Source organism: Gopherus flavomarginatus, chromosome 7 (genome assembly GCF_025201925.1).
Source record: "Gopherus flavomarginatus isolate rGopFla2 chromosome 7, rGopFla2.mat.asm, whole genome shotgun sequence".
NCBI classification, from domain to species: Eukaryota; Metazoa; Chordata; order Testudines; family Testudinidae; genus Gopherus; species Gopherus flavomarginatus.
This window is the reverse complement of record NC_066623.1, coordinates 110,931,543-111,219,900: the sequence shown is the minus strand read 5'-3', so window position 1 is coordinate 111,219,900 and position 288,358 is coordinate 110,931,543. Positions and strand designations below refer to the sequence as shown.

At 45.3% G+C, this 288,358-nt stretch overlaps 6 protein-coding genes across 17 annotated transcripts; 2 read left to right on the top strand and 4 right to left on the bottom strand.

The window, feature by feature from the left end:
- Positions 1–35,779: 35,779 nt before the first annotated feature.
- Positions 35,780–70,568, bottom strand: MKNK1 (MAPK interacting serine/threonine kinase 1). 3 transcript variants are annotated; one of them, XM_050961722.1, is made up of 14 exons: positions 70,469–70,568; positions 67,207–67,269; positions 60,767–60,872; positions 55,896–55,997; positions 54,896–54,993; positions 52,875–52,954; positions 51,570–51,643; positions 47,871–47,975; positions 43,577–43,632; positions 43,335–43,430; positions 40,855–41,049; positions 40,209–40,373; positions 39,426–39,469; positions 35,780–38,084 (listed from the first exon to the last, which is right to left on the bottom strand). In XM_050961722.1, exons 1-14 carry the CDS (start codon positions 70,472–70,474, stop codon positions 37,853–37,855), a joined length of 1,422 nt encoding a protein of 473 aa, XP_050817679.1. In that variant the 5' UTR covers positions 70,475–70,568; the 3' UTR covers positions 35,780–37,852. The 3 variants fall into 3 exon arrangements, with proteins under 3 accessions (XP_050817679.1, XP_050817680.1, XP_050817681.1); XM_050961724.1 differs by lacking the exon at positions 39,426–39,469 and having other exon boundaries at positions 37,928–38,084; XM_050961723.1 differs by lacking the exons at positions 67,207–67,269; positions 70,469–70,568 and having other exon boundaries at positions 55,896–56,035; positions 60,767–60,861.
- A 32,169-nt stretch (positions 70,569–102,737) lies between these two features.
- On the bottom strand, positions 102,738–176,001 carry MOB3C (MOB kinase activator 3C). 8 transcript variants are annotated; one of them, XM_050961749.1, is made up of 5 exons: positions 175,886–176,001; positions 138,407–138,916; positions 118,622–118,824; positions 107,284–107,473; positions 102,738–105,974 (listed from the first exon to the last, which is right to left on the bottom strand). In XM_050961749.1, the coding sequence occupies exons 2-5, from the start codon at positions 138,822–138,824 to the stop codon at positions 105,862–105,864; spliced, it is 924 nt and encodes a 307-aa protein (XP_050817706.1). In that variant the 5' UTR covers positions 138,825–138,916; positions 175,886–176,001; the 3' UTR covers positions 102,738–105,861. The 8 variants fall into 8 exon arrangements, 7 of the variants coding, with proteins under 7 accessions (XP_050817706.1, XP_050817702.1, XP_050817707.1 ...); XM_050961745.1 differs by lacking the exon at positions 175,886–176,001 and adding an exon at positions 152,454–152,642; XM_050961750.1 differs by lacking the exon at positions 175,886–176,001 and adding an exon at positions 146,276–146,480.
- Positions 176,002–177,622: 1,621 nt separating this feature from the next.
- On the bottom strand, positions 177,623–202,980 carry ATPAF1 (ATP synthase mitochondrial F1 complex assembly factor 1). 2 transcript variants are annotated; one of them, XM_050961740.1, is made up of 9 exons: positions 202,736–202,980; positions 200,752–200,860; positions 198,782–198,832; positions 198,021–198,083; positions 196,616–196,666; positions 193,753–193,800; positions 189,806–189,901; positions 182,384–182,491; positions 177,623–178,876 (listed from the first exon to the last, which is right to left on the bottom strand). In XM_050961740.1, the coding sequence occupies exons 1-9, from the start codon at positions 202,963–202,965 to the stop codon at positions 178,682–178,684; spliced, it is 951 nt and encodes a 316-aa protein (XP_050817697.1). In that variant the 5' UTR covers positions 202,966–202,980; the 3' UTR covers positions 177,623–178,681. The 2 variants fall into 2 exon arrangements, with proteins under 2 accessions (XP_050817697.1, XP_050817698.1); XM_050961741.1 differs by lacking the exon at positions 193,753–193,800 and having other exon boundaries at positions 202,736–202,956.
- Positions 202,981–207,394: 4,414 nt separating this feature from the next.
- TEX38 (testis expressed 38) lies at positions 207,395–208,473 on the top strand. Its single transcript, XM_050961756.1, has one exon. The coding sequence runs from the start codon at positions 207,655–207,657 to the stop codon at positions 208,234–208,236; it is 582 nt and encodes a 193-aa protein (XP_050817713.1). The 5' UTR covers positions 207,395–207,654; the 3' UTR covers positions 208,237–208,473.
- Positions 208,474–209,618: 1,145 nt separating this feature from the next.
- EFCAB14 (EF-hand calcium binding domain 14) lies at positions 209,619–233,738 on the bottom strand. Its single transcript, XM_050961714.1, has 11 exons — positions 233,446–233,738; positions 231,060–231,208; positions 227,518–227,663; positions 224,165–224,263; positions 221,099–221,209; positions 219,965–220,066; positions 218,836–219,027; positions 217,667–217,753; positions 215,719–215,830; positions 214,438–214,569; positions 209,619–213,582 (listed from the first exon to the last, which is right to left on the bottom strand). The coding sequence occupies exons 1-11, from the start codon at positions 233,631–233,633 to the stop codon at positions 213,407–213,409; spliced, it is 1,494 nt and encodes a 497-aa protein (XP_050817671.1). The 5' UTR covers positions 233,634–233,738; the 3' UTR covers positions 209,619–213,406.
- A 10,704-nt stretch (positions 233,739–244,442) lies between these two features.
- LOC127055102 (cytochrome P450 4B1-like) lies at positions 244,443–279,851 on the top strand. 2 transcript variants are annotated; one of them, XM_050961710.1, is made up of 12 exons: positions 244,443–244,700; positions 250,412–250,556; positions 251,811–251,855; positions 259,194–259,321; positions 262,755–262,879; positions 263,869–264,020; positions 264,802–264,908; positions 269,152–269,342; positions 270,224–270,357; positions 274,610–274,674; positions 277,451–277,533; positions 279,146–279,851. In XM_050961710.1, exons 1-12 carry the CDS (start codon positions 244,491–244,493, stop codon positions 279,312–279,314), a joined length of 1,554 nt encoding a protein of 517 aa, XP_050817667.1. In that variant the 5' UTR covers positions 244,443–244,490; the 3' UTR covers positions 279,315–279,851. The 2 variants fall into 2 exon arrangements, with proteins under 2 accessions (XP_050817667.1, XP_050817668.1); XM_050961711.1 differs by lacking the exon at positions 279,146–279,851 and adding an exon at positions 277,885–277,962.
- The last annotated feature ends 8,507 nt before the right edge of the window (positions 279,852–288,358 follow it).

Below are 288,358 nucleotides of genomic sequence, written 5' to 3'. Positions count from 1 at the left end.
GCCTGTCCCCACTCCACTCCAGGCCCACCTCTTCCCACCTCCACTTCACCTCCTCTCTGGAGCATGCCATGTCCCTGCTCTTGCCCCCTTCCTCTCCCCTCCCGAAAGTCCTAAGTGCTGCCAAACAGCTGTTTGGCAGCTGGAGAAGTGCTGGGAGGGAGGGGGAGGAGGTGGAAAAGAGGAACTTGTGCAATGCTCCCTTGTAAAGTCACTGCTCTTCCACAGAATCTTACAAGCAGTGGACAGAGCAGGCAGCCAAACAACGTTATAAGGGAGCATTGCACAACTTTAAACGAGCCTGTTCCCTAATGGAGCAGTGACGTAACATCGAAACAATGTTAAGTGAGCAGACGTTAAGTGAGGAGTTTCTTATTTGGGGTAATTTATGCCTTTTAAGGTTAAAATATATTGCCCAGACCTAAGACCCAGAAATCATGATGCATGCTGCACCAGTGCCTGCATTTATACGGTCACGTCACCTATAGCTGCTATATTCCCTGCTGCACGAAGCTTTCAGAGTTGGCGTTACCCAGGGCCCCCTCAACAGGGCAACAGAACATTTGATTTGTTATCCCAAGGAAACACAGCTGACTTCCTAGCACAGAGGGAGTGTCATTCAGTGACTTCCCAGTTCCCAATGGATGAGTTAGATCTGCACTGGGATCAGCATACACCTGAAATCGAAAGTCCTAGCTTGGTGCCTTTCAATGGACCCATTCCACAGATCACAAACGCAGCATCTGCACGCACAAGTCATTTCTCATCGGTGCCCCCACCGACCAGGTGTCACAGCTTCTATACAGCTGCCTCAGAGACATAATGCAAGAGGCTATAATCCTGAGGCAGGTCTGTACTTCCAGACAGTTCCACATGAAACTTTGGCACCCAGCCCCCTTCCTACTCAGAGGGACATAGGAATGTAATCGTCCCTCGCTCTCACACTCAGAGGGATGCCACTCAGGCTGGCCCTGTCTAGCCAGGACCAGAGTCTGCAGGATAGCCACGAGCCCACAATAGGACTGGGCAATCTATAGTCTCAGCCAGGCTTTTGCCTGGTTTTGGGTGGCTGAAGTTGTCAGCCCTTAAACAGAGTCAATCAGGGCTGGCTTTGGCCTGTGCAGAGCTCAGGCAGTCAGCAAGCAGACAGTCTATACGAGGGCTGGTCAGAGAGGCTCCTCTTCAGGGCTAGAACAGTGTAATGAGTCAGCCACTGTGACCCAGCCCAGGGCCCTGGCAGGGGCCGGATTGGCTGCCCCTGGATCGGCGGGGATGCAGCCACAACACGTCGACTGACCCACACCTGTCTCTGCAGCTAGCTGCTCCATGGCTGCCACATGGCCACTTCCTGCCTCCCCGGGGTTTGGTACCTGTGACCTGCAGACCTCATCCAACCCCTTGGGGTACACAGCAGCAGGTACTCTTGGCCAGGCTAGCTCAGACTCACCCTTAATGGCACAGGGGATACATGTCCCAAGAAGTTAACCCTCTGCTCTCCAGGGGCAGTGTAGCCCTTGATCTACTGAAATCTGCACGACTGCTTAACAGGTGTGTTCTGCTTTACATGTCAGGTCAAAGGTGAAAAGAGTCAGCAAGGTCAGCCCCACACAGCTCCTTCATAAAGGGTCCTGCAGGCACATACGTGGGAAAGCTGTGAGGTCGCTCAGCGTCTTGCAGAACTGGATCCTCCCTGCATTTACAGCACAGCACCCAAAATCTCAGACAGGTTTGTCTCCCTGAAAGTGTTTCAAAGCCAAATCGTTGGAGAGAACAACATTCAAATATGGAGCTAGAGGCTGCCAATGTGATATGAGTAAAACCCCACTCAAGCGATTAGGTCCCAATTCCCCTGCACTCCGCCACCTGGAGCAAGTGATAATCCCTCCAGGCTTCCGTTCACTATCCTTTGTCTGTCCTGTACTACTGTACTTTGAATAATGTGTGGTGTGTATAGAGACTGATAGGTTGGATGAGTGGGTGGGGTTAATTGGGTGGATAAGACAGACCCTCGCATTAAGTATGAGATGAACTTGAGAGGTCCCCATCACTTACAAGTGGCAAAGATAATCAAGGGGGAGGGGCGGTGGAAAACAGCAGATGCTGACTAAGAAAGAAGAAAAAATACAATAAAATGTCCCTGGATGGTGCTTGACGTTTTGCAGTGTCTGTTTAGCTCCAGTTGTTAGATGGTGCTAATAAAACCCAGCATACCAGCCAGGAGAACACACTGGAAACATTATGCAGGAATTTATGAGTTTATGGCATTCTGTTTTAACTTTTAACGCTCTGTTCCGAAATGCAGCTGAATTTTTGATGCACTGGGAACCATGCAGAGTGTGGACCTGGGAGAAAAACTAGATATATGAGCATGGAGCCTCCTTAGGTGGAGTACATCTGTGGGCTTTACTGTTTACAAGACCAGAAGCTGGATAAACGCTTCATGTAAGCTCCATTGCCTCCGTTTAGAACAAAGGGAAGCAATATTGGTTAAGCACAGGGCTTAATTTGCAGTGAAAGAGGCTCAAGCAATTGCAGCAAGCCCAGAGGTGCTGGGGTTAGGAACTGCCAAGCCCAGAGGTGCTGGGGTTAGGAACTGCCAAGCCCAGAGGTGCTGGGGTTAGGAACTGCCAAGCCCAGAGGTGCCGGGGTTAAGAACTGCCAAGCCCAGATGTGCTGGAGTTAGGAACTGCCAAGCCCAGAGGTCCCAGGGTTAAGAACTGCCAAGCCCAGAGGTGCTGGGGTTAGGAACTGCCAAGCCCAGATGTGCTGGGGTTAGGAACTGCCAAGCCCAGAGGTGCTGGGGTTAAGAACTGCCAAGCCCAGAGGTCCCGGGGTTAAGAACTGCCAAGTCCAGAGGTGCTGGGGTTAAGAACTGCCAAGCCCAGAGGTGCTGGGGTTAGGAACTGCCAAGCCCAGAGGTGCCCGGGTTAAGAACTGCCAAGCCCAGAGGTGCTGGGGTTAGGAACTGCCAAGCCCAGAGGTGCCCGGGTTAGGAACTGCGAAGCCCAGAGGTGCTGGGGTTAAGAACTGCCAAGCCCAGAGGTGCTGGGGTTAGGAACTGCCAAGCCCAGAGGTGCTGGGGTTAAGAACTGCCAAGCCCAGATGTGCTGGGGTTAGGAATTGCCAAGCCCAGAGGTGCCCGGGTTAGGAACTGCCAAGCCCAGAGGTGCCGGGGTTAAGAACTGCCAAGCCCAGATGTGCTGGGGTTAAGAACTGCCAAGCCCAGAGGTGCTGGGGTTAAGAACTGCCAAGCCCAGAGGTGCTGGGGTTAGGAACTGCCAAGCCCCAGAGGTGCCGGGGCTCAGCCCTGGACCAAATGAAGCACTGGTTAAGCAACAGTCATTAGTGTATTCTTGGGATGGTTAGAAGGGACACAAACGTGTCGACAACCAGCGAAAGGCCCATGGCCTCACTAAAGTCCCACGCAACTTGCCCCTGTGTGTTAGATTAATTCAGTTGCGATGGGATTTAATTGGTACCCTGGCCTCATAACGGGCCTCTTCACAGGGCTGACTTTCACCCTAAAAGTGCAGTTCAGCTTATATGAAGATAACTCATGAAGTTTGAGGTCAGAAGAGACTGTCATGAGCATCACTCGACGGGATGTTTAGGATCTATAATGTGTTTGATCTGCAGCTGGCGTAAATCGAAGTGAACGGCACTACGCTGGTTTGCATCAGCTGTGGATCTGAGCCACAGTGTCTCTAGCTTATACAGGGTCCAAAGAGCTCATACTGTCTACAGCAGGGTGCATGCTATCTGGAGAGGCTCACAACCGTGAGTGCTGACCTCAGTGCAGACTTTCAGAAAACAGGGCAGACATCTCAAACTGGTGATGTGTTCTAGAATTAGATTTCAGCAGGATAGTGACAAATGCGGATGCCTGGATCACCACGTCAGTCTCACCATGGAGTCACAGACAGTCCCCTTAGACTCTCCAGTCTATCCTGCCACCCAAACTGGACATTGTGATAAAATGGTCACTTGCACCAAAAATCACATCACATTTAGGTGGCTTCCAGGCCAGAGAGACCAGTCACTTATCCCAGATCAATTGATAGTGTAGATCTTACACCAAAGACAAGGCTGGCAGCCAATTCTATAGTAAACTAACTACAGGTTTATTAGCTAAGAAAAAGGAAATGAGAGTTATTGAGAGGTGAATGCAGGTGAAATAGATGCACAGGTGAGTCACAGTTTGTAATCCAAATAGTGGCAGAAATGTAATAAACTGCCGGTTTCCCGAGTCTTTTCAGGGTATCCAGATTGGACTCTTACAGGGGTGTGAACCAGATACAAAGTGGAGATCCCCAGAGACAAACAGCCCAGAGATCCAGAATCTTTCCTAGAATCCACACTTATAGCTTCTTCTCACACTGAACAAGCTGACAGGGTCACTACCCACGTGGGCTTTTCCTTGGATGGCAGAGAGTGAGGAACGCATTGTGAGTCTTTGGCCTCCGATCATCACACTCAGTGACCACTCGCTTCGAAATTAGCACTTTTCTGTTAAAGTTCTTCATCTGCATTCCACAAGGCTTCTTTCTCCTTTGATGGGTTATTTAGTTGCATGGGTAACACAATGTAAATGTTTGCTACTCCATTATAACGGGATACAGATAAGTGAAAACAATGCAAGTAACACCCCACTAGTTTTCATGACGCTTAAACCCCGAATACACTCTTATGCATTTAACAATCACTTTGATCTATTCTAATATACAATTGCATTGGCCTGGGGCTCGGGCGTGAGCTGGCAACTGATCTGCCAGCATCATTTGTCTGACCTCCTGCACATTGCAGACCACAGAACTACACCCACCCACTCCTGTAATAGACCCTTAACCTCTGGATGAATTACTGAAGTCCTCAGATCATGATTTATAACAATGCAAAACAGTTGCTGTAATTGGGTGTTTGTTGTTTTGCACAGCTATTATAAAACACGTGTTTTTGTCTAGGACTGACAGAACAACAGTCCAACTACTAGGAGCCAGAAAGGAATGTGATCTTAATCTAATCTACCAAACTCGGAAAATGTAATAATGCTGAGCTCTTACGTAGCACTCTTCAGCAGGAAAGAGAAGTGCTATCATTGTCCCTTTAAAGAGAAGGAAACTGAGGCACAGAGCAGGTACATGGCACATAAATAGCAGATGGATGAGATGTACTAGCAAGTTGGGCTGGAGGCAAAGTTGAGAGAATAATTGATTTTTTTTTCAAGTTCAGGGGCTGAACTGAACAATCAAAACATTGGTTTGGTTCAACCCAAAATTGAATTTCTTTCTCTGAAATGAAAATAACTTCTGGTTGAACACAACATTTTGTTCTACCCACAATGAAATCTATTCAGGTTTTTCATTTTGCTGCAGGTCGTTCTCAGGTGTTTCCTCCTTTTCCTTGTATATAAAAGCAAAATTTCTACATGAAACGCCATTTCTAAATGAAGAGTTGAAACGGATCCTTCTGAAATGGCTGGAACAAACCATTCTGACTTTTTCAAAACAAGATTTTTTTAAAAAAAAATTCAGCCACAGCTGTTTACCCAATTCATGAATAATTCTGATGCCCTCCCCAAAACCCTACATTTTTAGACAAATTTACTATTCAGTCAAAAAATAGATTCGGTGAGCTCCAGCTGGAGGGAACAAAAATAAGAAGACATGCACAGTTCTTAGCCAGGCTGCTGCTTTCTCCAGGCAAGGTGCATCCTAAGCAGCAATTCAGGTGACAATTCAAGCCTTTATTTAAAGGAAACTATTTGCTGCATTCACCCAGCTCTGCTCTTTAGAAAAGCCAAATGGGAGAACGATGTTGTTTAGTTACAATATTTTTTTTTAATGTAACTATTGCTTTGGGTTTGCTGCTAGCATAACAGCATGAGACATCTGGGTTTAATATGAGATGTCTAGACAAACTCGCCCAACATGGAAAAGGTGACTGGAACGAAAGGTTGGCAAAACAAATAAATCAATCACAGTCTCTCCATAAGCAGAAAGGTGCTTATGTAATTGTCATCTGATCAGCTAATTTTGCCGTAAGGAAGTAGGAGGGGAACTCATTAAAAGGGAATCAGGGAAATACCTGATAGGTTCAGTTTGTTGGTATTCTAAATATAAAATCCAGGCTCTTCCAAAGCATCTTCATGAGACAGCAAAGCTATGTGACATTTTGGGCCCGATAGAGGTTCTGAGTAACCCCAGCTGCTGCAGACTCGATATGGATTGTGGACGCTCATGCAGGGCCCTGCGTGCCATTATGTGCAGCTGCAGCAAAGAATTTCAGGGGCAATAACAGCCCCATTATTATATTCAGCCCAGCCTGGTCACACAAACACTGATCTGATTAGACTCAGATATGGGGGCCAGAAGTGGGGAAGTGTGCAGTTTTCATACAGCAGGTGAGAACTGACTGGTGCCAATGGGCCCCATGATAAGGTCAGGGGGTCAAGGGAAGGGTAAAATTCAGGATAAAGGGGTGCTCTGTCCATAGGCACCAACTCCTCCAGCCCTGGAGCACCCACCAGCATCCATCCCCCTCCCCCGATCAGCTTCTCCCTCTCCCCCAGCAACCCCAGTACATCCCACCCACTGCAATCAGCTGTTCAACAGTGTGCAGGAGACGTGGGGGAGGGAGAGGGCAGAATGGGGCAGGAAAAGGCAGGGAAGGGGTGGGGGCTTGGGGGAATGGGTGGAGTGGGAGCGGGGCCTGGGGCAGAGAAGGGGTCGAGCAGCCGCTGGCAACTCAGAAAGACAGCATCTCTGACTCTCTCTCACACACACCCCCTAGAAAATGCTACCAGAGCCTTGAAGACAAAAGAAATTTCCAAAGCTCTCATTCCATTTCCTGCGACTAGCTACCCTCAACTGCCCTGGCAAAGTGATCCGCTAAGTGTGTGTCTTTCTTCCCTGAGAGGACACGTCTTTGTCCACGAGTGTCTGCAGAAAGCAGAGCCTGTGCCAGGAACTGCGTCCTCAGCTCGTTACTATGCTCTGCCCATTGCCTGGTTTAATTTGCCCAGACTGTAATCTATTAAGCAAGATGCCCTGAATGAATCAAGTCACAGCTGGGTATTTTGCAGGTGCTGCTCTTTGCGATGAGCAGAGATAAATCAATCAACGCCAAGGTTTGGGAGACCTCCAGAAGGTTCTGGGACTGAGCCACAGTAGCCGGTGAGAAAATAACAAATATAAATGGCACCTTTTATGAGCAGCTCTCTGCTGTAACATTCCAAGCACCTTGCAGACAGCAAAACCGCTGAACACACAATAAACAATTAAAGCCCATGTACCATTTGGGGGCCCCAATCCTGAAAACATCTTCCAGCAGGCATTCAGCACCTGGCAGCATCAGGCTTTCTTTCTGACAGCTTCACTTGTGGATGAAGAATCCAGATAAAAAGAACGATTCCTCTCCCTGCTGCCTGCCTCAGCACAGGCTACCTCGCTGGATTAGAGAGGTTACATGTCACACGTCTCTTGGTTTTGGAAAGGGAGAATAGGTGTTGGTGCTTTTATATGGAGCATATTATATTGCTGTGAGTTGGGCTAAAGCTTCTTATAGAGCAGGTGTGGCTCTTGACTTCCATTCAGAATAACTATAATGAAGCCATTGTAACCCAGGGGCTGAAACAACAGCAGTGGCACCCAAATTTGCAGACATGGAAAAGCTGAGTAGATGCTGAATCATGCAGATCCTGAGTTTCAAATTCAGGGGACAGGGCTTTGATTGGTGGAGCTACTGTGTGTACACACACATGCACGCATGCCAGAGAGAGGCAAGATAAAACAGAAGGATTTCGGGCTGGGAGAGACAGCGTGGACAAGGCCGGTGTAGGATCCTGGAAGAACCTAAAGGAGTGTCTTCTGGGGCTAGAGAGGTTTGGGGTTGCAACCAGAGAGACTATCCCCTGTTTTGGTTCCTCCTGCATTCGCAGAGGCAGGACTTTGTAAATGAACACGACGGGATCAAAGAAAAGATGAGATTCCATCATCAGTTTCTACTCTTGTCTGGAACATCCCACCAAGCCCCAAACTTTGTTTAGCTGCTTAGGTCAAAAGGGGTAACAACATGATGAGCTAGACTGAGGGTTCACAGATAGTGTATGGGGGGAGCAAACCACACTTACTAGATTGTAAGCTCTTTGGAGAAGGTACAACACCTTGTGCCAGGGGGTGCTGGGCCATGACTGGGACTCCTAGGTGCTACCTCTACACAAATACTAAATAATACTACTCCCAAGGAGTAAGAGTGGTGCTTCTTTATATATGTTCTGATGTGGGCCATGTACCCAACCAAACTTTGAGGGTTCTGATGAAATAGGACCCAGACCCCAACCTGCCCTGGCTTTGGTTTAAGTTCTGCAATGCAAAAACTCAGCCTATGAGGTCTGGCCAAATCCATGTTTGCCTAGAGAAGCCAGCATCATATTCCCTCTCCCTCCAACTCATACACATCCATGTCCTAATCAAACTTTGTGGGTTAGACAAATGGGACCTACCATGTGCATCGCTTTGTAAGGCCCACCCGAATGTTTACAAAACTGTTTCCAGCTCTGTGTTTTGCCAGTCTCTCTGATCTACACAGTTAGTAAAGTAAGCCCCAATAGGTTTTATTAGCCTCTGCCCCATGTCTTGCTGTTACATGTAGAATCCAGGCCATGGAGAGTGGTGATCGGAGGACTCCACGACCCCTCCTCCACATCACAGATCCGTGCCCTGTAATAACTATCTATGCAGGACCAGAGACAGACACTGAGTGGGCTGTCACTATGGCAGCAGGGTAGCCAATGGGTTAGCGCACAGCTCAAAGATAGTAGCATATAAAGATAGCAGAGAAGGGACACAGGAGAGGCTTGGCTTCCTTCTCCTTCCCAACCCAGCCTTCGCTTTTTGGGGCAGGGGAGGTTTCCACTTCCTTTACCCCGGCACCTAGTTCCCTTGTGCAAAGCTCTCGTTCAGGCTTTGCAGAGGATCCCAAGACACGGCCCAAAGAGTCCCTTTAAATCTGCCTCGCTGTGGGTGCTGGGCCTTGCGGCGTTAACAGGCCACACCAGGGCATGCATGATGGGATTGGCAGACAGGGCTTTATGCACAGTGATCATGCATGAAAGGAATGAGGGAGGATCTGGTTTTAGAAGGCAGCAAGGCAGGAATTAATCACTCACAGGGGCTGGCTATCTTGGCCCTGATTCCGAGGTGGGGAACTCTAGCAAGAATGCTGCTGTTGACACATCTCTCCCAAAATGCCTGGCTGGGTAGGTGATTGTTTAATGTTCCTCTTTAAGGTGGGCTGAGGCTTCTGTTTCTGTGTGTTGCTAGAATAACTTGATGGCTACTTACCTGGCCTTAATCAACTTTAATTTAAGTGCAGGCTTTTATTTGTCAAACATTGGTACCATAAAACATCAATTAAAACTTCGCTGCCCCTGCTCTGTGTAAAGGGATACAAATAATGCCCATGATTGCACCAATGAAGGGCTCAGGAAAAACCCTAGAGTTTGACTTTTGTTATACTTCAAAGGTACTTCTTAGAGGCCAAGCAAAGGAGATTGTTAAAGGCAAGAGGTTATGTCAGATGAGGATCCTTTTCAGGTTTAGGGATGGTGGAAATAATCTGCACCTGGGCAGGAATGGTTCATTACATTTTGGAAAAAGTCATTTGTCAGTGAACGTAATGCTCATGAAAAGTGACAGGAGGAAAGGCCTGAAGACTCAAGCTCCGCATCCACAGAGGGTTATCAGCTGGCCACAACAGGAGCGTAAGGATCACAGCCAGGGTCATACTGAACTGGAGGAATCAGGCAGGGAGGTCTAACACACAGCCTCAATAAGAGGGCTTAATACCACATATACCCGTAGGAATACAACACATGCAGAAGACACGATAGGGTATGGAGACATAACAGGTGTGACCGGCAGTCATCTGCAATGAGCTGTATAAATGCATTTGCGGTTCTACCACTTCTGAGAAATAGGAGAATGATTATTTACTTTACAGTAATTCCCTGAAATCCCATTGTGCTAGGTGCTGTACAGACTGGACCTGATCTAGCTCCAACTGAAGTCAATGGCATAACTCACATTGACTTCCGAGTAGCAGCACCAAGCCCAGACTTAGTCACTAAGCCCAGAACAGCTTACTTTGTAAAGGGACAAGGCAGAAAGGAGGTACAGCTATCCCCCTTTTACAGCTGGGAAACTGAGGCAGCAGGAGGTTAAATGATTAGCTCAAGACCACACATGGACTTTATGGCAGTCAGCAATTAGACCTAGATCTCCTGAAGTCCAGTTCAGTGCCGTAAGCACAAGACCTTTCTTCCTCTCTAATCATCCCAAACTCATACTGAAAAAAACTTTTGCCCCACGCTAAACGCACTTGTTCTCTCCTTGCTTTCCCTCCATATAAACTTACAAGTCTTGTGGGTGCCCATATACACGCACACACGGTGCAAGGAAACACCCACACACACACATACTTGGTACATGCACAGAGGTTTCCATTTCCACTGTCTTTCTTGAAGTCTTTTGCTGGAATCTAGTTGTGTCTTTTCTTTGTTTCAATAACAATCCAAGATGTACCAAGTTACTCACACTGGGGGAATCTAAGTAGGAGGCAGACAAATGGTATCACTGTCCCACAGGTAGCATGAGTGTTTTCTGTAAGTGCTAATTTACTGGCACAACATTTTATTAAAGAGCAGCTGAGCTCTCCCTGGAAATTCTGAAGAACTATTTTCTTCTTCTCTTGACCTTGCCTGTATTTCTCCTCCTGCTGCCTTTATTGCAGAGATTGCTTACAAGAAATTCTTTGCAGAACTCCTCCTTTGCTTGTTTCCCCACCTGCAATCTGTATTCTCAATCTGTGACACCACAATCATTTCCCCAGCAACCGCTTCGTGGAGTAGCTCTCTGACAGCCACATCCCGCTTTCTCTCCTCCACATTCTGATTTCCCTGATCTCACAGCAGCGTGGCACAAGGAAATGTGGTGGTGATGCCGCATCAAGAGAGAGCCATAATTCTGAACAAATGCCAGTTCATGGGCACGGCCTAATCCTCAACCCTGGAGTCTTGCTGCATCTCCTAACCATCTTCTTCCACACCGACTCCTGTGCACCTCTTTCCTTCACATCCCTCCTAAAAATAACCACTTGTTGCATCCTGTCTATGGGCCTGATTCTGACGACAAGGGAAGCTGAAAGGTGCTCAGCACCTTACAGTATCAAGTCCTGTGTGTAGGGCTTAAATTGTCAGAGTATTTCCCAGAGCCCCCATGGTCCCCCCCCAACATGCAATAAAAACTCCAGGGCCCACCAGGGAAGGGCTTCAGTCACTGGGCTGGCAGAGGGAGAGCTTGACTTTCTGCCCTGCAGCAGGGTGGTGGAGCTAGGGGCTTCTGCCCTGCTGGGCAGCAGGGCTCTGGACTTCAGCTAAGGGGAAGCGGGGTCTCAGGGCTTCAGCCCCTTGGGGTGGGGCCCGCTGAGGCTCGGGGCTTCAGCCCTGCGGGAGTAGGTTGCTGGAGCTGAGGGCTTCAGCTCCGTGGGTTTGAAAGTATTTACTGGAGCTCTGCTCCAGCCAGCTCCAGCTGAATTTAAGCCCTGCCTGTGAGAGCTAACAGAGAATCATATCCACCCACAACTCCTCTGGCTCCTATTTGGCAACTATTTGCATCACCTTGGACCAAGACTGTGTTAACTGTGCTACCTAAGTAGTAATTATTAGCATTACACTTAAAAACATTAGGGAGGCAGTGTGGTCTAGTAGATAAACACCGGATTGGGACTCGGGATACCTGGATTCTATTCATGGATTGGCCACTGGTCTGCTGGGTGACCTTGGGCAAGTCACTGTACCACCCGTGCCTCAGTTTCCCCATCTGTAAAATGGGGGTAGTGACCTTTGTAAAGGACTTTGAGATCTGCCAGTGAAAGGGCCAGACACCAGGTAGGGATTATATTACTATTAGTGATTGATAATTCAACCAACCATGTCACCTCCAACTCCTCGAACCCCTTCACAACTTTCTGTCTCCTTCCACATCATGCACAGTCTCTTTGTCTTCAAGGTCAGTGCTCCACACAGCAGACACGAAGAGGCTGAATTATTCCTTCACAGCAATTAAATTCTTTGACGACAATGGCAGAGAAAAGGAACGTGCATTAGCCATACCTAGACATTGTGGCGTCTGACTGACGGCCAGCCATGGCCCTGTAGCAGAGAGTAGAGAGCAGGTGAATTACGAAGGCCTTGTTTAACCATTAAGGTCACTATGCAGCTCCAGAAAGCTTCCTGCAGGATCTATACAGCTTCCTTGGACTGAGATCAAGGTTCAGTGAGCAAATTCCCTTTGAATCCAGTGTACTGTCCTGAACAGCCCACCAGACAGGGGGCACTCAGGGGTGGGGAAGGTATATTTTGTGTCATTTGCAAGACCATAAACTAGTGCATCGTCTTCATAAATACAGCATCAAGTCACATCCTTGGTAAGGATATAAATATACTATCATATCAGCCTGCCAGAGCTATTAATACACATCTGATATTTACACAGTGCCTGTCGCCCTCAAAAGTCCCGAAGCCCCTTTACATCTGCATACAAACACCACTCTGGCCAGGCTACCTCCAGCACCAGAAATTGGTAACCTCCATACTCCCTGTATTCCACTTCAGCTCAAGTAGAACGGGCCTGTGTTTTAGGAGCAGAAGGACCTCTGCTCTATCCAGGAAATTTTAAATGACCAGCCACAGCACAGTGACAGCCAAGACTCAGCTAGCCACAAATTTGCACAGCAGCTGTCCCGTGATTGCTCGTGCCCTACTGAATAGGGAGGGAAAACTCACAAGCGCTCATGGTCTGAAGCTGAAAAGCAAGGTTGAGGAGGGATGCTTTAGAGCCATGCTACTGGCAGTCCACTGCCGCTGGGAGCCACACAGACCTGTGCATTCTTTCTGCAAGTAAACAGAGCACTTGTCTTGCTAGCCTGTGCATTCCCTCCCTGGAGCAGCTGGTCCCTCGTAGCCACAGATAAGGGGAGAGCAGAATTACAGAACAAAGAACCTTGCCCCTGGGAGCTGATGTCTTAATTTAGTTCCATGCCGCAAGGACCTAACGCCTGGAACAAGGAGGCTAGCAGGAAATATCAGAGTGAATTCAGTGGTTATATCTTGCAGTTCTAGGATCAGGCAGCGATGCATTGACAATGCGTTGAAAGGAGATCCTGGCTGGCAGGCAGGAGCTGGGAAATCGGTAAGGCAGCATGGATAGCCCACAGGACCGGAGGGGAATGGGTTTGAGGTAATGCTTGGAGCCATGTTCAGTCCTCTGCATCCAAATATCCCCCCACCACCCTGTAAAATAGTTCGAGTTCAGTATTGACACAATGAACGCCAAAGAGGCATGGAAAGACAGGAGCTGCCGAGAGAGTGTTTCCTGGGGGTTCGAGGATGGGACTGACAGCCAGAACTCCAGGGAGCTATTCCTGGCTTCACACAGTTTGGCAAGTCACTTGCCCTCTGGTCCAGTACACTTCCTCGTAGCTAACACTAGTTGTAACAATTGTTCTTATGACTGTAATCTCTGGAGAGCCCAAATGAGATCATGTCCCAGTGTGCAAGCCTCCCTACAAATGCACACTCACACTCTCTGCCCTGAAGAGCTTACAACCTAACTAAAGTAGGCTGACAAAGGAAGCATTATCCTCCCACCTCAGGGTGTTTTTAACAAAAGAGAAACTAAGGCACAGGGAGATTTACACGTCTTGACCAACTTCACAACGGGGGAGTTTGCAGCAGAATGAAGAACTGAATCCAGGTCTGACCCCAGTCCAGTGTCTTACCCACAATGCCACTCTTCCTCTATGAATGAGCATTCTGAAGTTTATTTAGTGAATGTGCATGCAGTGCTTTGAGATCATTGGTGAATCACGCTAGAGAAGAGCAACGTCTTATTCTTTGGGTTACTATTTTTAAAAGATGATTATGGTAGATGCTTCCTTGCATTCAAATCTTTCCAGCAGTTGCATACGGCATGCCAACGATGCTTAGAATAGCAGCATTTGGCACGCGCAGCACAGCTGAATTAAACAGAACAGACATCCACATGGTTCTATTTCTTTACCAAAATAAAACAGCTCGAAAACCTGTGTTCTTTTTTTGTTATTGTGAGCGCAAATGTAATTAGTCTCATTAGCTCTAATAATATATCGCAGCTGTAACGACACACTGGGTTTGAATGAAAATGCTGTCTCAAAGGCAAGCTGGGACCTTCCTGCACGTTACGGCTCTTTTAGCTTGTACCAACTCTGATACAAACTGTCGTTCCTGCTTGATTTCTCATTTGAAGTACAGTGGGGTCCTCTCTCTTTCCTGGAAGACCTGGCCAGGACCTAATTAGTGATGTCATATAAGACAGCAATCTTCCCCCAAAGTAAGATGAGAGGATTTTGAATCTCTGAGGCTATGGACCTATTTACACCGGGGGGGGAAGGAGGGAGGTCTTGTTACTATACACTCTTCCCCTGGCTTAGCTAAAACGTGTTTCCACCTTGAGGAGCACATAGGATAAAGCAATGTAGCAGCAACGTCCCTGAATTATGTTACAGTCTTGAATAACTTGCAGGTCCAGAAGCAGCTGGTCCATTATCTAGAGCACTACAGTGGGACTTACAGGAACCGGGTTCTGTCACTGATCAGCAGCGTGACTTTAGGCTAGTCACTTCCCCTCTCACCCTTTGGCTGTCTCACAAGCTTTTTGAGGCAGGGACTCTCTTGCTGTGTGTTTGTACTGCACCTAGCACAACAGGGCCCTGATCGTGGCTGGGCCCTCCAGGCATTAGTATGATATGAATCACAAGAGCAACACAACAGCACAGTTAAAATTCTTTCTGCCCTGCGAGACAGATCTGTATATTAACACATCAGGACATAGCTGTGTTGTAAATGCATCCTACGACAGTTGCTTTTGAAGCATAAGTTCTGGTTCACGGAGCATTTTATCTCCTGGTGGATCTACAACTGAGGCAAGCTGCAAAGCTGCAAGCCCCATGGCACTGGTCCAAAGCACACTCCATCAGTCGCATCTACACTAGTGGCTAAAATCCCAGTGTAGACAGAGAATGAACTTCACCCTCCAACATCCTCAAACAAGCAGCGTATGATTTCTAGTGTGAAAACAAGTAGGGGAAAAAAACATTAAATAAAAACCTTTGAGAGAGTCTTTAGATAGCATCATAAAAGCAGTAAAAGAACATCTTTTGCTCTTCATGTTCTTTTAAGCTCTGAGGTTTCACCTTTAAGTTCTTTCATGGGCAATGAAAATATATCATAAAGCAAAGGAGGTACAAAAAACTACGGCAGAAAAGAGAGGGTTGGGGCTCATTCTTTCTTCATAGCAATAACGAAACATCAGCCTGTCCAGGGGTTCCTCCTGCCATCACCTCTATTTTCCACTCCCACCATCCAGCAGGCCCAAGGACAATTCCTCTCCAAAGGATGCAGAATCCCCGATAATTGCGCTTCCTGCCACAGTGTTGAGCACCAGCAGGCAACAAGGTGTGTGGCTAGATATTAGTCATCCAGATAAAGCTAATAGAAGCTTCAGGAGATGGACAAGGCACAAAAGAGGAAACAAACTACAGTAACAATGAGTAATAATCCAGCTAACGAGCTCCACAAGGGAGTCCTCATCTGGAAGAGAATCAGAGCATGGAGATACTTGAATGTCTAGGGACGAGGGGAAAGATTTTAACAGGAAGTCCCAGTTGGACATTTTAATTCAAAGTGGGTTAGTATTTTCCTGATGGAGCTAGTTATAGCTTGCAGCGAAAGCAACAGCTAGCATTGCTGAACAGCCAGTTTGACCAAGGCTGCACCATTTAACTCTTCGCTTTGGGCTCTCTCATCATCCTCAGAGCATAGTCTCAACGTTTAAAAACATATGTTGCGTTACCAAAAAGATAATAGCTTGAGCTTGTCCTGCAACAAAGGCAAGCACAAGATGAGATGATGAGCCTGTTTTAGGAGTAATACTGTAAACTTTCTGTCCTACTCAATCCAAAGAACTTTTCATCAACTTTTCGAAATGCTTTACAAAATTGGGCCAGATCAGCAGATATGTAAACTTGACTAGCGTTACTGAAGTAATTAATTTTACCTTATAACAATTCTGTTACATAGGACAGAATTAGAGCTGTACAAACAAACACACTGAGATTTTTACCTCATGGGAATATTTCAACTTTTCTTTTATCCTGAATTAGCATAAATGTTGTAGAACGAAAAATTTTGATTTTGAAATAGTGAAATGCTTAGCTATCCCCACAGATATCCGACTCCCATGAAGCATCACACAGCTCAGAGAGAGTGGAGACTGTTGCATCATGGGACTTGTAGTCCAGTCAGCAAGGAGCGAATAGGAGCATGAGACACCTGAAGTACAGCTCCCATGAGATAGTGCAGCACCATAGGGAAATGCAGTCTAATATTGGACTAAGTAAACCAAATTATTTAGATTTGGCTTGAATCAACCTAAAACAAGATATTTCTTTTTGGTTTCCCTGAAGGAAAATAGCATTCCAGCAAAATTGAAATCTTCCAGCTGAAAATTTTCAATTTTAATGGAAGCTGCATTGTCCATCAAAAAAATCACTTCAACAGTAACTTCCCAAACAGCTCTAGTCAGAGGAATTAATGTCACTTTTCCCATTTAAGATGATGAATAAATCCTTTGTGTAAAGTCACATAGTAAATCTGTGGCAGGGTTGGACACAGAATCCAGTTTTCCAGACTCCTGGGCTTATGTTTTAACATTAAAAACCATGTATCTTTTCAGTCTATGAGCCGCGAACCAGTGATCAATGATTGGCCAGGAATCCATTCCCAAAAGGTGTCAGGGATTTATACAGCAAATCAACAGTAATTTGTATCTGGCACCAGAATGAAAGGTGCATTATCCTCTGTTGTATCAAAGATCTCTAACCCTGTCTGCTGGAGCATCTCTTTGCTTATTCTCAATTCATTACTCTCCAAACCTGATAATTAAAACACAAAAACCTACCAGTCTCACCCCACACATCTCAGCAGAAGAGGTAGCAGCGGGCGATAGAGTGAGTAAGAGCTTCTGTTGCTAAGGCTTTGGTATTTTGACTAAGAATACCACAGGGCATTTACTCCTATAGTACACGAAGTATTAGCATAAATAATTGATGCCTGAAGCACAGTTGTCAGAACACATGAACCTGGATCATTTTGTGATACAGCTTTCTCGATAACTTAACTACATTTGTTTGCTTATTCACAAATGCTGATATTGTGGAGTGACTCTGGCACTCATTAATAGCTGCTTATTATTTCTATTACTGTAATGCTTAGAAATGCAGTTGTGTTGGGTACAGTACACACACAAACACACACACACACACACACAGATTCAAATGCCAGAAGGGACCATGACATCATCTAGCAATATGACCTCTTGTATAGCACAAGCTATTAAATTTTACCCATTTGCCCCTTTATTTAACCCAATAATTTGTGTTTGGCACAAGAATCTTTCCCAGAAAGGGATTCAGTCATGATTTGAAGACATCAAGAGATGGAGACACCACTTGGCTTGATAGTTTGCTGCAAAGGTTAATCACCCTCATGGTTAAACAATTAGTGCCCCATTTCTAATTTGAATTTGTCTGGCTTCAGCTATAAGCCATTGATTCTTGTTCTGCCCTTTACTGCTAGATTAAAGAGCCCTTTAGTACCTGGTATTTTCTCGCTGAGAAGGTACTTATTACACCATAATCAAGTCACCTCTCAATCTTCTTTATGGCAAGCTAAACAGATTGAGTTGAGTCTCTCACTGTAAGGCATTTTCTCCAGCCCTCAAATTGTTTTGGTGGCTCTTTTCTGCCTGCTCTCCAGTCATTCAACATCCTTTTTTTAATGTGCATGCCAGAACTTACATTGTATTCCAGTATTGGTCTCCCCAATGCCATATACCAATGTAGAATTGCCTCCCGATTGCCCGGTCCATACAGCCTAGGATCAGATTAGCCAGTTTTGCCACCGCATCGTGCTGGGCCCTCATGTTGAGTTGCTTGGCCACTGTGATCCCTAAATCCTTTTCAGAGTCACTGCTGTACAGAATATGGGCCCTCGTTCCGTAGGTATGGCCTGCATATCTTGTTCCTTGCCTTGCAGAGTAACAGAGACGCAGAACTGAAGAGTAGCTTGTCCCAGGACACACACTAGACAATGTCAGAGACAGGAATAGAACACAAAGGCCTCCTAACTCCCAATCCAGTGCCCTACCCATTAGATCACACTGCCTCTCTAAATTGGGGCCTGTAGTTTTATTTTCCCCTTCCAGGAAGGGAAGTGACAACACCATTACCCCCAGGAAGCATGAGCACCCTCCCCCCACAAATAACTAACTCCTTTCCACACCACACCGCTAAGCAACACTTAGCTCTTACACAGCAGTTTCCATCCTTAGATCTCAAAACCCTCAGGAAGGCAAGTATCATTAGCCCCATTTTACAGATGGACAAATTCCGTCTTGGAGAGGTGCCCCAAATCACACAGCAGGTTTAGTGACAGAGCTAGATTAGAACCCAAATCCCCTGGCTCCCCGTCCCATTCCCTATCTACTCTCACCAAGTACTCCATCTTCCCAAAAGGGAGGAGAGCCCGGTCTCCGTAGAGCTAAGCAAGAAGAGATGAGCAATCAGACCAGGGTCCCTGGAAGTGCCTCCCCCCTTAAGATACCACGGCAGCAGCATGCACTACTGCAGACTGAGGGTATGTCTACATCTACAATTTTGCAGCGCTGGTTGTTACAGCTGTATTAGTACAGCTGTATAGGGCCAGTGCTGCAGAGTGGCCACACTTACAGCAACCAGCGCTGCAAGTGGTGTTAGATGTGGCCACACTGCAGCACTGTTGGGCAGCTTCAAGGGGGGTTCGGGAAACGCGAGAGCAAACCGCAGGGAAGGAGACCTGCTTGCAAGGGGCTCGGGGAACGCGAGAGCAAACCGGGGAAGGAGACCTGCTTCCCGCGGTTTGCTCTCGCGTTCCCCGAACCCCCCTGCAAACCGCAGGGAAGGAGACCTGCTTGCACGGGGGTTCGGGGAACGCGAGAGCAAACCGGGAAAGGAGACCTGCTTGCACGGGGGTTCGGGGAACGCGAGAGCAAACCGGGGAAGGAGACCTGCTTGCACGGGGGTTCGGGGAACGTGAGAGCACACCGCAGGGAAGGAGACCTGCTTGCAGGGAGGGGGTTCGGGGAACGCGAGAGCAAACCGGGGAAGGAGACCTGCTTGCACGGGGATTCGGGGAACGCTAGAGCAAACCGGGGAAGGAGACCTGCTTCCCCGCGGTTTGCTCTCGCGTTCCCCGAACCCCCCTGCAAACCACAGGGAAGGAGACCTGCTTGCATGGGGGTTCGGGGAATGTGAGAGCAAACCGGGGAAGGAGACCTGCTTGATTACCAGAGAGGCTTCCTCAGGTATGCTGCGATACCTGCTTATTCCACGGAGGTCAAGAAAAGCGCTGGTAAGTGTCTACACTTGATTACCAGCGCTGGATCACCAGCGCTGGATCCTCTACACCCGAGACAAAACGGGAGTACGGCCAGCGCTGCAAACAGGGAGTTGCAGCGCTGGTGATGCCCTGCAGATGTGTACACCTCCTAAGTTGCAGCACTGTAACCCCCTCACCAGCGCTGCAACTTTGTGATGTAGACAAGCCCTAAAAGAGAAGCTAAACATACTCTAGGTGCATCGTGCCTATGCAGGTGATGGGAAGGTGTCATGGACTCACAGATCGTGCCCACTCTTGGCCCTGTGAGGTCCATGGGGGGTGCCCCTTTTAGTGACACAGCCCTTCTCAGGGGTCCACTCTCTCTCGGGTTCAGGCCCCTCCACCTCCTGGAGCCGCACCTCTCTGAGCCTTAGCACACCTGTCTCTGCCGTGGGCCCCCTCCGGGAGTCCACGCACTCTGGACCCCCTGGGCCTCTTCACCCCCGAAGGGGCTGATGCAACCCTGTTCTCTAGACCAGAGTGAGTCTCAGCCAGCATAAAACAGGAGGGTTTATTGAGAGTTGAACACAGCACAGGAAACTCTCAGGGCCTCAGGCCTGGCCTCTCACAATAACAGCACATCCCAGTCTCCCTGCATCCAGGTGGGCCCTGCCTGCTTCCCCTTGCCAGCCCCAAGCCCCCCTGCTTCCCAGCTGGGCCTCTGATATCCCCAGCCTCAAGCCCCGCCTCTGTCCATTGTCTTCTCTCCAGGTAAACAGGGCCTCTCCTCTGGCTGGAACCGGCTGGTCAGGTCACCGGGGTCCTCTCTCTGCAGCCCATTGTTCTCCCACTGGCCAGAACCGACTGTGTCTCCTGGGCTGGGGTCCCGAGTCCCTCTCCGGTCCTCTGTAACAACAAACTCCCTCTCCCCTCACCTCGTTAAACCAGTAACACCCAGGGATATTGAGTCCCACTCCCTGTGCATGCAAACCCTGGAAAAGACAGAAAAACCCAAGAAAAAACCCTCACTTTGTCACAGAAGGGGCATAGGTTTAAGGGTTATGGTTTTGAAAACTTTCTGCCTGCCTGGGCTGTTAGCATTGCATTCATCACCATGGTATTTCAATGCCTTATAATTTTTAAAGAACACACTGACTCTAAGAGTCTCCGTCTCCAAGGAAGAAAAAGGGCAGACTCGATCAGCCTTGTAACAATGTCATTGCCCCATAAACGATGCCTTTTTAATTCATCTCCCTGTATTTTTTAATTTAGAAAGAGGAAAAAAAGACATACTGTACTTAAGAGGAGGCGATTTCAACCAAACAGCTGTGGCCGCATCTCTGAAACCCCTGTAAATATTAGGAGCAAAGAGAATGCAGCGGCTCTTTGGAATAAAGGAACACGTCCATCACTTGAAGTCACCGGGTTCCTCCCCCCCAGCCTCTCCCAGGGGTGAATTGAACCCTCGGCATCCCTAGAATTAAGGCTATCAATTGAGATGTGCTCCTTTGCTTCCCAGAGTCAGTGTCTGATGTGAGGCAGGGGTAGTGGTCACCATGGTAACCAATCTAATCTAATTTTAATTTGTGCTGTAGAGTGGGATCCCATAGCCGTAGTCTGAATTAGAGCAGTCTCTCGCCCAAACCCGTTCCCTTTGGTTAAACACGCAGTAGTCTTTTTTTTATATATATCTTGGGAATATGTAGGTTTGGGTTGTTGTTTTTTTTTAATTTAATCTTAATGAGCCTGCAGAGTCTGGCAGGCAGAGGGAAGAGGTACGCACACACAGAGCGCATCATGCTGCTGAAATCTAACAGCTACGACAGGGGCTTAAAATGAATGAGGGTTGTGGGGAAGAAGGGGCGGGGGGGGATTAAAACATTCACACTGTGTTTGGAATGGAACTGTCACCCCGGGCATAACCACTTCCTCCCACCTCTAACATTTAGAACTTTCCAAGCAGAGCTGGGCAAATCACTGGTTTTTCGGTTTGCTGACATTTAAAAATAATCATCATCCTAATTTGGGGTTGCTCCAAAACCAAATTTTCCTTACATTTTGGCAAATAAAAAAGCCAAAAACAAAACTATTCATTTTGTGTCAAAAGAAACATTTCGCTTGACCCAACATGGAACCTTGAAGAGAGCTTCTTTGTTCAATAAGCTTTTAAAACAAAGTTGTTGAAAATTTCAAAATGAAAAGTCATTTTGAATATTAAAAAAAAAACAAAAAAAACTAACGATTTCATTTCAAAACCATCATAATGTAACTTTTCCACTCCGGGGGAATTTGTCTTTTTAGGGTTTTTTTCCCCAAACCCAAACAATACAGTGAATTTGATGCACATTTCACTAAACGTTTTGGTCGATCCGAATCCTCGAGTTTCACCAAAACAAGTTTCAGTAGAAAAATGTCACCCAGCTCTATTCCCCAAGTTCCACAGTCACACCTCCTTCTGTGGGCGAGATCCTTCTCATTCAGGGAAGGGCCTCGGAAAGTGAAGGAATTGTCCCAGCTGGAGAGGATTGACAGCTGGATATCAAGTGGATGCGGGTGGCATTACAGCCCAAAGGCTTCTCCTATGTTGAATTGAGGCAATGATCTACTCTACATGAAATATCTTTACTGGCTCTTCCCAGGGTTTATCTGGTCTATCCCCTTTCCCTCCCCACCAGGTGGGCAATGATCTTTATCCATCTAATTTTAATCATAAGATCCTTGAGGCAGGGTTGGTTTTTGTTGTTGTTTTTATTTACAGAAAGGCCGAAACTAGGGACATGAATCTGAACCTCATTGGTTTCAGAATGGCAGGGGGGGAGTTGTATTTGGAATCCTAAATCTGAACTGCCCTTGCCTCCACAGATTTTTTTGCTAGGGCTTATCTCACAATGAAGAGATTGTATAATTCATCTTACTCGTGAGACTGTCTGATCCTGCAAGAGTTCCTTAATGTAAGATGGCAGATCTGAACCACATTCAACCTTATTTGGGTGCCTGGACTGCTGGTGTTCTATACCAGCATGAAATTGATACCTGTCATCAAGGTCCTCCAGCAAAAAGGAGACAGTTAGGGCGCAAAATTTGAATATTTCTAATCTTTTTATGCGGCGTCTCTGTTACCGGATGTTTGCCAGCATGGTAGCTCATTCTGTACTATCCTCTGCTAATCTCTTGTGGATGACTAAGCCTTTTGAACCACCCAAGCTACCACATTGTCCAGCCCAGATCTTTTTCTGCCTTGCTCTATTCTGCCATCAACTTTCCCTTCCAGTGCCCATAATCATGTATCACCCATTGAACTTCTTAAAATGTGCCTTGCAAATTGAACCTTTCTGTCCAGTATATTAAATTAAATTCAGAATACGCATTTTAAAAAAAATCCTAATTAGGCCATCTTTGTGTAACATCACCTTTAGTCATCCCTGGCAACTGAGCCTTGGACCTCCAGGGCTAAAAACATCAGAGCCTCAATACCCTCGCTGGAGGCTACAGTAGACTCACATCCTCCGTGGATCAGACACAGGAAGGGATGCTGACAGCAGGCTGAACAATGAGTCACATGTAGACTTTGCAAAGGGGACAAACTATTATTTTCTTTTGATTTGCTGTTCACGAACACTTAAAAGCTACGAGCCAGGCGAGAGAGCTGCATGGCTAGCAAGGGAAGAAAAGAAACCGTCCTCGGCTCAAAGTTCGGAGACAGTAGGGTGATTACTCATCACATGATCGCCTTCCCCAGCTGCTACAAAAATGAGGCTCTTATGTCTAGCCCATGCACAGAGGAAAGGCCAGGCCAAATCGCAGAGGATAAGAACATTGCTCCTTCAAGGTGAAGCTCTGATTTGAAGCTGCTCCCTTAGTGTAGTTTGATGCTAGCAGAGACGAATGTTAGCACCTGGAGAAGCAGCATCTTGGTGGAGGAGATGCTTTTAGATGTTGCCGAGTCACGTTACCAAAAGCAAGAATGAAGAACAGGGGCTAGATCCTCAGCTGGTGTAAATCAGTGCAGCTCCATCAAAGGTTATGAATTATGCTGATTTACACCACCTGAGGATCTAGACCATAGTTTCTACTGGCTCATCTTCAGCAAGCTCAAGGAAATCCATTCATTCAGTTCTACCGTTCGCAGCAGGCCCATGTTCAGAAAGGTGCCGAGTGTCTGTAACTTCAGTCAAATGCCACAAACCCACATCCCTGTAGAAAACAGACAAGGCCAGAGAATACAAAACAAACGTTGCTGTCTGCTGTTACTCTGAGGGACACCACCATTGCTCTGACTGCAAGCAGGGCATTAAAGGTCTATGGCAGGAGCAATTAATAATACTTGGACTATCTAAATCCTCCTCCTTAACAGCCATGCAAATCCAATCTCATGCAAGCCAAAGGGGCATGTGTGTTGCTTCCTCTAATGGCTCAAAGATGAGTCAAGAAGGCAACGAGCGCCATAGGACTCTGCCAAGACGAAGCCCGCAGGCTGCTTATGAACAATAAGGTGGCAGTGCTGAGGCCAGGTGGCTGAAAGCCTCATGCAACAAGAAGCCAAGCTGCGTTTTAAAGCAACAGTTGCAAGCTACCGTTCCCCTAGGGATGAGCAAAGGGAAGGGCTTCATTGTGGGGAGCACCGAATGAGATTTTACAATTATTCGCTTTGCCAGGGTTGTTTTGTCCATGTCAAATTCACCTTTCTCAGTTTTGGATACATCAGATCTATCCAAAGAGCAACCTAGATCCTCAGCTGCTGTAAGCTGGGCCAGCTCCACTGAAGTCCAGTCTGCTCGGCCAATTTACACATCAGCTTTGTGTCTGTTAAGGGTACGTACGTTAATAGCAGCTATGTGAACAGGACTTTTCTTTCATTTGAAATTCACAAATGCTTCTCTCAAGCCAGGACTGCTACATCTTGTCCAGATCTGAAATTCAGCTCCGTTTTCTGCATCTCGATGAATTTGTTTCCATTAGCAAATCCAGGCCACACAAAACCAGGAAAGCAGAGTATAAGCTCTTTGTGGCAGGACCTGACTTTTTTATCTGTCTTTGTACAGTGCCTAGCACTAAGGGTCCTGGTCCATGACTGAGGCTCCTAGATGCTACTGAACTACCAATAACAACACATTTTTAAAAGCAAGATCTGAGGGAACAATTTGTAAATCAATATAAATAATTATCTTTAATGGGCTATTCTCAAGCCAAACTTCATGGGCTAGATTTTAAGCTGGCATAAAATCAGCATCATTTCATTGCCTTCAATGGAGCCCTGCTGATTTACAGGAGCCGAGGATGCATCCTCAATATTTTAACAGACAAATGCGTTTTGTTATATTGCAAGCCACACCTTACAGAGTGTTGCATCTTAAAGAAACTGTGAAAATTAAATTCATATTTTCACAGTTTGTTTCATTTTGTTTACGTTATTCTCACTGCCCTGTGCCTCAGTTTCCCCAGCTGTAAAATGGGGATAATGATGCTGAGCTCCTTTGTAACATGGTCTGAGATCTGCAGCTAAGTAACAGCTAGGTATTAATTTGGTTTATAGCCAGCTTCTAGAGGAATTCACTTTCAAATGCTCATGCCCTAGAAATCCTGTTAAATTTCACTGTACAGAAGTTTTAACAGGCCCTTGGGGAAGAAGGGGAGGGGGGTCTGTGCTTGGAAGCAAAAGGAAGGTGGGTTTGCTGCAAACCTCAATTTGTCTGTCTGTTCCTCCACCACACAAAGTGTTGTGGGTGTACAAAATGACAATACTAACAAATAAACACAACTCCTTGATTTAGTGGGGTTTGAGAGTATTCAGCATCTGGAAGACTCTGACCCTGAAACTCAGCGGCCCTGCTTCTCCATCATCTTGCTCCCAGTGTAGTCCAGCATGAAGTGAGTCTAACATAACCACTCCCATTCAGCTGGGGTTTTCCCCAACTACTTTGCACAGGTGTAAATAACTACACAACATGCAAGTCAATGAGGTATTCCTGTGGCTGACAGTAAGACAGGACTAGACTGTCCCTTGTCCCCAGATCTCATGGAAATCCATAATTATTGTACAGGTCTATGTAAAAGCATGGCTGCCGTAACATAGTCTCCAGAAATGGAGTGCATCTGGTTGCTTGCCAGCATTAAAATGAGGAGGTGAAATCTGGGCAACATGACCCTAGAGCAGTGGAGGTAAACAGACAGGTCAATCCAAGTGTGAAGCAATGCAGTATGGGATAATATTGGGAGGACTGCCAGAGGTGGAAAAGTTGATCCAAAATACAGATGCATTCACATGAACCTTTCTCTGGACTAACTCATCCTAAAATAGCCTTAATCCACTTAATCAAAGGAGATTATCCAATTTGCAAGAAGTAGTGAAATAATAACCAAAAATTGTCTTACAGGAGTGCATTCAATTCGAAGAAAACAAAAGTTAATACAAAAAAACTCTCCCTCTGGAGACAATCTCCTTTTTATACTCGCATAGCTAGAGAGAGCTGGAAATAGAAATATCCACTCTTATATTCCTGTGCTTTAAACTAGTGTGGTCATCGGTCTTTGGAGAGCCAGCGTTCTTCCTTTCAAACATTATGACGTTTGCGACAGAGAACGCTCTTGGGCAAAGTTGTCAAGATGCATCTGTTGCAAGCACCTCTTTTCACACACATTTCACTCCTGAACATTAGGTCAGGTTTTTCGCTCCATTTACTTTCTTCTTGCCCACTTAAATTAAGAAAACATTTTGTTTAGTACCTCCAGTGTTATTCCAGGCTGGTTTGCAATCAAAGGACTGGAAAGCTGAAAGTTGGCCAATAGCTTCCTTCATTAGAAAACACAGGTCTCAAGTATTTGAACTACAGTGGATAGAATCAATAATTCATTGGTAGGAAAAGTGAAAGAAAATAAAACCTCCCTGAAGTAGGTGGTGGTGGAGAGTCATTGACTTTGTTGCCACTAGAAAAGACTGGCATCATCCCTTGAAGATACACCATGGAGTTAAATTCACAAAACAAATACATACAAGGCTAAGTGGCTGTGTGTGAACAGACAGAGCCTGCTGTTAATAATTCAGCCCTGGTAGCACCGCAGTCTTTAGAGCCGACATTAATGGGGAGAAAACGCTGGGAGGCCAAATCATTCTTAATTCTTGCAACCAAGCTAAGGCTACAGTGAAGTTCTTTGTATTTTCATTGGTTTCAATGCATTAACCGGCAGATCCTTTGGGTAATTTAGAATAAGACTTAAAATGTAAGCAATGTTTAAAAGAGGATGCAAAAAACGTATGACTGAAGCACTATATTGACAGATTGCTGGGACTTTTATGCCAGGGAGTGGACCTTTAAGAGAAATGAAAATGAGGCTGCCCCCATGCTGGCTGCACTCAGTGAGAAGCAGGCCTGAGAGAGCTGCTCCCTGGCTGTGAGTGTCTCCTGTGTTGTGTACTCACATAGGTCCCAAGCTAGAAAAGCTCTGAACTTAAAAGATGCCCTAAGGACTTCACTAGATCAGGACCCTGTAGCTGTGCCAAGTGGCTGCAGGACACTACCAGAAAGAATGTGAATTCTGCATCAATGGGGACATTTAATGCCAGCTGTGCACAGAGGTATCCAATTACACAATGCTGAAGGCGGAGCCAATGCCCCTATCTCCAAGATGTGCTGATCTGGGCTCTGGTGATAGGCTCTGCTGCACAAGGCGAAATCTCTGAGCTTATAACACAGACTCGTGGGAGATGCAGAGGTGGATGCCTGTCATCAGAAAGCCAACATCCAGTATGCATGGATAACAGGTATTTGCATGGAAAGGCCCTATGCTTTCATACAACTCCCTGGTATCCGTTCTCCATTTGAGGTACTTATGTGGTCCCCATTCCTATCATCTCTGAGCACCTGACAATCTTTAATTCTCCCAACCCTCCTGTAAAGATGGGCAGCGCTGTTACCCTATTTCACAGATGGGCAGCTGAGGGACAGAGAGACTAAGTAAGTGACTTGCTGAAGGTCACAGAGGAAGGGTTTGGCAGAGCAGGGGATTGAACCCTGGTTTTCCAAGTCCCATGCTAACACCCTAACCACTGGACTCTCCTCCTCCTTTGTAGACAATATAGTCTGACAAAGATTAACTAACCAGGACATAATTGGGTGCTCCTGCTAAGAATTCCATGGGGTACAGATGGCGAGGAAAGTTTTGCCTTATTTATATGCAACGGAGGTTTCGTGCTATAAAGGTTATCAAGTGGATGGTACAGAGTGTGATGGAAACATGGGTAGCTTATAGTCATCTCATCCAATGGCCAGGAAATGTAAAAGCACAAATCATTGTGCAAATCATTCATCTAGAAGCAGAAATGAGCTTAAAAAATAATAATTAAATGAGAGAAAATATATAGAGAGATCCAAAAGGAAAAAAAAGTCATTAAGCTATAAACCAACTGCCAAAGAAACTGCAAGAGGAAAAATATGAACAGTTAACAACAGAGAGTGCCCTACCTTGATACTTGGTTGTATGGTGCCTTCAGATGACCCTGGAATCCTTCTTCCTTTCTCACATTCATGTCCTCTCCTTGGGAGTTGTTCCTTTGCTATGCTGCTTCTCTCTTCCCAAGTTGCATGCTGTCATTATGTGAATAATTAATTTGTTCACTGGCATAATAACCTGCCAGTCCTGAAATTCTGAGACACATAACCATGGGAATTTGCCTGAGTTTTCCCAACAAGGATTATAAACATAAACTACTCTTTCACTTTTCATTGCTTTTGGCAAGGATTTCCTCAGCCTCCAATTGTGGGGAGAATCAGAATCTTTGACAGAATGCAGCTTACTCTGTATTCTTGTCTGAACCATTAGTAGACTCTGAAGTAACTGTCCCACATTAGTAGGGGGAGATTGATTGAAATTTAAAAAAATCTTATTACAGATTTTCAAAAAACAAATGGGAAAATTTTGGCAGAAATTGTCCCCTTTGTTCAGACCATTTGTAGCTCTAGTTAAAATGTTTGGAGTTTCAAAATTTCAACAAAATTTTGAAATTTGGAAGGAGAAAGGAAAAAAATACAAATTTTCCTTCTATCTCAAAGATTCTATTTGCTAAATTGTGATTAGTATTTAACATGTATTGCTGTAGCAGCTGGGAACCTGAGTCATAGAGAGGGGATCCGTTGTGCTAAATGCTGGGCAAACACAGAACAAAAAGACAGTCTCTACCTCTCAAGAACTTAGGTCTGATTGATTGGATAATCAATTGGTGCATTATTTCTTTCTCTTCTTTAGCAAAGTCCAATTAGAAGTTTGTGTAGCTACTGCATGGTTCCTCCAATGCAGCATTGTCCTTTGAAAGTACGTGGGTGAAAGATCAGGTATTTTTAGACAGATTTGCATTAAATGGTGGCATTTTATTCTTGAAATTTTCCTTTGCTGTGATATCTACCAAAAAACGGACCCCTTTTTGGCTGCTATTGCTGCTCCGATATGACTGCCGATCACGCTGACCATTAGTGTCACACTGTTTCCTTGTATTTCCCCAACTGTCCGTCTGTATCCATCTGTGTGTTGACTTATATTGTAAGCTGGTTGGGGCATGCGCCATCTCTTTGTTCTGTGTTCACATAGCTCCTAGAGCAATAAAGTCCTGAGCCATGACTGGGACTATGGTAAGGGATGATGTCCCTAGCCTCTGTTTGTCAGAGGGTGGTGACGGATGGCAGGAGAGAGATCACTTGATCATTACCTGTTAGGTTCACTTGCCCTGGGGCACCTGGCATTGGCCACAGTTGATAGACAGATTGCTGGGCTAGCTGGACCTTTGGTTTGACCCAGTACAGTCTCTCTTATGTTCTAATAGAAATAAATAATGTTGCAAGATTCCTCGTGCTTTTTATCGATATGTTATTTCAGAGGAGAGATGGGCCTGAGAGGGGAACTTCAGCTCCAAACAACTGAATTTGGGGAGTCTTTGGACCCATGCCACATCTGTAGCCCTGGAAAACATCAGTTATCTGCTTCTGAGCTTCAGCAGTGGAAGATACATCACTCCCCCTGCCCTCCCCCTGCACCCTCACTCACCATTGGGCTCTTCTGGGATGGGGCGTCCATACGCCTTGACCCCCTCTGACTGTTCAGATGAATGCTGGCTACTCCCCTTCCGCTACTTCTGGGAGGGTGAGGGGCGGCTTTTCTGATCCAACTCTGGCCCTAATCCAGTGGAATTCTTCCACGGGATAGTAGATGATCTGATACACACAAAAGGCAGCAGTCCTTGGTACTTTCTGCTCCTGTTACCGCCCACTACAGCTACAAATCCCAAAATCCCTTGCATGTTTGGCTAGAAGTCTGAACCCTGAGACCTTGAGCATCACTGCTCAGTCTGCTTTTATTTTAAAAAAAGGGGAAATGAAAAGCCTTTTTGCTTACTAAGACGAGGCCAGGCACGTGTACCAGAGGGAACTCCTTGAGAGCCCTGAATCATAAAGGGAACGTTAATAATTATTCCATCTTACATTTATATAGCACTTTTCATTGCCAAGGGCTCCAGAGTGCACAGGAAGGAAAGTGCTTATTGAGTGAGCAGCTGTTTAAATTTCTTTTAATCTATTTGGTATTTCTTTTTGGCCTCATCATTCAATGTGCGGCTCCTGTATTAGCCACGACCCATTAGCCTGCATTCAATACAGAATTATTAATTTCCTTAGAAGTTTTTCGATGATGCTTTATTGTAGTCTCTCAGTACCTAAAAAACACTAATGAATTTATGTTCACAACATCCATGGGAGGCGAGGTGATATCTTTAGCCTCCTTTTGCAAATAGGGAACTGAGGCACAGAGATTAAAGCCCAAAGGGTCAAAAGTGTCCACTCATTTGAGGCATCTAGTTTGAGATACCTAAGCTTTATTTTTCAGAGTGCTTAGATTTTCTATGGTATTTTGTACGTTCAGAGCAGAACTCCCCTTCACCACAGTCGGTTGTGGGGAAAAAAGTCAACCTCTAGAACCATGCTTACCCTCCCCCCCGACATGGGTCATCAGCAAGGCTGAGATCTCTGGTGCCACACAGTCCTCAGCCAGTTGAGTTAGCTAGTTAACTGGTAGCAGTAGAAAGCTTTTATTTTATATGCGGCTCTACCACTAGAGGGGGATGGAGACACTTTACCAGTGGGTTTCACAGCTACCTGCTGACAATAATCTGAATGATGGGATGGATTGCACCCTCAGCAAATTCACAGATGACACTAAGTGGGGGGGGGGGGAGATGTAGATATGCTGGAGGGTAGGGATAGGGTCCAAAGTGACCTAGACAAATTGGAGGATTGGGCCAAAAGAAATCTGATGAGGTTCAACAAGGACAAGTGCAGAGTCCTGTACTTAGGATGGAAGAATCCCATGCACTGCTACAGGCTGGGGCCCAACTGGCTAAGCAGCAGTTCTGTAGAAAAGGACCTGGGGATTACAGTGGATGAGAAGCTGGATATGAGTCAGCAGTGTGCCCTTGTTGCCAAGAAGGCTAATGGCATATTGGGCTGCCTTAGTAGGACCATCGCCAGCAGATTAAGGGAAGTGATTATTCTCCTCTGTTCAGCATTGGTGAGGCCACATCTGGAGTATTGCATCCAGTTTTGGGTCCCGCACTACAGAAGGGATGTGGACAAATTGGAGAGTCCAACAGAGGGCAATGAAGATGAGCAGGGGGCTGGGGCACATGACTTACAAGGAGAGGCTGAGGGAACTGGGCTTGTTTAATCTGCAGAAGAGAATATAGTAGAGGACACCCCTGGCTTCAAGGGCAATACAAATAAATAATGGAGACATGAGTTGACAAAGGGGAACAGGAGACAAACATTTTCCCCAGCAAGCAGCCTGTAGCTGGGAGTCTGAGACCACCATGGACTTTGCTTTTGGTATTTGAACTGGTTGACAAATTTTTGATGAAAGACTTCTGTCAAAACATTTTGCCAGCTCAAAATTTTAGGTCAAAAATGAGAGGGACAGACAGCCACTCACCAGAACAGCCAAAAGCCTGGTGGTGAAGGCACTCAGCTGGGCCGTGGAAGACCCAAATCCAGATTCAGAGCAGAGTTGGACATTAGGTCTCCCACATCCCAATTGAGTACTCCAACCACCAGGTTATGCTCGGGTGTGTTTTCATGACAAATTTTCAAAGTCTTGTTTTCATTCCATATATATAATATATAAATATATGGAAATATACTTATCTCATAAAACTGGAAGGGACCCTGAAAGGTTATTAGAGTCCAGCCCCCTGCCTTCACTAACAGGACCAAGCAATGATTTTGCCCCAGATCCTTAAGTGGCCCCCTCAAGGACTGAACTCACAACTCTGGATTTAGCAGGCCAATGCTCAAACCACTGAGCTATCCCTCCCCCCAGAATTTAATTAAATGTTGTCTATGGGAATGCCTTGCTTATGACTAAATAGCAGAAGAGAGCAAAAATTTTGAAGACTTGAATGCATTTTTTTGCTAAAAAGAATTTGTTTTCCAGCCCAAACTGCTATTGATCTTATGTGGAAGTTGTTCAGGTATTACAAATATGGTCAGTAGTATGAAATTCAGATACATAAACCAGAAGGGACCAGTCATAGTGCTGATATTCTGTGCTTTTCTGCTGTGTCTACACTTACAAGTGGTGAGTGAAACACACAAACTGCACATATCTCCAGCATGGTATGAAGAGCACTGTAAAAGGTGAGGCACTTATTAGCTGAATAGAGTAAAAACATGCCAGAACCTTAGGGTACATACTCTATATATCCAAGCAGTGACTCCCCTGAGTACACTGCTATTCTTAGCAGGGGAGCGTTCCATTGCCAGAGCCTTTCACTGCCGCACGTAGCTATGCATTGCATTGTGGACGCAGTCTGCACCACCACCAGTGTACACAAGCCCTTAGATGACAAACCGGCTCTTACTCTCAGAGTTCATTACCACCAATTTACACAAAATCTGATTAATAAAGCAGTCCATTATTACTACTCCCATTAAGCTCACCGGCAAATTGTATAGATGAAGAGTTCACTTTATGAAGTAGTCTCCTCCTATTGTCAGAAGAGAGATGTGCTTACTGAGGACATCTCCCCTCTAAACTTGCAATAGTTTTTCACAAAACCAAAACAGAATACTGCTGCTTTCAAAACTGTTTCTTCCAAGGAAAGTGCACTTCTCTACTGCACCCATCACTGTAGTTTAAGCAAGTCAACAAACATGTTTTGTGGCGAATGAAATCAAGCAGCAAGGGAAACAGGAGCCATGAGTATGTCTTGGTACAATTATACATTTCCTCAGCATTGTCAGGTCTTTTGGTTGCCATGGCAGTGTGTTTCCATGGAAGTCAAACTTGAAGCCTGTTTCTGCCACTGGAACCGTCCAAAGAAAATTATCTGCCTTGGAAATTAACCAAGCTGCTCTTATGTTGAAAACCAGCCCTCCCACAGCTCCTGAAAAAATAAACATGTCTTTCCATTTCTGACATAGGAGTAAGAGGGAAAAACATACACCTAGGAACATTAGCACCCTTTTGTGCAAAGCACAATATGGAAAGTAAACCCTTCAAAAATGCTTTGCCAAGATTGAGCATGAATATTTGTATTAAGGTCACTTGAAGATATATCATGCGTACAGACTTGCAAAATGTTCTATTCTGCAAGACTTTAAAGAATGTAATTCGGTACTTTGAGATTAATGCAGGTTTACTGTTCTTTTAAGATCAATAAGGGGTTAATTAAATGCTATCAGGATGCCTTGCTTATGACTAAATACTAGTTTACTGAAGGAAACAGTAGGTTAGTGAGTGTCCGTAGCCTCTGTTTGCCTGAAACCAGGAGTGGATGATATCACTTGAGGATTGCCTGTTCTCTTCATTCCCTCTGAAGCACTTGGCTTTGGCCACTGTCAGAAGACAGGATCCTGGGATTGATGGACCATGAACCTGACCTGGTGTGGCTGATCTTAGGTTCTAGTTAAATCTTTGATGCTTGCCAACAGCCTCACTGCTTATCCTGACGGTTAGATTTCACCTGCCAAGGCCCACATGTGGGAAACAACATATAACAGAAACCCAAAATGAGGGACCAAGTTAATGCAGGAAAGTTTAAATGATATCCGATTCCTCCTTGTAGAGAAATGACTTTCTATAATCTCACCTTCATAATCATGTGAGGTGAAGGGACACAAAGATCTGTGCAGAATGTGCAACTAACGTAAGACATTCCTTGAAAGAAGGGACAACTGTGTTACAAGAAAAATGGTTATGCTGCTCATTGGCTCAGATAAAAGTCATGGGGATGATTCATCAGGTCCTGAAGATGAGTGGGACCTGTCACTCTTGCCAATCTGTAGAAACACAAATCCTCTTTAGATGGCACCTTGCTGTGTTGCAACAGGTCGAGGGAGTTCTCTCAATTGCTAACCTGAGTGATTCAGCGGTGATTCAGCCTCTTTTATATTGTCCCACTGGCTCTGATGTGATTCAGCAAAGAAATGGAGACACTTTCCAGTAGGCCACCTTAAAGGCACGGCTTGTGAAGACAAGGACAAAACCATTGATACTCCAAGGACGCAGCTCAGCCAGTACCTAATCTTGTGTTTCATTATCCATCTTCAGGAAGCAAGAAAACTGAAGAATTTAAGCTGCTGGCAAAGGGATGAATTTTCCACTTGTATAGAAAAAATGGCAAAGACATACCAAATATACCAAACTCCTTAGAAAACACTAGGACCTAACATATTTGAAATCATTAATTCTAATATGAAGACACAGGAGGTAAGAGGGGTAAAAGCATTTAGTGGTAACAGAGCTAAAAAGCACTATTACCCCCTTTATGGATATTGTAGTACTCGGACCATAACTCCTCTTATTTATGAAGACAAAAAAAGTGAATCTCCCTCTCCCTTTTGCTGTATTTCCTGCTGGATGCAAAAAACAGATGCATCTAACACACATTTTAATAAAGTATCTGGAACAGGATATGACCAGAGGGCTGACTTTAAAATGAAGTTGATCACCAAGGAGGGACTCAACAAGGTTGATGAATCAGAGATGCTCGCTGTCTGGCTTTGAATTCCGGCCATGTTCAGAGCTCCTTGAGAAGATTTACTGAACACTACAGTATCTTTCATCTGCTTCCTCCAATTTTTGTAAGATCAAACACTACAGCCCTCAGTGTTGCAAGCTGTACTCTGCCTAGTGAACTGCTATTCATTTAAAGACAAAATGGCAAATTTGTGATCATCTATCCCTGTAGGATCTGAACTAGGTTTGTTCATTTTTAAAACCACATTCAAGATGAAGATTTTGGAACAACATTCAAAACTTTAAAAGTTCTTCATGGAATAAAGAAGGTTCTTTAAAGGCTAGTCAAGTTCAGGAGGTTCACTTAGCTTCTAACTTTATACGGGGGGGGAATCTACAACCAGTTTCACAAGGTAATGTTTTTCCTGCTGAACACCTAAAAAAAAGGACCAGCTAAAGTTAGCTCAGATGGCTGCATCCCTCTTAAAATTAGTCGCCTCCAAATCTTAATATGTGCCAACTAGAACTTGAGACTACAGGACATCAGGTGATGTTCAGAATCTTTTCATAAGCTTTGATTTGACACCAAATATATATTGTTCACCTGCATTTAAGGGCATGGTCTCAAATTTAAAGGGATGGTTGAGAAATGTCTTCTGGATTCTATGTATCCGAAGGCTAAAATTCTCTTCTATATGCATAGTAGTCTTTACTTATTTATAGTGTACAAATAGCCATAATGGTCTGCATCAATTGTAAGGGTGCAAGCCTTTACATCAAACTATGTGACCACATTTTAAAATCAAAACAACAGTATGACCTACATTTACAAGAGCCGGATGCTACCGTAAGAGATACTGAAGCATCTCTCCTCCAGCCCTCCCAGCAGGACCTACAGGCAGCAGCAGCTCTGATTTTCAAACAGGCAATTCCTCATTGTATGTTTGTGTGTAAATATGTGCATGGTATGCTTCATTTCCTACTGTTCCCTACAGAATGAGCAGGGAGAATGGGCCAGTAAGCCAGCAGATCTTCCAAGATCCATGGAGATGCCATGACCACTGCTCAACTGGCCTTCCCTTACCCTGACAATGCGGCTCCTTCTACCTCCACTGGATAGTAGCATCTGCAGAGGTATGGGGCTTGACACAGGAGATCACTAGGTGAAATTTATTACCTGCATTATTCAGGAGGTCAGACTGGCCTTAAAAATCTAGAAATTAGTTTTACCATGAAAGAGATTATTACAACACCAGAGATGGATAAAGAAATAAGACAATATAGAAGGTAAATTAAGTTTAATTTTCAGTACACAAGTTAACAAGAGTGTCACAGAGAGGGGTAAGCAAATAGTTTCCTGAGTTTTCAGTCTCCAAAATCAGACCAGAAATACATAGTAAATGATGGAATGTATTAAATCTATAACTTAATATATTTTAAAAAACAAGGCTAAGCACAATTCACAATCTTTACCACTGACAATATATAAAATAGTTTAAATAAAATATAACATTTTCTTATTAGTCACCAATACAGCATGTTGTATAAAAATATTTATATATAAAAATACACACACACTCTTCTCAAAAGGCAAATGTGAAACTCTCTGACAGACTGGGTGATGAAATCTGCTATAGTTCAGATTTCTCCATTTCCACTGGTTTCCTGGATTGGTTTCCTGTGTTTATTCTCTAGCTGTTTGGGATGATTAATCCTGAAATTTGAAGGCATATTTTTCACCTGCCATGACACATTAGTGTAAATTTTCAAAAATGACTAGCACTTTTGGGTACCCAGCCTGAGACAACTTAAAGGGGCCAACTTTCGCAGTGTGGGTGCCGAGCGCTTTCTGAAAACTAAGTGTGGTTAAAGTACCTCAAGTTGAATACTTGAAATTGCTAGTGACTTTTGAAAATTTGGGCTAATGCACTTCCATGATAGCTCTTGAACTGCCTTGGCTCAGTCTGCATAATGTAACAATGCAGTAACAAAACCATTCTGATCTAAACCTCACCCAACTGCTTTGACTGCTGCAAGTGCCTGACCATGCCCCCTCCTCCCTCACACACACTGTATCTTCCCACTGGCTGGAAAAGCTCAAATTTCTCACCAAAATAATAATACTTGATTGGAACCTGTGCATTCACCCTGCTACATCAAGAAATACAGTCAGGATAACACAGGAAAAAGTAATTAGGGACATGCTCCTCATGAGGTAAAGATTCCCTACATCATTATCCTTAGTGTAACATACGTTTAAAGTTTCTCTGCAAAGACTACTGTATCAGATTCAGATTTAAGAATAGTATCAGAGGGGTAGCCGTGTTAGTCTGGATCTGTAAAAGCAGCAAAGAATCCTGTGGCACCTTATAGACTAACAGACGTTTTGGAGCATGAGCTATATGCAGCTGACGAAGTGGGTATTCACCCACGAAAGCTCATGCTCCAAAACATCTGTTAGTCTATAAGGTGCAACAGGATTCTTTGCTGCTTTTACAGATTTAAGAATGTCACTGGCAAGAAAAGGTGGAATTTAATGTATTAAAACAGAGGTAAGTCTGAGTACATTCTAATTATGAGAATATAAAGAGGTGTCTGGTATAGAAATAAAACAGTGTTCGGGGTCCACATGCTTGCCTAAACCTCCCCCTCAAAAGATGAAAATCTACTTCCAGGCATTTGGTTCATTTCCAAGGCCCTGAGCCAGTTACATGCTTGAGCATCCTCAGCATCTTGCAGGATGTGCTTAACTCCAACTGAAGCCAATGGGAGTGGAGAGTGCTCATCAAACTGCAGGGTCCAGCCTTAAGAATCCTCTGCACTTCCTGAGTCAGTAGGTGTGAAGGACAAGGGGCACTCATGGCCTTTTGGTGGGTTGAAAGAAGTATACAGAGTAGGGCATTGGCAACAGCTCCAGCTGATGAAAGCAGCAGCACCAAGAGACCCCAAAGGAGCAGCACCATGGTTTCCTACACAAAGGTGGTTGAGTTGGGGTTAGAAAGCCTTTGTGCTCTGACATGCAAAGCAAGAGAAGAACTTTTCCAAATGTCCTCAAGTCTACATTTTAAAGTGGGCTCTTTTAAGAGAAAACAAGGAAAGCTTAGTGGTTTATCATCTCTGGTAACAAAGCAGCAACCCTGCTTTCTTTAGTTTAAAAAGAATTTCGATTAAATTGTCCTAATCAACCAAATCCGTCAAGCAAAAACATTCCTACAAAATATATCCATTTAAAGGTATAAGTCCCTTTATAAATGAGCTTCCTACTAAGTCATTAAACCTTGATGTCTATTAGACTTTAAAATACATGAAGTAAAGCTGACCAATCCCATTAGAACCTACAGCAGGGTCAGCATGTCAAAGGGCTGCATGAGTGACTGGTTGGAAGTCACCATTTTTGGTGGCTTGGGTCATTGCTCTGCGTTTGGCTAAGCGGGATTTGGATGGGGGAGAAAGCTTCATGGAACACATGGCCTGAGCAATGTTCTCTTGCTCTTCATCCAGCTCATTCTCGTGCTGCGACAGCTGACGGTTAAGGGCAATGGCCTCTGCCGCAAAAAGTGTCAGGTCTTTCGTGCTCCTGTTCCTTCTGCAGGAAAAGGAAAATCAGGTTATACAACGTGTGCACAGAAACCACAGGACCCAACTATGCACCTGCCAAGTCTTCTTAAGGAAATATTTGCTTAGCAAGCAAGACACTTTCCGGTTTTGTTTTCATACTTGTACTTGTTAGTATGACTAGTGATTCACGTTATAATGTGGATCTGGTACCACGGTTTGGGCACAAGTCTGGGACTCCAGAAACCTGGGTTCAAGTCCCTTTTCCTCTCACTGACTTTGTGATACCTTGGGCGAGTCACAGTCTCTCTGTACCTTGTATCTCTTCTGTAAAATGTGGATAAGAGTTTCCCCTCTGACAGGGGTATTGTGCAGAGAAATACATTAGAAGATTGTGAAGCGTACTGATACTAAAATAATGGGGGCCACAGAAGACGGACAGACTTAGAAAGCACTTCAGAAATAAGTTAATCCTGCTGCTATTATGACCCCAGCCTCTCTATAACTAGACACTGTACATAAACCTCAGTGAGGTAAGTACAATGTTCTTGTTACAGAGGGGAATGAGCCCCAAGAAGTTAAGTGGCTCACCCAAAGAGACACAGTGATCCAGTGGCAGAGCTAGGAATAGGACTTGGTGTTCAGACTTGCAAAACCCTTCTGTCACAGGGCCCGTCGCTCAGCATTTTTCACCAAAACTCTGCCTCTGAGGCCTGATCTTACTCCCTCTTGAATTAATGGCACAATTCCCATTGACTTCAGTGGGAGAAGGATCAGACCGTGTGTGCAGCAATCATTCACCCATCACTGAAACACAGCTTCCTTAGACAAGGTGCGCCTACACATCTTTCCTCCTGTGCCCCACACCTACCATCTCGCCCTTCGAATCCCTCCAAGCATCTCAACACAGAGGAATGCCCTTTATTGCTCTCCCACAACTAATCAAGATTAGATTAAAAAAATCCCAAGCATTACCACAACAAAAAAATTATAGCAACCATATGTGCAAAATAAGTGTGCTTTCCCTAAAGCAGTGCTCCCAAGTTGTTACCCTAACGCTCTCCCCCATAACCCAAGTGGTGAGATGACTTTAGTCAGTAAGCGTCATCTCAACTAAATGTCTCTTGCTCTCATGCCTTTTTATTCTATGTGGAACACAGGGCCTTCACCACTGCCTTCTATCTTTGGTGGTCTCCTGCTGCACTCTGGGCTTCTTCCCATGGCGTTTGGACAGCTTTCAGTTCTTCTACTGTGCAGGTCCACGTTAGCTTTGTTCTACTTTGTTGCCTCTTGCCCTGAGAGTTCCAGTTCAATGCCTGTCTTGTTATGTTATTCTCAACTAAAGCAACAGATTCTTAACAAGGACGGTTACCTTTGAAGAACTTGTGGCGTGGGTAATCCCCTTTCAGGAGCCTGCTATAAAATTTTAATTACAAAGTTAGGTAAATTTCCTTACTGTACTTGCATTTGTGCTGCCCAAGATTTTCCAACTGAAATCTAGTCTCTGCCCACCCCTCATTGTTACAACCAAAACACTTCATATTTAATGACAGATTTTCTGTTTTCCAAAGACATTAATAGGACTCAACACATTTCTCAACTCCCCTGTCTTTAAAAGAGATCCCATAGGGAATTCAATAATTGCGCAACTTTAAGGCAGTTTAATAACTGAGAAGCTCTAAATATAGTATGACAACAAGAGCAGAACAAGCTATATTTGTATCTAGTATAAATATGATGTACATGCTCTCTGAACTGGAAACTAACATACAAGATCATGCAAAATATTAAGGGTCCTCAAAGCCCTCATCTAGAATTTACCAGGATTCTTAATCACTGTATTAGAGATCGTATGTCCCCAAATAATTTCTCCAGTCCAGTGCCTGGCAGCCACAGGGAAAGCTATTTAAATGCACAGGCCAGTAATGCTGGGGAGCAAAAAGAGTGCCTTACATTAGCAACTAGATAGATTCCTATTAATATCACATATCCATGGTGCATACAGCAGCTGGAGGAATAAAACCATTGGATTTTATTTACTTGATTAAACAAGGCACACACCAATACAGATATGGGCAGTGGCCATGCCTGAAGAAGATGGCTTGTTGTCTGACTCAGGAGAAGCCAATCTGCAATGCTTTAAAATGATACTTACCCCTTGCAGCCATACATGCTGAAGAACCTGAGCAGCACCAAGTCTTGCTTTGGCATCACGAACTAGCAACTTTGAGATGAGATCTTTGGCATCATTGGATATATGAGACCAGTCCTTGTCTGGAAACTCATACTTGCCTTCCTGGATACTCTCAAAGAGCTTATTCTGCCAAAATAATATTCATTTACACTAAATATTAACTACAAGTAAGAGAAAAGGTTTTGTTCCTGCCCTTTACAATGTTCCAAACCCAAAAAACACTATACCCTTCAGAACAGCAGGTCCCAACTTCTCACTCTTAGCTGGAGGGCTTTGGTAGTTTATGTTAAACCCAGCTAGTGACAACGTAACCAGAGGCCCAAACTCCAAGATACAAGTCTCCTAGCCCATGATAGGAAGAGGGGTTGCCAACTCTCAGACTGCAAATTTAAGAGAGGCACTCAGTATATTAGCATCCATAACTCACAATTCTACCTCACTCTCCCTACTTATGAATTAAAGTTTATTCTCTCAGAGGATTACTAGTTGGGTTATAGGAAAAACCCAGAGCGGCTTGCTTTGCAGCCCAATCTCATGTGCCAGCCAGCCCTGTAAAGTTCACATGGTTATACAAATCTCTCCCAAACCTCTCAGATTATGCAGTCACCTGACAGACTCTGCAGACTTCTCCCCTGTCCCAGCCACAGTCTGTGCCACAGTTCCCCACAAAAGGGGGATAGCCACTGAGCATGATATACAAAATCACACCCAGACTCCACAGATCACAGCGCTTGTCGTAGAACGTGGCCTCCTCTGTGAAGACTTCGATCACCTCTGGTGCCATGTATTCCGCAGAACCACACTAGCAAACAGAATTCAAATTCATTTTCAATGGGAGTGGTGATGAATGATCAATGCAACCAATACAACATGCAAAAAGGGGACCATGAAACTGGATAAGATTGTCATCTTTGATGAACTACTTAAGAGTAATGCCAGGTGATTGTAAGAAGTGGTCTAAAGATGGGACTGGGAGTCAAGGTGTACTGATTTTAATCATGGCTCCGACAGGGGCAACGCAGCTTTAAGTCAAGTCAGAACTATTTGGCTTTTGCATCCCTCAAGAATGAAATGGGGCTGCGGAGAGGCTTAATGTTTAGAAAGTTCTCTAACCATGCAAAATGCTACGCGAGATATCCAGCTCTAGCTTTCCTAGGTGTGCAGGGGTAAGAGGAGCACAGAGCACTTGAAAATTCTTGAAAAAAAGCTTGTTTAGTGTTTATGGTCTTTCAAAATTTAATGCATATCTAACTAATTGCCTTTGTGACAAAAAAAATCTAGCAATACAAGTGGACTGTGTTCTATAAAAAATTTAAAAAATTAACTCCTGCTCCACTGTTAGATTATCCTTTCATTGGACTGTCAAAAATAAATTGTCTGAGTTTATGTAGCAAATTGTGTTACAACCATACAGACAGCGGAAAAGCAGTAATGTAGCTTGAAATTCAGTCTTCTGCACATAATTTAATTGCTCAGTCCCCCGAGGCTCAACTACCCATTCCAAATATTGGGAAACATACTGAATAATATAGTATAAATACGTATTGAAAATGAGTTTTAAAGCCAATCTACAGTCAGAACTACCAGAGAAACAAATACACAAAATTTTAAAAGTTCTGAGATTGATCTCTGTCAAGCTAGAGTGTTTAATACACACAACAAATATTTTAGAATATACAATGCAAAAAAAGCTGGTTGGCTTAAGAGGATCACTAGCTTTTAGTCAGATGTTTTGGAGAATCCTCAAAATTATGATTCAAGTTGTCTTCCTGGCTGTGAATCACAAAGTCTCATAGACTGCACACAAGCACCAGCTAATGCACACAGTATGTTATGCTATCATTGGCTAACTACACCGCTGGCTTTTGGATGGCACAGCAAGATTCGTGATGGCATCTGAGAAGGATAAATCATGTGAAAAAGCTGCTTGCAGAAACATGTGCAATCAAACAGAATCAAAAGCTGAAACAATTCCTTCACAGTCAGTAGCAGATGGACCACCAGGGCACTTTTTCCATCCTTTTATTTTTATATTGCATCCCCTCAGGACTGAGGAAACAAACCTTTTATGGACCAAAAACCACCTAAGCTGTTTTTGCAGCTGCCCTAGAAATATCCTTTTCATATACTAACTGTATTTCATCTGTGAAACAATGAAAGACACAGAATGTTCATAGCAGGTTCATCCAGGCTGGGTAAGGAATGGTGTACCCAGCCTCTGTTTGTCAGAGGGTGGAGATGGATGGCAGGAGAGAGATCACTTGATCATTACCTGTTAGGTTCACTCCCTCTGGGGCACCTGGCATTGGCCACTGTCGGTAGACAAGCTCCTGGGCTGGACCGACCTTTGGTCTGACCCAGTATAGCCGTTCTTATGTAATGGGTGTTACTATTGTCCTTTCCCTCCTCAAATGGAAAATCCGAGGTAGTGTATAAGAGATGGATAGTCCTAGCTACTAGACCTGTGCTCAATGGGTGCATCTTCTACTATGATGTGTTTCTTTATTCCTTTCCTATTTACAGAAGGATTATTTTTAAAAGAGAAGTAACAGAGCTAAGTTATGGTGATTTGATTTCCTCCCCAAACAGAGCTTCTCTCCAGTTGGAAGTTCATTATAACTGGAATTGCAATGGGCACATTTTAGCGTTTTGAACACTGATTTTTGTTCTATTTACTATTTATTATTTGTATGGGGACAGTGCCCAGAGACTTCAGTCAAAATCAGGCATCCGTCATGCAAACTGCTGTACAAATACAAACATGGCTTCTCACCCCCCAAACGTTTACAATTTAATTTCAGACAAGAGACAACTTGCAAATATAACAAATATCTCGTTTGCAAGAGGCTAGTAGCTGTGCGCATAACTGGATGGTACTCAATCATTTACATGGAGTTCCCTCCCCTACCCCTTAAATAGAAAAAGCCTGCAATCCACAGTCTCTGCGTCCCTAGACAAGGAATTGGTTTAGTATGATCTCTCCATATTTAGAGTAGTTCCAGTAAGCCCCTTATAATCTTTCCTTTAGTGGTCTCAGTGGTTGCTTTACAGTATAAATAATGGAGCAGAAAATAGTGGTTTACATACTGGAGTAGTTAATTCAGGAGTAGTTATTGGAGTACATGCACTGTTGAGTTTCACTCCACTACCAAGGTCAAAGTCACATATTTTCACTGGTGACACCTGAAAATGGGAAGAAGGGGGAAGAAAAAAATAAAAAGTTAAGAGGTTATGGAACCCAGAAACTAACAAAATAATTACACAGGTGTCAGTCCCCATGGCATGAAAATTTTAACTTTAAAAAAGGTATTAAGAAAATAAAAGAGCACCTTTTCTGGAGATTCACACAATATGTTTTCAGGCTTCAGATCCCTATGTGCAATGCCTAAAACATATGAGAAGACACTGATAAAATGTGCGTTAGATTCCCTCAATTTTTTCATCTCATTCTACCTTTCTTCACTGCAAGGCAGCCTCATAGGGCTATTCTGAGTCTAGGTCTGATATAAAAAGGTTCCTAGCCTAAGGTTCTTTAATGATAATAAATAGATGATAAGCAGCGTATATTTGGATGGCACTGTACATGTCCCGCTGTGAAACACTTTGGAATTACTCTGTGCACACCAAAATAATGCACTAAGTGGCTTATTAAAACCAATGAGCTCTAAGAAATATTTAGACATATGTGCATGCATGATAGTTTAGCAGCCAATCAGAGCGGCTGATGGAATGACCAATTGGGGGGCAAGACAGGCCCTGCATAAGACTAGCAGCAGAGCAGAGAAGTTCAGTTGCTGAGTAGAACTGGAGAAGTGAAGACTGGGTGACTGGTTGGCTGAAAGGGCAGCAGCAGTACCGTGGACAGCTCACTGCAGACAGGACTGAAGCCAAGGGAAGGTTGCTGAAGCCCAGGGTACCTGGTTGGCATGATGAGCAGCAGGATCAGTGGAAGGTAAGTGAGGGTGGGCTGAAGCCCAAGGGGACTGAGCACAGAATCTGGCCAGGCCAACGAGGTACCCAGATGGGCCCCGCTGGTCTGGTTGAAGACTGAGCCCAGGGAGGCCTGCTGAAACACCACCAGCTGCGGATATCGACTGGGTGGCTGAAGAAGGCAGTGCCTCTGGGAAGGAGCCTAAGAGCTACGGCCCAATACCAGGGCCGAAATAAGAACTTGGGACTGTATATCCCGGAAGGGGGGGACAGCGTATGCAGCTCGGCCGGAGGCCTAAGTTACTGAAGACCTGCCAAGAGAAACATCAGCCGGGAGAGTGCTTGTGAGAAGCAGGCACTGCCCTGATGTAAGATCAAAAAAGAAAACCAGGCTCATACATAATTGAGAGAAAAGGGGCCATCCACGAGAGGTGGGTGCCTACCCCCTACCCCCGTGAAAAGAACTGTGTTTGCAGGCCAGAGAAAAGGGGGTGTCCACGACAGGTCGGTGCTGACCCCGTTATACCAAAACCCAGAGGATTGGAGACATCCAGAAACCCAGAAAAGGGAATAATTTGGAAGTTTGTTTATTTGATTGTTAACTGATTTCTTGAGGGTACCACAGAACAACTGAGTCTTAAGAAGGCGCCTGAAACACCCATCCATGCAAAAAACATATGAAGGTGGTTTTACAGCACTGAAGCATTTCTTCATGCACCTGATCAGCCAGTTACCAAAAATTAAATCCAACACTAAACTTAAGAAGGGTGGTTATAGCAAATGAACCGCCAGAAGTAAATCACTGAACTGCACAACTAACCTGTTTGCAGTTTAATGACCGTCTCAGCAACATAATTTTTCAAAAGTTGCTAAGCTTTGACACACATGCTATTTACTATTTTGGAGTATGAGAAAGTAAGGGTGCTTTATAAATAACCACGTAGGAGAAGAGTCAAAGCCTATTAGTTTAGGACATTAAGCCATTTCCTGCAGTTTACCAACAAAAATAGTTACATTTCTAACCAAAAGGATTCTTCAAAGTGTTAATACTGGTGCAACCCGCCTTTTTGTGTGGAACAGTGTTGTGATCAAGATTGTCTTAAGACAACATGTCTGAGATTTCTAGCTGGTCTCCCAATATTTGTCCCTCTATTTATCTCCAGCTCCTACAATGTATTTCCCTGCTGTGTGTTAAGGTTTTGCGGGTTGCAGATTCTCATTTGCATTTTTGGGTGTATTATGTAACAAATTCACTTTGTAATTACTCCACAGTGCCTTGGAAGGAAAGCAGCCGCCTTTTAAATATTTATATAATGGTTTGTTAGCTAGCCATGGGGTTTCTTCCCAAGTGTGCCATGTGAGTGTTCGGGGAAACTATCATTCCCTTAAGTTTTAGAATATCACTAACTGGAAGATTAGCTGTCTTGTTGATAAGGAACATTTGAGTTAAGAAGTCACTAGCAGCATTAGCACCATGACAAAATGATGTGTGATAACACTGCTTTAATTTCCTGTTTACTGTAATATTGTGTGAGCCACTTACTAATTATTTTAATGCCACACAGTAGAACCATAAAGTAAATGGGAAATCAAAGGAGATATTACTGCAGGTGATTCTGCAACAATGTTCATGCTGTACTGTTCTTCACCAAATGACAAAATCCAAACCAGAACAAAAAGTTGAGTCACTGTTTATGAAGCCATTTTGCAAAAGCTTCCCTCGTCTCCCCTTTCCAAAGGAAAGCTAACGATTGACAGTAATTACCAGAGCAAGAAATGAGCTGAGTGGGGAACTAAGCCATCCTGGATTTTACTAGTGACATTTCCCAACACTAAGTGCCTCAATATTAAATGCAAAACATTTTTTTTTAAATAAATTCATCTACTTTTGCTAGACACACTCACCTCTCCACGTCTGGGCAAATGTGAGGAAAGCTCAACATGCTGATATCTGTGGTATGTCTTGAACAGTCACTACCATGGACAAGACCATAACCCATATATAGGTTAATATATGCTTTTACTATAACCTTAACAATTTCTGTACTTTCCCTAGATACTCTGCCTGAACTTCCTGTGGCTCAATTTACCCATCACTCTAAGCCATAACTCTCAAACCACACGACACAAGGGGTAGATCCTCAGCTACTGTAAACTGCCATCACTCCATCAGAATCTCTCCCACAGCATTTACACTCGTAGATCGTTTCCTCACCTTAGTCATCATATAGCCAAGCTATTAAGATTAGCAAAACATCTTTCTCCATAAATCAGTTCCATCAGCTGATTAGCTAGCTTAAGATCTTCTCTGTATTCCACCCCCCAATTTGACTTCTGTATTAAAGTGCATAGAGCTATACAATATTCTATATACCTTAAGTCTGCCATTTTATTTGTTCCTCAATTGCTTAACATTACATTAGTAGCTGAAAGCCCATGCTGCTGTCCAGGTACAATTTCTAAAGTCACGTGTATAAACAGCTAAAAATGGCTAAGAACTTATTAACTGGACATCAGACCACAGATTCCACTGATGATTGAACATGATGAAATTCTGAACAAAAACTTGTAGCTTGTAGCTGCTTCAAACCCTTCACGCGGACTCATACATTTTAGGCTTCAGAGTAACAATCTTGGAATTTTATTATATAGATTCTTTACCTTTTATGGGCTTAATCCAGCAAGGTGCTGAGCACTATGGCCCCACTCCAACAAAAGACTTAAGCACATGAATACCTCTGGGACTTAAAGATAAGCACATGCTTAAGTGCTTTGCTGAACTGGGACCAGAGTGCTCAATATCTTGACGGACAGAATCCTAAACCTATAAAACATTTGCAATCCTGATTTGTTGGGTGGAACAAGGGCAAGAAGTAAATACCTTTATACTGTCCATTGCAGACAGAGATTTAATGTCTGGTTACATGCAATCTAATTCAGACACTCTGACAGTGCAGTGATGAGAGCAGGTGTCAATAAACAAAGTAACTTAATTCAGATAAGACCACCAAACAGCCAAATGGTAACTGTTTTAATTGTGCCCATGGAGTTCTGTGTCAATATATTAAAGCTGTGCAAAACACATACAACATATTTAGATTTAGAGCTTGAGAATCCACCCCAAATTGTAAAAAGGACAGGGAACAAATTCTGCAGTGAGATTATTTTCCACAAAAAGACGTGCACATATTTTTGCTCTTGCACAAAGTTCTATTGAAATCAGTTCATCTTCAGCCAGGAATGAGGATTCGCTTGCCTGCAGCTACTAGCATGGTTGCAGCCTTTAGGCTGGAGAAAAGATCTTAAAGTAAAAATAAGCTGCTGTAACTGAACAGAGCTATTCTCAATAAATATTGTGAAAAGAATCCAGGTAAGACTGAAAGGAGACTGTAAAAAGTAAAAATACTTCTGTTCCAATAGCCATCAACATGCTGGTTTAAGCACCAAACAAAAACAGACCTAACTTTCAATATTAACTCTCCCTGCCTGGTGATCTAAATCTTCCAACAGGAGATATCCACTTAAACACAACTCTTACTAGAAAATATTTGGGAAGATAAAAGGAAATTTGACATGACTGGAAGGTTAGCAAAGTTAATGCTTAGTTCTGAATATTTATGGATTAAACTTTGTAATTTGTCTGGCATGTAGAACCTCAATTAGGAGCACATAGAAGGGTTTTGGTTTTTTTACCTTTTGTATGCAGAAAATCCAGAGCAGATGCAATGTCTCTTACCACCCTGCTGGCTTCCCGTTCATTAAAGTGCTTTCGCTTTTGTATGTGGGCTAGGATCGAACCTGTGAAAGTGACAGACCAACAGAAGAAGAGAAGACTATTTGAAGCAGAGCTACTGAATGCAAATACTGCCACTATCAAACACCAAAGGCCCTGCATATATTGGGATTGGAGGTGTGTTAGCTTCAACCTCTTTGTAACTAGCACAGGTCTGATCCCAGTGTGAGCAATGCTAAATTTAGAAGACTATTCCATAATTAGAATAGGATTTCACGCTTGCTCAATTAACACGTTACATGGGTTTTGTTTCATTCGGTATTAGTTTATATTTTTATGGAAAACATGTCAATGTAACTAGGAATAGAAACTTTAGAATCCTTCATGTCTTTGATTATTCTTCGGATTAGCTTGCTGGTAACTTGCACATTTGGACAAAAGTACAGAATGACAGAAAAAGGATACAAGGTGGCATACCTGATACACAGTCAGGGCTGGCTCCAGTGTTTTTGCTGCTCCAAGCAGTGGGGGGGAAAAAAAAAAAAGAAAAGCTGCGATCAGCGGCAGCTCTACCACCGCCACTTCATTCTTTGGCAACAATTCAGCAACAGGTCGTCCCTCCGAGAGGGACTGAGGGACCTGCTGCCAAATTGCCACCAAAGAGTCAGACATGCAGCCCCTTTCCTTTGGCTGCCCCAAGCACCAGCTTGCTGCGCTGGTGCCTGGAGCCAGCCCTGTACACAGTCTTGCAAGAGTGAAAATCTAGCATGTTATAATGAACTGAAAGTGCACAAAAGACCCTGATTTGGTAGAAAGTGGGTATTACTGCAGATATGCAAATATTCTGTGTGTGTAAAATAGCACTGGCCTGGTAGGGAATTTCAAAAATGGAGCTAACCACGGCCTAGCACCTGGGTTGCTGCTGAATGTTTGCTACAGCACAGTGGGACTTTATCTGCTGTGGCACAGAAAGACCTGGATGTCATCTAATTTTGTGTAACCTTCGCTTGACTGACGAATAAATTGCTGTAGAATCTAAAGACACTTTTGTCCCTCAGTGCCAAAAACAAAACCCCAACCTCTTCTTTTAGATGTGCATTTAAAATTTCCACTAAAGTCAAGGTGAGATGCTGATATATTAGGGCAGAATGTCCTGCTCTGTGCTAGGTCTTGTTCAGGATTCCATTCAGACACAACACTAGTGAACTTTCAGACAATATTAGTGTCCCTTTAATACAGGATAAAGACTTTTCTGCAAATAGGTGCAGATTTTCCTCCAACATAAAATCTTTCAAGGCTCACAGTTAATGTTGCCCACTAGACTCCTACCACTCTAAATGGCCTTAAACTCCTTTTCTTTTTTCCCCCCACGCACTCAGCACGATTGTTGTATTTACCAGAAAGATCAGGTAGTGAGGATCAAGGACGAATTGCTGCCTGTTGATATGAAATCCTTGAGGCAGTGGATGTTTATATACTGAGCTACTTCAGTCCTATTATTTTAAATTGGTAGATGCCCAGGAAGGAAACCTCACATGCTGTACTATGTGGAGGGTGATGTTGCCCCATATTTATCCATTAGGCAGCTGTTGCCACTTTTGCATAGTATTAGTTTATACTAAAACCCATACTAGTGCCAAAAACAGACATAAAAATAACCTTTCTACTCCTTTGCGAGATTCCCATTTATTCTTCCCAGGACTGCATTAGCTGTTTTGGCCACTGCGTCACACTGGGAGTTCATGCGCAGCTGATTAGTGACCCTGAAAAAGATTTGGGGGCTGTGGTGGATAGAGTCCCCCATCCTGTAAGTATGGCCTCCATATTTTGTTCTTAGATGTATACATTTACTTTTAGACATACTAAAACGCACATCTGTTTGCTTGAGCGCAGTTTACCAAGAGATCTAGGTCATTCCATATCAGTGACCTGTCTTCTTCATTTTTACAATTTTCCCATTTTTGTGTCATCAGCATCATCACTGATAAAATTTGTTATGTATACTGTATCATTTGTTCAAAAGGGACTTTTGGGAATGGAGAGAGAAGACCTTTGGGATGCTCTGGAATGAACGAATGAATGATATGTGCTCTAAATTCAATCCTGTTCCACATTCAAGTGGGTTTATTATGTAAATTAAGCAAAAAAACACCTAGATTTAAACATAAGCAATTTAGACATTTTGTTTAAAAGCTCTCGGGCAAAGAGCTTAGTGATAGTTGAGGGTCTGTTTAACCAATTACCCGGTCATAGTAAGGCATGACTGCAATGGGAAAGTGCAAGTTATGCAACCCTCTAGCTAACTGCACAGACACATAGCTCAGGCAATGGAGTCCCAAACAAATATATTTGTGTCTATGTGTAAGTTTTATATCTGTGTATTGAAAAACCAAATTATAGTCAGAAGTGCCAGACATACTGCTGAGGACAAAACCAGTATCTGATGGAGTATATATAGTGTTGCATGTCAGGCATAAGAAATTAGATCTTCACCCCTAACTCATCCTATTTCAAGTGTGTTTCAATACACAGATATAAAACTTACACATAGACACAGAGTTCAGATCCCAACCTCAGCTGGGGAGGTGGGCTGAAGGAGAGAGCTCCTCTTATAACTTTTAAGTACACCCCCACAAACCCAACTGATACAGACCTATACACACAGCCCCTTTATTACACTCTGATAAAATGGGTTACAAGTTATTTGGGAAGAGCATGGAAGGAGGGAGGCAGACAGAAAGGGAACTCATACTTTCAAAGCATGAACTTAATGTAAGACTGTTCCCAGCTTCTCTTTGAGATAAGCCTTATTTAACTAAACTCGTATGGGAAGACTGCAATTCCTGCAAAAGACACAATTCAACATCAAAGAGTTTGGGGATGGTTAACAGCTAGCATTTTAAAAAGACGAGAAGCATGTTACTTTTTGAAATATGCCGTTACTATTGATGTTTCAAGAGAAAATTTGTATCTAGTGTTTTGCTAAAGAAAAACCATGGATGAACACCGATACTCCTAGCACTGTCTCCTGTCAAGCACCACTTTTGCCTGACTAGCAGTGGCAGAAAGCCCACTCCCTTGCGAGGTGGTTAAGACACCTTCCTTACTAACCCATCAGTTTCCATGTTGCTGAAAACCAGTGGCCAAGCATGCTTAATGGACGAGCCCTCAAAAGATTCATAAGCAAGCTGATACAACTAAGTGTCATAAGCCAGAAGCAAGGTATTATTTGCAACAGCTCCCCATAGCTTTCTAGAAATAATAAGTGATTGAATATCTACATCATATTATTAGGGGGTAAAATGCTGCCACAGAGAGTGCTGTGATAATGTGACAGCGTGACATCCGGAGGTGTCTGTATCTGCTAAGATCATGCAAAACATTTCTGAAATTTCATCCCATTTTCCCCCTCTCTATTGATACTATTTGACTTGATAATTATACTCCAAATCTTCCAGCGTAACAAAGTTGAACATTTCATTATTTAACTATAAAGCAGAAGATTTGTAAATGTATGATCAGCTACATCAATATGCACCTTATCATGCATTTAAAATAAATCCTTCATCCTGTTTTAAAAAGAGATCTTTTTAAAACACTGAAACAATGACAGATAAAGCTAACTCTTAATAAAAATTCACAAATATGATGTACAGTACCTCCTCGCAATTTCTCAAAGACAAGGTAATACCTTGTGTCATCTTCAAAAAATTCTATTAACTCCAAAATGTTCCTTAAATAGAAAATAAAACAAGCAAACAATTGAAAAAGTGTGTTAAATATTTCTTTATATGCTAAAAATATGAAATGCTAGAAGTAACCAAAAAATGACAATACTAATTGGGAAATCGGTTATTTTTGTAGTCTGTGGGATTTAAAAAAAAATTGTATGTTCACCTTACACGGGTCAGATTCCACTACTTAAATTTCACATAACTGAAAACTAAAGCAGTCTACTAGGCAGGGTTATAAAAAGAGAGCAGCTGAATGGTAAGAGAGAAAAATGAGCTGTTATAGTTTGCAGTTAACAATTTGGAACAGCATGTCTGTCCTGAAGGCAAGAACAAAAATAATTACTTGCCATTCTTCTTCCCTATAAGTCACAGAGTGGAATTTGACACTGTTTGAAGGAGACAGCAACATCTGTCTGGTAGACTTTGGGCTCAGTGTGATAAACAACAGGTCACAACTAAGCATTGCTTAGCTAGGCTGTGTTCATTGCGGCAGAAAGTATAAACATCCCTTGTTGCCTTAAGAATTACAACATACAAGGTCAGTCTGCATTTAAGTAAATATGAAATTCATACTTTGCACGTTGTCATTAAAGTTTCATTTTTTAATCACTTACGTATTGGATGCACATGAATTGTTAGGTGCGTACCAGAAATGGAGATACAATGATACATCCCTCAAAGAATTTAAGAAGTTCTACCAGTTGTTTTAGAAATGGCCTTACAAAAGCAGTTGTAACACCAGGCAGTATGAAAATGAAGCATAATGAGGTGGCCATTCTTTCAATTGCCTTTGATAACTCAACATTATCTTCATCCCTACAGTATTTCCATGGTTAAATGTGTCTGTACAAAGCCTGCCACAGTGGAGCTGTAATCCTGCTGCAGAACAAATAAATAATAAGGAACACTGCAAATACTGAGATAATGGTATCTAAGGTCTTTTCAGACAAATATGGGACTTTTTAAAAAAATTATTGGAATGAAATCCATTTAACATTCAAGCATATTACCTCCATGCTGATCTGGCTGCCAATAAGTTTTAAAATTTCATTTTTTTCCCCCACTATTTTCTTAAACTTTCACATAAAATATAGTAGGTATGTGAGTTACACACCCAAAACATTAAGACTAAATTAAAATTGATTTGAAGGAGAAAAATGCACTTCTGTCCCTTCCTGCACCACCAGTTCTGAGAGAGACCTTCTAAAGACGAAAATAAGCAATACTTACTTGTTACCCTGACATTGATACAATGTTTCTACTTCACGAAAAACACGACTTCGACTGTGTCCGGTGTTTTTCTCAATTATCTGTTAAAAGAATTGGAATCTATATTTAAAAATGGCTCTGTGGCCCACATGTACAGTTATGGCTTTGGGTTCAGAGGTCCTGGGTTCAAATCCCAGTCATGCCTTGTCCCAGGGAAACATCCACGGCTTGTCTAGTTTCACATGTGAAGGGCGTTAGTCACAGCACTGGAAGGCATGAAGATACTATAGAAATAATGGCAATCTAAGAACTGGAAAAGAGGAGAAAAAGGGACATTCAAAACCCAAATTACCACATTTTAAATTTACGTGGCCAGAAAAGGAAATCCTTTAGAGTTTTTACAAGAAAGAGTTTTATGGCATGACTCAAATCTAGCAATCAAAAAAGAAGAATTGGTTATTACAGGCATCTAATGACACAGTTTTGACTTCACTGCAAGATGAGAGTTGGTTAGTTAATTCAATAACTTCGCCAACTGTGATGCGTTCACGGGTTGAGCAAATCTTTGTCAACACCAGGAAGCTGCAATACAATTCTGCACTTCAGGCACTGCTCAGGGGAAAAAGCAAAAGGGTGAGGACTGGAAAAGCAAGAGTGTTACAAAAAAGTTGCAATTAAATGATAGATGTGTGGGCTGGAAGCTTGCGAAGCAACTACAGGTTCTATCACTGGCTCTATATCCAATATTATAGTTTCTCACTTTCACAAGCACAAAATTCACCCATAAAAAAGGAAAGCTCAGAAGCCAATATTACCGGTGAGGTATGTACCCTAATGTAGTTTATGCATAGAATTGTTAATGCTCTAGACTCAGTTTTTAACCTCAACAAATCAAATGATAAAGGCTTTCATTATCTATAGGGCCAGATTTTTAAAGAGGCTTCAAAACAGCTTCCATTTTTGTCTCTCCAGTATTTTGTCACAAGTGATATAGTGTTTAGACAATCAGGTAGTGAGACAGATGTCTAGATATTATCATTTACACTTGCAATTAATCGCTGCCTCAAAACTACAGGCACAAAATGTTTCTTTTTAAAAGCTGGTCACAAATACTCTATAATTCCAAAATTGGTGCCATTAAAGAGTTTGTTGCATCACTGTATTTACCTTTACCAAGGTATTTCCTACAGTTTGAATGGGAAACAGCAGTAAACGTAACTATAATGCAAGGATAGGCAACCTATGGCACGGGTGCCGAAGGCAGCACGCAAGCTGATTTTCAGTTGCGCTCACTGCCTGGGTCCTGGCCACCGGTCCGGGGGGCTCTGCATTTTAATTTAATTTTAAATGAAGCATTTTTAAAACCTTATTTACTTTACATACAACGATAGTTTAGTTCTATATTATACACTTATAGAAAGAGACCACCTAAAAATGTTAAAATGTATTACTGGCAAATGAAACCTTAAATTAGAATGAATAAATGAAGACTTGGCATACCACTTCTGAAAGGTTGCCGACCCCTGCTATTAGTGGTTAGTGGGTGCACTCTGTATACTGAGCTGCTCTGTCAAAAGCTCATAGCTATTTAATAGGCCACCTTGGACTACTTGCCAATCAGAAAGATAGGAGCAACGTGGCAGATGACAAGCTATTCAAACAAGTTGAAGAAAAATGCTTCCGATGGACTTTTTGCCTCCACTTTTATAAATTAACACACCAGCTGTTAGAATTCCATTCAAAATAGGATGGAAAGGAAAAGACAGGGAAGTCTAACCATTATATGGTATATTATTGTGTGTGAACTCTGTCCACTGCTAAAATACTTCAGTTCATTCCAGAGGGCATGGTACAGAATGTCTCTCAATGCTACTTATCACCAAAAAGGACCGTTTTGGGTTTTGTTTTGTTTTGTTTTTTTAAATAAGGAGCCCTTCATATTCCTTACTCAATTATTGCAGGTACTCTAACACTGAGTCAGTATGAGGAATAAGACATGCAGACACAAATGAAAACACTCCCTCCTTGGATCCTATACTTACTTTTACTGCATATTCTTGCCCATTTTGCAGACTAACAGCACCTTGAACCTTGGCATATGCTCCCTCACCAAGGAGCTCAGCAGTCAGCTTGTACAAGTCTGCCAGAAAAATCAGCACAAAGCAAACATTAGCAGAAGTATTTTGGTGAATTGTATTGTAAAGACAAGCTACTGTTTTGATGAACAGCCTTAATACGATGGCAACTATGAGAACTCCCTTGGTAATAAACTGGGGAAGTTGCATTTATGCAGTATTTTCACTGAGATGTATCAGCTTTACTTACAGTTCAATTTTTATCTGTTCTGATCGCCAAACAACACAGGAATGGATTTCCTTGTAGGAGTGAAACTGCAATCCTATTAATATTAGAAAGTGTTTCTAACTCAATGAATACTGGAATCTCAACTACTTTTCCTATGTTCTCAATATCTTACCTAATTAGGGATTCAAAGATTAGAAAATCATCCCTCAGTTTTCAAAGTGGAAAATGTTTCATCATTTCTTAATCAGAAAATGCTCTAAGTTTAGAAATCTATAGAATAAATACCTCCTGAAGTTTAAATATTAAAGCTAAAATGATATTTAGAGTAACTACCTCGAGTTTTTGGTTTTCACTCAGTGCTATTTTCTGCAGGAGTTTTTTTTTTTTTTTTAATTGATCAGTTCAGTTACATTGAGCTGTTCTAAAATGGTTTACATTTGCAGGTACATGTTACTTAACAGAAACAGTTTGTATGCAAATATTCTAAAAAACCAAACATTTGTTTAGATGTTCTGCACCTTGCCTATTCTAAAAACAAATTTCCAATGGAAATACAAAGGCAAAGAGCTCACTATAAGGAATAAAGGCACTGAAGAAAACAAGTGATGAAGAAATAAAAGATGAAGCAGTGTTAATTTTCACTGCACTGGCGAACAGCAATTATTTTGCTTCGAAAATTGAAAGGGGCCAAGAAAACATAGACATTATAGATCAGAGACACTGCAAATTGACACCAACCTTCAAACTTCCCTGGGAGATGGTCTGTGGCTCTGGTCCTCCTTTTTTTCTTTTTCTTTTTGCCATTATCCACTATGGTGAGAGGCTGACTGCTCACCATCTCTGTGTGGCAGAACAAAGGCAGCTTAAACAAACCTACCCTATGTTAGGAGGAAATCAACATGGATTACATGTGTGCTCTTAAACTATCCTAAATGTTCACTGCTTTTCTTCATCATTATAGGCAGACATCTCTCCACCAAAATCAGAAGAAAGCAAAAAAACTTGGATGCTAATTAAACACACACACAAAGTAGTGCTAGTTTGATAAGCAGGAGAGAAATACAAGGCAGAAATACAAGCAATTATCATGCATCTACTGTGAAAGTAGCTCCTATTCCTGCTACCATGGTGTATACAAAGTCAGCCCTCTGAGCAGCACTGCTCAGACTGCTGCAAAAGCCACCTGCATGCTACCATCACCTAACAAAGATCCTGGGGATTAGCAGGATTCAGTGCAAGTACACAGGTGTTCGCAGAGAGCTACATTTTTTATACTTTTTCCAAGTCCTTCTATTCAAAAATAAAAGGGGTTCCCATAGCAGCAATTGGGAGAGTCAAGGAACAGGAAGGCACAGATTCTCAGACTGTGGGGAAAATGGAGGAACGTAGACTAGACTTGTAAACAAGACAATTAGCATACCAAATCAGCCTACTGTTCCATTTCAGCTCATTCCCCAGCTCTGAGAGTGGACATGCTTCACAGAAATGGCAAGCCACAACAAGCCATTGTACAATAACCTGTCCATTGGGGATGTTTCTTTCTAAACACAGATCAATGGTTTGCTTATGCCCTGAAACACGTGTTCATACCCTTTATATATTTTGTTCTCATGTTATGTAACTGTGGATTTTATCCCTATCAGTGTCTCGTCCTCGTTACCTTCTTATTGTGCCCTTGTTTGGACTCAACCTCACCTCACTCTCTGCCATTAATTTGGATTGTGCACAAAAGAAAACATCATCTTGTTCTTGTACTATGAGAATGGGTAACTAGGAGCATCAGATTTCCCTTTTGTATCATGTCCCCTTTTATTAGTCTCCTCTCTAAACAGGCCTAATCTTTTCAATATCTCTGCATGTGTAAGCTTTTCCATGCCTCTAATGACGACTATCCATGCTGACAGATACCATGCTAGCTAAAATCAGGGTTCAAACGGTTAAGCACTGTTTTGCCATAAACTTGTCAACCATTTTCCAGAATTCTTGTAGGCAGGATTCCTAAAGAATGAAATGCAAATAATTCACTGTTTTCCTTTTTTTTTTTTTTTTTTTAAATAAACATAACATACTGCTGTGTTGTGCCACAGAAAACAGAAATCCCTGTAGAAGGTAACATTCTGAGCATACTGGCAAAATGAAGCAAACTAAATGTTAAGGGGATATTGTCAACTTAATTAAAAAAAAAAAAGACTCCGGTTTCTAATGAAGCACCCACTAAATAACACATCTTTTGAATTATTACTGATTTTTAAATAAGGGTTTTTCTGCTCTCCAGTGATGTTTGTAAAGGTCTTTTCAGAATAAGAAGCTATGTAAGTTAAGAGTAAGACAGACTACACAAAGTGTTGTCAAAGGCACAAAATAAGATGAACTACAGAGAAAAGCATTTTTCTTGCCAACACCTTTCAGTGATAGCAATTATGGGAGTCACTTATAACTGCCATATGTTGTGTACAAAATTTTCAGACTAGAGTGATTTGGAAATTGGTGAAAAATCTGTGGCCCTTTAATGCCACTCATTGAAATACCTAATGCATCACTCAAAACCACAATCATCTTTCAGTCTCTCACCTTCTGATCAATGTTACTTTAGAGACACCGCAATGCGACTAAAACGTAAGCTTCAAAGAGACGGTTCCTCACACCAGAAAGTAAACTAGTCATTTAAATGTAAGTTGAATTAGAAAGTTGACATTTCCAACTTGCGTTCTGTACTAAATTTGTGCACAAACAGGGACGCAAGATGTGTTAATTAGCTTTTTGTTCTGCCTGTGATCTGATAAGGATACCTCCGTATGACGACACCTAGTTTCCTTTTCTGTTGAAACATTAAGAAGGAGGAAGCTCAGTGCAGTTTTGTTCTCATTAGTCACTCTGTTTTGATAAACCACGTCTATGCTTAGGCCTCAGTAGCAACTTGAATGACATGAGAAAACTCCTTTATCCCAGCAACTTGTTTTGGGGCCTCACCTCCTTAATGGAGTGTTCTTTGGAGTAAGTGTTAACAAGAACAAGCCTTTACACTTGAAATCTGGATAGTTTAATGGGAACAGTCAACTCTGTCACCCAATTAATGGTAATTTTATATTACGGTTTCAGAGGTTTAACCTTCTCCCACAGACCTGACTCCCCCATCTTCCCAGCAGTTAATCCTGGGCCTGGTATTGGAGGGTCTAGAACAGGGGTTCTCAAACAGTGGGTTGCAATCCCATTTTAATGGGGTCACCAAGGCTGGTGTTGGCTCTGGGCCCTAGCAAGTCTGAAGCCCAAGCCCCACTGCCCAGGGCTAAGGTTACATGCCCCCTATCTAGTGCACAAGCCCTGGGACTTCAGCTTTGGCCCCTCCCCCACCCAGGGCAGTGGGGCTCAGTCTTTGGTCACCCCCTCTTGGGGGGGGAGGGGGTGTAGTGTTTTGTTGTCAGAAGGAGGTCATGGCGCAAGGAAGTTTGAGAACCGCTGGTGTAGAACACGAATGCTAAGTTAATACACTGAGTGTATTCATTCACTCGTTTTTTTAACTGTCATTTTTAGCAGAATATTTGACCTCTTGATAGAGTAATGGGTGAGTAAAAATAATCAGCCATTTTCCAGTCAGGTACATAAAGAATTGCCTATTGGGAATTTGAATGCGTTTCCCTAGATTGTTTATATACTGTTTAAGAAATGAAAAACAGAAGAAATTAGTTTTCATCGCAGCAAGAAGTTCACCTCAGGGTGCCAAAAAGAGGTTCTATACTAGGCCTGTTGTTTACTATATAACTTATTAATAATTTGGCAACTGTGAATTTTGTCACTTCAGTGCTTCACCACTAACAAAACCCGGACTAGTCAACATCAGATGAATGAGGAACTTCAGAGGGACCTAACCAAGCTAGATGAGAGGACAACATAATGGGAGAGGCAATTCACTGTTGATAAATGCAAAGTTATATGCCTTAGAGGGAATAATTTACACTGAGTTAGTAGTTAATAATTCCTGAGTTGTCAGTTAATTTAGAAAGAACTCTTGGAATCACTGCAGATAGCTCAATAAAGACCTCTGCTCAATGTGCAGCAGTAGTCAAAAAACAAATAAACCCAAAATGTTAGGAGGCAAATGGAATGGGATAGAAAATAATAGGTCGAAGGTATGCCCTCCTCCACATTACGGTGTTCTCTTCTTACAGACTCATCTCAAAAAGGATACAGCAGAACTAGAAAGGGTTCATAGATTGTTGACGAGAATGATAAGGAGCATGGAAAAATGTATACGAAGAGAGATTGAAAAGAGTGGGATTCTTTACCTGAGAAAGTAGACAAATTATAAATATACAAAAAATAGCAGAATAGATAGTGAATCCGGAACTTGTGTTCACCCTCTCTCATATAATATCAGGTGACTTTCAGACACATGCTTCAGAGCATATGTCAGCCTCTATCAAGGTTAAAAGGAAACTTCTGGGGGCAGGATATCCCACAGCTGCCTACTGGAGGGTTCCAATGAAGTAGCTGGTATTGGCCACAGTCAATGCCAGGATGTTGAAATAGCTGGACCACTGGTATGACATACTGGGCCACTCCTACATACAGGCTACACTTGAAACACCTACACAACACTTAGTCACAAAGGCTAGAAGTTATTTAGTTTCAGCAGAAGCTAACAACATTCAACCACAAAAATTTCTTACTCATCAGTAAGAGGACTTTTTAAAACCCCGTCTACAGTATAGACTAGCTCCTGCTTCCACTGAAATCAATGGGAATTCTTCCACTGACTTCAGCTGGAGCACTCTCAGGCCTTCTGTCAACAGTGAAAACAAAGACATACTATGCCCACTGACAAGGGATGAGAGAATATGAGAGAAGTTGTGGTTCAAATTCTCATTTTCCCTTCTGTTGGGTCTAAGCATTGCAGCTCTCAGTGGAGCCAAAGAGGTGAAGCTCTCCTCCTTGTATTACCAAGGGACAATGGAGCAAGCTAAGGGCAGAATACATTTTGTAGTAGCAATTCTGCCCGAGCCTCAAGTACTGTTGCTCTAGTAAGTGCTAGGGATGGCAGGCCGGCTGGTTGGCCCGGGTTAACGGTTAAGGTGTGTTAACTGATAAGACTGATGCTTACCAGTTAACCATTTACATCCCTAGTAAGTGCCTACACATAGGTAAACTTACTTAGTATTAGAGCCAATGTTAAATACATACAATATTTAAAGTCCTCCATGGGATAGGTCCTGGATACATGAGAAAAGCCTTCTCTTTCCACAACTATGGCCTCCTACAACACCTCCATTCCACTGGATCAATGAATCCATTGACAAGAAGAACGGCACTCATGGGTGCCAAAGGCAGAATTTCAGAGAGGCGGGAACAAGAACACACTACCAGAAAAGATTAAAATGACCATAGTTCTGCATTAAGTTCTGGATGCAGTGAAACCTAACTCTTGATATAGCTTCCCCACAAGTAAGTACTCCTCTCTCACACATGCAAAAAACCCAAACAAAAAAAGCCTTAATTCTAAATACCTGGGTTGGAAAGACAGGGATATATAATTATCTCTAACTCCTAAGGGGAAGTTGGGTACTACAGCGATGGACACCAGTATAAGAACTTGAGAGAAAAAAAATGGATACCTGGTCTGTGTTGGACTGACTTCACTGGAAGAAGGGAGTTTGGGTAGACAGGCTGATTACCATTTGCTTCAAAAACAGGACTTGCTGAAGTAGGATTATTTTGTAACTAAAAAGAAACAAAAGCATATTCAGAGTCACAAATCATTTACTTTTGTTATTTATATTACAATAGTGCCTAAAAGCTTCAGAGATCGGGGTCCTGTTGCTCTAGATTCTGTACAGACACACAGCAGGAGGAGACCTTGCAATCGAAAAATAAGCAAGGCAGAAAGAGGCTGTATTCTCAGTTTACAGATGGGGAGCTAATGCACAGCGAGCTTAAATGAATTGCACACAGATCTCCCAAGTCTTGGGCCAGTCCTCAAGCACAAAGCCAACTTCCCCCAAGGAAATATACTATCCTGTTTAGATTAGGAGTACAACTTGTCACTTTCCATAGACATGTACAAATTAGAAAGAGTCAGAAAGACAACCTTTGCATACTCTGGAGCAGAGCCTCAGCTGATACAAAACTGCCATAGCTCTATTATCTTCAATGGAGCTACAACAATTTACACCAGTTGAGGATCAGTCCTGCACTCTCAGCACATTCCTTACATTACTGATAAAACGATTAAGTGGAGTCCTAACGCTATATTCCAATTGCCACAGCATCAAGGGATATTTATTAAGGAGAATCACACACTCCACCTCCCATCTGAAAATGCCCCGGTGACAGGCACAAGAGCCTCCAAAATGACTATGTAAAGACATACCTTGCAACCAATCTTGAAGGCTCTGACAGACCATGACAGTGAGCGAGCAATTTCTACAGCTAGGGATCTTCTATTGAAAAGCAGGGCCACCAATGTGCAACAATTTATCCCTAGCAACCAACAGTAAAATAGCAGCAGATAACAACTGTCATGGCAAGGCATTGAAAGAAATAGAGGAATATGAATAGTAATCTGGAGCCAGACTCTTTGGAGTTTCATAGATTATAACCAACATTCTGAATTTCACCTGGAAATAAATCAAAAGCCAATGCAGAGAACAAATACCTGGCACAACACTCTCTCAGCCTACTGAGGTAAGTAGTTAAATAAGCAAAACAATACATTGGACAATAGAATTCCACTACAGTCACAAGTAACCGGTGGAAACAAGTGAGAAGACTCCCTCCCAGAACTGCAACTCACTAAGATCCTTCTTAAGACTTTTTCTAGCCAGGGCTTAAAAATTCATATCCTGTTTCTGCTGGCTAGTAAGCACCAAGCAGGTGGCCCTCTCTAGTAGAGTAGTCCAGACATTCTAAATACAATAAAAACTTTTCTTCCTGGGGTTTTGGTTTCTTTACAGAGGCCAAACATTTTCAAGCCAGTATGCATACAGCTAAACTAAAATCCAAAACTAGGCACCTGAAGAGAAGTGGCCTGATTTTCAACAAGATGCTGAACAACTTGCAACTCCTACAGAATTCCACCGCTGTTGTTTGGGCTCAGCACTTTTGTAAGTCAAGCCATATTTTGACACTGAGGAGCCTAACTTTGGGCATCCAGAATTAAATCTCTCAGAAATTTTCAGCCAAGACCCTCACTTCCCAGAAAGTTACCTACATAAGCCACAATTGCAAGTGTCAGCCAAATAGGACTCGCTTAGCAGGTGTTGATCTTGCTGGAACACACTAACTAGGTGAAGTCACAGAAGAACAATGCTACTTTATTACAAACACTTATGAAAACGCTTAAGCACAGTGCATTACAGGCTGCCAAATGTAGAGAGGTGAACTGGTTCAGAGTGAAAGAAACCTATTAGAAATCACATTATTCATTACAGCACCGTGTTAAATCATGTCTCTTGCTCCAATTCAAAGACACACAAAAGGTGGGAACATACATGTTTCGAATTCTGTCAAAGAAAAGGCATTTCTACTGTTCACTTATCTATATTAATAATTTGGTAAATCACTCTAGTAATTAAAATTGCCTGTGAGTGGTATAGGGAGTGCCTCCACTATCATAGTTAGTGTTGGACTTTGGTGATCTAAACAGCACGATGAAAAATGAGCCAGAAAAATATCCCATACTACATACATTCCTGACAAAATGTAAGACTAATATATTTTGGGATGAAATTCTGAAAATCTACATGAAGTCTAAGTAATCTGGCTCTGTGAAAAGTCTATCATGGCCAGCTGCAATCCAGCCCAGCCATAGCCATTAATGAAGTCTAGTGACCCTGGCTGCAGGGGCTTTTGAGCTACAGCAACTCCTCACTTAACATAGTCCTGGTTAACCTCCTTCCTTGTTATGTTGCTGATCAATTAGGGAACATGTTCATTTAAAGTTATGCAATGCTCCCTGATAACATTGTTTGGCAGCTGTCTGCTTTGTCCACTGCTTGAAGGAAGAGCAGCCCATTGCAGCTAGCTGGTGGGGGCTTGGAACCAGGGTGGACTGGCAGCTCCCCACCCCCATCAGCTCTCCGCTCCCCTAAGTTCCCTGTGCATCAGCTGCCCAGCAGGCGATCAATTGCTGGCAGTTCAGCTGTCCCTCCCCGCATTGCCGTGTGCTGCTCCTGCCTTGGAGCTGCTCGAGGGAGCCTCCTACTTGCTGTGCAGGGGAGGAGAAGAGACAAGGGCTAATGTCAGGGTGTCCCCTGCCCCGCCCCACACATTTATCCCTTCTCCATATAGAGCCAGGGGGAGACACAAGACGACAGAGAGAGCTGGACACAGCTGCTGTCTCAACTTCCTGATCTTTTTAAAGGCAATTTACTTAGAGTGTGGTGTCAGCATACTTAAAGGGACAATGCACATCTCTCTCTCCCCCCACACAAACAAGGTGCGTCTCTCTGTCTGCCATGGTGTCTCCCCTCCCTCCCTCCATTCCTGCTGCCTTGTAGAGTGTGAGGCTACATTAACAGTGTGTTAACCCTTGAGGGCTCAGCTGAGTGCTAGTTCATCATTTAGCAGTAAGGCATTCCCTGGGAAATATCCCACCCTCTTCCACCCTATGACTTCACCATCTCAACCAAGCTTCACAATCATCATTGCTGTGTATAGTATTTTTGTTTAAAACTTATATTGTGTATACATATATAATATAGTTTGTCTGGTGAAAAAAATTTCTATGGAACCTACCCCCCAACACCACCACCCCATTTACATTAATTCTTACAGGGAAACTGGATTCACTTAACATCGAATCTCTTAAAGTCGCATTTTTCAAGAACATAACTACAACATTAAGCGAGGAGTTACTGTACTTAATCAGCATAAGAATGAGTCCAGTGGCCTGCCTTCTGCACTTCCTCTGCAATAGCCTCCACACTGCCTTTGATCGCCCATCTTCCAAGTGTACACTGAATGGACAGGCCAGTCCTATCGCTGCTCAGCTACTCACCTCTCTTGCAAGGTAACAACGGGGTTTCCGTGGCATGGAGAGTCAAGTCCTCTCACAATGGGTCAATCTCACACTTTTCAGGCTAGCACAGATTGATTTTTAAAACGGATTTCTCCCATCTCAAATCTGTTATTACTTCTCCATGATAACTACTGGAATGCTGTTAGAGAACACAGTGGAATATAGGACAAAATATTTGTTGCTTTTAAAGTTTAAATTTCCTCTTCGGAGAAGGTCATATACTTTTACAACAAAATTTATTGCCACTGATTTTTCTGTAATGGAAATATATCTATATTGACATAGGCATTTATACAGCTTTTTAAAAGTGTTCTCAGAATATCAGCCAGGTAGGCAAGTGTAATTATTCCTATGGCCAGGTGAAGAGGCAAACAAAGTAAGGTTAAGTGACTTGCACAAAATAATACAATAAGTCAGTTAGCAAGGGCAAGAAGCAAGACTTGAGGCAACTTAAAAATAAGACTGAAAACTATTAAGTTTATTTTTTTGGGGGGGGAGGGGGAGGAGAATGGGAAAACCAGTGACCTGGCTGTACTCAACTGCAAATCAATATTAGGGATGAGAAGGCATAACAGCAACCAGGGTTTCATTCAGCAGAAAATGAATATGAGAAGGTCAGTCTTATGCAAGGGTTCCCTGGCATATCAATTGCTCAATGCATTGAGGATCATCTCCTTTCCAGTTTCCTTCAGAGAAGTAAATACATTGGACTAACAGGAAAGCCTACTTAATGCTATTGATCAAGGGAAATAAGCACCCTTCATCATGTTTCTGCACGAATTAAGTTTCAAAGTTATGTTGGAACTCGAGAGGAGTTATTTCAAAAAGACAAGGTAACGGTAATAGTACTTAATTTGACTTAAGCAAGTCAGTTTCTCTGATTCTCAAATCAGAAAGTTGTTGAACTGTTTTAAATTACAGAAAAAAATATACAGGATAAGTCAGTTTTGACAGCCACTTATGAAAGACTAGCATTATGCTTTTTTTCTCCATTTGATTGCTTAGGGAACGCTCTTCATGATCTCAGAATGAATCGTCAAACTCCTATTTGGTCAGCTAATTTCCTGTTACTCAAATATAACCAGAGATGGAAGCTTTCTAGGAAGTGGACTTTGGATTTTTGGTTGCTTTTTAAAATTTCATGCACCTATTAGTAGTTTATTTCCTGCTCTTAAGAGACTCCCTCAAATCAGATATGATATTTCTTACTGGAAGTTAAGCTATACAACATACTTCCTTCCTGAGGCCATGTCTATACTAGCGATCTTACAGCGGCACAGCTGTGAGATCGCACGTGTAGTTTAACTATGCTGACAGGAGAGAGCTCTCCCATTGACATAATAAGACCACCTCCATGAGCGGTGGTAGCTATGGGAGAAGCTCTCCTGCCTATATGGCATTGTCCACGCCAGCGGCGTTTGTCGGTGTAACTCGTGATGCACAGAGGGGTGTTTTTTTCACAACACAGAGTGACATAAATTACATCGACAAAAGTGGTAATGTAGGCAGCCCTACCTACAGTTAGTAATTTACAACCATAAATATTTTAAGTGCTAGAAAGTGATTTTTCCTCGTATTACCTTCCTGTACTTTTAATTCTGATTATTTGGAAAGAATGAACCATGTTAAACTCCATCTTGAATGCTTTAGGGTATGCTGTCTCGCTCAAGCAGCAATGATCTTTTCTATGGTGTAAAGGAATTCTCCCTTACCATAATTAGACCCCTCTTCTAAAAACAAATGCTATCACCTGTATATTCCATACTTTTACATTATGAAAGTTCAGTATTCTTTACAAAAACAAAGAGGTTTAGTTTAGCAGTTAGTAGTGACTAAAATATTCACTGATAGAGTTTAGACTTGCTGTAGATGGAACAATTTCAGTTTAGCATAGTGACAAGAAATTACACAGGTTCCTGAAAGTAACACATTAATAGAATTACCATTATTTTCAGCAGAGTAATTCTGAAACAATATGTAATGTCCCTCTCTGACAATTCTGGAATTTAAAATAGTGTAGTTTTCAAAATACAGTACTGGATATTTTAGGTAAAAGCCACTACTAACTTTGTTTTGCCTGTATATAATCTAGTAAAGATAGATAGTAATACTTGTATTGAAATGAAATACCAATACCAAATAGCTATTTACATTTGACAATTTGTAACCAAACTAACACCACTTTACCTTTGTCATAACTAATTTTCAGCTATGGAGTCATAATGACTAATCAATAATCAAGTTAATATTTAAAACTGAGTATTAATTTAGTATCTGAGCTGAAAATTTTCAGTTTAAGGCCAACCAGCAAGATTTCATAAATTTTGTTCCAATCATTTGCAGTTTAGTCACCAACATTTTTTTTAAAAGTCCCCAAGGGATCTGGAACTGGGAGAAACTCAAAATGGTACTGAAATGTATTTTTTAAAAATTAAGTCTAAATTTACTAGCGAGCCAACTCAAACTTTGCAATACTGATACTAATGATGCCTTTTCTGTAATTTGTATTTTTCAAAGTCTTTACTCAGTTAAAATTAGAATTAATTCGAGCTGTAGCCCACATCACGTGTACAAACACACTTGCTACCTTTGAGCCAGTTCTCATATTACAACAACTTGTTTTCATTTACAGAATTCTTTCCACAGACAATCAGAATTATAGCAATGCTCAAAATATTTTTCCAGTAAGGCACAGGCTCTGGCTAGGTCTACACTTAAACCATTACAGTGGCACTGTTGTAGCATTTCGGAATAGCCACTCACTACAGTGACAAAACGGGCTCACCGTAGTTAATCCATCTCCTCCAGAGGCGGTAACTAGGTTGACAGAAGAATTCTTAAGACTGCTTTTAAAGTTAGCTAAAATATTGCTTTTAAAATTAAGAGTTCTTAAACTGTCTGCATACTGGAACAAGTTTTTCCCCAAAACTGAGAATATACAACTTCAAAACGCGTGCAAGTGTGAAGGTGCATGGATCAAACATAATAGGAAACTTGTCAGCAGTAAGAGTGATGTTAATACTCTATACGCTTTACCTTAGAAGAACAGAGGAAGTTCTTCAGTTCCGCAATTTTATTTTGCCTCACAATATCCGGCATCTAGAAGGGATAAAGAAGAACTTATTTTCGAAGAATGTCAAAGTGCACTCCTTACTTCCTCAGTCATCAGAACATACACTGAAAAACTCAAATGAGCTTCTACATGTAGTTTCTTTATTTGAAAAAAGCTTTTAAGGCCATTTAATTGAGCAAAAATATAAAAATATTTTAATCACTATTGTTTTAAATTATATGTACAAGAGCTCCTAGCATCAGAGTGGATAGAGCTAAGTTTTGGCTACTGAACAGCCTTTTGAGATAGTAGCATACTTCCATGCAGGAGTTGTTAACAGTATACTGTTTCTGTCGTGCATTTGCTGTGAATCGTTTTATACTGCCTTAAAAGAACAAATTATCTGGTAAAAATTCTAAGAGATACCTGCATTGAAACTAAACAGCCTTTCAACATGTTTCAGAGGGTTTGCAATTCTTAATTTTAAGATAGAAGAAAAATATAGTAAATACTGAAGGATTAAAATTAGGGCTGTCGATTAATCGCAGTTAACTTGTACGATTAACTCAAAAAATGAATTGAAATTAATTGCAGTTTTAATCACACTGTTAAACAACAACAGAATACCAACTGAAATTTATTAGAAAAACATCCAAAATATTTATATGGTTTTCAAATATATTGATTTCAATTATAGCATACATATATATACACACACACATATATATACACACACACACACATATATATAATAAAACAATTATAATAGAATATAAAGCATACAGGGTTCACTTTATATTTTTTTATTACAAATATTTGCACTGTAAAAACAACAGAAGAAACAGTATTTTTCAGTTCACCTCATACAAGTACTGTAGTGCAATCTCTATTGTGAAAGTGCAATTTACAAATGTAATTTTTTTTTGTTACATAACTGCACTCAAAAACAAAATAATGTAAAACTTTAGCACCCGCAAGTCCACTCAGTCCTCCTCCTTGTTCAGCCAATCACTAAGACAAAATAGTTTGTTTGCATATATGGGAGACAATGATGCCCACTTCTTGTTTACAATATCATCTTAAAGTGAGAACAGGCATTCACATTTGTAACCAGCGTTGCAAGATATTTACGGGCCAGATGTCCTCTGGAATGGTGGCTGACGCATAAACGAACATATGAATCTTTAGAATATCTAGCACACAAATATCTTGCGCCACCAGCTATAACAATGCTATGTGAATGCCTGTTCTCACTTTCAGGTTACGTTCTAAACAAGAAAATGGGCAGCATTAGCTCCTACAAATGGAAATAAACTTGTTTGTCTGAGGGACTGGCTGAACAAGAAGTAGGACTGAGTGGACTTGTAGAATTATGTACAAAAAATAACTGCATTCAAAACAAAACAATGTAAAGCTTTAGAGTCTACATTTGTAAGCTCCACTTTCATGACAAACAGACTGCACTACAGTACTGTATTAGGTGAACTGAAAAAATACTGTTTCTTAGCGTGCAACTATTTGTAATAAAAATATAAAGTGAGCACTGTACTTTGTAATCTGTGTTGTAATTGAAATCAACATATCTGAAAATGTAGAAAACATCCAAAAATATTTAAATAAATGGTATTCTACTATTGTTTAATGGCACAATTAATCATGCAATTAATCATGATTAATATTTTTAATTGCTAGACAGCCCCAATTAAAATATCTAAAAACACACAGTAAATATTTATTTTAAGAGTGAAACATAGGGACCAGTATATTTCCCCATCTCCCCCAAATATATTCTTAGTAGGAAACATCAATTTGATCACAGCATGTCTCTCGCTATATAAAGTACAGAAATCCCTGAGTTTGATGCTCTTATGGAGTAATTATACACACTAAGCAATATGAGTCTTCCATGTTGTTTTATCTTGCAAAGGTGAGGCTCCAAGACTTGAAGCTCCTTCGCACAGTACTCAGCTCCCAAATGTTCAGCTATATTGCTCAACAGCATAACTACCGTTTTATGGTATTGCTTCTGAAGTGATAATACTGGGATGTAGGTTTATAGCAGTGGATGCAAAACACACCTTCAAAAGTTGCTATAGTTCTGAATACGCTTGGGAAAAAAAAGGCGGGGGGTGCGCGATGTACTTTAAGTGAAGCCCTGGATGTTTATCTTAGAACAAAAGCTGAAATTCTCCAAGATCAGAAAAAAACCCAAACCTTAACTTTGCTAATACAGCCCAATATTCCCAATAACAGTTGTTAGCTCTGTTCCTTACCCAGGACCCCACTGGCCAAGCCCTACAGCCAGCGGTCAGGCTGTTGTAACCTCTGCAGCAGCAGTGAAAGCCAAACCCACTCCCTCCTTACTCCCATTCCAGTTCCATGTATTGTCCCAGCCCCCAAACTGGGGTGCCCCGGTTTGGGGGGATAAAGAGGGCAGGGCACCCCAGGGGCTAAAGGGATAAGGGGTGGGGGAGAGGACCCCAGCTCCCACACTAGGGCACCCCAGTCTAGGGGGGATAAAGGATGGAGGAGGGGCCCATGGGGGACAAGGGGTGAGGGAGAGGACCCCAGCTCCCACACTAGGGCACCCCAGTCTAGGGGGGATAAAGGATGGAGGAGGGGCCCATGGGGGACAAGGAGTGAGGGAGGGGACCCCAGCCCCCACACTAGGGCACCCCAGTCTAGGAGGGATAAAGGATGGAGGAGGGGCCCATGGGGGACAAGGGGTGAGGGAGGGGACCCCAGCCCCCACACTAGAGCACCCCAGTCTAGGGGGGATAAAGGATGGAGGAGGGACCCATGGGGGACAAGGGGTGAGGGAGAGGACCCCAGCTCCCACACTAGGGCACCCCAGTCTAGGGAGGATAAAGGATGGAGGAGGGGCCCATGGGGGACAAGGGGTGAGGGAGGGGACCCTAGCCCCCACACTAGGGCACCCCAGTCTAGGAGGGATAAAGGATGGAGGAGGGGCCCATGGGGGACAAGGGGTGAGGGAGGGGACCCCAGCCCCCACACTAGGGCACCCCAGTCTAGGAGGGATAAAGGATGGAGGAGGGGCCCATGGGGGACAAGGGGTGAGGGAGGGGACCCCAGCCCCCACACTAGGGCACCCCAGGCTCCAACGGGGATAATGGGTGGGGGAGAGGACCCCGTCCCGAACACTCAGGTGCCCCAGTTTGGGGGGATAAAGGGTGGGGGAGGGGCCCATGGGGGACAAGGGGTGAGGGAGGGGTCCCCCCCCCTTACCTCCATCGCTGCCGGAGCACGTCCCTCTCAGTCACCTCACTGGGGGAGGGGCGCCGCTAGCGAGTTGCCCTGAGGCCAGGACACCGCCGCAGAGGAAGATGGGGGGGGAAAGGGGGGAAGGAGCGTAGCGCAGGCGCACTGCGGACCGGAGACCGCTGGCGGAAGTGGGGGAGGGAGTGGAAGTGTGCGCAAGCGCACCACGGACAGGCGGGGAAATCGTGCGCAGGCGCAATCGCTGGCGGCGGCGCGGAGGGGGGAGAATTGCTCAAGTCAAGGCGCTCTGAGGGCGAGGAGCGCGGAAGCTGCGCGCAAGCGCAGTGCTTCCGGGAGGGAAAAGAGGCGAGGGGAGGAGCCAATCGAAGCCACAGGCCACGCCCTCCCCCAGGCTGTGGGGTGAGAGGGCTCTGGGTGCTGCCCTGCCCTGGCTGGCCGATGGGGAACAGTGGGGGCCTGTCCCGGCACAGAGCCAGGGGGCCCCAAGGCTGCATGACGGCTCTGCCCTGTGTGGGGCGTGTCCCGTAACCCGTCACTGGGCAGCGTCGCAGGGGCTGTCCCCTCACCCGAAGGCACCGGGGAGCGCGCCCTGCCCTGCCCTGCCCTGCGTGGCCGTGGGCTCCGGCCGCGGTCGTGGCTGGAGGTGGGGGCTCAGGGGTAGCTGGGTGAGGCTGGGGATGGTTGCGGGGAGGCAGTTCTGCTAGCGAGTACGTAACAGCCACGCGGGGTCAGGCCAACAGCCCATCCAGCCCTGCATCCTGTCTGCCAACAGGGGCCAATGCCAAGTGCCCCACAGGGAATGAACAGAACTGGGCCATTATCGAGTGATCCATCCTCTGTCGTTCAGTCCCAGCTTCTGGCACTCAGAGGTTTAGAGACACAGCATGGACTTGCAGCCAGGGCCGTCCCTAGCTATTCTGGGGCCCTACGCAGTCCACCTAGGGGTGGGACATGCCTCCGTGGGGGAGGGTGTAGCCACAGGCCTCCGGGGGCGGAGGGACCACCCCCCTAGCACTCACTAGTAGTGCAGCTGCGGCCAGCTCCTGGAAGAGGTGGGGCTGGAGCAGGAAGAGGCGGAGCAGGGCAGGGGCTTTGGGGAAGGGGTGGAGTGGGGGAAGGGCTGGGGCAGGGAGCCTGGGGAAGAGGTGGGGCAGGGGCTGGAGCAGTACCGAGCTGCGGAGGGCACCAGGAAATTTGGTGCCTCAAGTTTCCTGGTGCCCTACATGGCTGTGTACTTTGTGTATGGGTAAGGACAGCCCTGCTTGCAGTTCTGACCATCTTGACTAATAGCCATTGAGGGACCTATTCCCCATGACCTCATCTAATTCTTTTTTGAACCCAATTAAACTTTTGGCCTTCACAGCATCCCCTAGCACCAATAGGTAGGAAGTGCTGAAGCTGTCTTTTGTGGGCAAGGAAGAATTTCTGGGGCATCTAGCAACAGGTAGCTCCTGGAGGAGTCTGTAGTGGATGCTGGGAGCAAGGGGCTCTTAGCCTATCATTTTGACTATGTCCCCACCCCTCTTTGCACCCCACCATTGGCTCCCTTTTCTGTATCACATCAAACATAAGCTACTTGTCTTCACTCCCAACCTTACGTATGCTTTCCTACTTAGTAACCAGAGGTCAGTTTGGCCAATGATGCAAGCCTCCATGGCCCACTTGTTACATTTTGAAAGAAGCACCTTTGTGCCTTCTCCCGTTCTGCCCTTCATGCTTGTCAAGAGTGCCCCATAAGCATCCACAAAACCAACTCATCATTCTCCTTCAAAACCCTACTTAAAACTCTTCTTTGTTGTGAACACTACAAAAAATGGTGAGGCTGCTGCCATGCAGAGACCCCTGCCTGTCATCTTGACCATATAGTTTCTTTGTATTCCCTTGTCAGTGTTTGTATCCACCCATTGTCTCTTGTCTTAGACTTAGATTGTAAACTCCTAAGGGCAGGAATTGTCTTTTGGTTCTATGTTTGTACAGAACCTAGCACAATGGGATGCTGGACTGTGACGGGGGCTTCCAGGTGCTAGGACAGTACAAATAAATAATGAGACAGCCTGTTGCAGGTCAGAAGTGGGGAAACCTGAGACCAGTATTGAACCTGATACCTTGACCCAGATCCTCAAAGGTATTTAGGCTCCTAAATTCCAGCACTGGTGCTACTATCCCCAGATCCTTCTCCAGCCACCATCACTGACTCTAGGGCTCTAGTTCCAGCTCTGGGGAGGGAGATGAGGGCTCTAGTTATTTGCATGGCAGGCACTAGTGTGGCTTCTAGTGGCCAAAAGGCTCATCTGCAGACAAATGCCTGCAACCTTCAAGAAACAAGAAAACAAAATTCAGGATATGCTGCCTAAAGTCTCAGAAAACGTCCAGTCAGGTTGTGAAAATGCAAGCGTCAATTTAACTTTTCATACTATAGTGAATGTTTATTCTGGTTGCACAATAGAGCATGGAAATCTCATGGAAATATTTTATTCAAGAACATCTATTTGGCTCAAGTACCTTCACAGAAAGTACTGTGTTATATTTATGCCTGTGGCATCCCATACACATCACACAGCTGATATTTTGAAACGTATCTCCTTTATCTGTTTTCTCTCATTTCACATACTCCCAGCTGGTGTGCTACATAAACCACAGTTTTTTTAGCAATTTCCATTTTAGCCTCAGGATTCAGGAAGGTGCTTGCATATGTCAGCAGTCTGTCCGATAACACAAAGCACAAGTCTTCCACATCTTTGCCTTCGCAGCTGTATGGCTAAAGTCAGTGGGAGTTGTGTTATGTCTCCAGAAATCATGTAGACCAAATATCCCTCCAAGTAAATCAGATTAAGAACAAGAAGAAAAATAAAGTAACATTAAAAATAAAATTAGCACAGTGTATCCTCATTTGCAAGCTACATCTGTCCTTGGGTTCAGTCTAAAACTGAGGCCAGATGCAATTGTGGCCAACTGACAAATCTTTTGTGTTTTGTCACAAACTCTCCATCTTTTGTGTTCTGCATCTAATCGCTACCATTGTTAAATCTCCATACGCTACATAGTGCATCTAAGTGTCTGAAGGCAGAGTAACTTCTCTGAAGAGAACAAGACCACTCTAGTCCCCCAGTTTCTTAGTGCAATGCCATCTCCACCAATGGTGATGAGAATGCTTTTGTTCTAGATTTACTGCTAGTGGACCAAATTCTACCCCTTCCGTTGGCTCCTGTCCCTTTCTATGGCATGTAGGACCTTGACTGCAGTACAACCAGATCAGCAACACTGCATGGGAATGGGGTCAGATGTCAACATCTGCACCCCTTGCATACCATAGAGGTGCACTTTTCTAGGCCTCTCGTCTCAGCATGAAGAGGGAGATTGAGCAGGGGTAGATCTAGGGGAACCGAGACACACAGTGATGAGTGAAATCTCATTCTGGGCCAGAATCTCAGAAGGACACCATGACATTTCAGTGCTGTAGGTTACAAATTGAAAACCTGCACCTTCAGCTGCCTCATGGGCAGGAATAGTGTCCCTGGCCTCTGTTTGCCAGAAGCTGGGAATGGGCAACAGGAGATGATTCCCTGTTGTGTTCGTTCCCTCTGGGGCACCTGGCACCTGGCCACTGTTGGAAGACAGGATACTGGGCTAGATGGACCCTTGGTCTGACCCAGTAGGGCCATTCTTATGTTCTCAACCCTGAACAGTAGCCAGTGACTAATCAGCGACCAAACCTCACCTTCTTAACCCGTTGCTAATATAATCAAAGACATTTTATTAGACAAAGTTTTCCTATTTTACACTCTTTGTCAAACTTCTTAATTTCCCGAAGATCCCTCCTCATCTCCCCAGAATGGCTTCGGTCCCCCCCTCCTGGGTTCCTTTTTGCCATTCACAGATCAAGATGAACTCTATGCTTGTGATCATTGCAGCCACAGGACATGAGAATCACAACGGCAGTGAGTCAAGGCAGAAGAAATTAAGCAAACTGCTTTTGAATTTATTGTATAAATACTGTGGGATAAGGACTTTGTTGTGATGATGTTACATTTTAAAATAATAAAACAAGGACCAAGGCCATATTGTGTTAGCTGATCTACAAATGAATATAGTTTACATTTCTCCATAGAAATTCTACCTGCCTGATGGGGATCTTCTGCATTACAGGGTGAAATTCCTGACAAATGAAAAAGATGTTCTTTTCCTGCAGAACAGATGGAATATGAAGGCTCCAGATCTGCACACAGGAGCATCATTAAATGATAAAAACCAGTATCAAATATCGGGGGGTAGCCGTGTCAGTCTGTATCCACAAAAACAACAAGGAGTCCGGTGGCACCTTAAAGACTAACAGATATAAGTATCAAATATATATCACAAGCATCAGAAGAGGACATACTGTGTTTATGCAGCCAGTAAGCAAGTCCTGTTTCAATGCAGTTGAGCTCTGCAGTGACCCAGTTCTAAATTAAGAAGCTCCAGTCTACCTCTCTGCAGTTAAAAAGGCCTGAGGGAAGACTGTTATCCATGGTGAGTAGTTCCCGATATAGGAATGATCAGGGGAGTTGGATGACTTGTAGACAAATAGCACTGGAGCTAAAGAGCTCTGCTACTGTTCACTCAGGTTGACATTTACAAAGGTCATCTGTTTCAGCGACATTACAAAATCTGCCGTTTGGAGGGGTAAAGCAACTAAACGCAAACTTTGTAGAGCTAACGTCCATATGAAATGAAAAGAAACATAAAAGTAGATTAAAGTAAGGAGCAACAAGAAGCAACTGCCAAGTAACACTACTTGGCTGCCTTAAAATACCCACCATCTAATGATCTCAGGAACATTAATACATTAAGCCTCTCAACACTCTTGTAAATAGGCGCTGACTTCCCCGCTTTCCCCTGGGTGCTCGACCCCCACTCTGCTCCTGGCCCCGCCCCCACTCCACCCCTTCCATGCTTCCCTGCCCCAAAGGTCCTGCTCCTATTCCAACTCCTTCCCGAAATCCCCACCCTGGCCCTGCCTCTTCCCCACATCCTCCCCTGAGCATGCCACATTCCTGCTCCTCCCCCCCGGAGTGTGCAAAGAGCTGTTTGGCGGTGGCCAGGGGAAGCGCTGGGAGGTAGGCGGAGGAGCGGGTATGTGGCGCACTCAGGGGTGGGGAGGAGGTGGGCTGGGGGGTGAGGGGAGCTTGGTTGCCAGTGGGTGCAAAGCACCCACTAATTTTTCCCCATGGGTGCTCCAGCCTATGCTCTTGTAAGGAGGAAAACATTCCCATTTAACAGAGGTTAAGTGACTTTCTCACAGTCACACAGGAAAACTGTGGTTAAGCATTCCACAGACATCATACAGGTTTCAGAGTGGTAGCCATGTTAGTCTGTATCAGCAAAAGGAACAAGGAGTACATGTGTCACCTTAGAGACTAACACATTTATTTGAGCATAAGCTTTCGTGGGCTAAAACCCACTTCATCGGATGCATGGAGTGGAAAATACAGTAGGAAGATATATATACACAGAGGACATGAAAAATGGGTGTTGCCATACTAACCATAGTGAGGGTAATCAGTTAAGGTGGGCTATTATCAGCAGGAGAAAAAAAACCTTTGTAGTGATAATCAGGATGGCCCATTTCCAACCATTGACAAGAAAGTGTGAGTAACGGTATGGGGGAATCAGAGTGAAATTCACCCCTGTGCTACAGGTTCAACAGTTGAAGCTTAAACAATGCATAGGGTTTGTGGTGCCCTTTGCACAGGAATCAGTTAGGACTTAAATGGCTCTTTAGGGGTGCATAGGGTTTGTGCTGGCCCCTCTTTTTGGGTGGATTGTGCCCCATTATTTTGAAGGATTAGCAGGAGACAATAGTACATTGCTTCCAGGTATATATAGTAAATTTCTTGCTTATTTACCCCGCTCCTTTAAATACTTTGTGCCAGGTTGTTACACAACTTAATGGGGCCATACAAGAGAGCAAGACCTCATGCCACTGTCCTGTGTGGCTACCCTGGCACTCGCCCCATTGCAGCTCAGACACAGAGGAGAGGGTGTGAGCAGGGGCTGCACACCAGTTATTCCTCTGGCTCCCCTAGGTATGTGGATGGAGGAGTGGGCGGAGACATTTAATCCCCCCCATGCCCAATGAGCATCATGGAGCTGGCACAAGGGGGAAGTAAGCTACACCCTGGTCATAGAGGTTAAGGCCAGAAGGGACCATTAGATCATCTAATCTGAGCTGCTGTGTAGATAGCCCAGGCCAGAGAATTTCAGCTGGTTACTATGGCATTGAGCCCCAAAATATGGCTCAGGCATACTGTTAAATAGCAGTGCCTTATTTCTCTTTGAATTTGTCTGGCTTTAACTCCCAGCCATGGGTTCTAGTTCTGCCTTTCTCCATGAGATTAAAGAGCCTGTTAGCGGCCAGTATTTTCTCCCTGTGAAGGTACTTATACACTGCAATCAATATAAAGGGACCCCAGTAAGTTACTTCAGCCCAGATCTTCAGTGGTAGTTCAGCTCCTAGCTTTGACTGCCAAGCATTATTGGCATTACTGAAACTTGGTGGGATAATACACACAACTGGAATGTTGGTGTGGATGGGTATAGTTTGCTCAGGAAGGATAGACAGGGGAAAAAGGGAGGAGGTGTTGCCTTATATATTAAAAATGTACACACTTGGACTGAGGTGGAGATGGACATAGGAGATGGAAGGGTGGAGAGTCTCTGGGTTAGGCTAAAAGGGGTAAAAAACACAGGTGATGTCATGCTGGGAGTCTACTACAGGCCACCTAATCAGGCGGAAGAGGTGGATGAGGCTTTTTTCAAACAACTAACAAAATCATCCAAAGCCCAAGATTTGGTGGTGATGGGGGACTTCAACTATCCAGATATATGTTGGGAAAATAACACCGCGGGGCACAGACTATCCAATAAGTTCCTGGACTGCATTGCAGACAACTTTTTATTTCAGAAAGTTGAAAAAGCTACTAGGGAGGAAGCTGTTCTAGACTTGATTTTAACAAATAGGGAGGAACTTGTTGAGAATTTGAAAGTAGAAGGAAGCTTGGGTGAAAGTGATCATGAAATCATAGAATTTGCAATTCTAAGGAAGGGTAGAAGGGAGTACAGCAGAATAGAGACAATGGATTTCAGGAAGGCGGATTTTAGTAAGCTCAGAGAGCTGATAGGCAAGGTCCCATGGGAATTAAGACTGAGCGGAAAAACAACTGAGGAAAGTTGGCAGTTTTTCAAAGGGACGCTATTAAGGGCCCAAAAGCAAGTTATTCCGATGGTTAGGAAAGATAGAAAATGTGGCAAAAGACCACCTTGGCTTACCCTTGAGAGCTTGCGTGACCTACAAAATAAAAAGGCGTCATATAAAAAATGAAAACTAGGTCAGATCACGAAGGATGAATATAGGCAAATAACACAGGAGTGCAGAGGCAAGATTAGAAAAGCAAAGGCACAAAATGAACTCAAACTAGCTATCGGAATAAAGGGAAACAAGAAGACTTTTTATCAATACATTAGAAGCAAGAGGAAGACTAAGGACAGGGTAGGCCCACTGCTCAATGAGGAGGGGGAAACAGTAACGGGAGACTTGGAAATGGCAGAGATGCTTAATGACTTCTTTGTTTCGGTCTTCACTGAGAAGTCTGAAGGAATGTCTAGTATAGTGAATGCTTACGGGAAGAAGGTAGGTTTAGAAGAGAAAATAAGGAAAGAGCAAGTAAAAAATCACTTAGAAAAGTTAGATGCCTGCAAGTCACCAGGGCCTGATGAAATGCATCCTAGAATACTCAAGGAGTTAATAGAAGAGGTATCTGAGCCTCTAGCTATTATCTTTGGGAAATCATGGGAGACGGAGGAGATTCCAGAAGACTGGAAGGGCGCAAATATAGTGCCCATCTAAAAAAAGGGAAATAAAAACAACCCAGGAAACTACAGACCAGTTAGTTTAACTTCTGTGCCAGGGAAGATAATGGAGCAGGTAATCAAAGAAATCATCTGCAAACACTTGAAAGGTGGTAAGGTGATAGGGAATAGCCAGCATAGATTTGTAAAGAACTAATCGTGTCAAACTAATCTGATAACGTTCTTTGATAGGATAACGAGCCTTGTGGAAAAGGGAGAAGCGGTGGATGTGATATACCTAGACTTTAGTAAGGCATTTGATACAGTCTCGCATGATATTCTTATAGATAAACTAGGAAAGTACAATTTAGATGGGGCTACTAGAAGGTGGGTGCATAACTGGCTGGATAACCGTACTCAGAGAGTAGTTGTTAATGGCTCCCAATCTTGCTGGAAAGGTATAACAAGTGGGCTTCCGCAGGGGTCTGTTTTGGGACCGGTTCTGTTCAATATCTTCATCAACGATTTAGATGTTGGCATAGAAAGTACGCTTATTAAGTTTGTGGATGATACCAAACTGGGAGGGATTGCAACTGCTTTGGAGGACAGGGTCAAAATTCAAAATGATCTGGACAAATTGGAGAAATGGTCTGAGGTAAACAGGATGAAGTTCAATAAAGATAAATGCAAAGTGCTCCACCTAGGAAGGAACAATCAGTTTCACACATACAGAATGGGAAGAGACTGTCTAGGAAGGAGTATGGCAGAAAGAGATCTAGGGGTCATAGCAGACCACAAGCTTAATATGAGTCAACAGTGTGATACTGTTGCAAAAAAAGCAAACGTGATTCTGAGATGCATTAACAGGTGTGTTGTAAACAAGACACGAGAAGTCATTCTTCCGCTTTACTCTGCGCTGGTTAGGCCTCAACTGGAGTATTGTGTCCAGTTCTGGGCACCACATTTCAAGAAAGATGTGGAGAAATTGGAGAGGGTCCAGAGAAGAGCAACAAGAATGATTAAAGGTCTTGAGAACATGACCTATGAAGGAAGGCTGAAGGAATTGGGTTTGTTTAGTTTGGAAAAGAGAAGACTGAGAGGGGACATGATAGCAGTTTTCAGGTATCTAAAAGGGTGTCATCAGGAGGAGGGAGAAAACTTGTTCACCTTAGCCTCCAATGATAGAACAAGAAGCAATGGGCTTAAACTGCAGCAAGGGAGATTTAGGTTGGACATTAGGAAAAAGTTCCTAACTGTCAGGGTAGTTAAACACTGGAATAGATTGCCTAGGGAAGTTGTGGAATCTCCATCTCTGGAGATATTTAAGAGTAGGTTAGATAAATGTCTATTAGGGATGGTCTAGACAGTATTTGGTCCTGCCATGAGGGCAGGGGACTGGACTCGATGACCTCTCGAGGTCCCTTCCAGTCCTAGAGTCTATGAGTCTATGAGTCTATAAGTCAGTAGGACTTAGGAACCAAAATCCATTTGAGGAGGTGAGCCTTCCTTTTCCAGAAGCAAGGAGGGAATTGTCACTCAGGCACAATTCCTTCCCAGAGCGCCTTCTGGCATGACCCAACTGCACATCCGCCCCTTACACAAGGCAAAACTAGTCTCAGTCTTGGTCTATGCTTAAAATTTAGATCGACCTAGCCATGTTGCTCAGGGGTGTAAGAAATTCAGTGTAGAAGCAGATAGGTCAATGGTGGAATTTGGACCTAGCTACCGCCATTCATGGAGGTGGATTACCTGCATCAAAAGGGAAAATCCCATCCATCACTGTAGGATGTGTCTACCCTCCGGTACTTCAGCGGCATAGCTACAACACTGCAGCACCTGTAGTGTAGACATGGCATCAGTCTAACCCAGCAGTTCTCAAACTGTGGGTCGGGACCCCAAGTGGGCTGGATCCTGTTTTAATGGGATCACCAGGGCTGGCTTAGACTTGCTGGGGCCCAGGGCCAAAGCCCAAGCCCAAGCCCGAGGGCTGCAGCCCTGGGCGTCAGGGCTCAGGTTACAGGGGAAGGTGGGGTGTTGGCTTTCGTCTCCCACACCCGGAATGGCGGGGCATGGGCAGGCTCAGACCCTCGTGGGGTCCTGTAGTAATTTTTGTTGTCAGAAGTTGGTCACGGTGCTATGAAGTTTGAGAACCCCTGGTCTAACCCTTTCTAACAACTAAAAGAAAGGAACTCTTCTTTGGTATCTTCTTTGGGCTTTATTTTTTGCTTTCAGTAGCTTTTCAAAGCATACTCCCTCCTAAAAAGGGGATTCTGCTTCCAGGAAATCACTGTGCTGATATTCCAGGAATTAATCTTATAAAATGGCCGCAGAACGAACAATTATGGTCATTTGCTAAGGTGCCATCTACCAAGCACACTAAAATAACTAATTTTTCACAGGGCCATTTCTTTTTATTTACTCTGTTAATAGCTTTGCAGGTAGCTGTTGGCTTTTAAACCATGCCGTGGACAGCAGCAAGAAGAAACAGACCCTCCATGTGAGGAACCATCGGCTTCTAAACAAAGAGGAGAACATTAGTAAAATTAGATTTGGATTTTACTAGCATTTCAGCAGTCTGACTGGATCACAGCACATTGGCCAATCTATTATGATTAGAATGAATACAAAAAAAATTGATGGCTAGAATTTTCAAACCTCTGATGCCTAAAACCAGGCACTTACATCCACAATAAGGCACCCAGACAGGTTTGGCCTGGTTTTCAAGAGCACTGACTCCATGGAGCTCAAAAAAATTAGGCCATTTGTTTAGGAGACTAAATATGGTTTTAAGTGTAAACAGTTTGAGCTCTTTAGTTCTGGAGGCAATGAGGACCATGCTCATTCTTCTCTCATGGGAGAGTTTCACCATCTAGATACGTCTGTGAAAGTTCGGTTTCCTGCTTTCTAAAGCCTTACGCTATGGGTCTACAGTTTCATTTTCCCAGTGGATTACAACTGGACCACAGGCTCTGTATGCACCCAGTTGTGAAGCTGGTATTGAAGCCTGCACAGTGGCATCCTTACTTATATTTTTAACAAGCTAGCTAGAGTACAGCTCTCACAGGTATGTCTATATGAGCTGCCATTCACAAACCCGGCTACAGTATAATCATCTCAACTAGTCAAAGCCCTCCATGGGGAGGGCCATCGGCACGGAGACCTTGAATTGGGCTTTATGTTCAATGGAGAGATGGTGCAGAGTGTGGTGGAGAACTGGGCAATGTACTCTCAGGGACCCGTGCTGTTATGGAGGTTACCACCATCAGGGCTGCTGTGAAAAGTTGAGTTTCTGTGGCCCATTCAGCCTTGGCCTTTCTGCTAAGACTCTCAAAAGAAGAATTAATTAGTGCTAACCATGCTGGTTACCATGATGGGAATTCCTATCTAGTACAGCCTGGACTGAGATCATGAACTCATTTCACATTGCCAGACTGTCCTATGGTGGCTTAAGAGCCTGAGTACCAACCTCAGGTCAGACTGTTAAGAAGCAGGGCACAAACCCCAAACTGGTTGTGCATTTCATTCTCAGAGTTCCCCCAACCGATCATCAGGTGTGAACTCCTCAAGTTCTGTAACAGACTTAACATGGAGTCCCAGGCAGCCCCCTTTGGTACTCCAGTCTACCTTGCCACCTAAATCACAACAATGTTCAGGTTGCTCCCAATCCCCAAAGACCAATCACTTACCCCAGGTCAATTGCACTTCAGATCTTACACCAAAAAAAAAAAAACCAACAAAAAAAACAACCACTTGTAGCCAATCCTAAATTAATAAACCTTTAGTTAATTTATTAAAGGAAAAGAAATAAGAGTTATTTACAAAGTTATAGCAAAAAAACCTACACAAACACATGAGTTACAGTCCTAAGTTTCAAAATGTAGCAGAGACTTCTATAATAAGCAAGCTCTATATGTCCCACGGGGTGAAGTCAGGCCAAGAATTGAAGATCTTTTACTTATGGTTAGTAATCTTTGCCCCTCAGGCCAGGTCTACACTACAGACCTATATCGGTATAACAATGTCATTCGGGGTGTGGACATAGGAGCATCTTCCCGTTAGCACTACAGGGCACAGCTGCGCTGATGCAGCATTTTAAGTGTAGATCTGCCCTCAGATTCCAAGCAGCATAAAAGATAGAGTTCCTTCTTGTCGAGGATTTTTATTCCCTTCCCCCAGTGTTCATGGGGTAAATCCATGTGAAAATCTCCTCTTCATGGGTCTTGAGGGGCAGCAATCAAAGTTTTTTGTCTTCTGATGTTCCACCATGGTTTGTCTGGTGCCTTCTTCTGTTAGCCAGGCGATAACACCTCCTGTGGCAAACTAATATTTTTCCCACTTGGTAATGCTTCTCTCCTGACTGGTAATGTATAGTATCAGAGGGGTAGCCGTGTTAGTCTGGATCTGTAAAAGCAGCAAAGAATCCCGTGGCACTTTATAGACTAACAGACGTTTTGGAGCATGAGCTTTCGTGGGTGAATACCACTTCGTCAGATGCATGTAGTGGAAATTTCCAGGGGCAGGTAATGTATAGTTACAGAGCAAACATTTCAATATTACCTTGTAACATGGGATACCGATATAACTGAGTGATGCATGGAGCAATCAACAAGCATTTCATAAAGTCTAAATACATTTTTATAAATCTAGTACCTGTTTTAGCATTATGAACACACTGAGCCAGACTGGTTTCCAGCTATGTGTTGGTCCGTGTTCAGTTAAGGCCTGAAAGCCTTGGCCTGAGCTGGCACCTGATCTGCCAGCATCAGACACATAAGCCAGCAAACAACTATTAGATGGTGGAAACTTGCAATGATCATTGACCTGAATTTGAACGGGCAAATTACAGACGAACAATTCATCCCAGCTTCTTGAGCCGTTCAGCCCTTCATTGCACCCACATTTTAACAATCCTTTAGCCGGAAGAAAGCCCCAATGTATTAAGACGACATGCAATATTCAGAGTGTAGGACATTCACCTTGTCTTTCTAAAGGGAATGACAAAAAATTCTTATCAATTCACCATCTCTCCTGCTTCATGGGGTAGGCAGCTTCTTCAGAGCTAAATTTATGATTGATTGCCTAGCATATGTCAGCTCCGTACTGCTAGACTTGACAGGAGCTTGTTCTGTGCCAATCATGTGTAATTTTTCTTTGCTTTCTCCCTATTTATGGAGCTTTATCTTATATTCCAAATACAACTCAAGTAAATACCATTATTATGCTCCACAGCAAAGTTTGATCTTAGATTTGCTGGGAAGCATTCAGCAACTTGAGACTCTGGCTGTGTAATGGGTTTCAATCCTTTTGGCCCTGAAATTTCTTTGCAGGCTTACTTCTCCGTACACATGCTCATGGTGAAATAAAAAAATCAAACATGTCTCCAGTGGTTTGTAACTATTTTTTTTTAAATATGGCTTGAATGTTGGAATTCACTATATTCTTAAGAGGAACCACGGTGGTTTTTCCAGAAACTCTTTGAAGGTGAAGTGAAGTTAACTGTTCAGCTGCAAAAAAGAAATCTCTCATTCAGCAATGGGGACAATCTCCCCAGAGTGCAATCCAGGTCTGTTGCTACAGGATGTTGTACTTTACATATTATACAGCTTCCAACCTTGTACTTGCCAGCTACCTGTTCTTATAGGCTTTCCTGTATTTCCACTGAACTAGCCTTCAGTCCCCATCACCATTCCACTCTATAAACCTTCTCTGCAGGTGCTAATAAAAGTTAACTCTTTGCATGCTGAGAAACAAGGAAGGCCTCTGGCTTTCATCACAACCCAGATGCAGTTCACGTCTAGTATACCCCAGTGCACACCTTTCCATCAAAGAAGAGTCTAGTGGTCACATAATGAGAGAAGTGTTCTTAATTTACAGCATTGTCAACTGAAGCAAAAATTCTGGAAAGGAAAAAGAAATCTCAAGGGGAAAAGCCCTCAGAAGGTGAGCTGTTTCCCTTAGAAGCAAGCTTCCTTATTGGTTATCAGTGAGCAACTTTGATCTGGCAGTCGAGTGACTCATTATCACCGATTAGAGCTGGGTGAATAGTACATTTGCCAAAAAATGCATATTCCAGGACACTGGAACTATTTGCAAATTTGGGTTGAATTCGGTGAATAGTTTCAGTAAAAGAAAACAACTGGAAATGTCAAAATGTTCCATTTTGTCAGTTCCAAAACAAAATGTTTGGGCATTTCATTTTGAAATGGTGTTTCATTTTGGAATTTAGCTAATTAAAAAACAACAACCAACACACACACACACACACCAAAAAAATCTGAAATTAAAAAAACAAAAATAAATTTTGGTTTTGGCAAGAAAAACTGGGGGGGGGGGGAAACAGTTTCTGTTCAAACTGAATCAAATACATTTTCATCTTTTTCAGTACATCCCTATCAGCTCTATCACTGCTCATGACTGAAAGATATAAGGACACCAAGAAGGGAGAACAATTGCATATGGTTATGGAACGTGGTGTAGTGAGGAGTAATGAGATGATATGGAATAACAGAAGTTTTAAGTTGAATCTCAAGAGAACCAAGTTTCCTGATGGTGAGTTTTATTAAGTTATGTAATAGTCTCCCCCATGGGAACTTGTGGAAGACCTTGTGCTTTGGATATTTAAAACTAGACTGGGCACTAGAAAAAATATTGCAGGCAGCAATCCTACAATAGCATTGAGATGGATTAGATGGTTCAAAAGGTCTTTAGAGAGACAAGGTGGATGAGGTGATATCATCTCACCCACCTGGTCTCTCGAATGTCCTGGGACTGACACAGCTATACCACCACTGCATACAAGAGGTCTTTATTAATCTAATCATTCCTATGATTTCTAAGACGGGGGAGAGTCAATTATCCATGGATAACAGAAGGAGCCGAGAGCTGAAACATACCGCTGATTACATTAAAAATAGCCTCAGAGAAATTCACACTCCCTCCCAGAGTAAGAGCTTCAACAGATGGAACAGGAGGGTACACAGCCAATCTGTAAGGAAATGATAAATGCACAATGACTTACTCCCCACTCCACAATGGCATTGCTAGGAGAAGCAAGACATGCAGAAAACAAATTGGTTTTCCTTGGTGGCTTCTCCAAGCTCAGCAGTGCTGCCTTGAATATCTTAATTCCAAGGGCCCAAGCTGGGCTCTGCTGAAGTCGATGAAAAAATCGACTGACTTCAGCAGGGCCAGGATTTCATTCCCACTGCATAACAGGACTGTGTCCCCGGGGGCTGCTGCAGCCCCCCAGCTCCACACATGTGCTGTCATGCCCAGCTTCAGTCAAGGAGGTTTATTCCTTTACAATGGTTAATGAACAGAACACAGTCTTAACTCAATACCGGGTCCCCAGGCTTCAGGGCCACCCAGCTCCTTACCTCTGCTCCCCTCCTGGAGCTGAAGCCAGGAGCTTGCTTCCTTGAGCCCCTGCCCCCGTTACCGACCACAGGAGTCAGCTCCACTGCATCGTGACTGTGCTCCCTAGGGCTCAGTTATCTCAGTCCTTCCTCTCAGTTACCTACGAGCAGCCCTTTATAGGCCCAAGTGTAGCACAGCCTTCTTTAATTAGCTGGATTCGGCTCACCTGCTCCAGGCCAGTCTCCACAGAGACCTGCTACCCTGGGTCAGACTGGCCATGCTTAGGGTCTAATCCTGCTAACCTCACTCCAATGACCAAACCTTCTTCATATGAATGCTGCCTTGGCTTGAATGGCATTACACCTCTACCCCGATATAACGCGACCCGATATAACATGAATTCAGATATAACACGGTAAAGCAGTGCTCTAGGGGGGCGGGGCTGGACACTCCGGCGGATCAAAGCAAGTTCGATATAGTGCGGTTTCATCTATAACACGGTAAGATTTTTTGGCTCCCGAAGACAGCGTTATATTGGGGTAGAGGTGTATTTGCAAAAATAGAGAGTACTCATATAGAACTATAGGATTAAACAATGGATTGGACATTGGTATGTCCAAGAATATAGGATTCATAAAGTCATCTCTACAGTTCAGGGCCAGGACAGACCATAAAATCTTCTAGTCTGATGTTCTGCACATCACAGGTCATCACATTTCACCCAGTTGCCCCTGTATGGAGCCTAGTAACTTATGTTTGGCCTAAAGCATCTCCTCCAGAAAGGTACCAGAAGACATCAAAAGACAGAGAGTCCACGACTTCCCTTGGCTCCGGTGGTCAGTCACCCTCACTGATAAGAGATAATATCAGGGGTTTTAATAGCATATATTTAACAAAATAAACAAGAGTTTTGGAAGGACTATTAACCCTTCTGCTCCAGGACATGAGTCGACCTCAAATGGGCATCAGGAGGAACCATCCTCACAGCTGTTTATCTCCTAACTGCCTACTACATGATTGTTGCATCTTTCTCTAAAGCAGCCTGTACTCGTCAGCTGGTGACATGATACTGGGCTAGAGGGACCACAGCAATTCCGGTGTTTGCAGTAAAGATCTCAGGTTTGGAACCCGAGACACTGAAGGCAGTTTCTGGGCTTGTCTGCATGTCATGTTACTATGTGGTACAGCAGGGTATGAATCTACAGTGCAGCAGGGCACAGTAATGTTCTGTTGGTCTCTGCTTCAGTGCAGTGAAAGTTATGGAGTTACCAGTGTAATAAACCAAGCTACACTCTGGGACTTTCAGTGTGTTCTAGCAGGGTCCACACAAGACCTTACTGCACAGCAAGCTGGCGTGCTGTAGATTCACACCCTGGCTTGCTGTGTGGTAACTTGCCGTGTAGACAAGAACCTAGAAACATACTAACTCACATGTCCCATTATTTTTTTCCTCCTTCCCATTCTTCTGCTAGTTCCTTAGACGTTCCCCCATGAGCTGATGCCCAGTTAACACATACCTCCATGATTCCCTTCACTCCCCACTGTCCATCTCCATGCACTGCATCCTAGGTATTCCACCTGAACAACTACAGTCCTGATCCTGACCCTACAATTCTGTATTCCCAGGAATAGTCCACGGCCACTGGCTTCAAAGGGTCTGCTCTACTCCAACGAGTCCAGGCTATACGAGCAAGGATATACTTATGGCTACTCATTGTCCCCCTGGTGGATCCTTTTAAATAGGTAATAGAAATATTTTGTTTTTCTTCACAGGAGGAGTCTCTAGGTCATCACCTTTTTGTTGCTTGTGTAGGCGAGACACGCCAGAGCTCGACCCTCCCGGATGAGGAGGGGAGCCACACCAGCCTCGACTTGTCCTCTGCGGGTCTCGGTTCTCAGGACTGTCGCCCACCGCGTGGTTAGTCGGTCCCTGTGGATAGGACCAGGCAGTGGCAAAGTCAAAGGGGCCCAGCCCTTGGTTCGGGCAGGGCACCAAACAGTTCTAACAGCTCTGGCCCTTTGGAGCAGGGCAGAGCAGTGGCAAAGTCAAAGGGGCCCAGCCCTTCGTTTGGGCGGGGCACCAAACACAGTTCTAACAGCTCTGGCCCTTTGGAGCAGGGCAGAGCAGTGGCAAAGTCAAAGGGGCCCAGCCCTTCGTTTGGGCGGGGCACCAAACACAGTTCTAACGGCTCTGGCCGTTTGGAGCAGGGCAGAGCAGTGGCAATGGGCGGGAAGAGGGGGAGTCTGCCATCCGATTACGGGTGGCAGGGGGAACGCAGGCCCACCCTCTCCTCTGCGTTCCAGCCCGGGGCTCTAATAGCGGCTGACGCCGCTAGTAGCGGTCAGTGGGGAAGGGAGTCCTGACCGAAACACACTGACATCGGCAAGGTTTGTTCTACAGCCTGACTGGCATCAGGCTTCCCAGGGCTACTTCCTGTATCCCCCTCCGAGCCTACCTGGCTTGTCGGATCACCTTCAGGGACGTCCCACCACATCGGCTCCTCACGGCCAGGGCTGGGCGGCAGGTCCGGCAGCTCTTCTGGGAAGTTCGGCCAGGCCTGTTGTGGGGGGTCCTCGGGGCCACAACAGGGGCGGGGCGGCTCCGGCCGCTCCTCGTCGCAGCGGGCGCGGGGCCGCTCCTCGTCGCAGCGGGCGCGGGGCCGCTCCTCGTCGCAGCGGGCGCGGGGCCGCTCCTCGTCGCAGCGGGCGCGGGGCGGCTCCTCGTCGCAGCGGGCGCGGGGCGGCTCCTCGTCGCAGCGGGCGCGGGGCCGCTCCTCGTCGCAGCGGGCGCGGGGCCGCTCCTCGTCGCAGCGGGCGCGGGGCCGCTCCTCGTCGCAGCGGGCGCGGGGCCGCTCCTCGTCGCAGCGGGCGCGGGGCCGCTCCTCGTCGCAGCGGGCGCGGGGCGGCTCCGGCCGCTCCTCGTCGTAGCGGGCGCGGGGCGGCTCCTCGTCGTAGCGGGCGCGGGGCGGCTCCTCGTTGTAGCGGGCGCGGGGCGGCTCCGGCCGCTCCTCGTCGTAGCGGGCGCGGGGCGGCTCCGGCCGCTCCTCGTCGTAGCGGGCGCGGGGCGGCTCCGGCCGCTCCTCGTCGTAGCGGGCGCGGGGCGGCTCCGGCCGCTCCTCGTCGTAGCGGGGAGGTTCTGGCCAGTCCGGACACCAGCCTGCGGCCTCAGCGGCTTCCCAGTCAGGAGCTCCCGCAGACAGGTCTGCTCCTGACGGTGGCTGGGCTCCAACTGAGGGCTGAGGGCCAGCTTTTATTCTTCCGGGTCGCCGCTTGACCCTCTGGGGGGCGGGACTTCTGCTTAGAGGCCCCGCCCCCTGGATGATTGACGGGGCTCGACCCTCCCGGATGAGATGGGGAGCCACACCGCCTCGTTACACTTGCTAAATATTGAGAGGAAGAGAATGAGACGTAAAATGCTGAGACCTTATCTCCTTGGCATGAATAGTAGAGCTGAGATTGTCAAAGCTGTGTAAGGGATTTGGCCATTCCATTCCCACTAAAATGAATTGGGAAGAGAGTGTCCAACTACCTTAGGTTCCCTGTGGCATTTTCCATAAGAGCAGCAGTTTGCCCTAGTATCCTTGGCCAACATTTTTCCACTCTCTCACTTTGTGCATTGTATGTTCCTCCCCAATGAGCTACCGCCTCCATCCCAGAGGTGGCTGCATTTCAGTGGTGCTGGATATATATATTAGTTTGAAATTTGGGCCCTCTTGACTTGGCAAAACCGTACTTCAGTTCAATAGAGTCTGAAATTCATTGATAGTTTGTGAAATGGATCCTTTGCCATGAGAGGTGCTATATACATGTAATATATCACTATTTCTGAGGATATGCAACAAGCATGCTTCATTGCATGGTTGGAGTGAAGTGGATTGCTTGTAATGCTCTACAGACTCCCTTTTAGGTGTTGGAAAGAGACAGCATTACGCTGAGGGTGATGGTTTTAATGAATTTGGGAGCTCAAGGGACAGGAGCCACGTCAAAGAAAGACATTTACAGTAATTGCTTAGAACAGAAGTGGGAGGCTAATTTTTAAGTGGTGACACCTTTGAATGCAGAGCCTGGTGACGCTAAGTTCCTTTTTTTATTTACTCTATTATTTGTTAAATCTAACACAGTTATAGTGCACATAAATTGAGGAGGTCAGGCAAGAGCTACCTGAGAGAGAAGCTGGAACAGCTGCTACTTCTACAGAACAGTGATCACCGCATGTCCCAGCAAGGGCATTTTACATTACTTACAGCTCACGGGAAGAATATTGTAAAAAGCAACAAAGTGTCCTGTGGCACCTTATAGACTAACAGACGTGTTGGAGCATGAGCTTTCCTGGGTAAATACCCACTTCATCAGATGCATGTGGTGGAAATTTCCAGAGGCACTTTGTCAGACGCATGTAGTAGAAATTTCCAGCCTCTGGAAATTTCCACCACAAGCATCGGATGAAGTGGGTATTCACCCACAAAAGCTTATGCTCCAATACATCTGTCAGTCTATAAGGTGCCACAGGACTCTCTGTTGCTTTTTACAGATCCAGACTAACACGGCTACCCCTCTGATACTTGAAAAAAATACTGAGACTGCACTGAAAGTGGCCTTTAAGAAATAAGGACACAACCATTAAGAGGTAAAATGAAAAGTCACAGCATCAGGAACTCAGAAACTTCTCCACAAAACCCTCTCCGTTCTTACCCAGCCATCCTGAATAAGCATACAACAGGGAAGGTGGTTCTGCACTAGGTCTGCCCAATAACCAAGAGAAAAGAAAGTAGGGAACCTATATGCCTGGCCACTAGATCGCTGGGACATAGTCCCAAACAGTGTATGTAGGGCTAAATTGGTCTGGTGGACAGAAATACTGGAGAAGATGGACCATGGATCTGATCCAGTATGGCAGTTTTATATCCTTATATAAGCCAGTAGAAGTTCATTAAAGTTAATGGCCCAACGTGAATTTGATCCATTGTGTATCATTGCAGCCCCCTCCTCTAATGAGGAGTAGGGAGCGGATACATGAAAAAAAACAAACTATTAGATCCATCCCTCTGCAAGGGTGGGTATATAGTCCCCTGAGAGAGAAAATATCAGGTAATTCAATTGATATAACAAATAGGCGTAGATGGGTATGTAGGAACTGCCATACTGGACCAGAGGAGTGGGCATCCAGTGACTAGAACCAAGTGCTTCAGAGGAAGGTGAAAGAACCCCCATAGTGGAAAATGATGGAAAAACCTTCCCATAGGGGAAAGTTCTTCCCAATCCCCATGCAGTGGAAACCCGAATTTCACATCCCTTCCCAACTGTTGAATTGTGTGGGTTGGGTACTTTTCCCCTTTCTCCTAAATCCCATCTTAAATAACCATACATGTTCCCATTGGCTTAACTCTGTGAGAAGCTAGGGCCTCACTGAAGGTAATGGGAATTAAGGTCTTTCACAGCTTCATAGACTGGAAGGCCACAAGGGACAATTGTGACCAGCTAGTCTGACCTCCTGTACAACACAGGCCCGAGAACTTCCTAGAGCAGATCTTTTAGAAAAACATCTGATCTTGATTGAAAAAAATGGTCAGGTGATGGCGAATCCACCATGACCCTTGGTAAATTGTTCCAATGGTTAATTACGCTCATGTTAAAAATGTACACACAATTTCCAGTCTGAATTTGTCTAGCTTCAACTTCCAGCCACTGGATCATGTTATATTTCTCTGCTAGAAGGAAGAGCCAGAAATGGACACGAGATTCCTGCAACAGTTGCACTCGTGCCAAATATAGAGGTAAAATAACCTCTCTGCTCCTACTCAAGACTCCTCTGTTTAGGCATCCCAGGATCTCATTAGCTTTTTTGGCCACAGTGTCATACTGGGAGCTTATGTTCAGCTGGAGCAGGGACTGTGTTTTTGTTCTGTGTTTGTACAGCACCTAACACAATGGGGTCGTGGTCTATGACGGGGGCTCCTAGGAGCTACAGCAATACAAATAATAAAATCATCATAAATAATAAGTATTCTGTGCTTTGCAGACTCAGGCTCAGAAAAGTCATCTATCAGCTTGAAACGGAGAGAATAATTAATGCACACTCTAATGTAGCCTTTAAATATAAACTTTGATAAGAGTTGGAGGAAGGAAACAAAGGAATAATAAAGATAGGGCCAAATTACTGTCATTTAAATAAAAAAAAAGATCTTTTTCTTCAGTGGTTATAAAAAACATCAGAACGTTTCACTTTCTCAAATAGAAGCTCATTTCTCACATTAACGTGTCACCTTCTTCAGTGAACATGCCTACCAAAAGAGCAGCATACGGAACCATTCTGTGATAGATGTCGCAGGTGGAAAATAAGCACAGATCTCTCCACCAGTGATATTAGCTTGTCAGCTGCAAAAGTTTCAGTTGAAGGGGAAAGTAGTTTTGGGATTGAAAATTAAAAGGTCAGCATTGAATAGATGATAATTTTTTTAGTAGTCCTTGTAATACAGGGATTTTTCTGCAAAAAGAGGGTGTATTTGCCCCCAAGGCTTTGTTTAGTAGGTTTTTTTTTTAACCTGTTCTTACACCAGTTAGATTTAGTTATATTTTTGGTTCTATTCTGTAGTGGAACATCACCAGGTCTGGTTCTCCTCTCATTCCCATGGATCAGAACTACCTCCATTGAAACCAGCCAGCGTCACTGTAATGCACACGTTCTCAACCTGGAGGCGGCAACTTCTTCTGCATATTTCTAAATGGGAGGAAAGTCCCAGAATGCAAGAGTTTGGGAAGCCCTACCTTAGTGCAACCATGTCTTATCTATTCGCTGTCAGGGAATTTTATATGACTGGGTAGTCTGGACAAGCAGTATCTGTCAAGTACACCACCAGTCAATGATAATCCAAGGAAAGCTCATTAATGCTAGAGTCCGGAGGCAGACACAGGTAGCTCTTGTGAGAATGGATGTTGGCTCACTCAGCCCACCATGCTTCAGCCTCCCCTTCTGTAACGTGTTGGAAATAGTTTTGTCTGTCTTCACTAGCAGTTAAATTGGTTTCCTTGCCAGATAAGGGGGAACCTTTGCTACCACCCAGCAGCAGCAACAGGCCACTTTGCTAGTATGGATGGACCCCAGATCTTTCTCTGCTGTCATAGAATCATAGAAGATTAGGGTTGGAAGAGACCTCAGGAGGTCATTTAACCCAACCCTCTGTTTGAGGCAGGACCAACCCCAACTAAATCATCCCAGCCAGGGCTCTGTCAAGCTGGGCCTTAAAAACGTCTAAAGATGGAGATTCCACACCCCCCCCCCCAGGTAACCCATTCCAGTGCTTCACCACCCTCCTAGTGAAATAGAGTTTCCTAATATCCAACCTAGACTTCCCCCACTGATCTCCCCAGGGGCGACAGCATTCAGAACCCTGGGCCCTTTTAAATTGCGGGCCCCAGGGCAGCTGTTCCCTTTCCGCGTTCCCCCACCCCAATCAGCAGGCGGAGGAGGCAAAAGGGGCAGGGACGTTAAAGCACTGCAGGGTCCTTTGCTGCAGCAGTGCTTTAACGTTGCTGCGCTCCCCCCGTCGGCGGCCCTGCCAGTGGGGGTAGCGCAGCAATGTTAAAGTGCTGCCATGGCAAAGGACCATCCTTAAAGCGCTGCCGCTACGCGTTAACGTCCCTGCCCCTTTTGCCTCCCCTGTCGACGGCTCTGCCAGCACGGACCCTACTGGCAGGGCCACCGACAGGGTGGGGCGGCAGCACTTTCAGGACCGTCCTTTACTGGCTCACTTTCACCCCTGGGCATGTGTCACTTGCTGGTTTAAACTAGTGTAAATGGTGAATTCTCCGTAACCTGAAGTCTTTAAACCATGATTGGAGGACTTCAGGACCTCAGCCAGAGGTTAGGGGTCTATTACAGGAATGGTGGGTAGGTTCTGTGGCCTGCGATGTGCAGAAGGTCAGACTAGATGATCATGATGGCCCCTTCTGGCCTGAAAGCCTAGGAGTCAGGTAGCTTAGATGGCTATGCTGGTTTTTGCGACAATGAGTTAGGCGCCTACCTTCCACCGCACAAAATGGTGGCAGAAGCAGGTGCCCATGTGTAGCTTTTAGCCCTATGGCTAGAGCACTCAGCTGGGCTATGGGAGACCAGATTTAATTCCCCATTGCCTGATGGGGAAAAAGGATTTGAACAGAGGTCTCCCACCACTCAGGTGCATTCTCTCATGACTGAGCTGTGGGATATTCTGATGGTGGGGGGCTCGGTCTCTCTGGTGGAAGCTGTCCCACTCTGGATAAATAATTATATATCCATGGAAGCAGCTGGATTCCCGCTTATAGCTGGGAGCTCTAACCACCAGGCTACAGCAACATTCTTGGTGTCTCTGTCTGGCCTAATGACTCATGAGTTACCCACAGCAGAACAAGAGAGGCACAGAGCCCCACACTTAGGCACCGAGTGCATTTAGGCACCTCCAGGGTTTGACAGGAGTTTTTTGGATCACAGTTTAGCCAAAACTGGGATAGAGGCACTTAAACTCCAGCCTTTGGTGCCTAAATCTGGGGTTCAGGTGCCTAAGTACTTTGGTGAATCCTGCTCTAAGTCACACGCCCGCGGTGACACAGGCAACCCGTGACAGAGCCATAACTCAAACCCAGGTCTCCTGAGTCTCCAGCGGCTGTTCAAGCCACTAGACCGTCCTTCCCCTCTCTTCACAGGGTCGCCATCTTGCATTAGCAGCTGGCCTTCTGCAAAGATCTGTACAGCCACGTACCTGCCGCCCCCCATGCATCTCCTCACATTAGGAAAGCCAGCTTCCTTTCCAGTTTGCTCTGACTACACAATGGAGTGCGCTTTGTGGTTGTGTCTATGGCCCTGCCTGACCCAAACATGTCCGTTCAGTCATGGTGACCTTCCTGGAACATGGTGACATTACTGATTAAGTCAATCCTAGCAGAGCTTCTGCAAACACACACTAATTAGGCATTTGACATCAGGCCAAATCCCCAGTTTGACATCGAGAACACCGATGAGTCGCCACATCACTGGATCAGCCCTTCCAAAAGCTTCTTTATTGTTCTTAGATTTGGACTGAGCATCAAATGATCTTATTCCCCTTATGCAAAATGACATGCACCCATCACGCCTGAATGTCCAGGGTGGAGGGGAGTAAACCATGTAACGGTTTTGAACCATCTTGGCAAGTGTTCTGCTTGCTGCGCTCTCTGTCTCAGTGCGCGAGCTGGAAAAGCATGAGCAACAGTTGGCCTAGGGGTTCAGATTTCACACTTTTCCTTCTCGCATGCAGCACTAAGAAGTTTGTTTGGAGACGCTGAGCAGTCTGTTTACAGGGGAGGAAATATTGTCTCGTAATCAGAGCAGAGGAACGAGGTGTCAGGGACAACTAGGTTTTTTTTATTCGCTGCTCTGCTACTGACTTGCTGTTGGAGCTAAGGAAGTCTTATAACCTCTCTGCAGCCCATCTGTAAAATGAGAGTAACAATATTCAGCTCCTTAGGACAGGGGTCCTCTTTTAGTATAATACGTGGGCTGCATCGGCAATGGAACGTCACGCTGCTTGGGCCTCTAGGGGCTATCACAAGAGAAGCAGGTCATTCAGCTCTAGTGGGTTTTGCAAAGCTTAATTCACTGAGGTTTGTAAAGCGCTTTGTGATCCTCTGGGGGAAGAGGCGTGAAAATGAAAAGCAGTTTTCTCAAGTCTTGCAAGAACAGTTCTTCACGTGTGGCTTTCAACAGCTAAATCTCCCACTCCTGGGAACACAGCCCCAGCTTCGGAAGACTGAAGAAAGCTCATTTTTAGTGCCCAAGCCCTCCAGAATGACTCTTAAATGGGAAACAGGCTGCAGCGAAGGCGTGGGCAGGCTCCATTCTTGCCATTTCACCTTCAGCAGCTGTCAGCTGCTTCCGTGCAGAGGGAATCAAAACCTGCCACTCAGTCTGAAACTCACTCAGCCTGAGCCTGAGCGAGCCAGGAATCTTCAAGATGCTCGAGTCAGTGGAAACATGCCAGTGCCATACAGAGGAACACTTTTCATCCAACCATTGCACAGCACTCTACCAAGGTGGGTAAACAGCATAATCGCTGTTTTACAGAGGGGAAAAATTGAGGCCCAGAGGTCACGTGATTTACATAGACCCTAGTCATACAGGGAGTCAGCATATGAGTTAGGAAGAGAACTCAGGTGTCCTGGTTCCAAGTGTTGTGCCCCGTTCATTGAATCGTGCTACCGCCTTTACTTGCATTTCTCCATGAGCACAGCACCCACCCACTCAAGTCTAGCCCCCTTTTCCCTAGCAACAGAGGATCTTTGCATGGGTGTGCCTGCTATCTGAGTATTATACCGGCAGCTGTCATCAATGTATCTCCTAGCTCAGAGGGAAACAAAAGGGGTCCTTTAGAACAGAATTGTGACCGGACACTGGGAGGGGAAATAGCCCCTGAGGCAGACAAGTCTCCTAGGTTGTTTCACTGGAGAAAGCAGTGCAAATAATTACAATTCTGAGTTTCGGAGAGTGCCTGCAATGTGCTAGATGGTGTACAAACAGAAAGTCAATCCGAGGTATTATATGCCCCCGCCCCTCATTCCCTCACATGGCTCTTATCTAAAGCTGTAGCAGACTCGTCAATCTGTAACTGAGCTAGCGGCCACTAGAGGGGGACAGAGCACCACACCAAGCAGGCAGGGCTTACATATACATGTAGTACTGTTTCAAATAGCACTAATTAAAGCACACTAGGGAACTTTTAGAGCACACCAGCAGGGTCTACCAATTCATGCGTAACACATTAGTGAATTTTAGAAAGCATACCCCTGTAAACTGCATTATTGCTCCATGTAAACAAGTGATACAAGCAAAGGAGCAGTGGTATCACTTATATAAACAATCTGCACTGCAAAAGGGGTGAAGTTAACATGAATTTAGTAACCGTTTCTACTGTGAGGTCCCTTCCAACCCTAAGAATCTATGATTCTATAGTTTGTCCAGTGTTTATTGCATAAACACTGATTATTTTTATTGGGGATATTTTATCTGGGTTTTTTGGTTAAAACTTAAAATCAGAAACCTTTTTCATCTACCATAGAAGCAAGAATTAAGCATAATTTCATATACTGCAATAAGAAAAATCCAAGACAACCATGCAAGTGAAATAACACACCAATAAAGAGCTTAAAAATTACAGGCAGGAATTTGCACCACACTACCCCCCAAGAACACACAGGCTCTTATCTTGTAACAGTTTCTCTCTTTCTTTATTGCTAATTTAATTAGCCCTTCATTTCCTCGGTAACCCTTTCTAAATTCCCACTGACTTCTGGTTTGCTCATCAGAAGAAGTAAAGGTAATCAAACACCAGAAATCCCTCCCCTCCCCCCACCCCCAGCTGCAGGGCTGAGCAGAAAGCCTGTAATGACTGCAGCAGATATTATGGCTTCATAAGCCTGGTTTTTTCCATTCTGCCCTGAAGGGAGTGAATGCCAGAAACTTTAGGGCTGGAATTTTAACTCTTGGTAACCACAGGTTAAACAAATAAATGGTCACCAAGACTATTTTAATAATGCACCTCTATAATTGTCTTAAATCCTGGTCCTAGCAGGGTAACTTGTAACCAGGCACTGGCCTTTTAAGGCCAGGGGAGGCAATCTGGGAGGCCAGTTGCCCTGTTCCAGGTGGCCCAGGGAAAGCAAATGAAGGCCAAAGGAATAACTGAACCAGACAATGAGTAAGAGGAAGATGGTCGCGGGGAGCATCTGAGAGGGGGAGGAACAGTAAAACCCAGATCATGGTGCTGTAAGGGCAGGCTCTTCTCACTCCCAGATAGGGTTTGGGGTAATTAGACTCATCTGGGGAGGGTAAAGGTGTGGTCAGGTGACTGGGAGGGTGAATCAAAGAGGAGGCTCCAAGCCCAATCAAGGAGAGTGAGAGGGAGGACTTAGCCAGATCAGTTCCCAGAAGGAGGCCTGTAAAAACTTTGAACTTAAGAGGAGAGAGTTTTGGGCTGGGGAGGCCAGGGACAGCCCAGAGAAGGACAACTGTGGAGCCCCCAGTGTAAGTGGGGGACAAAAGGGGGCTCTTTTGAGAGCTGGGGATACTTAATAAGCTAGCTCCCAGGAGAGAGGCAGTATTGTTCTAAAGTCTCTGGATGTGAGAGAAGTACTCCTGAAACTCAGATGGGAAACTGAGGCAGAGGACGGCAGTGGCATGCCAAGCCACATGGGGGGCATGCTCAAAGACTGCCTCTCTCCTAGAGTAACATATCGTGGTCTTTTTTAGGATAGTAGTTAGTGAACACAATGCAGCTGAATCCAGATAGCAGCCCAGCAGATGAATAAATGTCTGACCACTTGAACAACTGCTCTCCCAGTGTCAGTGGGGTGTGGGCAGCAATGCCTAGTGGTTGGAGTAGTCAGGAACTAGGCAGGTTGCCAAGGGTCAGAGCCAGCCTCAGGAGCAAGGCTGGGAGGCAAGGCAGGCCCAGGAGCAATCACAAGTGCGGCCATAAGCATGGAGCAGCTAGCTGCCTGCTGTGGACCTTACAAGCTGGCTGAAGGGAGCCAGCTGGCCAATCAGGCAGTCTGGGCAGTTCTGGTGTAGCTCAGCTGTGTTCATTAGTCTGCCTGGAGACCGAGCCAACTAGTCCCAGGCTCAGCTGCAGGCTCTCATTTCTGACCCGTGGGCCTAATGCTGACCACTGGGGTAACGTTCATGCCCCACCAAAACAAAACCCGAGTCAATGGGGTTGAAGGGTTGGGAGTTCTGCAGTGGTTGGGGGGGCGGGGAGGGTGGACTCCAGTCCCTAAGCTGCAGGCAGGGCACATGGTAACTTTCCAATCCCCCCGCAGCTGCTCCTGACTTCTGTGCACGCCCAACATGAGGGGCCAGCATAACTGAAGACCTAACGGCCACGTCCTCGCCCACTCTTAACAGCCCTTCCATGCTACGTGACTTCCTTGGACAGCACCCAGCTAATGAGGAGTCCCGCCTCACAGTCGCTCCACAGCGCACAACTGCTTTCACATTCCACTATCAACCCCCAGCCTTGGGAAAGGTTCAGAGAGAGGTTGGCCAAGATTCACGAACCCTTATGTCAAGCCTGGGCTGCATTCCAAGCTCACTGAGGCCAATTTTTAGCTTTGAGTGGAAGCCATGGAGAACTCAGCCTTTTCACTGGCTTTCCACTTGCGCTGCGTTTCGGGATTCCCAGCTCCATGTGAAGCTCAAGGAAGGGCTGCAAAGGTAGCAAACCCATAAGACCGGAACCAAACAGGTCACAAGCTTCACCCAACACCCTTCCACGGAATCTCACTTCCCCAGGAGCCAAAACCGAACCAGTTTTATACAAACCTGTTGTGAATTCATCCACCAGGAAAATGTCAGATTCCCACAGGAGTGGATGAGAGGCTGAACGCCATCATTGTGAGGAGCAGGAGGGTGCAAAAATAAGCAGAACTTGCCCCACACATCATGGTGGCTGCCGTTAGCACACCGGTATTCACCAAGCATTGCTGCATTCGGGTTTCTGAGATCTACTAGCCAAGCGGGGCAGTGTGGACCTGATGATAAGCCACAGACCTAAGAGGTAAGAGAGCTAAGTTCTAGTCATAACCAGTTGTGTGACCTTCTCTGCCTCCCTTCCCCCTTTCGGTAAGGTGGGGATATTTATTCTTTCTAAAGTTGCTTTATAAGGTAATTTGCACCTTTTTCCAGGCCTTCGGCGAACAAGTTAGGTCTATTCACCAATGTGTAACTCACCTCACTTCCATATCACCTGTGAATTTGCCCCAAACAGCCAACTGACGGGAGCAGCGGCTGAGGCCTTAGGATAATACTAAAGAATATAACAGTGGCACAAACCAAACGACACGGTTTCTCCTTTCCAGCAGGAGAACATGCTAAAGTCTTGACAGAAAGGTCTTCCTGTGGGCAGGCCCCAGATGTCGAATAACAAAGGAAACCAAACTGATGAATCATTCAGAGGGTCAAGACTCGCACTCGGAGACTAGAGGGTTGTGGGTCTCTTCAAACCACGTTGCAAGTGAAATTGTAGCGATGGGGATCTGCTCTGAGACTCTTACCACTATTGTGCTGGGATGGGGATATGCTCTTGGGGCGTATATGGCCTGTTTACTGTCTTGCAAAGGGTAAAAGAAGATACAAATATCATCCACACTTTCTGCTCCATAAACGACTCCTCTGTCAGAGGAAGTATTTTTATGACTAAATGCCTTAAAGATGGTGAGATGCTCAGATACTCTGGGAATGGGGGATATATAAGTACAGTGCCTCAGATAGAAGATATTTATATACAGCAGAGGTACTTCCAGGAAGCGTGGCTGCTTTGTCCCAGTGGCGCTAAAGAGCTGGACAATTCCGTGCTGCAGTCTGTGAATTCCACGCTGAAATCACACTCAAATCTGGGAGCCTCAGTGGCAAAATCGTAGGTGTCTAGCCTCAGGGCTAGAGAAAGCCACCATTAGCTATGTGACAGCAGTAGACTATGTATAGTCGCTGGGAGCTGCCACTGGAGCAAGACAATCACAAGCAATCACAGTATATTAAACAACACTCCTGGGAGCGAGTGTGAAGGGGGTCACTCACCATAGGTGGCACCCAGTGGTCAGGCAGAGCATAACAAGGCCTTTTCTTACCTAGCACCCCAGTTGACAGCCACTCTGTTCCTGCCATGGTCTTCCCCTTCCACGACTCAGCTCTCCAGCCAGGTCATGTGTTTTATGTCTGGCCCTTTCCAGGTACATAAAGAGTCCAGCAATGGGGTAACTCTGGGGTTAGGTGGGTATCTCCAGTCTCCCACTAGGTTGAGGTCTCATGGTCCTGCCTTTCAGTCCTCAGGGCCTTTTCTCCCCTAGACTCCCCATATTAAGTGTCTGTTCCTGCTTTCAGCACCCCCCAGGAGTTGGCAGGGGAACCCAAGCCCACCCTCTCCACTGGCTTCCAAACCAGGGCCCAGAGTAAGCAGCTAAGACCTGCCCCTCCAAAATGCCATACTCCTGCCTGCCTGGATTGCTTCCTACATCCCCCTCTCCCCACAGGTAAAGTAAAGCCCATACCTGGAAATACCTGGAAATCAAAGACAAAGTCTCAGACCTTCTGAGAATCCCAAGTCTCTTTCCTTTGGGTTTGGCCCTCGCTATAGCCAGGCAGGCAGGGGGAGTGCCTGAAATGCTCCTTACCAGGCACTCAGCACGCAAGACAGTTCATCTTTATTGTCTGCTGGCCTGTTCTCCTTTTGAATTCCTCCTCCAAGCCAGGCTTGCTTTGCAGGTGTGGGGCTGCCTGGGCCCACCTGGTTAACCCTCTCCTTACTGGTGCAGGGTTGGGTATACCCCATCACAGGGAGGAGGTACATCAAATCCCCGTTGGGGATGGGAAAAATAAAGAGAGGTTACGACTGGCCCAGTGCCTTTGTGGGAATCCAGGTGGTAGGAGGGATTAGAACTCCAGAATGACGGGTAGATAGCTATACGCCTAGAATACCAGCTCTCCCTCGCCTGTGTGTATTTACAGAGTACACAGCTCTTCACTGGGAGCCAACAATGCAGCTTCTCCTGTATTACTCCAGGGTAAACTGTGCTCTCTTGATGTCAGTGCCGATACTCCAGATTTACATCAGCGTCACTGAGAGGAGAATTTGTCTAACGGGTTTTGGTGGCTAAATAAAATAATAACGGAACTATTCTCCATACCTGGAAAAATTGTTCCCCAAGATTTGCGTAGGGCCCGATTTCCAGAAATTCTGAGCAGCTTCGAAATCCACTGAAGTCAAGAGGTGCTGCAGACACTCAGTACACCTTTGCAAGTCAGGCTAATGCAGCGTTTGCCCCCAATCCTGCAAAGCTTTACGCACTGGCTGAGTGTTACAAATGGGTGTTGTCTCACAGAACTCCATGGCACTATGCACAGGCAGCAAAGCTAAGCCCAATCAGGGCCTAAATTTTGTACATTAGAAAAAGTAGCACCAATTCTTCCCAGCTTTTTCTTGTAAAAGGACATTTTCCCCAGTGTTGTGATGCATGCGTGAGCTCACTGAGACAAGGGGTGCATCCATTGTAGGGCACCTAACACATTCTCCCGCCACGTAGAGCAATGATCAATAATACAGCTAACAAGTAATGTAAAAAAATTCACCACCAGGCATAATCCAAGAGCTAACTTCCGATGGCATGTTAGCTTGACGGACTCAATATCAAAATTTGCCTCTATGTCCAATTCATGTAAGAGAAGTCGAACACAGTAATCTTTAAGCCTTGGGTACACTATGTTGACTTTAGAAACAACACAGAGGGCTTCATCTTGGTCATGCGACCCAGTTACCACGCGGCTGTCTCCTAACCTCGTTCCAACACTGTTAACGTGCCGTCTGACTGGAACCTAGCCGTGCTGTAACCGGGTCATGCCAAGGGGCTAAGTTAGTGGAATTAAATGATACTTAGCTCCTTTATAGCCCTTTTCATCCACAGATCTCAAAGTACTTTACAAGAGATAGGTAAGTAAAAGCATGGATAATTCCAAGAGACGCAAAATAGGCTCGACTCTGGTCTGCTGCCCCTGTATAAATGCCATTGAGTTGCTCTGGATTTACACTAAGGTAACAGAAATCCAGATCCAGCCCTGTCTCTTACATTCATTTTAAATAATACACAGGGCCAGAAACGCTTACCCCATTAAACTCACATCAAGATCAAAACAGGTGAGGCTCTCAATCCACAATCCTGTAAAAGTTTATGTGAGTAACTAAGCACATGAGTAGTTTCACTGAGGATAACGGGATTACTCACATGCTTAAAGCTGAGCGTGTACCTAAGCATGTGCAGGACTGGAGCCTTAGTCTTCCCTTTCTCGGCCGATCCCTCCTGTGATTTGTTCACATCACGCACTAATTTTCCATCAGTGGAGGTAATACTCCAAGCTGATTATCAGCAGTTGTTTGGGAGTCTTTTTTACCATACAGCCTTTCTGACCTGGAGAGTTGCCAGGCTCACTGCAATCAGTGGGAATCAGGACCTCTGGATCAGGTCCAATGTTAGAATTATCCCAGTTTCTGATAACCCTACTACTACAAGTTAACCAGTGAAAATTGAAAAACACCAGTTTGTTCATGTTTCTTTAATCAGTAACAAAATGAAAACATTTGGAATTTTATCAGTTATTTGATGCATAAAATATTGGAGTGGCACTTTCCCTCCTTTTTGCTCCTTCTTTTTTTTCTCATTTCTCTGTAAAAAATTACACATCTGCTATACAAGATTTAAAAAATAAAATAAGTACTTTGAGCACACAAATCTGCCGGTGCATTTGAATACTGGCTTTAACATTTCTGTTTCATAAGCAAAAAAACAGTACAGCACATGATATAAATATTGATGCCACGTAACGTACAAAACCTCTACAGAGAAAGGCCAGAAGACACAAACTTAACTATACTGTGGCTCAGATCATTTGATATATAACAAACAAAAAACCCAAGAAATCGCTTCACCTCTTGCCCGAAGGCCAGTGTAACACACCACTAGTTAGTAGGTGTTACAAGCATGATATGGGGAATTTCTAACATGTGATCTTAACAGCCCATCAGAGTTTAAACGGTAAGATCCTCCAAGGTGCAAGATTTGATTCCAATAAGGAGACAACATCCAGTCGCAGTGTCTGAGGCTTTCAAAGCCGAGAGAGCTTGTCCGAAAATACTGATGGTTTCTCCCATTATGATTTCCTGCCTTTATATCGGGACATGCGGTGCTTGTCATGCAAAGTGCATCTCCAAAGCGAAGAACATCCCCCTGATGGAACATTCCCAGAGAGTTAGAAACAACACAGAACCCATATTTCTCTGGTGAAATATTCCCCCAGCCCTGTAACATGGGGAAGCCTATGTGCTGCTTGCTGTTGGTCTACCAGAAGCAGTAACAGGAAAATGAATCATTTGGTGCCACACCACTTGGTTCCTTTCTGTAAATCCTTTGTCCTTCATTTTTGCCCTAAGTCCTCCATAGAGCATTTCAAAGGAAGGAAGGAACCATGACAATACCTGCAAAAATGACACTGGCCTGATTGGAATGCATCTGTCACCAAGGCCACCTGTACCTGATGCTCCAAGACCCATGTAGAATAGCCCAGACTGATGAAGTTATCTTCACTGAGGGACACGAGGGGAAATATTGCTCCTTGAAAAAATGGTCCCTGTAGGGAGGCAGCAGCTGGTGGGGAAGAAGGGATATGCATGACTGTAATGACTATGTTTAAAAGTGCTGCATGGGGTTCTAGCCACAGGAAGTCCATGGGAATTGCATGGCACTGGAAATGTAGAGATGGGGATGGTGGTATAATATTTTATTGTAACAGTAACCACATTAACGATCCTTTACCCACACAGGGGCCACGTTCAGTGAGTTCAGTGGAGTTGCCCCTGCAGTGAATTTGGCCCTGAAACCAGAAGCTACTAGATTGTAAACTTCTAGATAAGAGTGCTGTGAAACTTCATGCACATCTGGCCATCACCTGCAGCTGCCTGGTTGTTTTGATAAAGACTTGGAGCCTGAACATGAGGTGGGTCAGCCCTCAGTGCTCACAGATGTCACAGATTGGCCTGGGGATGCTCATCTCATGGCATCAGGCCCTTGAAATGCCTTCCTTGAAAAGCTTTCCAGGGAAAGCAGGCCTGGTTTTGAGGGAGCTGGGGCTCACTTTAGGTGCTGTTACAGGAGGACTCGCAGCTTCACATGGTGTCAAAATCAGATGAAAAAATCTGCAGATTTGAGTGAGTTTTGATTTCAGTTTTGGGCTCTGCTCAACCCCCAGACTCTCTGATTCTGAACCCCCAACACAGAGCCAGAAGTAGTGGGGACAGTTTTTGTTCCCATGAAAAATCCTGTTTTCATCTCCATTTTCCTTTAAAAGTTTTTTTTTTTGGGGGGGAGGTGTAAAAAAACCCCCAACAAACAACCCCCCAAATAGAATGGCAGATTCCAAGGCCAGAAGGGACCACTGTCATCAGCTAGTCTGACCTCCTGTAGAACACAGGTCAGAGAACATCCCTGAAATAATTCCTGTTTGAACCAGGGCAGATCTTTTAGGAAGACATCCGATCTTGATTTAGAATTGCCAGTGATGTAGAACAAACCGCAACCCTTAGTAAGCCGGTCCAATGGCTAGTGACGCTCACCGTTAAACATATACGCTTTCTTTGCAGTCTGAACGTGTCCTGCATCAACTTCCAGCCGCTGGATCTTGTTACACCTCTGTTAGATTACAGAGCCAACAAACTGAAAAATCCTCAGTTGAAAACTGAAGATATGGGGGGATTTGGCCAAAGTGTTTCAGTTTTTGGATACTGGCGTGGGGAGGGGGGGGGAAATCATTCCCATGGAAATTTCCATTTTGAGGAAGAAGCCATTGTTCGGTGAAAAATTGTGTCAACTGTCAGTTTTGACCAGCTCCCGTCAGATTGACTCTGGTTCCCACAATCCCTCTCGTCTTCTCTACCGCAAACCACATCAGCTGAACTTCACCCAGCCCTGTTACATAGTTGTCTTTGTAGCCAACCTTCCGAGTTTGGAAAGAAGAGCTCTCAGTGACCCATCACTGGACATACCAGGATGTGCATGGGTGAAATTCATCCCTGGTGTAACACTACTGACTTCACTGGAATGTCAGACAGGGTCCCAGGAGTTTTAATTCAACACAAGATCCACAGCCGAACTAAAGGAATCCACAAGAACTGGGTTAGACCCCCGGCTCTGTATTCAGATAATGAGCACCTCCATTTGACCTTTGGAGATCACAGAGGAAATTAGTTCTCTTGGTGCTAGTCACTCTGCAGCTTCCCTTTGCGTGGCTGACACGGAGGGGGCCACAATCCAGTGAGGAGATGTGATCATTGGAGCATTTAGCTAGGGATTTCACCCTCCAGCCATCAGTGCCATAATTAAAGGAGAGCCAAACCAGGTGTGTAGGGGATGGGCTTGAGAGGGAATAAAGAAGCAGGTGATCAGGGCTCGAGGGGATGAGCATGAAATCTGCGGGTATGTATTTAACCCCACACACGCGCGCGCACATACACACACTTGTCCTATCCCAGTTCTGGCCAATGGTTTCTAAAAATAAAGTATCCATGTAACAAAGACTGGGATAATATAAACACTGTTCCCTGGCACAATAAGGCTCTTAAGCAGTACTCATATTTCCGTGCATTTCAAATCTCCACAGCAAGACCTCAGAGTCAGATTGTCCAGCGTTCCGCGTTTCCATCCCATTGCAAGTGGGCTCCGGGGCAGACAGACGGACTTCTCGGCAGAAATTGGCTCAGTGGCAAATTCTCTCTGTCATTTCTTTCTGTGTGGAAAAAAAAGAACAGACAAAACAATGTGTTTTATCAAGGTGGAATTTCAGCCAGCTTGGCAGTTCCGCAATGATGAAGAGCCATGGGGAAACTGACATCACTCTCCCAGGCTGCCTCACGGGTATTTTTCACCAGAGGCTCATACTGAACCGGGTCCCTCTGGCTTGCAGATAAGACTATGTTTCAAGGAGACAACAGCTAAAACACAGCTTGCAAAACAAACCCCACTCAGACAAGTTCATTCGGGCCTCTCCTGCTCCTATTTCTGATTTATTTATTCACCAAATCATCTTACTTGGTTTTGAGATAAAAGAGTTCGGAGGAGGAAAAAAATCTCAGTCTGCACAGTTCTGGTTGTTGTTTCTACATTCTCATACCCTTCCTCGCTTTAAATAACGCCTTTCGCCTCACCTTCATTGCCTGCGGAGTACAGCGCTTCTCGGCATGAGAAAGGCTGTCAGAAACTGGCCCTAAAACGAGAACAGTGACCTCTAATTTCTTGTACTCCCTTAGACTTGCACCCACGGCAGTGTACTAAGAATTTCTGATTACCACCTTAACATGGTTAGCAAAGCACTTACGTCCCCTAACTAAGCATGGGCTTAGCTAGGGGAAGCTTAATTGTGTCACTGAATCCCAGCTTTCATGTTTAGGATCTTTCTAGCTTTGCAGTTGTTCATGATGCGCAGAATATGCTGAACCAATAACCAAGCCCTTGCTCCAAATAGTGTAATCCCTGATCCAATGAGAGTCTTTTCATGAACGTTAATGGGCTTTGGATCAGGCCCTTCCAGCCCAGTTGTACCCAGTGTTGAGTCCCTCTTGAAAGAGGGCAGACACCTTCCAGACCAGCTGGAGTGGAAATGTTTAGACAGGAACATGCAGGTTATATTGAGAGTCTCTTGGATGGTACCTCAAACACTGTCTAGATCAGCGGGCACTGAAGATCCCATAACACTTTTCTATAAGAGAAGGGGTTTGCCCTGCTGTCCGTATCCAAAACTTTCCTTTCCCTCCACTTCGGAGTGGCTCATGAAAGATGTGATCCAACTCCAGCTGAAGTCAACAAGAGTGTTTCCATCAGAATTGTATGGGCCCTGTGCACTGATTGGCCACTGCACTCCACCTCAGAAGCAACTGGACAGCAGTGGTGTGGAGGTAGCTTTGGGATGGAAGGCACTGTTATAAATGCGCATTACTGTTAACCTGCATTGTTTTTGTCTAGATCCTACATGCACATTCATTTAATCTCAGTGATGGATTGGTGAACTTTTATAATCAACTGGGCATTGATCTTCTAACTCTTGGAGTGCTCCGTAGTTTCCACCAGGATGACACCTGTGAATGGAGGATTGAGGAGCAGATAGGACAGGGCTGCTTGTTCGGATTTGGTGGGAGAATTTCCTGTAGATGGGGGTAATTCTGGTCCCAGCTCCCTGGGAGGAGGAAAAGGGTTTGACAGCTGGGCACAGGACTGGACACAACTAGATACCTAGGGAGGGAATGAACAGCTTTGTCTCATGACCAAATCAAGTCGTTAAAATGATCACAAAACACATATTTATCGAGCTAATGATTTGCCTTCTTTAAGAAGAAGCCCAAGAGTGTACCACTGCTAAAACAAAACTCTTAGCTGGGCTGCTAATTAGCTCTGCAAAATAAATCACTTGGGGGGAAAAGAAAAATCAGCATGCAGAGATGCCTCTTAGGAAATAAATGCTGAGCATGGAGACCTAATTACTTGCTAGAGGTCTATTGTCATTAAAATAGGGTCATTACTAAGCTAGAAGAAGAAATGTTATTTATACGGTGGGCACACACAAAGACATTACATTATCATTTAAGAACGTTATTTAATAATCACAGCAGTGAACACCTTCTCAGATTTAAGGCTCTCAATTCATCCTTAAAGGGGCCGTGTCAACGTAAAAAAAAATCTGCTAAATTACAGAGAAAGCCTAAAATTAGTATAACTGAAAGATTAGAGAAAAAGATACTTTATTTCGTCCATTTTCCCAATAAATCAGTTTCAGTTTCCCCTGTACAGTAAGATAGCCAGTTTCTTTTGTTGTAGGCCTATTTTACAACAAGATGGGAGGGGAAATACGTTTAAAGGAAAAAGAAAAGAAAGCGTGATTGTAAAAATCACAAGGACTGAGAGCGGGACTGGGGGGCAGGTGTGGAACCTGAGACTACTTTTTGAAACTGACTCAATTATACAGGGACAGTGTCACTCCCTGCTGCTGCTAAATATTACAGCAGGAAGATCAGTGCATGATTTACATACCATGTGTGCTGCAGTGCCTCAGTGTGGCCAACCCCTGTGGTTCAAAAGTCATGAGCCAGCCTTCTCCACCCCCAAATGATGAGATTGTCTTACAAGTCATGAGATTTTTAAAAAGCAATCTTGGATTTTTTATTTGCCTTTTTTAGCCTTTAGGAGCCATGTTTTCAAGTTTTTCTTTACAACTGTGAAGGCTAGAAACCTACTTTAAAAAAAGAGGAGAGACTTTCACATAATCACATGATTCCAGGAGCTGGGGCTTTAAGAAAAAATACAAAGTACCGTGACTAGCTAATGCATGGTGGAGTGGGGAGGCAGCGGGCTAATCTAGATATTTATAATTAAATGGCTATTTCCATGGTAGGCTGAATAGGCATCCTGCGGAGATCTTGGAAACAACCCCCTACCCCTGGGAGTTGTTTAAAGAAATAAAAACTGTTTAAAAGATAACAACTGTGGAAGAAGGTGCCATCTCCTTGCAGAAAGGGAAGACACACCAGATGCTTACCAGCTGCAAGGCAAAGAGGCAGCCAGTTGCACAAGGGTTAGCATTAGGGTTTGTGCCAAATTTAAAGGGCCAGCTTCAGAAAAGCACAAGTGGGAACTTTTCCCTAAGAGGGCAAATGCTGCAGTGTTTGTAGGGACCACGAAGATGCTGCCTCTGTGTTGTGAATGCCCCCTTATATCACATCTCTAAATGCACACAACAGAAATTAAGGATTTTTTGCAGGGCCAACACAGAACCTCTCAAGCTAAACATAGGAGCCTTTACAGCTTAAGCTAAACAGCCAAGGCAATTAGCTCAGACGCCGTTACAAACTCAACCTCTTTACGTGGTCTAACCACTAGGTGGGGAGAAGAGAGCCACACATCCACACTCCTAGTGCCAGCTTAGTCCCCCAAACCAGTAGCTTGACTGCCCTATGTGCCAGCTTCTCTCACACAGCAAGCAGTGTATGCTTTGTTCATAGCCTTCGTATAGAAATACTGGCCCTTAGCCACAGCAGTTGTACCCGGGAAAAGACAAGACAGAGGCCCCTGTAGAAAGCCAGCTCTGTTCAGGCAAATGGAATGTTTTCCTTGCAATGCATCTGTCTTTCAACGTCAGCTATATTAGCTGGGCGAGATTCCCGGCTGGTGGAAATCAGCATCACCTTGTTGACTTCTCAGGAGCTAAGCCGATCGCAGATTTATACCAGCTGAGGATCTGGTCCAATAGTTCGGCTCAATCATTTTGCTGCAGGAAAGCAAGTTTCTGTTTTTTTCCCTGGTTCACAATCAGCTGGGCGTGATTTGAGAGGAATTTGTAGAACTGCCAGAGAAAGGTTAGTAGGAGTGTTTTATTTCATTTTTAAACTGGATCTAATTGAAGACACCTGAAATTTTCAGAATTGAAAGGAGGATACCGCTGAAGCAGGACATGGGCAGCAAAACAGGCAGCTTCTTAGTGCCCCTTTAAGAGTTGCCTTGGTGATATTGCCAAGGAGGTCACAAGACGCTAGAATCCATAAAGGCTTGTGCTGTAAAATCTAATTTCAGCCTCAAAGTGTTTTAAAAAAAAATGTAGCAGAAAAAGTATCAGCGAAGAGGACGGAGTTGATATGTAAAAACATATCAGAAATCATCTAGGTGATTAACGTTGTCAAAAGAAAGTTAAATGCAGCTGCTGCTGCTGCTGCTGCTAAATAGTTTTCCACACAAATGGTGCAGGAGGAGAGGGCGGGGGAAAAATCCCAACTTCCCATTTCAACAACAAAACGCAGTCCGCTCATAAATGCAGCCTTGGGTTTGATGCCTCATTATCGGTACAGAATCACAGTGCATTCTACTCATGCTTGTCCACAAGAGATACAGCCCCAAAGATCTCCCTTGGGAGACTGGAGACCCTGCATGCTCTGGGAAAGTTTGTCAGCTGGAGAACTGGGGCTCTGGAGGGAGAAAGGGCAACAGGGGAATTGCCGAACCTAGATTCTTGGAGTTAAAGTCAGTGGCTCCCTGCCTATGCTCCATGGACTATCAGAGATCGAAGGAGTACTCCACGGTTGTTTGCAGTGAGTTGGATGGGTATGGGTGGCAGGAAAGTGACACTACAGAAGTAGCTGGTACAGAGCGACTACGATGCTACGTGGCAGAAGTTGTGGTCATTGAGCCATGGCCATGCAGAATGTCCAGAAGGTCCATGTAGCCCTTCAGGGATGGGGACTTCCTCCCAAGGCTGGTAGGCCAGATGGAAATTACAGCTGCGGGCGGCTGCATGGGCAAAGTTAAGGCCTGGTGTAACCCAGTGCAACCCCAGTGAAGTCAGAAGTCTTGCTTACAGAAGGGATAGAGACAGTGAATGTGTCTTTTCACTTAGCTTTAAGAAGAAAGTATCTAGATACCGGGCCCCCTTTCTACTAGGACCCTCCCCCCAACTAAATAGCCCGCACCTCCTGAGCTCAAGTTACATGCATGCATCTCTGCATCAATCTGCTCTTCGAGGTTGCTTTGGGATGCAACAGGTTTGGCATTTCTTAGATGGTGACGAGACTTTCCAGAGGTCACCCAGCAACAGAGCCAGGAATGGACTCAGAGACCTAGACTCTCCATCCACTGCTCTGTCTATGAGTCCACGCTGCCAGTTACGTCTGTTGTCTCCAGTTTGCCCATGGGATCCACATCATGGGGGATGCTGGATATTCTCAGCCTTTAAAAACAAATCCAACTTTTTTATCATCCGCGAGGGCTTTGAGGTTTTCGACTTTTGTCTCCCGGATCTCTAAATTATTCTATCATTTCCCTCCCCCACCAACACACATCCACACACTTTTAAAGTTAAGAAACAAGCTTGAGAGAAGCCACTAATTTGTTACTTCTCAGCAATAAACACCCACTCCGTTTTCTTAGCAAGACTGAGAGGAAAATACTAAAGAACCACAACGGCAACAGACAGAAGCCAAGGAAACACCACAGGTGGGTGATGCTAGTGACCAGTTTGCACCGGGTTTGGTGCTAGTGATTTCACGGCATTTGCTGTAAACAGTAAGCCCAATGGTAAGCTCAGTGTCGTATCTTTGCTCTCGACACAAGAATAATGTGAGAAGAAAAGAGACAAGAGTGGGGTTCCAAAGAACTGGGTTACAAGGAGGGAACTCCCAAACCGTTTAAAGGGATACCCTCCAATTCCTATACACGACGCTCCGAAAGGAAGAAATGGCAAAGGATCATTCAGCATATTGCCAGAACTGACCTGCCCAAGTTTCAATCAATCTGACTTTTCTCATGTCATCTTGGGCTTTTTTAAAAAAGGAGATGTTACAGATATTTTTTTCAAAAAGTTTGCTTAAACATTGACTATTTGCAAAAAACAAAACCTACCTCCCCATAACAACAAAAGTTTTCACAAATTCTTCTGATCATACCCCTGACATACAAACCTTTCTTCCATTGGTCACCAGGATGAATCCAGCCCAGGTCAGCAGTAAGTTGAAGTCATTATCACTTACGAGGCTGTTTGTTGACTTACATGAAATTAGCCTTTAGACGCAGTCCAGTTCCCAAGTGCCCTCATTACCACAGTCATGATCTACTACCCTAGAAACTACACGATCCTTCCTACACAATGGTGGCATCTCCTCTGGTGGCATCCATGTCTCTGCTAGAAACCTGCAAGTGCAAATGACCGCTGACAACACAGAACCCATACTTCTCTGGTGAAATATTCCCCCACCTCCTCCCCCAAGGAACAGTGTAATGCATCTTGGTGTCAAAAGACACTCAGAATATCCCCACAGCAGTGCCTTGCTAAGTCATAACCCAGAGCTTGGCCAATGTCGTTTCCCATCCCCACGACCTGACTTCGCATGCCCCAGGAAAACCAACCTTTCTTAAGACCCATATTTCTTGAGTTGGTCTTGGGCCAAGAGATTTAGCCAATGAATATTGCTTAGCGCTGTGTACGTGTACAGGGATGAATTCTGCTCCCTATGAAAACCATAGACTTCCATGGGGCCAGATTTTGGTGACTATGCCCCAGGAGGTAGAGAAGTTATTAGACTCATTTTCCCCAAGGCCACTCGGTGAGTCAGGATTAGAAATCACAGGCTCCTTATTCTCCAATGCCGGTGATTGTTTTTCTAAAGCAGAGGTTCCTGACCTGTTGCCTGCAGGACATTTTGCTGGTGGCTCATCCCATGACGCGGGCTCCTCCCTCTCATCTCCAGCTGCTAACCCCCATAAGCAGGCAGCAAAACGGCACTCGGCACTTTCCAACTATCACTCAGCCATGGACTGTGGGTATCGAAGGCTGGGGGAGGCTAAGCCTCCCCTAACCCAGGTCATGGCCCTGCCCACACTCTGCCCTGAGGCCCCCCCTCCCTCCTCCTCTCCTCTGTATGATGAGATAACAGCACTTCCTCCTGCACAGCGGTGTGGTGCCAACAGGAACATTCAAGATTATGAAGCACTCAGACGCTGCAGTGATGGGGAGCAGACAAGTACCTTAGGCCTGGTCCACACTACGCTGTTAAACCGATTTTAACAGCGTTAAATCGATTTAACGCTGCACCCGTCCACACTACACTGCTCTTTATATTGATTTAAAGGGCTCTTTAAATAGATTTCTGTACTCCTACAAAACGAGAGTAACGCTAAAATCGATATTACTATATCGATTTAGGGTTAGTGTGGACGCAAATCAACGTTATTGGCCTCATTCTTTTACAGTAGCTACCCACAATGCACCGCTCCAGAAATCGACGCTAGCCTCGGACCGCGGACGCACACCATCGAATTAATGTGCCTAGTGTGGACGCACACAATCGACTTTATAATATCTGTTTTATAAAATCGGTTTTAGCTAATTCAAATTTATCCTGTCGTGTAGACGTACCCTTAGACTGACAGGTTTTATTTGCCTTACAATAGCATCTAGAGCTCCAGGCCCCTGTATAATACTAATGCCTAGATCTCATACAGTGCGTTTCATCAGTGGATCTCAAAGCAGGCCGCAGTCTGTGCCCCATTTACCCTCACGCCACCCCTGGGAGGCAGAGCAGTGCTATTATCCCCCCTGGACAGAGGCACAGAAAGGTTAGGCGACTTGCCAAAGGCCACACTGGGTGGTGGAAACCCAGGTTTCCCAAAACCTAAGCTTGTTCCCTAATCACTGGACCATCCTTTCTCTCCTGTTGTGCTAGGCACTATATAAACTAACACTGAGCAGCTAAATGTCCCTTCTGGCCTTGGGATCTGTGACTGTAACAGAGACGGGCCCTTGCCCAAGGACGTTACAGGATTGTGAGCAGGAGGGGAGGCAGAGCCCAGAGTGGGGAAGGAGGGACCCAGGAGACAGACTCTATGACAAGTTGGTTCACACTAGGGAAAAGTTGGAGAAGTCCTGTGCTAGGCCCCCCTGCCATTCAGAATTAGCCAAGTCCTCTCTCTGGTGCTACAGATCTACAGCATGTTCTACAGATCACTGCAGCAATGCTTAGCCAAGGGACCTGCTGGCCAGTAATAAGATAATACTCGCCACTTCTCTAGTAGGAGGGTATTTGAGGCTTTCAATGCATTCTATGGAGGTAAAGGAGCATTGAAACCAATCCCTGGTCATCTGTGAATGCCACCGTTTGTCATTATGGGGCATGCTGGGGCCATTCAAGACTTCAACAGCAGGAACAGAACTTGCACTCTCCCACTCCGCCAAAGTACAGGAGTGGTTCACCATATAGGGCCATTGACACACAGTTGAATCATTCCAATTTCATCCACTGGAGAGTATTGATGTGTGTTATATGCCAATTCACTACACTATTGCAGAGAAGGATGCTCTGGTGGTGAGGGTGCTCACCTGCAAGTTCAGAGCCCCAGGTTCAATTCCCTGCTCCTCCAGAGTGCCTGGGTGACCTTGGGCAACCCTGGGCCTCAGTTCCCCTTTTGTGCAATGGGGATAACACTGCCCTGACTCACAGGCATGTGGTGAGAACAAACACATATGGATTACCAGGCACTCAGATACTGTGACAAGTGTGTGTGTGGGAGGGGCTGAGATAAGCAACTAGATAGACCCTCCCCACTTCATAGCTACAGAAAGTGAACTCTGGGGTGGCGTGTGAGTCACACCAGCGAGTGAGCGGCAGAGCCCAGAATAAAGAGCCACGTCTCCTGATTCCCAGGCCCTGTTATAGCCACTTCACCACTGTGCTTCAACCCGGTAAGAGGAGCAAAAAAGGAGTTTGGCTGAGAGAGCAGGAGCAGGGCAAGAAGGGCTCTGAGGCAGCCACTCTCTGCAGATCCTACATCCCCCAGTTCGCCACTTGAAAGGACTGACTGAGTCTCTGACCCGAAACACAGTCAGCAGCTGTCAAGGCTGCACACAAATTGGCCATCTCAGCTGCTTCTCCATTGATTTTCAGTGTTTCATTCTGTGGCGGGTGAGAAAACGGTCATTAGTCTAACTGCCAACGGGCTCACACTGGCCTCGCACAAAAGGACGCTGGACTTGGGAAGCAGCAGCCAGCCTGGATTGGAGGAAGGTGTGATAGGTGTATATTCCAAATGAACAACAACAACAAATATCTAGATAGGAGCTTCATGAAAGGGTGCACGAAAGAAATCCCTCTCACCATGGCCAGGGGCAAGCATCTGCCCTGTGTTATACGGGTTAGACCAGACGACTAATGGTCTCCTGTGTGCAGCAGGGGCATTGTAGACTAGTGGTTAGAGTGGGACCCTGAAAGTTCTGTTCCAGGCCCTGCTACTGACTTGCAGTTTGACCTCAAGCAAGTCACTTAGTCTACCTCTGCCTCAGTTTCCCCCTTCTGAAAAGCAAGATAAGTTCATTCATCTTGCTAAAATGTATTGAGGTCCTTTGCTGAAAGGGGCGATTTAGGTACAAAATATTATTTTCTCATTCTTACAATTCACACCGGGACACGGCCAGCAAGCTCCCTCCCCCCCAAACAAATAAACAAAGACCCGAGACATATTGAAACGGTGCGAGGATGTTAGCACTGAAACTTCCACTTATTGTGTCTTAAAGGAAAGAGCATTAGGGAGGGGAAGTGGTTTATTATAGCAACAGTTTTTTTCCCTCTCATCCTCTTCAGCTTCCTGGTCTTTAATAGTGTTTGGAGCCAGAGGCAGAAAAGAGCAGCTCCCAGATGAGACAAGCTTAGCACGGCTCCCGCTGTCTCAGCCAGAGGGAGGCTGTTTGGGGGCGCACGGGGGCTCAGCTGCTACCTCCAGCCCATGGGATTCCGGTTGGAGTCTTGGCTGCACAAATAAGCCATATTTTTCACGTGTATAGCAGAGAAAAGCACTTTACAAAAATGACTAGCTAGATCTTACTGAGTGATTTGGTCTTCTACACACCACCCTGGCAAAATGCAGCCATCTCTGGGGCAGACTAGAGCAGCGGCCAGCCAGCACACGGTCCAGGGGAGGGCAGTTTTGGAGAAGGAAGCCAGGGCAGATCCCCCTGCTCACAGGAGAAGTGCCCTGAGCTATTTATGGATCACACAAAGCAGATGGGACCTTGATTTTCCGTCACTTCTGAAAGTGAGTGAATTGCACAGAGGTCCGGGGTGCCTTTGGCAGTCAGCGCCCTCTCACAGCTGTGAGTGATGCCACGGCAACTGCCTCAGTTTCTCTCCCCCCACCGTCAGTCATCGGACCTTGGGCAGGGTGGCTTCCTCTTAGGACTCCAGCTGAGTTGTCTATAACCTCTCCCCTTGAGGGCAGTAAAATGTCCAACAGACCAGGAGCCCAGTCACCCCAGCAAAGAGGCAATAATCCCAGCCCCCAAGGGACCCTGCATTAGGCAGCAGGGACTGGCTCCTCACAATCCTTTGCTGCTTCCCAGTCCAGCGCTCCTGTAACCCTCTTCCAGACTCACAGTTTCTGATTCTCTTTCTCTGGAAGTCCGACTTGCGGCTGCTCTTCTGCTGAAGGAGCCTCTCCTTAGCCAAGAGAGCTGGCCTACTCATTAACCTTTGTGTGGTCATGGCAGTCTGCGGTCTATGCACCCCACGACCCAGGACTCACTTTCTCTGACTCGAAGAAGAACTTACCTTGCTGGGGTTTGAATCACTGAGTCAGAGTATTTGACCTAAGACTTGGCCCCCAGGTGGTCACCCACAGAGCAAGCCCATCTGCTGAACACGTGAGCTATCAAGGATGGTTGGGTCTGTTGGATGCCAATTAAGAGATGCATCAAGAGCCAAGGAAGATGAAGTTACACCAAGGATGAATCCAGCCTGTTCCTCTTCAGATGAACACCAGCATCATCGTACCAAGCAGCTCAGTCCCTCGTGGCCTCTGTGGACCCCATCAGTCACTCCTTCTGGCAAATAAGCTATCTGCTTTGAAATCCTTTGAGCATCTTCAGGCCCCCATTCCAGCCATGTGACACTCCCCACTCCAGCAGGAACCACAATGGGATGGAATAATTATTGAGCTGCAGCTCATCAATACCAAACAAGCTCATTTTGATTAGTGCCATTAGGAAGAGGAGCTAATCAGCCTGAGGTGCTATTTGCCAGGGCTCCAGGCCATTAGATCAGAATTAGTTCATCTTAACCTACTGATAGGGACGTCACATGAACCTGAGTGCTCTTTGGCCAGCTGAGCTACCATACCCTGAGTTACAATCACATTGATGAGGCAGAATAGTTAATTAGGGACCTGGATAGGTTTCTTCCCCACCTACCTCTCCCCAAACTTCCACAGACCTAGATTTTCTGTAACTCCCTTGCATCAGCCATGTGGCACTACAAGGACACTGTGCAGTGCTCAGAGGCAGGCGGAAGCCTGATCGGGTCAGGAGATAAAGTCTCTCATAGCCAGGCAGTTGGGGAGGACAGTGGAGTTAAAGGCATGGATATAGCCTTTAACTCCACTGAGCCTGCAAACAGATCTGCCAAGGAGGAACTCTGTGCTCATGTGGAGCCCTCTCCATTCAAATGACCCTTCATGTCATCACAATTCTCCGCATCCGCAAAATCATAGACGTGTCGGGCTGGAAGGGACTCCAAGAGGTCAGAAAATCTAGTGCCCTGCACTGCGGCAGGACCAAATAAAACTAGACCATTCCTGACGAGTGTTTGTCCAACCTGTACTTAAAAATCTCCAGTGATGGGGATTCCACCACCTCCCTTGGAAACCTGTTCCAGAGTTTAACTCCCCTTAGAGTTAGCAAATTTTTCCTAATATCTAACCTAAATCTTTCTTGCTGCAGATTAGGCCCATTACTTCTTCTCCTACCTTTAGTGGACACAGAAAACAACTGTGCTCCTTATATTGGCCCTTAACATATTTGAAGACTTTCATTAGATCCCTCATCAGTCTTCTTTCCACAAGAAGCAACATGCCCAGATTTTTTTTTAACGTTTCCTCATAGAGCTCAGGTTTTCTAACACTTTGATCATTTTGGTTGCTCTCCTCTGGACTCTCTCCAATTTGTCCACATCTTTCCTAGAGTGTGGAATCCGGAATTGGACACAGTATTCCAGCCGAGGTCTCACCAGTGCTGAGTAGAGCAGGACAATTACCTCCAGGGTCATACATGAAACACGCCTGCTAATATACCCCAGAATGATACATATCAGCCATTTTTTGCAACTGCATCACACTGTTGATTCATATTCAACTTGTCATCCATTGTAACCCCCAGATCCTTTTTGACAGTACTACTACCTAACGAATTATTCCCCGGTTTGTAGCTGCGGATTGGATTTTTCCTTCATAAGCGCTTTGCACTCATCTTTCTGTCACCATGGCTGGCGTCCAACCAGGTGGGCTGACCTAAGTTATTGTTGTGATTGTGGTAGCATGCAAGGCCCCCAGCCAGGGGTCAGGGCCCTATTAAACGAGGCGTTGTACAATCAGAGACCCTGTCCCTGGAGAGCTCACAAGCTTGGATATAGACAACAGGTGAATAAACAGACATGCAAGCATGGGTGAGGACAAGGCAACAGTATGGAGAGGTGTGTTTGCACAGGTTAGGAGCCAGGGCAGTCTCAGTGGCCACATGGTCACCAACCCAACTGATACCAGGAGGTATTTTTTGGGTGCTCTGGAGGAGGCAGGGTTTAAGGAACGACTTAAAAAGAGGATCAGGTGGTGGTTTGGTGAGTTCTTCCTAAGCATAAGGGAGAAAGCATGGAGGTGCTCATGGAAAAAATGGAGAAGAGGGTGATCAAGGCAGGTACTGCTGGCAGTACGTCATTGTGAAAATAATACAATGGAAACGAACAGCAGAGTTCAATGGCGAAAGGCCATTAAGGTGAGGACAAGGACTTTGTTGGAGGAATAGGCCTCGTGCTCTCTCTGCAGCAAGGTGAATTTCACCCCCATATGAAGTAGGCAACTTCTTACCAAAGGCTCCAGCTCCCGGTGGTCAATGAGGCTGAACTCTTTGATGAAGTAGTAAAAGTGCTTGTAGCAGGTGTTGACATGGGCCTCGGCGCCCATGCTGATGATACTATCGAAGTGATGGATGTAGACGTGCACAAAGACTCGGAAGAGGCGGGTGAGGATCTTGGTGCACACCTGCTGGAAGTTCTTGGGGAAGGGGACCCCTGCAAGGCAGAAGCAAAAGCCATTTTCAGCGTTTAAGCATTTGACAGTTTCCAAACAAGCAACATTTAAAAGGCTTGATACATCATCATCACAGTAACAATATGGAGCAGTCCACCTCACTATTTATTACACTGACGCGCGTCATTTTACCACTTCCTGGCACTTCTCCCATCTGCTTGTAGTGTCCAACTGTTGTCTCTAATCAAACCCTTAAGCACATTTGAGAGTCTTTACAAGAACAGGGTCTAGTTTTATGCCCTGTGAGAAGCTCCACTGAGGACACTGGGAAGAACCACCGTGGGTTTTGGATCAGGACCACAGTTAAGAGCTGTTCAAGAAACAGAATATTTCTTTTGTGGGAAGTTTTGAAATGACTTTTCATTCTGAATCGGAATTAAATGTCAAAAGGAGCCAGAAATTTTGCTATGTGAAAAAAGACCAAAAGAGGGTTTTTAACTGGAAAGATCAACATGGCAAATTACCATATTTTAGATGCAAACAAAAATTTTACAAAACATCGATGCGAAATGTTTTGGCTTCGTTTTCAAGTGGCCATTCAAAATGCAGTGTTTTGTTTTGATTCTCCCAACTGGGAAATTTCATCCAATCAACATTTTTCCGGCAGAAAATTCCAATCCTGGCAAAGCCACGTTTTCCAATGGGAACATTTTTCAGTAAAAACAAAAATGCCGCCAGCTCCACCCACAAGGCATAAAGTTAAGCACATGCTTAAGTGCTTGCTGGCTCCTGGTCTTAGACTGTAATTTCTTTAGCCCAGTGGCTGTCTTTTCATGGAATGTGTGCACAATGCCTAGCACAATGGAGCCTTGACCCGATTGGACCCCCATAGGTGATACTGTAATACAAATAATTATCAGTAACAATAATAACCATCAAAGCTCTTAAAAGACATTAGCTAATGAATCCTCCCAAATTCCTGTGAGAGGCGCGCATTATTAAAGCTGGCTGCATGCTTTAAAATGACAACAGTTTGTTGTCCAGCCACCTTTTCATCCAAAATTGAAAACACGCCTGTCTTTTGACTATTGACATTATTAGCTCTTTAGGTCGGGGCTGTGCCTCAGCTGGAGTACGTCTCCACTGCAGCTGGGAGCATGTTTCGCAGTGCAGGTACACAGAAACACGCTAGCGCTGCTCAAGCTAGCACAATAAAATAGCAGTGTGGTCCGGGGGAGCACAGGCAGCGGTTCAGGCTAGCCACCTGAATACGCACGCAGAGGTTCCAGGCAGGTTTGTACTCAGGCGATTAGTCCAAGCCACCGCCCACGCTACCCTGGATACATGGCTCTTTTTAGCGTGCTAGCTGGAGCCGAGCGAGCGGATGTCTGTCTACCTGCGCTGAGCAGCACACTCCCAGCTGCAGTGTAGAAGTATGTGCAGCGCAATGGGGCCCTGATCTCAGTTGTGGCCTCTGGTGCTAGGGGAACACAAATAATAATTCCTCCAGGGGGCACACAGCCACAGTTCTCGTGTCTCCTTGATGGAGATTAATACCTGCTAACACCAGCAGGTGCCCTATCCAGCTATTCTGCCCAAATGCACCTTGGCCGAAAGGGGTGCTAACGCCAGGAGTCTGGCTGCCCATGCACAGCGAGCTGGGAGAAAGGATCCCACTGCCCGCACCATACAAGCCTGCAGAGACGCAGCTAGACTCAAGCTCAGAGAAGATTCAGCTAAACTTGTCCGAGGCAACCCAGCAAGACAGTGGCCGTTGTGGGTTTATGCCATAGAAGTTCCAGGATTCTAGTGCTACATTTAATCCGTCAGATTGTGCCAGACCTTTGCCCAGTGGTTTCAATGGAAGTTACCTAACATGGAGAAGCGGCTCTGGAGCAGCAGCCGCTTTGCAGAAGGGAAATCTCAGCGTGGCAGGTTTGCCGACGGGCAGTGCAAGTAAACCCAATCCAATTCCAGCCCCAGCCCCAGCCCCCTAGCCCTATTATGTATATTTAACCATGGCTGAAAACAAGCTCCACGCCATAGATTGGGCTGTAGAACCAAGCTTTATAAGATATAAACATAAGAGCTCCATTAACAGTGCTCTTTCACTTCTGCTCACTATTAGGCACCACTTTCAATGACTTGCTTTGGAAGTGCCAGCAGCCAGGCATTGGTTTTCTGCACCATGCTTTCAAGTGGGCTATGCTGGGTGTCTCGTTCCCCCTTCCCCAGCCCTTTGAAGTCATGCCTCCCTGGAAACGTAGCAAGAGGCTGTTGAATCAATAAAGCTGCCCAGCCTAATGAAGCACAGACTGGCATTTAAAGACATCTCAGCGGAGTTGCATCTGCACAACGCAGCTTCTTCTGATGAACCCCCGGTGCGTCACTGAAGATGAACGAGCACTTGTCAGTTACAGGCACGTTCACCACTGTCCAGCAGCTCTCTGTGTATTAGTGCATAAAGCACTACTATTTAACCATGGGAAAAGTGTCCTGGTTGGATCTCGGTGAGTCCAACTACCACAAAAGGCCCAAGTCATGAAGTTTGGACCTGGATGCAGAGTTTAAGGGGGTACGGTTTGGGTTTCGTTTTGGCTGGCTCTCGCAGCCAAAGAGTGCTAGATAGAGGAAATGGGACTAGGCGGCGTTAAATAGGGACCAGCTGAAAAATTTGGCTCCATCTGAAGATTAGAAGAGGTGTTTTAAAAATCCAGATCTACCCTTTCTTCCTGACCTGCAAGTCAACCTCCTCTCAGAGGCTCAGGGGATCTAGTGAATTTCACCTACAGGATTCCGGGTCAAATCCAGCCTAGTTTGGTAGTTACTAAATGTTTACCAGTCGGTGGCAAAACAGGTTGGCTGATCTCAGCCTTGTTCCCACCTGACAAGTGTCTGCCTCATTCAAAGATACCATGGCTAGTCTCGGAAGAGGAGGACATGGAAAGACGAAAATTTCCCACAACTGAAAATCTCTGTTTGGTGGGAAGTTTTGAAAATATTGGTTTGGAATGAAAACAAAATTTTGAAATGCCAAAATGTCCCATGAAATGGAAACCCTAAGTTTTGACCAGGGCTATTCACAATAACCTCTGCTTCACTGTAGCTACTACAGGCGCTGTGTTCTGTGACTGATACTTGTCCATCTCTTTCCACCCGAAAATCACTCTTCTTTTCTTTTAAAGCCATTTTCTAGCTAAGACTTGACCGAGAATTAGGCAACTTCTTCATAAAGGAATTCTTAAGCTCTGTTTTCAAGCAGCACTGACTGCTTGCTCTCCTCCCGGGCAACCGCTGGGTTCTTCAGCAAGAGAGAGTTTCAAGAGAAAAGATTTTTCCATAATCCTCCATTCACAAAAGTCAGCACTTCAAAAGGCCAAAACTCAGAGTGCAGCCAACACCACCGCTGGGCTAAATCTGAGATGTACTTAAGAGGAGAGAACCAGACTACAATCTGTTTCCAAAAACATAGTTATCCCTAAGCTCTGCAAACTATCGGAAACATAACGACGAAGCACAACACCACAGGGGGTCCCCTTCCCATACATTGATTAAAAAAAGCTGCACAGTATTCATGTCATTTATAGAGCCGACAGACCAGATTCTGATCTCACTTACGCTACTGTAGATCGGGAGAGGCTCTGCTGGGTTTAATGGAATTACACTTGATTTTCACAGGTCCTGGGCTAAATTCTGCTCTGTTTTCTTTAACTAAAACACACTCCGCCCTCTGGTTTGTTGTTTGTTTTTTACCCTTTTGCTAGAATATGAGACAAGATTTGCACGGCAGATTATCAATAAGAAAAGACGCAGTTAGGATTTTGCATCAAGTCTTTTATTGCTTTCATGGAAGCTGGGTGAACAGTGAATACCTAACCGAGAAAATTAAACTATCATGTGGACAGTTAAGGATTAAATTGATCGTAGAGGATTATAGGACTGGCCTGTGGTTAAGGTAATGAATGGAAACTCCAGAGCTTCGGGTTCTGTTCCTGGCTCTGTCGCAGACTATGTATAACCAGCAGCAAGTCCCTTCATCTTTCCACCCCCACAGCTGTAAAACAGAACTAAGACTCCTGCCTTACCGAGAGTGTAAGATCTTTGGGGCAGGGACTGTCCCCCTCACTATGTGTTTGTACAGTCCCTAGCACAGTGAGGCCTCGATTTTGCCTGGAGACTGAGGGCGCTAATAATGTAGCTGAGGACATATGAAATTCTGCCTCTAAGGAAACCAAACCACACGCCAAGGTCTATTTCACAGTAATACAAAAAAAACTCAGTGACGGTATCAGGATCCAGCCCATTATTCATTTGGTGGTTAAGGAGTCAGATCAAAGGCATTAGTTTTCATCTTTAGTGCTTTAAAGGGAAGATGTGGCTAGGGCCAGGGCCTGCCCCAGGCTAGCAATCTGTATGTCTTGCTAGGAATCTGTTCCCTTTGTCCTGCACCTTTAACTGTCAAGATAGGGCCCCCCCTGCCTGTCTGCTGGGGACAAGGCTGTGAGGTGATTTCATGAGGTGAGCAGTTTTGCCCTCTAGAATAGCAAAGCAAGCAAGCAGCTTGTTCGCTTTCCCCGCAGTCTGGAGGCTCTAGGTGAACTGGGGCTCTCTTTGGGTCTGATCCAAAGCCCACTGCAGGCTGTTGGAGTCTTCCCCTGACTTCAGCAGGCTCTGGATCACGCCCTTGATTTGATCAAGTAAAAGCCCTAAATATTTGAGATGAGCAGCTCACCTGGAGGCAGAGCTGCTGTTCCCGCGTACAAAGGGAAGGCAGAACATCACAGCCCCGGAGGACTAAGATGAGGCTGGAAAACAATGAAGCAGCAGCCAGCAACGCTCCCTTTAATAAAGAGGATCTATCACGGTTAGTGATGTTTAAGGAGTGTGTGTTTTCGGCATTACCACTGGGAAATACCCTCTGCTCTCCAGGGGGCCTTCAGAGATGAATGGTGTTCATAACACTACCAGGGACTCAGCAAGGGGCTGTTGTGAAGGAAGCAGTGAATGCTGCAGCTCTGTGTTTGTGACCTAGTGTTGGTTATGCATCCTGCTTCCCTGATCCCTTTTCCGACCAAAACAAGAAGCAAGGAAGAAACTTGATCCAACTAGCCAGTTTTAGTTTGTGCTAAAAACAATCAGTGAGGTGGTGCTTATAAAATCAGAGCACAAGGTAAAAGCAGGTCGGAGGGCTGAGGTGGGAAATAAACTCTGTTTCCCAGAGCTAGTATTGTCAGAGGACTAGAGTCTTTGCTCTGGCTGAGTTTACACTTGGGGCAGGACGAAAGGGAGCGGGAAAGGTAGCTTTACACCACTCTGGGTTCCAGGGCTGGCCAGAAACCAGTCCAGACATATGAGTGCCTTAGAGCAGCCTCGGGGCTGCTCTAACTTAGATCTGGTTGCCAACAGCTCTGAGGGGACATTCCAGTAGCTGGGAACCACTGGGGTATAAAGACACTCTGACCGCACCCCTTTCTTCATGAGAATACCCAATGCACCGGGGCAAGGGAGGTGCCACCAAGCTACATCACCGAAGAATTCTCTCTTGGCAAGGGGCAATTTAGAGAGGGCAAATTCTCAAGTGCTTTGAGACACCAAGCCAGTGATTGGTAAGGAATGGAAGTTCCCTGTTCAGACTAGGAGATGGAGGAGTCCACTACTGAGAACGCAGAGACACTGTCTTCCCAGCCAGAGTCACTTCCTGTGTGCTCACTCCCAAACTTCTCTTTAAAAGATCAACAATCACATGGCCAAGAATTTACATTGCTCTGCCATTGCTTTCTGCAAGACTGTTCTTCCACTGATCACTACACCTGTGCTAGTTCCGTGGAGCTCAATGCCCAGCCCTCTGGAGGGATGAACGCCCAACGAGACAAAAACGGGGGGGGGGGGAAATGTTTGCATGAACTCCCATGCGCCAAATTCATCAGCTCCAGTTATCATGGCCCAAGACTGATAGGCTATTCCACATTTCTGCCACATTGTGTCACAGTGCTATGATTCCCCGTGAACACACACACAAGCCCACACATGCCCACGTGGCACCGGAGTGGGTATTGCCTTTGATCTGGAGCGTGCGGGGGACGTTGACAGGCAGCTGGGGTGAATAAGGCAGACAGGTTTCCAAGTGATCAGACACAGTGACATCAGGCAGATCGGACAAACCAGATTTGGCAGAGACCCCTGAGCATGGGCTTAACGTTCAGCTAACTGAACGTGAATCTCCATGTCATGCTCTCCTCTGACATGTCAGTATGTTGTCCCTTCTCATCCACCGCTACATCCCATCACACGGCTGCATAAGCTGCCGCATCAGCCTTTATAAGATCTGAAGAACGGTACCCTGTCCTAGGGAGGGGGCTCACCATCATAATACAAAATTTGCTATCCCAGCCCATCGAGTTCAGATTCCTGCTACAACCCTACTTTGGATGAAAGGTAAAATAAGCACAACACACCTGTGACTGGGAGGTAGTAATTCCTTCCTGACCCCCAAGCTGGCCAGGAAATGACCTGAAGCATGGATATGTCATTCTAGAATCTTAGCTTCTCCTGGCAATTGCACCAGATACAGGTGAAAGTATTTCCCCATCATGCTCAGAAGCAAGGCTTAACACAGACCATGCCAAAGTATTTAAAAAGAAAGAGGCACTCTGTCTGTTTGTGGTACACAGGATCCACTCAGCACGGTGGCCTGCAAGATGATTAAAAAGCCTTCTTCTGGGCAGGAAGTGGGGTAGAAATCTGATAAGCTTCCACCCCCCTCTCTTTATGTGCTGCTGTGAATTTTCAAAGCCCTGAAGGCTTCTTACCACCCTGCTGCTCCTACCCGCATCTCAGCATCGGAAAGTGGCAAGTTCCAAAGCAACGGGGGCCAACCTCGCCTCTTTTCTCCCATCAGCAAGAAGCTGGGGAAACTGAACTTCCCCTTGCCCTGAATTTAAATTCGATGGATGTTCTTTTGGGTACCGAGCCACTGCCCCGGCAGCCACTGCACCCCGGCGAGGCCAAAACACCAACACCAGGCATGTTCCACGCTGAGCCACATCTCCTCTGACACTTATGGAGCTACATAAATAACTCGCCTGTCTGCTCCTCAAGCCGTCCCATCTCGGCTCTTAACCGAGCTGCTCCCTAGAATGATGGAGCGTCGTTTGCCACGGGGGCAGGGACATCTGGAGCTAAATGAGCCTCCCTCTCTCTCCATCCTCATTAGAAGAAAGAGGAGCCTTCCCAGTAGAAGACAAGGGGAAGATTTCTCGAGCCAGAGGCACACAGGGCCATTCAGCTATAACGAATCTGGTGTCAGATAGGCTTGCATGATGCTTAACAGGCTTTCCCTTCAGCTGATCTTCGCTGCACGGATAAAATTGCCTCTCTGACAGCTCATTAGCCATCACTGAGACATTAAACTCCTTCCCCAGCTCCAGTCAGACCCTTCTGAAAAAGAGCTAACCTGACTTCCAAAGATTCCCAGCAGCACCAACCCTGCACTTCCAGACACTCAGCTTTAAATCACGACTGAGGATACTGGAGGGGGGAAAATGAGGTTGGCTGTCAATGCGGAACGGGGTTGCTTATTGGAGAGGCATCATGTTATGGAGCAGAGCGATAATGGGCCCCCTCTTATCTAGCCCAGTGAGGCCCCGACCTTGGTTGTGACCTCTAGGTGCAAATGTAAATAACAATAATCCATTATTATAATTCCAGCCACAAAGACGGTGATTAATTCTAAAATCCAGGCCTGCTGCTTTTGTCACTGTATTAACCAGAGTCCCGATACAGAACAAAACCTTCTGAACGACTGCTCTATCACAGTTAAAATGACACAGGCTGGTGCTGCCATAATCCTATATTATAGGATTTCTTTTGACTAGAGTGAGCGACTCAGGGCTACTCTACTCAAGAAAATGAATCCAAATTAACTTTTAAAAGGGATTTGTTAAACCACAATAAATCCCTGTGTGGACACTGATACAGAATTAAGATGGCCTTAATTTAATTCGCTTTGGAGGACAAGCCCTCAGATATAGTGACTTTGATTCCAAAATACTTTCCAAACTTCACAACCTAACTGGACAATCTACACTAGAAGAATCACGTTCCCCTCTACAGAAATGCAGCCATATCTGAGGTGGAGCTTAGCAACGGCTTAGCAGCACTCAGGAACACTACAACAATAAGTGAGGCCACGGAATGAAGAGAACTGTATCCATCTGAAACCCTGGGAAGGATACGAGTACTCAGAATTTAATTACCTTAACTGATATTTGGCCAGGACCCTGGTGTTAGGAGCGACTTGCAGCCATACAATAGTTTAGCACCTTAATTTTAACTTTACTGGGACGTTTTACTTGAAACCTACCTAGGGTTGTGCTTTAAATGCTCAAGGAGAATGTTTTCCACACACTGCACTGATTGCTTCAAAACACGGAAACCATGTGGGACAATGTGGGGAAAGACATTAAAATGAGAGAAATCCAAAAGCATACACAATTATGGAAACAGAATTCTAAGCAGTCTTTGTATCTTCCCTGTCAGAAGTCTGCCTATGTACCACTAGTGCCAGCTAATTACATTCTTTCATTATTAATCAGTCCTTTGAAATTGTAGAAAGGAATAATTCAAGTCAACAGTATTAATACAATGATTATTAATTATTATTATTATTATTATTAAATCCCATTTTGGCAGCTTACTATTAACAGCATGGCCCCTTCCTCTTTAAGACTTTTTTTTTTTAAACATCACTTAAAATTAATGGCAGGACAGCAGCTGCAAACTATACATGGTGTTAATTTTGGAAGGAGATGGGAAAAGACAAAAAAAAACCTCCTTGTTTTCTCAGCTGGCTGGTTTTACAATTGCATCACGCTGCGTCCAAATGGTTTTTTTTCCCCTTTGTTATTGGGAAAGTATCCAATAGTTTTGTTTTGTTAATTGTGTTCTTTGGGAAAGGGCATGGAAGGCCCAGATCGTGTTTAGAAAGAAAGACCTTCACATAGATGCTTAACTATGAACAAAGCTTGTTAGTTTCACCGACAGAATTTAACAAGGTGCTCAGCGCTCTTTTACAAGCTTTAGGCCTGATCTATGCAGGTTTTGTACTGGCGTCACTATGTTGGTTAAGGGTCTGATTTTCTATGGATATAGTTGTATCAGTACAACCCCTAGTCTGGCTGCAGTTAGACCAATGTAAAGGTCCTTCTACCAGTATAGCTTATTCCTCTTTCCATAAAGGAACAAGTCATTCCAGCATGAGGATCTTTATACTGGTATAACCGCCTCCACATTAGGGTAGTTGTACAGCTTTAACGATATTGGCATAGTACATCAGTACAAGGTGTGTGTGTAGCCAAGTCTTTAGCATTTAAACTGATCACAGCACCACTGTCCTTAGTAATCCTATACCCATGCTTTTACACAACATAATTATGTGAGGCCTACAAACACCTCAACAAGGGTTAGGCAGCTGAGGGTGACCAGATGTCCCGATTTTATAGGGACAATCCCGATGTTTGGGTCTTTTTCTTTATAGGCTCCTATTACCCCCCACCCGTCCCGATTTTTCACATTTGCTGTCTGGTCACCCTAAGGCAGCTGGCATGCGGATACCCCGGCCCCTACTGTCTCATTGTTCCTGTCTGTCTGCAACCATCTGTTGCCTCTTGCCTTACTCTTGGATTATAAACTCTTTTTTTTTGGGGGGGGGGGTTGTCTTTTTGTTTAGTTTGTACAGGCCCTAGCACAATTGGATCCTGGTCCATGAACTGTGTTCATAGGTGCTACCACAATATAAATGATAATAATTCCTGTGTGAGAATGTCTCATAGCACTGTGTGACAGCAACCATCTCTGGGAAAGGAAGCGGGCACAGCAGATCAGCCAGGCCTCAGTCTAGCAATGCCCCAACTTTGCTCAGCATTCCCCTCAAGCCCACAGAAAAGCTCCTCTGCTGAGATAAGATATGAGCTGAGCAGTGGGCGGTAAAGTCCTTCCCGGCTACCAGATGCGCAAGGCCTCCTCGCTGAAGATAACAGAAGGGTCACATACACTGATCACCATCCCCAGCAGCCTCGCTTCTTTGACATTGCTGCTGAGGGGCAAACCCTGCCTGTGTTTTTGCAGCCCCTGAGGGCACCCCGGCAGCAGGAGGGGTGTGGGGCCCCTGCCTGAGTGGATCTGAGCTCTGGCAGGTGCTCTCCACCCACCAACAAGCAGGAGGCAAAACCAGGGGACCCACTGCTACGTGGATTTTCCTCTCTGCCCCTCAGCAAGCGGCCGGTGGAGGTAGTGTCTGTGCAGCTGCTCCCCTGACTTAGTGAGGGGAGGCTATTTCCCCGATTCCTTCTCTTTAAGTGGAAGTGCTGGCCCAAGGCACAGCTGCTGGTCAACCCACGGCGAGGCGTCCCCTTATCCCCCTCGTCAAGATCTTGCTCGTGGTTGGGAAGCTTGGCCCGACGGGAGCTGCCCCTTGGTGCTCAGAGGGCTGAGCTGTAACGGTACCATCCCGTCCCGAGCATGGCGCGGGGGGCAGGGGGGGCTGCAGAGCAGAGAAGGAGTTGGGAGCCCAAGTCACAATTCCTCACCTGCTCCTCCTTGCTCTGGAGAGGGAGTAAGTTACTTTCTCCCTTTTCATGGAGTAGTTCATCCCCCTGCCATGGACCCCGCCAGTTACATTGGTCAGGGACTAAGGACGAGTGGTGGAGCTCAGACCTTTCACAATCCGTGCCCCCCCACACCCACACCCAGCAGTCACTCACAGGGAGCCGTACCAGATACATAACTCCAGCTCTCCTCTCTCCAGGCTGGAGTCTCACTCTCAGCAGGGCCGAGGAAGGGGAAGAGACCTTAGTTCCCTACCTGGGCATGGCAGGGCTGTGACCGTCTAACTCAACGTAACTGCACCCGCAAATCCAGGGCCAGATTCGGCTACGCTCACTGACCCTGAACAGACCTTTTCCTCCATGGGAGCCAGTGGGATGGCTCAGAGAGCGAGGGCCTAAGGGCAGCAAAATCTGGCCCTTTGAAAGTCTGGGGCTGCCATACAGGCTCAGAGTCTGAGCTCCCCAGCGACCCGTCCTAGCTGCTACAGCGCTAACATGAACAACCAGATCCTGTGCTGGTGTAAATCCCTGCAGCTCCACTCAAGCCAAAGCAGCTCTGCAGATGGACATCAGCTGAGTACCCAGCCCTAAAAACCAAAGGAGTCAATGAAACCATGAGCCAGCCTTCCGGGCTAATTTCCATCCGATTTCCCCGAGCCAGCGGGAACGATTTTCCACCCCCAGCGGCACTGAGTGCATTGCTTTATGGAGCAGCTAATCTCTTTCCCTGCCTGTCAATACAGCTGCCTGACTAGCCTTGCTGAACTGCGCCCTGCCTCGGCGTTTGTGATTTTTGGATGACTCGGACAGCAGAGGAGAACCGCAAACAACATTTCTGAGAAAAGGTCGGTTTGTCAGCGGTCGGTCAGCCCTCGCCAGAGAGATTACACGCCCGTGGGGAGTTCTATTGCACATGGCAATATCGCGCGGGGAGGGGAAGCATGCGGGACCAACATGAGAGAGAATGAGACACCAGCACCCACCTCCTCTAGTCAGTATCAGCCTCAGGTCAGAGCGTTGCCTGAGTGAGCAGAATCCATAAGGATGGGGCCCCATGAAAATAACGCTGCCACGGGAATCATACGACCTCTGAAATGTTCATGGGACTCCACTGTTCAGCTGCCCAGGGGCTGAGTCCAAAGAGGAATTTCTGGAGCGGGGCTTAATTCTCTGTAGCCAGCGATTCACGGGATGAGTTTTGCCCTTCTGTCTACATGTGATTTACCCTCAAACAGAGGCGGCTCTACTCCTTCATTGTCCTGAATCGCAGGAACGTTTTACAGTCCAGGGGCCGTTTGCCAACTAGTCACTCTGTGTGTTAAGAAGCAAGAAGAAGAATTGGGGAGGGAGGGCAGGGGAAGGGCAGGGGGGAAGAGCACCCAGCTCTGGGAAGGTGAGTGGAGAATGGGGGACCCTGGTATTGGGGAATGGTGGGGAATCCCTGGTATGCAGAGAGGGAGGAAGGTAGGCCCACACAGCCCCTCTCAATGGAGGGAAGAGAGTAATAAGGGTTCACGCAGCACCCCTGCTGGGACAGGGAATGGAGAGCATGGGGCATACACACAGTTGCTGGTATTGGGGGTGGGGGAGAATGGGGGACCTTGGTATGCAAGGAGGGGGAACACAGAACCCCTGGCAGAGGGGAGATGGAGGGCATTGCAAGGAGAGGGGGTGGCCACAGGAGCTTATGGAGGGGGCAGAAACGGAGGGATGTAAAGAGCCGCTGGCTGTGCAACGAGCTCAACCTACAAAAACGACAAAGGATGCAACCTCTAGTTACTTTAACCAGGAGATGGCGAAGAGGTGACTTGATTACAGTCTACAGGTACCTCCCTAGGGAACAGGCCACCGATAATAGACAGCTCCTTAACGCAGCAGGGGAAAACCCTGTAACCAGACCCACTGGTGGAGAGCGGATGCCAGACGAATTCAGACTAGGAATCAGGTGCAAATATTTAAGCATGAGGGGAATTAACCATTGTAACAGCTCATGTCGGGCTGTGATGGCTTCTCCCTCACTTGAATTCTTTAAACCAAAACTGGATTTCTTTCTGGATGCTCTGCTATAGCTGCCAGGCCCCGGGGTCTCAACTCCCAATATGGACCTGGATTTCATCACACTCCAATACTCCACTGGCGGCTCAGTCAGCAGCTGGGAGAGGGCCCATGACACCCAACTAGGGCACAAGTCCCAGCCCTCTGCTCTGATTGGGCAAGCTCCTGATTGGGCTGCAGCCCCTATTTAAGCCAGAGGAGGAACGAGGTAGTTGTCTGTACAGTTCAGTCTGTCATGGACCACTGGTCTGGTCCTGCCTTCTGATCCTGACCTTCCGGTGTCTGGAGTCTTGGTAACTGACTTGTGATCCCTGCCCTCTGGTTTGTCCTTGGTTTTCCAAGCAGGCCTGATTTCTGGTAGTTGGCTCCTGGACCCTCGGCCCGCTCCTAATGCTAACCCTAAAGCCAATCCCCTGGCCCCAATATGCTCCAAAAGAAGTGATGGGCTGGAAGCAGGCGTTTTTGCAGATTTTATGGCCTGTGTGATAGAGGAGGTCAGGCTAGATGACCGTAATTGTCCCTCCTGGCTTTAACATCTCTGAATTCTGCAGATTCCCCCCCCGCCCCATTTTTTGACAAGCTGTAGTCTCAGCCTTCCCTCCCCACCCCCTTGATCCATTCCCAGGGTATACCTCAGCCCTACAAGGTCTGGCTCTTTGTAGAACACATCAAGCATCTTCTTTGGTTATGTGCTTTCATTCCCTCGACTGGCTCCCCGGCCTTGTCACTCTCACTCAAACCTGTTCTATTGTTGAGTTCATAAAAAGGAAGAGCCCTCATGAGAAACAAATAAATGTGGCATTTCCTTTTCACCCAGGCAGCTCCATCTTCTGAAATGCCAAAGGTACAAAGTGATTAACCTCAGCTTGTCAGAGTAATAAACTGGGGAAGTATTGACAATGGTGGGTGACTGTGAAAGGCTCCATCCTTTCAGCGTATGTCTCCTCTGCAATTAGACACCTGCAGCTGGCCCGTGCCAGCTGACTCAGGCTTGCAGGGCTTGAGCTAAGGGGTTGTTTAAGTGCAGTGTAGTCACACCTCGCAGGGCTCAATGGATACGGACCCATATTCTCTTACTCTCAGCCAGAAAGAACGTCCACAAACCACCACAGCCAGTTCCTCGTCTCTATATGTGAGGCTCCGGAGAGGGGTTCTGAACGTGAGAACATTCTGCCTGTTCCTGGAGGCCTGTCAATAACTCTCTCTGAACCCCAGTGGGTTTCTGCAGGACGGCACATGCTTCTGCGGCATTGGCTAGGACATGGTGGTGCAGGTGGAAAATAGCTGGCAACTGGACCACTGAAAAAACCCAGGAACGGCCCAGTACAGAGTGGTTCTGGGATGACTGTCACAGGAAAAGCTTTTGGGAAGCAAAAGAACAAGTGGTCATAGAAGCTGGTTGAGGAAACCCTAATGAAACATTGTATCATCGGAATTGGCCTATTCATGTAGATCGAACTGTTTTGCAGAGACAATTTGATGAAGCTGTGGTGGAACATAGACAGGGCTGCTACAGACCCCGGCTCCCAGCCAGGATTCGGTCGGATGACCCACTTGGCTCCTCGGTAGCCCGCCTGGCAGACTGACGGAGCTAAGACCACAGGAGCCTGGCTGCTCAGGTTCATTGTTCCCCCTGTGTTTCCAGTATCTGTGGCTGCCCCAGGGCTGGGGACCCCAAGGCTTTGCCTTTCCACTGAGAATTTTGACGTTTTTGACTTTCATTCTGAATCAGAACAAAACCGAATTTTTAAACTACCAAGATTGTCCCCAAAACTAAATGACCAGCTTTAACCTGCCTTGCAACAGACCCCCTATGGCCCAACGCCCTCCTGCACTCCCAAAATAAAAAACAAGAACCTGAAACAGTAAGTCACCCAGCAACCCTACCACCAAGCAGAGTTTTAGCCCCACAAAGAGAGATGGGCAAGAGACGCCCTGTAGTCCATTAGAGACTTCGCTGCTGCCACCGAGCTCACGTGGAAGGCACGCAGATGACAAACAAAAGCTAGCTAGATATTTTGTGCTAAAGGAAGAGCTGGAGAACCAAGCTGAAGGTTTGTGATAACGGGGGCCAAAAGTTAGGCTCCTAAATCCACATTTAGGCATCTAAATAAGTAGCCTGACTGTTTGAAGGGCCAAGCATCCAGGGTTGGAAGCAACTGCTGGCCAGGGCCGGCTCCAGGCCACAGCGCGTCAAGCGCGTGCTTGGGGCAGCATGCCGCAGGGAGCGCTCTGCTGGTTGCTGGGAGGGCGGCAGGCGGCTCTGGTGGAGCTGCCGCAGACGTGGTTGCGGACGGTCTGCTGGTCCCGCGGCTCCGGTGGACCTCCCACAGACACGCCTGCGGTAGCTCCACCGGAGCCGCGGGACCATCGGACCCTCCGCAGAAATGCCTGCAGGATGTCCATCGGAGCCGCTGGACCGGTGAGCAGCAGTGCGCCCCCCGCAGCGTGCCGCCGTGATTGGGTGGCGAAATTGCTAGAGCCGGCCCTGCTGCTGGCTGATCAGCACTTCTGAAAGTCAGGTTACCTATTGATGCCAAAGGCTGTGATGTTAGCAGTCAGGTCTAGCGGCTGGAGTAGAAGTCAGTAGCCAGCGTAAGGAGACCAGGCTCAGAGCTGGGTTAGCTGGAGTAAGGTAAGGCTGGATCCAGAGCGGGAGCAAAGCTGAGAACAAGAAGGCCCAGTACTAAAACCACAGTGGGTGAATGCTTAGAACAGCCATTAGCCTAACGCTGCTGCTTGGCTTAAGACGACGCCCGTTGGCAAGAGCGGCAGGTATTAAAGATTGAGGCAGATTAAGCCTCCTCTAACCCAGGCTGTGGCCCTACCCATACTCCGCCCTGAGGCCCTGCCCCGAGGACTCAGCTCTGGCCAGAGTCCTGGAGCTTGGCTGGAGGCCAGGGGTGGCTTGGGCTGGCCAGTGGCCCAGGGCTCAAGCAGTTGCTCCAGCCCGCCAGCAGCTTGGGGGCTGTGCTGCTGCTTGGGCCAGCTGATGGCCTCGCTGACAGTAGGGTTGCCAACCCTCCTGGTTTCTCCGGGAGTCTCCCAGAATTGCGCTCTATCTCCCAGAGGCTACTGATGCCAAACCAGGAGATTTTATGCTGCTAACAGTCTGGTGGTGCAGCTGGGCTAAGGAAGGCTCCCTGCCTGCCCTGGCCCTGCGCCACTCATGTGGCATCCCTGCAGCCTCTGCAGGGGAGGGCAGTGGTCTATGCATGCTGCTCACGTCCCGAGCACCAACGCCACAGTTCCCATTGGCCGGGAACTGTGGCCAATGGGAGCTGCGGGGGCAGCGTGCGGAGCCCTGTGGCCCCCCTCCCAAGGGCCTCAGGGACATGCTGGTTGCTTCTGGGAGCAGTGCGTGGAGCACCCTGGCCCCCTTACCTTGAGTAGCTCCTCGGTCAGTAGCACAGTGGGGCTAAGGCCAGCTCCGTCCCCTCAGCTCCCATTGGCCGCAGTTCCCGGCCAATGGAAGCTGCGGAGTCAGCATTTGGGGAGCACACAGGGCAGGGATGTGCCAGTCACTTCTGGGAGCAGTGCAGGGTCAGGGCAGGCAGGGAGCCTGCCTTAGCCCCACTGCGCTGCTAACCAGGAGCTGCCTGAGGTAAGCCTGCCTGGCTGGCCCCTGCACCCCTCACCTCCTCCTGCACCCCAACCCCCTCTCCCAGCCCTAAGCCCCCTCCAGCACCCAAACTCCCTCCCAGAGCTTGCACCCTGCACTCTCTGCTGCACCCTAGCACCCTGCCCCAGGCTCAGCCCAGAACCCCCTCCCACACTCCCAACCCGTTGGCCCCAGCCCAGTATTGGCTAATGGAGATTCTCCTTTCACTCAGGGGGCTGTGCTGGGTGAGCAGAAGACCCTCAGTTCTCTCTCTGCTACCCTCACTTTACCCCCTTGGCCACAGTGGCATTGTCCAAGAGACAGAGAGCTCAGCAATCCCAAACAGCAGTCGAGAGGTTCATGCTGCAAGGGCTTTCATCCCCTCATTCAGGGAAGCAGCCGGAGCAGCTGCCTCCAGAACATCCAAACAGCCAGGGGCAGCTAGACGAGCATTTTTAGCTCAAGGGGGAGATCAGCTGTTCCCTCTGACACAGAACTCTCTCTATTCAAAGTGTTGATCAACCTCAGGTTAGGCCGAATCACATGTCGCTCAGTTGTGTGTGAATATGAGGCGATGCTGTGATTCAACAATGAATGCAAGCTAGTCCTCCAGTGCTATCCCACAATCCTCCAAAGGCTACCTTTTGAGAAGATTAACTTCTCCTCTGCCTAGCCTCTTCAGCCAAACAGTGATCCTGGCTGGGAGCCACCTGCCAGTTAATATTGTCCTGCACCATCACTTCACAGAATATCAGGGTTGGAAGGGACCTCAGGAGGGCATCTAGTCCAACCCCCTGCTCAAAGCAGGACCAACCCCAACTAAATCATCTCAGCCAGGGCTTTGTCAAGCCGGGCCTTAAAAACCTCTAAGGAAGGCGATTCCACCATCTCCCCAGGGAACCCATTCCAGTGCTTCACCACCCTCCTAGTGAAATAGTGTTTCCTAATATCCAACCTAGACCTCCCGCACTGCAACTTGGGACCATTGCTCCTTGTTCTGTCATCTGCCACCACTGAGAACAGCCGAGCTCCATCTCTTTGGAACCCCCCTTCAGGTAGTTGAAAGCAGCTATCAAATCCCCCCTCACTCTTCTCTTCTGCAGACTAAACAATCCCAGTTCCCTCAGCCTCTCCTCATACGTCATGTGCTCCAGCCCCCTGATCATTTTTGTTGCCCTCCACTGGACCCTTTCCATTTTTTCCACATCCTTCTTGTAGTGTCAGTTTGGGCCTTTCCTTTCATAATCCTCCAGGTGGCAAACAAGTTCCCCCAGCATGCTCTGTGACACTGCACCCAACATGCCAGAGTTTGCAGCAGTGCTGGGACTCACTGGATGCATGCTCAGAAACCAAAGTGCTCAACACGTGGGAGTGCAAGGCCAGCTGAGAGGCACAGCCACTGTCCACGCATATGCATTGAGCCTGGATGCACTGCCTTGCATTAGCGTGCATTGCGTTAAGTTACCGAGACAGGCTCCATCAATTTAAGCATCTGCCAGTCATGCCCCTAAAGTGTGGGACAGTCTCCCAAATGAAGAAATGGAAGCCCCATCAGTTAAGTCATTGGGAACTGGACTGGAGAATGAGGATGTCACTGGAGCCGTGCCACTCGACACGAGCTGAGGATTTCGTTCAATAATCCCGCACTGGTCTTTTCCATCCCAGATTACTATGGCTTTCCCACCAAGGTAACTAAAATAGGAACCCTCAACTGCAGTGACTGGATTCAGATTCACAAGCCCATGACCCTCTGGAAAGCAGTAATGGCAAGGAAGACACGCCAAGGGCTGTGTTTCACTGGAAGGATGATCACTATGTCTCAAGATTCTTAAAGCTTCTCTTTGGAGGAGAAGGAAAAAAAAATTAAAAATAAAAATCAAACATTGCTCACTTTATCGGAAAAGGAACCGCTTCCAAGAGCGCCATGTGGGCTTGGCAGCTGGGTTCAATACAACTGAACCATGGAAAGGACCGACTGCTATCTAGGGGGAAGTTTATTTATGGAATCTGGGTGCTCCATGAAAACGCTGAAAAGAGCAAGAGCCATCTGTATGGAAACAGCATTGCTGGTATGTGTCCATCAGACCAAATAATGAATCGCTGATACCGATCAGAGAACCCAGTAAACTCCAATCCCCGATCTCCCCAAAGAAGGCAGATGAACCTAATTAGCATGTGTGATATTAACATCATAGTTACCCACAGGGGTAACGAGGATTAAATCTGCTGGATGGGCAATAAAGAGGGTTAGTTCACAAACTTTTCCCCTCTGGAAACTGGGTTAGGTTATAAGAACAACTGTTTGTGGTGGGCCACTTCCTAGTGGAGATTTGTCCTCATTGAAAAAGCCACATGTCCTTGTAGGCCACATGTAACCTAGGAGTGGAACAGCAGGGAATGTCAGAGGTTGGGGTGGAGTGCATCGTCACAGCTATGTACAGGAAGCTTGAATAGCACAACTCCCCACACCCTGCTTGGCTTTAACGAGAGCTAAGAGTCCCCTACATCCACAAAAGCACCAAATGTAGGGGGAAAGGATTCAACACAATGAGTGTCACTTCATTAAGCTGGTTGCAGGACAGAGCTGGCATATTTCCCTTTGCCTTTCCAATGAATGTTAAAAAGAAGATGCAAAACTTCTTTAACAGAGAAAGTAATTATCCATGGAAACATGTTACTGGTGATGTGCTAGATTCTCCATCCCTTGGAGTCTTTACATCATGACAGAGTGATTAGCTAAAAGATATGCTGTGTTTCAAGACTGAGCTTGATAAGTTTATGGAGGGGATGGTATGAGGAGGTTGCCTACAAGGGCATATAGTCGATCTGTGACTGCTAGCAGCCGATATCTCCAATGGCCGACGATGGGACACTAGAGGGGGAGAATTCTTTCCCAGGTATCTCACTAGTGAGTCTTGCCCACATACTCAGGGTCTAACTGATCGCCACATTTGGGACCAGGAAGGAATTTCCTCCCAGCTCTGATTGGCAGAGACTCTAGGGAGATTTCGCCTCTCTCTGCAGCACGGGGCATGGGTCACTTTCAGGTTTAAACTAGTGTAAATGGTGGATTCTCTGTAGCTTGCAGTCTTTAAATCATGATTTGAGGAGTTCAGTAACTTAACCACAGGCTAGGGGTCTATTACAGGAGTGGGTGGTTGAGGTTTTGTGGCCTGCGATCTGCAGGTCAGACTAGATGATCATGATGGTCCCTTCTGTCCTTAGAGTCTATGAGTAACCACAAGCCATTGGGGCTGGATGTGGGAATCCCTGGGTGAAGTTCTAGGGCCTCTGTTATGCAGGAGACCAGATGAGATGATCACAATAGTTGTTATCTGAATGTAAGAACTAGAGCCCACTTACCGATCCTGGTAGGAAAAATGTCTTCATTGTTAATGAGCATCTCAATCCATTCCATCAGCATACACATGTACTGGGGTGCCGATAGCTTGGTCGGCCTCTTGTATTTGTGATCATCCTGCCACCTGTATTCGTATTTGAGCCCACCGGACATGATGGGGCAGCTCTTCTCGGTGCAGAACTCCGACATCGTCCCATAGATAAGGTTTATCCTGTTGAAGAAGTCAACTACGTGCACCGCTATCCAGTCATTGATATTCTCCCCAGGTGGCAACTGGACCACAGTCTTCAAATCCAGCCCAGATTTGAGAGAGGCCTGGGCTTTCTTGTACAGCTCAAACCGCTGGGTGCCAGGCTCGAATTTCTTACGGGGGCGAAAGGTTTTGTCTTTGTTGAAAACTTGGCTGAGGCACAAAGCCATTCTGGGCTGGGGCAGCCAGGTTTAAAGGGGGCAGCGGCACGTCCCAAGGCAGATTCCTAGCCTGAGAGCTTCAGGGTGGACATCGTGGGTTTCTGAAAGGAAAAGAGAGAAATAGTGAACCCGTTATTTATGAAGCCAACTGTAACAGGCTCTCCCTTACTGAAGCTGCTCACGACGAATTGGTGGCACATTCAAGAGACTAGATGGTCTTGTAGCTAAGGTATTGGATGTCAACTGAGGGAATTTGGGTTTGATTCCTGGCTCTACCCAGACTCCTTGTGTGACCATGACCTCAGTTTCTCTATGTGCAAAACGGAGCTAAAGGAAGGATTATTGTCTTGTCTATTTGGATGGTGAGGTCTTGGAGGCAGGGATGTATTTATAGCACCTAGGGCAATGGGGGACCCTGAGGCATCTCAATGATGCCATAATGCAAATGGCAATAAATGTTTTGCTGGTGCTACCATGGCTGGCCTGGTGGGAAGCCTTGCCTGTGAAAGATGGTGGCACCTTATGTTGACAGCCTCTTCATAAATCAATATCCCTTGAGTAACAGCATGATCTTTGCAGGGAAAGGCTCTGCTCACACTGGTCTCTCAAGGGCGACAGCTCTAAAGCAAAATAAAAAGCAGTAGCAAAAGCGTTCAAGGCAGCTTTCCTCCCTCCCCCTCCAAGCATCGCTGGGATGGCTTAGTGTTGATTTCCTTTGTGGTTACATGGGAAGTCCCCCCACCCCACCACAAAGAGCTTCCCAGCTCATAAAAGTGCTCCCTGTGACCTGCTCCTGCGGCCAGCCTGGCAATTCCCCCAGGCTCTGAAGCGAGTACGGCTAGCTGGCCAGTCACGCCGCTCTATTACTTAGCAGAAAATGGAGTTTGTCTTCTGTTTCTTTAAAGCCCCTAAGGCACAAATCCCATGTACAATTGTGTCCTGAGGGAAATACCGTTGGAGTGTAACAATGTGATATAAAAGGAGAGACTCCCCTACCCATACAGCCGAAATACAATGCAAACTAGTCACACACAGTCTACCTCCTCCTGCCACGTTGCTGGATTGCATCAGCTGCCATCTGCATCTTGCTTTAAAATAACAAAGCCGTGTCAGGTCTGACACCAGCTTTGGCCGCTAGTTCTGCATCTTTGCATCAGTAGAAGCAGGGTGCTCCCGGATGGGATGGCCAGGGGTTTATCTGGAGGTCACCCTAAACACTACTGTGAATTGTGGGATTACGTGCCATTTAATAAACTGCTAATTATGCCCCTAGTTGCCTTCCTGAATTTACTACCATGGAAGCAGAGGGTCTGTGTTTCTCCTGGACTCAGACTATGAACTGAAATCCGTGTGTCACTTTCAAAGAGCCAAAGGGCTCGCCAAACATCACCGATCAGCTAAAATACATTATGCAACGTCCTGCAGTTCCCAGCATTAATACTATTAAGCACATGAGATCGGAGCTCCACTGTGCTAGGCGCTGCATGTCCATCAAGTGAGAGACAGTCCTTACCCTGAAAATCTACTTTGACAAGTCTGAGCAAGTGTGGGAGAGGAACAAAGGGCACAGAAAGCGGAAGTAACTTGCCCAAGGTCTCAAGCAGAAGAGACGAGCTCAGGCCACATGAGTTCCAACCCAGTACCTGGTTCACCTGTCAGTCACAGATACACACACAGGTCCTTCCATCCCAAAGGATCCTAGAAGGTGGTTTGCAGACTCAATTACAACATACACTGGAATCACTTCAGCCACTAGAGAAGAGCAAATGCCTCTTGGGTGGAACTCCGCAGGTACTTAGGAGCCCGCTGCAGCAATAGACAGACAGTATGGCTAGAAATCAGTGGATTTGCAGGGGGAGATTTCCCCTGAGGGCAAGTTATCCAGACATCGGAGTATTAAATGTTGTCTCCAGTTGTTCCTGAGGGACAATAGCTGGTTGTTGTTGATGCTCATCTCTTCATTTTGGGTGCCCTGTGCCTCCATCTGGACAGCTGCCTGCTGTTGCGTGAAAGCAAGGGTGAAATTCACCCCATGCAGAGGGCAGCACAGGACCCTCAGTCCCATTGGGGCACGGGGATTTTCTTGCCTCTGGCCAGGGGTAGCTGCTGCTCCACATGAGAGGCCAAACGCTGCTCTCAGCCTAGCAGGGTGTCCAGCCTGTGTGCTGGAACGAGGGGGACCAAGAGCCACGGCTCCATCACTCTTTACCAGCTGTAAAGGCAAGCAACAGGGGCAGGGGCAGAGATAAGTGCGCAGGGGGTGGCATCTTGGGGGAAGAGGCAGTGCGAGGGTGGGGCTTCATGAGGAAGGGGACATGAGGGTGGTGCCACGGTTTGGGTGCTGGTACGCCCCCCCCCTTTTAAGGCGCTTCGGTCACTCCTGCTGTGGACTAAAGAGCAGAAGTTGCCTCTTAGCATGGGAAACAGGGCTCAAGCCCTCCGAGACAGAATTCAGTGCCGCTCTATGGCAGTGCTTGGGGGGGAAGCGGGGGCATCTGGGCGTGGTAGCAGGCCCTCTTAAACACTCCAGCAGCGTCACGGCTTCCTGCCTAGCAGCACAGAACGGCCTGCGAGGGAGGCTGGTGGTTTGTAACCCAAAGCATCCACCCAGTTACTGAGCCTGGAACTAGTGCCGGATAAAGAATGAACATTATCTTGTACTTTCCTGCACGGCTGTCACATTTTCAAGGCGCACCCTGCTGATACCGATAAGTTTTCCATGACTGCAAGTTTTCTGGATATTTGGGTTACATCTACTTCTAAAACAGACTCCTGCCCCGCCCTCTCCCCATCCAGCAGAGTGCTGAAGCAAGCACTTAACTTGAAGCTTGCAACTTACTGGACTCCTATTGACTTCAACAGAGCTATTCACAGGTTTAAAGTTAAGTAGGTCCTTCAATAATTTCACTAGATCAGTGCCATAAATATAACTGATACACAGACACACATACAATACTATTGGGCATTAGTAGTGACTCCATAGTTAAGGTTGCATTGAGAGTTGCACTTAAAGTAGGATTCAAGGTCCCTCACGCTACATAACATGCACCCGTATCTGGAGCTCAGTCACCACTGCCTATCACCTTAGGCCAGAGCCCCAGCTTGGCTAAATTAGCATCTCTCCACTAAAGTCACATACTTAAGAGTTTAAGGCCAGACGGGATCATGAAGATCAGCTAGTCCAGCAGTTTTCAACCTTTTTTTCACCTGTGGACTCCTGAAAAATTTCAAGTGGAGGTGCAGACCCATTTGGCAAATAAAAAGTGAAAGGCTGTGATCCATAAGAACATAAGAACTGTCTGACCCAGTAGGGCCAATGGTCCATCTAGCCCAGTATCCTGTCTTCCGACAGTGGCCAATGCCAGGTGCCCCAGAGGGCATGAACTGAACAGAGAATAATCAAGTGATCCATCCCGTCGCCCATCCTGGCAATAGAATAGAGGCTTTTAAATCCCCGTTCCTCCAATCATTAAGGTGTTATTTGTACATCTATATTCTACGACTCTTTCCAACTCATTTATACTCAGTGGGAAATGAGTCTCTTCTCCAATAACCAGCTCCGAGGACATATTTCATCATACAAAGTTATTCCACTGTATCACTTTCTTGTTGTCATACAAACTGATTTCTTCAATCATTAGACAAATGGAGGTGAATTTCCTTTTTGGATATTTATTGTCTTACTAAAACCCAATTAAACCAATGACACTATTAAGCATATGGGATGTGTTTTCTTACAGCGTCTCTGTGAAAGATATACATGAACTGGTGCACCGGACCAAGCTGATTTCCTAGTGCACAAGTCCTTTAGTTAATCTGCTATGACGGCAGCGCTGTACGTGCCTGGTCATTACGTTCCAGTCTACCCCAAATGCAGTCAGCACCTACAGGAGCTGTTTGCCATGGTTTTGCTTAGCGAGCTGCTATCGGCACTGCTGCCAAGCTGCACTGGCCTTGTAAATCCTTACAGGAATTTGGAAGAAAACAGATCTTCAGAAAAAGTAGAAGCAGAACGTTCCCCTTCAAAGCAAAGTCAGTCTGTAGAGCCACAAACCTACAAAGAAGCCAGGTCACTTCTCGATCTCCCTCAAGAGGGGTCAGTTTAGTACCAGCACAAATCTTGGATGGGGAGGGTAAAGCAAAAGCTCAGAGCCCAGGGACCTGGGGGAGAAATCTTGGCCCCACTGAATTCAGGGGAGTTTTGCCCTCCCCAGCAACGAGACCAGGGATTGCAGCCTTGCAGTCTAATTGCCGCTCTGGTTCTTGTGGTTAAGGCACTGAAATGGGACTCTAATTCCTGGCTCTGACACAGACTCCTTGCATGACCTTGGGCAAGTCACTTTGCCCCTTTGTGCCTCAGTTTCCCCAATTGCAGAATGGAGATGATGATCCTTTTCTACTCACAGGGATGGTAGGAGTGCTTGCAGTGGAAGCTGCTATACAAGTACAAAGTATTATTATTCATAGCTCTCAGCTATGGTTTCACCCAAAGGCCTGGAAATCAATTGCACTGACTTCAACAGACTCTGAGGGGAGGAAACCTGCAGTTAAAAGTGTAGGACCAAATTCCCCCCTCTCCCATAGTAGCCTCTGATTGTGGGCACCAGACCTTATTTACAGAGAGCAAACACACACCCAGTGGGGCTGATGATGTTCCAGCCATGCCCATGTGCTCAGGACTGCTCCATATAAACAGTAGGAAGATGGCCAAGTCTCAGGCCATTCTAGGAGAGCTGAGGGAGGCTCAGTATATGCTGCAGCGGCTTCATCTCAGACAGCTGTCTCACACCATTAGACACCCTGCCCCGATCTCTCCCACCTCTTCACTGAATGCATCCTGGAGCAACACAGTGGCCTAGAGGTGCACATTTTTGCTTTTAATTTTCACATTACAAAACAAACTCCTTCCCAAAGCATCAAATCCGCAGGGGGAAGAACAAGCAGCAGCTGCAGTCTAGTCCATTACAGCAGGTGCCTACAAACCCTACCAAGGATACAGCTGAAATAAATCTAAGCCTCTGGACATCTAAACCCCAGGCTTACAGGAAAGGGGACTTGGGGTCAGTCTCTTGCTTTCTATTCCCGATTTGCTGCTGCATTTGGGGAAGTCACTCTGCCTGCCTTAGTTTAATTATTCTCTATCTTACCGGGGTGCTTTGTGAGGCACCACTGATCTGTGATCCCTGATAGGGGCACTCACCTCTTCAGCACCTCCAAGTGGCAGGGTGCAGTACTGCCTTCCTTTTCCCACCCCTGGTGCCACCTGCATGCTGCTGGCCGCCCTCGAGGCCTTCCACGGCTTGGCCCTCCAGCTGAATCACAAAGTCTGAATGACCTTCCAGGGTATTAAAGAGTCTAATAAATAAACAGTCTATCTGCCCTCACTGGGGTCTTCCGCTGCAGCTCTGGGCCCTTTAAATTAGGCTCTTTGTTCAGAGTCCCAAATAAGCCCTGTTCCCTTCATGGGGTTTATGCCAGTGGCTGGTGGCAGAACCTGGCTCGCTCTCTGCTCTAGGTTCCAGCCCAGGGACCCTATGCACAGTAGCCACACCCTTCCCTCTCCAATCCGTCACTGCTGCTTCCCGGGGCTTCTTCCAACCAGGCCCTTTATCTCCAGCCCTCGCTCAGGGCCAGCGTCCCCAGGTTACTCTCTCTGCAATCCCAGCTGTGCAGGTTCAGCCAGCCATGAACTCTGCGTATTGTCAGGCCCCTGTGCATGCGTGCGTGCGTGCGTGCGTGCGTGCATGCATAGATAGATAGATAGATAGATAGATAGATAGATAGATAGATAGATAGATAGATAGATAGATAGATAGATAGATTCCCTTCTTCTCTCCTCCAGTCCTAGTCAGGCACTGCTCCACTGACCACCAGGCAGCTCCTTTTATCTGAGTCAGCAGGGCCCTGATTGGCTGTTGCTAGCCCCTCTAGCCCTGGAAGGACCAAGTCTCTGTGGTTTTCCAAAGTGACTACTCCAGAGAGTCCTCTCTAGGCAAGCTTGGAGGACCCACCTTCGCTGCTCTTTTCTTCTCAGCTCGCGCCTTCTTAGGGAATCGTGTAGTAGGGCCCCAGCAGGGAACTGCAAAGGGCTAACACACTCCATCACAGATCTGTAGACCGGCAGGTGAAAAGCACTATACAAGTATTATTATTTTCTTTATAAGAATTTGCTTAGATATTTCTCTGGGAGGCCCAGAACTCATCTCTGCTGAGCAACATCAGCCCTGCCAATTGCACAGAGGATCGCTGTGATACCACCCAGGGGTTGAATCATGGAGCAAACGGGGAACTGATCGGAAACCCTAGCCTTTCGCTAATTTGTCCTAGTGACCAGGAGACCCATTGCAAAACAAAGTTGCTGAATCACGAATCAGTTCTTTCTCAGCTGTTGTTTAATCACTGGTGATATTTCCAGGCATGCCAGGACATGGGCTGGAGTAGATCAATAACTCTTCAACCTTTGGCCTAGTTACAGCCACTGGCAGCACAGAACCAATGCAACTGCTTGTGCAGATGGACAGAGCTGCTGTTTGTCCCAAATGAGCTTTCCCTTGCTTGAAATCGCAGCTGGTTCCTACCACTGCTAATTACAATGTAGTCAGTCCGCATAAGGATTTGCCCGATCTAAGGTACTTACGTGGCTCCTGTTACCATAGTATCAGAGCATCTCATGACCTGTAATGCATTTACTCTCGCCACACACCAGTGCAGTAAGGAAGTGCATTATCCCCATTTTATGGATGGAAAACTGAGGCACAGCATGTCTAGGTGAGTTGCCCAAGAAGTCTGTAGCCAGCCAGGAGACTGATCCCTGCACAGTCCTGCCCCTCCATACAGAAGTGTCATATTGCATCAGACCATGGTCCATCTAGCCCAGTAGCCTGTTGCTGACAGCGGCCTGTACCAGCGCTTCACAGGGAGTGTACATGTAAGCAGAGTCAGGATGAGCTCTACCCTGACATCTTGTTTCATTTCATGGAAATCAGTCCACTAGAGGCACCAAAAAGCCACAGAGCCTGTCAAATCAACCAGGAGGACCTAAACTTCAGGAGGGCATCATCCTCCCTCCTGCAGAGACTGGGGACACTCACACCCCCGGCTTTGGGCCCATTGCTAACTGGATTGCAGGGAATTTCATGAATTAGAACTAGCATTGCAATAGCATCTAGAGTCCCCACTTTACCAGGCACTCTATAAACATATAGTAAGAGAGAGTGTCCCTGCCCCTAGAGAGCTTACAATCTATATAGCCAACAGACAGGAGGGGAAACTGAGGCACAGGGCAGGGACATGACTTGCCTGAGGTCACTGAGCAAGCCCATGATAAAGCCAGGAATAGAACCCTGGTCTCCTGACTCCCAACCCAGTGCCTGAGCCAATCAGCCTGTCCTGAAGTCTCCCAGGTATTCATAGCACCAGCTCCATCCAGTTTCCCAGCCCTCAGCGAGCAGCATCCTTACCCCAGCATCAGGATGGACGGAAGCAGATGAGGGATGCCAACAGGTGTCCGTCCTGGCCGGAGACCTAGCTGCCTTTCCTGCTGCGCTGCCCCCATTGTGAGCGGGGCCCTTCCTGTCCCAGGTGGGCCTGTCCCGGCAGCCACAGCTCACAATTGCCTGGGAAGGCAGGAAGTTGGAGAGCGCCGGCTCCCTCCCCCTCCCCACAATGCTCCATTTACCAGCCAGGGTCCCAGATTCCTTTGCCAGCGAGCTGCAGCAGAAATGCCTCAGTACTGTAGACGAAGGAAGGAAGGGGGAGCCCTCTTCCTGTATCTGCTGGGTCAGGCACAAATATAAGACTCGGCTGCCAATTTCACCACCAGCTGCACTGTGTTCATTCCTCAAGGCACGTGGCCTTGTCTACACTGAGAGGAAGCACCAGTTTAGCTTAAACTGGTTTAATTAAATCAGGGAAAATCCAGATCGGTTTAAAACCAGTTTAATTGGTCTAGTTTGTGCCTGTAAATTTACCACCTAAGCCAATGCTCAAGCCACGGCTAAGGCAGAATAGGTGTCCACATGCAGAGCTGTAACTTACCACCTGTCTCCACTAGCAAGTTAAAGAGAGAGTTATACTGGGAGAAAAGTGTTTTACACTGGTATAGCCCTGCCTGTTCAGAAAGAGGAATAAGCCACGCTAGCAGAAGCACCTTCATAGCAGTATAACAGTGTCCACACTAGGGGTTGTACTGGTGTAACTATCTCAGTTAAAATAATCATGCCCCTCTCTGATATAGTTACATGCATACAACGCTGAAGAAACATAGGGCTTCTCCTAACAGTTTCCCAAGAACAGGTTCCTCTGTGCCTCAAAAGGACATCCGTTACCGGTGCAAGGGTTAGCGTTTTTCAGATGCAGACTGACAAAGCTCTGGGCCAGTCCCGTCAGCTCCACTGCACAGATGGGGAAACTGAGGCACAGGTGGAGTTGCGTGAGTTGTCCAAAGTCACACAGCAGCTCAGCGGTGGCACTGGGAGTCAGAAGACCTGGATGGGTGTTCCTGGCTGTGTTTCTGTGTGACCCAGGGAAGTCGCTGAACCTCTTGATGCCTGTTTCCTCTCTCATTCTTTGTCTGTCTTGTTTATTTAGACTGTAAACTCTGAGGCACAGGCTCTCTCTTACTGTGTGTATGTACAGCACCCAACACAATGGGGTCCTGACTGATTTACCTTGGAATAGAACCTAGCTCTCTCCTGACTCCCACTACTCACTAGACCACACTGCCACAGCCAAATACAAAATGAATATTCATCCAGGGTCACAGGTTTCAGAGGGGCAGCCGTGTTAGTCTGTATGAGCAAAAACAGAGAGGAGTCTTTGTGGCACCTTAGAGACTAACAGGGTCAGATGCGGAAGGAAGCCACAAACGAAAATGGCACTCACAGCCCAACTGGCTAAGTTTCAGTTCCTCTAGTCATCAGTCCAGCTTCAGAGACCTCCCAATAGGCACAGCAACCTTTAAACATGAGAAGTCCAGCCAGCGTATGGTGTAAGATGCAGGGCACAGGGCTCTCGTGCATCATCTCCACTTTGTTACACAAGTACACACAGAAGAGGAAAGGAAAGTCGCATGAATGGGGAAAGTGATAAACAAGAGCTAGACTGGGCAGCGGGGAGCTCCTGAGTTCTAATCTAAGTGCCCAGATACCAAGGTGATGGGCACAGTATGAGACCAGAACAGAACCCCAGCTCTGATTCTGATTTTCTCAGGCAGCTGGGCAAGTCACAACCTCCTTGCCTCAGTTTCCCCATTTTTAGAATGAGGGTATATATGGTGCACCCCTCTCTTTGCTCAGTTCTGCTGTGTTTAGCTTGAAAGCTCCTCAAGGCAAGGCCCAGGCTCCCCTGTCCCTTGAAAAGCGTTTAGGCCCAGATCCTCAAATATACTGTAGTTCTAGAAATGAGGACACTGAGGCAGGGAGGTTGTGACTTGCCCAGCTGCCTGGAAGCTAGCCACGTAAATCTCGTTTAGGATCTGGGCTTTCATACATTGTGGCTGCTACCAGAAAGAATGAATAAGTAAGTATTATTATTAAACCATGAGAAAGCAAACTCTGCAGCCCTGGGTGACCAAAACGAACAGATCAGCCAGGAAAATGTATCCATCTGCTCATCGGCTGAGAACACAGCTTGGTACTTGATCTACAATTAAATGCAGTGCTGGGAGGCTGTTTGAAACCTTTAATGAATTAAATCCCCTCTCGCATGCCGGTGGTCAAAGACTCACACAAGCATCTGGCTCTGATAACCTCAAACAGCCACTGAGCAACACGATCCAAATTTTAAAGAAGCGGAACAGCTGCTCTCACAGAGCGAGGCATTTAACATCCTAACACCAGCCTAACAATGGCTCTGACATGCTGCCAGCTCCTAAGGAAGTGCTCAACCAGGGGCGGGTCACAGATCACAGGCTTTCAAATCCATGCGTGAATTTCCAGTGGGGGGTAAAAATCCATCTTTAGGAAATGCAGGGCCCCAGTTCGAAGCAAGGGGCCCTATGCCTGCTTGCATTTTTGAACCCAGGGGTGGGACGGCAAGCAATCAACTTTTGGGGGCCTCTGTAAAATGTGAGTGTCCCTCCAAACATCCAGGCCTGAATCAACCTGTCTGTTGGAGGCTGCCTGAATCTGCACAGAGCCTGAGTTTACAACAAACTGGTCTGCATGCCCCTGCAATGCTGCTCTCTAGTGGACAGACTTGGTCCTACCCCTTTGCCAACTCTACACCCCTGCCCTGCTCATGAGTGCACCAGATCTCTCTACCAGCTTAGTTAAGAGTCATCCTTTTAGTTCACCGACTCTTGGGTTTTGGGAGTTGACAGTCACAAACTTCCTCTCTTGTACCACATGCATGTGGCTTGTGGGTGACCTTGGGGCCTGAGTATCTGCAGAAAAACCCAAACATGGCAATGCCTCTCAGAGCCTGAGTCAACCGACTTGGGTTTGCAGGGCTCGTCGGACGGGGCTAAAAATAGCAGTGCAGACGTTCCAGCTCGAGTTTCAGAGCCCAGGCTCCAGCCATAGGTGCCGATAGCATGGGTGCTCCACAGCTCAAGCACCCATGGAAAAAAAATAGGGGGTCCTCAGCACCCACCATCCACAGCTGTTTGGTGGGGCCCCGGGACTAGCCACCCAGCAGCGAGCGGCTGACGAGAGGCGCTTGGATGATGCGGGGTGGAGAAGAGCGAGCAGTGGGTGGGCAGGAAGGGCTTTGGGGGGAGGGGGTGGAGCGAGGGCAGGGCCCTGGGGCAGAGCTGGGGTGGAGCACCCAGAGGGAAAAAGAAAGGTCAGTGCCTGTGACTCCAGCCCAAGCAAGAATATCTACACTGCCATTCTGAGCCCTGCAGCATGAGACCCGCGAGCCTGAGTCAGTCGACCCGGGCTCTGAGACTTGCTGCGATGGGGTTTGTTCCTTCTGCCATGCGGGCACACCCGAAGTGGCCCTGCGCTGCGGACTCCGGCCAGGCAGGCTCTGCGTGACAAAAGAAAGAGGCCTGTAGGACTCTTCCTACCCGGCTCAGTGGCTGACTTCAGCTCCTCTCAAGTTTGACTGCACCAGTCTTCCTTTCAATGTCATGCTTTAGGGAATTCCTCTCTGTTCTCATCAGTAAAAGAGGAAAGTCCCCTGCTGATACATGACTTTGACAGCAGACGAGCATTGGAGAAGTCAGCGAGGAACCTGCTAGCTGAAGCTTTAAAGGGATAATGGCGAGATATTTCAATCGGATATTAACCTCTCCAGCCAGCTGTCCCATCAGGCACCTGCAACTGCACTAACTATTCTTAGTTGGGCTCTGATCCTGCACTCACGTACACACGTGCCTCTGCAGTCAGCAGGACGAGGGGGCTCACAGTTAAGCATGCGCAGAAGCATTTGCAGATTTGGAGCCTTGTTACTGTTGTAGTGAAACCCTGATACAAAGAGCCGTATGTCTGGAAATGGATCGGACGTCCCCTAGGGCTCAGCAGTGTTATGCCCAAGTCAGCCATCTGCACCCTGTCCCTGTACAGCCTTTGAGTTTAACTCATCTAGCGGGACGTGACATGATTATATTTTAAAAATGGTCACTTGGCCACAAAGTTCCCCAGACAGGGCTGGTTTCTCTTGGCTTCCTGCTGAAGCCAGACCCCTGCTGCCTTGGCGGAACGGGGTTATTGGCCACAGATCCCAAGTGCAGTCATAAAGGATGGAAAATTCCAGGAGACGTTCCAAGGAAATTGCTGGGAGGAGGAGTTTGCTGGTGGGGGCGTGAAGGGCTGGGGGAGAGGCCAAAGCGAGCGAGCCTAGGAGAGGAAGATCTGAAGAGGAGCCCCAGCTGAGAGATGTTGCTCTGAGCTCCTTGGAGATCATCATTTACCTGCTAGACGCCATGGGAATCTGTCTGTGGGTCCCAGGAAGGGAACTTCCCGCACAGTCTCAGCACCAACCACCATAGCAACTAGGCACCAAAACCCAAGTAGAGAATCACCCTTCTGGCTGCTGCAGTCAGGACACAGCCTGGGAAGCTGCAGCCAGGAGAGCGGAGCCCAGGTTACTCCTGTGGCTATTTCCCATCAGATCGCTCAGGACTTGGAAACCCCTTTCTCTTACCTAGTGCAAAACACTACAACCGTGCCAAGCAGATTTCTGCTTCCAGACCCCTCCCCCCTGCCTGGTTTTGTTCACTCCTTCTTCACCCAGCCCACTGCCAGATAGTCCCCATCTGCTGCCTCCACGCCCACTGCCTGGTATCACCCAGCCTGCCTGCTGCTCCTGCCACATCTGCCTGCCCCAAGCCGGCCCATCACTCTGCCCAGTGCTAGCCCACTGAGTGCCTGGCATCACGCACCTCGGCTACTGCTCCTCCAACACCTCCTTAGAATTCGCCTCTGATCATGCCTCCTTGTAGCGTTTCTTCCCCAAGGGACCCGGAGACAGCTTCAGTCTATCTAGCCCCATCACCTCCTCACACCATGTCTTTCTCCTCCCTCCACCTCTGTGAGGTATGGCGGTGCTGTTATCCTGGAACAGAGGCACAGAGAGGCTAGGTGACTGGCCCAAGGTCACACGGGGAGTCTGTGGCGGGGGGGGAATTGAACCCAGGTCAGAGACTAACACCTTCACCACCGGGCCAGCCTTCCTCTCACTAGACCGATCCTCTTACTTGGAAAGCAGAAGAGAGGTGTAGCTCTCTGGCCAGTGTGTGTTACATGTTCCACTCTGTGCCTGACCCACAGAGGACATGGATCTACCACAGCTGCCAGCTAGGGGATTTGGGGTCTGTGTAATTCAGTAAAGGCTCATGCTCCTAGCTTTGGAGGGACCAGGTCCAGTCCTTAGTAACAGTTGCTACAGAGGCACAACCCCAAAAAGCCTGGGCTCAGTGGCTCCTGATGCCTATTCAGAGCATGTGAGCCGCGCAGCCCCCATGTGGGGGTCAGACGTGATACCAAAAACAAGACACACCAACCCTCTACAATTCATCTTCTCAGCAAACCCAAGCTCCTCCCGAACTCCATGCTCTCACTCCAACACGTATGGACCAGCTTCCAGGACATGAAATTGCCTCACTCAAGCCACTAGCTATGGGACATGTAACTGCAAAACACTACAACCACACAAAGTAAATTTCTGCTCCCAGACCCTTGTCAGTTTCCTCAGCGTAGCCTTACAGTGGCAGCTGGCCCCTGTCCAAACTCTGCTAAGCACAGAATATTGCTTCCAAACTGGCTCTTTTGGCTCCCCATCTGCTCCAGGAAGTGACATTTACTCTGCTTATCGGCTCCGAAAGCCACAATCATTCCCCCTCTGCTATGGCTGGCCCCTCACGCTCGCCCTGGATGTCACAAAATACGGGGTCACTAAATATTTACAAGCACACCAGCTGAGCGGACCCTAGTTTGCAGCATCCAGCTCCTGAAATGCCCCCTCCCCCTAAAATGTACCATCTGCAACTTCACTGCGGGGGTCTGAAGTTGGGGGAATCAATCCCCTTGGCTGTGTTTGCTCTTGTTCCCAGGGGGAGTGTGACACACAACAGGCTAGCAGGGAAAGCGTGAGGTTGGAGCTGGAAGGGGCTTTGCTGGGAGACAATTATTCTCAGAGCAAACCAGAAATTTCATAAAGAAAGTTTAAAGAAACCCAAAACCAAACACTCACCTAACTCCAGAACTGATCTGAATTAGAGACCAAATCCCTCCCGAGTGTATGGAAAGGTCAACTAGCTAGATCCTCCGGATTCCTTCTGGGCTCCCTCGGTTTAGCTGTGAGATCCCGGGGTCAGGGAAAAACCTCACACACGCAGCAACCCTTGCTGGGGTTTTCATTAAAGAAACTCTGCCTGATCTTTCCCGCCCCCCCCCCCCCCAGTGATGTCATATCCTGAGTGAGTCCAGAGTACAGCTGCCTTAGCAATAACTGACTCAAAAAAAAAAAAAAGAAAGAAAGAACCCATAGCTCGCCCTGCCCCCTACGCCTCAATCGCTCTGTCTCCTGCTTCCACTCTGTGGCATGCAGCGTAGTTGTAGCCGTGTTGGTCCCAGGATCTCAGACAGACAAGGTGGGTGAGGTAGTAACCTTTATTGGACCAACTTCTGCAGGGGAGAGAGAAGCTTTGGAGTTTACACAGAGCTCTCCTTCAGGTCTGGGAAATCACCCACTGAATCACAGCTAAATACAGGTTGTTTCACATAAGTAGTTATATATTTCAAGGGATCATTCCAGGTGAAGTGGCCTGTTATCACCCCTCCAGTCCTGGAGGGCAGGAAAGCTGTGGAAGGGGAAATTTAGTGGGTTACAGATTGTTGTAAAAAGCCATAAATCCAGTGTCTGTATTCAGTCCATGGTTTCTAGCATCTAGCAGAGCTAAGAATTTATGCTCCCAGGCTGTCGTGCGCTGGTTTCCTTTCATATCTGCTATGATGATCAACACCCCCCACATCCACGGGTCCCACACATGCCTATCACAACATGTGGCATATCTTATCCAGTGCACTAAATGCCCCATAACCACCAAGTGGGTAAAACAGACAGACAATCACATGTCACCAAGTGATCGCTCTATAGCTGATGTCTCAGTCCTCGTCCTCAAGGAAACCTGCACAATTCCTTCAAAAAATAAGACTGGGAGCTTAAATTCATTTGTTAGATGCTAAAAATCCTGGACCAAACAGACACACTGTATTTATTGCTTTTTACAGCAACCTATAACCCTTTAAACCTGCATCCGCAATGACTGCAGAGGTGTTAACAGGCCTGAATGATCCCTTAGAATATGTGCAGCTAACTACCTGTGCTGAACAATCTCCTCTACCTTGTATTTAGCTGTGATGCTGGGAGTACCTTTCCCAGCCTCGAAGGAGAGTTCTGTGTAGCTCGAAAGCTTGTCTCTCTCACCAACAGAAGCTGGTCCAATAAAAGAGACTGCCTCACCCCCTTTGTCTCTCCACTCTGTGGAGCTTTTTGCTGTGGATCATGTTCCCTGGGAAACTGTAACGCACACATCATGCTTTGATGCCACAATATCTCCTTGGGCTGCGGGTCTTTCATTGGGCTTCCCCTAGTTGGCTCCAGCCACAGATTTACAAAGGAGTGTGACATGTGGCAGTATAGCTTTCCCAATGAAGAAGTTAATTGAGGGGTGGGACCGGAGGAGAGAGAAGGGGAGAGAAACATTTACTATTCGCTTTCCCGTTGCCACTGACAATCAGCTGGTGGATTTAGCCTTCAGTGCTAGCACAACTGTCACCAGTGTTTAGAAAAAGAGAGATTCTCTTGAGCGAATTGGCTTTAAAGTTGCTTCCTTTAAATGTCACATTTAAAACAGAGCTCTGATCCTGCAGTTTGGTGTAACTGAGCCTGACTCCGGCTATTTCTATGAGCAAGATTGGGTCTTTAAATGCGTATATGATAAAGTTCCTTAAGGGGACCAAAACTCCTGGTATAAACCTGCAATCCTGGTGGTCCCCAAAGCTGCCTCTAAATCCTGTGGACATTTTAGGGATGTGAGGAATCTAGAATCAAGCCCCTGGCAGTTCTGCACAGCAAGTTTCTGTACTTGTGTAATTAACAACACCTTCAATTTCTATGACAAAGGTTTTTAACACATCCAATTTCCTTCACTGTTTGCTCTCTAGCTTTGCTTTTTGCCCCTCTCTCTCAGCTCAGCAGCTTAGCCTTTGCTTATCATTAGTTTCACCATCAGATTGACTTGTATTGGCACAAAGCTACAGCCTTTGGGTAGCAAACATTGCTGGAGAATGTTTGCAAAAGGGGTTTTTGTTGCGGGGGGGAAAAAGCGCCATGGCAACATTTCTGTTGTTCTTAGCTTCTGTAAGCCCTCATTCTATACAAGGGAGATTTAGGGCCAAGTTTGTCCACATTTTCCATTAACTATTGGCTACATAAGCTATGTAACGACCCTTCCCCAGCCCTCTCAAGATTGGCTTGTAGCTACTAACAATACCTTGATTTTCTTAAAGGGGACCATCAACATATATGTAATCAAATCCCTCTGCTACTCATGGCAGCTTCAGTTACTAAAATTAAAGAATGTGAAAGGTCTCATTTATTTCTCACTATTTATGGGCCTCATTGAGCAGTCAGGGGACACATGCCTTCCTAAATAGAGTCCATGGGAATTCAGCCAGAGTGCATCTGAAGTTACTTTACTTTTCTCTCCCTCTGCTTGGGCAATGAAGCTAGACTGGCCAGTTTAATGTTTAGGACCAGTTTAATGTTTAGGCTTAGACCAAAGGTCCACAGTGCCAGTAACTTTCCTCCAACAGGGATCAGCACTAAAGATGCTTCAGAGTTAGATGCTGTAATAACCTTAGTCCCAGATTTGGACCTTAGCGTCCAAAATATGGGGGTTAGCATGAAAACCTCCAAGCTTAGTTACCAGCTTGGACCTGGTACCTGCTGCCACCACCCAAAAATTAGAGTGTTTTGGGGCACTCTGGTCCCTCTGAAAAACCTTCCCTGGGGACCCCAAGACCCAAATCCCTTGAGTCTCACAACAAAGGGAAATAATCCTTTTTCCCTTCCCCCCTCCAGGTGCTCCTGGAGAGATACACAGACACCAGCTCTGTGAATCCAAACAGAGTGAATCTCCCTCTCTGTTCCCAATCCTGGAAACAAAAAGTACTTTCCTATTCCCCCAGAGGGAATGCAACATCAGGCTAGCAATCCAACACACAGATCTCCCCTTGATTTCTTCCTCCCACCAATTCCCTGGTGAGTACAGACTCAATTTCCCTGAAGTAAAGAAAAACTCCAACAGGTCTTAAAAGAAAGCTTTATATAAAAAGAAAGAAAAATAAGTACAAATGTTCTCTCTGTATATAGATGATACAACACAGGGTCAATTGCTTAAAAGAATATTGAATAAACAGCCTTATTCAAAAAGAATACAAATCAAAGCACTCCAGCACTTATATTCATGCAAATACCAAAGAAAAGAAACCATATGACTTACTAGCTGATCTCTTTGTCCTTACACTTAGAAACAGAAGACTAGAAAGTAGAACTACTTCTCCAAAGCTCAGAGAAAGCAGGCAGCCAGAAAAACAAAGACACAGACACTCCATTCCCTCCACCCAAAGTTGAAAAAATCCAGTTTCCTGATTGGTCCTCTGGTCAGGTGCTTCAGGTGAAAGAGACATTAACCCTTAGCTATCTGTTTATGACAGATGCAAAACAGTTTTGCAATAAAAAGGCTTATATTTGCATCTCCCAGTGGCAATCCTTTATCATGCAGCATGATGGTAGGTATAGCTCACATGATTTTAACCTGGTTAGTATAAATTCAGACACTAGTTATTACCCATATAATTGTCCACACTTTACTTTAGAGCCATCTTTTTCTCTAAAATGATATAATGTAGCAGTGAGTTCCACAGCTTATACTTCCTTTCACCAATTTTAGGTTACCAACTTTTAATTTAATCAGATGCCCCTTGTGAGGAAGATGTTGCCAACTGGCCTTCTCAAGACCATTCATTATTTTATATACCTCTGTCAGGCCACCTCATTGCTATCGTGGTTTATAGAACCATAGTCATTCTTAAACAGGAGGCATTTATTCAAGAAACCACAGCTAAAGACAAAAACAAACAGCCTTCCATGTAGCTTTACTCCCAACTTTGTCTCCTTTGTTTACCAGCAGTCGCACCCTGCCTGGAACTCTATACAGCACACAGGGTGACCTAGTGGCTGAATAATATACTACAAGAAAATATACAGTTACTCTCACTGAAATCTGACTCCTCTCCAAAATTCAGAGATGCTCAGATCTGGGTGGGGTCTTGCTTTCAATCCACCTCTAATGATATTAAAATTTCACACAGCTGCGGTAGCAAAGCCAGACAGAGGAGACTCTGATCTTACTTCCACTGGTTCACACCAGGAGTAACTCCACTGAAGTCTCCAGAGTGATACCACTGTGAGAGATCTGGATCAGCCACCAAAGATTTTGCTTAGTCAGGGACACTGCCTCCCGCTACTCCCCAGCATGCCCACATCACAAGTGTTGCCCCTTCTCAGCACTGTGGGCCTGGTCCGATGCCCACTGAAGTTAATAGACCCTCCACTGACATCAGTGGGCTGTGGATCAGAGCTTATGGCTAGTAATTGCAACAGGAGGTGCAGCAGTGTCACTGCCCCTGTCCATGTCACATTCCATTCCTGGGGCAGAGTGCTCCTCACCTGCCATCTCAGCCACTGGCTGAGCAAGACAGGAGGAACGGGCAGATTTGCCTTTCTCTTTTTATCACACTTCAGAATCGAGTTGAGTGAACATGAGTCATCCGGACGCAGGAAGCCACAGACCCATCAGCTTGCAAAAATCACAGACCCACCCTCCCTCTGTCCCCCTGCAGCTCTGAATTCTAAACTGTGCCTCAAGCAAAGGAAACAAATGGGAAACAAGAAGGCATGCTCCCCACGATCTGTTCCCTTTATGAGCCATCGGCCTCTAGGCCAGATCCTAAACAAGTGCAAGTCAGCTTAGCTCCACTGAAATCAAAGCAGCCACATCAGTTCCCACTTGCTGAGCACCTGGACCTTTGTCCACAGTCATTTTGGAGTTACAGTAAATCGTGAGTCTCCGTCTTCAACCTCCCTGGGATTTCCCTTCTGCTGCTGCTGGGGGTGGGGGCGGTTAATTTTTTGCATTAACTGGGAGGTTTGGAGGCACAGATGTTTTTCATGTTTTGCTTTCGTTCTTTGCCGATGGCTTGACGTTTACACGTGGCACCAGGACAGCAAATGTCTGACCTAAGAGTGTCTGATGTATATTTCACCTTCCACACAGAGGGCCCAACCCTGCAGAGCCATCTCCATAAGTCTCAGCACGACCGGGCCTTAGTCCCCCAAGAATGGACTCCACTTCAGATGATGTTGGATCTTGTTCCTTTTGCTACCAGCTACAGGGACAGTCATTAACAACAGTCATAATACTATAACCCACGGGTGGCAAGACAGACTCTTCTAACCAGCTCAGGTTTGTTTCACTCACAGCCTCCCAAAGCAAATAACCAGCAGGGGCCTGCAACAGATTTTTTTTTTTTTAATTGGGATTGTGCCCTTGTTTCTGATACAAAAAGGACTATCATCCCCTAAACTCAGGGATGTTCAGATCAGACTGAGATGGGTCTCCACCTCTAACAATACAAAAATTTCACATAGCTCTGGCAAGGCAGAGGAAAATATTCTGATCCAAACACCCCTGTAACACCATAGGCTGGCAGCAGAGGGTAGGTTTCGTGTGGGAGCTAGAGAGATCCACAGGGTTTGTCTGGATCCAGCAGCCCCACTAAAAACTTTTCAGAGGAGAAAACAAATGAGAGGAATATAAAAACAGCCATACTGGGTCAGACCAAAGGTCCATCTAGCCCAGTATCCTTTCTACTGACAGTGGCCAATGCCAGGTGCCCCAGAGGGAATGAACAGAACACAAAATCATCCGGTGATCCATTCCCAGCTTCTGGAAAACAGAGACTGGGGACACCATCCCTGCCCATCCTGGCTCATAGCCATTGCTGGACCTACCCTCCATAAACTTTAGTTCTTTTTTGAACCTTGTTATAGTCTTGGCCTTCACAACATCCTCTGGCAAAGAGTTCCACAGGTTGATTGTGTGTTGCGTGAAGAAATACTTCCTTTTGTTTGTTTTAAACCTGCTGCCTATTAATTTCATTTGGTGACTCCTAGTTTGTGTGTTATGAGAAGGAGTAAACAACACTTCCTTATTTACTTTCTCCACACCAGTCATGATTTTATAGACCTCTATCATATCCCCCCTTAGTCGTTCCTTTTCCAAGCTGAAAAGTCCCAGTCTTATTAATCTCTCCTCATACAGCAGCCACTCCATAACCCTAATCATTTTTGTTAGAACCTTTTCCAATTCCAATATATCTTTTTTGAGACGGGGTGACCACATCTGCATGCAGTATTCAAGATGTGGGTGTACCATGGATTTATATAGAGGCAATATGATATTTTCTATCTTATTATCTATCCCTTTGTTAAGGATTCCCAACATTCTGTTTGCTTTTTTGACTGCCGCTGCACATTGAGTGGATGTTTTCAGAAAATTATCCATAATGATTCCAAGATTTCTTTCTTGAATGGTAACAGCTAATTTAGACCCCATCATTTTATATGTATAGTTGCGATTATGTTTTTCAATGTGCATTACTTTGCATTTATCAACAATGAATTTCCTCTGGCATTTTGTTCTCCTGCCACCCAATTTTGTGAGATCCTTTTGTAGCCCTTTGCAGTCTGCCTGGAACTTTATATCTTGAGTAGTTTTATATCATCTGCAAATTTTGCCACCTCACTGTTTACTGATCATTTATGAATATGTAAATAGGACTGGTCTCAGTACAGACCCCTGGAGGACACCACTATTTACCTCTCTCCATTCTGAAAACTGACCATTTATACCTACCCTTTGTTTCCTATCTTTTAACCAGTTACTGATCCATAAGAGGACCTTCCCTCTTATCCCATGATAGCTTACTTTGCTTAAGAGCCTTTGGTGAGGGACTTTGTCAAAGACTTTCTGAAAATCAAAATAAACTATATCTACTGGATTCCCCTGGTCCACATGCTTGTTGACCCCCTCAAAGAATTCCAGCAGATTGAGGGGGGGCATGATTTCCCTTTAGAAAAACCATCTTGACTCTTCCTCAACAATTATGTTCATCTATGTGTCTGACAATTTTGTTCTTTACTATAGTTTCAACCAGTTTGCCCGGTACTGAAGTCAGGCTTACTGGCCTGTAATTGCCAGGATCACCTCTGGGGCCCTTTTTAAAATATTGGCATCACATTAGCTATCCTCCAGTCAGCTGGTACAGAAGCTGATTTAAATGATAGGTTACAGACTACAATTAGTAGTTCTGCAATTTCACATTTGAGTTACTTCAGAATTTTTGGGTGCACACCATCTGGTCCTGCTGACTTATTACTGTTTAGTTTGTCTATTTGTTCCAAAACCTCCTCTAATGACACCTCAATTTGGGGCAGTTCCTCAGATTTGTCACTTAAAAAGAATGACTCAGGTTTGGGAATCTCCCTCATATCCTCAACCGTGAAGACCAATGCAAAGAATTAATTTAGTCTCCCTGCAATGGCCTTATCATCCTTGAGTGCTCCTCTAGCATCTCGATCGTCCAGTGGCCTCACGGGTTGTTTAGCAGGCATCCTGCTTCTAATGTACTTAAAACATTTTTTGCTATTACTTTTTGAATAGAAGGATCTGGTCTTCGTCCAAAAGAGCCTCAAGCCGAGTGCCTTCACCCAACCCAATCAGACCACCCTGAGCAAGCTCCTAGTGATATCATAATCGACAGTAACATCCCTGGATTTCCTGAGCCAGGGGGCAGTGGGAGCAGATGAAAGGACCCCAAACAGTTTCCTCTTCAAGCACGTTTGTGAAGACCACATCACCCTTGCCACAGCCAGGGAGGATTAAAAACCACCCACCTTAGTCATCAAGGGCTGGTGCATGCTCAGGAGTCTGCACGCAGGCACCCTTTATATCCAGACAGGATTGGAAACACTGAGGGGAAGAGAGAGCCTATGCTCACTACTCCCCTCCACTGAACAGGTGGCTGGGGAATAGGTGGAGCTCCACGGCTGAGCCGGTTCTGAAGGGGAGGAGAGATATAAGGCAGCACTCAGTCACTACCCCCCCCCACAAGCAGGGTGGGAATTGTGTGTTGTTCTCGGGCTGTGTCCTTGTGAGAGACGGATTAACCCAAAAGGAGAAGGATCACAGGAAACAAACTCCCTTCAGTCACAGGTGCTGGGCTGGCATTAAAGACATTCCATGGATTTGTATAATGGGAAAGCCTCTTTCAGAGGAGCTTGGCCCATTTCCACCACGCAGGGAGTCGATTCTGATCTGAGACCCGGAGGGCACGGAGCTCCACCGATATCACAGGTGTTGTTCCCGATCTAAAGCAGTTTTGCTGGACTCAGAATCTGCCCCCCCCTGCTTGTCAGATTTCTCCTCCCACCTGCCTACCGCTAACTGGGAGGTTCCTCCTTTCTGTGGATTTAGGGGCGGGAGAGGTGAAAGCTGAATTGCCCCTCTCCGCAAACACTAGCTGGACAAGGTCAGACCCCTTTGCTGTGATGGGCTGCCTAGATCCCCAGGCTTGTTAAACAGGTTCCTCCAGTAGGGTGACCAGATGTTCCGATTTTACAGGGACAGTCCCGATTTTGGGGTCTTTTTCTTACATAGGCTCCTATTACTCCCCATCCCCCGTCCCGATTTTTCACACTTGCTGTCTGGTCACCCTACCTCCAGGAATGGCTCAGCCCAGCTGGGGACATGGAGCTCAAAGCCTCAGAAAGGTTTAAAAGACACAGACACTTTTTGGAGGAGGGCAGATGGTTAAGGGGGGAATCGAGGCAGAGATTGTTGGGGAGCAGTCTGCGCCCCAGAGGTAAGACAGGTATGCATTATAGACTGTTTTAAGAGAGGGACAGAGGCTAACCTAGGACTCAGGCACTCTGGGTCCTATGCTTGGCTAGGTGACAGGCCTGCTGGGTAATCTTGGGCAAGTCACTCCCCTCCCACACTCTGTGCCTCATTTTCCCCACCTGTAAAATGATACTGCCCTCCTTTGTAAAGCACTTTGAGCTCTGCTGCTGAAAGGCGCCATATAAAGGTTAGGGATTACTGTTTAAAAATATTTTTCTCTTGTCATGCTTTGTTTCTGCTGTTAAGATTAAACAATACTTTAAGAAGGCTGGTTTAGATCACTGTACTCACTTCCCGGTAACAGCTTCCAAAGGGACAAACCTCAGGGGCTGAATTCAGGCGGGACTGTTAGGCAAAGAGGGTTGGTACACAGAGTGCTGTAGCCAGCATCTTATCTGAGAGTGATGAATTGTGAAAGCTAAGGGCCTAGCACCTGGAGGGAGTGCACTCAGAGAGCCAGGGAGGGGTCAGAGGCGCAGCTGGCCCTCTCAAGGTCTGGGGGGAGGAGGGAAGGGGAAATCTGTTTTTTTCCAAGGCCTGGTCTGGAAAAATTGGAGGGAAATTGAAAAGAAACTATTCTATTAATGACAGGGTTCAGAGTAGCAGCCTTGTTAGTCTATTAAGTATTTTTCTCTAGGAATGAACACTGATCGAGGAAAGAAAGAAGGAAAATTAAGGTAGGCTGTTTAAGTTATATTATACGGTTCATAGGATGGCTAGTTTTGTCTACAGTTATGGCACTTACTATGTGTAGATGTATATCTGAGGATAATGCACGAAGAGTTTGGTGGTGGTTTTACTATAAAATTTGGCTATATACTTAAATTTACAGTTGGTCCTTGATATTGTGCTCTGTTAACTACATTACAGGGACATTCGTTTTCCAAGCTTTTTCTTTGGAAACATGAGTTTCTGCATGATAATATCAGGCCAGGTCTATTTACATATTATTTCTGACCTGAAATGATATAACCTTCTCTTCTGTTTACAACAATATTGATGTTTTCTATTTGCGACATGTTATATTTTTATCCTATTTGCCAACGGGCAAAAATATACTCCTAAGTACCTTAGTGAGCAGCTGCAGCGCCAGCCCTAATGCTAGGTATATTTCTCATTATTCAAATCAAAACTAAAGAATTTCTACGTATATATTTCATAAATAGACCAAACGGTATTTTTTTATGTGCTAACAAAATTATCCATCAGACAATTCAGATTCTTAAAGAAATAAATAATGTTTAGCTTTGATAAATATACAACTACTGCAGACATTTGAGTTTTTCCCCAAATTTCTGTTTTTTGCTGGAAAAAAAGAGGGGGAGGGGAACGTGCTTTTTTTTCCACACCTTCAAAATTTCTGCATATCTGAGGAGCCTAGTCCTGAGCTGCAAAAACTCGCTAGATGACAAGAAGCAGCCACCCCTAGGAGGCAGCGATGTGTCTGTCTTCCAGTTTTTCCTTCAGCAGCTCCCATCAGCCTCTGGGACCCCCAAGGCCCTGTCCACACCACAGCTTCAGGAGTTGCTTGGTTCTAAACTTCTTTAAAAAAAAAACACAACTCAAAAAAATCAGTGCAACATAGTTAGCACTCAGTTGCCATGGCAACTAACCATGTTTCACTAGTACTCTGGTGTCCCCGTTCCCAGGTTGCAACATTGCACGGTGTGGACCCCTAACCATACGGGCGCTGACTTGTTTTTGATGGGGGGTGCTCCACCCCTGCTCCGCCTCTTCCCCCGAGGTCCCAGCCCCGCTCAGTCCCCTCCTGCCTGCTGCTCGCTCCCTTCTGCCCCCTCCTGCCTTACTTCTGCCCCCTCCTGCCTTAAGGGCGAGTGACGGGAGCCATGGGGGCCTTAGGGGACGAGGCAGAGCAGGGCGGGAAGAGGCACAGCACAGGCGGGGCCACGGGGGAAGAGGCCAAGTGGAGATGGGGCTTTGGGGTCCGTGGGTGCTGAACACCCCCGATTTTTTTCCCACGGGTGCTTGAGCCCCGGAGAACCTATGGAGTCGGCGCCTCTGCCTAAGGTTTTTGCACTGATTTGGCCAATCTTCCTCCTTCCCAGCTCTCTGTGCAGTCAGCCATCCCAGAATGCACTGAACCACGTGCGGTGGCGGCCACTCTCTCTCCCATTGAGAATACCCAGAATGTCCAGGGGCGGGCAAACAAACATGGCCGAGACCGGCCTGCGTGGAAGAGGTGCTGGACAGACACAACGTAACTGTATCCATTGTAAGTGGGTCAGACGCGAGTCACCACGAACCCGTCACGCCTGCAGCGTGGATGAGACCAATGAAGACTCCTAGGGCAGGCCCCTAGACTCGAAATCAAGGGCATCTCTTGGTTCAATCAACCGGGGGGAGGAGGGGGAAGAGGATATACGTGATATATCAATCAACCGGGGGGAAGAGGATATACGTGAGCCGAGCTGGAAGCCTCAGACGAGCTCCAGGAGAGGAGAGAGGACAGAGTCAATGTCCTGCCGTTTACGCCACCAGCAGCGCTCTGCTTGGGAATTTGGCTGCAGCACTCACCACAAGCTGCTCGGAGGAAGCGCGTGCAGCATGCGTTAAGAGGTACTGGGCGGTTAGCATTGCAGAGGGGGTGCTGGCAGCAGTGGAGAGAGCCATGGACCCCAGGAGATTTCTTCCCTCAACGGAGGTGCCCACATGGAGCTGCCCAAAGATCCACGTCCGAGAAAGACGAGGGATTCAAGCGGGTGGTGCGTCAGATTGCTGCAGTGGGTTGAGTTTGCCTCCTGGCGGGCAGACTCAGGCACGCTCAGTGTTACAGAATCCCAGCAATCACTGCGCCATGCGCCGGCCAGCGCAGGTCACCGAGGAAATGGCTTCCAGACAGTCTCAGCACCCTCTCTTGAGCCTACTGCAGGGAGAGCCAACACAGGACCTGACCTGGGACCTACGTTGGAAGACAGAAATTAACCAGTTGAAGGCTGTGTCCGATTTCTGACAACACAAACCAGGGCCCTGTTCTTCAGTGTCTCAAGCCGCAGGGAAGAGGGGAGTGGGGTGAAGCTGGGGTTTATGTCAGTAGGATGGGGGAGGCGGCTGGCAGTTTGGGGCTGGCACAGTTTGGGGGGGGCGTATCACTGGAGGGCAATGCTCTGGGAATGGGGGTTGTCTATGTGACTGGAGAGGTAGGAGGGGATGGGGCACTCATAAGGGGCCTGGGGAGGGGAGGGGGCAGGTGGAATATATGAGAGGAAATGGAAAGGCCCTGAGTTCCTGGTGGCCAAATTCATGGGGAACTCCCAATAGGAAGGAAGTACCGAGAGGCTGCCCATTATCACTGTGTTAGCAGGACAAGGCCCTGCAGTCAGGCTCCCTGGCCGGAGGGAGGGCCCAGAAACATGCCAGGGAACAGCGCAGAAGAACTGCCTCGCGAGGGTTAACTGGAGCCTTGAGATGCTCTTTGAAAAAAACCTATCTGTCCTCTGTGCGTGGGTTGGGAAAGACGCTGAGAAACTGGGAGGCAAGGGTGGATTTGCCATTGATGTAACCCGCTCTGGGGATCGGGGCAGGGCAGGTGGCGCAGATGAGTACAGCACACCCACGGAGCACTCCGAGACAGGAAAACGTTCTGGCAAACTGCCCAGGTCCTGCCTTTGTTCCCATGCCAGCCAACCTGCAGTGACAAGAGTGATGCTGGAAAGCTATTCAGTGCGAGCCAAGTGTGCTCGTTTTATACTGAGCTACGAGGGATGAGCGCATGAAAGCTGCTGAGAATCGCTGCAACAGGTTGCCTGGATGCTGTTTGTGGCTGGAGACGACAGCTCCCCGGGCCTCCCCGGACAAGGACAAATTTAAAGGAGACCGTGGGTGGAATCTGACAGGTTGGCCTGGATTCTAAGAGCCATTCACCTACAAAGCAGGGGACAGCAGAGTCTATCTAGCCTCCTCATTGTAGCATGCGAGTGCTTCCCCATCACTTCCTCACACAACCACAGCCAAGAGGGAAACATTATTACACCCATATTACAGATGGGGAAACTGAGGTTCTGAGGGTTTAAGTGACAGACAGACTGACTATCTGATTCCCAGATCTGTGCTTTAATGTCACCACAATTTTTCCTCACTTTATAGAAATACAACTGTGATCCCCAAGGGGTAGTTTGTGTCTGGCTCTCAGGAGGGAGTCCAAAATATGACTAAGATTGAGATGAAATAATGAAACCGATACATGTGGCATTCATCAGCATAAAGCTAAAGTTAGTCACGGGAAAACCCCACCGAGTGATCCACCCCCATGCAGTGCACAAGCCCCTGGGCTGTCATGAAATACAATAGTCCACTGCAGCCTGTTAGTAGCCAGAGAGTGCAGGGCTTTCACAGTTATGCTGCCACCCCGTGGCTGCTCCACGTAACTACGTGCAATTACCCACGTAATATCACTGCAACTCGCTAATGAAAGTGTTCCAAGGTTCATGGCTCAGCCCCAGTGCATGGCAGTCCTGGGAACATAGCAGCTGCTAGTCTCTGTAAAGGGCATTACTGGATGAGATGGCAGAGTGAATCCCACTGGCAGGACAGTACCATGGCTGGAGGTTGGGAGCAGGGGGAGGGCCGAGTGGGGGCTGGGGCAGTACAGCACTTTCAGGCCTGATATCAGGTGCAGTAACACATCCTCCAGTTGGAGGCCATGCCCCTCCCTTGCAGGGAAATGCACCCATTGACATAAACAGGTCTTCTCCATCTCTGTTATTATCCCACTTTAGGGATAAAGGCAAATGCTTGTAAAGAGTCAAAAAGGAAGTTAGCCATGCAAAAAAGGATCTCTCAGTCCCCGCCAGGAGAGGAGCTAAACCTATGAGACAGTAATCGCCAGGATCGCTCACCAGCCCATTCTTTGAAGATTAGTGTTACATTTGCTTTTCTCCACCTTCCTCAGCAACCTGGCTCCTTTTAGGCCTTGTCCCTGATGCTAACCCGCTGTGTAACTTTGTGGCTGGACCTCATAAAACACCTAAGGTGTGTGAAAACACACACACGATCAACAGAAACCCTCCCACCCGCTCAGTGTCCACTTCCAGCTCAGCGCACAGACTCTGTCCTTTCTGGGATTGCTAGTGCCAATCTCTTCTGAGCGTGGTGTGAGCAGGGCAGTTTAGAAAGGACTGCTTGCTAAGAGGGTGACTGGGTGTCTCACGCAATGGCTGTTACCAGGACAGATTTGACAGCTCCGACAGAAACCACCACCTTGATGACTGACAGAGTATAATGGCATTGCTGTAGTCTGTCCATGACTGCAATAGCCAGGCGATTCGCCACATGGTTTGGATGGGGAGCCATTAACATCACCTAAACACAGAGAACAAAATATACTGCACCTCCACCCTACCGCAGTGCCATAGGCATGCACAGTCAGTGCCCGGGCCTCAGCTACAAACTCCCATAATTCTCTGGCTCACCACTACCTGACTAAAGATAACATTTCTTAAAGAAACACTAGCACTTCACAGAGTACCTCAAACCAATATCACGTGCTGGGATGCTATTTTATTCAAATACCTGACAAACAGTTGAGATTAGTGAACTCATTGCTAAAAAAAAAAGAAAATCAAAACCAGCTCCCTTCAGTCCACAGCTGAGAAAACTCCCACTTTACAGTCTTGGGCCTTCCAAGGAGAGCTCCAGGAAAACAAACCCACAACCCTTTATATTCCTGATCTTGTAAGTCTAAGGAAAAAAACCTTTTTAAAGACAAATCAACCCCTGACCACCAACACACACTTTTAAGCTTTTCTGAAACAAACGAGGCTCCAGCCCATTTCCCCCATCTTGGCATACCATCTTTAAAATCCCGGGAGTTGGTTTTAAAAAGCTGTTGGGTTTTTGGAAGAGATTTGATTGATCTGGAGGGAATTAAGCCACCCAAGTAGCTAGAGAGAGACCCCACCCCTCACTCAGTGGAGACACAAGTTAGAATGCCATCGGAACAGGTTAATTGCTGGCTGGAGGCTAATGCACGGTTACCTAGCAACTTCTGAAGCTGTTGCACAAAAGCACCTTGCCACGCAAGCTTACATCACAAGAAGCTTTTACTGCACAACCACAGAGGACTGAAGAAGTCCCCCTAGTGTCTTATTGGTGTAGCTCCTCCCCACAACTCCTGGTTAACGAAAGCCTGGAGTGTCTGGCCCTTGGGAAGAAGATACAGAACAAATCGATGCATGTGTGGTGGCCAGGGCCGACTCTAGCCATTTCGCCACCCCAGGCACGGTGGCACGCTGCGGGGGATGCTCTGCCTCTCGCCGGTCCCGCAGCTCCGGTGGACCTCCCGCAGGTGTGCCTGCGGATGCTCCACCGGAGCCGCAGGACCAGCGGACCCTCCGCAGGCACGCCTGCGGGAGGTCCACCAGAGCCGCCTGCCACCCTCCCGGTGACCGGCAGAGCGCCCTCCACAGCATGCCGCCCCAAGAACGCGCTTGGCTTGCTGGGGCCTTGAGCCGGCCCTGGTGGTGGCCATCATCTTAGCCAACGCTGGGGATTGAACTGGCAACCTTTCGAGCTAAAAGCACGAGTCCCTAGAGCTCATTCTAGAGAACCAAAGCTTATAACAGCTTCACATCCATGTAGAACATCTGAGCAGTGAGTTATACATGTCTCTCCCTTTATGTCTCTCTCCCGGTCTACTGAACTCAGATCTGCACTTGACCCCTTACAGCTGAGATCCAGCCATTTGTCCTGACTTTCCAAGACCATCCCAGTTGTATTGGGTGGATAATACATTCTACAAAGCTATGATTTCGGGACCTAAAATACCTTCCTAGCCCCTCAACATGTTTGTCCATGTGATGTCACAGTGGAGCAACATCCTGACGTGGCATGAACGTGCTTCGAAGCAACACGGAGACCTCGTTTTCACCCTAAATTACATGGGATACTAAGTCCCAAGGCTTTTGTGGCCTAAGTTTCAGGGGTGCCAAGCGACTACAACTCATTGAACTGCATGTTCTCAGATCAGGCCTTTGACCCAAAATAAAATTGTATTCACAGAAGAAGTGGAGACGGTAACTTGCTAGCACTTCTCTTTGCTCTCTGCGGAGAACAAGGACACCGGATGGCTGCCGTGTTCACTTGATGCGGACGGTGGGATCTAACCCATGCGCCATAGAAAAATAAAGGTGATAAAATAGAACCTCCAAAAAATCTTTGATTTGGGGAACTCGAATGGATCACTAAATGACAGTGGTTTGAAATACCAGCCGCCAGCAGCGGACACCCAAAATGCCAGGAGACAAAGGTCAAGCTTTGATCCAGTTTAAATGGGATTGATTGCAGACATTTGTTATCAGTTCACCCCACCCCTCGCTGTCGAAAAGACCATTCGTCTGTCCAGAGTTCAGATCCAAGTGAGGAGAGATTTTATTTCGTCTCTGCATGAGCACAGAGTTCATCTGCTTGAGGTAAGCCGAGAAACTTCAAAGCAAATGCCTGGAGGGTGGGATCACTACAGACAGCTGCTGGCATCTCCCTTTTGCTCACTAATGGCATTAATTCATGAAGCCTTAGAAAGTAGGAGATGGTAGCGGTCCGTGGCCACATGCATTCTGAGGGTCCAGTCCTGCTAGATGCTGAGTGGGTCAGGTACTTCCATGGCCCATGTCTCTCTGAGCATCGGGAGAGAGAATACTATTAGCCCCATTTCACAGATGGGGAAGGGAGAGGGTAAGTGTCTTGTCCAAGGTTTCCCAGGAAGATGCTGAAGACAGGTCTGCCGCGTCCCAATCCAGCGCCTTAACCACAAAGCAGAAGAGGTCAATGGAAATTGACTTAGCACGTGCTGGGGTCAGGGCCCCAGCTAACATGTGCACGAGAGATAGAACCCAGGCGCGATGGCTCCGAGGACAGTGGCCTCCCCCGGTGAGGCTAAGGGAGTACTGATAGTTTAGGAACTGCTCATTGGGAACACTGGCTAAACTGCAAGACGGACTCAGGTGCAGAACTAGCGAGTCACATTGTGATGGGTGTGTACCCCACCCAGGCCCGGAAGGGGTTAACATGGGCCTGAACAGCCACTGATGGTACCTGGCTGCACCTGAGGGAAATCCAGGCTTAACTGATCATGAGTCCCAGCTGGGCAGGAGCAGGCTGGTTAGTATAACAAGACGAAGGTTGTAGCAGAAGGGGGCATCAGGGAGGAAATCTGGAGTCACTCTCTGGGAACAGAGAGGTGGGGAAGATGAAGCCCAGCAGGGAGAAGAAGGATCCAGCCTAGAAGGAAGGTCTACCTAGAGAAATTGCAGGGAAGAAGGTGGCAGAAAGGAGCCCAGGCAGACAGCTGCAAGGAATGGAACTGCACAGACATCAGCTGCGTGTTGCACGGTCCCTGGGCAGGAACCCGGTGTAGTCGGAAATCTGGGTTCTCCCACCAGCCACTGGCAAAGCTGCATGAGCCTGGAGTTGTTTTGGACGTTCTGTTATCCCAGAAAGGGAGGAGTAAACCGTGACATGGCCTGAGGGCTGAGTTATGGGAAGGGAGCCCACTGCAGCGATGGAACGACCGTCAGCAGCACGCACTATATGGGGAGAAAACTGCTATGCCATGCCTGGCCACAAGCCGGCACTCCTGCGGTGAGTGAACCCCTGAAAATGTATTTGCTATAGAAAATCAGGAACTCCGAGGGCCAGTGGAAACATCTCTGCACAAGAATAAAACTCACCAAGATTCTGGGCGTCTAGAATATCCCATAGGCCCAACTTGCCAAGCGATGCATGATAAGTTCCCGAAAGTTCTAACCGGCCTCTTTGAAACGTCTCTGCTCAACGTGCTCTGGGCCCCCAAGCGATAGACACTGTCTGCAAGGGCCTCCACGGAGCTCAGAGGAGCTTGCAAATTCCATGAGAGCAGAGAGACAGAGGCAGACTGGCCTGGGTCTGCTGCAGAGTTTAAACTACCAAAGACACACAGGAAACCCATAGTGGAGCAGGCACACGGCCCTTAGCATTTTGGCACAGATGGTACCCAATCAGCAGTTCTGTGCCAGTGACGCCTGTCCCCAAACACATCCCTCATGGCTTACAGTCACATCAAATTCCACAACAGCAGCTTGCTGTCCTGCTGTTTAGAACTCCCTTTCCAGTCCTGCTGTTTGCTCCAGCCCTGGCATTGGGAAAGTCCCATGCAGACCTCAGAACACACATCACAGGCTATAACCTTGGAAACGCTTCCAGCAACAGCTGATGAATCAAGCCATCCACTCTCTTGGATAAATGACATTTCTCTTTTAACACAATGAGCCAATTCCTGAGCCGATTCCCTCCCCTCTCTACACAAGGCCATTCCACCAGAGAAAAAAGCCATGTTGGGTTTGGGAAATATGCAGAGAGCCAGGTCTTTACACAAGGAGAAATAAAAATCATTTGGTGAGCCCCGGGGAAGGTCAAATCTTGATGATTCAGCATGGATGCACAATTCAAAAAGAATGTTGATAAATCGGACAGATTCAGAGAAGAGCCACAAGAACGATCAAAGCTTTAGAAAATCTGCCTTATAGTGATAGACTCAAAGAGCTCCATCTAGTTAGTTTAACAAAGAGAAGGTTAAGGGGTGACTTGATCCAGTCTTAGGAGCCTTGAACTCAACCCCACAACACAGTGATTGCAGGTTGTGTGGATGCGAGAGCTGCGTGTATCTTTTGATTCCTGAACATCTGTTAGTCAGTCCCGGACTGATCATCTCATTTCCCTTTACTGCAGCCCATCACTGCTGGCTTATACAGAATTAGCTGCACTATTTCTCCTGTGTTTTAAGAAGGCCAGTTCCCCCTTTCTCCCCCCCCCCTCCAAAGTCCCATTTTGTTATACCACAACAGTACAAGGAACTCCAGCAAATTAAAACCATCCCCCTTAACTTCATTCCCAACAACAGCACAGCCATAATTCACTGTGCTCCTTCACGCCACGCTTCTGGTTATGAAACAAACTTGGTTTTCCCATTTGTCCCTCATCTGTGCAAGGACCTAGAGAGTCCTGAGCAGGTGGTCTGCCGGCAGCTGTGTACAGTAGACACAGCTCACTTGTAGAAGACTTGGCTGCCTCCCTTTCCCTCTTCCCATCTGCTTTTCCCTACCAGGGTCATTGCACTTGTGTTGAAGACTCTCCTGGTAGGGTGTGAACTGGGATATTATCATAGAAGGTGGGGCTCCAAAGGCCAGATCCTGAATGCTATTTAGGCTCCAAACTTTCACTGAGCCTAAATACCTTAAAAGATCTGGGCCCAAGAGCCATATTAGGTCTCGACCCTTTTGGCAGCAGTAACAGGCATTGCTGGAGCCCACAGCACGTTTGATCTTCAGCAGCAAATCTCCTGGCTAAACTTAGAGAAGTAGGACTGCTGACCTCATCTAGGGTGACCAGACAGCAAATGTGAAAAATCAGGGCAGGGGGTGGGAGGTAATAGGAGCCTATATAAGAAAAAGACCCCAAAATCAGGACTGTCCCTATAAAATCGGGACATCTGGTCATCCTAACTTCATCCCCAAATATGTCTTTAAAGACATCCGAGTGGCTGAAATGCAACCAAAAAAATCAACAGATCGCCTTTGGGATGACCTCTGGAATGATAAAACTTTAGGGCTTTCTCCTGTACTCAGCACCTGAAGGAGTCCAGGGAATTCCAAGATTTGAGCTCAACAGGAATATTGGAATGAAGACAGTCAGGGCATTGTTACAACCATCTGCATGGCTTTCGTCAGACAGAGGCACTGGAGATGGAGACGACCTTCTCCCTGTCAGGACAGGACTGTTCCTTAGACATTCACTGTGCTAGTATTTTGTCTAGTCTGGTTTTAAATGTATCACACATCTGAGGGGTTCTGCTGCTTCCATTGGCAGCTGATACTCTCAGGAAGTTTCGCTGGGGAGAGATCTGTTCATCTTGATCTTCATCTTCAGTTTTCATTGCATGAACCTTACCCTGCTCCTAGTTGTATTCCCCAGTCCTTGGTGGTTTTAAAAATAATTCCTACTCGCTGTTACACATTTCAAATATTCATAGGTTATTGTCTTTCCTCACTGAAGGACATCTCTTACCCAAGCTATATTTTACTCTTCTTTGTTCGTGTAAGTTAATTTTGCGCACACACACATTCGCCCCTGCAGTACCCTAATCTTTTTTCTTGCTCTTCTCCGCATCATTTCCCTCCAGTTTGTCGGCATTATTCTGGTGATGAGGTACCCTAAGCCACTCAGCCTTAGGAGGAGACAATACAGAACTGTTCCATGGATTAGAATTTGCAGGGGTTGCTAATGTCTCATTTTATACGATCCATGCGAAGTCACTGCTTTCCTTGGATTATTGGGGCATCTTGGTCCACCACCAGAAACATTTTCCTGATCAGTCTAAAATCCATTTAGCTGTAGATTTCTCTTTATGTTTTGGCCTAACTTAACTGATCTTTCCTTTGACCTTTGTACATTCAGTGATTTAAACCATATCCATTTATTTACCTATCATACATACCAGCAGGCTCCACACTAGCATATCTGATCTGTGGCGAGTGGACCATGAAGATTCTGATTGTGAAATTCATTTAATAAGAAACATTCAGTGCCTGAAAAGGAGAATCAGCCCCTTCTAAATCTGGGTCCTGTGGTCCTTCCCAAACAGTTGGTGATACTGCCCTCTGGTGACTTTATGGTGTGCTACTTTTATTTTGAGTTGCAATTTTTTTTTCAGTTCCCCAAGACTGCAAACACCACTCTCACCAGAACTCCAGGGTCAGTGTATTTGACACAGAAAAGCCATCTAATGTTCACAGCAGGCGTTTCAGATATTTTAAGGCCACTGCTATGATGATCCAGTATGATCTCCTGCATAACACAGACCATAGAATTTTGCCCCATGATTCCTGCATTGAGTCCAATAATTCGAGGCTGAACTAGAGTAGATCCTTTAGAAAGGCATCCGGTCTTGATTTAGCTTATTAAAAACATGATCAAGAGGTGATTGATTATGGTGTTTAAGTACTTGCACAGTGAGAAAATACTGCAGAGTATACCAGCTACTAAAGGGCTATTTCATTTAACAGAGCAAGACAGAACAAGAGCCATTGGCTTGAAGTTAAAGCCAGACAAATTCACATTAGAAGTAACACAGATTTTTTAACAGCAACAGTGATTAGGCATTGAAACAAACTCCCAAGGGAAGTGGTGGGTTCTCCATGTCTCCAAATCCAGCTGGGATGACTTCTGGAAGAAATAACTCAGGCTTGGGACTACTATGATCATCACGTCTGACATCCTGCACATCACAGGACAGACCCTCACTCACCCATTCCTGTAATAGACCCCTAACCTCTGGCTGAGTTACTGAACTCCTCCAATCAAGATTCAAAGACTTCAGGTTACAGACAATCCACCATTTACACTAGTTCAAAACTGCAAGTGACCCATGCCCCATGCTTCGGAGAAAGGTGGAAACTCCCCCTCCCCCCGGGTCTCTGCCAATCTGACCTGGCTGAAAATTCCTTCCCAACCCCAAATATGGAGATCAGTTAGTTCCTGAGCATGTGGGCAAGACCCAGCAGCCAGACACTTGGGAAAGAATTCTTTGTAGTAACACTGAGCACTCCCCATGTAGTGTCCCATCATCGGCCGCTGGTGTTATTTGCCACGAGGTGTCACAGATCGGTGACATGCTTTTGTAGGCAACCTCATCCCGGCATCCCCTACATACACTTAGCCAGCTCATTCTTGAAGGCAGTTCGGTTTTTTGCCCCCACTGCTCCCTTTGGGAGGCTGTTCCAGAACTTCGCTCCTCTGATGGTTAGAAACTTCTGTCTAATTTCAACCTGGTATCATGTTTGTGGCTTTAAATCATATACTAAGGTAGCAAATAGAGTCCTTTAAAGTGGATGAGACTTGATGTTTACAGACTTTAAATAGAAATCCTCTATGTGATTCATAAGCAGGCTGCAAAGTTACCCCCGCTCCTTACTAGACCCACAGCTGAGAACCCCACAGCACAAAGGCAGGGTACAGAGATGGCATTAAACGCCACCATTTACTCCATCAATCTCAAGCTCTGTGCCTGAGTAAGTGGCAGGAAGAATCAGGCCTGGAGTTTCTATTGGGCCTTTCATCTCCACAAAGCTCTGATGCCAATTTCTACCACTGCTCACCACGCAACCCGAATCAGTGGAGTGAGCACAGTAGGACCAGGCCACACTTTCAAAGGACTAAGAGCTACTGATTTTCTATTTAGAATCAGCCGGAGGCATGGTCATGATGTGTCAGATGCTGACCTCCCAAAGAGGCCTATTAATATTGCACAACTGGGTGGCGTGTAACCAGCAAAGGGCTTTAGTTTGATTGTACAGCATCTCAGCCCACAGCGTCAGCCCACAGGCTGAGGGGTGGGAAGGAAACAGCTGTCAGTAGAGACCCCGCTCTCTTGGAGCTCTTGAGACACATACACAGCAAGAGCTGTGCTCTGGGAGTCACAGTTAAATCTCATGACAGGTCTGCACGGTGCCACACCCATTTGAGAGATGGGTAAGTTCAGGCACACAGGGTCACAGTTACAAAAGCACTCATGCCCAAAAGCATGCCCAAATTCCCAGCAAGTTTGTGGCAGAGCTGGGAACAGAACCCAGGAGTCGTGATGCTCTAACCACTCTACCCCCTATGTAACACTGCTCCTATTGCATGGTGGGGAAAGAACTGCCCAGCTCCACTTCTCCTCAGCTTACTGGGGAGAGGCCCTGAATCATCAGGTCCCAGTTCTAGAGCAGGTGGTGCATTTATGTAGGGTCAGGCCCTGGAAAGGGGGAGAGGGGAAATGGTCCCACAATGAAGTGATGGGCAGACAGATGATGTGTATAGAAACAGGGAACGAGACAGGCTTCCAAATGGAGAAAATAAAAAGACAAACCCCTCTGGAAGCACCTTCGAAATCGTCTCAATACCCACGTACCTTCTGAAACAGACCCCTCCGCAGGATCCTTGGCAGTGCAAATTCCTTTCCCTGATGCCTTTGTCTGTCGGTGACAGGTTTTCCCATCCAGAGTGTTTCAGGAACACAGATGTTTCAATATTAAAAATGCTTCCAAAGCCCCCCTCTTCTGTACTGGATCCCTTCAGATTCTGACCTCATTACAACAGAGCAATGACTCATCCTCCTCTGCATTCACATTTCTAACAAATAATAAACCTCTCTGCTGCTCAAAGCTGGATTGAGCTCGACACCTGATTTTATTTTAGGAAGGGGAAGGATAATCTAGCAGCTAAAGCACGGGACTAAGGAGAGGTGGTTTTATTCTCAACCGTCTTAACAGGAAAAAGCAAGCTCTTGCACAAGTCACGCGGTCTGTCCCTCATAGGGTGACCAGACAGCATGTGTGAAAAATTGGGACTGTGTGTGTGTGGCGGGGGGGATGAGGGGGTGGGTTATAGGAGCCTATATAAGGAAAAGACCCAAAAATCGGGACTGTCCCAATATTCGGGGCCTTTGGTCACCCTAGTCTCTCAGTTTCCCCATACATCCAATGGGGACAGTAGCATTGTCCTACCACACTGGGTGTTGTGAGGTTCAGTCCACTGTGTTTGTAAAACACCTTGAGAAACTCACCAGGAAGGTGCCAGGGAGAAGGGCAAAGTGAAACTTTGTTGCTTCCACTGGAGGAAAGCGACAATCTCTTGACAGACCATCCCATGCAGCAAGAGTAGAACTGCACCTTGTAACAGAAAGCAAGAGAGCTGGCCATAAGCACTGCATTCACAAGCCAAGTGGGTCAACAAACAGACCTTTCCTTTTGTGTGGGGAATGCTGACATTTCAAAATTACTTTCTGGATCGGAATGAAAAACTGAAATGTCAGCATGTCTGGTCAAAGCTAAACAAGCCAAAGTGGTGAAACCAAACGTGTCCTTTTGACATGTCACTTCGAAGCAACATTTTTCATTTTGTTTCTCTCAACTGGAAAATAAAAAAAAAAAAAAAATCTAGAAAAAAATAATCAGCGTTTTTCTGCAAACAAGTCAATTTGACAGAACGCGCACTTCGCAGTGGGGAAAAAACCGTTTTCCGTGAAAAATGTCAACGAACTGCAGCCAGTGATGCTTCAGAAGGAAGTCAACTCTCATTTGCCACATGGCTTCCCACCTCCTGCCGGTGCGCTCACGCATCCGTAAAGCAACTCTGTCCCTGCAGGGAAAACTCCTCGTTGACCCTCTGCAAGTGATTATACATCTCTTTTCCTGAAACCGTAAACACTGATTACCTTATTCTCTTAGCATGAACAGTGGCAAATACTATTATCGGTTGACATTATCAAGCCCTTATTTATTTAAATGCTGCCCCAGTGATTGCGATACTGACATCCTACTGAGGTAACCACACACAGCATAAAGAAATGCTTCCCCTCTTGCTTTACATTTGCTGCTTTTTAAAGTCCCTTGAACAATTACTTACTGTTACTTGGTTAAAAGAAAGACTTACAATGATGGGTAACACACACTTACTGTGTGGCTTTCTGTCCCCCTCTAGGGGTGGACTGCAGAAACTGGAACCTGCTACAGCCTTGAGCTAAAAGAGCTTAAGGTCTTGTAGCTCAGAGGCTGAGTTTTAAGTCCTGGGTTTGATTCCTGCTGCCAATCATCCAAGCACATGTCATGCTGCATAGGGTCCAGGGTTAGGGAGAGAGTCAGACAGTTCTCAGGAGATATCTGAACCTCCTTCCACCAGCAGTAGGGAGCACTACACGTGCACAGTATGAATCAAGGGAGCCAGCACTGGCCCAACAGCAGAGAAGCAGTTGTGTGTGTGTGGGGGGAGATAACAGTAACAAACTATGTACGTAAGTAAACAATGCACACAACTCGATAGTTCAACCCCATTCACACCTCTGCCTAATTCTAATAATGGGTCAAGCACAGGATACAATCCTGGCTCTGATCTCTGCTCCCTCTCTGGCTGGGGGAAAGTCGCTTACCCTTTCCAGCGCTATTTCCCATTCTGACAGATGCTTATCTACCTCATTGGGTGCTGGAAGGAGTAAACAACGTTTGCAAGGTGCTCTGGACACTACCAACACGCAGTTATGTGCTAAAGCCAGTAATTACTGCTCGGGGTGTACGCGTGTGTTCAAATCCATTTGAGAAACATTGCAGTTTTATTCCCCCAAAGCTACAACTGCAGAAAAACACTGGCTGCCTTTCGTTTATTTCAATGATCTGTGCACAGCTTTTGCATCCTCACTGTGCATATCGTTATGGCCCTTGTTCAAGGATTCAGTGGCTGCTTCCCACTGTCATTGCAAACAGGACTTCAGGCAGTGCTTGTAAGCTCCTTGCAGGAAAGGCACTAGTTTCACCAGAGATCACCAAGGTTTATTAAGGCAGACTCACTTTAATTGCTGCTCGGTTATATCATGTGCGATACATTCACTTCAGTGCATACGAGTATCCCACAGTAACCCTGAACAGAATCACAAAGCTCTATTCCTGACCATTTTTAACACTGTGTACAGTGTCTTTCCCAAATGATAAACGAAAGCTACATTTTACCCTTTTGAAATGCTGACATGTTTAAGAGCCGTCTGTCTAGATGATATCAGACAAACTAATATGATCTCTAAAACTATTTTAATTATCTGCTGGACCACTGTAGAAAGCCCAATATGCAAAAAGAAACCCCTGTTTATCACATCCTGTCATCGGTGAAATGATCTCCAGTACCGTGACCTAACAGCTAGGCACCTGAATGAAGTTCATGTCTCAATTTAAAAAAATGATGTTCCCAGAGCCAAATCTAAGTCAGCTGAGTGTTTTTTTGTCCTTAACTGCACTAGCATAGACAGCAAAGTGTGCGTCTATGTAGGGAATCCCACACGTTAAATCAACAAAGAGGAGCTTGTCTTAGATCATCAGATGCATTATCTTTTCACTGCTGGATGAAAGAGGGGAATTTATAATCTTCATACAAGATAAAAAGCACTGACCCACGCAGTTATAGTGGAGGGCAACTTCCAAATAGCTGTTACTGAACACAAACATCCTTTGTTCTCTCTCTCCAGTGGCTGACGTATTCCCGTAAGTAGCCTCCCTTCTCTCATTTGATTTACTATTTCCAAAGGAATACAGCACTCAGGCATAAGGTATTGAAAAGCTGTTTTGATGAGGTTGTGTTAAGGTGCATCATTCCCATTCGGCCCTAGTTAGGCCGCCAAATTTCCTTGCACTGATACAAAATAGTCAGGGGTGAGTATCAATCCCTGAATCTTTCTTTTGTCCAGACCAACTCTGTAGCAAACAGGCCCCATATAAAAAGTGGAGTTTGTGCCCAATTTAAAAAACTCCCGTGTCAAGAACCCTTTCCAATGTGTAATTTCAGCTGCGTCTGGCCCAGATGCTGTGCAAATCAGGCACTAGGCTTTGTCAGAGTCCCATCTAGGTCTCAGTTCTCTTCCAAGTCCACTCTGCTCAAGCTCTGCTATAACTGCCATGTACTTAAACTCATTAGGTCTGTGGTTGAAGGTCTCCACTAATCCATAGGTCTCTGGACGATCCGTCGCATAGAAAAGCTGTACCTGATTGGCTAGGCACTGAGCTTCAGGGACATTCTGTAAGGTTAAAAAAAGAAAAGAAAAAGAATTTATCAAAATAGCAAAAGCAGCAGTTCTGACATTAAAGTAAGTTCCCCTTTCAAAAAAAGCTCTGTGGTTCCTGAAAAGCTGCAAACAGATCCCTCTTCAGTTCACTTCTGTTACCTTAGCAAGCTTCCTGCTCAGCTCCTAACTCTATTCAAAGTTCTAGTTTTTCAAAGCTCTCCACAAGCCTGATCCATCTTCTCACTGACCCACTTACTTCTGTGCTGTTCCTACTAAACTTGATCTCCTTATAGCTCTGCATTTCAGGAATCACAGCTCCACCACCTCTCTCATGCTCCGTTCCCTCCAAGACTCTGAATATGTTCTCCTTAACTTTCCCCTCCACTCCTTGTCAGACTTCCTCCGTAAACATTTGGCAGTAATACTCTGTATTAAACACAGCTAGGCAAAGAACTCATAAAGTTCTGAGCAACACAGTTTTTATAACCGTATAAATTCTGTCAGTTAGGGGTGAGATTTTATTTTATGGATGTAATTATACCAGTACAAACCCTAAATGCGGACAGTTATACTGGTATGGCTTATTCCTAGGGTGGCCATTCACAGTCAACTAGATATTCAGGTACTTCAGGGAATGGTATAGTCCTGCCTGCTCACTGTGATCTTGCATGCCTGGTGTGTGGAAGGTCACCCCGCACGGTGCACTCAAAGTCACACCAGAGAGGGTGGAGTGGCACGTTCTTAAAGATGGTGTCCCCATTCAATACCAGACAAAACCATGTCTGGTTTTGTCCCAATGCTAGACATAGGACAAACCACCCCAAATGAGGACTGTCTGGTTCAAAGCCAGACAAGTGGCTTCCCTACTTATTCCCCTTCCCATAAGGGAGTAAGCGATACTGGTGTAAGGAACCTTTACATTGGCATAACTGCACCCACGCTAAAGTACCGCTTTAACTAGACAGATACAAGTGAGAGCGGTTCAATTCCGTGTGCAGATATGCCCAAAGAGAACAACCAATTTCACCTGTTTGGAAACTATAAGAGACCGGAATTTCCTCAATTTTATTAATCATAGAAAATTATTCAAAATGTTCCACTTGGCAGCAGTTATTCATAAATATCCAATAGCCAAGCTGTGGTGGTTGATTCTGATTGGACTTCAGGGTCACATGCCTGAGTTTCCTGACTGGATGAGTAACTAACAATCAAGCTTAACCCATAATTAAGGCCACACTGGGTCAGACCAAAGGTCCATCTAGCCCAGTATCCTGTCTTCCAACAGTGCCCAATGTCAGGTGCCCCAGAGGGAATGAACAGAACAGGCAATGATCAAGTGATCCATCCTCTGTCACCCATTCCCAGCTTCTGGCAAACAGAGGCTAGGGACACCATCCCTGCCCATCCTAATAGCCATTGATGGACTTAACCTCCATGAATTTATCTAGTTCTTTTCTGAACCCTGTTATGGTCTTGGCCTTCACAACTTCCTCTGGCAAGGAGTTCCACAGGTTGACTGTGCATTGTGTGAAAAAATACTTCCTTTTGTTTGTTTTAAATCTGCTGCCTATTAATTTCATTTGGCGACCCCTAGTTCTTGTGTTATGAAGAGTAAATAACACTTCCTTATTTACTTTCTCCACATCAGTCATGTTTTTATAAACATCTATCATATCCCTCCTTAGTCGTCTCTTTTCCAAGCTGAAAAATCCCAGCCTTAATTTCTCCTCATATGGCAGCCTTTCCATACCCCTATTTATTTATGTTGCCCACAGCATGGTCTCTGAATTAAAAACCCATTTCCCTTGAATATTCTCCAATTTCCACACTTATTATTTCTATGAACATTTGTGACCCAGGAACTTCCTGGTGCCAACAGACAGAGGACACAGGGGCCACACACAGTTTTACAGTGATCCCCTGTGTCAGATGTCTGCATAATAATTCACCGAAGGGTGGCATGTGAGGTCTTTACCGAGATCCAACAGCCCACTGGACATCATAATCACTGTGAAATGTGTATGGATAATATTTAAGGAGATCTATGTCTATACTGAAAATTATGTTCTTAAGGCAGGTAACCAGGACGTGACGCGTTCCCGACAGGTTCCTTTCACAGCAAGAGATAACAGACGTTTCTCTCTCTGCCTGGTTATGTGTTAGTGGGTATTGTATGTCTTGCAATGGGTGCCTGTTTGTATAGTGAGCAAAACACTAATAAAGAGATTGTGAAATGTTCAGAGAGGCCATTTACAAGAAAAAACAAACAGCAGCAGGGGATCCTGTTCACGAGTAAAGACAGTGGAATGAGGATATAAAATTAGTTCACAGAAACATTACAGAAAGCAGAGAGAGATGAAACAAATTTGTTTAAAAATTCATACAAACATTCACTGAAAGGTTTTTATTTTGAGTATTTGCCTCGCTCTAATATTATATCTAAATACACTTCTATATAATAAAATTCACAGACAAAACTTTGGTAACGGAGTTAAAATTAGAAATGTGTCCATAACAGAACATTGGGGTGACTGAAAATCAACAAATATCAGAGGAAAGGAAAATGTGCATTACGGTAAAATGTCACAATTTGTTTTGCCAGTTTGTGGAAATGCGGAGGTAAGGTATCTACGTTCATAGATTTTAAGACCAGAAGGGATCATTAGATTATTTAGTCTGACATCCTGCACAGAACAGACCATAGAATTTCATCCAGTTACCCCAGCACTGAATCCAATAACTTTGTTTGACTTAAGTACATCTATCAGAAAGGCATCCAGTATTGATTTGAACACTTCATGAGATGGAGAATCCATCACTTCCTTTCACAGATTGTTCCAAACAACATGAAACAACCTTAAACTCTCGCCCTTTAACAGCCCTCCTCTAATAAAACATTCTGCACACATGCTATTCATGTTATTGGCAACATGAGTCCCGTAAGCTCATTACATGTACTATGAGAGCTATCCAACTGCAGTACATCCTCACTCAGGGGATGTACAGGAAGGCACAAGGAAAATCCAACACCGGCTTAAAAAAGGGGCCTCCTGATTTGTCCATCTGCGTTAATTTTAAAAAGTGTGTTTTAACATTGCTGGGACGTGCCAACGTTTTATTATTATTCTTTAAATCCTCTTCTCTAAAAAAGAGAAATGGAGGTTCCAAAACTCTGCACTTTTCTGAATTATCCTTCTGAATTATTCTAATGTCAAGAACGGAATGGAGGGGGGGAAATTAGACGTGGCATAAACTACAATCACTAGACACCCAGTCTGCAGGCTTTGGGAACTTCTCTGCCTTTCCCTAGGTTAGCTATTCAATGGATAGCTGTAGATTTCGTTAAGCTAATCGCTTTAGGGGAAGGATGGAAGAACAGCAGCACTTTTCATTCAGAAAATCACCTGATCATTCTGCTCAGTGTGGCTTTACGGGACTTAGCTTTTAATTGCTTTTAAAGAAATGCCAGAATATCAGATCTTAGCAGAACACTAAGGAAACAATATGGGATTCTCTTACCAGGAAACGGGAGTCCATTTCGGCTGTCATTAGCACTATTCCCTTTTCCTTCTGCAGTTCAGGATAATGGTACAAGATCAACTGGCTAGCGGCAGTTTCACCTCGAGTCTGCAGGAGATGAGAGAGAGACCTCTTAATAGTGCCCTAGAGAAATCTCTAGATTTATTGCACATTTAATAGCCTGCTAATAAAGAATCTGAATATCAACGGCGTGCATAGACTCACTCATTCAGAGTCTCCCCACTGTCCTCCTAGCAAGGTCAAGGAGAGGCCGTTTTAATTAAGAGTCAATTATTTGCACTTCTGTCTGTCTGTAGCCAACAGATTCAGAGTTTAAGGCCAGAAGGGACTATTAGATAGACTCATAGACTCATAGGTCAGAAGGGACCAATCTGATCATCTAGTCTGACCTCCTGCACAAGGCAGGCCACAAAACCCCACCCATCCAATTTTATAACAACCCCTATCCCAGGACCGAGTTATTGAAATCCTCAAAAATGGTTTGAAGACCTCAAGCTGCAGAGAAACCACCAGCAAGCGACCCGTGCCCCACGCTGCAGGGGAAGGCGAAAAACCTCCAGGGCACCTGCCAATCCGCCCTGGAGGAAAATTCCTTCCCGACCCCAAATATGGCGATCAGCTAAACCCTGAGCATGTGGGCAAGAGTCACCAGCCAGCACCCAAGAAGGAATTCTCCGCAGCAACTCAGTACCCATCCCATCCAACATCTCCCCGCAGACCATTGAGCAGACCTGTCTGGTGGTAATTCAAGATCAATTGCCCAAATTAACAATCCTATCATAACATCCCCTCCATATACTTATCAAGCTTTGTCTTAAAGCCAGGAAAGTCTTTTGCCCCTACTGCTTCCCTCGGAAGGCTGTTCCAGAACTTCACTCCCCTAATGGTCAGAAACCTTCGTCTAATTTCAAGTCTAAACTTCCTAATATCCAGTTTATACCCATTCGTCCTCGTGCCTACATTAGTACTAAACTTAAATAATTCCTCTCCCTCCCTAACGTTAACCCCCTTGATATATTTATATAGAGCGAGCACATCCCCCCTCAGCCTTCTTTTGGCCAGGCTAAACAAGCCAAGCTCTTTGAGTCTCCTTTCATAAGGCAGTTTTTCCATTCCTCGGATCATCCTTGTAGCCCGTCTCTGAACCTGTTCCAGTTTGAATTCATCCTTCTTGAACATGGGACACCAGAACTGCACACAGTATTCCAGATGGGGTCTCACCAACGCCTTATATAACGGTACTAACACCTCCTTATCCTTGCAGGAAATACCCCGCCTGATGCATCCCAAAATCGCATTTGCTTTTTTAACAGCCGTATCACATTGGCGACTCATAGTCATCCTGCTATCAACCAGTACCCCAAGGTCCTTCTCCTCCTCCGTCGCTTCCAACTGATGCTCCCCCAACGTATATCCAAAATTCTTATTATTAATTCCTAAATGCATGACCTTGCACTTTTCACTATTGTATTTCATCCTATTTCTATTACTCCAGTTCACAAGGTGGTTCAGATCTTCCTGAATAGTATCCCTGTCCTTCTCCGTGTTAGCAATACCCCCCAGCTTCGTGTCATCCGCAAACTTTATTAGCACATTCTCGCTCTTTGTGTTAAGGTCAGTAACAAAAAGGTTAAATAAGATCGGTCCCAAAACCGATCCTTGAGGGACTCCACTAGTGACCTCCTTCCAGCCTGAAAGTTCACCTTTCAATACGACCTTCTGGAGTCTCCCCTTTAACCAGTTCCTTATCCACCTTACAACTTTCATATTCATTCTCATCTTTTCCAATTTAACTAACAGCTCCCCGTGCGGAACCGTGTCGAACGCCTTACTGAAATCTAGGTAAATTATATCTACCGCATTTCCTTTATCTAAGTAATCCGTCACCTTCTCAAAGAAGGAGATCAGATTGGTTTGACACGATCTACCTTTAGTAAATCCGTGTTGCAATTCGTCCCAATTACCATTGACCTCTATGTCCTTAACTACTTTCTCCCTTAAAATTTTTTCCAAGACCTTACATACTACAGATGTCAAGCTAACAGGCCTATAATTACCCGGATCACTCTTATTCCCTTTCTTAAAAATAGGAACTACATTAGCAATCCTCCAGTCATATGGCACAACCCCCGAGTTCGTCGATTGCTTAAAAATTCTCACTAACGGGCTTGCAATTTCACGCGCCAGTTCCTTTAATATCCTCGGATGGAGATTGTCTGGGCCCTCCGACTTCGTCTCATCGAGCTGTTCAAGTACGGCCTCTACCTCAGTTGCGGTAATATCCACTTCCATATCCACATTCCCGTTTATCATCCCTCCATCATCGCAAGGTTCCTCACTAGTCTTATTAAAAACTGAGGCAAAGTACTTGTTTAGATGTTGGGCCATGCCTAGGTTATCCTTAACCTCCATTCCATCCTCAGTGTATAGCGGCCCCACTTCTTCTTTCTTTGTTTTCTTCTTATTTATGTGGCTGTAGAACCTTTTACTATTGGTTTTGATTCCCTTTGCAAGTTCCAGTTCAATGCGGCTTTTAGCCTTCCTCACTTTATCCCTACATGTTCTGACCTCACCAAGGTAGCTTTCCTTACTGATCCTGCCTTTCTTCCACTCCCTGTAAGCTTTCTGCTTTTGTCTAATCCCCTCTCTGAGTTGCTTGCTCATCCAGTTTGGCCTACAACTCCTGACCATGTTTTTTTTCCCCTTTCTCGGGATGCAGGCTTCCGACAGTCTCCGCAGCTGTGACTTAAAGTAATTCCAGGCCTCCTCCGCATTTAAATCCACTAATTCCTGTGTCCAATCCACTTGCCTAACTAATTTCCTTAACTCTTTAAAATTAGCCCTCGAGAAGTCAAAAACCCTAATCCCAGATCTACATTTGTTTATCCTTCCATCTAGTTTGAACTGAATCAGCTCATGATCACTCGAACCAAGGTTGTCCCCTACCACCATTTCTTCTATGAGGTCCTCACTGCTCACCAACACCAAATCTAAAATGGCATCCCCTCTCGTAGGTACTTCAACTACTTGATGAAGAAATCCATCCGCTATCACATCCAGAAAAATCTGACCCCTATTATTCTTGCAAGTACTCGTCCTCCAGTCTATATCCGGGAAGTTGAAGTCCCCCATAATCACACATTTCCCCTTTGTGTTTACTTCATTAAAGACATTAAAGAGGTCTCTATCCATATCCCAATCCGATCCCGGCAGTCTGTAGCACACCCCAAGCACTATCTCAGGGGAAGCTCTAGTTGTTTTTTTACCCAGTGTGATTTTTGCCCAGACAGACTCTGTCTTATCCATTCCATCGCTTCTTATTTCACTACAGTTAATTTCATCATTGATGTACAAGGCCACTCCACCACCTTTGCCTTTCTTCCTGTCTTTTCTAAACAGCACATTAGATCATCTAATCTAATCTCCTGTATAGCAGAGACCATTACATTTCACTCAGTTACTCCTGTATTCAGCCCAATAACTTGTGCTCAGCTCCACCATAACTTCCAGAAAGGCCCCCTGTCCTGATCTGCAGACAGCAAGAGATGAAAAATCCACCACTTTCCTTGGTGGTTAGTGATGAACCTTAGAAACACTGACTGATAAAAATGTGTGCCTCGTTTATAATCTGAATTTGCTGGCCTCAGCTTCTAGCCATTGGTTTGTGTTCTGCCTTCCTCAACTAGATGAAAGCGCCTGGTAGTACCTGGTATTTTCTCCCTGGGAAAGCCTGTATATCTTGTATTCAAGTCATCTCTCAGTTGTCCTGATAAGCTAAACAGATTGAGCTCTTTAAATCATTCACAGGGAGGCATTTTCTCCAGTCTGTGAATCATTTTCTCTCTCTCTTCTGCCTCCTCTCCAATTTTTCAACATCCTTTTTAAAACGTGGACCCCATTCCGTTACTCAGGCATGGTTACACCAATGCCACATGCAGAGGTAAAATCCTTTCCCTGCACACCTCCTCACTACTCCCATTTACACATCCAAGGATCTCATCAGCCCTTTTTGCCACAGCATCACACTGGGAACTCAAGGTGAATTGCTTGTCCACTATGACCCCTACATCCTTTTCAGGTCACTGCTTTCCAAGACAGTCCCCATTCTGTAGATATGGCCTGTATTCACTGTTCCTAGATATATATCTCTGCAACTGGCTGCAACAAAGACATTTGTTTGAATGGGTCCAGCTTACCAAATGGCTCTGTTTGACTACCCTGTCCTCCTCATTATTTATTGCTTTCCCAATCTGCGTGTCATCTGCAAATTTTATCAGCAGTGATTTTATATTTACTTCTAGACCACTGATGAAAATGTCAGGCCTAGAACTGCTCCCTCTGGAGCCCTACTAAAAACATCTTCATTTGATGATGATTCCCCATTGAAAACCATTTTTTGAGATTTGCAGTCAGCCAGGTCTTAACCCATGTAACGTGTGACTTACTGATACTGTACGGTGCTAATTTTTAAATCAGACTGTCATGGGGTAGCAAGTCAAATGTCTTACAAAAGTCTATGTCTGTTACATTTACTAAGTTATTGTTATCAACCACACTTGGCATCTCCTCAAAGAATGAAATTGGGTGTGTGTGACAAGACCTATTTTCCATACAACCATGTTGACTGACATAAATTATCTTCTCATCCTTTAATTCTTTATCGATTGGATCCCATAACAGCTTTTCCATTAGTTTGCCTGAGACTGATGCCTGATCATCCCTCTTTCCCTTTTGGAAACTGGCACATTAGCCCTCTCTCAGTCTTCTGAATTTCCCCAGTAGTCCAAGCTTTATTAAAAATTAACGCCAGAGGACTAGCGATCTCATCAGCCAGCTCTTTCATTACTCTTGGGTGCAAGTTATCTGGGCCCGCTGATTTAAAAATCTGTATCCCTAGTAGATGTAACATCCTCGGTCACGAATGGACTACAAAGTACTTCATCATCCTCATGTGATAGGAGTACATTATCCTGCTTCTTTACAAATACAGACCTGAAATATTTGATGAGCACTTCTGCCTTTTCTGCACCATTAACAGCTTTACCATCTAAATCTAGTAATGGGCCTATCCCACTGCTGTGATTTCTTTTGTTCCTAACATGCTTAAAACCTCCTTCTCATTGTCCTTAGCCCTGCCAGCCATTTTCTCTGATGTTTTTAGCTTCCCTGATCAATTTTCTACCTTTCAGACTTTCTAATGTATATTGACTGCTATCTCCCCCCTCACCCATCCCTTTTCCATTTGTTATATATTGCCTTTTTATTTCTGATTGCTGCCTTCACTTCACCACTGAATTAGGATTGGTTTTAAGGCAAAAATGTCCATTTTATTGATTGTGGAATCATAGCTTTCTGGCTATCTAATAAACTGTTCTTAAATAACTCTTAATTTTCATTCATATTTTTCTGTCTAAATTTTCCCCTCAATCAATTTCTCTGATAATTTGCCTCATCTTTGGAAAATTAGCCCTTTTAAAGCACCAAGTTATATATATTACTGGCAGGGATTTTCCTTTATTTGCCCATATTGAATGTAATCAAGTCATGATCACTGGTCCCCAGGCAACAACCAGATTCCAGTCCAGTGATTCATTCATCTTTACATGTCACATTGAAATCCAAAATAGAGTTACCTCACGTTGGGGACAATACCTTTTGTGTTAGAAAAGGTTTACTCTAGGTAATAATTTAAGTACATAATATATAGGTGTCAAACTAATTGTAGAGAGAAGAGAAATTAGAAAGCCTGTCCAAAATGAACAAGAATAACTATGCTGGTATACAACAAAATTAAATCAGAGGAGTTAAAAGCCAGGGTCTTTATAAACATTTTATTTATGACTCAAACATTTTCATAAGGCGGTAAATACAGAACCAAGGAAATAATAGATAGCTGCTTAATATCCTCTATATTAAATTATATGATACCACTGAAGGGTCCATATATCTATTTCATCAAATTTATCAATGTCACCATGAAATCATCAGAATTGGAAACATTTTTATTACTTGAGAGTCAGAGGCACAGTGCCAAAATTGGAAAAACAATGATTAGATGATCACATTGGTCCCTTCTGACCCTAGAATCTATGAATCCGTGTTGAGGAGTTTACAATCTAAGGGTATGTCTTCACTACCCGCCGTATTGGCGGGTAGCAATCGATTGCTCGGGGATCGACATATCGCGTCTCATCTAGACATGATATATCGATCCCCGAACACGCTTATATCGATTCCGTAACTCCACTAACCCGAACGGAGTTGCAGAATCGACAGGGGGAGCCGCGGACATCGATCCCGCGCCGTGAGGACGGTGAGTAATTCAATCTTAGATACTTCGACTTCAGCTACGTTATTCACGTAGCTGAACTTGCGTATCTAAGATCGATTTTTCCCCCGTAGTGTAGACCAGCCCCAAGCTAGACAAAGATCAGTGAGTGATAACAAAATGCAACGGTCACGAGAGAAGCTTACGTTAAGTACATTGTTGGCCCCTCGGTTCTCCCCACACTTTTTAAACTAACTTATTTATTAAAATATTTCAAAGGTTAAAGGGAACAAAATAAGACACGATGGCGGGGGGTGGGGGAGAAGGCCAAACTGGAAAGCAAATGAAAAAGAAGCAAATCCAGAAAAGACTTGAAGGAAGAGTGAGGCGTCTTAACACACTGGGTCTCAGGGGTGTTTTGCTAACAGATATAGTTAAAGAAAGCTTGTGGGAGGCAACAAACAAGGGATTAACAAGTTCTGACTCAGAGGAATGAATGTCACAAACTGAATCTTGGAGTCTCCCATCCATGTACTGAGCCTGCTTAGCCTGCCAAATCTGAAGCCTGAAGCATGTGGAACTGTAACTTGCAAGTCAGAAAAAAATCCCATGCATGGATTTTTAAAAGGTTGGGATGGTTTTCTGGACTCATACGGACAGGCTAAGAGAAGAGCAGTCAAATATGTCATGCATAAACTGACTGCTGGTGGGTGTGTGAAAGGAAACCTTGCTTAATTGAGTAGACAGACTATGAACAGGTTGGGTAAGGCTGCAGAACGCCAAAGCAGATAGACTAGTTGTTTGATCTAGTATGGCAAATCAAATGGAATAAAAACAGTTAGGGCCCAACAAACTTCTGAGACAATTACAACCTCTTTCATTTACAACACCAAGAAGAAACACATTATCTCAGAACTAGAATGCCTCATTTAAAATCATGCACCAGCACTATAAATGCTGCACTACATGGAGCTGGAGGAAACCAGGCAATAGTTTGCATGGTATTTTATGGAATGATTCCGCTATGTAGGGTTTTGTTTAAAGATACATCTATGTCTAGATGTCACTCAGAGTCTAATACAGCTGGAGTTTCAAACCTAACCCTGGAGAGTAATACAATAAAATACACCCACCTGAACATTTATAAGCGCGGTGAAGTGCAGCTCTGTCCCTGACCACTGCCCCACAAAAAACTCATAGCCTTCTTTCCTTGGCAAAGCACACAGGAACTGCAGAGAAAAAGACAGTCAGCGTTATACATGCTCCCAGCCCACATCAGAGTAAATGGGCATTAGGGTGACCAGATGTCCTGATTTTATAGGGACAGTCCCAGTTTTTGGGTCTTTTTCTTACATATGCTCCTATTACCCCCCACTCCGGTTCCGATTTTTCACATTTGCTGTCTGGTCACCCTAATGGGCATCCCCACTGCACAAAATGGGACCTAACTGGCAACCCTGTTAGGAGTCACAGCAGGGAGCTGGTTATGGAGACAGAGCTTACGCCTTTTCTGTGCTGAGGGTGGAGCACAGGGGACACGTAGGCACACGTAGCCATGAAAAGTAGACTGTGCCCATGCTGTGGTGTGTAGCTAAACACCACACTGAAAGGGGGCTGCTAGAGCCTTTTCCTGCTGCCCACCTCCAGCTGGCGTCTCCCCACCACCAGGAAAGCCTTCCCGGTGGTGAGGAAAACACACAAAGGCTTGGGTTGAGCCTTACTAGCAGGGCAGCGTAGGGAAGTCAGCACTGCTGCTTCCTGTGTACTACCTGCTTTGTGGAGAGAGCAGGCATCCACCTTCCAGGCAGACAACACACCGGCCTTACACTTCCTAGTAGATAGTTCTAGAAGCTCAGATTTAAAAGAATCATGACTCTAAACTTTACTGTGTTCTCAGAATCGCTTGATTCACTGCCATGGAAGGGACTCATGTTTGATAACAGCGTTTTGAGACATTAAAGACCGGACAGTGAACAGTACAGTACAATAAGATGGTAGCCTCGCACTCCCGACATTCTTGCCCTTCTCCCCAGATGCTGCAATGATGGATTAAAGTCACAAAATGTCAGTTAAGGATGCGCAGAGGCGAACGGCTTTCACTCTAGTTTAGTTTTTCTAACTCTGTCCCACAGCAGCTTGAAAGCAACTTCTTCCTGGAGATTTCTGGTCTATTTGGCTTCATAGGCTTTGGCGTTGCAGCTGTAACACTATCACACACAAAGAGAAAGGACTACTTGGGACCTGAAAGGGAAGTGAGACACCAGACCATGTGCTGATGCAGCACAACACAGACAAGTATAAGTTATTTCCCAAACTCTTGATAGCCTTCACTGTAGAAGCCAAATACATTTGACCTTGCTCCCAGTAGACTGAATAGCACTTAAGGCCTTCCCTACTAGTGAATCAAGTTGGTGCAGTCTCTTCCTGTCGAAACCACAAGAATACTCCTCTTCCAGAACCTAGCTACGCATGAAGCATTTCACTGCTGTCTTTGTGCAAACTAGGACTATGCTAGGCCATGCTTCATTGTACAAATTACTGTAAAGGCATGTACTTTACAATGGAAAACAATACTATTAACCCAGCATGTGGGGAAATGCAGTCAGATAATGTTCTTACTCTTTTTTGTTGTTCTGTTCCTTCCCTCATCCCCCCGCTTAATCTCTCCAAAGCAACAGCACACTCTCTTGCACAGGTAGTCTTTGAACAGCAGTGCACAAGGACCAACACACTCATGCCGTAAACAACCGTTCCATAGCTTTGGCATTCATTTCATTTCTGGAAACAACTATGCTAAGCATCCCCCACATATTTAGCCTCTGGGTTGTCATCACACAGGAAGCACCATCTTGTATGTAATGAAGATAATTGATATTTACCACAAAGGTCATAGAATCATAGAATAACAGGGTTGGAAGAGACCTCAAGAGGTCATCTAGTCCAATCCCTGCTCAAAGCAGGACCAACCCCAACTAAATCATCTCAGCCAGGGCTTTGTCAAGCTGAGCCTTCAAAACCTCTAAGGAAGGAGATTCCACCACCTCCCTAGGGAACCCATTCCAGTGCTTCACCATCCTCCTAGTGAAATAGTGTTTCCTAATATCCAACCTAGACCTTCCCCACTGCAACTTGAGACCATTGCTTCTTGTTCTGTCATCTGCCATCACTGAGAACAGCCGAGCTCCATCCTCTCTGGAACCCCCTTTCAAGTAGTTGAAGGCTGCTATCAAATCCTCTCTCACTCTTCACTTCTGCAAACTAAGTAAACCAGTTCTCTCAGCCTCTCCTTGTAAGTCATGTGGCCCAGCCCCCTGATCATTTTCACTGCCCTCCACTGGACTCTTTCCAATTTGTTCACATCTCTTCTATAGTGGAGGGCCCCAAAACTCAACGCAATAATCCAGATGTGGCCTCCCTAGTGCCTAATAGAGGAGAATATTCACTTCCCTCGATCTGCTGGCAATGCTCCTGCTAATGCAGCCCAATATGCCCTTAGCCTTCCTGGCAACAAGGACACACTGTTGACTCATAATCCATCTTCTCGTCCACTGTAATCCCCAGGTCCTTTTCTGCAGAACTGCCACTTAGCCAGTCGGTCCCCAGCTAGGCCCTCCAACTAGCAGCTTTTCTATAAGGCTGCTGGCTCGAAGCAGTTGGCCTGGCTCAAAGCTTTCTCTCCAATCAACCACTCAAGGCCCACCTGAAACAAAGCACTCTCAATTCACACTTTTCAAACAACCAACCACACAGTCAAACAGTCACTCTTAAACAAAATATCCCAGCTACACACCTGAACACAAGCCCAAAATTACAAGATAGCGTTCCTTAATGGAACTAACTTCAGTGCAACATTAGTAACATTTTGCAATTTATAACAATACAATTTTGTCCTGAACATCTTTCAGACAACCTATATCTCAAGATGATTCACTGACACAAGTAACACCAGAGTATAAATTCTATTAATACTAGTGCTTACACAGCTTAACTTCCATCCAAGGATCTCACATCAGTTTAATTAACATTAATTAACCCACAACAACCTTGCTACCTGGGAAAACATGAGTATCCTTATTGTACAGGTAGGGAAACAGAGCTTAAGAGTCTTGCTTGAGCTTACATGAGTCAGGGGTTCAGCTGTGGACAAAACCCAAGAATCCTGGTTTCCAGCCCCTTGCTCTAACTGCCTCCTTCAATAGTGCTGTAGGACATTGGGGTAAATCATGTCAGCCAAAGGGCAAAACTACATTCTATTTGTCACAACATAGTTCTTCAACATGGAGTTTGAGGCATGTGTCACACCCTATGCACCCCCTTCAGCAGCAGTGTGCGGAGGGGTCGGGAACAATCCAAGAGAGGAGGGACTAAATCTGCAATGATGCAGATCCACAGGCAAACTTGCCATGTGCAGGGAGAGTAGTAAGTCATGCAGCTGGACAGAAATTGTCACACCTGTGAAGCTGCAGGACAGCTCCACGGGTGCTGTGGCCTGTGGGCAGGATTCCATTCCCCATCCAGCAGCCGTCAACTGGGCTTTGTGAATGGAAGGGATTTGGTCCATCATAGAGTGAAAATATTTAACTCTTTCAGGCCTGCCACAACACTAGCTGCACTCAATTGAAAGACCCTCACTAACTTCAATCAAGCATTTAGCCATAAGGCTACTAAAGTAAGGAAATATAGAAAGCAGCATAAGCAAGGTGGATAGTTACGCAGCAGTGTCAATAAAGCTGGCATACAAGGCCAGCTTCTCCAAAGAGTGGCATGCAGGCGACTGAACCACATGACACCTAGTACGGCAAATTTGGGACATGTAGCTACATCTCCATCATCAAACTAAGCTTGGGAGACTGCCTGGTTGTAGAACTCCTCACCTGTTATGCCCATACTGAAAGGTGTGACAGCCTGCTGTCTTCAACTGACCCTTAAAACAAATACTTGATCAAGTGGCTTTTACCAATCAAGTTACGACAACTAATCTGCTTAACAAAAGGTCAGAAGTTTACAAACTCCTACTCCAACTGCTGTCTAGGACAAATCCATTAAAGCCGTATATGCATGCAGTATATATCACACTTACTGATGGACAATTCTGGGACCGCTTCCATATTAAATCGAACGTCTCGGCCTTTGGAGATGAAACAAGATCATTTAATTAACTTTCACAACATGAAAATAATGGATACACAGTTATCACTCAGTCACTCCATTAACCTTTATAGGGTTCAACCTGCATATACAGTCGGTCTCAAATATGTAAATATTAACAATTAAGCAACAGTTAGGCTGTCTTAATTGGTAAGGTTTGCAGAAATGAGCGCATGGAAAGTTATAGTTAGCTCTTAATTGCATAAGTATCATCAGCAACCCTTCTAGATAATGTCCCTGGATAAGTCCCTGGAAGCCAGTAACAAACTCTTGGAGTTCAAAGCTTTTCTCTCTTGAAAAATGTCTACTCTTCAGAATTATACTATAATCTTTTTTTTTCCCCAATATAGTTCCACTGGAACGCACGGTGGTGCTTTATACACAAGTAAACAGGCAGGTTGCTGACCCATAGGAACTTACATTATAGATTCTCTTCTGTTCTTTATTACAGAACAAGCCAGATTATCATTCGAGTCATACATATTTATCTTAATAAGTTATATTGTTCCCCAGAAATATGCGAGTTCCACCATACTGCATAACCATTTAAATTGGTTCGAGTGTTCCCCAATATCCCCTCCCTGCTGTTTTCTTTGCCCCTTTGTTGTGTCATGTGCTTATCTAGATTATAAAATCTTCAGAGCAGGAGAAATGTGCTGTTCAACTGTACTATGAATAGAGCTCTGCGCTGATACAGATTTTGTAACTGCATCCGATCCACAAAAACAGTGCGTGGATATCAAGCAGATATCCGCAGATATGCAGGGCTTTAGATATAAAATTTGAATCCACATCCATCCGTGATCTGCAAAAATGGTGCGAGGATATCCACAGATTTGCAGGGCTCTAACTATGAAGCTCCTAGCCTCCTTTTGGACATTGTACAGAGATAGTTCAGCATCCAAAAAGATTGTTCCTCTTCTGAGATCTACTCAGCTTTAATTGAGACACACCTTATTGCCAATAATAGCAATCTCTTTAAGTATATATATTGTATTAACCCACAAACATTATGTTAAGAGGACATGAAGGTTGCAAAGTCAAGCACTCAAAAGTTAGGAAATGTCAGAATTAAAGTTGCTTGTGCAAGCTTAATTTGACCCCCTTGTACATATGCATGATCCAGTCTTTCACTACAGGATCATGAAAGATTTTTTCCACAGGACCTCTGCCTCATCCAGTACACAGGATGGACGGTGCTCAGTGAATGAGCAGCTCTGATTAAGGTTAAGATTTTGTCATGGTTATTTTTTGTAAAAGTCATGGACAGGTTATGGGCAATAAACAAAAATTCATGGGAGCGCGTGACCTGTCCATGACTTTACTAAAGATAACCGGGAGGGCAGGGATAGGTAGGGGGGAATGACAGCAGGAGTCCCATGGGAGGGGGGACTGACCAGCTACAGGGGGGGCACACGGCCCCCAACTCCAGAGCTGCCTGCAGTTGCAGTGCAGGGGCACACAGTCCCGGCTCCAACCCCAGCCACAAGTGCACAGCCCTGGCTGCCGCCGCGGGCTGGAGGAGGGAGTGGTACATGGTCCTGGGAAGCCGTGACGGGAGCGCACGACCCCTGCTGCAGCCCTGGCCGTGGAGCAGGGGCCCAGGCTGCAGCCCCCATTGCAGGCCATGGGGCAGGGGTGCATGGCTCTGGCTACAGCCCCCACAGCAAGCTGCTGACAACTGAAGCCAAAGAAGTCATGGAAGTCACGGAATCCATGACTGCCATGGCCTCTGTGACTAAATCGTAGCCTTAGCTATGATGAACTGAGAACTATCTACATTATATTTTATGAATATGATACATGTCTCTGTGTTTGTTTTTGGTGGGTTCCTTGCTATGGAGTTAGATCAAAAGAGATTGTTAAAGAAACAAAGCAGGAAAGGGAAAACACTGGCCCAGATAAGGCATTCCCCTACCCCCCCAAAGACAACAGCCAGATTTACAGCAGTGACAGGAAGAGAGATTAAATCGAACAAAAAGCCATTTCCAGACCAAGGGCCTAGAAATGAAAAGCAGGGAGAGGCTGAATGAATTGGGAGAGGCTGCTCATGGGGTGTCACTGAAAAGCTGGGATTGTCTAAGACTGTGGTTAGCGGATGTATAAATCTACCCTGCAGCAGCCTGTCACACACTAACTGTCCAAATGGATCCAGCTGCCGCACATGAAAAGTTCCATAGTGCGCTTTGATCTGCCCTGCTCTAAAACAAAGATTTGACCAAATTTGGGCACATTTCCTTGGGGACACACAAAGCTCACCCTGGACACAAAAGCCACCTTACTACCAATTTTCAAGTCCTTGCTCCAAAGCATGCGGCAATAGAGAAAAGGTTGCCAGAATTTAACAACATGGGAAAAACCATACATTTTCCCCTAGACTCGTTCTTGGAAATGGATAAACCATTTTGGAAAATTTCAGCCAGAACTATTCTCGTCTAACAGATCACTGCTCCACACTGCTACGTGGGAGACTTGGGTTTGATCCCGGTGCTGCAGAAAGGATTGACACCACAGACGTTAGTGGTTCTGAAAGTCAACAACTGGGAAAGTATAAAGACTATGTATGAAATATACACAAAGACCACTGAGGTCAATGGAAGCTTGACTTTCAAATTACTGATCTTACATGCAAAATTAGGGCTGGTCAGCCTAGGAAGGAGACTGGATTTAGAAACTTTACTTTCAGTAAGTGATAGTTGTTACCAGCGACAGACACCTAGTGGAAAGGAAGCTTGTATTGCACAGCCTTTTGTGCTGATCTTCGTGGTGTACATTTTGTTAAGGTAACTACTTACTGGAATAACTGCATAAACTGTATTTTTTGCAGAAAAATACTGCTTCCAAATCTGTAAGAAAGGAGGGAAGCCAATTATGATTAATACCACAAACAAGCATCTAGCATTTAATACTAAACACCTTTAAAAATATTCATCAACTAAACTTTATTTGTAAGTACATTGGGGCAGGGGACTTTTTTCCATGTATTTTTGAAAGCTATCATCTCATACATTCTGTTCTGAGACTACTAGTATCAGATGATGCATATTTCAACCAGACAACTGCCATAAACAGTGGGGTCAGATCTGGTGGCCCAGAGTTTACTAATGGTGATAAATGTTTCAGACCAGGTGACTTTTCACAAACATAGCACACAAGCAAAAGATTATTTCTAGGTAAGCAATGCGTAAGATCCTTCCCATCAGAAGACAGTATTTATATTTTTTTATGATTCTCTGTATTTGCACAGTGTTTTGTTTCTGAAAATTTCAAAGCATTTGATAAAGTTCTTTTCATTATGCATACAGGGAAAGTGATTTATATGACCAGCTCAAAGTCACTAACAGTCAGTGACAGAAATAAAACCCAGACTCTCAAAACTCTTTTCTAACTGCTAGACAACACTGCCTCCCTATAAATCCTTGATACTTAATCAGAATCTTCTGAAGAGCCTTTAACATACGAAATCTTGAAGTGTGGTGCAGCCCTGGAGACCTGTGTGTACACAAAGTATCCTCTTACACACCATTGCCTCACAATCTGATGAGCAAACAGAAAAATTCTGCTTGAGTTTGGCTGCTTCAGAGATGTAGAATGGAAGCAGATTTTTAAAAAGACAAAAAGAGGAAAATAAATCTCAGTGCAATGCCCACAACTGTACCAGGGAAACAACCTTTAATCTTACTGTTTTTAATACAAATTTACTTCCCTCTCCTCTTCCTAAGCATTGTTAGTGCTAGTGAAAGGCACCAGACTGACAGCCAGAGGGCTCCAGTTCTTGGGAAGAACCTCAGAATACATGCAGCACAGGCAACATTAGCTTCCTGCAAGATGCCCCATCAATGTGCTTCAGCTCTGACTGCAGCTGGTGAGCAGGCAATTCAGTCACCACACTTCTCCAGTTGTTGGGATGCTGTCAGTTGCACGGAAGGCAACTGTTGACTGATCAGGTGGAGATAGGCACTGCTGATCTACCCAAAATGCTGATCTACCCAAAAGGCGTGAAAGGTTCCATGTCACGTTACCTAACCCCGAGACAACTTTTATTTTTGTTTCTATTTATTTCATTTTGTTAATGTTTGGCTGAAAGAGATGCCTTTATTTTCACAATTCTTCCTAGTATGCATTCCAACCTCACACGTAGAATATCAAATAAATTCCAGAATGATGCTTAATTGTTACATTTCCATGTAAGTGTATCACCTGCTTTATTTCCTCTGGTGTTTTCTCTTTCACCATTTCAACATTAAGTATTGAGTCAAGTGTCTGCAACAGAAAGCACAGAATTCACAATGAAGGCAATTCACTGGTATGTTACACAGGACAAATCCAGGCTGCAGAAAGTTCAGAAATGACATCTCATTTAAACCATACCCTGGCACACTTAATTGTCAAAAAAATGGTAAGTTATAAGATAGCCCTACAATGAAAAGAAAAGGAAATATATACCGAGCTAAGTAACAGAGTCCATAAGGATACACGGTAAATGTTGGTTCCAGGAATCTAACTGCCACAAAACCCATGTGCTTTTTCCTTTCAACCATTACCTGCATGTGCTCTGTCAGTAGATTTCACAATTTTAAACAAGGAGATTGCTGGCACTGAAATATTAACAGTCCCTCTGCAGCATCTCCTCTGATGGAACTAGGAGAGGCCTCAATAAGCTCTAAAGGGAGCTTAACTTTTTGTATCAATTTCTGTATGCATTCAAGACTGATTCCCAGAATAGCACAGACTTCCAATATTTCACAGAGACAAGGATAGGAACTACTCTGGGATTTTTAAGACTTCAAGACTACCCCAGCACTAAAAAACAATCCTAAAATGAGATACAATACAAGGAATTTCGGATTCTTGCATCCCACACAACAGCTGGCGTAAGGATAATGCAGTGTTTAAAATTAATCTCCATGCTTGATTCACAGGCACACCATAGCCAGACGTGGAGGTCCATTTTATCTTACCTTGTCTTTTGTGAATCCTTCCTTTGATGCCTTTGTGCCCAAGGCTTCTGCCTAAAATTAAAAATAAGCCTTTAAAGTTTTACGTTTGTTTTCATGTTATTTATACTGCAATATCCGGCAAGCATAATATGCCCACTGACAAAACCTTTCCAGCACGTGCCCTGTGAGTGGAAGTGAAGAAACCAAAGGACATACCTATGTAGTTAGTAACCTTGGTTGTTAAAGGGGCATTGACAAGGCCTAAAATTAGACCTACAGGCTTTCTTTAACATGAGAAGGTCATACCCACTGCATCGATCCTCTGCTCTGTTCTTGAAGCACATGGGGGTATTACAAATAATCAAGAACAACAGAAATCAGAGAAGGAAATATCTGCTAAGACGCCATGCCCACCCTCGTAGCTAATGAAGGATTGCCCATTGCTTCCAAATCTTGTCTCTTTTAAAGAGCCTTAAACAATGGAGATTTCAGCACTTCTCATGGCCTGTCTACACACTGTTCACAGCAGACTGCTTTCTGTATTTGTCAGCAACCGTCTCCAGCTTACCTGGTACAGAAAATTATTTAACTACTCGTATGGACAGGCCAAAACTAGTTTCAACCCCTTTAAAGCAAGCAAGTATATTCCGGATCTAGTAAAACAAGATTTCAAATCATGCTCACTGTTAACAGTGGTGAAAATGAACCTGGAGAAATTGTTGCTACTAACTATTGGCAGCAATGGGTCATTTACCAGTATAAAACGGACATCGGAAATTGTTCGCCATATAAGAGATAAAACTGAAAATGCTTCCTATTACAGAGCCTCAAGTTTGCTCTGCTCACGCCCTTACTCCTTGTTATACCCCTAATTCCTCTCCCTTCTTGGTGTTTACAATTTCAAATACTTATAGGAAGAGAAGGTATTTGAGCAGAAATGTCCTCACTGACTTTAACAAGACCATTGACATACATCCTACTTGAGGCCTTTATCTTTCCCCACAGATCAGTCCCTCCAGCCTCTTAACCAAGCAGCTGATGATTTCCACAGTTCTAAGACCTGAACTCCTGTACACGTCCACACAACTCAAACTCGTAAAAACGTAAAGTCCTAATGTGATCCACCCAATGCGTGAATGAGCACAATTTCAGCACTCTGCGTGTGGTGATTGGTGGTGGGTCATCTGGTGGAGCAGTCAGTATTTAAACAACGTTTCAGGCCTAATGGGGCTGGAAGAAGAAAGATTTTTCAGGATGGTAAGTGGTTTTCTTTTTAAAGGGTAATTTAAGGTTAGTCCTGTAACCCTGGCAGTGCACTTGAAGGCAATACAATCAATACATCAGACTAGACTGGGTAAATGGTGCACTGATACTTCACATAAAGAAAAACACTCTAGAATAATTAATTCTGCATTAGTCTTCATGCCCACCAAGAGAAGATGGGGTCCCTGGAAGGGAATAAGAAATAAAAATGCTTAAAATGCAATTAACTTAGATAAAATACTGGATCAGGACAAGTAAACATCAATAACAGGAGTAAATTAATGTAGCAAATTGATTTTATAATTAATAATCAACTGCTTAATCACTTCATTTTATTAATTGTTCAGCATCAAGTTGGGAAACATCAGAGGGGACCTATAAAGGCCATTCCAGATTGAATACTATTCAATAGTTTGTTTCATTCATAAAAAGAGAATGAAGGTGAGAGAATATGTCAACCGAGTTGGCCCTCATGGATCTGGGACTAATCACAAACACTTTGAAGAAGATTCAAACACAGCATTGACTAACAGCAATATCATCATTTGGAGCAAGCACTGTTTAGCATATTTGCAGTGAGCCTTGTACTTTCAGGCACCATATAAATAGCAAACAGGAACATTTTTAATTCCAGACAGTAATTCCCATTACAGGATTACAGTTGTAAAAGATGACATTTTGAAGCTAATTTAAACACAATACTGAATGAAGTTAAAAATTGGTCTTGCCTTTTCTTCCATATATTTGATAAATTCCATTTGCTTGGAATGTCCCACTGGCTGCTTTTTCACTTCACTTCGTTTCTCCATGCGGGATTCAAAAACACTTGGATTGGATCTGAAACAAAACAGAGACTATTACTACTTTTGAGCGCCTACTACTGTTCTGGCATTTTAAAACTTGACTTTCCATAGCACAGATTTCTATTCTCAGAGTTTCTAGTTAGAGCCCTGCAAATCTGCAGATATCTGCTTTATATCAGCGGACTGTGTTTGTGGATCCTTGACTGGATGTGGATACAAATTTTGTATTCGTGCAGGGCTCTATTTTCTAGTAGAAGAGGTAAATCTATTTACTTTTAAACCGATCACATTGGTGCCAATGATACCCACAGATAAATACATGCAGCCCGTGTAGTCTAAACTGAGAGTTGTGTGGCTGCATTTTAAGGCTGAATTTGGCTTCAAACACAGCTTATTTTTTATAAAGACACAGCCCTGGGCATTTTACAGCACAGCAGTAGAACAATTTCAGACAAAAAATGTTCATCCAACCAGATCAAAGACAGAGGGCTAGAACCCAGGTGCTATGCACAGCTGTACTTACAATAGTCAGAACCAAGGTCAAATCTCAGACCTAAACTATACTAGAGCTTTGCAGTAACTTACTTGAACATGTCAATAAAGAACTAGATAAATTCCTGGAGCATATGTCCATCAGTGGCTATTAGCCAGGATGGACAGGGATGGTGTCCTTGGCCTCTGTTTGCCAGAAGCTGGGAATGAGCGACAGGGGATGGATCATTGGTGATTACCTGTTCTGTTCATTCCCTCTGGGGCACCTGGCACTGGCCACTGTCGGAAGACAGGATACTGAGCTAGATGGACCCTTGGTCTGAACCAGTACAGCCGTTCTTATGTCAAATGACAGCATCAAATGACAGAGGCGTGAGAGATTTGGGGTTTGGGACTGTCCATAAATTACAAAACACATTTTTTTTGGTGATTTTCAAGACCCCACTCCCCACCCCCTTGTGACACTTTCCTGAAAAAAAAATGTAAAATCAGGACCACCCACTCACCCCTTTATGCATTACATAAGGTACCCTGCCTCCCAGACAAATACCCCTCCTATTATTACAACTTCTCCCTAAAGCCCCCTTATGTCAATGTCAACCTCTATCTACTAGGTATTTATGTGCCCTCTACATCACTGTAATATTTAGAACTTTGAGAAAATCACATCCCAGACTATGTTCTGGAGTGTCCCATCTACCGCACCCCAGAGCGCTTCACAGCTCCCCCTTCGCTCCCCCTACAGCTCCTCATTCCCGTCAGAGAGCCAAGCCCTTGCTGCCCCCCAAATTCTGAAGGCTCCATCTGCTTCCAGGAGACCCAAACTCTTGGCCTCTCCCAGCACCCCTGAACCCCAAGTCCCACCAAGCACCAGCTCCCCCTGTGTGCCATCACCCCTGCTCCCAATGCTGTCAGAACCCCAATGCCGGAGGACTCCAGCCCCAAATCCCAGGGGTGTCTCCATCCCGGTAACTCCTCATCCCCCAGGAGTGTCCTCTCCCCTCAATGGCCCCCTGGGGTGCCCCCCTCTTCCCCAGCAACCCCCATCCCCCAGGAGTGCGCTCCTCAGCAGCCCCCTCCATTCCAGTGACCCCCATCCCCCAGGGGTGCCCCCCCTCACCAGCACCCTCCATTCCAGTGACCCCCATCCCCCAGGGGTGCCCCCCCCTCAGCGGCCATCTCCCCCACTGACCCCCATCCCCCAGGGGTGCGCTCCTCAGCAGCCCTCTCCATGCCCAGCAACCCCCATCCCCCAGGCGTGCGCGCCTCAGCAGCCCCCATCCCCCAGCAACGCCCCTCCCCCAGGGGTGCCCCCCCTCAGCGGCCATCTGCCCCACTGACCCCCCTCCCCCCAGGGGTGCCCCCCCTCAGCAGCCCCCTCCATCCCAGCGCCCCCCATCCCCCGCGGCCCCCGCACCTGCGCAGCGCCTGGATCTTGTCCCGGTACCGCCCGTAGAAGGGGTTCCCCTCCAGGCCGGGCTCGCCCCCCCCGGCCGGGCCCCGCGGCACCGCCAGCAGCCGGGCCTGCGGGGAGAGCAGGCCCAGGGGCCGCAGCACGGCCCGGCTCCGCACCGCCAGCGCCCCCCGGTACAGGCCGGACACCTGCTGCAGAGCCCCCGCCATCGGCTCCCCGCGGGGCCCCCACATGCAGCGGGTCCGGCTCCAAAGCCGGCCGGCTCCGCCGCGCTGCCCGTGCCAGGGTTCCGGGCTACAGAGGTTCCGGAAGGGGCGGGATGAGGCGCTGCATTGCACAGCACATGGGAAGCCCAGAGCCTCGGCACCCAATAGTTGGGTGGCTCTAGGCGGTGGCTATGGGGCGTCATCTGGATGCTGGGTGGGTGCAGGGCACAGGGGGGCTGTGCAAGCCCCTCCTGCTGCATGACTATCCTATTACCCAGTGATTCTCAAGCAGGGCTACCTGTTCCTCTGGGGGTACATCAACCCCTCTAGATATTTGCCTAGTTTTACAACAAGCTACATAAAAAGCACTAGTGAAGTCAGTACAAACTAAAATTTCAGACAGACCATGACTTGTTTATGCTACTCTGTATACTATACACTGAAAGGTAAGTACAATATTTATAGGCCCAGGGATTTATTTTATAATTATACGGTAAAAAGAAAAAGTTAGTAATTTTTCAGTAATAGGGTGCTGTGACACTTTTGTATTATGTCATGGCTGATTTTGTGAGCAATCAGTTTTTGAGTGAGGTTAAACAGGGAGGGCAGCGCATGGGAAGGACACCATAAGATAAATCAGACTCGGAAGAAGGGTACAGTAGTCTGGAAAAGTTGAGAACCACTGCTGTTTCTCACCAAGTACAGTGAATCTGTGATAGAGTGATTTTGGGTGAGGGACTGAAAAATCTCTTCCTCCCACTGAAAACTACAGGGTTATGCCAGGCTGTAAGATTCAGCTGTAAAGGCTCCTAGCTGTATGATCAGTAAAAAGCCAGAGGCTTCTGCTAGGATAAGTCTGTGTATGGGGTGGGGGACATGCTGAGTAAGTAGGGTTGGAAGGTTTAGATCATCATCGGTAATTGTAAACAGGGCCGGCTTTAGGCCAATTCAGCCCAATTCAGCTGATTCCTGGGAATCGGGCCCCAGGCCTAAGAGGGCTCCGTGCCTTAGGCGCCTTTTTAATTTTTTTTATTTACCCCAGCTGCAGTCTGCTCCAGGGTCTTCCATGGCCCCGCTCCTCTGACCAAAGCGCCAGTGGGAGCGCGGCTGCCCCACTCTCCCAGCTGGAGCTCCGGCCGGAGCGCAGCAAGCCTTACTCTGCAGCCCCACTCTCCCAACTGGAGCTCCAGGCCCTTTAAATAGCCGCCAGAGCTCTGGGGTAGTGGGGGGCTCCGGGGGCTATTTACAGGGCTGGGGCTCCAGGTGCCTCTGCCACCCTAGTCCTTTAAATGGCCGCCGGAGTCCCGCCGCCCCCATGCATTCCCCAGGGCTCCCGTGGCTATTTAAAAGGTCCAGGGCAGGGTAGAAGCAGGGGAGCCCTGGGCCCTTTAAATAACCCCCAAGAGCCCTAGGATAGCGGGGGGGCTTGGGGGTTATTTAAAGGGCCAGGGCTCCAGCTGCCTCTGCTGCACCCCCTGTCCGCACCAGCCCCACCCCCCCACCTGCAGCCAGTTCTGCACCCGCTGCCCTGTCTCCAGCCAGCCCCTGCCAAACCCCCTGCCCTGTCTCCAGCCAACCCCTGCTGCACCCCCCTGCCTGAAGCCAGCCAGTCTCACACTCCTGTCTCCAGCCCTGCCAACCCCTGCTGCATCCCCCTGCGGCTCTGCCTGAAGCCAGCCCGCCCCACACACCCGTCTCCAGCCAGCCCCGCACCCCTTGCCCTGCCTGCAGCCAGCCCCATGTCCACTGCTGCCCTGCAGTTCCCAGGGCAGTAACCCTGCACACCTGCTTCAATGAGGGGGGCAGGGAGCAGCTGGAACCCACACATGTGCACACCCCCAGGGAGTGGCGGGGACCCACACATGTGAAACAGCAGTCATTAATAACCAATCAACAGCATATATGATGCAATGTACATAATATATAGTTGTATTATTTATATAGTTATGGAAAGTAAATAATACATGGAAGACATGAAAGGCTTTTTTTTTTTTTTTCAGTCATCCCTGCCAGGGCCCCGCCAAAAATGTTCGAATTGGGCCCACACTTCCTAAAGCCGGCCCTGACTGTAAACATCAGTTTCACCCAAACACACCCACAAATCCACAAAAAGTATTTCCATAACAATTGAAATGTACAGACAGGCAAAGTAAGGAAAAATGCTGCTTTTAAACTTAGAGACTGATGTCAGGATATTTACTTTTTATATTTGGATATGCGCTGTTGGTAGTTCGTGTTTTAAAAGCTTTAACTTTTAGAATCTCAACAGCTACTGTCATTAAATAATTCTCTCCACCTTCCTTTCCCTCAACTGTGAAAATTTAAATCTACAAAAAAATGCTTTAAAATACATGTTGATATCAAAATTATATACTGTAATCAGTATATACAAAAATCAAATCCTGCCAAGCCTATGAACACACTACCCCAAGTCTCTGCTGTGTATACAGTGATAGATCAGCCTCTGGCTTCGATGTTAGCTGGAGGAATTTCTGTCTTTGCATAGAGTAAGGCTTTGTCTACACCATGATTTTGTTGATAAAACTTCTGTTGGTCAAATGTGAAAAAACACACCCCTGGTCAACATAAGTTACACTGAGAGAAGCACCAGCCCATGTGGACAGCACTATGTTGGTGGGAGACACTCTCTCATTGACATAGCTACCGCCACTCATTGGAGGTGCTTTAATTATGCCAGCGGGAGAGCTCTCTCCTATTGGCACAGAGCAGCTACACAGGAGACCTTAGAGTGGCGCAGCAGCAGCGATACATCTGTGCTGCTGTAAAGTTTCTAGTTTAGACATAGCTTTATTCACACTTCTATTAGCAGTTTCACACGTTTTAAAGAGATATTTCCAACAGCCACAACATGGGTTTATTTTATGCCACCAGATATTGAGGCCCACAGCCCCAGGAGTGCCGTGAACCCCCAAGGCTGATGTTCTAGCTCTTCCTGATGCAGCTGCAGCAGCAACCATTGTTCCATTGTGAGACCTAGAATGCTCAGCTGCTGCAGTTCTGTTACATCAAAGGCACCGGCTGTAATCTCAGTGTATTTGTGCCTTCAACATCCCTCCTTTCCTCCCCACTCCAGAGCAGGGATGGGAACCAACACAGACCTGTGATTATTACCCACACCTCTTCAAAGAGTACGTTGTAGGTAAACAATGATTATCCCCAGCAGTGAGTACCATATTTACCATCTGAAAACTTGTCATCAGTTTTCTATTACCTCCTTGAGATGTTCTTTTTTCTGAAACCTCACATAATATTGTGTAAGTGAAATGGGCTAGCAAATAAGATCACGCACCCAGCCAGCAGACTGCTACTTACGGTTAAATGGAATCTTGCTACTAAGCTGGTACAATTGCTATTTTGCGACAAGTGTTAAGAACGGCCCCTGCTCCTCGGAAATTTGGAAGGCGACATTAGCAAGTGATTGTCTGAAGAGGCAATATTTCAATCTAGATTCTTTAACATCTATGAATTTTATTAGCTTTACTAATGGACTGCAGATAGATTTGGTATGTTCAAAAGGCATTTGGTAACAGCACAGCCATAGGTTTTAAGGCACGAAGGACCCAGTATGTTCGTCTAGCCGGAGCTCCTCAGAACACATGCCAGAAGTTCACCTTGTAATTCCTGCACCCAGCTCAGAACTGGCCCTTTTTACTTGTCTGGTGATAACCCCCATCAACCAGACCCCACTGTTTGTGTCTCCTTGCTGCTGGCTATGCACTATTTATGCCCCCACAGACTAAAAGCAGCTCTTTCAATTAGCCAAAAACAATCGGTTCCCCGGTGCCTTTACTAGAATAGCCTGTGCTGACATTACATTTCTTACTGAAGGATCCCCAAGTACTTCACATAGTAACAGCCTTGCTACTTTTGCACAACGGGGTAGATTTTCGAGCCAGAGACCAGGTCCTTCCCTTACCCAAAATACCACATGGTCTTTAACATGTGGATCCCCAGTCACTAGAGATTTTTAAGAACAGGTTAGATAAACACCTGTCCGCAATGGTCTGGATTTACTTGGTCCTGCCTCATGGGCAGGGCAGGGCGGACGGACTGGTGACCTCTAGAGGTCATTTCCAGGCCTACATTTCTATAATTATACACAGAGTTAACAGGTCATTATTTTAAAAAATATTTCCTAAAGACTTTTACACAAACTGCATGTTCAGTCTAAACTGGCACTTCTGGGATTTGAACATGGCTTTCCAGATAGCCTGGGGAAAATCTAAATACAGAGTTGGATTAAAGGTGTTACTTAAACCACATTTAGTAAAACCATTGCAAAAAAGGCTGCATGGACACTTAGCTTAAGTCAGTAAGGAACAGTTTAAGCCAAAGAAAGAATGTCCAGAGAGGGGGTTACACCAGTTTCAACTGGTGCTCATTTGTGCAGGGCAATCACATACATGTTTTAAAGCTGCAGTTTAGGTTCACTCAAATAGATCCTAGTCTAATTATATTTTTAGAATAATTAACACTCAGATGTTACTTGAACTCTAGCCTCAAATACCAAGATCCACACATACAAAACAGGTGCAGCTACTAAAAGATAGAAAGGGAAAGAGGGGAAAATTCTCTCCTAAATGGAATTGGGTTAAAAAAACAAACAAACAAATGACTGACCACTTAGTGTCATTTAGAATAGGATAGCTCCAAAAAGGACCTAATCAATCAAACTTAAGTTTCCTATCATGCTGGATGCTGCACAAATGCTATAATAGATATGATCCCTGCACCAAAGAGCTTATCCTCTGCTCTTGCTTTTTAGGTTGGCTGCCTCTCTACTTTGCGAGCCTAGGGCTATGTTACATCTTGATCTTCAGTAGCATGTTTTTCTTTCACTGGAAGAAAGTCGTCCAGCGGGAGCAACGTGCAAAAGCGTGGGTTGAGCTGATGAGGAGCGAAACATTCTTCCCCAATGCAGTAGTTCACTGGGCTAACAAGAGAGCTCATTATGGGATTAAAGCAGAGGTATGCACTCCAGAGTCCAGTGCTAGCCCAAAGCAAAATGGCAAAAGCTTTGACAGAGAGACCACTACAGGCAGGGATGGAGCTTTCTTCCCTTCCCTCACAGGTATGGGTTCATACAAACTGGTGTTTCAGGAACTGCCATGGGCTTGTTCACTCTCCAGCCTGCCACCGCTGCTCCATCATTCAACCTCTTATCCTTTTTCAGCCATTCCATCAAGGACTGTACCATTCAGCTCTCTTCCTGACTTTGTTACATTAGGAAATGTGAGATGCCACCTCAGTAATGGCAACTCTGCTTGTGAGATATAACTCATGACAGACCCACAGTGGACTGCATCATTTGGGATGGAAACCAAAATAAAAACATAAAACTTTTAAAAGTCAAATAAAACAAGCTATTGTCACCAGAATACTTTCAAAAGGCACCTTAAATGGGTTTTCTTTGTTATCCGTAGGAGCTGCAGTAGAGTTACTTCCCCCTTTGAGGGAATTAAACCTGAACTCCTCCAATTTCAACTTCTATATGTACATCTCCAGTTAGGATTTAACCGGCTATTTGATTCCTCATGAAATCTCCACGAAAGCCATTTGCCCAGCTTTGCAGTTTGTTTTGCATCTTCACATTCTGATTAGTATAGAATGCACCTTCTCTTATTTTCATGTCCAGACCACTGACCAAAGCACTGTATCAAAATAAGCAACTTACTGAGCTGCAGACCCCTCCCCCTTTTCTTGAGGTTTAATTTAAAAAAAAAAAAAAAAAAGCCACACAGGTATGGCATTTTTCATCCTTTCACCCCAAATCACATAACCCCAGCTATGGCTGGATTGGGTAAGAGTGGCAAATCCATGCTAGAGCCTTGTTTTGCGTTGCTATTTTAATTATGGAGAAAATTTCTTCATAATTAAGGTTATAACCATGGTTCCATTATAAACTAGGGGTGAAATCCTGGGTCCAATGAAGTCAGAGAGTTTTGACATTGATTTTTAATACAGCCAGGATTTCAATCTTTGAAGGTTGAGGGAGTTTGAATATCAACTTAGGCTAGAACATTAGTTTGACCATCAACAATATGCATGGTTAATATTAGATTGGAGCAGAATTTTCCCCACATAAATTTTTTGGTAATTTCCTGAATGTTTTAAAAGTTTGAGATGCCCCTTTGGGGAAAAAAAAAAATTTTTTTCCCAGCCACCTCTAGTTTGAAAGCTGAATGGACAACACTTAATTTTGTCTAGAGAAACTGTCTGTAATTTTTTAAAAAGTATTCATAACTCCTTTTTATCCCAATCATGAAAGACGCTGATGAAAGAATTGACGCAAACATCACTTTCCAAGTGTAAAGCATTTCTTTGTTCTCTCCTTCAAGAGCACACACAGCAGATAAAAACTAATTGAAATCAGAATTTTCTCCTTGGAGAGGAAAAAATTACACATAAATGTCTGTCACATTGCTTAGTGCACTTCTGGAAGGTACTCTGATACTATGGCAACAAGGGTGGGATAAGAACCTGAACAGAATAAAAGGTTTTATGACCAGTACCCATGTGCTGAAGTTGAACGTTTGAAACAGCAGGGAAAGTGAAGCTGATCTCAATTTGCAATGTCTTCTCACTTTTTTTTTTTTATTTTTATTTTATCTGCTTATCACTCTAGTGCTGTTTAGTCCATAAATGATTTACTCAAGTACTCACTAAAAAAAGGAAATATTTTATTTCGATAAATTAAACAGTTATGTTACATGATGACATGTGCAGAATTCAGTAACTAAAATCAGCTTTAATTTACCCCCTATAGAGATCAGTACATTTCCAAAATAGGTCCTACTTTATTCAAATAAAGCCAAGATTTCACTTATTGTACAGGAAAGGTCAGGTAAACTAAAATTAACAAAATGGTCCTTATACACTGTTGAGTCTAAAATCTGAGTTTAGTAAATCTAAGTTTAAAAACAAATTAGCAGGCAAGAATATAAATGTATATGAAAACAAAACTACAAAAAAAAATCACTGCAAAACAACTTGGAAATTATTTACAATTATAGGATAGGCTATAAAATGGGTTTTTAAGCATCCTGGACACCAACTGGCTACACCAGTGCAATGCTTTAGCACTAGTTTAACAGGAGAGTCCAGAGGCTTCTCAGGTAGGTATTCTCAAACAGGAGTCTACATCACTAAGGTAAGAGCATGAAAGTCAGAATGATTTTAAAAGCCCATTTAATAGAGTGATGCACCTTCTCTCCTGTCCCTTTCTCAATGCTTAGAGGCAACCTTTTTCAAACTTCCACTGCTGCCCAGACTTCTGTCAAGTCCACTTCTCCATCTGCTCTCTCAAAGTAAACCCATCTCCTTAAACCCTCCTCTGCTTCTCACACTTGACCCTTTCCTGCTTGGGCTCCCACTAGCCAAGGTATAAGAAAGTTTCACTGGTACTTCTGTGGCAGCATCTTCCTTTAAGTACTGCATCCTAGTGCCCATGGCTGAGCCTTTCTAGGGTAAGTAAAGAGTAACGACACTGGAATCCATGGAGTTCAGCACAGTGAGAGACTAGAATTTAGGATCCATGTATCTTCCATGAACGATCCCACTGTTTCATTTTGGAAGAGCTGTTCTAGTTGGGGGGGTGGGGGGAAGCATTAAGTCCCATGACTGACAGAACATGATTAAAAAAGTCACACCAACTGTGGCTTGATTAGACTGTTAGACTTTTTGGCTTGATTTCCCACTAGTGCCAGATGGTGGAAATGTAGACCAGCCAGCCACCAATCATTTCACCCTGCTCAGAGCAAATCTAGGCAAGTGTTTAACATACCTGCAGCTACCACGGACCTGTCAACAGTAATGCAGATAAGGTCTTTGGACTATCAGCAACAATCTGCTGGTGCCTTACCTAACAAATCAAGGCCAGCACATGGACTGATGACATCAGCGGCAACTGAGAAGTAGTACAAGTCTCGAGCATTTGAAAGCTGAGCAATACTTTGAGATTAGGATGGCTGCCTGCAGTGCCAAAATTAAACGTAAAAGGAACTAATCAGCAATGAACAATAATTCACTGTATTTTTAAAATGACCCTATTTTGTTAAATTCCTTGTATGTGTCTACTCCATAATCATAGTAAGACTGCAGACTTTGTGACAATGCCAGTTAATGACCTTAGAGATGGCACTATGTATCCAATATGCACATTAACCAAGGTTAACCAGCACTACAGAATGGTCTCATGTCTTAGTGCCTCAATAATTGATCAATTCAGTACCAATGCCATATACAGGCCATAAAAATACTAGAGATTGGAGATGCATGCACTCTTTCCAGAGAGTTTTGTTTGAGTAAGACCTCTCATTACCACAGAAGAGTCCTACAAAATTAAAACAAACTGCAACAACAAAAACATTTCAAGTTGAGGTTATAGACAATTCTAAGTTTTACCTTTTACCTAAGTTTTGTTTCATACAAATAAACCTTCCAAAAATACCGTGCAAATTCTGGCATACAACTATGATACAGAATGTACAAATAAAATACCAGAATGGTTATTTTTTTATTGCTAGAATTTTTATTTGGTTAAGGGATTTATACAGACGTGTATAAAAGGGGTGAGGAAACTGGTCAAAAGAAGGAAGTGTTGACTTCTACTTGCCTTAGAAGCCAGGTTATACTGCATTTCAAAACTTCACATCAATGAAAGCATCTCCCTGTTGGGCAAAGCAAACATGCCCAAAACAGAACAGAAAAGTGATGGTGCAACAGACTAGATAACTTAGGAAAGGGTTCCATTTTGCTAAACCTTTCACTGATTTGACTACTTCCAGAGAATATTTCCTTGTAAAATTATAATCATCCCATTCAAAGTCACATAAAACTAACTGAATAAACTTCCAGACAGCCCATGTCAATAGACCATCAGTATATTTCACAGTCCACTAAATCAATATTTAAATGACCAAAAAAAGAGCTATGAATTATGCTTGTGGCCCATGAAATTATTTCTATAAAGTCTAATTTGTCCCTGATCTGGCCTGTGGGAGACTACATTCTGCAAAAGACTTTTTGTATGTTCCAGAAAACGGTTCTGGATATTGCGGTCTTCAAGTTTAGATTTATAATATTTATAGTATGAACATATTAGTACGTTCTTCTCTGGGTGTGGATATTTGTTTCAAGGTCAAAGCAGTACCTATAGTAAAGAAAATGTATATTGCACTCATCAATAAAAAAAGATGTATGTTGTACAATCTTACCCTGCACCTGCCTTTTGTCCCCCTTTGAACGAGAAGAATACACAGTCATCTAAGACCCTCAGAACTATGAACATTCATGCAGCAAGGAAACTGCATCCAAGTTCTCTATTGTAGGCTTTCCCATCCTGTTGGTGACACTGCAGCACAAAAGAGGCTTGTTTAGAAACAAACTGCTCTTGGTCTGACTAATAACATGAAACAATATTAGAAGGAAGAAACTGGGAGTGTCAAGCTCTGTTAAAAATAACACCAACACCAGTCAGGGAGACTATCGCACTTGTAAGCTTGCCAAGAACATGGAACATAGTAGGGGTGCAAGTTACCTTGTCATGATGGCAGCCAGCAGCAGCAGCTTCAGTGGACAAGCTTGCTTTAAACTAAGCGTCAATTAAAATGGTCCAATAGTTTCCAACGTATAGCCGCCCTCCTCCCACAAATTATAACCCTGGATGCAACAAAGTTAAAAGGAAACACTGAACTGGGTCCCTTACCCAGTCCCAGTCATGTCATTATTCTGATGGGCTCAGAATGTAAAACAAAACAACAAATTTCTCAATCTTTGCCTCTTAAAATGAAAGCCCTCTGCAAGATGGCATGAGAAATCATGCCTTGCACCTGCCTCAGTCTGAGCTCAAATACCATCCCTGGATGCACTGGCCATTTAAAATCCAAGTGGAAACTGAAATACCCTCTGCCTCCAGACTATCCTGCATTTTTATGGTTTACAAATCAGCATGGTCATCAACACAGCCCTGAAAACACCCCCCTCCCTAAAATATGCATAATTTATTCTATTTCAAATATTTACAAGCAGAAAAGGCCTACCTTTAAAAGACTGATTTCTTCTGGCTCTATATAAAGTGCAGCTCTCTAATTTAAGGCAAATTTATGTGAAATATAAAACATGGGTTTGTCTATATGTACACATATTCCAATTTAAACACAAGAATGCCCCTTAAAGGGAAAGAAAATGTTGGCTGATGATTCCTAACATAGTTTGAGTTTACGATCTTCCTGGAATTTTGAAGGAACTTCTTAACATTATGCCATAGATAAAACACTTTAAAAAAATCTTTAAATATATCCAAAGAATGCAAATTAAAAAGGTGGCAACATGTACATAAAGTTAGCTCCAAAGATCTGAAGGATGCTGGGCAAAGTGCAGATGTAGCTTTTGCAGTTTTCAGTAGCTATAGTAAAGTTCATCAATACTGCATTTCTAAATATGTATGCTATACACCTAACGCTAATCTCAGTTCTGGTAATGAGTACTTTTCATCCCCGTCTGTATCAAATTCCTTAAAGCTCTGTGGCTCTTGTATTGCCAAGCCAACCAGAGTCTGGAGATCTTCATAGGATAGCTTTCCATCAGTGCCTTGATCTGTCTTTTCAAACAAATCCTGAAGATCTGCAAGAAGGACAAACAGTTTTAAGCAGCAAGCACTTTAGTTACACAATGTTACAGTACAAGTTCTGCTCCTGTTTTACTACATTGTATGGTCCCCTGCAAGCCTGGAAAACTACATGAGGCTTTATAAGATGTTCCTTGTATATATACAGTACATTAAACACAAAGCATAAGCCAGTAATGATGAAAATTCAGAAAGCAAGTGTAAGCTCTGTTGAAGATGTGTAGAATTTATTTAGTTGGAATCCACTTCGTAAATCTGAACACAAAAGCATTTAATCGCTATTTCTAATAACCCACTCCCCCAACAAACATTGATAAAAATATGCAGACTTAGTTTACCTTCCATGAGAGAATTTAATTAAATTTAAACTTTGAATTAAAAAGTTTCTGTACTTGTTATGTAGATCATATGGAGGGACAAGTGTTGTTATTCTCAGCACATTTTCTGAAGCTAAAACATTATATTTTTGCCAACTTAAGAGCTGAACTAGTTCTATCCAAATACTAATTTGCTCCATTTTAGAGCTATATCCTGTGCCCTTGACATCTTCCACTCCTCCTCTTATCTCATTCTCCCCAACTCTGTTTTATGTATCTTTCAGGATATACCTTACACTCAAAACATTTCTTCCATTTCATGCAAATACCCTTTCTCCTCCAAATCACTAAAGCACGTCTTCTTCCATCTATCCTTCCTCCGTTGGACTTGGAACGTATAGAAAGTACTTTGACATTTCCAGAACTACTGATCCCATATTCTGCCTCAGCTATGTTATACCACAACTATTCATGGTCTGTCAGTCTGCACTGACAGGAAGTGTTTATGCAAATCAAAGGCAAACCAAGATGTACCTTGTATGGTGGCAACTCCTGGTAATGACAAGTGTCTTGGGTGTCCATTTCTCTCCATGTTGCCTCCAACTGATCTCGATAAAAGTTTTGGAAGATTTGTAGGCTTTGATGTAGCAGTCTGCATTTTTCCACCTGTTAGAAGTCATTTTATATTAGTTTTATAAATTTTAACACAATTAAAATAAACAGTTATAGCCTGGAACAAGATAGACCAGTGGTACAAAGACTTTTTGCCTTACAAAAACTAGGTTCAAATGTACTATAGGGTGGTTTGCTAGTTTCAAAACGTAGCAAGATTTTGCTGTATCTCACTACAAGTAGGGAGGCCCATCAGAGATTTAACTTCGAGAAACCGCAAGTAAGCGAACAAGCCATCCTACAGCATATATCACTTAAGTATATTTTGTAAGACAATTATGTGGGCTTAATACTTCATGCTATACTAGAAAATGTATATTAGTACACTGTGAAAAGAACACTTGCTGTATGAGTGCACTTCAGGGCATATGCAGCTCTCTAGCTGAGGGGGTTAAAGAACAAAATTTCCTAATGGCTAGATACCGTAATTGTCCACTTCAGGGTTTCTTCCTCTAGATTATCTGGTGCTAAATTTTTTGGGGATCGGCCATTAACCTGATTTGGCATGGCAATTCCCACGTAGGTCTCACTAACCTTCTTAACTCTTTCCCAGTAAGTGAAGAGAGACTTTTTGGAAGGAACTGTCAAGTTTACCAATTAGATGAGAATTAGCAAGGTTCTACTACAGTAAAGAGTGGCCATTTGACACACATTTGGTATTATTCAGGACTGGAATAGCAGAGATACTGAAGTTCAGGACTGAGGTGCAGTGGTATAGCTGCAACTCTCGCTGGCATCATGTTAAACTTTTAGAAGCACTAACTTTTATTGAAAAAGCAGTACACTTAATTTGGCTCCTGAGCACCAATTAGTATTAAAATGATAAAATTACTGTATGCTAGTTTAACAGACCCTGATGATAAACATCATTTCATTCCATGCCTGTATTGCTTCTACATATTTATCTACATAAACGGAAATGCTACACAGCACAAGTTTAGGAGCCCTTCTAAGCACCATGGGAAACCTCACTTAATTTTTCCACATTATATTTTGAACACTAAGCAAGACTTCTGTTTTAGTACCATCGATTTCTTACTATTTTAAAGAACATCCATATTCCTTGACCAGGATCTTAAGAAATTATTAATTATTCACCTGTTACTTAATCTCTGAATTATACAATTACTACAATATTCCCACCTTTTATTGATGCCTCAAGAGATTTTTCATTTTCTGGCTTGCTTGTGAGAGCATTGATCAGCTGAAGTTTCTCTCTCAGTTTTGATACCTGAGGATCTACATTTTCTATTTTCTACACAAAGCAACAGGAAAACGTTTCTTAAAAGCAATCTTTCTTCACCAGGTACAGCACAGCAGGTAAAGAGAATTCACTTTACAACAGATCTGTAAACTTTTAGCCTACGTAATTCCAGGCCAAGTTAGGTTTAAGTTGATTAAGAAGGTAAAAAAATCTTCAGGGAACTATATCCCATCCAAGTTCATTCCTGTGCAACACATTAGTCTCTAATACCAGAACTTGAATCTAAAAACTGGCAAAAATACTTCTTTTGCACTATTTGTTTCTAAACAAAAAATGTTTCCCAGAGCTTTATTTACCACTATTTTGTATCTAACTTTAACATGTCTAATACATTGACTAAAGCCTTCATTTACTATATTTTCCCAACATAACACAGAATAAGCTTCTGACACATTAGTAGAGCTGGACAGCATTGTTTCAACTGCTTATTTTCTAAGTATCTGTGCAGTAACGATTGCCGTAGTGGGATGCAGGAGTTATAAACTACTAAATCCCTGACAAATGAACTGAAAATACCCAAACCTTTATATAGAGCTAGTTTGTCACACATGGGACCTATTTTGCTAATTCTCATAGTGAACATAGGATTTAAGCCATGTACTAAAACTCAACCACCACGTGCAGTTGAACTTGGGATCTTGTTTATAAGTTACATCAACTCACTGAATCTTAGGACATCTCGGGAATTATTTTATCCATCTGAACTCCTTTTAAGAGTATCTAAGGTAAGTTTTATCACATGGTCCCTTTCAAACTTTTTGCTCAATGTATCCATTCTCTGGCCCTTACTTCAAGCCATGTACTAAAACTCAACCACCACGTGCAGTTGAACTTGGGATCTTGTTTATAAGTTACATCAACTCACTGAATCTTAGGACATCTCGGGAATTATTTTATCCATCTGAACTCCTTTTAAGAGTATCTAAGGTAAGTTTTATCACATGGTCCCTTTCAAACTTTTTGCTCAATGTATCCATTCTCTGGCCCTTACTTCACAGACTGAACATGTAAGTCAAGATTACATAAGAGTTACTGAAGGTATTTGTTCTTCAGCAAACATCACTCAGATGATCACAGGTTGTTTTTTTTTTAAACCAGTGCACAAGCATTTTTTATGCATGGTGTTGATCCTGCTTTGAGCAGGTGATTGGATTAGATGACTTCCTGAGGTCTCTTCCAACCCTAATATTCTACGATTCAATGCATCCAACTACCCTCCAACACTATTTATATACTGAATACAAAGGAATAAACTGTTTTCCAGAAATAATAACTCCTACCCACAACACTTCAGCTGCTGTTACTTAATCAGAGTGTTCTTTTGTTTGTCTATTAGAGATGCTCCCAGTTAGTCTTTAGAGTTTGTTACTTGAAGGGGAAGGCTTTCACTGAGCCACAAAACATGCCATGCTTTTCTTGTTCTCTATTAGTAAGGAGCTGATGTGCCAAGGGCTGTCTGCCAAGACGACCCAGCCTCTGGCCCCTCAGTCTCCATCAATGCTCCTTCAGTTGCAATATCCCAGTTGAATGCAGCTAGCTTGGAAAGTTACAGAGGGAGATGTAGTTACTGGAAGCCTGGATCCTGCAGCTTTTACTCATGTGTATGTTGCTTCCACAGATTTCAAGATGGCAGGGTCTTACCCTATTACTAGTTTTACTTCCATCTTAACTAATTTCCTGCACACACAATGCTATGGGAAAGTTACTTTGCTACCTCATTGTCTTTGATACTAATACATATTTTCAGAGTGACCCAAATAAATGTAACTTAACATGACTAATGGCATGATCTACTAATCAACACTCATTTTAGTTTCCTTTACCTACCTTTGTATTCTGTGCTTTTTCTGTAGCAGTTTCATTCTCTGGTTGATCTTGACTTTCCACTTTGGGAGAGGTAGTTGTATTACCCACCTGAAGAAAAAGGTGAGAGTATTAGAGCTTAGATATTTGCTTAAAGTTTTCTGTAAGGAAGTTTCCTTCCTTCAAACTGGACAGCATGTAGCAGTAAAACAGAATCAAACTTACAACAAATATACACCAAAACCACATTAATATTAAGAGGTTAATTCTGGTTACCACACTATGTGAAATATATTTCTGCAGGATATCCTGCACGGACTTGGCCACATGTTCTACTTTCCAATAAACCACCAAGACCCTGCAGATCAAGATGGGATTAAACAGTGTATTTAAATGCAAATTTCAAAGATGGCATTGGAAATCCTACTTTATGTAGTCCTAAAATTTAATTTCAGCCCTGAAATTTATCTGCATGGCTTAATATTAGAGACTTATACAATTAAATTTCTACACACTGTAGCATCAGCATACCCTTACTGTAAAGCATACCCTTGGAAAACCCTATCACAGAGGCAGTCCTAGGTAGGAGCATTCAGGGATTGGCCTAGATTCTTAATGGGGTGGTGGAAGAACTGTCTTTATTTCAGCACACAACTGTTCTTAAGGTTGCCACTTAGGATACCTAAACAGCAGCTGAAACGTGCAACTTCCTTTAAAATCAAATATTATGCCTCCCAAAGCATTAACTTGACACATTTCCTTTATGTTAGCCAGTGGTTCTCAAACTTTGCTGCACTGTGACCCCTTCTGACAACAAAAATAACGACAGTACCCTGGAAAGCAGGACTAATGCCTGAGCTCAAACCCTACCACTCGGGTATGGTGGGGTGTCGAAGACAGAGGTCTTCAGCCCCAAGCAGGGGGGCTGTAACCTGAGCCCCACCACCCAGGGGATTTGGCTTCAGCCATTGCCCCAGCAATTCTAGCACCAGCCCTGGCAACCCCATTAAAATGGGCCTGTGACCCACTTTGGGGTCCCAACCCATAGTTTGAGAACCACTGGGGTAGGTCATCCCCAGTACAGTGAAAGACCTCTCTAATCTCTTGCAGACTGGGACTGCTGCACAGGAAGCACCCTCAGCCACTCAAGTACCCTCAAGACAAGTAGGCACCCATGGTCACTGAGCACTTACCGCACTAGTGGACAAATTCGCTCTGTTTTCCAACGCATTCACAGTAACCACAGAGCTTTCTAACCATGCAACTCTTTGAGTTATATTACTGATTGCTGTATCCACACTTAGAAGCTTTAGATCATTGAGCTTTTGGTATACCACTAAGGAAGCATTTATCTCTTCTACCGTGGCATGCAGGAACTGGTTATCCTGAAATAAAGAGAGAACAAGTTGTGTTATCCCACTACGATTGTTTGGAAACACTGCCACAGCATTATTTCAGTTAATGAAATAGTGAATGGTCCACTTCAACCAAGTATCCTTTTCCAAAGGGCCTCAGAACCACACAAAATACTGTGTATTTGGAATTGCCTGACAGTGAGGAAGACTAGAGTGAGTCACTTTAGCATTTGCAGTTTGAAAATGGGATTTCCTAGAGCTAAAACCCACTGCTACCAATGAATACTCTGATTACAACGAGTGCCATGCAGTTAACTGAAGTGTGCATTAACCTAATTTTTCAATGCAAATTAGGTTAGACACAATTACTGTATTAGACAAAAAGCTTAAGCACCAGGCATTGTTCAAACAAGTGGCATTGTTTGTATTAAAAATACAAAACACTGGTTTCACTCCCATCCCAATGTATTTTCATCTATTCGTATGCCAAATTCACTCATTTTTCCGAAGTCCTGTTTCTGTACTTTACCACCTTCAGAATGACTCATCACCTGCCTCTCCCTCTCTTGCTCAAGCTGAAAGGCAAGCACCTGATATTAAAGCCAGTTTCTATTTCAAGTCCTTAACTCATTAGTCACACTTCCACTACAAGATACACCCTTAACTTGTTCAACCACCACTAACTAAGCCTTTGCAGTGCACTCACTCACACTGTACTTCGAGTAAAGCTATGAAAAATGCCGGAGGTACTATAAAGATCCATTTAGAGTTACATGCAGAAACACTACTATGGGAAAACATTACAGAAATATTATACTATTGTATTTGGCTTACATGGATTCTATTCAACTTCAGCCTTGACATGAACATAGTATCATATTACAATACTGAAGAGCATAAGAGAAAATATTATTGTACTTTCACCCATTGCAATGCTGCTGGCATTTAATGGCAAAGCAAGAAATACCTGTTTACAATTCTCCGTTTGATTTCTATTGCTAATTCTTGGACTGACAGTGGTGGAAAGTGAAGATATCTGTTTTTCTCCATTTTCTTTAATGTATTCATTCTGACAAAAGAAGCAGAAGTTGCATTAATAAATATTTTATTATGTCTAGGAAAACACGAGGCTAGACAAAGATTGTAGACATAACTTCCGATATTTTACTAAAATACCTGCAAGAATTACACATTTTGAACCATAGGTTGCTTGTGCATGGAATATTTTAAGTATTCTAGTACAAAGCACAGTGTACTATTTCTGTTCTGTTAAATAGGTAGAGTCCAGACTTAAGTTTCACTAAAATAGTGGCCACACATCAGCTATTTTCCCTGTCACATGCAGCATTCAAAGTACACATGCACTTGATATACATTTCAGTTAAGAAATTATGAATGAACTGCATAGTTTCTTCGAATCAGCATCAATTATTTTCCAATACATTGCACAAAGAATCCCTGGTTGTCGGTGTTAGAGAGTTAACCCTGTTATAAAAGAAAAATAGGATTAGTAGAAGTGAACAAATCAATTAGCATTATGGTGTCCTTGAAGTGTTTCCTGCTGCAGCAGGGGAAGTTAGTTTACAAATGTTCCCACTGCGGCAGAAAGACAATGTTTAAAAAGTAAATTAAGATTTCTAAAGGTTCAGCTATTTGACAGTTTCAGTTGGTATTAGTGAACCTGTATTTCTTATGTATGCACCTTGATTTAAGCCAGGAGCTTGTTCACCCCAGCACACTTCCAACACAACACAATCCCAACTGCTCTCCAGTTGTTGTTCCGAGAGCCACAATAAGTTGTACTCTGCAGCACGTAGGTGGCGTAAAGCCCTCCTGAGATGCTCACACATAGTGAGCAACCACTATTTCCGGTCCTGCAAACCTATGGTGATTTTGGCGTCAAGAAAATATGCTCTCATCACTGTATAATGGATGTCACATGAAGACTATTAGCTATTTTATTATACTAGCCAGCATCTTGCAGAGATCTTTAACTATTTATTATTTTTCAAGTTACACAGTACTTGGTAGAGGTCACATTAAGCTTTACTACAGATTACGTAGCTAATATTTAACTCTGTTAAATTAGTACTGTCCTTACCAAATCATTTTGAAGCTTCTCTGTGGTTTTCCTGTGTTCTTCAATCGTCACCTGCATAGCGTCAACATCATGAGCAACACTGGTTAGAGTGCTACCTATAGTAGCTACGCTCTGAAAACAGAAATAGCAACCTAATAAATTTCCACTGTGCTCAACTGCAGAATCTGAAAGACCAACTTGCAAAACAATGTTTTGTTAATTAAATGCCACGCAGCCAGATTGCCAGAAACCTAAGTGATGAACTGGAACATTCAGATTTGCATTTACAGACTATAATAGTCATTTTATCCTCAGTCTTTGCTCAAAATGTTTTAATACCAAGGAAGATTCATCCACATGTATTCTTCCCTTTTTCATGTGGGTGATTTAAGGGGATATATAGGGGCATACTCCTCCTGCAGGAAACTAAGTATTCCTGAGCTGTTAAGCGGTACTTAGATGAAAAGTAATCTAATTTTTCTGTGTGCAGTTTTAATATCAGCATCCCTATACCAAATATGAACCATTATTCTTTGCTTTTAAGCCCCATCATGGCCTGTTCTCCCTTGTACCCTATTAAGATGTTGACCCCATCTCCATTCTGCCAATGACCCCAACCTTTATCATGCATTTTTTAGATTTTCAAACAAGCTTCTTCCAGGTAGCAACTCATACACAGGTGAAGGAGCTCCCTTGTAAATATCCACTAAGGCACCTCATTATTCACCTTCAACTCTCAGGAAACTTGACCATTTTCTCCTCTTGTAAATCCCAATACAAGCACACAGAATACATTCCCTCCACTCTCATGGGAGTCAGGATTCCCAACAACAGTGTCTTCACCACTTCCCCTCCACCAGGTGCCCTTCTGCAGGGGGAACTCAGGTACAGTAAAGGAATTCTTCAGGCTTGTTTAACAGTATAAAAAAAGGCTCTCCCCATTGCTTTCAGAGACATTTACTGCAATGGAGGAGGAGGCTGAAAAATATTCTTAAATCCAATTTAGGGGGTAGTAGCAGTTTCCCTAGCAAACAAGGTAACACCCAAAGACAAAAATTAAGAAGCTCCACATACACTTTTCCACAAGAGCATTCAAAAACCATGCTACCAACTAAGCACTGCAGCAATTTCTTGAGTGATCTAATGTGCTGCAATGTACATACGAGGGGTGAAGGACACCAAGCTTTAAAGGTTAGAATTTCACCACTTTTTTAGCTGTCAAACCTAAAAACAATTTAAACAATTTTATTTAATTCCTAATGTTTTTCCAGCACTTTATGTAAAAATAAAGTTAAGGCATAATGTACTTCCTGGCAGGATTCCAATTTTACACTGCACTTACCAAATGTAAGAGTGCATGCAAGAGGATATCCAGGAGAAGAGTGAAAATGGATGCCACTATTTCTAATACCTTAGCTTAGGGTTGGAACCCAGTTCAGCTCCCAAAATTCCATCATACTGTCACCTGGGCCTTCAACTTTAGTGAAATGTGGCCGAGCGTCACTTGTTCCAGTATGAAATGCAGCCTTGTCATTCTGCTCAAAAATGGAGCATTGCGTGCTGGAACCTGTAGCCCTACAGACCAGAGCTCTATACTGAAGTCAGTGGTGGTAGCAGTGATGGGGAAACTGGGGAGATTGCAATCTTCTGTTTTATGCAAACTACGTGCAGCCCTTGGGCTCCTGGAAAATTACTGTAAGACTTACCTCTGATATAATGCCTACAAAACGGAGTCTCCTGACCATGTCAAAACAGGCTATCAGCTATGAATATTCTCCTCTTCCCCTTCTTTCCCAATCCCTACACCTATCTCTAACCTCAATTAAAAAACAAAACCCCTACAATGTAACCAACCACGCTGTGCCAATTCTTCATTACATTAATTTATTTGTATGTTGTATTCCCATCTCAAACCTTTACTCGGTGTCTGTAGACTGTAAGACTCCTGCTTGGATACTGTCAGCATGATGGGGTTCCATCCCACCTGTAGCCTTTAGGTATTCCCGTAATATAAATATTTGCTTCCAACAAAACTGCTAACGTGGACCTTGGGAAAGTTCAGGCAACCACTTTAACCCAGGGAACAAGCCAGCTCCTCTTTTTGAAAGAAAGTTCAGCTAAGGCGTGAGCCACAGAAACCACCACTATAATAGTTAACAAAGCCATGTACAGTTACACTTGTTTCCATCTAGCTAGTCCTTCAAGAGGTTATCAACTGCCTGGAAATATTCTCTACACGTTGAACCCTGCTCTCCAAGAACTCTGACCACAAGAGGGGTGTGTATCTGTTACTTTTAAAAAGAGTTAAAAACAGTGAAAATTTAAAATTAAAAGTAGCTGGGATAATTTTACCTTGTATGATTCTAAAGACACTTTTACGAATCAATTTAAATTTAGTCAGCTAATAGCTTTATGAAAACTATTAACATAAAATGGCAGATCTGTACTTGGAAATTCTGATTAGTATGTGTACACGGACCACTCTTCCTAATAAATTTCAGTATGCATATACTGAAAACACGATACCCTGAGGGCTTTCATATCGTCACTTCAGTCTATAGGATACATGACACTAAGTTTCTGCACTTCTACCTGTTAATATAAAAATAAACCATACAGAGAATTACATTACTTTTGAAGTTTAAGAAGGTTTTCCAAAAATGATCTGTTTCCATTTTCCACAAAAGAAAGCTAAATAAATATTGATTTAGGGTTGTAAGGGTTATAAAACAAAGCCAAGCCTTTCATGTACATGTGAATGGAGGAAGATTACCAGTGCAAATGGTAATATACATATAAAACCAACACAAAGATGTACCCATTTCATGGGAGATATATTTACCGTTTTATCAATTAAAATGTGTCTAGCGAATTCTCTATCATATTCTAACATGCATTAAGGATCACTGAGTGTGACAAGAAAGGTGCTCCACTGAAATGGACGCAAGCTAACAGTATTTCATAGTCATAAGATCTTTGAGAGATTCTGGTAGTTAATGCTGTTTGCAGAAATATTTGGAAACTAGTCAATCACCTACAGTTCAGAGTTAGTGTGATGTTCACTAAAAGCCAGTTTATAATACTTACCTTTTGAAGTTCCTCTACAGTAACAGGAAGAGTAATCAAATCAGAAGCAGACTTGATGTTGACTTTGAGGTGATTTACTGCTGATGTCAAAAACAATATCTAAAAACAGAGAAAAGTATTTAGAATTGGTAAACACAGCAACTTTATTTCAGTCTTCCCTCTAATGACTGTTACTTTAATTTATGACTGATATTAAACACAAGCAACTGCTTGAGGCCATGCGTTTTTCTTGGAAGTGCGCAGAATCCCTAGCCCAACCAGTCTTCACCACCAAGGAGATGTGGAATGGTTGATGTTTCTAACACTATTAACAGCTTCTCATAAAACCAAATGCAAGAATTTAATCAGCTTGGGCCCTGCAAGTCACAGGGAAATTCTTACCACAAATCTTAGAATTTGAAAAAGAGAATTTGTGGTACATATATCAGGTTAATTTCACTCTTTAGATTGCTTCTGTTTGGATGGATTGCTACCCTCCTTTACTATTCAGAATATCTATCTTCTCCTTCATATTAAATCTGCATACAAGACGGACACGGAAAGTCATTGCTGTGGCACTAACATCTGGTTAAATTATAATAATCAGGATTGGGAACTAGCATAAGAGATTGATTGTCTGGATGAGATAAAAGTGACTGAAAATAGGACCTATGAAGAAATATCTTCTCCACTGTGTTACTTTATTCATATTACTGCCACCTGAAAAAGGAAAGAATCTTAATGCCTTTTTATTAATAGAAACTTTTTAAATGCAAAGCCTTAACAGAAGTGTCCAAATGGGATTTTTTGCACTTTCACTGTTCAGTGAACTCTCAAATATGACACTGTACACCTTGATGATTTTGTATGATATTTTAAGTACTTTATTTTACTTAGCAGTCACCTGAAAAAGAAGAGCTAGAAAAGGATGGCCCAGTGGCTGGCATGCCAGTCTGGGACTGGGGAATCCCAGGTGCAATTCCAGCTCTGCCACAGACTTCCTATGTGACCTTGGGCTTGTCACTCAGTCTGGGCCTCAGTTCACTATCTGTACAATGGGGGATAAGAGCCCATCCTACTTCACAGGGGTGCTGAGAGGAGAAACACTTTAAAGATTGTGAGGGGCTGTGATTCTAGTGTAATGGGGGGGGGAGTCAAATAAATAACTAGAAATAGACTACTACACTGAACACAACTGAGGGTACATCCAGACTACTCGCCATATCAGCAGATAGCGATCGATCGATATATCGCATTTCATCTAGAACATGCTCCCGTTGACTCCGGAACGCCACCAGAGCGAGCAGCGGCAGCAGAGTCGACATGGGGAGCTGCAGATGTCGATCCCGCACCGTGAGGACCTGAGGTAAATCGATCTAAGATACTTTGACTTCAGCTACGCTATTCACGTAGCTGAAGTTGTGTATCTTAGATTGATACCCCTCAAGTGTAGACCAGCCCTCATATACAACTAATACTGTAAGTTGGCCTATATAAAATCTCTAGTACATGAGACAAATACCACTCATTACATTCCGTTTAAAACTTTGCTCTATTTGTAAGAATTACAGGAACTAAAGCCTATATATTTGTTTTCAATAAATTTTTTCCATTTGTATTTGCCCACTGCTATACAATTCATTTCCTTTAAGAGATCAACAAAATTACTTAAGCAGTAATCTTTTAAAAGCAGGAAATGCACTATCATCTAGTTCCATATCGGTTAGCACGCTTATTCACAGGATCTGATACAACAAAATGCTCAACTTTCCTGTCTGTCCTTCCCTTAATATGCACTTCAAACAGCTACAAAAAATGGGAGCTACATACATAACATACTGAAAAACTAAGTTATAAAAAGCAATAGAGTTCCGTGACAACTTATAGACTAACAGATGTAAGTTTTGAAAGTAGAACTAAGAATTTGTGCAAAATAGTTTAGCTCAAAAATTAGTTACAAATAATGCACCAGAAGTTGAGTAATTAAAAAGATTAAATCATTAAAATCGTCTTATAAATATGATCTATGCAAGTTACAAAATTGTCAATTAACAAGTAAAAATATTGACAAGTTGTGGTCATTTGCTAAACACGTCACTTTAAAAGCAATTTACACTTCTCTGCAGTTGAAGTGAACAAAGTACAAAGTCCTACCATTTAACAATCCAGTTGTTAAACAGATAAATTCAGCCTGCTCCTGTAAAAAAGTACATGCAGCTTCCCAAGCTAAGGAAAGGCAAAGATACTGGTTTAGCAGTAGGCTGGCCATGATGGAAATTAGTAAATCCCTTGTATGTCTCCATACATGGGGAATTAGGCTGACTATCAGACTGGCCTGAAGTGGCCAACTATAAAATAATTGAAAACGTGGAAGTGATTAGTGCCAAAGAGCCAAATTTAAAGGCATTTAGGTGCCTAAAGATGCAGATAGGTGCCTGGGACATTTAAAATTTAAAGATCCCAGTAGGCACCGATTTGCATGTTTAGGCACCTAAACACCTTTAAAAATCTGACTCAAAGTGACGTTATCCAATGCGAAATTGTTTTTGAAAACAATCAGTTTCACTGACAGAATCTAAATCTCCATCTTGCCAACAAAAGATGGCTTTATCTTCACTAAGATTCTTATCTGCCAGTTTTATGAATAAACTATGATTAAAATTAGATAAAACTCAAAGGCTCAGATCCTCAACTAGCATAAACTGGACTAGTGCCACTGACTTCAATGGAGCTACAACTGATACCCGCTAAGAACCTGACTCAGTTTTTTTAGCATGTTATATACTAATAGAGGCATTGAGTTCTTTATTTGTCTTTGCAATACTAAAGAGGAGACAGATTGTGGTTTAGGTATCTTTCATCCCCCCAACTTCTGATGTAATTAGGTGTGCTAATTCCCACCTCCGACAGCCCCCTCACACTTGAGGCTGCCCTCATGTCAGGTATTTAGGGACAAGTTGCACAATTATCTCTGTCACAAAGATGAAGCAATGTCAACTTTAGGCTGTTAAACTTTTCCTCCTAGATGAATGATATTCAGTCACTATTTTTGATCCATGGTACTGTGCTCTGGTTGAAATTTTCAAAGCTGACTAAGGCATTTTGCTGTATATGTGCCATGAAAAAAATACATGGAGTAGTGTTTGAATCCCTTAGTCAGCTTTGAAAATTTCAGCCTACATCTATATAACTTCACATATTAAGTCTTTATAGAACTGAGTGCTAGCATGTTTGTAAGTATCAGACAGTTCATTTTCATTCTTACTTTCATATGAAGTGTAAACACACAGTAAAGTCAAGAAGGCAGAGCTGATTTAAAACACTGAAAATATTTCACAAAATATTTTTCAATATTAAACATTTGTTCCTATTACCTGTTTATTGATCTCAGTGATATTTATCCAAATTTTGTTTAGTCCCATGTCTCCAGTCTCTATTTTCTCAAGATGCTTCTGCTTATCAAGCAGATCTTCATTTAATTTGGGGATCTCTTGGAATGATGTTTTTTGGTAAGATTCCACTAAAAAAAAAAAAAAAAAAAAAAAAAGAAAAATTGAGTAATCATGCAAAACAAACTAAGATGAGAAAATTATACAAGCTAAAACACAAGTTTATAGCCAGCGACATCTACAGTAGTTGGAGAACATTGCAAGTAATATCATCCACTGTATAATCCTCCTATATTCAGAATCAACCCAGAAATAGTGTGTTGATTTAAATTGACAGCTCCTGGCCCAACAGTATCCAACACATGATGCTTGGAGAATGCCAAAAACTAGAGAGTCTACTATGTTTGGCACTTTACAGTATCTATGTATTATGGTTATTTCTGATAATCTTTAGAATCTCTTCAGATAGTCCAATCATTTTGCACTATTTTCTTATTACATCATAGTTGGGAGCATATACAATAACTGATGTAATAAAGAAACTGTGCAAAATAAGTAAGTGATGAGAACTGCCAGGAATTGTACTCTCACAGTAAAAGCATATGAAATTAACCCCAATCCCCAATTCAAACATACAGAGTGACTGCTGACTATGAAGAATATTCCAAAAGATTAGGGTGATTTAATACCACTTGAAGTATTGAACAGAGTAAGCTCCCTTTATAAAAAAATGCATGTACTTACACACTAAAAGTCTGCTTGTAAAACAAGTTGGCGAACAGAAAATTCCTTGACTAAAGAGAAACTTGTAAATAAAGAGTAAACAGCACACCTTCAAAAAAATAGTGCAATGAATCCTGTGGATTTATGATCTACAGGAAAGCTATTTTTTTATTTAGAATTTAAGATGGAGATTTTTAAAATGGCCCAAAAGAAAAAAGTAAAGTAAACTAAGAACAGCCATTCCCACTGACTTTATATGGTTCTCTAAGGAAAATAAATGTACTTGATTACTATATGCCATGCTGATGTGCTGGGCTTCCTTAAAGACTTGAAGTGTGGCAGCCCCACTACACTTCTGTTTTCTAGTCCCCCACTTTCCTCATCCTGAAAGGCTGCTTCCCCACATTTAGCTGCCTACTTCTTTGGGCTCAAAAATATACCAATATTTATGTAGCTTTTATTTAAAAATATTACTTTTCATAAATTGTTTAAAGAACAAACATTTTTGGGTCCTGATCAAGGATTATAATAGATCTGTATGGATTCCTCAGGATCCAAACAGTGTTTTATTCAGAAGCTCTTATAGGTAAATCAGGGGGTATTTATAAAATAGCTTTAGAAAGAAAGTAAACGTTTTTACCTAAACCCTCTGACAGAGTCCTTTGCATTTCTATGCTTTTCATTTTAAGAGCTCACACTGAAATATGATGGCTTGTCCTCCCACTCCTACTTACAATTCCAGGAAACCCTGCAAAAGTTTTTCACATTAATAAATGCTACTCATTCCCCTATTTTCATGTGTTTATTATTATGCATTTAAGTGACCTATTTAAAGCCTGAATGATGCTTTGAAGATTAAGTACTATATAAATTCTAAGCATCACTACTGACAACTGACCTAAAACTGTCTTAGTGAAAGGCATAGTGTTATTGTAGTCATGTTGGTCCCAGGATATTAGAGACAAGGTGGGTGAGAGGTAATATCTTTTCTTGAACCAACTTGTGTTGATGTGAGAGACAAACTTTTGAGCTACACAGAACTCTTTTTTGGGTCTGGGAAAGGTACTCTGAGCATCACAGCTAAAAACAAGGAATCTGTTCCACCCTGTATTTAGCTGTGATGCCTGGAATGCCTTTTCCAGACCTGAATACAAGGTGGAACAGATTCCTTGTTTTTAGCTGTGATGCTCAGAGTACCTTTCCCAGACCCAAAAAAGAGTTCTGTGTAGCTCGAAAGTTTGTCTCTCGCATTAACACAAGTTGGTTCAAGAAAAGATTTAATCACCTCACCGACCATGTATCTTTAGTGAAAAGTTGTCAGATTAAAAAAAACCTATTTGAAGTTACAAGAGATTTTTCATTTGAATTTTCTTAATATCATACCAAAAAAAATCATAAGTATGAAATCTTTTCTTACACAATGTCTGAAGCAGCTTTGATGGCAGAAATCATCATGTCCACTTTGCATACAAGTCATAATTATAAAAAATACACCATCTACCATTTAAATCAAAAGGAAAACACTAATTAAGGGATATGGTGATGTTATAAGAACATGCTCGTAAGAATCTGTTTCTCTGTAATTATAACAAAAGTAAAGTAGAGGTGGTTTTGGTTATCAGAAGCAGTTTACTGAGCATACTCCCAATGCAACACCAGGAATGTACAATAGGAACAACGAGAAACTCTTAAAATAAAAACAGACCCCGACAGAACAAAAAGGAAAACTGGTCTTTTAATTACAGCCCTTCACTGAAACTCAGGAGATCAGGGTTCAATTCCCAACCCTTCCAAGGTGCCTCTGTGCCATCTGCAAAACGTGAATAAAAATGTTTCCTCTCTCAGAATCTTCATCTGTCTTATCTATTTCAACTGTTAGCTCCTTGAGGAAGGGACTGTCTTCTGTGTTTTTGTACACTGCGCCTAGTATAATATGGTCCAGAACTTGGCTGGGAACTTGAGGCACTACTGTAATACAAATAAACAGTAAGATAGTTCTGTATTTCTTGCCATGTGAGGGTTCATACTTGGATTTTCCAGCAATATCCCTTTGGGGGGACAAGCTTAATTGTTTGAGGGAGGTCTATGCACAGAGATGTGATTTGATCGTGTTGCAACTGTGTCAACCTTGTATGAGTGAACAAAGAAAGACTCATACTAATAAATAAAATGTCTCATGTAAACCTAAATTCTTCTAAGTACAGAATTATCAACTGACTATTAGTTTTAAACAAGAGATGAAGATAAATGATGAGAAAAATGGGTCCTGGAGTGAGCAATTTCAAATGAAAGTAATGAGTTCGAGGTTTTAGAAAGAGACACAGAAATAGCCAAAGTTGTACTAAAGCAGTACATAATGGCAGCATTCAAAGACATGAAAAGAAGCTGAGTTATTTTAAAGCAGCCAAAGGGATTTTCACACATCTTTCATTAAAGTTAATGAAAGTTAATGTGTCAAAATCCCTTAAGACTACTTGGAAAGTTTGATTTTTATTTCTTTTTTTAAAAAACAGTGCTGCAATCATGTTACTCTTTAACAGTCCACAGACCATACACCTCTGGGTATTTTTGAGAACTATTTTCATATTTTGTTTCTAAGAAAGATGTACACAAATCTCCACAAAAACAAGCAGACAGTGGAGGTTCTGACCTTGTCTATCCAGACCTTGTCTTGTGACTATCTGAAGCACAGGACAGTATGTTACATTATACACAGCTTACCTTCTCCCAACAACTAGGGTAAAAAAAAAAAAAAAAAAAAAAAACACCTAAGTTATTCAGTTTAAGAAGATCGATATACTTACTAGTTCGAAATTTTTCCTTTAGTGCATCCAGATCTTCCTTTAGGGCAACCTGCATCCATACTAAGCCAACGCAAGCTACCACACAAGCAGCCAGAATGACAAAAGCACATAGTGGATAACAGAACTTGCAGCATCGCAGGTAGTCTCCCCTGAGTAAAAGATCAAAAATTGATCATGAATCTGCAATGGGACATGTACAGCTATATTCTAAGTGTAAGAAGATCTACAGTCAAGTTAACTTAACTGACACCCTAACAAAAAGGCAAGTTTGCTTCACTGGGGATAAGAATCAAGGCAGTGCATTTCCAGGAGTAAACAGCTGATTAGTGGGAGACAGTGAAAATCTGGTTTAAATGGTATTCATAGTAAAATATATCCATGAGACTGAAAACATGCTTCCTCCTCCACGATTAGTATAATTGTCATGCTTCTGTTGCCAGAGTTTCCTGCTTTATTACAATAGAGTTACAATGCAAAATTAAAGTTTAATTGTTTGGAAAGTAATGTAGACTTAAAGGGTAGGACTTGATCAATCATCATATGACATGACAATAGATATTTTTAAAGTATTGTAATCCTGAGATGTAAAACCTTAAATTATTGTTGGAGGATCTTCAATATTTAACTGCAGAATTTATTCACCAGCAGAAGTATTTCCTCTCTACCTAGTATAACAGCAACACTATGCATCAATTCATCTGTAAATTTAATAGTATAACATTTAAATCATATGTGCATATACTGATAACCATTCAACCTATCTAATCACTATTCCTTACCTCCATGGATATTTAACATGCAACAGATGCCACATGTAACAAAAACGAGAAGCTATTTGAGATCTATTTCTACTAGTTGTATGAAGATGAATTCTTTCATACAGGACAACACAATTTATTTAGGAAAATTGTTCTAAAGATCATTTTGCCCTTACTAACTTTTACAAAATGAAAGATTCTAAAAAGACATTAAATGAGTTACTTTAGTAGAGTTAAGGATCAATTTGTCATCAGACTACCTGGTAACAATCCAGTAAGCTTAGCTACTGTGGTCATCCAGTGATGTTGAGATGGAAGACAATCAAGGAAGGATGGAGGAACTTTTTTTCCCTCAGAAGGAGAAACAGAAGATAATTCCCTGAGCATCAAAAATAAAGGCAGTGTCTACAACTACAGTGGTTGGTGTATTAGAAACACGGAAGACAAAACCCTCTTCTGACAGAAGGGGATTGGTTCATTCAGAAACCAGATAGCTAGGTGTGTGACTAATCTGCCCAGTGGGTGCAGAAGTGTCAGATTTCAGGAAGAAGATAGGCAGTTTTTAAAAATGGGAAGAAGCCAGTGACAGCCTTACATAACACCACCAGCAACTTAGAAAACTGAAGAGCGGAGTCTTGGAAGTAAACTTAAATTAGAAAGACCTGTCAGTGCCTGTGTGAGAGCTTTATCTGAAATGCCACCAGCCAGATAATGTCAGCTAGATATGGGTAATGAGTTACACATGGATACAAAAACAGTCTAATATGGACAAATGGAAGAAAGGATGGGATGAAGGTTATTAGAGGCAGCCTAACCTCTTGGAAACAGAAGTTATGCAGGAAGAATGGTCTCCACCTTAACCAAGAGGGAACCATGCTGCAGACCATTAAGACTTATTGTATGTGTTTGAGAAGAGACAAGTAAAGAAGTGGTTGAAACTAGGCATCCAGGAGCCAGGGTTATTAAGGGTAGAAAATGAGCAACTGAAATCACTGATACCAAGTAGAACAAAGATGGAACTAACTAGGATCAGGTAAGGGGTAGGACAGATGGGGAACAGGAAACAACAAACTCAACAGGGCAACAACAATGTGTCAACAAAAGAGTGCACAAACCCCTTTTTATCTTCAAGGGTTATTCCTCATATGTCAGAGCCTGAGGAAACCAGGTGATAAGACCAAGTTACCCTCACAGCCCAGAACCAGCTCCCCTATTACACCTATCCTACACTGTAGCTCATAACCTTGATCCCCTCCCAAACTGTACCTCCAGTTCCTCTCCCTTGTTACATCCACTCTATGCCCCTCGCTCTTAACCCCCCTCCACACCCAATGTATAACATCCAAAATAACCCTCAGCCCCCGTATCACACCAGCTAATCCCCTGCCCCAACCACATTACAACTCATCCCAGCTCCCTTCTAACATACAGCAGTTTTCCCCCAATCCCCACCCCAACTCCCCCCTCTAATCCCAACTCCGTCCCAACTCCCCCCAGCCCCACCCTACCCCTCTAGTCTCCCCAACCCCCCGTCCCATCCCACTTCCCCGCCCCGGGCCCGCACTCCCCGTAAATATAACCCAGCTTCCTGCCCCCAGGCCCCGCCCCCCCTCCCAGCCGGGGCTCACTTGGCGAAGCGGGAGCGGGTGCCCGGCGGCCCGAACTCGTCCTCGTCGCCCTCGGAGCTGGACTCGGAGTCGGAGGCGGGCGGCTCGGTGCGCAGCAGCCGGTGGCCAGACCCCTTCTTGGGCAGCTTCTTCCTGCGGCCGTCCCCGGCCAGGCCGATGAGCGCGTTGAGCTCCTTGCGCTTCTTCATCCTCTTGTGCGGGGTCGGCGGGGCCCCGGCGGCGGGGGGCGCCGGGGGCTGGAACCCGACTCCCAGCACCGCCGCCGGGCCCCGGCTCTCCAGCTTGGGGCGGCTCCGCGCCCGCAGGAGGAGCCCCCGTTCCCCGGGGGGGGGTCGGTGCCTTCCTGGGCGGGGGGCGGGAGTGGGGGCTGGTCTCTCCCCGGTCTCTGCCCGGGCGGTTCGGTGTCCGGCTCTCAGCGGGGCCTCGCGCCTTGGGGCTGCGCTCGGGGCCGCTGCCGCTTCCTCCGCGCCGCCGCCTGCGCCATGGCTGCTCCCTCGGCCGCCGAGAAGGGGGCGGCCGCCGCCGCTCCGCTTCCCTCAGCCCCAGCCCTGCCCCACCTGCCAGTAAGGGCCGCTCCCATTGGCCAGCGGCGCCCGCCTCGCCCCGCCCGGCTAGGAGCGGGGGGGGGGGATCATTAAAGGGCCAGCAGCACCGGCAGGGGTGGCGGAAGTGGCTGGTTCCAGCCCGGCTCGCGGTGGGCCAGGTGGTATCTCCCACCTGGCGGGCTGCCGGCTGTCTGACTCCGGGCCGTATCCAATGGCAACGCAGAGCCGCGCGGGGCTGTATAAAACTCCGAATGTGATGACATCATGGCTGCATTGTGTGATGCAATAGCGACGTCACAGCAGCACATGCTCCCGAGGGAATTCCGCCCCAAAGCCTTACACATTCTGCACATGCTGGTTCATAAATCTGCAAATTGAATTTGTCAATAAATGAATGTGGAGGATCCAGCAGTGAGGGGAGGGGGGCACACAGGCCAGGGGCTGCATGGAGGTGGGAGATCACCCTGCAGCGCCCCACCCATTCCTCCATGGGACAGGGTCTGGGCAGGGAGCTGGCACCCAACCCTGACACAGCACAAGGGCCAAGTCTGCGCGAGAAACACCCCAGGGCCCTGCCCCTCTGCGCCAGGCTCACCAGGGGTGGGCAGGTTCAGCCCAGCAGGATCCAGTGGTAGAGGGCTTAGTGGGAGGGGGACCCATCATCCATGTGTGGAGTAAGAGGGTTTAGTGTAGGGCAAGCTGGGTGTCGGTGGCTCAGTGGGGGATCTGGATGCATAGTGGTTCAGTGGGGGATTCCATGTGCAGGGGCAATGGGACTCTGCAGGGGTCCAGGTGAAGGTGATTGGCACTCTGCAGGGGGGGCTGGGGCTAAGTAGAGGGGCGTGGGTGTGGGGGACTCAGCGGGGGAGTCTAGGTGCTGGGGGAGTGGGGCTTGGTAGGGTGGATTAGCCACTGAGCCTGTAAGGCCTGTGGCCAGGGGCCCCAGACAACTGGGGGGCCCTGGAGCCCCAGGCAGGCAGGGAAAGCACCCGTGCCCTGATCCCACTCCCTGGCAACCATGCAGGGGAAACCCCTGCCTGCACCCTCTGGCTCTCTGGTGGCTGCACTGGGCGTGGTGATAGGAGAAAACCCCAGGCTTCCCGACCTTACTCCCCAGCAGCAGTGCCAGGAGCAGCAGCGGGGGAAGATCCCAGACCCGAACTCCTGGAGAAGCCAGGAGCAGCAGGGGAAGTCACAGCAGCAGGACCCTCACTGCGGTCCCGGGACTGGAAGAGCTCTCACTCCCTGCTGCGGCCTGGGAACCCATCTCCAACAGCAGCTGGGGGGCCACAGGGGAAGCCCCCAGTGCCCCCCAACCCCAGCTGAAGCTGGGTAGCCACAAGGGAAGCCCCCAGGCCCCCTGACCCCATTCTTGGCAGAAGCCAGGGGTGACAGAGCTTCTCCGGTCTTGGGGTTGGAGTGAGTGGGTGGAATGAGGGCAACCCCACAGGGCCAGCTTTAGGCCAATTCAACTAATTCCCCTTAATTGGGCCCCGCCCCTAAGAGGGCTCTGCGCCCAAGCCCCAGTACGGTATACGGGCAAGAGCTGATGCACTGTACTGGGGTGGCCTGGCTTCCCCAGGGGGCAATTTAAAGGGCCTGGGGCTCCCAGCAGGGGCTGGAGCCCCAAGCCCTTTAAATAGCCCCCAGAACCCTGGGGTAGATTCATAGATTCATAGACTCTAGGACTGGAAGGGACCTCGAGAGGTCATCGAGTCCAGTCCCCTGCCGTCATGGCAGGACCAAATACTGTCTAGACCATCCCTGATAGACATTTATCTAACCTACTCTTAAATATCTCCACAGATGGAGATTCCACAATTTCCCTAGGCAGTCTATTCCAGTGTTTAACTACCCTGACAGTTAGGAACTTTTTCCTAATGTCCAACCTAAATCTCCCTTGCTGCAGTTTAAGCCCATTGCTTCTTGTTCTATCATTGGAGGCTAAGGTGAACAAGTTTTCTCCCTCCTCCTGATGACACCCTTTTAGATACCTGAAAACTGCTATCATGTCCCCTCTCAGTCTTCTCTTTTCCAAACTAAACAAACCCAATTCCTTCAGCCTTCCTTCATAGCTCATGTTCTCAAGACCTTTAATCATTCTTGTTGCTCTTCTCTGGACCCTCTCCAATTTCTCCACATCTTTCTTGAAATGCGGTGTCCAGAACTGGACACAATACTCCAGTTGAGGCCTAACCAGCGCAGAGTAAAGCGGAAGAATGACTTCTCGTGTCTTGTTTACAACACATCTGTTAATGCAGATGCGGGGGGGAGGGCAGGCTCCAGGTGCCTCTGCCACCCCAGTCCTTTAAATAGCCCCCAGAGCCCTGCCACTTCCCCAGGGCTCATGCGGCTATGTAAAGGGCCAGGGCAATAGAAGAAGGGAAGCCCCAGGCCCTTTAAATAGCCCCAGAGCCCCGGGCTGCTGCTGCTACCCTGGTGGGGGAGGGAGAAGGAGGGGGCACTCACCATACAGGGTGGGCTGTACCCCCTGTACCTGCACCCCTTGCCCACAGCCAGCCCCTGCTGCACCCTCTGCCCGCACCAGCCCTGCACCCCCTGCCCTGCCTGCACCAGTTCCTATCTGCAGCCAGCCCTGCACCCCCTGACCGCAGCCAGCCTGTCTCCAGCCAGCCTTGCACTCCCTTCCCGGCCTGCACCAGCTCCTGCCTGCAACCAGCCCCTGTCTCCAGCCAGGCCTGCACCCTCTGCCCTGTCTCCAGCCAGCCCCACACCCCCTGCCCGCAACCAGCCCGTCTCCAGCCAGCCCCTGCCTCACCCCCTGCCCTTCCCACACCAGTCCTGCACCCCCTGCCTTTCCTTCACCAGCCCTGCACCCACTGTCCTGCCCTGCCCTACCCGCACCAGCCCCGGACCCCCTGCCCTGTCTCCAGCCAACCCCTGCCACACCACCCTGCCTGAAGCCATCCAGTTCTGCACTCCTTTGTCTCCAGCCCTGCAAACCCGTGCCACAGCCCCATGTGGCCCTGCCTGAAGCCAGCCAGCCCACCCCACATACTCCTGTCTCCAGCCAGCCCCACACCCCTTGCCCTGCCTGCAGCCAGACCCTGCCTCCAGCCAGCCCCACACCTGCTTCAATGAGGGGGGCAGGGAGCAGCTGGGACCCACACATGTGCACACCCTAGGGTGACCAGACAGCAAGTGTGAAAAATCGGGACAGGGTGGGAGGTAATAGGAGCCTATATAAGAAAAAGACCCAAAAATCGGGACTGTCCCTATAAAATCAGGACGTCTGGTCACTCTAGCACACCCCCAGGGAGTGGTGGGGACCCACACACGGAAAACGGAGCTAATTTCTAGTTCAGGCCTATCTTTTTAAAAAAGAACTTTAGGTAGGGTTAACATACATCCATATTTTCCTGGACACGTCAAGCTTTTTGGTTCTTAAATCGCCATCCGGGAGGAAAATACGGATGTATGGTAACCCTGTTGGTACAAAAATACATACTGTGGCACATCCCTTAAATCAGAACTTTGTATAGGGAACCAGTTGCTCAGAAATGAAAGGTTTTTTGTTACTTTTTTTTTTTTAGTCATCCCTGCCGGGGTCCTGCTGAAAATGTTCAAATTGGGCCCCACACTTCCTAAAGGCGGCCCTGGGTGGAAGAGGGGCAAGGCCTTGGGGAAGGGGCAGAAAGGGGTGGGGCTGTGGGTGGGGTCACATGCAGAGGGAGTGGAACTGGGGCAGGACCACAGATAGAAGGGGTGGGAAGTGGCTCCTCACCTGCTGAAGCCCAGAGCCCCAGGAAACCTTAATCCACTTCTGGGTGGGGGTCCAGGTGCAGATGGTTGGGGCTCAGTGGGGTGGGAGGCCAAGTGTGTGTGGGGGTCATCAGGGTGGCCCAGGTATGGGTTGGGTGGGGCTTATTGCCCTGCTTAATGGGGGAGCCCCAGCTGCTGCTGCCTCTGCCGAGGAGACACAGTATGCCGGGCACTCCCTTTCCCCTTGCATCAATACCCCTATCCCTTTCCCGTCCTCACTGACCCCTGTCCCCTCCTCCTCCTCTCACTCCCACAGCTCCATCCCCCGCCCTATCCCACTCCCTTCCTTCCTCACTGCCTTTTCCCCCCACCCCTCTTGCCCTGCCCCACGACAGGCACTCACTCACTGTGGTACACAAAACAGGATGGCTCCCAGCACACAGAAGGGGAGCCCGACGAGCACTAGGATCCAGGAGGCAGCATCCAAGCCGCACTCTCTTTTAGCCAGGCAGCTCTGGGCTTCCAGAAATGGGGGGAGGGGGAGATGTGACTCCACTTGCCCCTTCCCTGCCTTGCCTCTGTTTGGGAGGGCTGTCCCCCCCCCCCCAACTATGTCCATGAGTGTCCCTAGCCCCCACCCTCCCCAGTGCAGCTACCTTTATGCTCAAATAAATGTGTTAGTCTCTAAGGTGCCCCAAGGACTCCTCCGTCTTTTTGTCAGGGTGATGCTTCCTATTTTCGTTCCCAAGTATCTACAAAGAACACAGGGTTTGTCATGCACGATAGAGCCCAGCTCCATCTGGTCTGGTTTTCCACCTTCTTCCATATCAGAACAGATCACTGGCGCAGCAAGAGCTTGGATCTGATCCTTCAGAAGAAGGCACAGTCCCATACACCACACCCCCGCCCACCTCCTGCATGTGTGTGTGCAGCCATACCTTTAAAGCAACATACGTAGAGGAAAATAAACCTTGTCTCCTGCAGGTGGTTATTCACCTTTCTCCATGAAACCATAAAGTTTGATTACTTTATAATCTAGCATAAACAGCTGAAAATGTAGGATCAGTTATGACACTCTTGTTTATTTAAGTGTTTGCTATACTGAAGTCCTACTGCGATAACTATACACTGCATAAGAAATGTCTCCTCTTGTTTGCTTTACATTTGCTAAATAAATTGCAAATTGAGCCCTTATCTTGTAATTATTGATAGTGGTAACAGAGGTGACGTGCAGGGAGGGGGGCATTCTGGGTCATGTGTCGTGTGTGTCCCCACCTCCGATTTGCTGCTTGGCTTGCACTGAACATGCTCACACACATTGTTGAACCTGGCTCCACCCCCACTACTGGCTGACATGGGCCATCTTGGAGGCTAACTAAGAGAAAAGGTTAAAACATCATGTCGTTATGTACTTATGAGCAACAGCTACTCTAGTGCAAGTGAAATGTCACCCAATAACTAACTCTGGCTCTTATCTACCTGCTGCTCTGAAAGGCTTTCAATCTAATTTACTTTAGAAAACATGCGTTGCTCTTGTGAATTTAGCACTTCTTGTCAACTGTCTAAAACGGGCCATCTTGATTATCACTACAAAAATTTTTTTTTCTCCTGCTGACATAGCTCATCTTAATCAATTAGCCTCTTACAGTTGGTGTGGCTACTTCCACTTTTTCATGTTCTCTGTATGTATCTATGTATCTTCTTACTATGTTCCATTCTATGCATCTGATGAAGTAAGTTCTAGCCCATGAAAGCTTATGCTCAAATAAATCTGTTAGTCTCTAAGGTGCCACATGTACTCTTGTTCTTTTCGCCGATACGGAATAACAAGGCTACTACTCTGAAATCTGCACCCTGACCAGGGGCGGCTCCAGGCCCCAACACGCCAAGCGCAAACTTGGGGCGGCAAGCCACGGGGGGCGGTCTGCCAGTCGCCACAAGGGCGGCAGGCAGGCTGTCTTTGGCGGCAGCCTGTGGAGGGTCCGCTGGTCCTGCGGCTTCGGCAAACATCCTGGACCCGCCACAGGCAAGCTGCCGAAGGCAGCCTGCCTGCTGTGCTTGGGGCGACAAAATGCGTAGAGCCACCCCTGACCCTGACAAGAGATTCTGTATATAGTACACATGAAATATCTGCAGTCTAATGGCATGTATGTCTTTAAGACATGGTTAGCTAGCTCCACTCTCAGAGCATTCACCTCAAGCAACCCTGAGACCACCTCACTGAGGTCAGCTCTATGTAACTCATTATTCCACCATCATGATGAAAGGTTTGGCTGGAACAAGATGGCCCTGGTAAGGCAGTGAGACTGTCTGTGCCAGCTTTGCTACCAGAGATGAATTTGCTAGGGTCTGTCACTCACAACCAATGACCATCTCGGAACAAGTGTGAAGCAGTGGAGACACCATGAGGATCTAGTTTTTAACTACTCTACTTACTAGTGTTACATCAGCAACCCAAAGGCACGTTGCTGGGGAGAGCGTCCTGAATCAGCAGTGGTTACAGGGTAATACAATGGGATAATTCCCACATATATAATCTGAACACAAATAAAATCATAACTAAATAAAGCACTACTCACATTCTTCTTACTGCTAGCGGACACAGGACTGTATTGCTGCTCTAATTATATTTAACAAAGGAAACTCCTTTTCCTCCCCTCTCCCCTCACTTCCCTGTGCCATCCATTCTCCCAACCCTATGGTTGGATTGGAGCTGTAAGAGTGTCCAAGCAACAAAAGGCTCCATACCTCAGAATCAGTCCCCCTCATCCATCCATCTTCATATCTTTCTTTCTATCCTCCCTCTCTGCACTGCCACACAGCTGATCTGTAGGGTTCCCAGCCTTCCCCGGTTGTCTTGGAGTTTCTAGGAGTTAAAGATTAGTCTTTCATTAAACCCATTGTGCTACTAAAGCTACTGGTAGCTTCACTGGTAACCACAACTGCATGACAACAGCAGAGCCCAGTGACTCAATGGTAGTTCTGAAGAACTTCACAGAGCCTCTTTCTTTACAATATACATGCAGCCTGCTGGCCTGTCCCTCAGCCCAGGAGCCTGGATCAGGCCCCTTTCTCAGACTTCAGTATATTGTTCAAGCACAAAACAAAGCTATTGTCCTCATAGATTCATAGACTCTAGGACTGGAAGGGACCTCGAGAGGTCATCGAGTCCAGTCCCCTGCCCTCATGGCAGGACCAAATACTGTCTAGACCATCCCTAATAGATATTTATCTAACCTACTCTTAAATATCTCCAGAGATGGAGATTCCACAACTTCCCTAGGCAATCTATTCCAGTGTTTAACTACCCTGACAGTTAGGAACTTTTTCCTAATGTCCAACCTGAATCTCCCTTGCTGCAGTTTAAGTCCATTGCTTCTTGTTCTATCATTGGAGGCTAAGGTGAACAAGTTTTCTCCCTCCTCCTGATGACACCCTTTTAGATACCTGAAAACTGCTATCATGTCCCCTCTCAGTCTTCTCTTTTCCAAACTAAACAAACCCAATTCTTTCAGCCTTCCTTCATAGGTCATGTTCTCAAGACCTTTAATCATTCTTGTTGCTCTTCTCTGGACCCTCTCCAATTTCTCCACATCTTTCTTGAAATGCGGTGCCCAGAACTGGACACAATACTCCAGTTGAGGCCTAACCAGTGCAGAGTAAAGTGGAAGAATGACTTCTCGTGTCTTGTTTACAACACACCTGCTAATGAATCCCAGAATCACGTTTGCTTTTTTTGCAACAGTATCACACTGTTGACTCATATTAAGCTTGTGGTCTACTATGACCCCTAGATCTCTTTCCGCCATGCTCCTTCCTAGACAGTCTCTTCCCATTCTGTATATATGAAACTGATTGTTCCTTCCTAAGTGGAGCACTTTGCATTTATCTTTATTGAACTTCATCCTGTTTACCTCAGACTATTTCTCCAATTTGTTCAGATCATTTTGAATTTTGACCCTGTCCTCCAAAGCAGTTGCAATCCCTTCCAGTTTGGTATCATCCGCAAACTTAATAAGCGTACTTTCTATGCCAACATCTAAATAGTTGATGAAGATATTGAACAGAGCCTGTCTCAAAACAGACCCCTGTGGAACCCCACTTGTTATACCTTTCCAGCAGGATTGGGAGCCATTAATAACTACTCTCTGAGTACGGTTATCCAGCCAGTTATGCACCCACCTTATAGTAGCCCCATCTAAATTGTACTTTCCTAGTTTATCTATAAGAATATCATGCGAGACCGTATCAAATGCCTTACTAAAGTCTAGGTATATCACATCCACCGCTTCTCCCTTATCCACAAGGCTCGTTATCCTATCAAAGAATGTTATCAGATTAGTTTGACGCGATTTGTTCTTTACAAATCCATGCTGGCTATTCCCTATCACCTTACCACCTTCCAAGTGTTTGCAGATGATTTCTTTAATTACCTGCTCCATTATCTTCCCTGGCACAGAAGTTAAACTAACTGGTCTGCAGTTTCCTGGGTTATTTTTATTTCCCTTTTTATAGATGGGCACTATATTTGCCCCCTTCCAGTCTTCTGGAATCTCCCCCGTCTCCCATGATTTCCCAAAGATAATAGCTAGAGGCTCAGATACCTCCTCTATTAACTCCTTGAGTATTCTAGGATGTATTTCATCAGGCCCTGGTGACTTGCAGGCATCTAAGTTTTCTAAGTGATTTTTTACTTGCTCTTTTTTTATTTTATCTTCTATTCCTACCAAAGCAAGCTGTAGGTGTCTAGAGGACCTTCCTCTTGCATCTCTTCTCCACTCCAGGGCTGGCCACATCAACCCACCTGCTTCCTATAGCCCACCTCCATTTGTATTCTCTTAGCCCTTTATAGTAAACCCCTGACCCCCTCCCATCTGTGTCTGACAATGGAACAGGGCTTGCTGGGTCCTGGACTCCTGACTCTTCAAGGGGAAGAGCAGCTCGTTACAACACCAAGGCATGCAGACACCCAGTATAACCCCCCACAGCGTAACACGGTGTCATGAAAGGCAGTGGGCAATTATTACACAGTGGCAAAGAGCATTGTTTCCCGGGCCGTTGTCGTCTGCAGCACAGATGGCTTGTTGAAAGTCGGTTGAGCAAGATAATCACTGCAAGAAGCGTCCAGCAAAGCACATCATTGACCTGTTGTTGTGATTGTTCTCCCCACAACAGGGCAGGAATTTGAGGTGTTGCCAGAGTGAATAAGCAGAGGCATGCGCAGAATGTGCAGAGTTTCACAAGCAGAAGTTAGTCAGGATTGTCCATGGAGGGTGTATGCCCCAGGGTTAATTATTAAGATTTATAACACTATGGATACAAGCACCTGGCCTAGGCCTTTGCCAATGCTTAAAAAAACAAAGTCAGCAGCTGCTCCACACCCCTATGCCAAGGCTAACAGTGTACAGAAAAAGCCACACCCAACAATTCTCACCCTCTTCCACGTAATTGATCACTTCTAGTGCGTCCCTGCCTCCACAAAGGCCTGGGTGAATAAATGGGCTTTGCATCTTGCCCACATCTGAGCCATTTCTGACTAAGGGCTTGAAAGTTGTACCATGATAACCATGTTGGTTAAGGGGCTGGTTTTTTACTGATATAGTTCTACTAGTACAAGCCCAAATGAAGACACAGTTATATCAGTAAAAAAGTGCCTGATACCAGTACAGTTATTCCTCATGCCTTACAGAAATAGCTCTAACTAAGCATCTTTATACTGATATAACGCCTGTACCACTTCAGCTATACTGGAATCATTAAAACAGCACAACTTTCTAGTGTAAACATGGCCCACGTGGAGAATAGGTTCCAAATAGGGCAGCTTGGAGACTTTCCATCAAAACGAGAAACTGAGAATGAGAAACTGCAGAACTGGAATTAATTTGCAAACTGGACACCATTAAACTAGGCTTGAATAAAAACTGGGAGTGGATGAGTCATTACACAAAGTAAAAACTATTTCCTCACGCTAATTTTCCCCTACTGTTACTCACACCTTCTTGTCAGCGTTGGAAATGGGCCATCCTGATTATCACTACAAAAGTTTTTTTTCCTCCTGCTGATAATAGCCCACCTTAATTGATTAGTCTCGTTAGAGTTGGTATGGCAACCCCCATTTTTTCATGTTCTCTGTATATATATAACTTCCTACTGTATTTTCCACAGCATGCATCTGATGAACTAGGTTCTAGCCCACAAAAGCTTATGCCCAAGTAAATGTTTTAGTCTCTAAGGTGCCACAAGGACTCCTCGTTCTTTTTGCTGATACAGACTAACATGGCTACCACTCTGAAACCAGTATTTAATTACACGATTGCATACTAATTTTTCCACCAGCGCCCCTACACATTCAGTGCACAGGATGGATGGTGCTCAGTTAATGAGCAGCCACTGAACATTTCTCATTATGTTTGTTGAACAATGGAGGTGACTCAGTGGGGCTGATTTTCCACTACCTTTCACCTTCTGCAATTGACAGCCGTGCGATGTGAGTGTTATATGCTTCGCTGCCTAGCCTGCTGCTATAAGATCCAGGAAAGGCAGGCCAGGTTGTTGTTCTGCTGCACTCCTCCCCACACAAATGATGTTTCCCCAAGGCTATGCTGGTTGGACTTTTCCCTCCAATAAAGGCTCTCATGATTTGGCAGCAAAACAGCCTCTGAGATTCTGCCTCTTCGCACAGCATTGGCTGAGGCTGCTGACTATAGCTGTAGCAAAGGAAGGGTGAGACAGGACAATGAGTGCAGTTTGGGGGAGCCAGACAGAAGCAGCAGGAATATGACATCTGTGCTAGAGACAGGGTTAAAGCCTGCCTGGTCCTGGCTGGGGGTGGATATCTATCGGATTTTTCACCTGGCTGCTGTGTTTGGCTTGACCTGCGTGGTGTTGAAAGTGATTCAGCTGTATCACCGGAGGCAGGAATTGATCAAAGCTTTCAGCAGATTCCCAGGCCATCCGACCCACTGGCTATACGGCCATGTCCATGAGGTAGGAAAAGGTCTGAGTTTACACCTTGGCGGATGCGGGTAGGGCAGAAGGAAGTGGTATTTAAAAATGAAATAGGCACAATGCGGTAAACGGAGAAAGCAGCTTCCCTGAACTGGGTGGGGGGAGAAGTGGGGAAAATCTCACTGATATGGTATGTCCCTGGGATCTGTGAGAGAATCCTCCTTGCGCCCTTTGGCTAATATAAATCATTGGTAAGTCATGCATCCCACTACAAAGCTTGCACTGCATTGATTATCTAAGGAGTGTTGCGTAAGGAACAAAAGACACAGATCAGTGCAAAAAGCACAACAAAGAGGTAATGATTAAATGAGGGCAAAGGAGAAGGTAACACCTTATGACACCTTATGGGTCAGCTGTTCACTTGGCATAAATCAGGGTAGCAACATTAAAACACCAATTTCCACCTGCTGACCCCAGATCTCTTCTGATTTGACTGGCTAGCGAACTGAGAGTGAAACCACTGCAATGCTCTCCTTGTTGTAATTCCTTTGCAGAAGGACAGAATGCATATTAGGATCAAGCTTCCATACATGGCAGATAATGAGGTTCAGGGACATATTCTTATGCTTTTGTAGAGTTTCGTTAATTCCACTGCCAAATGAGATGTACCAAGCAGTGATGATCAGTTTGTAATGTGCCGGCACATGCTACAAATCTCACACTCAGCAGTCAGCACTGATTGTCATGGACTGGCGTGTGAGCAGTCATGCCTAGTGGTTGGAGCAGCAATAGTCAGGCCTAGTGGTCATAGCAGGAATTAGAGGCCAGGAACAGCGCTGAGGATCAGACCTAGAGTCAGAGACCAGGGTAAGAATATTTTGACAGCTGCAGGGGACAGAAGAAGATTCTTTCTTACAGGAATAGGAATTCTATAGGATCCATAATTGTAAATGTAGCTATTATTTTTTTAATAATAAATCTATGAAAAGTTTAGCTGGCTATTAGAATGAGCAATGAATGCAAGAACAGTTAATTATAGACCATTGGTTTGTGGTGATGAGTGACTGTTGACTTGAGGGCTACTCATATGAGTAAATTTGTACATCATCGGTTCCAATGCCATAGATCCTGCACTTGGAGCTAGGAACACTAATGTCTGCAATGTATAGGGTCACCCAGACTATCCTTCTAAAATTTAGGGTATCCCTTAATTAAATCTTTACAACCTGTAGAGAAAATCCATAACCACTCTAGCGTATGGTTGTAAATATTTCCATTTGTCCTGGAAACATAACCAGTTTAAAGGTTACTAGGCTGAATTAAGTGGTTGTCATTGTTAAATGCTGTGCAAGACCTGGGACTGCTGTTTAGGAGTGAATGGTCAAGGACATGGTCTTGCACCCATGGAAATCAGTGGACTGCGAAGTCTGGGGAATATCATGAATTTTCAGTGGATCAGGGCTAGGAAGAGGAGTTGCTAAATATTTTCCCTGTTACCTGTTGCTCTGGCTCCATGTCTTATAGTTACTGTCACAAACTTGGCTTGGTATCTTGTCCAGCCCAGGAGAAGTGAAGGATCTGCCCTGCCTTCCCCTTCCCTTCCCAAATCTTAGTAGTTCCCCTCCTTCCCCCTCCTAGTCCTCCGACCCCAACTCTGCCATTCACAGGGACCTTCTGCCCGGCCCCTCCTCAGTGACGTGACAAAGCAGACAGGGCTTTGCTATAAAATGGGCCTGATTCAGCTCCCATTGACTTCAAAGGCAGCAGGTGTGAGGCCATTTAGGCAAATGTCTAATGAGCGGGCTCAAACAGGATTTTTCAATCACTTGTACCTGAGGATCAGATTGTGATCCAGTTACTCATATTGAGTAGAATCCTACTCCAGGAGTAGCTCCAGCTGTAGAGTCAGTTATTATTCAGTGTGAGTTAAGGTATTAAAATCTGGCCTTTCATTATTCCACAGTGAAATGCTGTGCAGGATCTGCTCAAGAAGGCAGACTATTTACAGGCTTGTGTTTGAGTTCCAAAGTTCAGCTGTTTCCAGGTTAATGAGCAAACAAGGGCCCCATTCAAGCATCAGAACAAGAGTAAATCTGAAATTGGATCATTAAGAAATGAGGCACTGATCCATTAATTTCGATGGGCTTTGGATCAGGTCTTTAGTGATCCTGGACGTCACTATATTATTAATTATTCTGTGTATTCCCGTAGCAGTTCCAGTCATGAACCAGGACCCCAAAGGACTACGTGCTGCTCAAACACAGAATAAAAAGATCGTCCCTGTTCTAATAAGTGTCCAGTCTAAGTATTGTACCTTGGCCTATATCCTGCCCCCAAGTTGTGACTCACATCCGATGTCACATTCTGTATGTAAATCAGTTGGATGACTCCGCAGAAGTGAGACAGAATAAGGACTTTTCCTCAGGAGCAAATTGCTATAACCATAGACCACAGGTTACCATGAGCAAAAACAGACAACAAACAAAATTTTCCTCTGGCTGAGGTTCCACCCAGTCCGCAGAACATGGGAAAAAACCTGGCCCAGTCCCACCCTTCACAGGCACTCTCCTTTCTGTAGCTATCAAGGGGGTGGTCTCATAGGGGAAGGGTGAGCAAACTATGGCCCGGGGACCACATCTGGCCCTCGAGCTCCTGCTGGGGAGAGGGGCTGGGGCCTTGCTCCGTGCAGCTCCCAGAAGCAGCAGCAGGTCCCCCCTCCGACTTCTACATGTAGGGGCAGCTAGGGGGCTCAGCACATCGCCTCCACCCCAAGCGCCACCCCCACAGCTCCCATTGGTCAGCAAATGGGGCCAATGGGAGTTGCAGTGGTGGCGCCTCCGAACTGGCCACTCCTCCATGTAGGAGCCAAAGGGGGGACATGCCGCTGATTCTGGGAGCTGCTTGAGGTAAGTGCTGCCCAGATCCTGCACCTCTGGCCCCCTCCTGAATCCCAACCCCTTGCCCCATCCCCGATCCCGCTCCCACACCCTGAACTCTTCATTTCTGGCCCCAACCGAGCCCACAGCCCCAGCCGGAGCCCTTACCCCCATCACGCCCACCCCAACCCCCAATTTCATGGGCATTCATGGTCCACCAAAAAATTTCTATACCCAGATGTGGCTCTCGGGCCAAAAAGTTTGCCTACCCCTGGGATAGGGTCTGATTCTCATTTATACTGAGGTCCCTTTGTACCTCTCTGGCAACTTAAACTTTTACCAATTCTAAGGCCCCTTCACACTGCTAGAGCTGTGCAAAGGGGCCCTACGGTAAATGAGAACCAAGTCCACAGCTGCCCTACTGAGCAGTCACAATGAGGAGGGAAGAGAGGGAAGATGCCAGATTTAACCCCTTGCTTACTATAAACCTGGTGTTGCCTCCACAAATTGCTTTCAAATACTGTTGAAGAGATGAGACTGAGGAAAGTCCTTAATACAGTCTTAGGCTTAGTTATTGCTCATGTCATTTCATTGGCGGTTTGGAATGACCAGACAAATGGATGACTTGCCTGTAACTCTGATTTCCCTAGTGTTTGCAGGCACAAATCAGAACCTACTTGTCTGTGAGTCGGTTTAAAAATGGAAGACGATATAGTGCCCTGTGTGAGCTGGCAAGACTACTGTGGCATCATCTTGGCATAAAGACAGCTTAGAAAAGCCTGGTATTTACCTTTGCTCCTGACAGTACAAAATCCGTATTTATTCACTGTTCAAAAACATGTTTATTTACAGCAGGGAATTTTAAAGCAGATTTTTGACCTGCTCAACCAAGCTTTGTGACACGCTTACCTGAATGGCTCCAATCTTTCTTCAGCATCGAACTTCGGGGTAGAGAGTTAGGGCTCCATTCTGACCTTGGAAGCGTGGCCTCGAGCCATCTGTTAAAGCAGTTCCATTGCGGGCAGACGCTCTGCCAGCTTTGAAGGACGTACAGTCCCTGCAAGATGCGCACCCCTATCCCAACCTGGAAACCTACAGTGTTCAAACAGGAGCTAAACTATGGTGGAACTTTGTCTCGCAAGCTCCCATTGGTTGAGTTTTAATATGAATAATTATACCTGAATAGCTTATAGGATTTACTGCTGACTGCACCCAACATCCCAGTGCAGTAGACCACTATTCTCCTTCTCATTTTACCTAGAATGAAAATGGAAACATAGAGGTTTAGGTCCAGATTTTTAAAAGGTATTTAGGCACCTTTTAAAAATCTGGCCTTTGCGACTTGCCCAAGGACATGCTGTAAGTCAGTGGTGGGATTAGAACTGAGGAAGTTGTGGCTCTTAGCGGTTTATTCAGCCTACTTAGACCATACTCTGCATCTCCCCTTGCAAAACCCAAACCAGAATGATTTGGCATTGGTTTCCACCCTAACCCCACCACGGTTTGGTGGAAGGGATGGGTGAATGCTCCTGTGACAGATATGGCAATTTCCTTCACTATCCTGGACAAACCTTATTGGATTGAGTATTTTAGGAGTTACTGTACTAACGATGCAAAGGTTTATATATTATTGTGGGATTGTATGTAATGTCTCCAGAAGGGAGATGTGACTAATGCAAACCCTAGGAAGTGTTATGAGCTTCAAAGGACTCTTTTAAACAGTGTGCCGGAACTTTTGGCTCAGTGGATTTCCTAGGAAATCTCTAGGGGGAAATGAATGCAAATGTACCCCATCCCCTTTCTAGTTATGCAAAAACCCAGCCTTTTGAAGCTATGCCTGAGGAGAGTCCATTGTCTTTTCACCTGCTCCTGGCATCTCTAAATCAGAGACCCCAGCTGTATAAAGGACAGGCAGATTTATTCATGTGGGGTCTTCTTCTGAGCAAAAGATGTATGAACTTGTAACCAAAGAAAACACCGTGTGTGTGGTTTGAAGGACTGACTCTTACCAGAGCCCTTGCTGGAGTTTGGGGTGAGGGTTATGATCTCTGATAAGCTAATTAGCATGTGCGTAGGTCCTTTTATTGTTTTTAATATGTTTCCTTTGTAATGTTTTCACCTTTATAATAAATGTGTTTGCTTAAAAGAGCAGGGTGCTAATTTCTAACCAGGGGAAATTATGCTGTTTACAGCCTCTGAGGAGAAAGCCAAGCAGAGCTCCTTGGGCAGTCTGACTTGCTGGGGAGCTGCACTGTCTGGCCAGTAGGGAGAGAGACAGAGGTCTCCACCCCAGAGAGATGATGGCTGAGAAGTTGGGAGCCTAGAGTGGGTGCCCTTGTGAGACCACAAAGGGAATTTTAGATGCAGTTATCCTGATCTGTGACCGTTTCTGGTCCATCTTCATCTTGGCTTTTTATCAGTTGGTTAGATTCCTCCTATTCCTTTACAAAGTACATTGTATATTGTACCACTGTGGCATGGATTGAACCAGAAACAACTTAGAGCTGAAAACTTGAGTCGCCATCTATGAGCTAAAAAACCAGACTGTCCTGCTAGGAGCTGTAACAGATTCACATCCTCTGTGGATTGGTTCCAAGGTAGGGACACGTAACATACCCTGACCAGTCCGTTACAGCATTCCATGTAAAAGTATTTTCCTGAGAATCCCTGGATGAACAGTTATTTCATATAATGTTTAAAAATAACAACCCTTTCTGCAGTACAATTCAGAGAGACCATGGACTATTTATAACTGTCATGTCCTATGAACATTCCCTATTCTTCTGGCTGTAGTAAGATTACTGTGAGCTCTTCTGGACAGAGAGTTTTCCAACCAGCCTATTTTCTTCTCTCTTTTCTCCTCCGCTGTTGCAGCTTCTACAAGAAGGGGAGGTTTTAAACAAAGTAGAGCAATGGAGCCAGAAGTACCTGTACGCCTTCCCTCTCTGGTTTGGGAGCTTCTCAGCATTCTTAAACATCACCCACCCTGATTATGCCAAGGTCTTATTTGCCAGGGGAGGTAAGGCATGGTGCATCTGAGTTCTGAATGATTGTAGCGTTTCTGCAAATTGCAAATGCCGAACATAATTTCCTGGGTGTTAACTATTCACAGCAAAGCAGAATCCCACAACTATGATGTCGCTCAGGAATCCCTACTCCTTGATGCCTCATCCTCTGCAAACTGATAGATATGCTGGAGGGTAGGGATAGGATACAGAGGGACCTAGACATATTAGAGGATTGGGCCAAAAGAAATCTGGTGCGTTTCAACAATGACAAATGCAGAGTCCTGCACTTAGGATGGAAGAATCCCATGTACTGCTACAGACTAGGGACCGAATGGCTAGGCAGCAGGTCTGCAGAAAAAGATTTAGGGGTTACAGTGGACGAGAAGCTGGATATGAGTCGACAGTGTGCCCTTGTTTCCAGAAGGCTAACAGCATTTTGGGCTGTATAAGTAGGGGCATTGCCAGCAGTTTGACAGACATGATCATTCTCCTCTATTTGACATTGGTTAGGCCTCATCTGGAGTACTGTGTCCAGTTTTGGGCCCCCCACTACAAGAAGGATGTGGAAAAATTGGAGAGAGTCCAGCAGAGGGCAACAAAAATGATTATGGGGCCGGAGCACATGACTTATGAGGAGAGGCTGAGGGAACTGGGATTGTTTAGTCTGCAGAAGAGAAGAATGAGGTGGGATTTGATAGCTGCTTTCAACACCAGGGGGTTCCAAAGAGGATGGATCTAGAATGTTCTCAGTGGTAGCAGATGACAGAACAAGAAGCAATGGTCTCAAGTTGCAGTGGGGGAGGTTTAGGTTGGACATTAGGAAACACTATTTCACTAGGAGGGTGGTGAAGCACTGGAATGGGTTACCTAGAAGGTGGTGGAATCTCCTTCCTTAGAGGTTTTCAAGGCCTGGCTTGACAAAGCCCTGGCTGGGATGATTTAGTTGGGAATTGGTCCTGCTTTGAGCAGAGCATTGGACTAGATGACCTCCTGAGGTCCCTTTCCATGTTCCCATTCAGCTCTAGACCTGCAGTATCTTTGGTTAATGCTAGTCTTGCATCTGTCCTTCATTCAGCCACCTCGCAATTATGCTGAACTGGGTGTTGGTTTGTTGTGTAATATTGATTCATTATGAAGAGATGCCACCCATTTTGTTTCATTCACAAGTGAATGTTGGTGTCTACACCACAGATAAACATACATTGCAGTGAATCATTACTAATAAAGTATTGTCATCTTCTCTCTCTCTCAATTGACTTTTCCAGATCCCAAGGATAACGTTACCTATAGGCATATAGTTCCATGGATTGGTACGTATATTCATGGCCTCCTCTACATTCTCGACCAGAAATGATGCCGAGGTCAGTCAAGAACAAGCCATCAATAGATGGCATTTCCCACTCCTTGGTGCAGTGAGGGCCAGAAGCTTTCTGAAATCATCATGCATGCATTGTGTATAAAAAAAAAGTGAATCTCCAAGAAGCTTTTGGATAAAGGTGGTTACATGTTGGAGAAAAAGGTTCAGATTGCAGGGTTGAAAGGGCTAGTTTTAAATTGGTGGATACAAAGTCATTTTCTTTTAAAAATTACTAAAAATATTGAGTTTAGAGAAACAAGAAAGGGTAGGCCAGCTGTTATGGATTGTTTCTTTTACTGCCAACTCAGTGGTGTGGCTTCCATTATTTCATCACCAGGGCTCTTTGACATACCAGCCCTGGTGATGAAATAATGGAACACCTTGATCCCAACCAAGACAAGTAATCACAATAATTAACTCTGGCCATTTTATTATGAAAGAAAGAAAAATAAAACATTAAACAAAATACCACGAATGACAGAGTAAAAAACTGGTTAATGTCAGTGACGGGGAAGTGGGCAGTCATGCCTAGTGATCGGAACAGGAGTCAGGCCTAGTGGTTGGACAGAAGTCGGTAGCCAGCATCAGAGCCAAGGGTCCTAGCTGGAGTCAGCAGCCAGGGCCAGAGCTGGGTTACCTGGAGTGAAACAAGGCAGGAGCAGGGCTGGGACCAAGGAAGGAGTAGGAGCTATTGCAGGATTTAAGAGCCAGTCTGCTGCCTCTTCCAAGCAATAAGCAGTGGAGCCAATGAGGCAGCCTACTAAAGGCCAGCTGCAATCCAGAGACTGGCTTTGCTGCACTGATTCTGGACTCGTCCACTCACACTCCTTGTCTATCTACGCTACATTGATGACATCTTCATCATCTGGACCCATGGGAAGGAGACTCTGGAAAAATTCCACCATGATTTCAACAGCTTCCACCCCACCATCAACATCAGCCTGGACCAATCTACACGGGAGGTCCACTTTCTTGACACCACGGTGCAAATAAGTGATGGTCACATTAACACCACCCTATATCGAAAACCCACCGACCGCTATGCCTACCTTCATGCCTCCAGCTTCCATCCTGGGCACATCACACGATCCATTGTCTACAGCCAAGCACTGAGGTACAACCGCATCTGCTCTAACCCCTCAGACAGAGACCAACACCTACAAAATCTCCACCAAGCATTCTCAAAACTACCATACCCGCATGAGGAAATAAGGAAACAGATCAACAGAGCCAGACGTGTACCCAGAAGCCTCCTACTGCAAGACAAACCCAAGAGAGAAACCAACAGGACTCCACTGGCCATCACATACAGCCACCAGCTAAAACCTCTCCAACGCATCATCAAGGATCTACAACCCATCCTGGACAATGATCCCACACTTTCACAGGCCTTGGGTGGCAGGCCAATCCTTGCCCACAGACAACCTGCCAACCTGAAACATATTCTCACCAGTAACTGCACACCACACCATAATAACTCTAGCTCAGGAACCAATCCATGCAACAAACCTCGATGCCAACTCTGCCCACATATCTACACCAGCGACACCATCACAGGACCTAACCAGATCAGCCACACCATCACTGGTTCATTCACCTGCACATCCACCAATGTAATATACGCCATCATATGCCAGCAATGCCCCTCTGCTATGTACATCAGCCAAACTGGACAGTCTCTACGGAAAAGGATAAATGGACACAAATCAGACATTAGGAATGGCAATATACAAAAACCTGTAGGAGAGCACTTCAACCTCCCTGGCCACACTATAGCAGACCTTAAGGTGGCCATCCTGCAGCAAAAAAACTTCAGGACCAGACTTCAAAGAGAAACTGCTGAGCTTCAGTTCATCTGCAAATTTGACACCATCAGCTCAGGATTGAACAAAGACTGTGAATGGCTTGCCAATTACAGAACCAGTTTCTCCTCTCTTGGTTTTCACACCTCAACTGCTAGAACAGGGCCTCATCCTCCCTGATTGAACTGACCTCGTTATCTCTAGCTTGCTTGCTAGCACACATATATATACCTGCCCCTGGATATTTTCATTACATGCATCTGAGGAAGTGGGTATTCACCCACGAAAGCTCATGCTCCAAAACGTCTGTTAGTCTATAAGGTGCCACAGGATTCTTTGCTGATTCTGGACTGTAACTTCAGTTAGTCTCTTTTGCAAGCCTGTCTGTGCTGAGCTTTTAAGAGAGATTATACCCTTGAGAGTGAACCCACTTGTTGGGAGGAGGGGTCACTTTTCTCTCAGTAAGTAAAGACCAAATTATAATGTTTTCCAAAATTTTTGTGAATTTGATTTTAGAAGCTTATTAGATACTTAGATGTTTAAAGTCTGGCAAAATAATTTGTTTAAGCCTATCTAGTTGTTAACAAGAACTCAAACAGTTTATAGCTGGGCAAAGTAAGCAATCTTAATTAAATCCCATGAATTCGAAAACAATATTTACATTAGTTTCTTAGAAGAAGCCATTTAACAAGCTATCTTAAAACAGGCCAGTTATAAATATTAAGAATCCTAAATCCAATTAAATCCCACTGTTTCTCTGTTTACCAATGTTTAGCCCATGTCTCCTCTCCAGGAATACATGATCTAACCATTTGGTGATTAACAGGAGAAATGATTAGTAAATTTAAGTTATGACGTCATTTCAATGTTCCAATAAAATCATTATAAGAGTTTTAAACCTAATCCCTTGCAAGTGAGTTAACTTCCTCTCACTGATCCATGTTGAAGTTGTGGAGAGGTTGCTTTGGGTTGGTTTCTTCTTGCGTCTTATCTGTTTTTCTTATCTGCTTGTGGAAGCTTGCTTGTAGAGATAAACAGGATGAGTTAGGGCGTACTCACTCCGTGAGTACTGGGAGTGTGTGTGTGAGCAGAAGGTGTTTATTTCAGAGTCCTTTATACCTTCTTATTTTTGTGAAATTATAGGAAAACAAACCTCTTTTATGCTTGTTTTAGATTCTAGTTGGTTGCTGTCACTCTTATTGACTCTATGATTTCAGGGTTGGCTTAGGTGACATTTTCAACTCCTGAACATGCAGTCTGTCTAATGAATATGCAATATTTCTTTATTATGGAATCATAGAAGATTAAATTTGGAAGAGATCTCAGGAGGCATCTAGTCCAACCCCCTGCTCAAAGCAGGATCAACCCCAACTAAATCATCCCAGCCAGGGCTTTGCAAGCTGGGTCTTCAAAACCTCTAAGGATGGAGATTCCAACACCTCCCCAGGTAGCCCATTCCAGTGCTTCACCGCCTTCCTAGTGAACTAGTGTTTCCTAAAATCCAACCTAGACCTCCCTCACTGCAACCTGAGACCATTACTCCTTGTTCTGTCATCTGCCACCACTGAGAACAGCCGAGCTCCATCCTCTTTGGAACCCCTCTTCAGGTTGCTGAAGGCTGCTATCAAATCCTCCCTCACTCTTCTCTTCTGCAGACTAAATAACCCCAGTTCCCCCAGCCTTTCCTCGTAAGTCATGTGCCCCAACCCTCTAATCATTTTCGTTGCCCTCCACTGGACTCTCTCCAATTTTTCCACATCCTTTCTGTAGTGGGGGGCTAAAATCTGGATGCAATACTCCAGCTGTGGCCTCACCAGTGCCGAATAGAGAGGAATAATCACTTCCCTTGTTGTGCTGGCAATGCTCCTACTAATGAAACCCAATATGCCGCTAGCCTTCTCGGCAACAAGGGCACACTGCTGATGCATATCCAGCTTCTCATGCACTGTAATCCCCAGGGTCCTTTTCTGTAGAACTGCCGCTTAGCCAGTCGACTAATTACCTTTGTTCTTGTGGCAGGGAATATCCAGATAACTTTTAACGTTAAAACTAACTCTTTTCATTCAGTCCATTTTCTGATAAAATATTTTTACCTTAGTTTGATAGGAAGTGAAATTCTGTTTTCAAAAAGTTCAAACATTCCTGTTCATTTTATAAGAGTTTGTAGTCCTCAAAACAGTCTTATAAAATTAAATACCTCTTAGTAAGACCTTAGCTCAAGTTCGTAGATTCATAGACTCTAGGACTGGAAGGGACCTCGAGAGGTCATCGAGTCCAGTCTCCTGCCCTCATGGCAGGACCAAATACTGTCTAGTTGTTGATTCTACATGGAAATTTTGGGAATGATGATTTTATGTTCTTCCTCTGTTGGATGAGGGTTTGCTTTGATTAATTAATTCCCTGTTATTATAACTATTCTATACCTTAATGGCTTTCTATGTTAGTCATTAGTCTAGCATCAAATAACTTTGCTATATTTGTACATAAAACATCTTACTATTCATTTAACAATGATATCAAGCAATTATTACAGGAAGGCTTGTATTTAGATACAAAATATTTTCAAATATACATATTAAAAGCAGCTGATGCCATCTTAAGCATTTGAAAAACAACAAAGGTGTTGCTCCTTAAGTGGAAACACAAGTTGGAAGTAACCAGTGTCTTCTGTAAAACTAGGGCTGTCAAGTGATTAAAAAAATTAATCACAATTAATTGCTATCACTGTTAATAAAAGAATACCATTTATTTACATATTTTTGGATGTTTTCTATATTTACAAATATGTTGATTTAAATTACAACACAATACAAAGTGTACAGTGCTCACTATATTTATTTTTTATTACAAATATTTGTGCTGCATAAACAAAATAAATAGTATTTTTCAATTCACCTCATACAAGTACTGGAGTGCAATCTCTTTATCATGAAAGTTGAACTTACAAATGTAGAATTATGTACAAAAAACTGCATTCAAAAATAAACCAATTAAAAACTGTAGAGCCTACATGTCCACTCAGTCCTACTTCTTGTTCAGCCAATCTCTCAGATAAACAAATTTGGTTACATTTGCAGGAGATAATGCTGCCTGCTTCTTGTTTACAGTCTCACCTGAAAGTGAGAACAGGCATTCGCATGGCACTGTAACTGTGACATTGTAAATAAGAAGTGGGCAGCATTATTTCCCGTAAATGTAAACAAACTTGTTTGTCTTAGCGATTGGCTGAATAAGAAGTAGGACTGTGTGGACTTGTAGGCTCTAAAGTTTTCCATTGTTTTGTTTTTGAGTGCAGTTATGTGACAAAAAAAATCTACATTTGTAAGTTGCACTTTCACAATAAAGAGATTGCACTTCAGTACTTGTATGAGGTGACCTGAAAAAGATTTTCTTTTGTTTATCATTTTTACAATGCAAATATTTGTCACAAAATTAAATAATATTAATTGAGCACTGTACACTTTGTATTCTGTGTTGTACTTTCAATCAATATATTTGAAAATGTAGAAAAACATCCCAAAATACAGTGAAACTCCGCTATAATGCAATGTTTGGGGTCCAAAAACTTCCATCATGCTAAATGCGGGGTTGCGGTATAGCGGGGTTTCAAACCAGTCAGTTTGTCAGTGGTCCCCAAAGGAGTGCATTGATGTGCGCTGCCTAGTGCTCCTAGTGCCTAGTGCCCAGCAGGGGAGAGGAGCCGCAGCCCCCCGCCTGCCGGGGACGGAGAACTCCGGGGCTGTGAGCGCCGGTGCTCTCTGTCCCCAGCAGGTGCGGGGCCGTGGCTTCTCTCCGGCTTCAAAAGGAGCCGTGGCCCCCCGCCTGCCGGGGACAGAGAGCATCAGTGCCCGCAGCCTCGGAATTCTCTGTCCCCCGCAGGCGCGGGGCTGCAGCTTCTCTCCCCTGCCATGGTGTTGGGGACCATTGGTACTGTACAGTACTGTATTAGGTCTTAAAGGGGAGCCAACCTATGATCACGTTATATGCGATTTCATATTATAGCGGGAAGCGTTATTGCGAGGTTTGACTGTATTTAATAAATTTCAATTGGTATTCTATTGTTTAACAGTGCGATTAAAATTATGATTAAACGCAATTAATTTTTTTAATCATGATTAATCTTTTTGAGTTCATCGCTTGAGTTAACTGCGATTAATTGACAGCCCTAGTAAAAACATTTACCATCATGAATATTGTGTAGGTTTAAAGAATGAAGACTTTAGTGTGTTTACAGGAGAAATCAATTTCAATGAAGATAATCCTAGCATTCCTTGTGTGGGTTTAAACTCTGGTTTCTCTTTGAAAAGAAAAGGGGATGAGATCTTTTATAGGCCCAATTTACCTCTTGATTTATTGCTCTGATAACACAACTTTGAATTCCTTTCACAATCAGTTTTCTTCCTGGCAGGGTTTAAATGGTTATTCTATTTGATGACTGCTTGTCCTTGGCTATTATAAACAGAAATCTTCCAATATTTTTTGATTTGCTTTAACATTTTTGTTACATAATTAGCTAAACATGTGTCTGTTATATTTTCAAGCATCCCGGCTAAAACATTATTATGGCTATATCTTAATGTTCAGTAAAGGTGCAGAAAAGTTTGTAACCAATTAAAAAAAAGTTAATATTTTTATTATCATTTTTGTATCAGCACTGAGGTCTCTCCCCTACAAGATGCTACTTATGTAGGGTTACTAACCCTCTAGGACTGTCCTGGAGTCTCCAGGAATTAAAAATTAATCTTTAATTAAAGATTATGTCATGTGATAAAATCTCCATGAATTTGTCAAAGTTGGCAACCCTATACTTATATGATATATACAAATGAAATTCCATTAACATGCTTTGAATCCAGCAAGGACTAGTGATGGGCGAAGAAGCAACCAAAAGTTTAGGTGCTCATCTGAACTTCTTTGATCTAGAAATCTGGCTGTGGATTTCATAAGAACAGGCATTCTCTTGTGATTTAGGTTATTCTTTGCTTCTGGTCCAAGCAGGAATCTTGGGAGTACAGCCTTTCTACAGGCATTTCTGTATGTCTACTTCTAGTCTGGTCTGAAACTGGTAAATACAGAGAAGCACGAAAATGAATATGCAATCAAAGCTAATTTTACTGGAGACTGGTAAAAGATTAGTTAGTTTCAAATTATGGGTGAAAAGTTCGAATAGGTTCTTATTTCATCTAAACCTGGTCACTTATCTACAATAAAATCATTGTCTGGAGTATGATCCTGAACAATCATGGTGAAATTTGAAGATGAAAGACCAGGATCCTCTCTGCATTCCTATCAGTTGTTTGTTGTCATAGCACTAGAAAATATACTATCCTAGCAAATAGGAGATGGATTAGATGTGACCAAATAGTTTCCATCTCTGGTGGAAGTTTTAGTTATTGTAGGCTAAGGCTTTACCTATATACATCAAATATATCTGCTTATGGTCTTTAAAATCTGAAATGATCTGAACTCCATTGCTTGTGTTCCCCCAGGGAAAGGATTGTTGGTCTTACATGGGCCAAAGTGGTACCAACATCGTAAACTGCTGACTCCAGGGTTTCATTATGATGTTTTGAAACCTTATGTGCTATTGATTGCAGATTCTACCAAAGTGATGCTGGTAAGAATGATGACTGCTATTGCCATGTTTATTATGTTAGTTTCTTATCCTTGATGGGTTGAAGGCAAAGTGATGGATCAAGAGCTTCCTTGCTGTCCTTGCTGTTACCTAGCTGTTATCAGCCTGTACAGTCTATAATTCCATGGACATTCTCTCTTTTGGTGGTTTTGCTTTTTGAATGAATCACATTTCTTTTCTGAGATATAGCAACTAATTGGTCCAGAAGATGTACAGACTCTGTGGCAAAGCCTATAATAGCATTAAAAAAACCCCCAAAATAAGCGATGAGGGCCAATCAGAGAATGGTGTTTTGAGTAAATTAAAATCTGCCTGTGACGCTTCTGCTGTCCTTGAAAATTTTTGGGTTTTTTCCCCATCAAAACTTTAAACAAATTTTGAAAAACTTTTTGGCAGTTTACAGCCAAATATTTGTGGAGTTTTGAGTTTGGTTTTCCAATGAAAAGTTGACCTTTTCAACGGAAAATGCCCCAGTGTTCTGACCAGCTCTGTGAGGGACACTTTAAATGAAAAGGCTTGTGAGGAATGGGTCCTGATCAGCTCTACTCTTGAGTTAATTAATGCATTTTGCCTGTTAGAAACATAAGGAAATTGGCAGTCTGGGCTTTTCTTAAGTGGATTCCAGCTGCAGTATTTCCTTGCTTTTCAATAGATAACCATTTTAGAATCCAGGGATTTGGGGTTCCCTTTTATTGTGATCCAAAAATCACATCTAATCCACAATAGTGATTGCTACTATTAATAAGGCATTAAATAGGTTCTTGGTGGTACTCTTTAAAGGTACTTATATGAAAGGCAGGATTCAGTAAGGGATCTCGTGCATTCCCAAACCCTGGGACTGGGCACACTTCAACCCTGTGATCTGGGGATTAGAAAATACCCTGAGATGCCAATATTCACAATGTTTAGATTGAAATCTCTGCTTTCCATAGTACAGATTGCAACTACAATTTCACTTCTCAGTGGGCTCTGTGCAGGAAAAGTAATAGAGTTACAAGGTTTGCACGTGGGACCCCCATTAATTTCGGCAGCTACATTGTCAGGGGATCTGGGTACAAGAGTAACTAAATGTGCAATGCATTGTCCCTGAAAGAACTCTGATTCCATGTGGACAACACTGTCTTCTAGTGTGAGAATTAAAAACAGGCCTGCAGCATAGATTCACTACTGAGCAAACCGAACATGTACAGGGAGAGAAACCAGAATATTGACGCACTGGCATGGAGTTTGAACCACACTGGGCTATTGTAACAGAAAAATAAAACAGCCCTATTTTCTATATGTGTCAGCCAATAAAACTGGGAGCGAACGGGGGACTTCCACTGCTGAAAACATGAGTCTGTACATCTTGTATGGAGCTAAAGAGCCTCTGGGTGCAGCTGAGAGGTGTAACAGACCCAGGCTCTCTTTGGAATGGATCTGGAAGGGGCACACGTTCACTAACAGGTCACGTCTCCTTAAGACTGACCAGTATCATGGCCTCTTTTGCTGCTGTCTTTAATAGGGCAGCAAAAGAGCTAATATGTTAAATATAATGGGCAAGATTCTCACTTGCCTTCTTGTGGCTGTGCAGGCGCATAATGTCCCACTGACAACAGCCCTTCTATTTAGCCTGCACAGACTGCAGTTTCAGGGGGAGGGGGGGAGGAAAGGTGAGATCCGACGCTGCAGTGTTACTACTTCTGAACCCCAGCAAGTTGGGCAGGGAATAGGACAGGAGGGGAGCAGAGTGGCCACAGACCTATGGCTTCTCCCCCCATAGATGGCAGATGTAATAACCCAGTGCAAGCTTAAAGGTGTTATGAGCTAGAAGCCATTTGCAGTGCATAACAACTTTATGAACCTATAAACTTACAAACCATACAACAGATGCTATTATTCTTATATATGCCTCTATGTGATCTCTCTCCCCAGAGGCTTGGTAGAATTTATTTATTCATTTCTATATCTTGGACAGCTAATATGGATTATTTGTAAGCATTTGCTTTCAATTTTTTATTTAAATTTTGACAGTTGTGCAAAATTATGGGTTAGCTTTTTTCATATCATCAATTCAAATTTTTCACAGTTTCAGGAAATGATGGAGTGGGGGTCAGACAATAATTATTTAAAGACAGAGATTGAGATTCAAAAAGGTAACACTTTCTAACCATTAAAACTCGATTTGTCAACATCACATTGACAAAGTTAGTAGCCTTAAATCAAACTCCAAGTTCTCCTATCTGTATATTTTGATTTATTATCTATGGAAATATTTCCTGCCTCTGTGTGTGTATTTGAAATTGATGTTCACCAACATTTATCAATGTATCTAATCCTTCCAAGCCTATATAGATATGCCAACCCCCCATCCCCCATCCCCCCCACACACGAAGAAGCAAGCTGCATCCTACAAATAATTGCATCAACCTACACGCCAGCTGATGCTAAGGAGAACCCAGGCTGGAGCTGCAAGTCTTTTAGTCAATTTCCTTCCCAGGGTTGCTCTTGGGCTAATCTAGCTATGGCCACCCCCATGCAGGAATAAGATGCAATACAAATCATATACCAGAGCCTAAGCATCTGACATCCTCAACCATCAGTGGCCTTTAGATCAGTCAGAACTGGTACCTGAAATCATTGATCAATGAACAAATTATTTTTAGATTGACTTTTATAATAACACCTAAGAGCCTCAGAGTGCCACATTACTAAACATTAACAGCTCGTTGTGGGACCACTCAGCTGTCGTTGTGGCTTCTGCTGTACTCCAACACTTCCCCTGACAGCGGTTATTTCTGATCTCATCGTGATATAAGCCTTCGGCTTCTTCCAAGGAGGCCTTTGGTAATGACATTTGACACATCAGGATGGGCTGTGGGCCAGCATTAGCGTGTCTCCAGTCTGAATTGACACTGACAGTGTTGGCATGGGACAGATCTCTGTCTGGTAACGAGCTTGCCTTGTAAGGAAGAGGAAGGCATTGCTCAGGCTGGGGACAGAGCGTCTGGCATCCTATACATGGGGACTAAAGTGAAAGCTCACTCCTGTGCAGAGGGCCGGCCCAAGACCTTTGCATCAGGGTTTGGCTAAAGAGGGACCATTTGTACATAGTAATTTTTCTGACTAATTTTCCATACAATAAGATACCCTGCAGTGTAATGATCAAAGCAACTGACTCTGGACAAAGGCAAGAGAGAGAAAGATAACTTGGGCCTATACTGTAAGTGCTAAGTCAGATTCCTAGATTCCTCTTGTTTCAAACTGGCATCTTGAAATAAGAAATAAGAGAGCGTTTCCCTTTCCCATTTTTTGTTGCCTAGAATACACAACTGGCTAAAGATGTCCCTAGTTTATTTTTAAGATGGAAGGTAAATGCTGACACTGCAGAGCAAGGCATTTCTGGCCCTTCTCACCTGTCTCTTTCCTGCACTAGGATAAGTGGGAACAGCTGATCGCACAGGAGAAGTCAGTGGAGCTCTTTGAACATGTCAGCTTGATGACTCTCGACAGCATCATGAAATGTGCCTTCAGTTACCAGAGCAACTGCCAGACAGACAGGTCAGTACCAGATGCTCTCGGGTTCTGATGGAAAGTTGCTATTCATTGGCTGTGAATAAACTGTGCAAGTTGCTTATGACTGATAAATTTATCCCACCTTCATTTTAAAAGTTGTCCAACAGTCCACGCAGTTTAATGGGTGGAATGCACAGGAATCCCACCTCCGGCTGCCAGTCACTCTGTACCAGAGGTGACTTTTACATTTCCCAGAGTATTATAGTGTCTCAGCATGTACACTTCCTTCTCAGCAGATAACCCACAGCAAAGATTCTGCCTCTGCCAGAGTAACTCTGGGGCACCCAGGCGCGAATGCAGTACTGAGAACACTGCCACCTTTTCAGGGTATGCAATATTTGCTTCCCTCCCTCCTGAGGCAGAGAGGAAGGATGGTTTTGCAGTTCAGGCATTGGCCTGGGACTCGGGACCTCCGGCTTCAACTTCCAGCTCTGCTACAGATTCCTTTGGTGCCACTTAATCTCTGTGCCTCAGTTTCCCATCTGTAAAAGGGAGATAATAATTCTCCTACTCCTTGACTGCCTTGTATATTCAGACTGTATTTCCCTGCAGCATGGCCCAGTCTACATACAGGGCCTGGACCAGAAGAGCTCTGGTCTTGCATAAGGCCTTCTGATACTATTGGATTATAACTAATAGTGGTAGCCCGCTCCTTCCTGGGTGGTGTCTAGTTGTATGTATGGAGTCCTTATGTATTTGCCCTTCCCTTCTATTCTTGGTCACCATCTTCTGCTTTAGAATCCCATTCAGCTGCTCCCCTATGTTACATTACGGTACTCAAATTGATCAAACTTCGGTGAGAGAGAAGTGTTCCCCCTGAAACGACGTCGCTGCTTTGTAGCTTGTGACCAGGTGGTGCTGGGCAGTGAGGGTGTCCATGGGTGAAAGTGAGAATGGACCGTGTGCACCACGGCATACAATATTTGATTTCCTGAAAGTAAATCCCTTCTTTTGTCCCTCACCTCCAACCCTAGGAAGAATTCCTACATTCAAGCTGTCTTTGACCTCAGCTACTTGGTTCACCACAGGCTGCGCATCTTCCCGTATCACAGTGATCTCATTTATTGGCTCAGCCCTCATGGTTTCCAATTCAAGAAGGCCTGTCAGCTTGCGCATCACCACACAGGTACTTCCCAACACCCTGGCCTTTGGTTTTCTGAATCCTTTGTGCATTTGAGGTGTTTAACATGGAACCCTCTCTAGCCACAAAACAAGCAGCAGCCATCACAGCACCTGACCAATGCGCTCCAATCTTCTTCTAAAAGGCTAGAGCTGAGTAATGCAGACGACCTGGCCCATACGCTCCCTGACTTCAGTGCTGAGTCTTCAGCCAAGGGTCCAGTTACTTGTCAGATGTACCATTGTTTCTCATGATGTGAGCACAAAGCAGCTAGGAACCAGGCTGAGACCCAGCAACTTGTTTCACTTTGGCTAATGAATGGCCATCCTGAGGTAGTAGCTTTGGGTGCTGACTCATGCCTAGTCTGCACCGGAATTGATCAATGATCTTTCTCTGAATCCTAATTATGCCATGTTGTTTCTGGAATGTAGTAAATGGGGGTTGGAGGAGGTGCTGAGGTAAATGGAGTCAGGATAGGAGGAAGTCCCCACTCCTGAAATCCTCCTAACAGACCTTTGTTGAGGCATGAGAGCCCACACCCTCAAAGGTATTTAGACAGCTAACATCCATTGATTTCAATGAACACTACGAGTCGAAATCTGGGGGATCTGGTCGACATATTATGGTAACAGAGTGAGTGCTACCGTGTTCCCATAGGTCAGATGAGGATTGGTGGAGTTGAATGGCCACCCCACTTTGTGTTTGGAGAGCACGCAGACAGTCTCCAGGACTACAATGCTTTACTGACTGTAGCTGAAAGGTGTACTGCAATTGTTTTCTAATGCAGACAAGGTGATCCAGGAGCGGAAGGAGTCTCTCAAAGACGAGCAAGAACGTGAGAAGGTCCAGAAGAAGAGGCACTTGGACTTTCTGGATATTCTTCTCCATGCCAAAGTGAGTTATGGAGGAATGTGTGTGCATTAAATACCACTAAGCAGGGGGTATGCTCCCCTGGTCTTCACCACCAAAGGCCTGGGTGATACCAAATGAACTGCACCCCTGTGCTGAGAGCCAGCACAGGACCAATGCACCACCTAGGCCCTCAAATGAGGGCTGAAGCGATGCATAAGCCTCATGGCTGGCCTATTGCAAAGAGTGAATTTCACCTGGTGATTAAATAAAATATTCCCCCTTCTCATTCTACTGAAAGTTGGGTGGGCCTCCAGACTTTAACTGCAGGGCCTCCGTAGAGAAAGTGAAAAGAGAAGTTAGTCCCTGTGCTCAGTTAGTGACCAATCGAGCATCTATATGTAAATCTCACTTCTTGTCTATAACCTCCTTTCCAATCTGCAATCAGGGGCGGCTCCAGGCCCCAGCATGCCAAGTGCATGCTTGGGGCGGCATGCCGCGGGAGTGCTCTGCTGGTTGCTTCGGCACGCCTGCAGAAGGTCCACCGGAGCCGCAGGACCGGCGACCGGCAGAGCACCCTCTGCGGCATGCCGCCATGCTTGGGGTGGTGAAATGTCTAGAGCCGCCTCTGTCTGCAATAATTGATTCAGTCCATTAGGGAGCCCCCTCGCTTCAATTTACCCCTCTCTAGCATAGGCAGGCCTTGCTCTCAAGTCTTCTTTCCAGCTGTCATTTCATAGCGCTGGAGTGTGAAGATATTCTCTTCTCCCTTCCTCAGGATTGCTTACTGGAAGCTCTTGCAGTGGCGTGTGTCTACACAGAAGAGTAAAGAGGGCAGATTAATTTTTACAGGGGACAGAACTCCTTTCCTGGGACAGGTGGCATAACCTGGACTAAAGGGGCAATATTAAGAAAAAGAAATGTAGATGTAACCCACACACCTCCTGGGTGTGGTGTTCTGTCCCCTCTAGTGGCACCAAGACCACTTAGGGTACGTCCAGACTACCCGCTGTATCGGCGGGTAGCGATCGATTTATCGGGGATCAATATATCACGTCTCATCTAGACACGATATATCGATCCCCGAACGCACTCCCTGTCGACTCCGGAACTCCACCGTAGTGAGCAGCGGTAGCAGAGTCAACGGAGGAGCCGCAGACGTCGAGGACGGGAGGTAAGTCGGAATAAGATACTTCGACTTCAGCTACGATATTCCCGTAGATGAAGTTGCATATCTTACATCGACACCCCCCGCCCAGTGTAGACCAGGCCTTAGAGAGAGAGAAAGAGATTAATGAGTCTGCTCTACAGCCTTAGCTAACAGCCAGTTAGCTTTTAGCTCATGCTGTAAAGTCTTATGCATTAAGCTCCAGAGGTCCCAGGTTCAATCCCGCCCACGGATGACCAGGGTCTGTCAGTGTTACATAGACACAACTGGTCAAAAGTTGGTACAACTTCATGGCAGTCAATTGGGTAAGACCAGAATGCATTTGACCCTTTGGGCCTCCAGAACAGTCTCTGAAGGAAAGTGGGAGAGCGTTCTTGCTGGAGAAAACCAAAGAAGTGTGCTGTAGGGAGCAACTCTCCACTGTTCCTCCACAAGAGGAGCCAACCTGCCTCTTCCCATCTCTGAGCCAGGGAGAGGCAGCAGCAGGAGTTGTCCATGGGCACTGTAACAAAGAGATTTTGGATTCCTGCCTGAACTGGTTGGCTTAGTGATAGCTACCATGATAGACTCATAGACTTTAAGGTCAGAAGGGACCATTATGATCATCTAGTCTGACCTCCTGCACAATGCAGGCCACAGAATCTCACCCATCCACTTCTATAACAAACCCCTAACCTATGTCTGAGTTATTGAAGTCCTCAAATTGTGGTTTGAAGACCTCAAGCTGCAGAGAATCCTCCAGCAAATGACCCATGTCCCATGCTTCAGAGGAAGGCGAAAAACCTCCAGAGCCTCTGTCATCCACAAACTTTATTAGCACATTCCCGCTTTTTGTGCCAAAGTCAGTAATAAAAAGGTTAAATAAGATTGGTCCCAAAACTGATCCCCGAGGAACTCCACTAGTAACCTCCTTCCAGCCTGACAGTTCACCTTTCAGCACGACCCGTTGTAGTCTCCCCTTTAACCAGTTACTTATCCACCTTTCAATTTTCATACTGATTCTCACCTTTTCCAATTTAACTAATAATTCCCCATGTGGAACCGTGTCAAATGCCTTACTGAAATCCAGGTAAATTAGATCCGCTGCATTTCCTTTGTCTAAAAAATCTGTTACCTTCTCAAAGAAGGAGATCAGGTTGGTTTGGCACAATCTACCTTCTGTAAAACCATGTTGTATTTTGTCCCAATTACCATTGACCTCAATGTCCTTAACTACTTTCTCCTTCAAAATTTTTTCCAAGACCTTACATACTAGATGTCAAACTAACAGGTCTATTGTTACTCGGATGACCTTTTTTCCCTTTCTTAAAAATAGGAACTATGTTAGCAATTCTCCAGTCGTACGGTACAACCCCTGAGTTTACTAATTCATTAAAAATTCTTGCTAATGGGCTTGCAATTTCATGTGCCAGTTCTTTTAATATTCTTGGATGAAGATTATCTGGGTCCTCCGATTTTGTCCCATTAAGCTGTTCGAGTTTGGCTTCTACCTCGGATGTGGTAATATCTACCTCCATATTCTCATTCCCATTTGTCATCCTTCCATTATCCCTAAGTTCCTCATTATTCTTATTAAAGATTGAGGCAAAGTATTTATTTAGATATTGGGCCATGCCTAGATTATCCTTAACCTCCACTCCATCCTCAGTGTTTCTTTCTTTGTTTTCTTCTTATTTATATGGCTATAGAACCTTTTACTATTGGTTTTAATTCCCTTTGCAAGGTTAAACTCTACATGCCTTTTAGCCTTTCTCACTTCATCCCTACATGTTCTGACCTCAATAAGGTAGCTTTCCTGCTAATCCCGCCCATCTTCCACTCCTTGTAGGCTTTCTGGTTTTTCTTAATCACCTCTCTGAGATGCTTGCTCATCCAGCTTGGTCTACAACTCCTGCCTATGATTTTTTCCCCCTTTCTTGGGATGCAGGCTTCTGATAGTTTCTGCAACTTTGACTTGAAGTAATTCCAGGCCTCCTCCGCCTTTAGATCCACAAGTTCTTCAGTCCAATCCACTTCCCTAACTAATTTCCTTAATTCTTTAAAGTTAGCCCTTTTGAAATCAAAAGCCCTAGTCCCAGATCTATTTTTGTTTATCCTTCCATCTAGTTTGAACTGAATTAGCTCATGATCACTCGAACCAAGGTTGTCCCCTACAACCATTTCTTCTATAAGGTCTTCACTACTCACCAAAACCAAATCTAAAATTGCATCCTCTCTTGTTGGTTCTTCAACTATTTGGTGAAGAAATCCATCAACTATCGCATCCAGGAAAATCTGAGCCCTACTATTCCTGCTAGCACTTGTCCTCCAGTCTATATCTGGGAAGTTAAAGTCTCCCATGATCACACAATTCCCATTAGTGTTTATTTCATTCAAAACATTAAAGAGGTCTCTCTCCATATCCAGATTAGATCCCAGCGGTCTGTAGCACACCCCAAGCACTATCTCAGGGGAGGGTCTAGTAGCTTTCTTTCCCAATGTGATTTTTGCCCAGACAGACTCTGTCTTATCCATTCCATCCATTCTTATTTCTTTACACTCTACCTCATCATTGATATACAATGCTACTCCACTACTTTTGCCTTTATTTCTGTCTTTCCTAAACAGCACATAGCCTTCAATATCTGTACTCCCGTCATGACTACTATTCCACCACGTTTCTGTTATCCGTATAATATCTGGTTTCACTTCCTGCACCAGTAGCTCTAGTTCCTCCATTTTGTTACCTAGGCTTCTTGCATTAGTGTATAGACATCTTAATTTTTGCTGTTTGGCTTCACTGACATTCTTTACCCAATTAGGCACAGACATTCTACCACTAGTATCACCTATTAGACTAGTATCTACACTACCCTTCCTCCTTATGTCCATTCTTCTGCCCACAGCTGTATTCTCTCTTACTTTTTTTTCTTCCCTCTCAACGTTAAATTCCGGCGTGAAGATTACCTGGACATCTCCCAACCATCTCCTGCAAATTCCTAGTTTAAAGCTCTCTTAATCAGTTGGGTGAGCCTCCATCCTAGAAGTCTATTCCCCTCCTTACTCAGGTGAAGTCCTGAGTGACTGTAATTCCTATTGTTGGATTCATTTGTGCCACTGAAAGTGTCCATGTGTTGTTAGGATGAAAACGGAGCTGGATTATCCGATGAAGACCTACGTGCCGAGGTGGACACGTTTATGTTTGAGGGTCACGATACCACGGCCAGTGGGATCTCCTGGCTCTTGTACTGCATGGCCCTGTACCCAGAGCACCAGCAGAGATGCAGGGAAGAGATCAAGGAGATTCTGGGAGACCGGACTACTATCCAGTGGTGATTCTCACATTTTCGTATTTATCTGATTCCTTCCTATCAACATTGTCACTAGGAGATAACATATTAATAAGTGTTAGTTAGGAAGCCAAGGTGCTCAGGGCCTAGTTTTCAGAGGCACTGAATACACAGTAGTTATGACTTCATTTGATGTAGTAGATGCTATGCCCTTTTGAAAACTGGGCCTGCAATATCTATATCTGTGGTTCTCAACTTATTTATCATTGTGGGCTGCATATGTGGCCCATAATTTGTTACCTGGCTGCAGGGGCCGGATGGCAGGGCAGCGGCAGCCTGGACTCTGATCCTGGAGACCCACCACGCAGGGTCAGCCAGTTGCCCGCCCTGGACCCTGGCCTCTTGCTGCATGGGGCTGGCTGGCTGCCCTGGAGCTTGCGGGGCTGGGCGGCAGCGCTGGACCCTGGAGTTTGTGGGACTGGGTGGTGAGCCCAGATCCCTAACCGCGTGGGGCTGTCTGGGAGCCTCAACTCTGGACCCCTACCATGCAGCGTGGGTCAGCAGTTCTGCCCCGCCATGTTGGGCAGCTGGAAACCCGGACTCTGCCTCATGGGCTGGCCTTTAGCACATGGCTGAGCTGGGTTGCAGCTGTGTGGTAATTGGGTCACATATGGCCCAAGAACATCTGATCTATTTTTAACCTAGTCTGTGTCACTGCATTTCAGGGCATCGGGCACTGCAAATACGTTACCCTCAAATTAAGTCTGAGCAGATGTAGGGAAAGTTATAATTCCAAACCACAACCAGAGGTGTGGCAGATGCAAACAGTGTGTATGCTCTGTGTACAGCTGTTGCTTGCTGGAATAGCTGTACTGGAAATATGTGTATCACTCACTCACATCCTTGCCTTTGGGTCATTTTAGGGATGACCTTGGTAAGATGACTTACAGCACCATGTGCATTAAGGAGAGCCTTCGCCTTTACCCTCCGGTACCTGGAGTGTCCCGACAGCTCAGCAAATCCATCACGTTCCACGATGGACGCACTTTACCAGAAGGTCTGTATTCAGTTCCCGCTTTTCCATTAATTTTTAATAGTCAAATTCTGCTCTCAGCATATAGGTACAACTCCCATTGACAGCCATGAGAGTTACACCTAACGGAGAGAAGGATGTGGCCCGCCCCTAAATAAGTTATATGCCATTAGAAGAGCAAGCATTTATATTAAAAGCTGCAGACAAAATGCTCTGGTTGGCAGGAGATGAAGTGCAGTAAGAAGAAGGGGATTAGAATCAAACTGTTGGAAATCAATTGAATGAATTCCGACGCAAAAATGTTCAGTCACATTGTTGACCGCTCTAATATCGCGAAGAGCGGAGACTTAAGTCCTTTTGAAAGGGGCACTCAATTGCTCTAGGGACTAGTGTTGGGTAATGGAATTGCAAATTGTGCCATTGAAAAGCAACATATGACATTAGTGAGCAAGAATTATTTGTGACCACTGGTCATGGACCTATATGAAATGACTCAGTGATCTAAGTTCAATTAATAGATTCTATGGCTGGAGGGGACCATTGGGATCATCTAGTCTCACTTTCTATATAGCACAGGCCAGAGAACTGCCCCCATCCTCCCCAAATAATTCCTAGAGTAGAAAATTATTTTAGAAAAGCATCCAATTTTGATTTTAAAATGGTCAGTGATGGAGAATCCACCACAACCATTGGTAAATTGTTCCATAATTATTCACTGTTAATTTCTGCCTTTTCACAGTGGATTGGTACCATATCACACAAAACCCCACCACAACTGAAACACAACTGAAGAGAGTAGAGATGGAATGAGAGCTTGGAGATGAAGCTCCCTCTAGGCCAGTACTGTGAAACCTTGGCCTGGCTCAGGGGGCAACTGACGCTGCTCCTGCCTAGGACATTTTTTATCGGTTGACAAACAGATTTCTTTCTGCAGGATTATCAGGCCAGCACCCTGTCCTGCTTCTGAACATTGCACAATATTTGCTTTAAAAAAGAATGAGGAAAGTTGGACTTTGCTCTCCTGTATCCATTGCATTTAATTTGTTCTTTCTGTAAAACAATTTTCAACTCAAAATGGCCACCTGGCTGTTAAAGACCATACCATAACAGTCTTTCATAGACAGGACCGGTGCAAGGATGTTTCGTGCCCTAGGCAAAACTTCCACCTTACACCCTCCCCATCCCTGAGCCCTCGCCCTGAGGCACTTCCCCGTGGCAGCTCCCCACCCCCCACCCTCTGCCCCAAGGCACCCCCCATCCCAGCTCACCCCTGCTCCGCCTCCACCCCAAGCACGCCGTGGCTGCTTCACTTCTCTTGCCTCCCAGGCTTGAGGTGCCAATCAGCTTAGGCGCCACAAGCCTGGGAGGCGGGAGAAGTGAAGCAGCCACGGTGTGCTCGGGGAGGAGGCGGGACAGGGCTGAGCTGGAGCGGGAAGTTCCCCTGCGTGCTGCCCCCCCCCTTACTTGCTGCAGGTGGCCCTCCCCGCGCTCCCCTGCCCCAGCTCCCTCTGCCTAAATGCCGGCGGCGACCAGGGCAGCTGAAGATCCGGCCGCCGTGGTCGCTGCTGAAGAAAATGCCGCCCCCCAAATCCTAGTGCCCTAGGCGACCGCCTAGGTCACCTAAATGGTTGCACCGGCCCTGTTCACATATCTAACCAAACTGTCCGCATTAGGCCCATGAGCAGCCCAGGTTTTAGTCTTAAATCAGGGAGACAGAGCCTGCCCTGTCATAGCCACATCCAGAACTGGCTTTTGAAAGCTGCAGCCAACCCTTTTTATCTGGCTTGCTGGCCCCTGATTGGCCCTTGCCTGCTCCCAGCCCTTCGAACCTCACTTATTCCTCCAGCAACTGATCCTGGGAGGCCTCTCTAGGCAACTCCTGGATGTTTGAACTCACTGCTCTTCTCTCCCGAAAGGACTGCTTCATACGGCGGGATTACCATGGCAGCAGGCCTCCAGCAGGGGGCAGCGAGCACCTAGTATCCCACTGTCAGAAGGAATCAGCAGATTTTCACCCTGTTGACTTGTTCTCCTCCTAAATGGATACTGAACAAGTGACATTTAATTTGGAAAACAAATAAAAGAAAAATCCTCCAACAGGGCCTGAGCTGAAGCCCATTGACTTCACCGGGTGTTAGTTCAGGTCCCTAAAGCCCAAGAGAATAGGTGCCTGGCCCCTTGTGAAAGGCAGCGTAGGAGTTCGCAGTCTCACTGGTGCGGCACCCCCTGCTGGTCATCTGGGAATTAGCTCTTTTCCAGCCTCATAAGCGCCCTCTGCAGGCTGGTGTCTCACCTGCCTCAGGCCCCTGTGTCCCTCCCAGACCCCGGTGACTTTTACCTCAGGGTTCTGCCCCAGCAGTACCCCCAAGCGCTGGGTCTCCCCTCCCAGGGGAACCCCCAACTCTCTATACCCACTTTGCCTCAGTGGCTACAGACAGTCATCATCTAGCCCCTTTCTCAAGGGGCAGACTGCAGTCCATAATGGCCACTCATCACTGGCAAGGGGGTTGGACCAGCTGCCTCTGCCTATCCCCGGGCTACACCTGTGTATCCTCAGTACCTGCTTAGGCCTTACCCGGAGCCTCAGCCTGGGGAGTTGCCAGGCTGGAGCGCCCCAGCTCCTCTTGCCTTTCCCCAGCACTGATCTGTGGCAGGAAGCCTCTGTTCCCAGGCAGCTTGGCCCTTCCCACTCCAAGGCTGGAGTGAGACTGGCCCAGCTCCTCTCTTAATCCTTTTATGAGGGCCTTCTGTGGCCTGGTTAGGTGTGGCCACAGCTGTGGCTGCTTCCTCAACCAACCTACCTTTTCTCCTCAAGCTGGAATTTACACTCCCGCTCAAAGTGTAGACATACCCCAAGACAGAACTATTCAAAACTGCCCTTTGTTCTTCCAAGCCCACTGCCACACTCTTAAAAATGTGAAAACATCTGAGTGAAATGATCCCATCTTGACCTACAGATGGAGAGACAAGACAAACAGATTATTTTGTACTGAAGCTCTACTCTTCTGATCAGCAAGTGGGCTGCTAAATCGGGGTAGGGAAGATGTCGGTGCAGCAGAAATTTGTTGCTAATTTCCACTTCCTGGCCACTTCAGCAAGTGTTAAATGCAGACAGATAGAATAAAATGGATTAAGAACAAAGAAATTATTATTTCACTAGGAGGGTGGTGAAGCACTGGAATGGGTTACCTAGGGAGGTGGTGGGATCTCCATCTTTAGAGGTTTTTAAGGCCCAGCTTGATAAAGCCTTGGTTGGGATGATTTAGTTGGTGTTGGTCCTGCTTTGAGCAGGGGGTTGGACTAGATGACCTCCTGAGGTCTTTTCCAACCCTAATATTCTATGATTCTATGACATAGTAGGTACCTACATCCCAATTCCTGTTCAAAGATTCATAAGACAAATGGCAAAACTTCAGTGGGCGTTAGTGGGGTTAGGATTTCATCCATAGACTAAGGCCGGAAGAGACCACTGATTACCTAAGCAGGTTTCCTGCATAACACAGGCCATAGAATTTCCCTCTGTAATTGCAGCAAAGAATCCTGTGGAACCTTATAGACTAACAGACGTTTTGGAGCATGAGCTTTCGTGGGTGAATACCCACTTCTTCAGATGCATGTGGTGGAAATTTCCAGGGGCAGTATATATATGCTAGCAAGCAAGCTAGAGATAACGAGGTCAATTCAATCAGGGAGGATGAGGCCCTGTTCTGGCAGTTGAGGTGTGAAAACCAAGAGAGGAGAAATTGGTTCTGTAGTTGGCAAGCCATTCACAGTCTTTGTTCAATCCTGAGCTGATGGTGTCAAATTTGCAGATGAACTGAAGCTCAGCAGTTTCTCTTTGAAGTTTGGTCCTGAAGTTTTTTTGCTGCAGGATGGCCACCTTAAGGTCTGCAATAGTGTGGCCAGGGAGGTTGAAGTGCTCCCCTACAGGTTTTTGTATATTGCCATTCCTAATGTCTGATTTGTGTCCATTTATCCTTTTCCGTAGCGACTGTCCAGTTTGGCCAATGTACATAGCAGAGGGGCATTGCTGGCATATGATGGCGTATATTACATTGGTGGATGTGCAGGTGAATGAACCAGTGATGGTGTGGCTGATCTGGTTAGGTCCTGTGATGGTGTCACTGGTGTAGATATGTGGGCAGAGTTGGCATCGAGGTTGTTGCATAGATTGGTTCCTGAGCTAGAGTTATTATGGTGCGGTGTGCAGTTACTGGTGTGCAGCTCTGTAATTGCTGCATCAGTAAACGTTTTCTCCCCTTTGTTTGCTTTACAGGCTCTTTGGTTGCAGTAAGCATCTATCTCATTCACAGAAACCCCAGCATGTGGAAAGATCCACTGGTATGTTTTCTTTTGTCCTTACGAGACCCTTTCCGCTGCAAGCAGTGCACTCAACATATGCATTTTAGTAGCTGAGTTAGCACCTTTAGTAGTGCATACAGGCCCCTGTGACTGAAGATTCTGAGCTGCACAGGTTTCATGCACACTGTGTCGGGACGTTCCTGGCTTTGTCTCCCCAGCTGGGTGGGTGGCATTGATGGGCTATTTCTACCCCACTCCCAACAGCCCCACAAAAAACTCCACAAGAAAATCTACGTGTATGCACACACAACCCATTGAGTCCGGACTCCTTCCTTTAATCCTGGCTCTACCAATGTCTGACTCCATGGTCTTGGAGAAATCCTTGAGTGAGAGACCTTTGTCAGCAATTAAAGACATAGATAGGGGAGAGCAGCAAAGGAATTTCACAAGTCCACCTGCCTCATCTGTGTTGATCAGGCACTTCAGGAAGCCTCTTCTAATGGGTAGATCTCTTAAAGCACTTGCATAATACCATCTTTTTATCTGAGGATTTCCAAGAGACTCTCTATATATTAATTAAACCTTCCCACCCTCCAAGTAGGGGCACCCAGAGTGAGCATCCACTTTTCAAAATGGGGCCATGACCTTTTTGTGGGCATCAGCTTAACCAAACAGAAATTGGCTATGGTACCAATCTGTACTGGTACCTCATAAGGGCACTGGAAGGCTTAATTAATTGTTTGCATTGCAATCCTCAGTTAAAGTCCCATAGATGCGCAAATTATTGATTATTATTATTATTATTATTAAGTGGTTTTGGAGACACTCTGCCTCTCCCCACCCCAGTTGAGAGATGAAGTCCTTACTCAGATTAATAAAATAATCATAGATCTCAGTGTGTGTCACAACCTTGTTTTGAGGTACAAAGCGGGCTGAACTTTCAGACAGGCAAAGTCCTCAAGGAAACCTTCTCCCTGATTCTTACATCTGGTGAGTGGCTTTACAAACTCCATTATACAACCAAAGGGCTGTAATTTATGAAAGCAGAGACAACTAGAGGCAGATGGCTCACCAAATAATAGCCACGATTCTGAAAAGTGACTAGTGATTTTTGAGTGCTCAACTGGAGATACCTACAAAACATAGGATGGGAAGAGACTTCCTGGGACAGAGTCCAGTCCTCTGCTTTTGCAGGCAACTCTGTCATATAATCCCATTCATAAACATATCAAGCTCCAGCCTCAAAACTAGGGGGTTTGTCCCACTGTTCCTGTTGGGAGGCTGTCCCAGAACATAACTCCTCTGATGCCTCTACACCTTCTTCTCATTTCCAGCCTGAATTTGTTCGTGGGAGTAGATCCCCATTTGTTCTTGTGCCAAGATTGTCCTTGATTTTCAATAGCTCTTTCTCCCACTCTAATTTACCTCCTCCCCCATTTTAACCCAATGTATTTAGAGAACAATCAGATCCCCTTCCCAGTCTTCATTTTGCTAGGCTAAACAAGCAAGCTCTTTTCATGGCCCCTGGTTAAACAGGCCCTCCATTCCCCCAAACATCCTAGCAGCCCTTCTCTCCATCTGTTCTAATTTGAATTCATCTTTCTCAAACGTGCATGACCCAGGCTAGCCACTATTCCAGATGAGGTTTTACCAGTGCCTACTATTGGCATTAGTATATCTCTAATTCTACTGGAAAGACCTTGTCTGATACATCCTAGGACTGCCTTTATTTTTTCCCCCACAGTTACATCAGTGGTGGCTGATAGTCTTACTGCGATTGACTAAGACAGTCTGGTCTTTCTTTTCTTCTGTTTCCAACTGATGGATAGCAGAAATACTTATTAGTCTAAGTGCATAACCCTACACTTTATACTATTAAATTTCATCCCATTTCTATTACTTCAGTTCTCCAATTCTACCTGTATTGCTGATGCCTCCTAATTTGGGTCATCAGCAAGTTTAATTAGTACATTTCCCTTAAAGCGACCTGACTTTCAGAGGGCAGGTACTTGACCCTTCCTGGGGTTGAAGTGGGGAAGAGAGACACAGATTCTAAGGCCAGAAGGGACCATTAGAATCATTTAGTCTGATCTCCTGCATAGCAGGACCTAGTAATTCCAGCATCAAGCCCACCTTTTCTATCGGAGCTAGAGAAAGCTGTTTAAATCAAGATTGGATACCTATTTAAAGACATCAAGTGATGGAGAATAGACTGTATCCCTTTTTCAGTGGTTCCATGGATAAGCAGTGGCGGATTAGCCACTAGGCCAATGGGGCCGATGCCCAGAGGCCCTGGCCAACTGGGGGCCCCTGGAAAAATGGGCACTCCTGCTCCCCAACTTGCTCTATCTGTCTGGCACTCCAGCCGGGGAGCAGGGCCAGGCCATGAGGGCTTGTCCCACTCAGCCCTCCTGGTGCTCTTGCAGAGTGGGGCAAGCCCCCATGCCCTGACCCCACTCCCAGCTGAAGCGCCGGGCGGGTGAAGCAAGGCCCCACACTCTGACCCCGCTCCCCAGCAGCAGTGTAGTGGGGATTGCAGGTGGAAGGGGTGAGGAGGGCCCCCCACTTGCTCTGGCCCAGGGCCCTGCAAAAATCATAATCCACCCCTGTGGATAAGCACCCTTGCTGTGAAAGATAAGTTGTGCCTTGTTTCTTGTCTGAATTTGTCCAGCTTTATCTTATAAAGGAGTCTCAAATTGGGCATCGAGAACATAGACACCAAAGTCACTAGTCACTTCTGAAAGAATTGGCCAGTAGTTTTGAAACTGAAATGATTATTGTTTGTTTGTTTTTTAAATGAACTCTTTCATTCCAGGCATTTGATCCATGGAGATTTTCTCCAGAGAACATCTCTGACAGACATTCTCATGCCTTCCTGCCTTTTGCTGCTGGGTCAAGGTGAAGTATATTTTAATTTAAGAAGTCAAAGGGAAGAAAAGATTAAATATGATTTAGCAGATGTTTCTGTTTGTACTGCAGAAGCACTTAGAGACCCCAGCCAAGAACAAAGGTTGGACCCCATTGTGCAAGGTGCTATACAAGCACAATGGAACAGATGAGCCCTGCCCCAAAGACTTACAATCTTAATATTTTCTATCAAATTGACATCAGTAATTATCTATATTCTGGTAGCACCCAGTGGCCCCAGCTAAGATCCTGTCCCACAGTGCTGACAGTCATGTACCATCATGCAAAGAGCTTATAATCTAAATACACAAAATAGGAAAGGAGCATTATCCTTTGTTTTAGATACCGGGAACAGAGACACAAAGAGATTAAATGACTTGTCTGGGATCATGCAAGGAGTCTACCCCATCTCAGACAAAGAAATTCTCATCTGCTCTTCTCCTCTGATACCTCCACTTATTTGCCCAAGTGACCCCATCCCATCTCCTGATCTCCCTCGTGCCCACCCTCATCCTCTCCCTTAGTCTCCTTCTTAACCTCTCACAGTCCTCGGGCTTTTAGAATCATAGAGATTAAGGCTAGAAGGGACTGTCAGATCTTCTACTCTGACCTCCTGTACATCACAGGCCACCATCATCACACAGCACCAACACATGAACCCCAACAACCGAAACGAGATTGAAGTATTACAGCTGACAGGAGACTAGATGTGGGAAGAGAGAGATCCTACAGAAACTGAGAACAGGAAGGGAGAGGTAGAGAGACAAGAAAGCCAAGCAGGAGCCTGTAAGCACAGTATGACCCTGGGAAAAGCTAGTGAGAAAGATTTGGGGTCTGGTGTTAGCTAGACAGACTTTGGGCTTCTAAGACAAGAAACTGTTGCTTTTATTTTTGGTTCTTTCTGGGTTCAGAGACACGGAACTTTGTACATTCCTTGTAAATGAATGAACAGAACAGGTAATCATCAAGTGATCCACCCAGTCACCCATTCCCAGCTTCTGGCAAACAGAGGCTAGGGACACCATCCCTGCCCATCTTGGCTAATACAAACACAAATACAAACACTATGTTTGAAGGAAACTGTTGGTCACTAGCATTGGCTACAGGTACCCAAAGGGAGGAAACAGGTGCCTGAAACCCGGTCAAGCCTTCAAGGTAATAAATCGTTGATACATGGAGGAGCGTACCTTAGTCCTGATCAAGTGGGGGAAACACTGCAAGATTCCACCTTAAGGCAGAGGAAAGGCAAGAGGCCTGTCCCCTGAGGGGCTGCACACAGAGACCAGAAAAGGGACAGACTGGCAAGACTCTTATGGGACACTCTGGAACTTTATGGAGGGTTTTAGTAGAATACGTGTGAAAGACAAGTCGGTTGGTTAAGTCTGAAAATAGGCTGAATGCATCAGGTAGGCAGTACGTAAGTCTCAACTACTGGAACTGCTGAGTAGCCATCTGCACGACAACTGTATCTGTCTGGCAAAGAGTAAGAGAACGAAAGAAAACCATAAGCAATGGCTGAGAGGGTAAGCTATGGAGAGAGGTTCATGGTTTTTGCTGATGCAGGCCCAGCTTCTCTGAATTTCCTTTGGGTCTCTTTTCTCAGGAACTGCATCGGGCAGCAGTTTGCCATGAATGAGTTGAAAGTGGCTCTCGCTCTGACTCTGCTCCGCTTCGAACTCTCACCAGATCTGGCCAACCCCCCCATCAAAATACCTCAGGTCGTCCTACGCTCCAAGAACGGGATTCACCTGCACTTGAAGAAAGTCCTCTGATGTCAATATTGCACTGATCTAAGTGCGGGAAAGGGACCACGTAGATAACGTGGTGCCATTTGAATCAGACCAGGAGATTAGTTAGAATAAACAAGCTTCTGGGCCCAAAGATCTTCACCCCACTTCTTCTGCCACCATCAGCCAAAGTGCCTCTTTTGGCCTGAACTGATGTGTCGTAGATAGTGGGTTCAATAAAAGGCATGGATCTTATTGCCCAGTAGGATTTTATTCTGCCTAGCAAGTGGTCCCTTTGGAACATCTGCCCCGCTCTGATCTTGCCTCTTCACGTCCCTTCACTGGCTTCCTCTCCTCTTTCGCACAGGGGGTTCAATCCAGCACCCAGTGAAGCCTTGCAATGGGCATTGGATCAGGCCCCAAAGTTCTAGCTTCTCTCTTCCAACTCTTACTGCTTCCTACTATCCTAAATTTCCCTCCCAATTACCTTTTCGGGTCCTTCATCCACTGTCCATACCTTCTACAATGCCTGCATATGAACCCCTCCGTCCTCATTCAAAACGCTCCTTATGTTGCACTTGCAAGAACAGGCCAACTTTTACAGACCTCTTTGTTTTTTAATAAGCATTGATTAAAATTTGGACTGTCAACCTCTGGGCAAACTGCATTATCTGCATCTGATTAAAACTGGAAAGTCGCTCGGGACAGTGTCTGCCTTCTGGGTTAATAAATAACTAGTTATTAACATAAGAACAGCTGTATTGAGTTATCAGTGACATTTATAGCTAAACCGATCAAACAGGAGTACTCCAGAAAACAGCTTAGCAATGGAGAAGGAAAAAGCATGGACCTGAAGGAACTAGACCAGATCCTCAGCTAGTGTAAATTGGTATAGCTCTATTGATTTCAATGGAGCTATGGTGATTTACACGGTCTAAGAATCTGGCCCATTGTGCAAGAGAAAAAATTGCAATGCTGAGTGTCAAATCCCATGACCACCCTCCTTGCAGAATACCCACGCCCCTAGCTGAATATTATTGACATGTCTATAAATACAATGCCTGTAAAAGTAAGAAGTCATGGGGCTGCCGTACCAGCTAAGGCAGGGGTGGCCAACCTGAGCCTGAGAAGGAGCCAGAATTTACCAATGTATATTGTTAAAGAGCCACAGTAATACGTCAGCAGCCCCCATCAGCTCCCCACCCCCATTCCCAGCACCTCCCACCCACCGGCAGCCCTGCCAATCAGTGCCTCCCCATCCCTCCTCACACTTCCTGATCAGCTGTTTTGTGGTGTGCAGGAGGCACTGTGGGGGGGAAGCGTGAGGGCATAGCAGGCTCAGGGGAGGGGGCAGGAAGAGATGGAGTGGGGGCAGAGCCAGCGGTTGAGCAGTGAGCACCCCCGGCACATTGGAAAGTTGGCGCCTGTAGCTGCAGCTCCAGAGTCAATGCCTGTACAAGGAGCCACTACTAACTTCTGAAGAGTTGCATGTGGCTCCAGAGCCACAGATTGGTCCACCCCAGAGCTAAGGCCATTGGAACATCTCACATGGTGTTTTGCCTCCTGCTATAAAAGATCACACTCTTTTCCCATCACACTCTGTCTCCAGCAGTTGTCTATTGGACAGTTCAGAGGAATATGAATACCCCCTGCCCCCACAACTTAAAATTCTGGTCAGGGCAATGGTGTTTCTCAGGGTGCAGATTCCTTCCTGATCATCGAAGGTAGCCAGTTCATACTCTGAAGCAGGAAGTTTTAAGATTACCCTTGTAATTATGGCCAGATCCAGTCTAACGCCCCCTGAAGTCAGTGGAAGACTTTTCTTTGCATAGCCATGAATGTTATCAGTGGTCAAAGTTACCCAGTTACTGAACCAAAAAAAATATTGTCTTGTATTTGTTCTAAATCTCCTGCCTTGTCACTGTCCCCAAGTCCCATTCTGTACATCACATGGGACTTGGTGCAAGAGATCCTCAGATGATCCTGCCTCTTACTTCTCTATGCAGTTGCGATGTGGCCCCTACGTTTAAGCCAAGGAGTCTCCTGTCATCTCACTCGGATGTTCAAGCTGAACAACGTGACAAAAACTGATTCAAATGCCTTAAAACGTAATTAAATTTAAAAAAGCTAATCACCATCATAAAATTCAAAGTGGTAAAGCAAATGGAATGTGTGTGTGTGGGGGGATGATACACAAAAAGAGAAGTGACAGGCAATAATGAAGATGAAACTGACAGGTGCTATCCTGAAACATATTTGAGGGGTGGGAGGGAAGGTTTCGGTGTTTCTTAAAGGCTGGATCTAATTCCCATTGACCTCAGTGGGAGCTTTTCCATTGATTTCAGTGAAAATTGGATTGGGCCCTAAAACGGGAAGAGATGAATGAGGATGACTCTCAAGGTCATCGCGTTCCACAGTCAAAGGACCACCACAACAAAGGCAGGGAGTGTGATTTTGGGACCTACAAGGAGTCTGTGGATTATAAGTGCACCTATCTCTCGGGTGCGAGGACTTAGCCGTGGCTAGAATCCACCTTGCATAGGGCTGTATAAATGATCACAGAATCATAGAATATCGGGGTTGGAAGGGACCTCAGGAGGTCATCTAGTCCCACCCCGTGTTCAAAGCAGGGCCAATTCATCTTCGTCAATCCACCAGTGTAACTGACACAGAGTTGTGGGTAAACAAGAAATCCCCTTGGTGCCCATACATTTCCTGAGATCTCATTTAAAACAGGTTCTTCAAGTTTCCTGCACTGTGGGGTAGGCTTTTCAAACATACTCAGCACTGGGCTAACTCTGCTTTTGCTGGAGTTTGGCTATTCATGTCAACGGGGACAGAATGAGGCCAAGACTGAGAGTTTTTAAAACTCTCACATGCAGTGTTGAACCTCTACTGGTCCCAGTTTGCAAGCGCTGGTTAAGTCAGTCCATATTTAGCACTATACAGCTGGCTTTTTCTCCACTGTCCAACGTGTAGTCAGCTCCTTTTTCCTCTTTCGCTGTTTGATACGCTACGTTAATTTGAAAATAAAGAGCCCCAGTTCGTGCCCAGCAATATTACGAACAGCCCAGACACTAAATGAGTAACCTGAGTTCAGAGCCCAGCATTCGTTGCCCAAATGCAAAAAAAGAAAACCCGGACATGAAAACATAAAGCAATTTCACTTCTCCCCAGTGTTGGGTGCAGGTCCCTTGTTTTTTGGCATTCTAGTAACCAGGGTCTTCCCTCAGCCGAGGGATTTCCCCAGGGCCTCCCACCCCTTGCAGCTCTCCGCAGCAAGGTCTACAATTTGGGCTTTTGTTTGAGGAGGGCATTTTCATAGCCCTCTCCTGGGCCCCAGGCTTCTTTAACAGAGCAGGGACCCTCCTCTCTCTTCCCTAGCTGCTAATCATTAGACTCAGTCACCTGGCTCCGCTCAAGTGGGTCTGATGACTCCCAGAACTTGCCATGACCCTCCCCAGAACAGGCTGACTCTTCCCCACCACTCCCAGCCCTTAACGGGGCAGCCCTCCCTGTGACCCTTACCCATCCCCCATTACAGTGGCATGTGTTTTGTACTTTACAATGCCTTTTTCCCAGATTAACACTGAGGAATATCAAACTTTTCAGTGCAATGTGTTTTTATAGGGAGGTAAGTATTGATTTTTTTTCTTTTCCGGGCAAGTTTTAGCAGCTTCAGGAGTACTGTCATAAACAGATAGCTAAGGGTTAATGTCTCTTTCACCTGAAGCACCTGACCAGAGGACCAATCAGGAAACCGGATTTTTTTCAACTTTGGGTGGAGGGAATTGTGTGTCTGAGTCTTTTGTCTTTTGTCTGCCTGCCTGCTTTCTCTGAGCTTTGGAGAAGTAGCTCTACTTTCTAATTTTCTGTTTCTAAGTGTAAGGACAAAGAGATCAGATAGTAAGTTCTATGGTTTCTTTTCTTTGGTATTTGCATGAATATAAGTGCTGGAGTGCTTGATTTGTATTCTTTTTGAATAAGGCTGTTTATTCAATATTCTTTTAAGCAATTGACCCTGTGTTGTGTCATCTTAATACAGAGAGCCCATTTGTATTTTTCTTTCTTTTTTATATAAAGCTTTCTTTTAAGACCTGTTGGAGTTTTTTCTTTACTTCAGGGAAATTGAGTCTGTACTCACCAGGGAATTGGTGGGAGGAAGAAATCGGGGAGATCTGTGTGTTGGATTGCTAGCCTGATTTTGCATTCCCTCTGGGGGAATAGGAAAGTACTTTTTGTTTCCAGGATTGGGAACAGAGAGGGGGAGTCTCTCTGTGTAGTTTCACAGAGCTTGTGTCTGTGTATCTCTCCAGGAGCACCTGGAGGGGGGGGGAAGGGAAAAAGGATTATTTCCCTTTGTTGTGAGACTCAAGGGATTTGGGTCTTGGGGTCCCCAGGGAAGGTTTTTCAGAGGGACCAGAGTGCCCCAAAACACTCTAATTTTTTGGGTGGTGGCAGCAAGTACCAGGTCCAAGCTGGTAACTAAGCTTGGAGGTTTTCATGCTAACCCCCATATTTTGGACGCTAAGGTCCAAATCTGGGACTAAGGTTATGACATGGTGTAGCAGTGGTGGGAGATAGACAGAATCCAGAAGCCAGTAGAAATATTATATTTTTCTTTTCTCTGCTAAGGGCTTTTTAGCAGAGAGAAACAGTTGGTTTTAAAAGGGAACCAGAGAGAATTTTTTTTTCTGCTCTCTCTGGCAGTTTGTGGCTTGCATGTTAAGCGAGAAGCCATTACCAAACTGTTGAGGGTCTTTTGTCATGCAATAGCCATCCCATTAGGAGGCAAGTACCAGCACTTATAGGCATGCAAATAAAGTGGTTTTTCTGGTTTACTTTCATTGAACATTAGCTAGAGAGAGAAAAGGAAAAAAGCACTGTTGCTAGGCAGACTTCAGGAGGCAACAGAGCCTGCAGTTCAGAAGATAAACACCGGAGGGCACCCCAACCAAGAAAACAGGAACCATGACTTCTAAGGCAAAAATTGAGGCCGAAGAACAATTCAGAGAAGCTGAACACAGGCGACAACTGGAAATAAAACAAAAAGAGATGGAGATGAAAGAAAGAGAAGAACAGATCAAAGAGGCAGCCTACCAAAGAGAACAGGCAGCCTTCCAAAGAGAACAGGCAGCCCAAGAGGCAGCACACAAAAGAAAACTAGAAGAAGAAGAGGTGGCCCACCGCCGAGAAATGGAAAAACACAAAAGAGAATGAAGAGAAGGAAAACAGAGAAAACATGAACTGGAGTTGGCAAAAGCTGGGCTGCCTGTGCCAGCCAACCCTAACAACCCGGCGCCAAATATTGCTCCACAGCACAGGAAATTTCCCACCTACAAGGCAGGTGATGATACCGAGGCCTTCTTGGAAAATTTTGAAAGAGCCTGTCTTGGGTACAGCATTCCCGAAGACCAGTACATGGTAGAATTGAGGTCACAGCTCAGTGGACCTTTAGCAGAGGTGGCAGCTGAAATGCCTAAGCTGCAAATGAATGACTATAAACTTTTTCAAACCAAGGCCAGATACCGAATGGGGATAACCCCAGATCATGCCCGTCGGCGCTTCAGAACCCAAAAGTGGAAACCCGAGGTGTCATTCCCCAAACACGCCTACTACATTGCAAAAAACTATGAGGCCTGGATAACAGGAAACAACATTCAAACCTTGGAAGAACTGCACCTCCTCATACAAATGGAGCAGTTCTTGGATGGTGTTCCTGAAGACATCACACGGTACATACAAGATGGAAATCCCAAAGATATCGCTGAGGCGGGGGAGATTGGAGCCAAATGGATGGAACTGGCAGAAAGCAAGAAAGCTACTGTCAAGGGGAACGATTACCCCAGGGGGCACACAGACCATAAACCCTACAACCGAGGACAGCCAAAGACCCCACATACCACCCAAGTAAAGCCACAGATACCCTACCCTTCAACCCCATCAGTCTCCAGTAACTCACCTCGGCCCAGTGACCCCTCAGATGGAAGATGCTTTAAGTGTAATGAACTGGGACATATCAAGGCCAAGTGTCCCAAGAACACCATGCGAGTGCAATTCATTACACCACCATCACACCAAAGATCCCCAGGCCCAGATGCCTCTCAAATACCCTTGGAGCGAAGGGAAAATTTGAGGGTGGGCGGAAAGAAGGTTACTGCGTGGAGAGACACGGGGGCACAAGTGTCAGCTATCCACCAATCCTTCGTTGACCCCAAATTCATCAACCCAAAGGCCAAAGTTACAATTTACCCCTTCATGTCACAAGCTGTAGACTTGCCTACAGCTCAACTGCCTGTCCAGTACAAAGGCTGGTCAGGAATGTGGACTTTTGCAGTCTATGACAATTACCCTATCCCCATGCTACTGGGGGAAGACTTGGCCAACCAGGTGAGGCGGGCCAAGAGAGTGGGAATGGTTACACGTAGCCAAACCAGGCAAGCTTCCAGACCCATTCCTGTTCCTGAGCCGTCCACAGACGCCCCGTCTGTGTTACCAGAGACCCAGACAGAGGTAGTGGATCCAGATTCCATGCCAACCACTGAAACAGCCACAGCATCTCCAGTCCCAGGCCCGGAACTGGAACAGCAACCAGCACCAGCAAGTGCAACCACATCTTCAACCTCAACGCCAGAGGGCGCCAGCGAGCCAGAACTGGCAGAAGCAAAAGACAACCATACCCAAAAGGCTCAGCCAGAGCCTGAAATACCCTCAGGTGCACCAGCGGAGAGCGGTTCACCAGCAACGGAAACAACCCCATCACCTACATCGCTTCCAGAGGGACCAAGCCCAAGTCCACAGTCTGAGGAAGAACTGGTGACCCAGCCTCAAGGGAACAGTTTCCAGGCTGAGCAGGAAGCGGATGACAGCCTTCAGAAAGCTTGGGCGGCGGCACGGAGCACCCCACCGCCTCTCAGCTCTTCTAATCGATCCCGGTTTGTTATAGACCAAGGACTTTTATACAAGGAAATTCTTTCTGGTGGACACCGGGAAGAATGGCAGCCGCAAAAAACAGTTGGTGGTTCCAACTAAGTACCGGGGGAAGCTCTTAAGCTTAGCCCATGATCATCCCAGTGGCCATGCTGGGGTGAACAGAACCAAGGACCGGTTGGGGAAGTCCTTCCACTGGGAGGGGATGGGCAAGGACGTTGCCAAGTATGTCCGGTCTTGTGAGGTATGCCAAAGAGTGGAAAGCCTCAAGACCAGGTCAAGGCCCCTCTCCAGCCACTCCCCATAATTGAGGTCCCCATTTCAGCGAGTAGCTGTGGATATTCTGGGCCCTTTCTCAAAAAAGACGCCCAGAGGAAAGCAGTACGTACTGACTTTAGTGGACTTTGCTACCCGATGGCCAGAAGCAGTAGCTCTAGGCAACACCAGGGCTAACACTGTGTGCCTGGCCTTAACAGACATCTTTGCCAGGGTAGGTTGGCCCTGCGACATCCTTACAGATTCAGGGTCTAATTTCCTGGCGGGGACCATGGAAAAAACTGTGGGAAACTCATGGGGTGAATCACTTGGTTGCCACCCCGTACCACCATCAAACCAATGGCCTGGTGGAAAGGTTCAATGGAACTTTGGGGGCCATGATACGAAAATTCATCAACGAATTCTCCAATAATTGGGATCTAGTGTTGCAGCAGTTGCTGTTTGCCTACAGGGCTGTACCACATCCCAGTTTAGGGTTTTCACCATTTGAACTTGTGTATGGTCACGAGGTTAAGGGGCCATTACAGTTGGTGAAGCAGCAATGGGAGGGGTTTTACGCCTTCTCCAGGAACTAACATTCTGGACTTTGTAAGCAACTGCAAAGCACCCTCCGACACTCTTTAGCCCTTGCTAAGAGAACCTAAAGGATGCTCAGAAGAGCAAAAGGCCTGGTATGACAGACATGCCAGAGAACGTTCCTTCAAGGTAGGAGACCAGGTTATGGTCTTGAAGGCAACAGGCCCATAAGATGGAAGCATCATGGGAAGGGCCATTCACGGTCCAAGAGCGCCTGGGAGCTGTAAACTACCTCATAGCATTTCCCAATTCCTCCCTAAAGCCTAAAGTGTACCATGTTAATTCTCTCAAGCCTTTCTATTCCAGAGACTTACAGGTTTGTCAGTTTACAGTCCAGGGAGAGGATGCTGAGTGGCCTGACGGTGTCTACTACGATGGGAAAAAAGACGGTGGCATGGAAGAGGTGAACCTCTCAACCACCCTGGAACGTCTGCAGCGGCAACAAATCAAGGAGCTGTGCACTAGCTTCGCCCCATTGTTCTCAGCCACCCCAGGACGGACTGAACGGGCATACCACTCCATTGATACAGGTAATGCTCACCCAATCAGCACCCCACCCTACCGAGTGTCTCCTCATGCCCAAGCTGCTATAGAACGGGAGATCCAGAACATGCTACAGATGGGTATAATCCGCTCATCTACCAGTGCATGGGCATCTCCAGTGGTTCTGGTACCCAAACCAGATGGGGAAATACGCTTTTGCGTGGACTACTGTAAGCTAAATGCTGTAACTCGTCCGGACAACTATCCAATGCCACGTACCGATGAGCTATTGGAGAAGTTGGGACGTGCCCAGTTCATCTCTACAATAGACTTAACCAAGGGGTACTGGCAAGTACCGCTAGATGAACCTGCCAAGGAGAGGTCAGCATTCGTCACCCATGCGGGGGTTGTATGAATTCAATGTCCTTCCTTTCGGCCTTCGAAATGCACCCGCCACCTTCCAGAGGCTGGTAGATGGTCTACTAGCTGGACTGGGAGAATTTGCAGTTGCCTACCTCGATGATGTGGCCATTTTTTCAGACTCCTGGCCCGAACACCTACTACACCTGGAAAAGGTCTTTGAGCGCATCAGGCAGGCCGGACTAACTGTTAAGGCCAAAAAGTGTCAAATAGGCCAAAACAGAGTGACTTACCTGGGGCACCAGGTGGGTCGAGGAACCATAAACCCCCTACAGGCCAAGGTGGATGCTATCCAAAAGTGGCCTGTCCCAAAGTCAAAGAAGCAGGTCCAATCCTTCTTAGGCTTGGCCGGATACTACAGGCGATTTGTACCACACTACAGCCAAATCGCTGCCCCACTGACC

What these genes read in the sequence shown, in the direction of transcription:
- EFCAB14 (XM_050961714.1), bottom strand. Translation starts at nt 233,633, where the DNA reads ATGAAGAAGCGCAAGGAGCTCAACGCGCTCATCGGCCTGGCCGGGGAC. An exon ending in AGAAGCTTCAAAATGATTTG is followed by an intron (nt 220,067 to 221,098) that starts GTAAGGACAGTA and finishes TTCTTTTGTCAG; the next exon opens with AATGAATACATTAAAGAAAA. An exon ending in AAACGGAGAATTGTAAACAG is followed by an intron (nt 219,028 to 219,964) that starts GTATTTCTTGCT and finishes TCTTTATTTCAG; the next exon opens with GATAACCAGTTCCTGCATGC.
- MOB3C (XM_050961749.1), bottom strand. Translation starts at nt 138,824, where the DNA reads ATGGCTTTGTGCCTCAGCCAAGTTTTCAACAAAGACAAAACCTTTCGC. An exon ending in CATTTTTCCTACCAGGATCG is followed by an intron (nt 118,825 to 138,406) that starts GTAAGTGGGCTC and finishes TCTGCCTTGCAG; the next exon opens with GGGTCCCCTTCCCCAAGAAC. An exon ending in ACCGGGAGCTGGAGCCTTTG is followed by an intron (nt 107,474 to 118,621) that starts GTAAGAAGTTGC and finishes TTCCCTCCCTAG; the next exon opens with GTATCTAGTTGTGTCCAGTC.
- TEX38 (XM_050961756.1), top strand. Translation starts at nt 207,655, where the DNA reads ATGCTGCACAAATGCTATAATAGATATGATCCCTGCACCAAAGAGCTT.
- ATPAF1 (XM_050961740.1), bottom strand. Translation starts at nt 202,965, where the DNA reads ATGTGGGGGCCCCGCGGGGAGCCGATGGCGGGGGCTCTGCAGCAGGTG. An exon ending in TCAAATATATGGAAGAAAAG is followed by an intron (nt 198,833 to 200,751) that starts GCAAGACCAATT and finishes TTTTAATTTTAG; the next exon opens with GCAGAAGCCTTGGGCACAAA. An exon ending in AAATGGACTCCCGTTTCCTG is followed by an intron (nt 178,877 to 182,383) that starts GTAAGAGAATCC and finishes TTAACCTTACAG; the next exon opens with AATGTCCCTGAAGCTCAGTG.
- LOC127055102 (XM_050961710.1), top strand. Translation starts at nt 244,491, where the DNA reads ATGACATCTGTGCTAGAGACAGGGTTAAAGCCTGCCTGGTCCTGGCTG. An exon ending in TATACGGCCATGTCCATGAG is followed by an intron (nt 244,701 to 250,411) that starts GTAGGAAAAGGT and finishes CCGCTGTTGCAG; the next exon opens with CTTCTACAAGAAGGGGAGGT. An exon ending in GGTCTTATTTGCCAGGGGAG is followed by an intron (nt 250,557 to 251,810) that starts GTAAGGCATGGT and finishes TGACTTTTCCAG; the next exon opens with ATCCCAAGGATAACGTTACC.
- MKNK1 (XM_050961722.1), bottom strand. An exon ending in TATCAATGTCAGGGTAACAA is followed by an intron (nt 51,644 to 52,874) that starts GTAAGTATTGCT and finishes TTTCTATTTAAG; the next exon opens with GAACATTTTGGAGTTAATAG. An exon ending in AGCATGTATGGCTGCAAGGG is followed by an intron (nt 39,470 to 40,208) that starts GTAAGTATCATT and finishes AAAATTTTATAG; the next exon opens with CAGGCTCCTGAAAGGGGATT.